This window comes from Anas acuta, chromosome 11 (assembly GCF_963932015.1).
Source record: "Anas acuta chromosome 11, bAnaAcu1.1, whole genome shotgun sequence".
Lineage (NCBI taxonomy): Eukaryota > Metazoa > Chordata > Aves > Anseriformes > Anatidae > Anas > Anas acuta.
This window is the reverse complement of record NC_088989.1, coordinates 13477809-13758820: the sequence shown is the minus strand read 5'-3', so window position 1 is coordinate 13758820 and position 281012 is coordinate 13477809. Positions and strand designations below refer to the sequence as shown.

At 46.0% G+C, this 281012-nt stretch overlaps 5 protein-coding genes and 1 long non-coding RNA gene across 18 annotated transcripts; 3 read left to right on the top strand and 3 right to left on the bottom strand.

Annotated features, from left to right (window-relative positions):
* The first annotated feature begins 64914 nt into the window (after window positions 1-64914).
* Window positions 64915-106708, top strand: LOC137862567 (high mobility group protein HMGI-C-like). Of its 6 annotated transcripts, none has more exons than XM_068694781.1 (8): window positions 64915-65030; window positions 82821-82963; window positions 97357-97566; window positions 97755-97841; window positions 98309-98356; window positions 101453-101543; window positions 103531-103638; window positions 103967-106708. In XM_068694781.1, exons 3-8 carry the CDS (start codon window positions 97477-97479, stop codon window positions 104050-104052), a joined length of 510 nt encoding a protein of 169 aa, XP_068550882.1. In that variant the 5' UTR covers window positions 64915-65030; window positions 82821-82963; window positions 97357-97476; the 3' UTR covers window positions 104053-106708. The 6 variants fall into 6 exon arrangements, with proteins under 6 accessions (XP_068550882.1, XP_068550883.1, XP_068550884.1 ...); XM_068694783.1 differs by lacking the exon at window positions 64915-65030 and adding an exon at window positions 81265-81371; XM_068694782.1 differs by lacking the exon at window positions 82821-82963 and having other exon boundaries at window positions 64920-65030.
* Window positions 106709-107520: 812 nt separating this feature from the next.
* Window positions 107521-119162, bottom strand: C11H3orf18 (chromosome 11 C3orf18 homolog). Of its 4 annotated transcripts, none has more exons than XM_068694787.1 (5): window positions 119036-119162; window positions 116212-116619; window positions 114777-114802; window positions 112993-113122; window positions 107521-110522 (listed from the first exon to the last, which is right to left on the bottom strand). In XM_068694787.1, exons 2-5 carry the CDS (start codon window positions 116443-116445, stop codon window positions 110412-110414), a joined length of 501 nt encoding a protein of 166 aa, XP_068550888.1. In that variant the 5' UTR covers window positions 116446-116619; window positions 119036-119162; the 3' UTR covers window positions 107521-110411. The 4 variants fall into 4 exon arrangements, with proteins under 4 accessions (XP_068550888.1, XP_068550891.1, XP_068550889.1 ...); XM_068694790.1 differs by having other exon boundaries at window positions 107521-110577; window positions 119036-119159; XM_068694788.1 differs by having other exon boundaries at window positions 116212-116614; window positions 119032-119105.
* Window positions 119115-151259, top strand: HEMK1 (HemK methyltransferase family member 1). Of its 2 annotated transcripts, none has more exons than XM_068694770.1 (11): window positions 119115-119256; window positions 120244-120683; window positions 121155-121246; window positions 122034-122127; window positions 138947-139102; window positions 141182-141246; window positions 144636-144685; window positions 146062-146167; window positions 147167-147262; window positions 149054-149167; window positions 150441-151259. In XM_068694770.1, the coding sequence occupies exons 2-11, from the start codon at window positions 120429-120431 to the stop codon at window positions 150475-150477; spliced, it is 1065 nt and encodes a 354-aa protein (XP_068550871.1). In that variant the 5' UTR covers window positions 119115-119256; window positions 120244-120428; the 3' UTR covers window positions 150478-151259. The 2 variants fall into 2 exon arrangements, with proteins under 2 accessions (XP_068550871.1, XP_068550873.1); XM_068694772.1 differs by lacking the exon at window positions 119115-119256 and adding an exon at window positions 119263-119571.
* Window positions 151260-151405: 146 nt separating this feature from the next.
* MAPKAPK3 (MAPK activated protein kinase 3) lies at window positions 151406-280765 on the top strand. Of its 4 annotated transcripts, XM_068694764.1 has the most exons (12): window positions 151406-151717; window positions 172166-172242; window positions 230767-231103; window positions 265059-265198; window positions 266032-266096; window positions 268167-268246; window positions 270394-270520; window positions 272029-272104; window positions 272283-272407; window positions 274493-274578; window positions 277327-277407; window positions 278923-280765. In XM_068694764.1, the coding sequence occupies exons 3-12, from the start codon at window positions 230879-230881 to the stop codon at window positions 279079-279081; spliced, it is 1164 nt and encodes a 387-aa protein (XP_068550865.1). In that variant the 5' UTR covers window positions 151406-151717; window positions 172166-172242; window positions 230767-230878; the 3' UTR covers window positions 279082-280765. The 4 variants fall into 4 exon arrangements, with proteins under 4 accessions (XP_068550865.1, XP_068550868.1, XP_068550864.1 ...); XM_068694767.1 differs by lacking the exons at window positions 151406-151717; window positions 172166-172242 and adding an exon at window positions 229674-229840; XM_068694763.1 differs by lacking the exons at window positions 151406-151717; window positions 172166-172242 and adding an exon at window positions 230117-230357.
* Window positions 213340-222684, bottom strand: CISH (cytokine inducible SH2 containing protein). Its single transcript, XM_068694774.1, has 3 exons — window positions 221620-222684; window positions 216943-217169; window positions 213340-216450 (listed from the first exon to the last, which is right to left on the bottom strand). The coding sequence occupies exons 1-3, from the start codon at window positions 221664-221666 to the stop codon at window positions 215948-215950; spliced, it is 777 nt and encodes a 258-aa protein (XP_068550875.1). The 5' UTR covers window positions 221667-222684; the 3' UTR covers window positions 213340-215947.
* LOC137862571 (uncharacterized) lies at window positions 260114-275043 on the bottom strand. Its single transcript, XR_011100401.1, has 3 exons — window positions 274905-275043; window positions 260362-260440; window positions 260114-260250 (listed from the first exon to the last, which is right to left on the bottom strand). It is a non-coding gene; the product is annotated as an uncharacterized lncRNA (long non-coding RNA).
* Window positions 280766-281012: the final 247 nt, after the last annotated feature.

The following is a 281012-nucleotide window of genomic DNA, read 5'->3' as shown; positions in this document are numbered from 1 at the left end:
TTTGGAGAACAGCCTCTGAAAAAGAGCCTGATTTCCAAATGGGCATGTTGAAGATTTCAGTGAGGAGGACACAGCCCTTCCCAGGGATGCTCAGTGTTGTTGTGGGGCTCACAGATGAGGAAGGGTTAGAGTCAGTCATAAATAACATGCAGATCTTTTCCTCTGTAAACATTAGAGCATCTTACATGGTATGGGGAGCAGTCTTTGTCCCTGTTATGCCATTACAGAGAACAAGACAGGGGACATAACTTCTCCAAGAGAACAAAACTGGTTATTCTCTCTCCTGCATGCCTGTGACTATGCATTGTGAGCTCTCATGAGCTCTTGTGTGCTACAGTCCACAGTCCCCTGTGCTTTTCTAGTACAGTTCTTGAAAGGTCCATAGTGCAAAACATATCACTGAAAAGATACAGCTCTTTTTTTTAATTTTAATTTTTTTAAAAGAGGTTTATTTTTAACATGGTCCAGTTTACATCATGGTTCCCAGAATGACAACATGCTGGAACGTCTTCTGCAGGACAGGTACAAGAGAGTGACTCGCAGCACGTCACATTCTGGTACAGGAACAGCTTCAGCTGTGTTCTCTGCCAAAGTCTGTGTAAGAGGAAAACTGCACCCGGCAAACTGGGCAGTACTAACTGTGAGTGATGTTATCTAAGCAGATCAAAACCCACTATTGCTTCTGAACAGTGATGGATAAATTGACATAAACAAAAGGAGTTTTTGTTTGGCAGAAAGTTCTGGGGTACCTTCTCTAGCACATACTCAGATCCCCACTGAAAGTTACTGGGCAATAGGCAAGAACAAACACACTGGTTTAGCAAAATTCCTTTTGCAGTTGAGCCTGTGTTTTGAAGGTTCCTGCTTTAGTATACAAGTGTTTGTGGGAGATTAGTACCTATTAACTAATAACCTTTGATTATATTTACTCCCACAGCTGATTTGCTCAGGTGTTTGTCACATAAAAGCAGAAATAAGCTTCAGTGACACAGATTGTTCATGGTTCAGTCTGTAGAGTTTTGTAATTTCTTGGCAACTAAGTGATGGATTACTATTTTCTGTAAAAATCTCTTTCCTGAAAGGTCTTTCATGCAAGGACTCTGGGGTAATTAGAAAAATAATAACCTTGCAATACCCTCTTGATCTGTTTTTAATGAAATGAAGTGTGGGGAGGGTAGGTGCTTTGTCCATAGTCAAATAGTGAGTAAGTAGCAGAAGTGAAAATACAGCCCAGGAGTCCTAGTTTCTACTCCTTCCCTCTAACAAGCAGTCAACTTCCACTGCCTGCTTGGTTATTGGATGCTTAAAGGCTGTCTTTTTTTTTTTTTTTTTTTTAAATACAGGAAACAGAAAACAAAAACAAAACAAAACATCGTATGGGGAAATCTTGCACTGGTACAAGCTTGATCAGATTAATTAGCAGACTTGCACTGCTCAGTTAGTTTTCTGTGACTCAATCATGATTTATTGAGCACATCCCAGACATTCATAAATGACACCTTTAAAGCAGATTTGTGAAGTATCACCTCCATTCTAAAGACAGAGAAATATAAGCACAGAATGGATGAAGTTGGGTGAAGTTACTTACCCAAATTCACAGAGAGAATCTTTGACACACCTGTGAATTATACTGACAAATTTTGTTTTTCCTCAGAAAAGTCTCGTCTCAGACTGCTTCTAATTCTAAACTAATTCTAATTCTAGATTGCTTCTAGAATTAAGAATGAGCATCTGTGGCTGGGCAGTAAAACCCAAATGGTTCTGGATTGAGTGGTTTCCAGGACCTCAGCCTTGAATTCAGAAGATTCAAGTTTCTAAAACTATTGTATAAGCCTAACAAATGGCAAAGGCTGCCAATCTGACACTGGTCTTTTGAAAAGACATTGCTTCTTCACAAGTCGGTGGAGGTGCAGTGCCACTGCAAAATTGTGCTGTCCGTGTGCATCAGAGTATATGAGGAAGGAAAGGTAATGTGGTGACAGAAAATGTTGCACCAACACACCTAAGTTTCTAGAGAAGCTTGTAAGATTAGAGTGACTGTTCTAGAGAAGATTGTGATAGTTGCCCTTGTAGAAGGGCAGGAAGTTCTGTGCAATAGGATGTGCAACCATTTAATTGCCTTTGGCTTAGCTGCAGGGGTTTGCCTTTAGAAAGGGGCTGGGGGAATTCTGTAGCTCTTGAAAGACAGCACTAGATCTTCATTCTTACCTTTCATTTCTAAATCCTCTAAACCCCTGTTTTTTTTTTATTTCCTGGGCTATAACTATAAGCTGCCTGAATTGCTGGTTTTCAATCCAATTTCCACTAGTCCTGTCACAAAATCTGATAGACAAAATACCCTTTTTTCAGTAGAGTTGGCACCAGGTTGAAAGCAGTGAAGACTGAAGTCCTGCCTGTGTGCTTTGAGGTGGCATTCCTCAGGTAATGTCACTGTGAGCTCTCCAAACTTCGCTGCACCACCTTGTCTCACTGTCCTAGAGGAGTCACCCCTAGGATTCACTCTTTGTGGTCTATCTGCAGTGACATTCCCTGGTCAGGGCATCACCTGAGGAGAATGAAACCAGAACCCCTGATTTAAAAACAAAGAGTTGGTTGGAATCAAGGACCAGTTAAAGTACTAACAGACTCATGTTCCTGTACAGGACCCGACTTCAGTGTCTTTCACAGAATATTTAATGTAAGTTTAATGGAAAGATCTGTCTGTCAGTTCTTTGAATCATAAACCAGTTACAGGAATTGCAGTCATGCTGGTCAGTGTTGATTTTCTACCAAACAGTGAAGACTCTTCATCCCATTCCCAATTCCATGTCATCTGTCTCTAATTAGATCAAACGTGGGTAACTTTGCTTCTTTTCTGGAGGGAAAACCATGTCTTCACAGATAGCTCGGATGCCATCTGTCAAAGGCAAATGAGAATGTCCAGCTTTACATTTGTGAGTGAAATTGTATTCAGGATGTTGGAGAGATATGTAATGTTACTGGGCAATGAAGTGAAGAGACTGTTATTATACCTCCGTATATTAAGATCCTTGCGGCTGAAACAGGGAGGAGCAAAACTGCTCTAGGCTGAGCAAAAAGGCTTTCTTATGTCACCATCGTGGCATGCAGCAGCTCCTATGCATAGCCTTGTCTCTGCCTGTTACAGGCACATGCAGGCGTGTGCACAGTCACACAGTCATACACAAACATTGTGACACAGCAAAAACTGTCTGCAAGAAGAGAGAGCTAAAAAAGGCTGATAGAATGATAACACCATCCAAACTTCCTGCCAGGGTGTGCCGTGGGTGGCAGAATAAATCTACTTCTCTCTGGGAACAGCTGCCTGCTGGAAAGAGCCAGGCAGTGTCTTAGCTTTGCATTGCATTTTATTAGCAAAGGGTTTCTGGACAGTGATGTTTCTTACCAGACCTAGCGTGATACAGCAGCCATTCCAGGGCTGAAGAGAGAGGAGTTGCAGAACAGTTCCTTGCTCGTGGAGACCTGGCAGAAGAGGAAGCAGCTAAGGGATACGCTTTAGCCGTAGGAGGCAGAAGGACGGAGAGATGCATCCTGGTTTGCTCACAGGAAAAGGAATGTTTTCTGCAGAACAGTTCCTCATTATTTTATGTGTTGCAGCTCCAGGGAAAGGGGAAGGACCACTTTGCTGCTCATTTGCCAAGGTGTCTAAGCCTGTGCTTGTTAATGCACAATCTCTTTGGTATACTCAGACTGGAGCTGTCAGTTGCATGGACTGTCTGCCCAGCCAAACCTTGTTTCTCCACGGCCTGGAGCCCTGCCATTTCCACCTTACAAAACCTGTGTCTGCTTTGGCTGTAACAAGGCCATCCTCACTCATGCCTAAATCTGTTACCACTCTGCCTGAGCAGCACGTCTTGCTTGCAGCTCTGGGTATGTTGCCTAATATCCAGCTACACATGATGGTCTGTCACCTAACAATAGGAACTTCTGGCTACAAACAAACAAGCAAACAGGAATTTACTTTGCTCATAGAAATCCCCACTTATATGGGGAAAGTCTAATAACATTTGAAGGGCCGGAGGACTGAGCATCTATCAGAGGGCTCGCTCTGCCTCAGTCCCACAAAGCAGCTCAGCAGAGTCCAGCATTCTGCAGGAACCTCACAGGGATTACAAGTATCAATCAGCCAGTGCTGGCCCATGGATAAGGCTGAGTCAAGCTCTGACAATCACTTTCACAGGGATTTTATCTCAGTAGAGTGGGTCAAGAGTACCTTGTGCAAAGGACTCCCAATCGAAATGGCATATAGGAAAAGAAGAGCCTTCTACAAACACTGGGCCATCCAGATTTTCAGAGCTTTCTATTTCTTATGAACATTTCCACGTCATTTCAATTAACTTTATAAAAAATAAAATATTTACGAAAATAATATCAAAAGTCATTATCAAGTATTCTCTGCACTGAGAATATGTTTTAGTAAACAAAATATTTGATAACTCTCTGTGTCATTGTTTCCTTGCTAAACATGTGGTATTCAGCAAGGAAAAGTTCAGATGTGTTTCAAGACAAAAAAATAGTAGAAAAATATTGACAAAAATGTCATGGGCTCCTGACAAAGAAGAAATGGGTCTATTTCAAACCATGTGAAAAGGAAAGAGAGTTGAAATATCATTCAAGATGGGTTTATGTGCCCGAAAGCTTTTCTCATTTTTTTCCCCAGCTACACTGATTGGTCTTTTAGAAGATATTAGCCTTATTGACATCCTTAGATAATCACAGCACAACATTGCTGCCACAATCTTCTCTCTAAATTTCAGCCAGTGTGATCGGAGTGCACCTGGCTGGAGGCTCTGAGCCAGTGCCATGTCTGAGATTCGGAGCCCAGCCCTGCCTGCTCCATAGTGCTCCAGCGGTCCAGGGGCAGCTGTCTTCATGCCCTAAGGATTCTCAGCTTCCTTGGTCCTTCCCCCAGCTTCCTCGCATATGCTGTGACCTTAGGTCTTGTGCTGCGGGGAAAAAGGGAAAAATGGGCAGTGCATGTGAAACGGGCAGGATGGCTTTTCTGGGGAGAGGTCTTCCTCCTCCTGCTCTCCCTCCTTCCCTGTGTGCCATGGCTGAGGATGCTCAGTCCCATCAGACATTTATTTGGGTAAAGGCTGCCTCTGGCACACGGTGTTCTGTGCTCTGGGTGCCCCGTGCATGAGGACGCGATGTCTTCCTTATAGTGTGGTGGGCCTTTAACGACGTTAACATTTCTTGTGACCCCTAGAGTAAAACCTGGTTGATAACCAGATTTTATACAAAGAGATGCTAATTCCTGTTTAATTTTCTCCCTTTTATTACTAATCATATCACTGCAAAACGTAGTTTACAGCAGTATAAATAGGATCCGTTGCTGGAGGGAATTGTGCAGCTTCTGTCAATTTTTCAGCACCCAAATGTGAAACAGAAGCAATTAAACTCTGAGGGGAAAAAAGTAACAGTGTGGAACACATCAGAAATCGGGTCATGAATTCACACAGATGGGAAAGCCAGGAAGCAGTGGGAAAGCAGGATTTTGATTGACTCACCGTCAACAGTAAATGAGCCATTGGCAGTTTACTGTCAATTTTTTTGCCTTTTAATCTGCAAGTTCCAGAGGTGATGGCAGCCTCCCCGACCCACTGCTTGGGGATGGGAGGGGAGGGAAAATGGGGCAGCAAGAGCCATGGCTGGAGTTTAGGAACAGGGGATGGGGTCAGCATCATAGAAGGAGGAAGGTGATTTTATTGTTCTCTAAATATGATGTGTGGAGCTAAATTTAAACAATATCCCGGCAATACAGTCATGGGCGTTAAAAATATGACACCCAGAAGGGATCATGAGGTCTCTGCAGATTAAATAATAATAGCGTTGTGGTAGTAATTAGAGGCATTGACCAGATCCAAACCCCACTGTGGGAATTGCTATACAAATATAGCTAAGGATAATTACGGCTCCAAATAGTTTAGAAAGCAAAGGGGAGAGAGGAAGGAGCAGAAGCCTCCCAGCTGAAGGAAGGAGCAATGGGACCCTCACAGGGCTTCAGCATTGTTTGGGAACATGCATGGCACAGACAGTGCACTTCTGTTTGCCCTAACAGAGCATCCGCTGAAAAGGCTGCGAGGAAAAGGGAAGTGATGAGCAAATCACTCCTCTCCTGTGGCAATTCAGTTTTCTCCACTGGAAATCCAGGACAGGGGCACAAGCCTATGGGGCACAGCAGGATCAGACCCACCAGGGGCTGCCAGAAACCTATCACCTGCCCTTGCTTGCTAGGAGGTGCCCAGGGTCTGGCCCAGGCTCAGAGGGGCTTGTGGGATTTTCACACCACACAAGAAACTACGAGACTTGGCAAGCCATGGGAGGTTAGCATGCAGAAGCTCAGTATATATTTTCTTTTCAAGCAGCAGCACAGCACTTCTGAGAATGAAACAATCATTTATAAAAGTAACCTTGCAGCAAAGCTTCAAGGGGGAGTTATACATGCCAGCAAATTTTCACTGTTTATTCATTCTAGACATACTTATAGACTAATTCTCCTCTTACTTGATTTTATATCAATTATTCGCCATTGATTGAGTGGAGTTAATTTAAATTTACAGCAGCGTAAGTGAGGAAAAGCAGCTCATAATCAGTAGCAAGTTGATTCTGCCACCTTTACTCACCATGAATAGTACCTTACTCATTGAATAATCCTACAAATTCCTCTCGGGGTTTCTTGCAAAATGGGATAATATGTGATCTGAGTAAGGATGGCGAATACTTTTCATACTTTTCAAATCAATTACTCCAGTGGACTGGACTGGGTGATATAGCACCAGATTCTATGTGTACACCCAAATTTGTAGAGAAAAATGACCTGGTATTATTGTGTGTGCTGTAAAAAAATAGCAAGGCCACACCATGATTTATACCCTCGAGTCACAACTAACACAAAGAATTCAAACTTAATCTGAAAGCCCCAGATGTTCAACTGTGCATTCTTAATAATTTTCTTATGTGTGTATTTTAGTGGCATTTCCTGCATACTGTGTGGTTTGGGGGTTGGGACAGGTGTGATGTAAGAAAGGAGCAAAAAAGCTGTCACAGCACTATTTGGACAGACACCGTTGGAACACTCTTTCCCATGAGAGACAAACACTTATCTCAGTTGCTTATTTTCTTGTACTTCTGAAGTGACTTCTTGATTTCCTTTTACTGGTAGATAATGAATATGAAACGGCATTACACCAGGGTAGACTCCTCTAAAAATTTTGTCACTATGAAACCACATTGACTATTGCAGTCCTTGTGCAGCCTCTATGTGTGCAGAAGGGATTTGCTTAATCAGGACTTGCTAAGTGTGGCCTAGCCATATTCCGGACTATGACAAAAAATTAAAGAGATTAAACTTGGTGAGCACAAGAGGGTGACTTAATTTAAAAGATTTTTTTATTATTATTATTTTAAACCTGAAACAGTCATTTATAACACTGTCAAAGATGAATTCAGGATGCCTCAGTGGTGGCTCACCTCCGTATTCCTATTTTTGCACAGCTGTTAAATCAAAGCTCAGAAATTTAAGAAATAACAATTTTAAATGATATGTTTTATTTTTCATATCAAAAACAATTGAATCTTGTTATCACTCAGAAGGCATAGATAAAGTTATAAAATAATTAACTATGTATTTATTAAGCTTTTGAGAATTATTTATCTCAGAGATGAGCACTCAGCAAAAATTACATTAAATTTTTTCTGCGGACAAAACAGAGGCTTAGAATGAAAGTCCTTCTGCAGGGTTAGCTGCAGATCTATGCTAGGAGGTGGGATCTGTGCCTCTGCAGAGGAATGTTGAGCCAACCATTTTGCCAGGGGATAGGCCTGTGCCCAAAATGCTTTTCTTATTTTGCCAATTAAAAGGGACAGGAGAGGAAACAAAGATTAGGAACCACCAGAGAAGATATCAAGGACAAGCTCAAGAGCCATGCATTTCCTGAGCTCCATAGTCCTTAAGCAAGGCAGACTCCAAAAAGAGGGTGCGTTGAAGTTGTAATGCACAGTGGATACATGCCCATGCACTTAAATATATTTTTGCTGTATTAAAGGAGCAAGCTCTTACTTGCATGTGCTTTGCCAGTTTTGCTGAAATGATTTGGGTCTAAGAGATGCTTTCTAAGGAGGTGGAGAGGGAATCTCCTCCAGCGCAGATTGAAGGGGTGGCAGCCAAGCATAGTGCAGAAAGCGCCCCCGGCCCAGCCCTTGAGGGCAGAAAGGGGCCAAGGTGCTGGCCAGGATCTCACAGCCTGCGCCTGGTCTGCATGTTGTGTGACAGACAGAAATTGCTTGTCTCTACCTGGCTGCATGCCTTTCCACTTGGCGGGTTTTATATTTACGTGGCTCCAGTGGCGGAACACGCAAGTGTGGAAGTGCAGAAATTTTCAGGACATCAAAGTAACCACACTTTTTTTTTTTTTTTATATATATAAATTTGCAATTCATTTGATGACAGCAAAAGTACACTCTTTCACCAAATGAAAGTCTGTCCATGAATAAGAGAGATGCGAAGATGTTTCAGTAACTGAGATGGCTACATATCAATGATACCACTGGTGCCTCACTCGTCTCCTGGTAATAACAGCACATGTTTAGCACTGAGACGCAGAGTCAACCTTAATTCTGTACCACATCCAGGTAGTCCTTGGAAATGGTAGGGCAATTTCTGTGTGTGCAAGCCAAAGCATGGGTTTTGTGTGTGGACAAGATGATGGATATGATCAACACGTATATCCATACATGTTTGTGTGGTTTGTGGTGGGTCAGTTGAGAAAATGCAAATATGAATGTGTTTATATTTGGAAGTACTGTAAATGCGGTGGATGCTGGGGACCTGACAGAAAACCAGGGGTTTCTGGCACTGCTATTGATCTGTTATATGATTTCTTTGACCTTCTGCTTCGCTTCAATGCCACTCATTCTCCTGCCTACTTAGACTGTAAACCTTTCAGAAAAAAAGGATTATTCCTAGCCTGGAGGATCTTTGATATTATTTGAATCTCTAGATGTTTCTGTGATAATCATCATGGTAAAGAACACAGAAAAACTGTTTTAAATACATGGTGGTAAATATCTGGGAGGGAAAAGCTATGGAAACACCAGAAGTAATGGCATAATCTTGCTATGGATACTTTTAAGATGGAAATTAAAAGAGTATTAGAAAAGGGTTAGGGAATGACTGCATAGGTAGCAGAGGCAAACAACCTAACTGTATTTAAGGTGGTCCTTTTTAAAAGGAAGTTTATGAAAAGGCGTTTTTCTCTGGCTGTGGGCAGCAGTGGGAACTGCACTCGATGGCCAGTGAGTTCCTGTCCTCTGCTCTTGTGTTCAGCGTACAGAGGGAAAGGACACAGAGTCAGCGACTTGCATAATAGCATCCAGAATGATTTTTATGTAACTCTGTATTATTGCATTCTGCCTTAGTTGAGAATGAAGTAAATTGTCTGAAGCAATAAATAAAAGCAGCATTATAAATTTCATCGGGGAGAGCAGTTTGACAGAGACGAAGCAACTCCACCATGCAAAGAAAAACTGTGCTTCACTAACCAACCCCATTTTGATTTTCCTGTCTGCAAAAATGAGGCGAGGGGTAAACAAGTAACAAAATTTTCTGGTGTATTCAAAAAACTGAGTTGTGTGAAACGGAAGGGTCAGCATAAAATGCATAAACATAAGAAGAGGTTTCCAGAAGCAGGGAGCTGCTAGATTGCATAATGGAAATGATGTTAATCTGTGTTTCCTGGTGAGCTGCTGGCCGAGTGATCAGCAGAGTCCAAATCTGCAAAAAGAGATTCAGGGTTGAGAAGACCACAGGTGATAAAAAGGAATGTTAAAGATGTGGAACCAAACAAATACATAAGCAGCCCAGCAGTGGCTGAAATTTACCTAAAAAGATGTTTCACGGTAGTGAATGATTAAAGTTACTACCACATATGACTGTCTACAATAGTGTATGTAACACAGATAACCTCTAAACCAGGATTATTATAAATTCAAATTCCATTGAGTAAGATCTATGTTGTGGACAATTGGTACATATGAGGTATAAATCTGTGTGTTTCAAAACATGGGGCAGACCTACTTATTGAAGGCGAAGAGTGCTTAGGTTATCTAGCAATATAACTCACCGTGGTTTCTAGGCACAAGAAAAGTTATTTCTATATTATTAAAAACAAAAACAAACAAAATTCTTCGGATCCATGGCTTCATTCAGAAGATAATTATGCTTCATTCAGAGCTTCCTTTTCAGGACAATTTACCTGCTCTTCCCAGTTGATACTTCAGCCTGGTTCAGAGGCCTCCCTTCCCTTTTTTGTTGAGAACAATTCAGTTTCATTGAATTTTAAAGTCGGCATTTTATGTCTTCCTTCTCTTGACACAAAACATAGTCATTTCAGAGCTGATTAACATTTTTCACAGAAATGTTTTCCCATCAGAAAATGTAGTTTCACCTAAACTGAAATTTGCAATGAGAAAATGTCACTTATGACAAAAATAAATAAATAAATAAAAAGGTTTTCCATCTGGGAGAAATATAACAAAATATTTTGTTTGGGGTTGACATTTCAATGTAAAATTACTTTTTTGTTGTTGTTTCAAAATGTTGATTCAAAATTAAAAGTGCCATAACTGAATGACATGATGGATCATTCTGTTTTGATACAAAATGTCTGGATCTTAACATTTATACTCTATCCCGGATTTTTGACTTTCTGTTCCAGTTTGAAATGAAGAATCATTTTGAAATTCGCCATGAAAGGAAAATTCTATTTTCTCCTCTGTCCTCACATTAGTGGAGAGATCATCACAAAACTGAAGGAGCAGGTAGGAGAGTTGGGCAGCCTCTGTTGTACATTCTGCTTTGTGTATCATGGCTGAGTGCATGCATTTGGCTAAACTGTTTCTCCTGAGGGACCCCTAGTTGGTTGGGTGGTGTTTTTTTTCCTTAAAATAGATGCAGAACTCTTGACTATATCCCTCAGCAGTGCTTTGGAAAATCCTTAAATCCTGCTTGTAAATTAGGAATAACAGTCCTTGCCTGTCTCACATGAGAGGGCTGTGAGTCTTAATTAATTGGTGTTTATAAAATTCTCTCAGATTCTTGAAAGGTGCTGCAGAAATCTAAAATCGTATTTACTGAAATGAGTGATTCAGGTGACGTAGATACAAACGCTGAGCAAACCCAGCTGCTACTGTCAACAAGTGCAAATTAGTTGGGTTGAACATCGCCTCTAATCCTCTCTGCCACGTTCTGATCTCCCTTCCTTGGGTTCTTTTTCTCACCCCCATTTTTATGCATAAATGTAAAACAGTACTTTTCACTAGGCTGAACAGTAGTAGTAATTAAAAACATAGCTTCTGCTGTTTATGATGCACAGAGTTCCACAAAAAGCTTCCCCGGTGTTTCAGTCGCAGCCAGACAATCGTGCCTCTCTCCCCTTGTTTTCTCTATCTGCATGGTTGACATCGTCTCTAGCTCAGCCACATAGACATGGGGCAGTAAAAGTTGTGTGATCAGGATAGGAAATGCTGCAAAGCGAAGTGGATAAGGAGGGAGGCTTTACCTAAGCTTTAGCCAAGACTCTGTCTTACAGTGCCTGGCATTCAGACACTTAAGGTGTATTTCCACAGAGAGTTGAAGTGCAGACTGTATCAACAGTGCAAGAGGAAGAAGATGGGCCAGGGTTCTCGACTGCATCGCGTGGCAGTTTCTTGCTCTCTCCTTTTCATGGTTCTTCAGGCCAGCAGCTTGTGCTGGCACCAAGCCAGTCCTCTACTTGCCCGTGTCAGGATTGCTGCTCTGCTCCATGCTTGCATGGACATCAAAAAATAAAAGCATGAACATCAGTTGTATCAAATTCAGCAGGGTTTGAATGAAGTCTTTTGTTTTCAGTAATCCTCTTTTTTCCTCTTCTCCTCTCTGTCTCTCCACCTCCGTCTCCCTCAGCATCTCTTCCCCTTTCCACATTTGCATCTGGATTTTGTCATTCGGTGGTCAAACATGTTCTGTTCTGCAGCACCTGCATTTAGCCGTACCAGCAAATATCACTCCTCTCAACACATCTCTGCCTCTCCCAGCTGAAAATGAACCTCTTGTCTTTCATATCCCTGGCTCTTTTAGGCTGCTGTTTTTCAGGTAAGCTGTCTGCCTGCTGTTTAATCTGTTTATAGCTCTGTCTGATCCTCACCAGCTGCATCCTTATTTTCCATTCTCTCCTGAGACTTTGAATTCCTTTACTGCCAGGTCCAGAAGTTCAGCAGTGTTTCTTCTTGTACCATGGGCTTTAGCTGCTGTAGGAAAACACGCCAGGAAGTTGTGCCAGCATACCCGTGATTATGTAGACACGGGCCAAAGAGTGCTTTTCCCAAGAGACCTTTCAACTCTTTCCCAAGTGAAATTAATTATATGAAAGGAGGCACAAGACTTTTGTTCAATTCTTTGTTTGTATTGTTCCATTTCTCACTAGTACAATGGCCTCCATACATGGACTTAAACTAGTACTAAAAAAATCAAACTACTTACTAATGTTATTCATACAACTAGTTTCTAACACAGAAAGCAGCAGTCCTTGGTTTAAGTGGTCACCTGGCAATTGCATCTCAAGTAGGATATGAGTTGAGCTCATGCCTGTTCTTATTTGCACTCTGTTTTTCCCCTGCTGACTGGTGGCTTTACTGTTGCTGGTAGCTGCTCTTTGCTTTCCTGGTGATTTGGTTAACACAGTAACTAGCCTTGATGATGGAGACACTTCAGCCATGGTTGTCATTGCACAAAGGATGAGAAGACAGGCTTACATGCTCCTGTTTTCAGCAGGGTCCATAGCTGATGGTCTACATCACCTCTAACACATCTATGTTAGGAGTAAAATTAAAATCAGAGAGAGAAAAGGGAAGGGGAAAACGTTGCAGAGGCCAGCCAGGAAAAGCTGCAGTGGGTCCCAGATACTCAAAGCAGGTGCAAGGCCACAAGAGAACCAGTATAACAGCAGGGGAAAGAGTACGACAATAACAGTGTGGGAATGGTATGGAAAAATACTGCCACTGATACTCTGGAAAGCATGGCCGCGATGGCTTAAGTGAAGGGCTATGGAGCTGTAGATAGCAGGCCTTTAGCATTACTAAGGCTAAAGAACTAATGCATCTCAGACCCTCTGCATCACCGTGGGTGCTCTGCTTTGTTTCCCTTTGTTTTCTTGCCACCTAGTCTATAATCCATTTATTTTGATTTCTTGGTTGGGAATCACCAGATAAGAAGAGCGAGGTGCAGCATTCCTGTAAATCTGATGTCTGGGCAGCTTCAGTCTTCTGGTAAGGGCTTCGGTTTAGCTGGATCAAAATAATTGGTTGCCTTGGTGCATCCCAGATTTATCCAAGTCAGGTAACCAGTAGCTATCTGCATTTCTAAAGTACCAAGTGTGTCATGCTGCATCGTTAATAATCACTGCTGGGTAATGGAACCTGGTCAGCTATTCATTTCCTTTATTACGTTTCAATGGGTTAGTCCTTCTGTTGGCATTCACAGTGAAAATGTCCCTATTATACGTTACATGCAGATGTGGGGGAGTGAAGATTTGTAGCCAGAATTTTCAAAGGGAACTAAGGGGATTAGGTACTCAAATACCCTTGAATTTCAGTGGCTTAGGCACTTTTAAAAACTCCAGACAAAGCTATTGAGGAACAACTGGTGGATTCATGAGATAATCATATTTAACATGACTCATTCTCGTTATGTTCTCGTCTCTGAGTCTACCAGTCCCAAGAACTGGATTCTCTGTCTGTATCTCCTTCCATACAGCTGCCTGCAGCAGCCTTGTGTCTGGTCACATTTGTCTCCCTGTGCTTGATGTAGTGTCTCCAGGGACTGATTTCCTCTCCCAGGCTCTCCCTGCACCCTCACCTTTATGTAGGAAGGCCAGAAATGTTTATCTGTACACGGCATCCAGGGTGCATGCACTGGGTTTGTCCTTTGCATTGTTATATCTTTGTTTCCCTATCAAGAGGCATATTATCCTTCTTGCATTCAGTCGAGGAAGAAAAGCAAAACCAGTAAACAGGCACGGTAATTAGATCTGATGCCTGGGCTCTGGAGAGGAAATTGGGAGATAAATTAAAATTTGGTCCCATTGGAAGATTCCCCAATGGATATTGATCAGGCTCAGGTGAACTAGAAACAGTCCACTGAGAATTTATTAATTAGAAGCTGACAACCAATTGCCTCTTCCTCTTTCTGTTTTGAGGTTGTAGTTTTTGTTTGCCTGCTTCCCCGATAGAGGCAGCAGGTAAATTCCTTTAACCGTGCTCCTTTGTCTATGTCCAAGGGGCAGCGGAGTGGAAGCACAAAGGCTGGCAAAGCTCGTTAAAGTCCAGAGATCAGAAATGGAGTGCAGGTCTTGCCATCGCTTTCCCCGGAGATGCTGAGGATTGCTCTGTGTTCCTTTCTGAGACACCGACCTCTTGTCCTTCAGATTTCACAGCTGGTTAGCTAAAACCTCGCTGGCACAGGCAGCATTCCTAAGGAATGCACACATATCTCTGCTGGGGAAAAGAGGGAGGCAAAGGGGCACAAATAGCCCTTTGGAGGCTTTTATCTGCCTCGTCAGCAGATCCAACTAGGAATCCAGAAGGAGCAGGTATTTTTCCCTGGCTGCAGAAGCAAAGTGTGATTGTTTAATTGGTTGTTTCTGTTAGTAGGTCCCAATATAGCAGAAATCTAAAGGAATTCTGGACCCAGCTCTGACTATAATCCTGCTCAGGGCAACACAGAAACTCTCCTGCACATAGCCACATGCTCTTCTATGGATCTTTTAAAAACTGCAAAGGAAGCTTCAAAACTTAGGAAATGTCAAATGCAAAGTTAGGAAACCCAAGCTTGAGTCTTCTCTTGGGTGAACCGTGAAATCTTTAAATTCGTCTCCTCGTACTGCTTTTTACCCAGCAGCTCAGTCTCGGGACAGTGCACAGAATAGACAGAGCTTTATGAATAAACAGCTAGTCAATATTTTATTTCCTTCTCATTGTTCGGCATATGGCTGCAGGCTTTATTTGCTGGACACAATTCAAACCCTACTCTGGAGAGAAAATTACTAATTTTCTCACGGAGTTTTTTTGTGGCACACATCATTATAACAGCTAGCTGCTGTTCAAACAGTAACTAACTCAGTCCCACGACATCTCTGGTTGGTGAAGACATACAATTGCTTGGGGTTTCTGTTTGGGAAGCTTTTACTGGGTTTGTGGTACTCATGTCTAATTTTTAGCTATAATTTAATGCTGCCTTAGCATTATGAAGCATTGCCCACAATTAAATGACATCTCCCATTATCTTCAGTGATGGGCAGGTATCCTCAGGATGTCTGTGAGTAAGCAGTCCAGGCCTCCAGTCAGGAATCAAGACAACAGGGCAACTTGGTGAGTGACCTCTCATGGTACTTGGCTGAAGTGTTTTCCTTAGCACTGGGACATTTGTATTAGCAGGCAGGAGAAAGTCCATCCCTCTAGACATCTGACTACATTAATCTTGAGACCCTTCATTTTCTTTCCTGCCAGTTCTTGCCTCATTTACACCTTCCATCTCTGCAATAAATGTGTGGAGATTCTATATACACCCTCTTTTAATCTAACCTCTGGTTCTTCTGAAGAACAGGGCTGCCTTGTGCAATATGTGAATCAGGCCTCTATGGACAAATAGTATGTGATAGGATAAGAAAGGTCCAGAGCACTAGAAATATGTTCAAAGGAGCTGGATTTTCTAGGTCTTCATGTTAAATTTGCACCTGCAATTTTCCATCTCCTAAATACATGACATTTCAGTATCAGCAGTTTTTTCAGTGCCTTTCTTCTCTTATACATGTTTCTGCATGTGCATGTGTATAAATTCATAGCTTAAAAAAAAAAAAAGGCAAACTGAAACTTCAGTAATTCCATCATGTGAGTTCAGATTCATCCCCAGGTGATTCATCAGTAAAGAGGGAACATTCATGTGTGCTGTATAGAGCTCTACTGCCTGGGCTGCAGGAGTACCAGAGAGCAGAAGTGCAGTTATCTTCCTTGTAAGTCAGCATACAGGTGGGAAGGGAGCACACATTTTGCATCTGGATTTTACAAATGCCCATTACCAACAAGAGATGGCAAGAGTCTTGAATCCTGGATTATGCCCTGGGTTGGAAAGGGAATTTAAGCTCCTGGGCACAGACTTGTCTGCTTTTTCTCCTCAGAGTGGTCCTGGGTGCCCTCATCTCTACAGTTTATCTGCATGCTCTAGCTTCTCTAACTTCGCTAAGCTCAAACCCTAAGGAAGTGTGAATGCAAACCCAGACAATATGAGGTTGCTATTGAAATGTCAAAATTCTGAAACAGCTTCACAGTTTAATGTAAGGGATATGATAATTTATTTGTGTTTTATTGATGTAGGGAAAGGTGTATTGTATAGATAGCAAAATACTGATTATGATGTTTGCTGCAGAATTCGAAAAAAAACACCCTGCACATAAGCGGCTTTCCCCTCTTTCTTCTCTCTTAAAATAAAATCTGCAAAACTCCAGGAAAGTTTTTCCTAGATTTATCTCCAATGGGTTAGTAGCCGCCAGGCCAAGATGTTTCCCTATGTGATTTATATGTCTTTTCACTGGGACTGGGATTTAATGTTCCCCCCTAGGTGTTGGCCATTTGTAGCACAGCTTGGAAGAATGAAATAGCCTTTTAAACTCTCGTTTCCATCTCAAAGTTGGGCTTTCAACTTTAAAAATGGATTGACTTTGGGTGAAAGGTCCTGGCTTGAAGGGTTCTGGGGAATGAGGTTCTTTATTTAGTGACAGAGCTGGTGCATCACAGACAGAAAGAGCAGACAGCTCCTATCGCCATCCCTCCTCCCACTGTGACTTGCTCCTGAGCTAGGGGTATCTGCTGTGGGGGTGAACTGAGCGGTATGAAGGTGTTAAAGGTCTGGCCAGCCTCCCTGACTGCCAGTTGGTATGAGTTCTGACGGGGCTTTCTGTGGATTTGGTCCTTGTCTAGGAAGAGCTAGGTGGGGATTGCTGCCTCATTGCCCGTGAACCATTCCGCCTCCATAACATGTGATAAAGTTGAGCTGAGGTCACAGGGATGCACAGACCCAGGATGAAATGGGCTTGTACCCCATCGCCAGCTCTTTAGCAGACGACGTCTCTTAGGAATTTGTTTTGCAGCATGACAAAACAGAAAGCTTGATGAAAAGCAATTTTGAAATATATGTATTTGGTAAATTAATGAACTAACACTGACTAAATGAAATTATCAAGAGCAATCAAAACTCAGAAGAGAATTTTTTCAGGTGATTATAATGAGCTTCTCTCTTCACATGGACCGAAAGTTCTGTGTGAAATCAGTGTTTCATGGTAGAAAGGCTCAATTTTAGCATCTGCAATAAGAGAACACAACAAATATATATAAAAGTAAATAAGAAACTCCTAAGTGTTCACTTCCATTTCACTTGTTTCAAGCTTGTTGTCTTCAGGTTAATATTAGAAGAACAAGATCAGAACAGAATAGCTTTATTGATGTTCCCACGCTCCTTTTGCAGAAAGAAAGGACTGCTCCTATGGGCTCAGCTTATCTGCAGCAACTTCCCATTCCGTAAAAACCTTCCCACCCCATGCACCTTGACAGCAAGTAACAATGAGGAGCAGAAATCATGCGGGATGCATGAAATCCTGGCAGAACTGAAACCAGTAACAAAGCTTCCACCAATTTCAGTAGAGAGAAAGTTTCTCTCTGGGAGTTTAGCATAAGCCAGTGTGTACTGGCAAGAACCACTACGATAAAGGAGTCCATCCCACTGGTGACTGCCCTGGGTGGGTGTGGAGCATGTGCTGAGTTTCAGCAAGCTGGGCTCTGAGTTGTGGAAACTGGGCCTCTGCTCATGGGAAATGGTGAGCTGGGGTGTCTTTGGCATGTAGGCTGTTCATCTTGTGTTTCCCAAATTTCTGGTGCAAGCTTAGATGCTTTGCCTTACAGTGAGGAAGGTGTCTTCATCCTTTCCTGCAGACGATTCTTCATGTTCTGTTTTCTCTTGAATTGGGCATAGTAAGGGCATATCAGACAGACAGGCTGACCCAAAATACATGGTCATGAAAGGGTGGCAGGTGTTTGGCTTCACTCTGCTCATGGCCTCATGTTCTCAGCATGAAAACACACCTGAGAGTGTGTCTGAGTTCCTGCTGTAAAGCTCAGTAAAATGAGAGTGCCAAATTCATCTCTGAAATAAGCCCTGTTTGACTTCAGCAAGCTTACTCTGGGGAGAGATTTGGTCCTGTGTACTTGATGTGTACTAAATGGCAAAGGGAGGTTTGCTGTTAATGTGGTCATGCTCTGCTGTGGTTAGGCTTGAAAAGATGCCGGAGCACTGCTTATCCAATGCGACAAGAATACATGCTTATGCATCTATATCTCTACAGCTGTCCCTATCTCTATTTATTTGTAAAATCAAATTATTATATTTTGATAGCGGTGCTAGGTCCTCAGGCAATTAGGACGCTGGGTTTTTACTTCTGCTGTTTACATTCGATGTGAAGGCAGGAGGCTTGCAGGGGTCTGCAGCCTGGGAGCAGAGGAGCAGCCATGGGCTGCTGGGGGTCTGGGGCACGATGCTGCAGCCCCGGTCTGAGGAGCACGGGTGGGAGTCGCAGGTGCCTGCCTGTGCGGAGCCGTTCTGGGCAAAGTCATCAGGTTCTTCTTTTCAGAAGCAGCAAAGCTAACCGAAGGGAGCAATTTCAATGCCAAAGGGGAAACTATTCATGATTTTAAAAAGAGCTGGAGGAATTGAAATGGAAGCTGACACCCAGCTTCGTTTTCTTTCTCTGTGACTTCTCTCCTCAGGAAGACCTCAGGAGCAGAAGGAGGGCTGCCAGCATCACCCAGCGCAGTTTGCCCCATGGGACATGAATTATGTGGGTGGCCCCCAGCACCATCCTGCATATGTTCAGCTCTCGCAGCCTGCCGAGACTGCCCAAGCCATCCCCTCCCCAGGGAAGACAAGAGCAAAGATGGATATCTTTGCTCGTATCTCTCTCGTTTGAATTAGTGTGTCCCTACCCCAGTGGAACAACAGTAGACCAACAAGGGTTTTAATCACTCACACTAGGGTTCACACGGAGTGACAGCATTATGGCTCTCCTGGGCTGCTTCTCTGCAAAGCCAGCCACCCAGACAAAGGGAACAAAGGAAGGAACATGGGCAAGTTCACTCTCCTCTGTGTAGCATCCTGCAAGTCTGTATAATGATGTTTACTAATGCTTCCCACATATTTGTGTCTCAAAGGAGTCTGGAGTAGAGGTTGGACTATGTAGGTCACCATTAAAAAAAAAAAAAAAGGAAAGTCCTGCTCCAGAGCTTTCCACTGACTGTTTGTGATGGTGGGCAGAAAACTTTCTACCCCTCTGAGTCTCATTCTGCCCTGGTGATGCCAGCTCCTCTCCAGGAGGGTTTGGAGGGCTGAGAGCCATAATGTTCCTGTGGGACAAGGGCATCTTGGGTTTGCTGAGTGGCTGCTCTGAGTCAGTCCAGAATATCATGGATGAAACTAGGCTGAGCTCTTACTCTAAAGCCCTCTATGCCCATCACTAGCGATCTTCCTCGTGCTTGTGTGCTTCCTGGTAAAAACACAAGGTGGCACTGAGTCAGCAGGACCTTGGCTGACTGTTGCCTCTGCATTTCTTTCTATTTATACACAATCATGGCAATTTGCAAGACCTCCTCTGCATAGGCTGAGATCTCCCAGTTCTCCCATCTTCTTGTGAGGGCAGTGCCAGTGACCATCCTGACTCATTTCCTACGAGAGTTATTGTATAGTCTCTTCATGTAATGTACCGACCATTTTACTAGGAAATACAGTGCCAAAGTAACCCAGCAAATTGACAGGTCTCAAGGGCTAAATTCTTACATCACAGTCTCTGTGAGAAAAAAAATAACGGTATGAGAGAACCAAAGGAAACGGGAAGCTGGCTCAAGGAACCCAGGGAAACTTGAATGGTGATCTAACCTCAGGCTCCTCATCCCTGAAGATAACTCTGCTGGAGAGGGAGCCCTAAAGTGCAAGGCTCCATCTCAGCTCCCTGCAGGATGTATGTGCCCTATAAGTTCTACTCTTTCCTAGGAGCAAGCAGCAAGTAATTATCAAATGAGAAATAGCACTTGCATGATTATGGGCTATATGAAAATACAGCCTTGCCCAATCCTGTACAACAGGAGTGTCAAAGAGCTGGCTACGCAGTGCCCTGTTCATCTTTACTGCCCAGCTGAAGGTACCTGGTTGATAACATGGTTAAATCTGGGTTTTGCCTTCCTATAGGATCTGGGCCTGTTAAGCAGAGATAAGTGTAGTGTTTACAATGGAAGAACATCTCTGACGCTTAGAGGTGGGAACTGGGCAGCAAACCCTAAGGTCCGTTCCCAGATTCTTTATAGCAGGCCACAGCAGCACGCTCACTCCCTCGGGAATTTCCTTATGTGAGGACGATAAGCGCTCCTTGCTGCGGACACTGCGGAGGTGACACAGTGCTGGGTGATAAAAAGTTCTAGTAGATGTGGCATGCAAATAGGTAAAATATGTAATTCCATTTTATTTGGACTGTGTGATTGAAAGGGTTTGTTTGCCTGCCTGCAGGGTGAATGTCATTTTGTGTGACAGAGCTTGTGCAATATGTTACAGAGAAGACATCCCCTCATACTGAAATTTCACTCTTTTTCTTTTCTTGGCATCTCCCATAATTTACAGGGAGATCACTGAGATGACAGAACTAAAGCACAAAAAAGTTTTCTGACTGGAAGATGCTATAAAAGTGTAAAAATATTTTTTATTGTCGACATTATTTAATTTACCTTTCACTTATTTTAATACTGCCCAGCCAGCAGTCTTTTTCTGTTTTCCCATACACAGAGAACAACCACAAAAATAGTGTGCTATTTGTTCGCAGTGGCCTCGAACAAATCCTGGTGGGTTCAGGGAGGTGTTTGCATCCAGCCCCTTCCCCACTGCCTGCACTTCTCCACCTCACCCCTTGGCTCTCCACAGATCCTTTCCCAAGCCTCTGCCCACAGAGCGGTTTGTTTAACCTTGAAGTCCTCTTATCAGCTGCATCACCCTGCTGTAGCTTCATGACCTAAATTGTTTTCCATTGTCCGTGAGCTGAATGGGGCCAGGCCTTCAGAGAGCACAGGCTTGGAAGCATTTTAAATTAAGCAATCTGAGATGGAAATGCTGCAGGTAAAGGAAAAGAAGACAAGCCCTATCTTATCCCAAGGTCTTCTGCTCCTTAATTGCCTGGTGGCCATCCAGGAGCCCTGGCCCAGATCTCAGGGGAGCTGTATGCTGCACACCACTCTTAATTAAATCCACATCTGTGTCCATGTGGAGTGGGAGGAGGAGGCTGTGACCAGTGCAGACCAGCAAGTGCCTCATCTTGACATGGAGTGTCCACGTTCTCTCCCCACTGGCAGGCCATTACTCAGAAGCATCCCTTCCTCTTAAACTCCTGTGTCCCACGCGTGGAACCGCATGTGTGACATGGGCAGAGTCCCACAGCACCCCCAGGTCTTGCAGGTTTCCCCTGGTCTGGGCTTTCTGGGGATCAGCCCTTCCCAGTTCCTGCTGGGACCATGCGTGCTGCCAGCAATGGGCTGCGGCGGGAGGGCAAGGGATGGGCCAAAGGAGGAGCACACTGACCCCTGAAAGAGCACAAAATGGAAGGGATTGCCATGGGTCCTGGCAATTTCTGGGCTCTGCTCCCACAGGAGCATGTACCTGCAGCTTCCAGAGGAGCTGCATGCCTTTACTCACACGTTGTGTTGGATTTGACTGCCTGGGATCCCCTGGGATTGCAGATTGACTGCAAAGAGAAATTATGTCCTTGATTATCTTTCTGGCATTTGCATTTCAAGTTTATGTTCATTTGCAAGTGGCTTTTGTGCACAAGTGTGCTCATGGTGCTATTTAGCACCGAGTTCAGCGTGTTCACTAGGAAACCAGGATGAATTAGGTGAGAAAGGATTAATTTACCTGACTGCACAATTATTGTGGGACACCAGGAGCTGCGCTCTATCTTTGCACCTGCCCCAACAGGTTCATTCAACGTGTGAGCTGCAAAGGAAAATTGGTTGCTTACGTAACATCGGAAAATATTAATTTTCCTGTCCTTAGAGCAGAAGAGGCCCAAGAAAAGGCTGGTGGCAGAGCTGTGCACATGGAGAATGGTCCAATCACAGCGGTGTCACTTGGGATACAGCACACAACAGGATGCGGAGCTGATAACACCAGTCTCTGATGGAGAGCACGTGGCTTAAAATGGTCAGGAGAGCCAGGCAAAAGATGAATTTATCAGCTCTGTGGCTCAAATGAAAAACCCTGAAATTGAGATTTTGCATTTGTGGAGCCAAATAGTATTTTTCTTTAGTTTTCAGGTTACTTGTCAATCCCTCCTCTTTTTCTTTTCTCTTTCTTTTCTACTTTAAGTCAATCTCTCAATCTCTTAAGCAAAAAAATATTTTAAAGCAATGGGGAAACATTTTGTACAAAAAGATATAAAAATGAACTGTTTTGACATTTTCAACTCTCCCCTGATTTTCTGCAAATAACTGCTCAACAAATTCAGTGCGGTCTCATCAATAGCTTTATTCTCTTAATCTGCTGCTAAAATGCTATTATGTGCAAATTTTCTGCCTGACTGGAAGAACAGTGAGATATTTCTTTGGGGAAAGCAGAAATGGGGTGTACTAAGGTGGACTTTGAACCCCTTGGCCCCTTCCCCTGTCTGCTATGATGCATGGCCCTACAAGATCACTGCACTACTCAGCTTCTTTCCTCTGGATGGCAAGCTCTTAGTCAAGTAATGCTGCTCAGCATGCATCTATCCCATCGGATTAGGGAGGGGAACTGGTGCAGTTTGTGACTCTGGGTGTTATTTTGAAAACAATTCCTATTACAACTTCTGTTCATGCAGTGTACAGGTTGTGGCGTGTGGTTCTGGGTCGAGGAAATGGATTTCACTTTACAAAATGTAATGGGAACTTCATCTGCATGAAATCCTAATTGCATCCTTTGGCTTTAAGCAAGCGAAGCAAATTGCAAGCAAAGCAAATGCTGTATATATTTAGAAATTGCAAATACCTTTCCATTTTAAGCCAAACACTGGGAAGTGTTTATTAATCTTTTATTACTGTGTCTCATAAGACATAAAGATACCGTATTTGACCTCGCACCTTCAGACCCAGCCCAACCCAGCTTTCTTCTTCAGACTGGTTGAGGGTAAGTGGGCAGTTTGGGCTCCGGGTTTGGCACAAGTGCAGCAGTGTTTTCTGAGGATCTGTAAGCACTGGATAATGAGGGGCAATACCATCAGCCCTATTGCACACAGAGTGCCTTGACTCCAGAGGTGAGCGGTTTGTGGAAGGTCACGCTGTGAGTCAGAGGCAAAACGAGGCTCCTGGACTCAGTCCGCTGTAGCACAGCTGCCCTTCATTGACAGCACCATGAGTCAGAAAGCGCCTGTGCATATGGTTCCTAAAATAACCAGTAATCAGCAAAATTCACAGCCCTTTTACTCAGTCACTTCTCTTGAAATACTCTCGTTAGGCCAAATTCCCTTTTTTTCCTTCCACTATACAAGTGCTGCTCCATTGAAGCTAATGGCTTTGTTTGGGTGTAAGAGAGAACAAGATAAGCATTTTTGTGTTCAGGTGGCATTTTATCAGCCTAAGAACTTGGCCAATTACTATTATTTATTTACAGGAATGTTGGTGTTTTGCAAACCATAAAGTAAATCTTTTTCATTCAACTTAGACCTAATCAATGCAACAAACTAGTTTAGAAGACCTACAAGAAAAGAACCAGTTTCAAGCTGAAAATGCAGTGTGGGAACCTTTGGGTATTTATTCCTGGAGCTACAGCATGCCAAGGCACCAGCCCTGAGCTGGCTTGGAGCAAGCCATCTTACAGAGCACAAACAGGGCACCTATGATAACTCTACAGAGACTCACAGCCCTGCTGAGATGCTGTGTTTGGCACAAGCAGCCCATAAGCTTCCAGTATTAACAGAGATTTCTGTTCGTTGTAACACCTCAACAAAACCAAATACAATTCTGGTGTTTTCATCTTTTTCCTCCTACTGCTCACTATTTGTAACAAGTTGCAGGTTTTGTTGATGCAGTTTGAAAGGAATGGTCAAATAGGCAAACTGTGAATTTATGAAGGAAGTAGTAAAATTCAATAGTTTTAAAACAGTTTTTTTAAGGTTCGTGAAAACTTTCTTCATTATAGAAGGAAACCAAATCAAGAACACAAGCTGTACCACAAGGTTCAAAAATCTGAAGCCTCCTGGCTGTCTTGGGCCATTCCTTTATCCTGTACAAAATGTTGATTTGTGAGGTAGCTGCTTTGGTCTTTGCCATGCTGTGTTGACCTCTTGATTTCATGTGGGAGTTGTTTAGGGACCTTTCTACCTAGCATCCTCAAAACATGGCAAGGGAAGTCCACCTTCTATCTAGCATTTGTGCAGCTCTGAGCAAGCTGCTCCTGCTCCAGCACTTCTCCTGGGTTACCAATTTGCTCTGAGTATTGTGTGCATCATCTATTAGCTTGACTTGCTGCATCGTGACTGACTGCTGCTGTGGCGGCACTGGAGATTTACAGCTCCGTGCTGACACAGAGGTTCCAGACACCCCAGCAGCACAACTTGTGGCACCCTAGTTCAGTTTCTGACCTCAGCAAAGATGCTGCTTCCTGGTGGTCAACTTATTGACAGGCCCCCGTCTTCCGTTTCGGGAGACATCACTATATGCCCTTCATAACCTTTGCTTTTGATTTATTGATTTATTAATAAAATACTATTTGATTGCCTTTTTTTTAATTCGTTAATTAAATAAATTAATTTGTAAGTCTTTAGCCACTCTACCTTTAGTAAAAGTGTCAGAGAAAATGCTGAAGAAAAGATCCTCTGTGAATTTTACTGTTAAAAAGGAAGTATTTCTTACTTTAATTTCATTAAGATGCTGTTCTATGCTAGGGATGACAGACATGCTTTCAATCTAATTTTCCCATCTGGTGGTCAGCCAGAACACAGAGCCACTTGATGCATATGGCTAGCCCCATGGCCAGGAAGTGGTGGTGTTTGTCATGGCAGGAACTAAAACCCAGAAGTGTCTCGCCCGTGCTCTCCCTGTAACAGATAGAACTTGTGTGGGGAGATTCCCACTAGACTCAGCCACAGTGGAGGGATCCTGGTGCTGTTGGAAGTGCCATTTCCCCAGAGATCCCCAAGCTCACAATCACGGCATGGTTGAGAGAGGCAGACGGCAATGACAGCTTCTGCCAGCGCACCCGACAGTATCCCCAGGAGACCAGCCTCCTTTCTCTTTAGTTACACTTTCAGACTGCCATCTCCCTGTTTTCTCCTCTGCTGCTCATCACATCCATCAAACCTTCCTGTAAGCTCCCAGAAAGCCCCATTATTATCATCCTCCATCCCCCACCTTGCAATTCTCTTTCATCTCCTGCAAGAATTGCTGGTGATACCATGGGTGATGCAGGGCTGACACTTTTGCCTGCCTTGCTGACCAGTGTTTTATCCCATCACTGGATGTCATTGGCCAGCTTTTGTCTTTCACCTTTAGACTAAAAGTTCTTTGGGGCAGGGAATGGTGTCTTGCTTGGTAGGACATAACGGGGTGTATAGTTAAAGTTCCTATATAATGTATATGATATTACAGTAAAAAATGCTAAATGTTTTTGGCACCTATTGGTCTGCTCCACCTGAGTAATAAAAGCTATGAGCTGCCTTACAAAACAAGCAGAATACCTAATGTTTGAGTAATGCAAACCGCATGCTCATCACCCAGGGACATAGGCATTGTTAGCAGGGAAGGGGTTAATCCAGTCCTTTTTCTTCCTGCAGTCCCTGCCGGGTGGATGAAAATGAATCACATTTCATTCTGCTCTCAGTCAGCCGAGATTGCTCTATAATTTTGTTTTTAGTCATTCGTGACTGAGACCTTCTCTGGCAAATTTAGTCACCGAATGTTTTTGCTGTTTAGCCCCAGTCGTTTGAAATCTCGGGGGAGAGTGGGTTTCATATTGCGACAGCTGAGAGATGAGCAAGGGGAAAGCTGATGGATGTTGATAGTTCAGGCTGATGATATTCAGTATCGTTTCCATATCCCACATGGCCGGGCAGTGATACTCAATTCATTTATTCATGATCATATACAAAGGATTTTAGTCTTCAACATCATAATAGCTTGTGACCTTAAAGGGACACAGTCAAGTACTTTTTGGGCCAGGATTTAACCTACTCTAGAAATCGCTATCTGCTGAGAGTGATATATAATAATACCTGTGCCCATTACCATTCATCCTGCCACCTCCACATACTACACACACATTACTAGAGAAATGAATTTCATGACCATTAAGAGGGATGAAGCATCCCTTTCCCTGTTTGCAAAAGGAGAAACTGAGGTACAAAGGGGTTAAGCCACACACCACATACAGAGTAAGGGCCAATTATGTGTAGGATCGAGGTCTTCTGTTCCTGTAATGAATATGCAAGCAATGTTTTACACCTGCTAAACAGTTCATTAATTTCATTAATCCAGACTTAGCTCTTGAAGCAATGTTTCAGAAGGAACTCTGAAGAAAGAATAAAAAAGAATTTTCTAAAATGCAAAAGCTCCCTTTGTTGGCTGTGCTTTAGCAACAGTTAGCAAAGAACTGTTTCCACTGTTTCCCGTGTTTTCTCAATGGCTTTGACAATGCTTCTGGTGCAGGAACGTGAAACCAAATAAATCTGAGACATGCTAATGTTTCTGCTTTGCTCAAGGAAAGATGGATGGGACAAGATTCAGCTGGGATGAGCCTGGAAGGCAGGGGGCAGGCAGAGGCATGTGCTGCTGCCCTTGGGCTGGTGAGTGCAGGACACAATGGCAATCAGTCTGATGAGAGATATTTTTTTCTCCATTCTCCAAGGGAAAGGTATGAGCACCAGAGAGTCATGCAGCCTCTCTAAATGGGGTCCCGGTTCACTCGTCGTGATCAGGAAATAAGCCTGTAGCAGGACTGCAAAGGGCTGGGGCACAGCTGAGACATCCAGTAGTGTTAGTGTGGTGAGACCCTATGGTTCCTGTGGAATGGTGCTGACTGTTGACAATAGGGGCTGATGGAGAAGGCATTTCCATGAAGTTAATGGCTGGCTGGTGGAGCCTAGGGCCTGAGGCCATTATTACCATTGTAAGTTCTGGAAATATAAAAATGCAGAGAGAAAAAAAAAATAAAGAAAATTGCCTTTTTATATATCAGAGAGTTTAAAGTTGAGCTGCCTGTTGCCATGGCTACAATATTCAGTTTGCAGTCTTTAGTTATTTAAGACCAAGGGCCTGATCTTGCTGAATCAGGGAACTCAATGGAAACACGTGCCCTGGCCTCAGCGGGGGTTGACCGACACCAGAGCTGAGCAGGAGAAGAGATGAGCCCATCACTGTCCCTTGGAAGCCTGGGAGGCTCTCCTGGGAGCTGCCAGGATGGGCAGCGAGTGCTGGTGGCCACAGGTTTTGTGCCCGCTGTGCTCCCCACAGCTCAGCACCCTGCCTCGGGAACACGAGACCGATTGCCCGCAGCGCCTTGTGTTGAGGAGCCCCATCTTACAAAAGAGTGGGCCCTGGCTGCGTGCCTTGAAGCCATTGTTCCAACTCTCCATTTGCCAAAGAAGAACCAGAAAGATTTCACAGCCTCTGGAGAAGGACGCTACAAAAGAAAGCATAAAATCAAGTTCTGCAGGCCGGAGGCAGCGGTGTGTATGTCCTCTGTATCTGACTGCCCCACCTCTGCCTCACGAAAAAGCTGCCTTTCTCTATAGACAGCAGCATGCTAGAGGTTTAGAAGCCTAACATTGAGAAGCACAAATACCTTATAGTTGCAGAGCTGACTTTAGCACATCAGAATCTGAGGTGAAAATGTTTGGATATGATTTTCCGAGTTGTGCCTGTCTCCTGAAGTATATCTATCTCTCCGTCTGCCTGTCTCTGTCAACACATTATCTTCTAAATGAACACAGTAACATAGTATTTCCTATAATGCTGGCGTGTCCCCAAGCTGCACTGCATTGCCCAGGATTTGTCTGTGGATCTCTGTCCCCAGAATTCATCTTGCAGGCTGATCCTAGGGATATTCAAACAGTTCCCTACAGCTGTATGTTGGCTGGTTCCCTGCCTTTCTGATATATTATGTGCATTCCTTATTGCCTCAAGAATAATGATGGTCGTATGTCCCCTTTGAGAAATCTCCTTTTTATGTGCTGTGGTCGCTGGCTTTTCCTCCTCAGCAGAGGGGAGCAGAGCCCTCCCCAGATCGGCCTCAGAGCTTCTGCTGCCCCCGAGTGAGACTAGATAAGGGTGCCCCATATTGAGACATAGACAGGAGGGTTTTATCAGGGAGAAACATGAACCAAATGAAAGCTTTGGGATTTCACTTCAAAAGCAAGATGCCATTAGCAGCCCTCTTTGTGCTTGGTTGCATGGGTGGGCAGGCATTTTATTAATGTCCTGAGCAGGCAACGGGGAACGGCTGCCTGCATGTGGTTAGTAAACGGCACAGGGAGACTACATCAGCATGAGGTTAAAGGATGCAGGAGGGAAAAGGGAGGTTTCCAGAAAAGCTAAACACGGCCAGGTGACCAGGAGAGAGGTCTTGTCTCATTAGGAAAAGCTACTCCGGTGCCATCAGAAACTCTGGAAGATGAGGATGTAGAGGCTTCTCCGAGGGCTGGTCCCATCCTGTTCATCACCAGCATCACCCCATGCTTCCCCTGCTCCTCGCCCTCACACACCTTGAGCTCCAGCTCTGACCCAGTTCAAACTGCATGGAGTCTCCCCTTGGGTGATAACAGGAAACATCAGCAAACATCAGTTCAGAACTGAAAGGCAGGCTCAGACTGCAAGCAGAGGGCCCCACGCCCTGTGCAAGGACAAGGGGCTCCTCCCAATTCCTCTCTGCTGCCCCGACTCTGCCTTCCCAGCTGCATTAGCAGCAATTCCCAGCATTTCTGATAATGCTTCTCTGCTTTTTAGTGGCTCAGGATCCATTTGAACAAATAAGTTTGCTAGGAAGTAGGGAAGGGATGATTTCCCCATTCATTAAATCAGAACAACTTCTATTGAGAAATATTGAATTTTTACTGAAGATGGATGATGCAATTGAATTTCCTTTTATAAATGAGTTATTTTTTGTTGACTGCTGCTGCCATTGTGTATGAATCTTAAGACACACAAACTTCAAAATAATATTGCTTAGATCCACATCTGGTGCTGACAAAGGTTGTCCAGGGTCCTTGGGAGAGGTCTTTTTCCTGCTTCAGCTCTGTCCCTCTCCTAGAGGCTGAGAGGGAAGCCAAGCATCAGTACGGATCATTGTGCTGTGCACTGTGTGGACTGATGTTTGCTGGAGGCCTCTCAACTGTTTTCTGTGTCACAAGCACAAGCACAGCCATTCTTTCACCACCATTGTCTGCACTGCGTAAAACTGGATCTGCTAGACCAAGGTCACCTCCAAAGTCACCACTGAGCAGAGCGAGGTCCAGGGCATTGGCTTCAGGAGGTCCTGAAGCAGGACAGTTGAAGGGAGAAGGAGAAGTGCAGCACAGGGTGGTCAAAGGAGATGTTCTGTGGGACGTGCCCAGCGGATCCTAAGGAAATAAGATGCTCCCTGCAAAGTTACCTCTGCTCCCCTTAAATTAACCCACTGTCACAGACCAGCTGCATGGCCTTGGCCGGGCATTTATTGCCCCAGGACTGTGTTCCTTTGCACTCCTTGTTTGTACTGTAAGTCTTCTAGAAAGAAAGCTGCCCATTCCTAGCTAGGGAACACCTAAGACACAGAGACATTATGTCATTTGAGCTTCTAAGATCCACTATAATACAATGAATAATTAAATAATGATAGTCAGTGATAGCTCAGGAGGTTTAGTGGATTTCCCATCAATCTTTGGAGCATAATCTTTTGGCCTCTCCCTCCTGATGCAGACAACAAATTTGTTATTACCCCAAACAAACATTATTCCCTGTCCGTAATGTGTAACTTAATACACTACATTAGTATAGCTCATCTCATCTGTACAGGAATTCTATACAATTTACGTATTGATAGGTAATCTCTTTTCTCCTCATGTCCCAATCCCAAATTTCCTTTTACTCCCTCTCTCCCTTCTTCCCTCCTTTATTCTTTTTCCCTGAGCTGTCAGTACTGATGAACACAGAAACATCTTTATCTAACCTCTCACGACATCTTCTGCATCTGAACTCCCTGCTAATGGCTTATGGGAACCTTCCATTGATTGGGTTAATAGAGAATAAAATTGCCTCGTAACTGTGTTTCACTTTGATTTTTAAATTATGCCCCCTGTCCCCATCTCTGGGGAGGAGTTGTTAACTCTTGCATTGTTCCAGTCCTGATGTGGCTACTATTGCCTTGTCTAGTTGCTACCCAGTCTGGAGATGGGGAGAGAGGAGTAGAAATTAATCAAATCCCCAAAGAAATTATGTGGTATTTTTGTGAAGATAGTGAAAATCAACTGAATAGAAGAAATATCATGAAGGGAATTATGCATACATTGTAAATGTTACTGAGAGTGAGAGCATGCATTACTGGGTTGCTGTATTCAACTACTCATATTAAGAACTCATCCATTTTTCCATCAGATACATATTCTTCATGTCTTAAAGCAAATGAAGACCATCATCTTCATATGACTTCTCTATTATCTCATTTTTGTCAAAATGTTCAAGAAATGTAAAATGTTTCCTGGCTCTGCTGCCACCCATTGGAATTATGCTTTTCTGTGTGCATGGTTAGGGTGGCATTTGTGTGAATATATATCTTGGTCTGAACTTTTTTCAAGGTCTTTTTAATGTCCACAGTGAGCATTTCCTTCCTTATCTGTACTGCCAGTGGCCATTGCAACAGTGGATGAATATGGACTTATTCTCATTACCAAAACAAACTGTCAAAGAGCGTCCAGCTGGCAAAAATAGTCTTTAGCACACGTGTAAGGTTTTAGATATCTTTGAGATCTGTTTGCTCTACCTGACTTCATTGCTGCCCTCTCATCCGGTCTTTAGTAGCTTTTCATGATGGTAGATGATAACAATACCATCATTTCTTTTAGTAAACATTTGTGCTTTCACCCCAAAGAGTCCAAGGATGCTTTGACAATGTGTGTGCCAACAACCAGTACTCCTCGGCTGTGGGACACCTATTTGGAAGGATGGGTGGGGGAAAGGTGCAAGTATGAAGACAGAACAGCAACGTGTTGTACCAATGAGGTGAAGGAGGGATATTTTGTAGTGGTGGGAAGTAATTCTCAAATACAAATTTGATCAGGCAAACAGGATAAATACCCCATCATGGCACAAGGGTCTTCAGTGGCAGCAGTAATTAAGGATATCGGCGTTTTAATTTATTTTGAAGCATTGCTAGAAGCACAGCTCCCTTTAATTTTGTTGAGGCACTGGTTCAGCACCAATGCTGGGGGAAGAGATCTCCCCAGGAATAATAAAAACTATTTTCTGAGGCTTTGCCGCTTCTGCTGTTCCCTCTTCCACAGACCAGCAAGGCCTGCTTCTAATTAGGAGATGAGATTTGACAAGATCTCAACACAGAGGGATATGGCTGCAGGTTTCAATTATTATTTATCTGAGCAAAACAGCTCCTCTGCTACATTGTAGCTGTTCACAGGATAATTTTTCAAATGGGCATCTTAGCTAATATGCCATAATGGTCCAGATATGCAGACTGAACCTCCCAAAAGATTTAGATGTTTATGGTAGTTACCTGTAGCAGCTCCAGCTCTTGGATGCATTCCACAGCAATGCCTCTTTCCAGGCTGGTTCGGGGCGGACTGTGACAGCCACCACAAGACCCGCTCTTTCTTTCTCAGGAGTGGGTTCCTAAAGTCAATGCAGATGCTTCTCCTGTGCTATTGACTTGCTGCAGGTGGGGACCCTTCCTAGACAGCAGAGAGCCTGCCCTACTGACAGCATCCATACCCTGAGCAGCACAGTGCCGTTGTGAAAACAAGCTGTGACATCTTTTGTCATTATCGATTGCACCCAGACTCTCCCAAAAGCACGTCTCAAAAGTGTTCTCAAGCCTTTTCCCTGCAGGTGAGCATCCTGCAGCCTGGGACATCCACACCTCCTGCTGTGAGGGAGAACAGAGGCTGGGATCAGATGACTGCTTTCCCGTGTAAGCTTGGCACAGATGTCAATACAAACACTAAAGAATACACCATTACAGCCCCGATTTGGGCTATACCGCTCCTGATTTTCTCCTACATGTCATTTATACTCTTTGCATCCATTGCTGGCGATGATGGGGGTATGAATCATGTTACTGCAGCTGGTAATTTTAGAAACACTGCCTCGGAATGGTGCTAAATATAGAGGGGTGAGTAAAAGGCCTTCTTCTTATCAGGCATCAGGATAGGTTCCCAGCATCTCACAGACACAGGTTGCATCATTCCTCATTTCAGGCACTGGAGAACCTTTGATGAAGACATGTCTGTCCATCAGGGAGCAGAAAGCTGCCCAGAGCCAGCAACAGGTTAACAGAATGAGAGGTTTCCCAGGGCCAGGCAGCACACTGGCAGTTTGTCAGGTAGGACTCTGCCGATGAGCACTACCATTGAAGATTTAATTTCAGACCAGCTCCAAGTTATTTACAGGTGGTCTTAAGGCTAAGCAGGGAGGAAGAAATACTTGTGTATCGTATCCATATGCTGAGGGGTAAAAAACACAAACTGCAGTGGGTGGAGAGGGGGAGAAGAAGTCGAGACAGTGCTGGCCTCTAGGCAGAAATCAGGAGTACAAGCCTCCCTGGAAGGAAGAATTAAAAAACCAAAACATTCAAGGCCATGCAAATAAGATGACCATGTAGCTTATGCCTGACAGCTCACCTATGAGGCCATTGGTTGCCATAGAAGAGATGCTGGTGCAAAGATCCTTTAGGATGTCAGCAGTGAGTGAAGAAAACCAGGACTCTCTCCTTTACTGAGATGATCTATGTGAAGAGTTTTCTGCATCGTCAGCAAACTGAGATGCCTTCCTGAGCAGCCAGCTGTGCACCAACACCAGCATGAAGGTAAAGGCAGGAGCTTGCAGTTAGTAGGACTGAACTGAGTAGGAGTGGGAGTACGAATAAATTTCCAAGCATCCCTGCAGTGCCAAAGTAATGCAGCTTTACTGGTTGTGAAGCCCCAGCCCACTCTTGCTGGCAATGGGAGAGATTATGAAGTTTCCCTGTTTACAAGCTTTGGGTTCCTCCAGGATCAAGAAGTCACCCTGGAGTATGTTCCTGAAAGTGTTTCATCTGTCTAGAAGTGAAGCTGGTTGGGGAATTATCGTATCCCCACAATTTGTGGTTTTCCACAAATTTTTTATTTTCATTCAGATTTTTCTCCCTAATACCCAAAATACATTACTTTGCCAAGAACAACTAAGCAAGTGTCAGCATTTTACATTAAAAGTACAAATAAATTTTACAAAACATCAATTTTCCTTAAAAATGGCCATTACCAAAAAGGCTTTCTGCCCCCAAGAGTGTCAGTGGGGATATTTCAACCAGTTCCATTCACGCTGGCAGAAATAAAACACACACAAACCCCAAGATTCCAATATACATCCCCATGCAAATGACATCTTGCAGCTCTGTGATAACCAAGGCTTGGAAGCTTCTTGTACATGGAAAAGGAAAAGAAATGGTGTGTGTTTTTGTATATGGTGGGTGACAAAAAGGAGAGCCTATACAGAAAAGACCTTGCAAGCCAGAGCAGAAGAGAGCTTTCATCATCTTCCAAATTGAAAAGAGTTTGCATATCAACTGTAGAACAGAGGTTCAATTTCCATGCCAATACCAAAGGAATCCTTCATGCCAATGCATGAGGAAATTTACAGGTCAATACAAGAGAGCTTTTCTATGAATCACACTACAAAAAAAAAGGTGCTCATACTGACCTAAAAGCAAGCTCTTTTTTTTTGCCCAAATTAGCCTAGAAGAGATCTTGCCTGCCAATGGAAAAGCACCTGCTCAAAAATCCCTTGTAGCTACCCTAGGAGAAAAAGAATGACAGAACCAGTCTTTTCAATCCTAGACCAATTAGTAAGGTAAAAAAAATTCTTATGATAATTAAAAATTAAAACCAACAGGACAACAGTGTAAAAAATGAAAGAAATGAATGAAAACAATTAGCAGAGATGAAAAAAACAGGGATGGGAATGATATAAATTGAACCTATTATAAGGCAGTAATGACATTCGAAAACCTAATTTTTACATTGTCAAACCATTTTGATTAAGTGTTAAACGCTGCTCTTATGAACTTGGCATATATTGTGCAAGAGCAGTAATTTCTGCCTTTATCTTTTTCGCTTTCTCTGAAAAGGTGCTTGTGTGCTGAAAGAAGCAGCAAGCACTCACGAGTTATCAGTACTCTCTTCCCTCCCCCTGTATGTGCCAGGAACCCCAGCCCTGCCTAATAATGGCAATTTTCATGTTCACAGGGAGTGGGACCTGAGTAGGGTTGGGGCAATGAGCAGAGATGAGAAATGATGAGGACATTGGGTGCTGATGAGAAAAACAGACGTCTTTATAACTAGGAAACTTTTCTCCTTTTTTCTTTTTTTTTTCCCACTTTTTTTTTTTTTTTTCGAAAATGGAATAAGCAAAATAATTGAAAGAGAGAAAATTGACTTTTTATTGCTTTTTAAGTGCTTAACATGAAGTTTCATCTAGTAAAATTATTGTTATTTTTATCTTTAGCTGCGTCGTTCATGCTTCTCCTTAAAGAAGATATTTCTCCAGTTCAGGATGCCAGCTGCAAGGAGCCGCGCAGAGAATGACAATGGCCTATGCAAACACAATGCATCAGCTATAAAGCCTGTTCCAGAGCACCCGCCCCTGCTGAAGCAGAGCCTCGTGGCACAGACTGCGGCAGGCAGGGAGGTGCACCAAGGCTCTGAGGCTCCATTTGCTGCAACCACGAGGTGCGAGCGCGCGGAGCCTGTCCGGAGGTGGTCAGAGTCAGCAGCACCATGCAGCAGGGGAAGAGAGGGCCGGAGACACTTATGCAGTGTTGGGAAGACTCATGGTGAGCAGTTGTCAGTATCAATAAGGGAATTTGTGCCTCCAAATCACCATGATCATGGTTTTCTGTACTATGAAAGAGTCACTCCACTACCCTTGTCTCCCATCGTGTCAGCCATCAGGGAGCTGAATGCCTGTATAGCTGCCGGCTGCGTTATTTCAGAGCACGGGGTTGTCTTTTCTGCCCAAGTCTCCTCTGCAAACCATCACTGATCAAGATTCAGCAACATACCAGGCCAAGGTAGGCTGGTGCAAGGGCTTGCTACTCTGTAACTGTTCAGAAAGTTGAGAATGAAGGAAGGCCATGGGCAACAGGACTCTTCAGCAAGAGTAATAGTGAAAAAGAATAATTTTTCTTGAAAAATGAGAAACGGACTACTTTGTAGGCAGGAATAAGTATATGGCAATTTGAACTCTTCCTGGGTCCTGTGCAATCAGGTCCATCCACAAGACATTGACAGAGTTTTAAATGCTAGGTCTCGGCTAGGTGGCCAACCACAAGAACCCTGATCCAGCAGATGGCCCACATGCAGCAGCAGGTAACAGCATGCACCTGTAGATCAGCAAGACACCTTAACTAAGGTCAGGGACATATAGGTATTGAGACCAAGGGCAACAAACATGAAAGGTGATAACACAGAAACTGAGTTGGGCTCAAGAAGGTGGCACATCTGGAAATTATAGTGCAGAGAGAATCTCTCTGCTTTGGCAGGGCGCAAAGTCTTTTTACAGAAACATTGCATCCCTCAGGATAAAAGGATTTGATCGCATCTCAGTTGGTGCCAACCTGACATAGAAGAGAAATTATACATTACAAAATGCTAAAAGACAGCTAAAGGGAAGGAATCAGAAGAGGGGACAGAGAAACAAAAATAAATCAGAATCACTGTACAGAAAAGAGATTGAAAGGGAAGTGAAAATATAGTAGAACTTTTGGAAGTTAAAGATTTTAGAAAGAAACAAATACTGAAGGAAAAAAAAAAAAGTGGGGGAAATAAAAAGCCAGGACATAAAGCCAGGCAACATGGTCAGTGTCCTTTACATCATTTTTTTACTGCCCCTTTTCAGCTGCCTTAGGAATACTTCATAAACCACGGCATTTATTATAGGGGTGGTGTGACACACTGCAAACCTATTTTGTGAATGCTACCACTGGGGGATCACATGTTGAATTGGCCTCCATTGCAGTTGACAGGTTCAATAAATTCAGAAAGATCAAGAAGAACGCAGGTGACAGAATGTATTTGGAATGTGCATGTTCTTCTCTCACCCATCTACAAAGAAAGCAATGTGAATCCCCCATGCTACCAGCCACCACATTTTTATTGTAAGCCTTGTAAAGTTTGATGTTAAAGCCCAAGCTCTTGGGTCAGGCAATTATGAAAGTCTCTGCTTTCATTTTTTAAAATGTCAGTTTCAAGCTTGTCTAGCTGTGGTGAAAAAACTTTTGGGGCCCAAAACTGAACACAGTATTCGAGGTGCATTCTCATCAGTGCCAAGTACAGGGGGACAATCACTTCCCTTGTCCTAGCCACACTCTTTCTGTCCAGGATACCACTGGCCTTCTGGGCCACCTGGGCACACTGACAGCTCATGTTCAAAACCATACTAGCCCCATTAGAAACCTGGTATCTCAGTGAACTGCACTTTAGAAAATATGTACATCTTGATGTGAGTTGTGTGGTCTTGACCAACCTTTAATTTGTAGTAAGTGCTCACAGAAGTGAGCTAATACAATTGAATTCTACAAAGCTTAGCCAGCTTTTATTACATGTAAATATATTCTTCATGTTTAATATTTATCACATTTATCTGCTCCTGTTTTTTAATGTGGTAGATTGCTGGGAGAGAGCATCCATTAAATCCCTTCAAAACTGAATACAGCTCCGCAGTGCTAAGAAGGACCATGATGTCAAGGATTCTGGATTAAAAAAGCCAGGCTGGGATTCCATTTGATAATTCATTTCATAACGCAAGTGAAAGAAGGAGCAGCAATTTAGTAAGTTAGGAGGAGGGCATGCAGTCAGCTGGATCATACATTGTGGGAAAAATAGTAGCAAGATATTGTTAGTAGTGAAAGCAAAACCTTTGTGATATGTTTTCAGGTGCTGTAGCCACCCTTGATGGCAGTGTGGACACAGTGAAATGCACGATTTGAAACAAGAGGAGAACTTATATCAGGAGGAGTTGATGCCTTTGAACAAGGCAACTAAAGCATAGCTGGGCATGGCTCTGTTAGCCATCCTCCCTGAAGGTGCAAGGTAGCCCTGTGGGTTCGTGGATGGAAGTGGATTCACTGAGAGTTAGCAGGAGTTCACCTCCCTTCTCTGGTTATCTCCTCTTCCTGTATTTCTGCCTTGCTTCGGAAGGTTGCTGTTTGTTTCTCCAGTGCTGTGCTACTGTTTGTCTCCAGCTATGCACTAGGAATACAAATCAAACCAGTGCTGCAGCAGGGCAGAAGACATGGGAGCATTTGGTGTGCTGAGGCTTCTACGGGTGCTGGTGCAGATTCTCCACTCCCTGCTAGGAGAGGCTTTGCTCTGCCACCACCACCACTGACGTGGTGGTGCTGCTCCCTTCAGGGCTGTGCCAGGGACGGGGCTGGGATGCAGAGCTGCGACATCACAACCATTGCTCAGCCTGGTCTCCATGGAGCATGTGGCATTTAATCCATCTATGGCTTCTGTTCACAAAGAAACAAGGAAGAGAGGTTGCAGCTTCTTCTGCCAACGTGCCCTTTCACATTGAGAGTATAAGTACTGTGGAAAATTTAGAAAGACAGACAAGCAGAGGCCAAAAGGCTGAGTTATTTACAGAGCCAAGCCTTGGGAAGAAGATTTCAGATAGTTATTCAGGTCTGTGTCAGCCACATAAGATCTTAATTTGTTGCAGGATCTGGTTGCCAAAAAGCCCAAAGTGAGGAGGGATGTAGAGTTAGCCATACAAACCGACAGAAGTGCAGATGCCCAGATTCAGCAGGCAGGAGGAGTGTGTGTATGTGTGCACATCTGCCTCTGTGTGTGTGCTTGCAGCACGGAGAGCAAGCCAACTGACCAGATGTTCCATCTTCTACCACTCTCCTGGATCTTGTTAACTCAGATGAAAATTTTCTGCTTCCTTCTTCAGCCTCCCAGTTGTGTGATTATGACCCTCCCCACTGTACTGCAGGATATCTAACTCCATTCAGTGCTTTAGCAACGGCCTGAGGGCAGAGAGGGTGAAGTGGCTGCTGGCTGATAATCTCATCCTCTGTCCTTCCATGGCAGCTACCTGTGGACCCTGATAGTGCCAGTCACTGGTGCCCCTCAGCTCCCAGATCTCCCATTACCTCCTCTTCAGAGTGCAGAGTGTGGGCCTTGTGGCCTGGTACAGCTGAGGAACGGCATTTATCAGAAATGTGTTGGACTAAAAGAATTTGTCATCAACTGAAGAGACAATGCAAGTTTTGGATGTGGGTTGTAAAAGGAAGAGGGAACAAAACTTAGGAAAGAAAAAAAGAAAATGAAATGAATATCATGATCAGATTCCACCTTGTAGGACAAACTTGTGCTAAACATTCTGAGACTCAGCAGCTCCATGCTTTTCATGGCAAGAGAGAAATCAAAGATGGTAGAAAAAAATTACTTCTAATATGCTGGCCTTAAGGTGTGCAGCAGTCAGGTGTAGGACTTCCCAGTCTGGTTGCCTATTGCCTAGTCATCCCTAGTGCTGGTTTTAATGTTCTTGGCTCCTCTGCCTAAGCAGAAACTGGAAGATTAGGTTTTTGTAGCTTTACTTTTCAAAGTCTGTCAAGTACCAGCTGAAGGGATCAGAAGAAAGGCGGTGTGGTCTACCTAATAAGAAGAAAGCAGCAAGGAGTCTGGGTTTCTTCGCATTTCTGCCACTGACTCATTGCACGGTTTGGTATGGTTTTGTCTTTTGCTTCTTCACAGCACTCTTGTAAATACGGTGGGTGTATGTAAATAGCCTTGATTTGCTTGGATGGAAGCCATGCAAGAAAGGAATTTATACGAGCATAGCATGATACTACAGAGCCTTAGCCAAAGAACTGGGGAGACATGGCTTCCCCGGCGTCACTAGGAGATATATTCATTTGTCCTTTGGCACAGCAGCTTCGAGTCCTGACATTTAGATGTCCCTCCCATAGCTGGCTCCTGCAGTGGTGTAAGAGGAATGTGAGAAGCACACCCCTAGGGTAGGGGCAGAGTCCTGCAGAGCAGGCAGCTGCAGGGCTGGAAACAGGGAGGGAGATGTTTTCACCATACCCAACTGAGGGAAGCACACTGCATGATCACTTCTTTGAAAGGGACTTGGATGGGATGAAGGTCACACAGTGAAAGGTCCCCTTGTGCTGCTGCCTTTCAAACTTTCTCTGGGTTATAGTGTTCTTAATAAGGCTTTCTCTCCCAAAGTCAGGTGAGAAATGTGAAGTTCATCTTTCCTTTAAACATGGAATTACATTTCTAGTATCTCCGTTGTGGAGAAAAAAAAAAAAAAAAAAAAAAAAAAAAAGGAAGTAAATCCCTAAATCCCAGATTCTCTTATTCTCTTTCTAAAAAATGGAAAAATAAGAATAATCTGATTTTTTGAAAGAAAAATCTCTCAGGTTTTTGGTACCATACCAATGACAATTGAAGTTCTGAGCCTAGCATTACTAAGTGGGCTAGTACTACCAGTATCTCAGATTAATAAAGATAGAAACTGAAAACTAATTAGGAGTTCATGTTGATTTTTTTTCCTAATGTTCCACTCAGCTGGTCAGAGCGATACCAGCCTGTTTAATTTCCTTTCCTCCTGCTTGTCAGTTCCACTGTCTGTTTTTCATATTGGTAGCAGAAAGCTCCTGGTTTCATGACATACTTCAGGGAGGGAGATCCTCTGCCAACAACCAGTGGTTCTCCACCTTAGTTTAAATAAAATGAAGAGGATATTACAAATGTATTTTTTTGCCGATGGTTCCAACTTTATAAAGCTTATATTTATGCAGGTATAAAAACATTTACATGTATACAGGACCCGTTATAGTTGAGATCCAGGTAGCCAGTTGGAGCTATTCTCTACAGTTGCTGTATTTATTATCCCACTCTTTCTAGTCTTTTTTTTTTTTTCCCCTACGTCTTGTTCTTACCATCCCTTAGATACGCTCTCTTTTCCCTGCAGAGCTGTCTTTCTCATGCTGCCTATGCTTGCCATGCCCTTCCTCCCCTGAGTGTGTCCTCCCCCTCAGCTGTGGCTCTAACCACGTTGTGCGCACTGCTTTCTGCCTGCTGTGTATCCATCTTTGCTCTTCTGCTCATCTTCTCTCCTGTACCTCCTTTTTTTTTTTCTCTGCCTTTGTCTCCTTGTGCCTTATTCTTCTGTCTCCCAAGGGCTGCTTTCCCAGGAGAAGTTAAGTCGAATTGATCTGCCATTTAATTACCTGATGTGTTCATTGCCTGTGCTTGCTGTTTGCAAATAGGCCTGCCTGCAAATCCCTGGGGGAGGTGAGGTTGTGTGGCAATGGGGGAGGCGGGTAGATGGGCTGGCAGCAGCTCAGCCAGAAGGCAGCTTCCTCAGGAACAAAACACCTGCCAGTAACACCTGTGCTCGTAAATGTTTGCTGCCGTCCTTGGCGGGCCCCAGCACTCAGAGAATGAACGTGTCTATTCCATGGCATCAAACCAAGGCAGCTTTCTGGCACTTGTGTAAGCCTCTAACTAGCACTTATACCCAGTACACCACACTCAGTGGAGAAATGGAAGCCAGGAGGCACACACCTCTGTAATTAAGGACGGGGATGTGCTGCGAGTCCTCCTTTGGCCCAGTAGTTTCTGCTCCCATGGGCCATGTCATTGCACCACCCCATGGGATGGGCTGGTTGCACAGAGGTGTGGATGAAGGAGGATCATGACTTTGTCTTGTTCTGAAACCTTTCACTCCCAAATTTCAAAGCACTTGATCAGAAGCAGACCTGGCTCCAACCTGTATGGTCTCCCATGCAGGCATGTAAGGTTTTCTCTTCCCCATCTAATAGGCACGGAGAGGTCACTGACTCATCCAAGGCTACTGCTACAACTTCTATGTGCATTCAAGATGAAGTCCATTATCTTCTGCTTCTAGACTGCAAACTTGGTCTTCTTTTCACAAAGGGATTAAAAGAGGGACTGTGACAGGAATAGACCCACTTAAGACCACTTAAGGGGTGGATGTCTTTGCAGAACTGCTCCTATAAATTGTGCTGATTTGGATTTGACAGCACTGAGTTGACAAAACAATATGGAAAGATCAAACACAAAGACAGCTGGTCTTGCCAAGGAGGCATAACTAAGGATTTTTGCACTGAGCACTGAAAAGATGTCCTTCTCTTTCCCCATACTTGTGTGCGCTTACCTAACTTGTTTGTCACAGAAGGAAAATCGTGGGCTCCATCCCCCTGCAAACACCCTGGAGGCTTTGGTTCACCTCAGTGTAACAGCTGGATGCAAGCTCTAGGCTCCAAAGCTTTGCCAATTAATAGGCATTTTCTTCACTCTTTAAACACCCCATGTGACTTAAGCTTTAGGCAGCAAAGCATTTATGGAAAGAGCAGCCATTCACTAGCATCAGTCAGACTGATTTTTGCTGCTTTCCTAACTACTGTCCATGCTGACCCTTGCTGCTAGCAGACCGACACAAATTGTTGTTCAGGGAATAGAAACAGATTATAGTGTGTGTATAAAAGAGAATATTATGTCAGCTTCATCTGATCAGACATAAGAAATAAAATAAATAATTTAAAACTGAATAATAATGCATTAAAAACAACACAGAGGTAATCTGAATTAGCCATAGCAAGAGCTGGCCAGTTGTCTTCATTGCTTTTGTGAAGCAATTTCATTATTTTCTGCGCAGCATCTAGCTAATGGCCTTGCAGACATACTCAATTAATATGGGTTTGGGCCCTTCTGGTGAGCAGGGCTGCACACACAAAATCGTATCTGTATTGTTTCTGCTGGGTTTTAGGTGTGTGTATTCAACAGAAGAAATACTATCTGTCCGTTTTTTACTATCTCCCTTTCTCAGACTCCGTTTCTGTCCTTAAAGGCCTTGAGCTCTCTGCTTTATTCCTCTGTTCTCTTTCTCTCAGCATTCATTAAGTCAGCAAGCTCTTTGAGAAAGAAGCTGGTTTTTCACTCTGCATGTGAAATGTGGCCCCGGTTCTATTTGGATCCCAGAACTGCTGCTAAAACTGTGCATGTGCTGCACAGGGAGCACGGGGGGGCCGTGTGCTGATGTGTCTGCGAGCTGTGCCCATGCATGAAACAAGTCAGGGAGTGTTCATGGTCCTTGGAAGCTCTGAGGATGCATTTCCACTTTCCTCCGTGTACTGAGGAGAAAAAAGGACAGTGTGTGGCACAGACAAGTAGACAAAGGCTAACTTAGCAGATATATTTTAGGATTCTCAGGCCACAGATGAAACAGAGCCATGACTCCCTCTCCCAAGTGGCTGGGATAGTATGGTGACAGCACGTGCAGGGCTGGCCAGCCCTGTCCTCCCAGCCCTTCTTGCTTCTGACTTGGAGCTTTATGCACAGAACAATCTTCAGTTCAGTAAAACACCTTTATTCAAAAGCACGTGGAAGCTTGTACCTCAGTCTCACTGAAATCAATGGGATTTAAACATACTCTTAACCTTAGTTCTTGAGTATTGTTATATATGGAGTGGCAATTCGTGTTGAGAAGATGGTTGATATTAATAAAGAAGGGGGAGAGGTGGGAGTGTGGCCATGGGGGTCAGCAAGCCCCATGGTTGATGATAACATCAGACTCTTAACTGTGAGGCCATCAGGAAACTAAAAGAGTTTAGGGGGAACAAAGAAGGGTGATTGAGGAGACACCATGCAGTCTCCAGTTTCTTGTTCTCCAGCTATTAAGGCATAGAAGTTTCTGGGTGTTTGCTGTTGCTGGGCAACGTTGTTTGACCAATGAAAAGTTGTTTTGAAAAGAACTGCTGTGGGCAGAAGGGTATAAGAGGGGAGATGGGCTAGCAGAATGGAGACCAGGATGGGTCCAGGCACATTGATTGCCTCATGAGGATAGGTTCGGCCAAACTGAGCAAACTGCTCAGAGAAGCTCGTACTGAAAGTCGCTGGAAATGGCACACCAGAGCTGGGAAGAAGCTCGAGCTGAGAGAAGCAGAGCCAGCACACAGCTGCCCCGCACTGGTAAGCAGCTGCGCAGTATGGGGAATCTGTCCTTAGAAACAAAGACTGTCCTGGTAACCTTACAGCTTATTGTCCTTATTAACAATCAGACAGTTTATGAGCCTGAAACATGGGACCAAACTGAGGTCAAGGTGTGGGACTCTGCAACTAAAAACAACAAGGTTGCAGTGGGATTGCTCGGCACCTGGCGAGCAGTCTCTGAGGCCTTAAAGAGCCGTGTGGGCCCACAGTCTGACACAGGTGGTTTGCCAGGCAGTGAGGGAACTGCAGGCTCCTTCACTGATCCTTCTGCTATGCCATGGGCCCCTCTGCTGCTACAGCCATCGGAGGCCTTTGCTGTGACACCCCCTGGTGACCTGGACGTGCCTTTTGACCCAGGCCTATTGGCCTTGAAAAGGAGATGGATATGCTTTTCTTCGATCTGGGAAGAACGAGATACATAAGGCCCGAAGGCCGTGTTGCTTGATAACTTAAAGTGAGACATATTGTTCAAAAGGAATGGAAAATGGAGACTGTTAAGTCATGGAACTTAGAGGATTGTTTGTTACCTTTTCTGATTGTACATATGTATAGGCATACTTGGGTTTAGTATGTAAAAGCAATGTTCTGCATATTTAGAAAGTTTGATGTTTGTGTACATGTTGGTGGAGCGTAGACTCCCCACGCACCCAGAGATGTTTACTTGCCTTTTATAAATATTCCTTTTATAAATATTACTAATTTCAGATTGAGTTGAGACTTCATTTATAACAGTATTCTTCTGAACTGAGTCTTTTAAAAGGATACCAGTCCCTTGGAACTTGCATGAGTTTTGCCTTCTTGAATGCTGCTCCTCATATACTATTGATGGAGCAATCTACTACCCATTAATGCTGCAGATTAAGCCATTTTGCCTGAATCTGTGTTTTCAGTAGACATTTTAACTGCTCATCTTATATGATCTATTTATTTGATTTCCAGTGCCTAGTTACAACATGACAGCAAATCTAAAGCAAATCTATTTATTCTGTCTCCTCAGGCACACATTGACTGCAGAAGGTGGCATGACCTCAGTGTTGGCATTAAAGTACAGCAGTGATGGCCACCCTACAACACAAAACACAGAGATGGAGAATAAGAAATCTTCAGTCACATGGATATGAAAGACATGGATCACCTCTACTGGAGTTTCAAGGATGGGACCACAGGAATCTGTCAGCCTTCAGCTGGTAAGTGGACCGTCCCTTATGTCTTTCTAGAGGAGAATGAGCACCACCTCGTGATTAAGGTAATTAGTTTATCACTGAGAACCATTGAATAGGAGCCCCAGCTGTAGATGAGGTTTACTCCAAGCAACTCAGGTGATGTCTGTGTGCACACAATTACCCCCAAGTTACCAGCCTGCCAGCCCGGGCTGTGGCTGTGCATTGGACTGGTGGAAATGATATTGAATCTTTTGTGGGTGATGGCTTAGGTGGAGGCTGTTTGTCCTTCCTCCCCATTGCGGAGGATAGGGGTTTTCTGAACATTACCAACAGATCAGTTCCTGTGGCGAGGCACTCCACATTTGTCACTCCACGCTTGTCACTCCTTGTTTGTCACTCTGTCTGTCAGGTTGTCATTCCTTTTCACCCCCTGGCAGGAAGTTGGGAGGTTTTCCTTTGGCAGCTGCTTTTCATACTGGCTCCCTGGAGAGCAGTGATCCTTCTGTGCATCTGCACACAGCTTAACTCCTGTTGTCCAGAGCAGTCCTGTCCTTACAAAGGTTGGACTTCCGTGTGCTCAGGACACCAATTGTACACTGGCGTACATGTCAAGTGCACAATGGAAAGTGCATATATTAGACTGAGGCCTGCAAAAGCAAGGAGTCAGAAAAAGATGTCTGATTGACAGAGAAAGATGTCTGTATAGGTGGTTCAGAGAAGCTCTGCTGCTGGACAAAGAGTAGCAGGACACTGGAAAGTTTTCAGAGGAGGTTAGCTGGGAGGTCACAAGGAAAACCAAACAGCATAAACAAATTCACCAGCGGAGTACAGCTTTTACTCAGAGTGTCATTTAGCAAATCAGTGCAAAAGTACAACATTCCCAGGCCCTTCCCACTGTTCTAGTGCATTCAGACCTTGGTGCCTGAGATCTGGGGAGCATTGACAGTCCCATGGCAATGCCTGCCCTTTCCAGAACATCTCTTGCAAGGTATTTAAAAGCAGCCATACAACTATTAACCCACCTGTAAATCCCCTGCTGCACTGCATGCCAAGTGAGCCTCTTCCGAGGCAGGTGTCTCCCTGATTCTAATCAGCCAAGAGGAAACAGGTTTGGCTGAAAGCTAAAAGGAGATAACCTTTCCATCCAATCACAGATGGCAAGGACTGCCTTTCACCATTGTGGCTTAGGCAAAACCATCCCTCTGGATGCTCAGGAACAGTTATGGGAACAGCTGCCCTGGGCACTGTGTGAGATGAGGGCCCAGAGCTATTTCAAGTGTTTTATCATGCTCTTACCGTGCCTGACTCCTCATGCAGTCGGAGCCCTGACAGCTTTGTATTTATTTTCTTGCAGAAAGAGGTTAACAACAGGAAGGTGGATGTTTGAAAAGGCTCAAGGATCAATTAGTGGCTTTCTTAACACTGTTTAGTTGCTAAAAGGAATTAAGTTTAGGGCAAGAGCTGCCCTGTGAAAAGACTGCCAGCTATTTTGTTAAGCAGTGACACTATATATTCTCAGTATTCTTTCTCTGTTGGTGAGCATTGGTAAAGTACAGGAGGGAATGAAGAATTCAAACAACATCAGCTATTTCTTGACTGTGAAGTAAGACACAAAATAGAGATATAAAACTGCCCCATGGCAAGCTCATCTTCACTTTGCTCTAGTCATGGTGTTGATTTTGCTTCACCTAGCTCTGTGGCTGACTGGTAGACTGTTTCAGCACCAGGTGTTCCTGTCCTGGTGAATATGGTATGGAAGGTTTTAGGAGACAGGCACCATCAAACCTCATATTTTTCTTCATCTGGATTGAAATTCTCATAGCCACATATGCACACACAAAAATCCAGTGACTTCTGATCCTGAATAAAGATGAGAAGAATTTAGTCTGCCACTTTGCTCTGTGTCTTAAGATATCCACAATTCCGATGTTGTGAGCTCTCATTTGGATTTCTGGCAGCACAACACACGAATTAGATAACTTGTTCTTCTTCCTAATACAATTAGATAATTTTGTGCTGTTTCACCAACCTCTTCTTGTGTGACTTAGGTGACGAGTCTGTGTGTCTGGGACAGGTTTAATGCCTGCCCGCCCACAGGTTCCTCTTAAGCTGTCATTCTACACTGTCATTTTATCAGAGTTCCCACCTGAGACTGTGACTGCAGTGGCATGCACTTAGTCTGACTTTCAGCTTGAACTGCTTCCAGCATTGCTGCTTTCCTTTTTTTCTTCTTTTCTGATAACTTACAGGTGATCTCACAAATGTTAAGGGAGACTAAAAAGAGGTTCAAAGAGCAGCTGGCATAGACTGACTATGTTTAACCTTAAAGGAATCTGTCCGTGATAAATGTGCTTGTACAGTGTGGGAGGGATGTTTTACCAAAGACAAGAGCTGTTCCCGTGCTGTCACCTCCCGAACAACTCAAAATCTATGCTTAACACCACAGAGAGAAGGGGGAGGAAATTTCCTTTGGCCTAGTTGTGTCATTGTTTCAAAACACCCAAAAGTCATGTCTGCAGGTGACCCACCAAATCCTCAATATATACATTTTAGAAGCAGCAGTTTGCTAAGCTCTGTTTTCCTGAAGGTCATGCAGTTATCAAAGCAGAAATATCACTGGGAGATACAGGTCTGCTTGGACACGAAGGCGGTTTGATTAATTGAATTAAGAAGAGTTTTCCAGTCTAAAGAGCAACGGTAGTCACTCTGAAATGGACTGCATGATTTTGCATGTCCTGTAATGATTCTATTGGATAATTGACACTTTCTCTGAGGATTAGCCTAGATGATTTGCAGGACTTTACACTGGGGGCAGAAGGGGAATTACCTTAGCTTCAGAATGGAGCTGTGCCATAGTGCCCTTAGTTAGCAGTTTTTTCCATAAAGCACCAGTTTTGGAAGAGCATTTGCTATGATGCGATCTCTCACATTTTGCCACAGTGCCAAAGAGGCCTGCTCGTTTTATGAGGATGTCATGTTGTCTGGGAAGATGGGTTGTGCTGTGCCTAATTCTGTGTCTGAGGCCAAAGTCCTAGGGAAAATTTTTCAGATGGGCTTAAAGTGATGTAGCCACATCAGCTCTGCTGCTGCACCGTGTTGTTTGCTGAGCAGCCACCTCTGTTCTCCCGGCAGGAGCTCTGGGGGTGTAAGTGGGCTGTAGCTCAGAGACAAGACAGCTAATGCTAGTTTCTTTGAGAAGTAACTGGAACATGTAGCATTGTTTCCATCTTTATTAACAAGGATAAAAATCTATTATTTCTTTTTGATCTTTTCCTGCACACATAGCTTGAAATGCTCTTTTCTGAGTACTTGCCAAGGAACTCAATCGTTTTCTCTCTGAAGAAGCTCTTACTCCTATTATCTGTTGTAATGGAGGCTCTGTATGGGACTGCCTTAAAAGACCACTCAACAGTGTCAGGTACTACAATTCTCCATAGATAGTATTAGCTGCTGGTTTCCTTTTGAGTGCAGTTCAAAGCAGCAGATTTGGTGTAAACAGCAGCACCTGACCTGAGACCAGGTTCTGTCAGAGACTGTCTTTCATGCCCTGTATTTCCCTGATGCTTAGAGCTGACTGTGCAGCTTTTCTTCAGGCTGTTAGCAAAACACCTTACTGATGCCCTTATGATTCTACTCCTCACTTTTAGCATGAAATTTTGAGTTTTAACAATTACCCAGCTGTAGGCTTTATCTTAGAGGGGGGTCTGAACAAGATACGGTACAGTGGGATTGGCTATTGGAAGTTTGGGCTAGAAAGAAACTGCCTCTAGTCAAAGGGTGATGGTTTATAACCTCAGAAGTAATCCTCCATTTTTACTGTATCCAGGGAATTGATGATCTGACAAGAGAGTCTGATTTCTGTCCCAGTTGCCAGATCTAAGAGGTTCTGGACAAGTATCCAGGCCTACTCAGGGTATTCATGCAAGTAGTTCACATGAGACTTATTACAATTTATTGTTTTATTCCAAACTGGAAGGGAAACTTCCTGTCCTGCAGCTCTCCTCACACAGGAACTTACTTTTATTTGGATTTACTTTGAGTACAACCATTTGGTGATCTCTTTCATTTCTATCACCCATTTCAAGGGGAAGATGCAGTCCTACACAACTGCTTAATTTGCAGTCGCAGCCATACATTGTTGTCCCAAGTTAACAATGCTGTCCCAAGTTAACTACCCCTTCAATGCTAACCTTGTGCTAGTACAGCCAGTAAATCCACCTGGCTTCCCTCTGTTGCTGAAGTTGTTATCTAGGATATGACCTGCTGTGTCTGTTCCCCCAGTGATCTTTTGCTAACCTGGCTATTTAAAGAAACTGTTCCAGAGTTCTAACTTCTACAATTTTTTTTTTTTTACAAAATTTTAGTACCTGGGAAATATGCCAGACTGACAGAGATAGAACTGTGAGTCCTTTTTTCTTTTTTTTTTTTTTTTATTTGGACAGGCACAACATAAGCAACCTACCAAAATCCCCTTTTCCTCTTTATACATTGCCAGTTTGCCTCAGTCTTGAACAAGAGAGGCCTGGGCAAGACACTTCAGCCCTCCATGTCAATTTAAAGTAGTAGCCTGAATGCCCACAGATTTGGAAAAATGAGCTGTTTCTTTAGTGGTGTAGGTGACTATCCAGTAGGAGGTGGACTGAGACCATCAGCCAGTTTCCAGCAATAAACATCCATCAGAGCTGTAGTCCACCACTCTGTCAGCTTAAAATCAGGAGCAGACATGCAAGACTTTATATTGCAGTCCTCTGAGACTTCAGTCACAGCCAGCCTTGGGGCTTTTAAAGAGCTCCCTAATCGTCTTTTGCTGTCTTGGAAATCTGTATTCCTACTAATTAGCCAATTATTGGAAAACATGGCTGGACACTGCTTTTGGCAGAATTAGGCTGGCTTTCACCAATTTGTCTCTGTCGTGCATGGCTCTAGAGATGGCAATTTGCTGTTGCCTGCTTAAGTGGTAGCAAAGTGCTGAGGAACTTACAGCTCATCTTTTATACACTTAGAAAGGACTGTCAAGATGATGCAGTGTTGTCTTTCACTCTCCCTTTTCTTGTTTTATGTAGAATTAGAGCCCACAAATGTGAGGAAAAACAGCCATGGCTGCAGTGAAGGCATTGTGCAAGTTTTCCTCCCACAACTCTGCTGGTGTTACTCAGTCTTTGTGTGTGTGTGTGGTTTTTATTTTTTTTTTATTTTACTTTTTTTTCCAAAAGTGGGCTCCCACACTGCGCTACAGCCCCTTTATCAAACCAGTTTTCAAACAGCTCCTTCTAGGTGCTGACCTGTAACAGCACCTGAGATGTGCTCTCGCAGGCTCCCGCTGTGGCAGCCCTCTCACTGCAGCAATCCAGGTTAGTCTCCATCCTGGTGAGTGCACCTCCATACCTTGTCGTCCCTAGACCTGGATCTTTCCTAAAAGACAGTTATAACCCTAACAAGGTGTGTAACAGCTTGATTCATTGAACCAGAATGAACAGAATGGCAGATTGAAGAAACCAGCCTAGCTTATAGCTGCACTGAAGGCTTAGCATAGAAAGGGCAGCCTTTGTTCTCCGACTATCCTACTAATGACTAACCTGCTACTGCCCTTTGGTGCTTTCTCCTGCCTGCTTGGGAAGTCATCCTGCGGACACATTACCTGCAGAGAGACCACAGAGAGGTAATCTTACCAAAGGCATCTAGTGTGCTTCTGGAAGTGAGTCAGAAAGCAGCGACAGCAACAAGCATTTCAGAGCTCCTTATTAGAGTGACCTTGCTGCATGTTAAGATGTGCATGTAAAATGGAGATGGACTAAAGCGATACCACAGTTACGGGTATCTCATCTGTCTTTGTCTAGCCAAGCCTTGTCAATCTTCTTTGTTAACTAGCTATAACCAGATAAAATACAAGGACCTCTGTGAAAAACAGTTACTGTAGCAGACAAGATGACTTATGGAGGGCCAGTTTCAGCTGTATTATTAAAGACATACTTTTTTGCATTGTTCTGATGTGAAAACATGGACACTACAACGTAAATCCTTTGGTTTGCTGAAACTGCAGGCATGGTGACAGCTGCATGTAATAATGATCATTTAACACCTTGTTAGTCCTCAGAGTCCAAGGCAGGACTAAAGTTGTGTTCTAGGGGATGTGTACACAGTCAGTGGTGTGAACAACTTACAAGATAATGTTTGTACCATTCTTTCTGTCTTTAAATGTTAAGGGAATTGTGTATCTCTATTTAGGTGTATATTGAGTATCTATCACAGTGGCATTTCTGGAATTACAGTCTGTGTTAATCAGGAGGCCATTATTAAACTACAAATCACAGCACAAGTAAGCAACCTTTCACTCAGCTTTGCTTCCAGCTTAGTTTCCTGTATTTACCAAGGCTTATATTCTGTCTGAACGTGCACAAACAGAAGCATCTAGTGCAGAATCGCAAGCAGAAGCTCAACATGTCATTTCAATATCTAAGGACTACCGCTTCCTAAACAGCAAGCTGAGAGATTGAGAGAACAAGCAGTAAAAGAGAGAGAGAGAGAGATGAAAGGATGGAAAAGAGAAAAAAACTAAAGAGAGGTACCAGTTAAAAGAGAATAGATAATCACATAGAGGAAGAACCAAAACAGAAGCATGAATGTTTAAATGAGGCAGGGAGAGAAGGATGGATGAAGAAAGATTAGAAGGTGAAAAATGAGAATGAAAAATTTCCAGATGTAAAACTGAAATAGAAAAGCATACAACAAAAGGAGATTTTTATTAAAAAGAGAGGAAGAAATTATTGCAAGGCAGGTATAGAAATGATTGTCTGCTGTAAAGAAAGCCCATGACTGGAATACTGCAAAGAGAACAATGACATGACCCATGGCTAGCAATTTGCACTGCTTCTCGTTAATGCTGAGATGCTAATGGCTACCTTCCCCAAATCCCCTCTTTCCTGGGGTACCCTTTCTTTTTGAAATGTTCAACATCAAATACAAAAGTCGGCCAGTTTTACCAAGAGGGACTACATCCCTGCTGTGCTGATCTTTCATGTTGAGTTGGCTGTTCCAGTCAAGTCTGAGTCTTTATCAGTCAACACCAGGCTTTGCCTTTAACGTGTGCTACCTGCTTTCCTGTTATTGTTATTACTACCACACTTTGTTCTGTAAGTTCATTTAGACCTTGATCATGGTCAAATTCAACTGTGACAGTCAATCATTGTCAGAAAAACCGTGAAGTAATAATAAGCAAATGGAGGAATGCTATTCCTTGTTCCACCCCCCCAAAAAAAAAGGTTTGAAAAACGTAATTTTCATCGCGAAACTTCCATTTACTGAAGCTGTTCCTGGAAATTTTAAAATCAGCCAAGAAGCAGAGATGGGCACATAGCAATTCCCTGAAGCTGAGCATTATCTGGAAGACTGTTGTTGACATCGCCACAGTGTAAGCACGCAGTCTAAATGGCTACAGGCAAAAAGTAATTTGTGTTTTTATCCGTTGAGAAGGATCACCTCGGGTAGCACAGTGCTTCCTAATATATTGTTGAGGTGTTAAAGGAAGAGTGCCTCCTACGGACTTGCCACCTCCACAGCTGCAGGGGTTTTTGAGCAACCATACTCAGAAGCCGTCTTGCAAAGGCTGATGTGCCCTGGCCCTGCGCTCATAAAATCACAGTCGGCGTTACGTGGCTGCAGCCCAGGACCAGAACAGACAGCTGTTTGCATGCTAGCAGATGGAGAGCCCTGAACCCACAAAAATCCATGTGTGTACATATTTTAGAAGGGATGTGCTCTCTGGGAATATGTGCTGTCTGCCTCTCACGTGAACTTTCTATTTCTGCTGTGTTTTCTATTAGTCTTCATGATTGTTAGGCCTCTGCTCTTTTCTGTTTTTATTGTTGCGACCCTGACATAGCCAAACAAGGCCCCGGGTTCAGTACTTCCAAATCAGCCTCCGCAAACTTGACTAGCTAGATCTCCACAGGGAACAAAGTCACATAGATTTCTGTGACAAAACCCATTGGTCTGACAGGGACTGAGATAAATGTGCCTCCAAAAGTTAAAGCAATAGAAATCCGGATCCGCAATGCAAGATTTCAGTGACAAAAACAGGGAGCTGACAGGGACTCAGACAAATCCATCCATGCCGAGTGACTGTGCATCCCTTCCACACACAACTGCCTGCTTAAAGAGATAGCGGTGAGAGATCCCCACACAGCATCTAGCACAGCATCGGCATTTGTTAGGAGATTAGTGTCGGGCGAGAGAAATACCCAATTAAAGAGGTATTACACTGCCATTGGGGGATTGAGAGTAAGTAGCAATAATCATGCCAGCCACTGCCACAATAGCAGTGCTGTGAAGGAAAAAAAAAAAAGGAATGCAAAAGAGGTTGAAAAAGAAAGAGAAAGCAGAGCATATTCTTGGGTTTGGGTCTGTGGCAATGAAATAGCTCAAAAGAAGATAACCAGCTCAGATGCCAATTAAAAAAAATGCATGGGATCAGGACAGAAGGCAGCCTACGCAACAAAATAGCAACTGTACCATTTAAGGTCCATGAGTTCTCATCCAGCTGGGAGAGGAACAGGAGAAGCAGTGACTGCAAAAAGTGATAGAAGCTGGAGCTTAACAGAGGCTCTCGGTGCATTTACACTGCCACGTAGCACAGACTGCTTAAGACAAAAAAAACATCAGGGCATGAGAGATGCCTTTCTGGATCAGACCAGTGGTCCATTTGGCCCAGTGTCCCGTCTCCCACAGAAACCAGAGGACACTGGGAACCTGTGAGCACGTCCTGCTGTTCTCACACCACATTCAGAAATGTTGGATCAGGGGTACCGGAGGATACAACCACTGCCTGGGTTTCAGTATCCATTTGTGGATCTGTTCGTGAGTTTGTCCAGTGCCTTTTGAACCTGGTGGCACCATCTACCTCCCTTGAAGACTGGCCAGAGAACAAGGTGATTCCTATTTAATAAAGGCAAGGATTAAGAAGGTGTCTGTGGCTCAGGTGGTAGCCTAATGCTTGGGAAACTCAGGCTCCATTCCCTGCTCTGTTGTAGACAAGGTGCTGAGAGTGAGGCTTTAGGTACTTAAAGGTGACAATTTTCAGAAACAGTGTCTAATTCCCATTGAAATCAATCAAAAACAAATGGACTTCTAGGGCTTTTCAATTCAATGATTTCAATTGCAGGGATGCATTTTATGTTTTTGAAAAGTGTATCAGTCAACTCTGCATCCATAGGCTACTTAAGGACCTTTAAAAACTTGCCTTTGGTCTCTGTGCCCCAACTTCCAGTTGTAAGGGGAGGATGACAGCACTGCTTCCCTCATGGGGGCTGTGTGATGACAAGGAGAAACACGTTAGACTGTGAAGGGTTCACCTGCTAAGGCAAAGGAAGGACATGTAAGGGCCTGAACCATCTAACAAAGACAGAAAAGGGCTGTTGGAGGCTCATGTTTGCCAGAGGAACCCAACTGAATACAAACCAGCAAAGTGGGCAACTGACCTTCCCTCACGCACAGAGCAGCCCTGCACACGTGGCAGTGTAACCACGGTAGAGCAGGAGGAGAAAGGTTTGGAGGGGAACAGTAAAGAGCAGAGCCAAGGATGCTGCAGCCAGCGCTCTCTCTGTTTCTGTGTCTTTGAGCCTGAAATGTACCAGCCATGCTGAATCCAGTGAATGACAACCCCCTGAATGGGGTCAGCTCTTTTGCCCCAACATGCTCCCTAGCTAAACAGAGGGCCTGACTCCTCCGTGGTCCTGGCAAACTTCTGTACGACCTACATCAGCTCCTGTGCTCACGCTGGCTGACGGGGGATTGCTGGGGCTGAGCGGAGGCACCAGGCTGCCGTGTCAGTCCAGGTGCTGGCTCCTCGTCCTCCAATGGTAAAGCACTGGCAGCTCTCCCAAGGTTGCAGGTGGCATTCCGGTTTCTAATGTCAGTTGTCACGAAACTTGTCAATGACTGGAAAATCACGGCACGTGCTTGCTGTGGAACATGTGAGGGCGATGCTCCCTGCGTGGCAGCAGGAGAATCTACAGCTGCATTTCCCTGTCCCTACCAGAGGCACGGGGATTTATCTTGCTTGCTTCCCCACTTTCTGCACTACCTGCTAACCATTCCAGCCGCATGTCTGGTTTCAGGTTGCTTACCAGTTTTCTTTCCTAGGAACATGAAATAACAAAAGCCCTTCATGCACCGAGGTCATTTTTCTGGAAGGGATAAAACACTGCTGCTGCCAGCCGCTCTATTTACAGCTTAGAGCTCGGCGTCCTGTTGTTGTTACTGTGAGCACCAGTCCTCTCAGATGCACTGCACACGATGGCAAAATAGCAACTCTTCAGTGTAGTGATTTGCCTTTTAGGGAGCATACGGTATTGGTTAAGGCAGCATAACCCACCGACCAGAACGCTCCTGTGGGATGAGCATTAACCTTTTGGCTCGCCAGATGCTGGCTGAGTCTGGGCCAACTTGCTGAATGAGCTGCAGTTTTTCACTTTTGTCTTCCTGACTGGTTTCAGTGCTAACTGCTTTAAGCAACTTGTTGACCTTAGATCTAATGACTGTACAGAAATGCAATGGATGCATGTGTAACTGAGAGGTAGTGCCATCACGTGCCGGGAAAGGACCTCCTGCTAATGCCAGCTACAGGTGATTCCCCTTTGGCTTAGAGGGCCAGGGTCTGTCTTCTAATATGTACAAGAAGCGTGTGTGATTTACCTGTTAATAGCATCCATCTCTAGTACATTTCCTTGCAGGGCTATTTAATGCTTAAAAAAGAGCAGTCTCATCATGGAGTCATTCTGCTGCTGCAGCCCATCACCTATAATGACTGCGGGTTCAGGCTGTTCGTGTACTGGGTGAGCAGCACTCAGAGAAGCTCCTGTGCTGCAAACAAGCTGTAAGACTTAGGGTGTGCTGCAGCTTGGTGATGCACTGCTTGGACACCACACCCAGGTGAGCAGTGCCTTCCCTAGAAAGACAGCCTTCCCTCTGCAGAGCCCTGTACATCCCTTTGATGCTGCCCCTTGGCATTTGGCTGAGCAAGGGAGCTGGAGGCCTGGGATAGCCATCTAGCCACTGGCTCCTGCATGCCGTGTGGCCTCTGCACTGCCAGTAAGTGATTTCAGCTGCATTGACACTTTCCTCAACATGCTCTGGTGCTTTTTGTTTTGTATGAGGGTTTGGGCTTGCATCAGAAATAGAACAGAACGAAAATAGGTTGCAGAGTGGAGCTCTGAATTTCCCCAGCCTAGAGGTTCCTGCCTTGTGGTGATGTGCAGCACAAAAGTGACAAGGGGGGAAAAGGGTGTGTGTGCTTTAACCCAATGTGTCTCCTGGGTTTATAGGGGTCTAATTAAGGTTATAAGTGTTATTATGGCAATGTATCTTCCCCTTACCCAGTTTAAACTGAAAAAACTCCCTAAAACCCCAGTACTTGCAACATTTACAAAGCCCTTTATTAATTATGTTCTTCACAGTTGCATCATATTCGTCTTATATCACCCAGTTTCTTAATCAGTGGTAACTGCACCTCTATAATGAAAAGAAAACAAAAATGTTTCACAGAGTTGGGCACCCCAGCAGACAGAAGCTCTAAACTGGAGTCTTAGCTCTGCCACAAATGAGGCGTTTCATCTTCTGCTCCCTCTCTCCACAGCGGAGATGCCAGCACTACTTCAGATATGAAACAGAGGTGTTAAGTGTCTTGAAAGGGCTGTGAGGTTCCAGAGGTGTGTAAAGCATCATTATTATTGCTATTTTTATAGATAAGAAAAAGCATGTTTGTGGCAAACAACAAAAAAGTGTTTCCCAGCTTTGAATGTGATGTATAGAAAGAGCTATATTGTTCAGCTATTATGGTACCTCGTAACAATGAAATATTGGGTGTTCCTCAAGTTGTGTTAGAGCTGCAAAATGTATCTCCTGAAATATTAGATACGCCAGACAGCTGGGGTGTAAATAATAAGCATGTGCATAGTTAGCATTTTAGAGGCACAGCAAAGCCGTTCATTCAAAGGCCATCTTGAGCCTTTGCTTCCTAGGAGTACTGTTGTCTCTCCAAATGCTCTGGAAACACTCATTATTTAATATACCTGTGAACAGGTTTCCTTCACCTGACTCAGGACTATTTTCTCAAGAGAGGTTAAGCTGTACTTCAGGTAGCAATGTGCCCTCAAACCAGAAAACAATTTAGTGAGGCTTTCATAGCAATATTAATCTGGAGTAGGTGTTTGCATCAAAACACTTCAAGCTAGGTCTCTGACTCTAAAAATCTCTGATATTTATAAATATACACATTTATAGAAACTGCAGGTGTATGTATATTAGGGGTTTGAGCATAATGGTCATGCACGTCTCATTTTTGTTTTTCATGCTTTCCTAAGTATTATAGAAAATTTATTTTAAAATTAAATTCCCTTTTAATTATGTAATTCAGACAGTGGAGCTTTAGCTCCACTTTCATTGAGTGAAAGCCGTAGATATGGTTAGGGCCCTGATAAAATAGGTGAGATTTGACAGTGCCATTTTAGGAAATTTGCTTGGATTATTTTTGTATGCACCCCTCCTCCCCACTGAACTTGTAATTAATGCAATGCAATGGGTGCACAGCCGGTTAGACTGATGCCACTAGTTTAGCTGTACCCTAAAAATAAGCCCATGCAGAAGTGTATTATTCCGACTGGCAGGCTGTTTGCTCTGAGGGAGGGAGCAGATTTGGGGGACAGCAGATGAGCTGTGTTATTTTAATGGGGCTTTGTTTTCGCTAAGGATCTGTAAGAGTCTGGAGGCCACTGTCATATGCAGTATCCTCTCCACTCCATTGTAAAGGGAGTTTTTTTTCATGCAGGAAACCATGCCTTTTTCAGCAAGCAAAGGAGACACTTTTTCATTCCACACATGTGAGACCTGCAGCACTCAGGAACACAAGTTAATTGCACAGCGGTCAAGAAATAAGGCAAATATTGAAATGCATAGTACTGTGCAATCTGTAGTCGTCTCACTTCGTCTACCCACTTTCCTCAAGTCTGAGCACTGATCACAGCAAAGCACTGTTTTATTTTCCTTTCTTGTTTTTTTTTTCTCCTCCTTGGCTTATCCTGTCAAACCTTCTGTATCCCAAATGCCGGGTGTGTAAAGCAGCACCCTGCTGGAATCAGTGAAAAGCATCAGTGCACACAGCCACAAGAGACACTCAGCAACATCTCCATTGTATGCTCCGTTATGCGAGATGAAGAGACAAAAAGTAAAAACTCAAGGGAGCAAAAAGCCTTGCATTCGTTTCAGTATCATGATGCTGGTGCGTCTGTCAGTGTTTTCTGGAATTTGTACACATTATAAAATGTGATCTCTGTAAGTTTTTATTGATCTTGTCTCAGAGGCAGTGATTAATAGTACTTTCATCCCCAAATGTCAGATCTGCTCACAAACCTGAATTTTCCCTCCCATGCTAGCATTCCTCCAGTCACTGGAAGGATATGAGAGGAAACTGAAGCCGAGGGGGAATGGTCGCAAGGACCACACCACCACCACATGTGAATCCATTAACCCCCTCAAGTTCATTTATTACTTCTTATTACAGTACCATTTTGCATCAGCTAAGTGATGGGCATCTGTATTAGATTTTGTACTGATGATATAAAGGGGGTTCTCATTTCAAAGAATTTAGTGCCTAATGAGCTGTACATGGCGATAGTATCAAACTATATACAAACACTATTAGGACTACACTGCCTGGAGACAAGAATATATATAAGTGGTGCATTTAATTCTAGTAGGACTCCACTGGATTTCGTTTCCTGGGCAGGGAGGCTATTACTTTCTAATCACTAATCAAACAAAAGGTGATGCAGCACGAATCCATCAGCTGCATACCTACTGCTGGTCCCTGCTAATTTGTGTGTTGAGGTTTTAATCTTTGTTATTCTGTTCTTTAGTGCTGAAGCTGAGGGCAGCTACAGTTCATTGGTATTTTTAACTCAAAGCCAGTTGCTCATCACAACTGGAAGAGTTGTTTTTTTAGCAAAACTGGAAAAAAAATATCTTTTTTTCTAAAGTTCAGGCTCAGAGATGTGTGGTATTAAACTGACTACCTGATTTCGCGGCTCGAGGTATGCTGAAGTACCTAAATACCTGTGGAGCTGTCTTAAACACCCACTAGAGGGGAAAAACAAAGATAATGCGCATTGCTGCTCTGCTTGTGAGTCTGTGAGCAGTCAGAAGTGTTGCAGCTAAATTGCTGTTAAAGGTGAAGACTGCTAAGGGTCGGGCTGGTTTTGGAGTGAGTGATTTTTCCAAACACCCCGTGAGATGACAAGGAATTGAAACCAATTCTTACCAAAATAAATTATTTCCCTCCAATTTTTCCTGTAAGACGGGAAAAAAAAATCCAGGAGCTTCTGAAGTTGAGAGAACTTCTGGGATAGAGCTCGAGGGAACCAATCAATAACTAAAAGGATTAAAAATGAAATTGAATGCTTTTCTCTGTTGCTCATCAGAAAATGGGAGGGGGCTATGGCTCAGTTTGCTTGCCACTGACACAGCTATTGCTGCCTACCAGCAGGTCAGTAGCATTGCATTATATCTATGTATGTATTATATGTTGCCAGTGTCGACAGCATCACAGCCCAGTCCCTCTCCCCACAGTCGCACTCAGATGCATCCCTCCTGAGCACAGCCTGCTGCTTTATCCCTGTGTGCTGCATGTGGGTGTCAGCAAGTGATCCTGAGGTGCAGAGGCTGGAGCTAACAGCCTGCATCTGGGGCTATGTCCCTAGCAGAGATGTTAGCTTATTAACTGGTGATGAACTTATCTTTCCTAGCAGTTTTGCTAACGTGCTTTCTCTATAGATCCATTATGTGTGGATCCACAAAGGATGTACATGTGCTGCTGCAAAAACTATGCTTCCAATTTCCTACAAAATCATTCCGTTCGGATACGTTTTGTGAGACTGAAGACACAATGCAGGAAATATTTGTGTAATAATTACTTGTGGAAGGCCAGTATCTGAACGAGTCAGAAATTAATTTGGAGGAATGTGTATGTGATTAGTCTGAGTGCTGATGCTATCTTGATGAGTACTTCCCTTCACTTGTACTGGCTCTTCTTCATACGGAATACAGAAAAGCAACTGTAATGCTGAGTTAATGAAGATTTTTTTTTTTTTTTTTTTTTTTTGTGGAAGGCATATATATAATTGCAGGGAAATAAAACATCTGTGCAATGTATATTACATATCTGTATCTGTCCTTAATTGTTACATTTTTTCCCCTTGGATTCTAGAACTGCAGCCTGTGGAGGGTTATTGAATCTTTATTGCTTCTGAGTTCCTGGATTGATATTTGGAAATAGCAGCTATGTAACATCACTGATCTGATTTTGCTTTCTGCACACTGCAGCTTTAAATTTCTAAAAAGTTGAAGCAGCATGTTAAAATAAGAAGCGGGTGCAGTCTCCACTTCCTGGAGACTTTGCTTTTGTTCCTTCTTGGTTTTAGTCTAAAATAAGTCATTCAGAATAAAGCCTATTTTTGTTCTTTGTGGGTGGAAAAAACTTACCTCCCTCGGTTCTCATACTGTGCACATCACCGTGATATATGTACACCGAGTGTTAGTATCTGGGAGATAGCAGATAAAGCCTTCAGGTACTTTGATCTACTAGGCAAGTGTTAGAAGTAGGAATAAAGTTTTCTCTTTAAAAATGGAGATGCTGAGGTATTTACAGCCCTGGGCTTTCCACCCCCCAGCATGTTGTAAACGTAGGAAACGTGTGACAAGAAAACTTGCACTGCTGCATGAAGAAAGCCACCCTTAGTGTGGAATGGAGCTTGTGGAAGGCATGGACATGAAACTCAAGGGCTTAGGAGAAGGTGTGCTGTGGTCAGCCGAGAGGGCAAGCATTATTGCTAGAGCCCACGTAGGAGGTCCTTAAATCGCAGAAGTAGAAAATAGAGTTTAAGAGGTCATTTATTCCTTTTCCTCTGCTCCCCAAGGCAGGATCTTTAATACCCAAACCATTTTTGACAGATGACTCTTTAGCCCGTTCAGAAAAATTCAAGTGATGGAGACTTCACAACTTCCCAAGGCAATCTGTTCCAGTGCTCAACTGTCCTAACCATTATTCACATTTAATTTGTGTAGGACGCAAAGGCTGACACAGCTTCTGTACTAAAAGAAAGGGAATTTTAGAAAAAATGGGATCTTTCAGTGAGTTGGTTCTGTGATGTGAAAGATGGTGCCTTCCCAGCACACAGTGCTCTGTGACCGAAGTTGGGCAGATGCAAAATCACCATTTCCAGAGCTGCTTTCCAGCCTGAGGACCCAGGAACTCCCCTCTCCTTGGGATGTGAGGCTGGAGCATGGCTGCCAGCGCATTCCTTGCTCTGCAGAAAAATTTGTATGATTAGTACTTAACAAATTCGTATTTTTTTCTGGGATTTCTGGACATGTGCATTAGGTAAACAAACATGAGACCTACAGAAGGGTGGGACAGCAGCATGTGAAGAGCAACTGTGGGGATATTTAGCACCCACCTGTGATGTCTGCAGGGAGGGAAGGAAGAACAGACAGGAGGGAATAGAACAAGATGTGAGAATGTCTGAGGGATATTAAAAACATTCACATAAAGGAGAGAGGCAAAGACACATAGAAAGAGACTTGGAGTACTGGTAGCTGTATGCTGTTGTCAAAGTGAGGATGCAGGCACTCACCTACAATTTGTGTCTGTGTCAGTTCCCCTCTGCAGAAGCGCTGCTACGTGGACTGGAAGTGCTGATGTGGTAAGCTGTCATGCAGGGTGTTTCAACCATGAGTTGTAATTCATGTTACATTTGTGTGGGATTCTCGAGAAGTGGTCCAACACGGTTCTTCTGGACCAGCAGCTGCTCGTTTGCTCTGCAGGGCAGGAGCTGTCTCTTACTTTGTGCCACACCCGATCAGCGCCCTGCGCTGCCCCTGACCAAACCCTAAGAGCAATGACACGTTTTTCTTTAGTGAAATCAGTTCAGAGAGAAAACCTGCAGGCCTAGGAGGGTGTCCTGCTAACAACTGCACCCTCACAATCGCAGCTGAGGGGTGGTGAGTGTTACTGGCACAGCTTGGATGGTTAAAAAAACACAGCACGGCCTTGCTCTTGTTATGACAGTTTGGTGTCTCCAAGAAGCGTCTCTGGTAGACAAAGGGCAGCTGGATTTATTCAGATTTCGGACTAGAGAAAATATCCAGTCTTGTTTAGCAAGCCCTTACTGGAGATTTGGAATCTGAAGGAGACAAAGCCACCGAAGACCCTGGTTGCATGTGCACAGCTAATTATTTTTCTAGGTGTATGCAGGGTGGCTGAGGTGCTCCCCATATACCTGTTGTGCATAGCATATGTCCCCAAATATCCTTTTTTAGATAACCTGAGAGCTCTCCCCAGCCCATACCTTTGTTTCCCTCGCTGGAGAACAGCTATGTGGACATCCACACCTTCAGTCCCTCTCATAGCCTGTGCAAGGTGGGCACTGCGTGGGGAGCAGCTCAGGGCTGTGACAGCACCCTCTGTGACAGGTAGCTGCTTTTGTATTGCTTTCCTGGCATCTTGGGCTAACAAGCCATCCTCAGCCCTCAGAACTCTACCGTCAAAATTTTAACCGATGACTGTTAAATTTTACTGTTGCATTTGGTTTGGATCTGCCTCAAATTAAATCTGCCCTCGGCGGCTCTTTGCAATGCCATCTGCCGGCAGGGATCCGGGGAGCCAGGAGCTCTACCTTAGCCGACCTCGGGATCGGGCAGCTTTCCCTGAGCTCTTTGTGGCTGAAGCTGATAAGATCTTCCCTCAGCTCCCATTCTGACAGGTATTTCAGTGCATCAGTAATATTTTAATTAAGGTGGCCAAGTGGAGTAAATCTAATAGATACCTCTAGGCTGTACATCTACTTTAGATCTGAGCACTTTTTTAGGTATGAAAGTGTTAACTGCACATGGTTTCATACTTCTGTGGAAAAAGAACGACACCCTTTTCTTTATCAGCCATTTCGGTGCTGTCTTTTTTAATCATTTCAGGCTTTGAACTCCTGCTCTGAAAGAGAGTCTCTGTCTCTTCATCTTCAGCAGCTGCCAGGTCTGGAGGCCTAATCAATGCAGGTTATTGATAGCAAATCAATTAATGCATACAAAGGATCAAAATTAAGGAGCTTTCACTAAATTAATAAGCGATTCCAAGTCTTTTAACAGAGTGCCTCAGATAAGGGCAGCTTAGTCTTCTGGGACAGCAGCCTCCAGTCCTGTGTTTCCAAAGACAATCAGCTGGAGAGAGAGCTCTGCTTTTACTTCTTTTGCCATTTAAATAACCTGGTTTTCTCAATAGGAAGTGCTTAAAATCTGAGTCTGGAAAGGCTGCCAGGAAGCAGGTCCGAACTGAAAAGAGCAGATTTATCTGCATAAGGATGTCATGGCCTTGCTCAGCTGAGTCGGGGAGGGCTGGTTATTTCAAAAGCCAGATTTATATAAGATACCAGCCAATACCAGAGTCAAGGTTTGCTTCAATAGCAGATATATCTAAAATTGGACTAGAGGTGCACTCGGAAGCAACTAGATGCTGAAGAGCCTGGAATAATTCGGAGCTCCTAGCAGAGCCAGCCCTTCTGCCTTATGGTTTGCCCTCCTGGGGGAAGGTGCCCAGGGCTCAGTACTACTTGCAGTTAGCTTCCCTGCCCTGTGCCCTGCCAGAAAGTGCTAGACAAAGCTCCTAGGACAGCCAGCACCTCTGCCCTGCTGCCATCAGCCTCTCCTGAGGGGCTGGGTTACCGGGAGCGTTTAGGCAGCTACTGAAGCTTTTCCAGCTTCCCTCCTGCTTTGACCAAGGGAGAATCACCAACAGTGCCATGCAGGAAAACAGAACATCTCTGGCAGTTTCTCTTCATGTAGTGCTGCCTGCCATCTCCTCCTATTTTCCTGCTTAGTAAGAAGGGCCATTCTTTGAAATGCCAGGAACTCTCCTGCTGTGACAGTAATTAACAGGGATGGAGATGGAGCTGGGAAGTAGATTACAGGAGTACTAATACAGCGTGTAGCCCATTGAAGATGAAGAATGGTTTGGGTCACTCCATGAGTCCCTCTTGCAGAGCTGTGGACACGCTGTCTCCTTCTCTGTGCCTGACTGTGTGGTGTCAGGTCCAGGTCCCAATGGTGCTTGGTGCAGGCTGCCCGGCTCTGGGCACTGTCCCTGGGTGCTGTGTGGGCACAGAGCACCGTGGGCTGAGCAGCAGAGGTGAGAGTGGTCTGCTGGCACCTACCAAGGGACCACGAGAAGGGGTCCGGTGGCCTGGCCTTGTTGGCATGCTTGATTTCCTGATGCCAGGGTGAACTCTGAGCCAGATTCCTGTAAGCTTTTTGCTGTAAGCTTACTTGCAAGCCATTTTGTGCTAAAGAATAATATTTTTATATGCCGTGTGAATGATTCCTTGTGACTGAAATGGCTGCAGCTTCCAAAGCTAGAAAATTATGCCAGAGGTGCTAATATTCAGATGAATATACTGAGATTTACAAATGTAGCTCTTGTCACTGCTGATAGCAGAATTGTATCTGAATTCCAGGCTTACTGGGTCAAACTTCATGTAATCAAAGGATTGTCTTCTTTCTGCTATAGTTTCTACTGATCTCTGCCTGGCTCTCTATCGCAACCCATTGCCTGTTCTATTGCTGGCACTGAAATGCAGTCTGTTATCTTCATCTGCCTGCCTTTGGACTTGAAATGGCAACACAGCTGATGTTTGTTGATCTAATCCACTGGCGATGATCTGCTCTTGCCAAAGAGTTATGAAGCTGGACACATGGCGTTGTGGCCAGTGGATGTTACAGACGGCATTGCCGGCCAAAGCGTGGGTCGCATCTGAGAGAAGGACGAGGTGAATTCGTCACCCTGGACCAGAGCGATGAGCTGTAACACTGCAAGTTAGCAAAGTGGTTCTCTGAGGGTGCAGCGCTGCTGGTCTCTGCTTCTGTGCCTGTTGGGAATTGCTATACTGCATCTTGCTTACTTCAGGCAGGATTTGCAACCCTTAGATGTGGTCTGCTTTGCCTTTCCTCCTACAAATGCCAGCTCTGACTGCAGTTCTCTGCAGCCACACGTCTCCGTAACTGCTTAACCTAGAAATCCATTGCTAAAAAGATCTGACACCATAACACCCTGGAAAAGACTCCTCTCTCCTCCCTCCCCCTACTCTGCTCCTTCTCTTTTCTTTTCCCAGGATATATGAAAAGCTGTAACTACCAAATCAAAATCTATTTGATTTTTGTACTCCCTTGATAACCGGGCAGCTGATCTCTATCACCTGGCTAAGGCTTATCTGCTGCCTCCAGCCTCCCTGCTGCAGCAATTGGTTCCTGCGGGGACAGCGCTGGGTTATAAAGTGAGACTGATATCATGGTCAGGGCCCTTTGCTTTCTGACTGTGACCATTGTTGCAGAGATGTTCCTGAGCAAGCGGCTTTTTCTGGGAAGAGTAGAAGGAAGAACTGGGCCTCTGGGATTTAGAGGTTCAAAGGTATATTTTTAATCTCGATCTTTTTTTTTCCCATTTAAGTTGTGAAGTGATGCTAGGGAACATACAGGGTCAACAGCATGAGCTAGAGTCAAGGTAATGGGTTGGTGGTTTTGCGTTAGCTCTTAAACTTTCCAGGTGAGAGCCTGTTCTGAAAACAGGTTTTGTGGAAAAAAATGACAGCTGCTGTACTTAAGTATAATTCTGTCCATTTTTAACTCTAATTGTATTTTTCCTGTAACTCAAGGATGAGGTTAGCAGGGTGGTGAAGATCCTTATCTGCACAGCTGGATTCAGGCAGCTCACCCCCAGCCATGTAAAACTAGTAGGATGTGGGAATGAGAGTGATCCCATCCCTTCTGGCTAAATCACGTCCTAACTGTAGTAATTTGGTTGTCTGGAGCCACTGGTAAGGCTGTACCCAGGTAAGCACCTTGTAATACCCAAGGTGGGAGATGAGGAAGCAGAATCCACCACAGCTGTGTTGATCTTATGGTTCAGCTGTTGGGTGTAATTATATTTCCTTTAATAGAGCACTAGTTCAGGGTGAGAGGGATTAGAGTTAAAACAGATTGCCTTTCTTCCCTAGAACTGAGCAGTCTGGAGAGCACATGCAGCTTTTTGGCAGTTTGGTTAAAGATCTCTTGGCAGTACAGCTGCAAGAGCATTTTGCTGCCCCAAGAAGAAGGATGCTGCAGGGCAGTCCTTGCAATGTGTGGTACCAGAAACAAGCTGGGCTAGCTGGGGTGGGGCAGCTGATAAGCCTCAGCCAAGCCCCAGAGATGAGCTGCAAGGAGCATGAAAATAAAAACATGAGGTAGTAATTATAGCTGCTTTGGAGAAGGGCCTTCCCTCCACAGGCTCCTTCTCAGGAGAAGCCACTCAGGGTTTATAGGGCTCCAAGAGAAAACTGGGTCTGCTGCTTGTCGGCTCTCCTGTACGGCTGCAGCTCTGCTGAAGCACAAAGCCATCCCTCCACTCCTTGTTCTGCAATGCTGTCTTTAACGCTAGCACAGCCAAGCTAGCAGAGTGTGCTAATGTGGCTATGCTCAGGGAGGAAGCTCAGGTGGAGGCGTAACTCCTCTCTTTTCAGCTTTGCCTTCTTTAGATCTGTCCTAGTTGCAATACCGTCACCCATTGCTACCAATACCCTGGTGCAGCAATGGCCAGGCACTGGTTAGTTGGCTCCATTTAGTGGCATCTGCTTGATGTGACTCCTCTCTTTGCTAGGGTGGCCTGCTATGGGCACACCCTTAAATGCTTAGGTCACAAAGCAGCTCATTTTTGAAGCTATTTTGGCTATATATAATAACTAATAGAAACAAAATGGTGTAAGAACTAGCACGTTGAGTATTCCCAGACTGGCTGCTTGGTGTATCAGGGTGTTCACCCTGACGTGAACGTACTCAGCTGACTTATGAGCCCTTCAGCCAGGCTGAGAAATACTGCTTTGGCATTGCTCCCAAGCACTCACGTTGACCACTGAGATAAATGTAGGGTTTCTTTGCTTTCAAGTGAGCAAAACTGTTCCGGTTAGTGGTCTTTGTTTGCAACAGCCTAAAGCAAGCCAAAGTCCTAATGCACTGTAGGATGCCATAGTTTGGCTCCGATGCAGCACTCGGACACCCGACAGCATCAGCTGGATGCGCCTGAAATGCTGCCTGCTGCTGAGCATGTTACCGTGCCTCTTCTTTGCACCTGGCAGCTGGACACAGAGCCCTTGTGGCCATGGTTTGGTAAAGACTGGCAGTTTTATGGGATGGAATTAATTCAGGAGTAGGTGTTTGAAGCAGTACTGTATTCAGGGAGGAAAAAAAAAAAAAATCATAGGCAGTGGTTGTCCATAGCCTGGGTAGGTTATTTTATACTCCAAGGCTGTATAACTACGAGTGGTCAAGACACCAGAGCTCAGCTGCAGGCAGTGGATGGCCATGGGCAGTTATCCTCACTGAGCAGTGAAGTGCTGTTGTTCGAACCACCAGAATGAAAAGCAGCTACCTTCACACTGAGTGAAGGTAAAATGTTCTGTTCTGCATTCGAGTTTAACTAAAGGAGTGTGTATAACGTGCTACCTCAGCCCAGCGGACATACGCTAGCTTGCTAGCCAAGGAAACTGCACTGTTTGCAACCACACGGCCATGCCCTGCTTCTCCCCTGCTTGAATTAAAGTGGTTTGAGCACAGCCGCATAAAACTGAAGTCTAAAAAGGCTTTTAAAATGTGGATGCTTGTATTTATTTCCATATAACAGACCTTAACAATTAAAATAAATAAAAGTGGTGATAGAATCACTCTTCCCTGTGTGAATATTTCATAGTGACTGAGAGGAGGAAGAGAACAAGCACTCTTATGGCTTTGACACAAGGAATTCCCCGTTATAAATCTTGCTTTTCTGTGCAGTAATGCTTCTTAAAATACCACTTTTCTTCTCTTCCCACTCCTAGCAGAAACAATATTCCTTTATTCCTTCTAGAATACATGCACACAATTTTTCTTGCAAAGTGTGCAATCTTTCCTTCCCCTTACTAAATTGAAATTCAAAATTTCAGCTTGGCTTCCCAGAAAAGGTGGTGATGCTCAGTATAAGACAGTTTATTCCATCTGATGGCTTATTATCATTATTCACTTCACTTTTTTTCCTTTATATGAAAGCAGCTGTTAAAGGAACCAGTACACACTTACCACCAGCTAGCAAGAAAACTTGAGTCTCTTCTTGAGAGACTTCTTTGGCCACACAGGCTTTGCTAAGACTCATTCTGGGGCTGTGTTTAGAAGAACTGGACATGTCATTGGTTTTGGATACTAACCAAAATGTATTTAGATACAGCCTGAATGGATGCAAGACCTGTCAAGTATGTGTGCTCAGAACAGCTGTGCAGGGACATCCAGGTGAAGAGGAAAGGACTGGGATAGTGATAAAAGATCTGTAGTGTGACCCAGACAGTGGTGGGTGCAGAGTTGCAGCTCCTGACAGAAATAGAGGGGAGCTGAAGCCTGGGAAAGGTGACACCCTGCTTCTTATCCAGATGAAAATATTCAGGACACTACTGTTTTCATGCTGTATGTGTGTTCTTTCCTGCCTCCTTCAGTAGGATGAAATGCTCAGATAATTTCCTAGATAGAGGATTACTGTGTCTGCGTGTGCGTGTGTGTAAATGCATTATCAGTGCATGAACACTTCCAGTGTTCAAGAAATAAAATAAAATTAAAAAATGTTACTCAGGTAGCAGTGATGGATTCTGGATTGCATGAATGAAGCTCAGTAGAGCCTGCCGCAGCATAACCTTCCCCTCGGCAGGGGGGAAAGCTGAGCAATGAAGATGAGGTGACTTGCCTGAGACAATGTGAGGCCGAGTTAGGAACAGAAATCAGGAGATTTGTACTTAAGTCTAGCTTTCTGACAAGGTCACCCATCTTTCATCAATGAACTGGAAATGTGTGAGCTGTGCCTTTGTCTTTAGGAAGAAGAGATTTAATCCAAGTGGGTAATTTCAGTTTGGTCTGAAAGGCTTAGTGGCAGGTGAGAACTTTCTGCTTCCCATCATCCAGCTCTTAATTGCAGTTTTTGTTGTTGTTGTTTCTAGTTTGATGCTGCATTCTGAATCTCAATGGCATGGTGACAGCAAGACCATATAAACATTGCTCTGCTGCTGTCTGGTACCAGATTTGTTTTTCAGGATGGGCCCATCACAGTGTGAACTGCTGAGCCTGACAAAGTGTCAGGGCTTGACTGCAAGTGACTGGGGACGTGGCATAGCCAGAGGTGTGTCATGCCAGGACTCTTGCTGCGTGCAAAATGGGTGACTTTAGGCATGCGTGGCTACTGTCCTGTTCTTTCAAGGAGACAGGAGGTCACACCCCCTTTCCTTCCCTCTCCACAAGTTAAAGGAGGGTTGAAATGCAGGTCTGGGTTTGCAGTACAGTCTGTCTGGCTGACTCAGGTCCTCTCTGACAGAAAGGTATAATAAGGAAGAGCAGAATGCAAGAACACTTCATGGATGATTTGGGGAAAGGAGAAGTAAGGGAGAAGGAAACAAGCTGTTCGTACAGCTACGGGGTCTGTGCAGGTACCAGCATGGCCTAATGCAAGCAGTTGCTTTGGATGCGTTTGCTGCCTTATACTCCCTGAGAAAACATGAGTGATCCAAACAGCAGCAGTCTCTATGCCTAATAAATGCTGAATTCTTTTTGATCCTGCAGCCTTTGTCTTCTCCATTCCTCATATGCTCTGTGTTGCTCAGTGGGACAACTTTTCTGGTCAGTAAAAAATGGGGTGCTCCTTGCTAACGCTGCTTTTGAGCACAGGGCTGCTGACGCTAGGTACCCCACCGGTGGCTGTGTCCCTGCTGGCTGCTCAGGATCCCTTGGTGTTCCTAATCTAGAGCATCCCACAGTGAGACAGGGCTAATCTCCACATAAAACAGGTTTAAGGTTGAGGCAGCTCGTTAAGGGAGCCTGAAGCAGCAGCAGGGGCCCTGACTCCCTGCCCTGCCCCAGCAGAAGCTGGTGAAATGTGCAGTGGCTTCAGGAGAGCTGGCCTGGCCCCAAGGACTGCCAGGACGCTGCGGTAGCCTGGGGCGTACAGCTACAAAGGAAGGGGGAGAAAAACTGTGATAGAGTGAACGGGAGGAAAAAGGGTAGGAATAGGGATTGAATCCAGCTCCTTCTTCTACAGGGGAGAAATTAACATTTCTTTTAAGCCAACGAGATGGCAGAGCCTGGCTGCACAGAGATAAGTGTGTACAGCAGCTGCCCAGTGGGATTGTACGGGCTGACAGTGTTTAGCATGCTGCACGGAACAGCCTCGGAGCCAACTCTGCTCAGAGAGGTGTCCCGGGGTGAAAAACCCACAGCAGGCGGGGGGGGTGCAGGTGCTGAGGCCTACAAGAAGCGGCTTCTCCACTCCGGCCTGATGAGCGCCTGGATGAAAGAAGAGGTGAAGCAAGTGTGTGTGAAGGACACGTAGCTCGTATCACTGCTGCCTGCTGAGGTGACAAGGAGTTTAATGAGGACGCCCTGACCACCGAGTGTGGCTGTGCTGCCTGTGCAGGTAGGCCGGTGCTGTCGGGGTGGCTGCTGTGAGCATGATGGGGCCAGGCTCTGAGGAGGAGAAAGAAGCACATGGTGAGCAGTGGTGAAGTCAGCTTACGTATTCCTGCCTTGTTCCTGGCCATGTCTCACATTGCCACACTGCAAGCTGGGATGCTGGCATGGTCTGGCTTAAAGCAATGCTTTTCTTGGGGTGCTAAGAGCAGAGTTATTCTGTGTTCTCTGTAACATCTGGAAAGTGGGCTTTTGCCTTGGTGCACCTGAGGTGGCTCTTCAGCAAGGAGCTGGCACAGACCACTTTGAGCACATCTCCAGGAATGGCCAACAATTTATCATGGAAGCTTTCAGGAGAAAGATGTTTAATGCTGAGCTGTAGTTTAAGCCTGTTTTATCACTACTAGCTCGCTGTGTAAGGAAATTACAAGATGGGGAACTACCTGCTCAAAGTAAAATAAGAATATTTTGCATGTGCTTTTTTTTATACAGAACTGCAGGGCAATATTGACAATACGAAGTTAGTCTGGGCAGAGGAAATGAACCATCAAATCTCTGCAGAGAGGATGAGGACTGTAATGCTTGCTGCTGAGAGCAGTACAAGATCCCTCTTGAATATCAGTGGAAAATGATGAGATATTTTCACAGGGTGGATATGCAAGACAAAATAGATACATGGTTCACGGTGAAACACTGGCAGGACTACCTTGGAATGAGGAAATCATCTTCATATCTTCTGGGATTCTCCTAAATTAAATGGCTGATGTTTTAGAAAATTGACATGAGTTATTTCAGGGATGTATCCCCCAAGTTCTTATTACCATGCTGTTAGGAGAATGTCCTGATTTTCTGCAATTAAACAAAGATAGGTAACTGTTTAACATTCTGTGACTGCAGCCAGTAGCTGTATTAAATTAGTGTGTGTGCAGAGACAGATAGCATCCGTAGGAATGCAGTTGGCCAAAATAAGATAACAAGGAGGAATGGAGTGGCTTACTACCTCTGCTAGATTAGCAGCCAAAATATTTGAGGAAGAAAAGGACCAAATGGCAATTTTTTTTGCTTTAACATTTATAACTGTAGTACTCTTTCTTGGCATCTTACATCTCAACTCTTTTGTCTCTTCTTTCTAATTCTCTTTATGTGTAAAAATGCCTTGTATAGTCAACAACTCCATTGCTCTTTAAAAACAGGTACCATGTAAAAGGGACTTGTTAGTCTGTTCTGCTGCAGTTGTTAGTGCTGAAAAGGTGGAATTGTGTTTCTGGAGGTAACAGGCAGTCTGGATATTTCCCTGAGACAATTGCTTCTCCTGAGTTGATGTTCATTGCCTCTCTGCATAGCTAAAAGCAGATCTTAGCAGAACTTAGTAGTATTCTTTCAGTGTTGGTCTGCCCGCATACATGATCACCAATAATCAGCCGCACAGTAGCAGCTTGTTTTCTGCTATCTGGCTTGTTGGAGATGATATATGAAGTATAAAGAATACTGTGAGATGTTTTTCTTAAGCTACGTTAAGCCCACTGTGCTGACAGCAGCAAAACAGAACTTGTTTTGACAGGGAGTTGAGCTCATGTGACACATAAGCTAAATGCAGGAAAGATGAGGATCTCTATCAGACCCTGGTGATTTTTTTCTTTTGTGGGTCATTTTAAAAAGCCTTTCCCCAGTGCTTTCCTAGCCTCCCAGCGCTTATTTTCTGAGCTGTCACCTTCTCCACAATGTGAAAGACACTTTTTTTCCCCCCGTTGGTCTTTATAGCTTGCAGCACAATTCAAAGGCTCGAGATTTATTTTAAGATTTATGGATCATTACAATATTGGTAGTGTTGCATCTTTATGTGGTGGTGATATGTCACCGTGAGTTGTTGCTTCCAAGGAAACTGATGCAGTTCGACAGCAGGAAGACAGTGTCGTGTCTCATGACATGGTTCTTCTGCACCAGGGGCACTTCGGAGGAGTTAGGACCCCAACACAGATGGCGTAAGCCTGTAATCACTCTGTCGTCTCTGAGGCAAGCATGGGGAATTCAAATCATCTTCAGGGCATGGATCAGATGGATATTTTTTTTCCTGTAACCATCAAGGGGCAATTGCTACCCCAACAGGTCATCGAGCCAGCTCACTCTGCCACAGTCTGAAAGATAGATTGCTTTAGGTCTGGCGTTTATTCATGCCGAGATGGATATGAATAAATCCTGTGCTCCAGTATGTAAGCTGTTTGCATAGCAGGGGTCGGAAAGGTCCCATTCCTCTTTTCCCTCTGTACAATGTTGCATTATGAGGGCTTTGCATTCTTCTGAAGGATGAAATATTTGAGGTTGCAAAAATCAGAGTGCTGAAGGTTAATGGACCCTAAGGGTCTGACAAATATCATTAATGCTCCTCCATTAATCACCTAGACTGGGGGAACCTACTGGTCTGTGCTGGGTTTCCCCCTGGGCCTGCCCTAGTTCCCGTACTAAAGGAGGGGTGCATGTGCTCAAGGTCTCTTGCAAGCATGATGCCAGGAGGCAGGCATGGTCTGCACCCTGTAACCAGGATTACAGAGTTTACCTATCCCATGGTTTGGATCTAGTGGGTTCATTTATCCAATAACTGGATTTCTTGTTTCAATCGGTGTTTCCTGCTGGGTTGTCCTCTGGATAATGGGCTTGCTGCTGCTGTGAGTATAGCAGAGAAACCACAATGGTACGTGGAGCTTGCCTTAACAATAAGGAACTGCTCAGATGTTTTCTGGTACGTGAAGGTGACTTGAAAAACTGCTCACTCATAGAAGTGTGCTGCCAGAAGTCTTCTCCCTGTACTTGTTGTTCTGTGACCAGCCACCAACATGCAATAACTAAAAACCAACATTACCCGATAATTGTGGGGTCTGATGGCAGTCCAATTTCCAGGGGCCCGGTAACAAGTGGGTGTTACATCAGGAACTGGAGCCCTTCTCCAGGGCTGCATGAGCCGTGGAGGCCTTGTGGAGGCCATCCTGGCCGTATTGTAGCGAGGTGGGATGAGCTGGCAAAGTTCCTCCATGTGCTGTATCTCTTCTCAAAGTGCTGGTCCAACAAAATACTAAGTAAAGCGATGAGCACTGGTAAAATACTCTGGGACTGGAAGTTGGGAGCAGCATTAGGGTCACCAGAAGAATTTAGAAAAAACTCTTTGACCTTCCTAGTGCCAAGCCTCTGATTTCATTGAAGTCAGCAGCAGAGCTTGCAGTGACCTCATCTGTGCAGGACAGAGTCAAGAAACACAGCACTTGTCTTGCTGCCTTGCCCATGGCAATGTCACCAGCTGTCACCAGCACTGAACCTGGTCCTGGCAGGTGGATGAAGGATGAAGGAGTCCCTTAATATGTAGGAGAAATGATTAATAAGTTTTCTAATATGTTGTTATAACAACCAGCTGTTTGCTTTTGCCTCTGCTTGTCTATGTGCTAGGGTTGAGCAAGGAACAGAAGTGAACAGCACAGTGCATGCAGCCCACACGGTGCTGGTGCACACCCCTTTTGCTCACTGTCACCGCCGTAAGTAGGATCTGGGGAGAAGCTGAAGCGTTGGGGGGCCAGGAGTAGGGTGGCTGCAGAGAACTGAAGGGCTGTGGCAGTTGCACTGGGATGTGGCTTAAATGGTACAAGGAAACACAGCCAGGGCTCTGCTTCTGCAAGTGGGGCCAGCTCTGTAGATCAGTGAAGTGCCAGCGATTTACTGTAAATGAGATATAATATGCTGCAGTGAGTGTGTAGCCTGAATGCTACCCATTATTCCCCTTGAGAACCTCAGAAGGCATCACAGTCTCAACTGAAGAGCTAAAACAGGGAGGAGTGTCAAATAGCCCTCACTGGTAAGTCTTGCTGCTGGTGGAAGAGCCAGCCTCTTGTGCCAAGCAATGTGTGTGTACTCCATTTGGCTGGAGTCGGTCTATTATTTTTCATTTTGTACCATTTACTCTGCAGTCGTACTTTGTAACACATCATTCCGGTACAGTTTTTATTACAGAGTATAGGAAGTGCAGAAAGTAGTTTATTTACTTCTCTCCATCTCTAGCAGTGATAGCATAAACAGAGATGTTTCTCACACACAGGAGCTGTGGGGACAGGACTGCTCCCTCACACAGGCAGGGCTCAAGGCAGTATTGCTCTAGGCTTTGCACAAGCACATGGATATGCCGTGTTTGGGTAAAAGAAAACATGTTCAATAAGATAGAGATCCTACAGGCCATCACTTCTGAATGCAGGAGAGCAGCTAATGTTGCCATAATGGCTCGAGTCGGGTAGCGGCTCTTCTCAAGCTGCGGGTGTAATGGAGATGAGTGTCAGGCACTGACACTCATTGTTACAGGCGAGGGACCTGCATCATTTGAGGTGGCTGACTTTGAACGTCCTCTGTCTGTGTCTGAGGAACTAGATCTGCTCTGCAGACTTCTAAAGGACTGCTGCACCCATCTGGTGTTGCCCTGCATGGCATGTAGCTTACGTGAGTGGCCGAGGTTTATCTCTGCCCCTTGCTTCCCGGTGTGGTACTGGATCTCCCTGTCAGATCCTTGTGTGTTCCTCCGTGAAGGATCTCAAGCCCTGGCTAGAGATGGATTATTCCTCCTCTGTGGCTATCGTAAACCCATCAGTGGCCAGCATAGTCTTATATTTGATAGTTGCTGCAGTATCGCACACAGGGTCAGTGTTCTAGTCAGCCAAAAGCCAGGTGATAAGATAGGATGCTCTTGGCCTCTCTTTCAAAGAGACTTCTGCCCTTGTCAGAATCACTTCAATCTCCCAAGGCACTTTCAAACAGCACCTGTGTTCATGAACAGAGGTGCTGAGCCACATCTCCAGTCTTGCTGAGGGCTACTAGCTGCACACCGGAGTTTGACACTGTAATAATAAATTTCTTTTGTCAGATGAAATTAATCTTGGATTATCTGCTTCACCAATCCAAACACAGGCTTCTACATTAGCATCCACTTTCCTTAGGCTTGAATCTTTCAGGAAATAGATGCAAATTGGAAAGCCTACGTAAGTTAACCAAGGTTGTAAATCCAGCCACATCACACGTGAGCCCGGGAGGTAGAGAACAGCTTTCAAACCACTTCCCACAAATTGGGAGTGAGCGCTGCACTCTCATACATCTTATTAAAGCTGTGGTGAGAAACAGGCTGGCTAATACAGTGACCCTGTGCTCGAAGCAACCACTGCCATCTAAGGAACAAAAAATACTGTCACCTACCTCCAGCCAATACAATCCAGATTAATTTCTGCCCCCTGAATTAACACACCAAAGCCTTGTAATGAGCCCCTCAGGGCTATGCTCAATAGATCTGCCCCAAGCTTGCTGTGTGAAGAGCTCTGTGGTAAATCAGAGGAGCCCTCTGCCATCACCTGCCTCGTTTGGGTCCCTGCATGCATCACCTGCACCTGTGAGATTTGGGTGTCGGATTTGGCAGGTGGGTTACTCCTAGGAAAAAGGTGTGAGAGGGTGCACAGTGGCGGCAGCAGCGCTGTGCAGTGAGGAGGTGTCTGAGCTGGCAAAGCCCTTTGCTTTAGGCCTGGAAGCAGGATTGCCAAGGGGAGATAATTACATCAAAGCATCCTACAGCTGAGGGGCTCAAGCACAAAACTTTCTGAACTGGACCAAGCCAATATATGGAGGTGTCCTTTGCTGTGCTGTGTGGATGTTAACCCCTTTGTCTTTACCCCAGTTGTTTGACATTTCATTTCAGGAAACACTTCTGTTTTCTTGTTTGTTTTGTTTCAGGGTTTTTAGGTATTTTGATATTTTTTTTTCTTCCCAGAGTACATGCTTACAACTGAAGTATTAGAAACCTCAGAATTGTAGTCAAAGCATAATTTAAAAACATGCTAGGAGTGGAAATGCAATTAAGGTGCCTTAACGGCCTTTACTCTGCCCTGCAGCAATGCAAAGGAAAACAATTTGTTTTTAAAGGTTATTGTAATCTAGAGCTTTAAAACCTTACATGCCTTAATCATTACTAAATGGTTATTGGAGAAGTTTACCTTCCTCAGCCATAAACAACTGCTAAGTAAAATGTACCCTTTACATCTTCACTAGGCAAACAGCACAACCAATTGTCACTGTGGCCATTTCATAAAAGACTGAGCCAAATATCAGCAAATGAAGCCATGTCAGGTCTCAGCTGACTATTGAATAGCAAGGGTCATACCAAGCACAGCTGTGGGCCTCCCTACCTTTTTTTGGCTTCACGTGAAGAAGAAAAAGCTATTTATCAAAGCCGTATTTCCATACGAAAGGCATGTTTCAGTTTGGTCCTGCAATCACCCACTCCGGTGCTTAGCTTGATATTCCTGGGGACTACTCGCACATTTCATGTCAAGATTAACATTTGGTTTTCTAGCATGAGGGCTGATTCTGTCTTCTCAAAGCTTCTGTTTCCTTGCATCTTGAAGTACAAAGACAAGGGGCAAAAGAATGATCTTTGTCAGGCACAAACGACTTGTTCTGACCAGCAGGACTGTGCTCTGGGAAACTGCTACCAGCCTGTCCTCACCTGGGCTTCCACCAATTTGCCCCTATGATGTGTTAGGTCATAGGGGACCACAAAAGAGAAGTAATCTGCTCCTTAGGCTGATTTATCTTAAGGTGATGGAGAGCTTGGAGTACTTGTTTTTTCCATTTTTAAAATCTTTCAAGATGAAAAATCTGCTGCCTTTCTCAAAGGACACTTGCAATATTTGCTTGAGCAAAGTACAATTCTTCATACTGTATGAAGGTTTTTATCTGTCTGTGCATCTTTGCCATTATATATCCTCACGTGAGCCATAGGACGAGGATTTCGAAAGCTGTAACTTCTGTCTTTTCCTCACACCAGAAACTACAGTAAGGTTGAACCAATCAGATATTTGGACATTTTCCACTTTCCTGGGAAGGGATGGGCAGGATCCTCTGTAGACATGCATAGTAGCAAACCTTTCTGGCTGTGTTTGAGATGGACTTGTACATCTGCAGCTCAGCTGTGCTGGGCACAGGGGTTCATTATACACTGCCCTGCTTATCAGGTGCAGTTTAGAGTTGCCATAATCTGGCACTACATTTGGAAAGCTATCGCTGTCCTCTCCTGACAGCAGTCTGTGATCCATATTTTTTTACGGCTGGTATAATCTGAAAATCAAGTACTTCTGGCAGTTTTTGTAGCTCCATATAGTACACTACATTCATCTGAACAACTGTCATTTGCCTTTAATCTGTCCAGATCCAATTATTTTAAGTATTCACAGGTGAAACATTAGAGACCACATGTCCCTTTTTAAATAATAATGATAATTAAAAAAAAAAAAAGGAACTTTGTTTTCTCTGCTATGGCTGAAGGTGGCAGCTCTTTACCTGGTCACCCACTGGCCTGTGATGTGACGAGCACTTCGCTGTGCCTCAGTTCCCTTGTAGCTCCAGTAATCCTGCACCACTCCTCCCCATTCCTCCATTTAAAATATGGTTTGAAGTCTACAATGTGGTTAATGTGAGCAGGAGAGACTCCTTCTCCTGAACCCTGTCACTTGTTCAGTCCATTTTCATTGGAGAACAAACATTTATTTGGTATTATCTTCCTCTTGAAAGTAAAAGCAGTGATACTGGAGTCTTCTGTAGCAGGAATGGTCTGAGCTGGGGCAATGTATGAAAGCGGGGAAAAAAAACAAACAAAAAAACAGGAAAGAACTGGTTGTGTTTGTTAGCTCAGTGTTTCTCAAACGTTTCATGTTGCCAACGCTATCTGAAGTGATAATAAAGTCTAAGCTTTCCCCCCTTACACTTGCTGTGCAAGTGCACAAAGGTACTAGTGCTGACGGTGTTATGCCAGCACAATTACTTTATGTTGTGTTTTAAGAGGCTGGCAAAGAGCTCTTGGCTGTAAAGGGTTAGGGTGTGCAAGGAATACAAGAGCAAGATTTCTTTAGCCTGAGATCACAGCTCCATGTTCAGCATCCCACTAATCCTCTTTTCCTCCCTGGACTGTGTTTCTTGAGCTCCTTGGAGGATTTTGATCCATCAGTAGAAACCCCCAATCTATTACTGAGCCGTAACTTCCTGTGGAAATACACCAAACCCAAACTCGATTGCCAGCACCTCGAAAACCTTAGGGCAGTCAGGATTTGAGAGAAGGTGGGTTAGGATGTGCTGGGGCTCGGGGGGATGGGGATGTGGTGCTCACGGTGCAGAGGAGGCATCAGGCAGGGAAGCAGCTCCCTGCTGTGCTCTGGGACAGCTCTGCAGTGGTGCTGGGGCAGTGATGCCCCTTGAAAAACATTGGCATTTCTCTGTGAAAGTGGAGCGAGGTCTGGAGAGTGACACCCAAGCAATGGACTTCTTGGCATGGGCCCCTCACCAGGAGTCACTGCGTACTCTTGGCTGGTAGTGGATTCCTCTCTGTAATGCCTGAGCTAGCAGCAGTTAATTCTGTCTCTTTTGGGAATATTTGGTGATATTTAGCAAAAAGGTTTGTGTTCTCAGATCAAGCCAAATAGGCCATTTACCCCATCGCAGTGCTGCTGCCACAGCTTCTGGCACCGGCAGAGCTTTCAGCCAGCACCTCTCCCCTGCCTCGGCTGCTGCCTAGCAGAAAGGAGCCGCCTGCAGGAGCTGGAGGATGGCGAGGCAGCTGCTGGACACGTTGCTGCCTCCCTGGCTGCCCACGAGTGGGCACAGCAAGTCCCGAATGTGGGCTCCGGGCTGGCTGAGGGCAGCACCCTCCTGCCCAGAACAGACAAGGCCCATTAAGAGTTAATGCCTGCAATTAGAAATGAGCCCTGCGAGTTGGAGGTTTCAGAAAGATGACAGTGGGTGTGAAACGCTGTAACGTTCCCATTAATTTGAAATGTCTCCTTTCTGGCCAGAAAGAAATGCCCAGATTTTTTAGTCAATATTAATTTTACACTTGGCACCACAGGAGAGTGTGAACTGCTGAGTTCACAAAGGGTCCATCTAATAAACAGACAATAGAAAATCAGAAAAGCGAAGATTGAGTTCACTTGCCCAGGCGATGAGAGTATAATAACCATGAGGGCTGCAGAGGGCAATGGAAAATTCTGAGCAGTAATGAGGAGCCGCAGCGAGCGCCTGCGCCTTGGGTCTGTGGCGGGCACAGGTGGGAACAGAGGGAGAAGGTGGGATGGAGGGGGCCTCGATCGGCAACGGGAGATGGAGGAGGAGATCACATCACCAGGGTGCTGGAGGTGTGGAAGGGCCAGAGAAGGAATGCCAGTCCTTCCCCTGCAAATGGATCCCATGCCTGATCTCCACGTGATTTCCTTTAGGAGAGTTTGAAGTTTTAGATGGGCTCCCACATGCACACCTGCAGCCTGGCAGGTCGGCTCTGCCCCTCCCTGTTTTGATTGCCTCTCCTGCTAGATTACTTCGTTAAGCAAGCCATCCCATCTCCTGGCAGCCTGCAGAATGTGAGGCATCAGGCTCTGGAAGGTGTGGGGGCTAGCCAAGTCAGTGCTGCAGGAGTAAGAGATGAACTTGGTTCCAAAGAGCCAGATGCTACCGGCTTCCTAATAAACCCAGAGGAAACTCCATGAACAGGAGATAATTATCAGAAAAACAGATTGCTTTGAGGGATATGTTTGCCTGCTTTCTTCAGCTTTCAAGCAGTCTCCTAAGCAGATTTCTTTTATTGTCTTGATACCAGCACGGGACTTTCCAAAGCCAGAATTGCTTAATTTCACTCATTCGTAGGCACTTGGAGCTTACAGACATCCTTGTGCTTCATGCCTTGACCTCTGCTTTCTTCACGAGATAGCAGGGTCCAGACCTGGTTAACATCCTGAAGACTCCATTCCCTGCTTTAGCTGAGATGATGTTTCAAAATAGACAGATTTTTCTGCAGGTTTGTTCTTTTAGTCCCCCTCCCTTTTGTTCTTAACGAACGCTTTTGATATATGTGGAACCTGAATTCTACCTTGATTGAAACCATACCCCAGGATCAAAATTCAAAGTTGAGGTGAGCCTCGGTATCACCCCAAGCACTGAAATCACTCAGAAGCCTGGCACTTAGTTAATGTGAGCATCTCGGGGAGCCCAGAGACTTTAATTCCTGTAACACTGTTAGCATTTTTGATCTGGCCATTAAAGAAGCAAGGTGAAAGAGTAAGGAAGCACCTGCCTCTGCATTATCTGTCTGTGACAAGGCAGCAGTGGATGCATCTGATTATCTTTAATGCTCAGGACTGGTTTCTGGACAGAAAACTACGGATTTTGTTGGAGAGGGAAAAGAGGTTCAGCCTTCTCAGCATAGGATGCAGATGTGATCCAGGCACTTTAAAAAAAAAAAAAAAAAAAAAGCTGGACATACCAATTCCTTGTCAAGGGGGTGTAACTTCAAAGCCCAGGTGAGAAACTGCAGAGAACGAAGTGCACTTAGACTAAGTGTAGTAAAGGGAATATGTGTGAAGTGTGAAGTGCATGTGTTGAGAGAGGAGAGAAATGGGGCAAACAGAGTCCTTTGGGGGAATGAAGAATTCCCAGAGCCCCTGGTGTGAAAAAGGGACAGGAAAGTTTGCAGAGAATCCCTAAAATACAAGGAGGCTAGGGATGGGAGGTGAAGAAGGCCTATGGGGGTGTGGGAATAGAGTAGCTGGATGCAGAGACCACCTGCAGAATGAGAGGTTGCCTTCTCTCAGGGATGGCACAACACCAGACACAGGAGAGGAGGCCTGCAGGTGGGCAATGCCAGCAGCCTGTGTGAACACCACGGACAGATGGCAGAGTAAACCATATAAGTAAACCTTAATAATGTGAATGCTTCACAAACACAGCCTCTGTTGGTTTTTTTTTTTCTTTTTTTGGAACATGCTCCTGTGTTCATTCACCTAAGCAACCCAGTTTGGTGGTTAGCAAAGACCCCACCAGGGCTCTGCTGTCTGATGGTCAGGTGTCCTTGATCAGGCTAAATGGGTTAACCTGAGTGATGTGCATCTGTTCCAAGATAACCACCCAATTAGTAAAATCACAGAATCACAGAATTTCTAGGTTGGAAGAGACCTCAAGATCATCGAGTCCAACCTCTGACCTAACGCTAACAGTCCCCACTAAACCATATCCCTAAGCTCTACATCTAAACGTCTTTTAAAATGCTCTGTTTGGTCAAATGGATGGACAATGAAACTGCTTGAAAACATATCCATTTCCTGAATCATGAGTATGTAGCAGTTACTAGTGCAAGACGGTCAGAACAGGAGCTCTTGGCATGGATTGGTACTGGAGAAGTGTAATTTAGCTTCACTGTTACTTCTTGAGCACAGTGATCGTTGGTATGTTTGTAACAAGGCCACCCTCCCATGTAGGTTACGTGAGAGGGGTTGGTGTGGGAGGATGTGCATGTGGCTCTGTATCCAGCTCTCATAAGCCTCCTGTCCTTGAGCTCTTTCCCCTGGCTGCTTGGTGAGGGTGTTGAGAGCTCCTTCTTGTTCCTCTGCTCTGTCATAGAACATAAAATATTGGCAAAACAGATTTGTGATTTGGATCCAGAATGGAACATTTAAGCAGTCTTGAGCGCTAATGAATTGCCAGGACTGGAAGGTTTCACCTGAGGTCTGAGGAACTCAAGGATGAAATAGCTGAATTGCCAAAGGCAGTGTGTAACATTTCTCTTAAAATTTCTTGGCACCTGAAGCATGGAGGGTAGGTAAATATAACATCAATCTTCAAAAAATGGTTTGGGGAGGATCCAGGAAACTGAAGGCTTGTAAGCTTGGCATATATAGTATATAAACTAGTAAAAGGTATAATAGAAATAGTCAACAAAAGGATAAATAAAATCCGTTTGGGGAAAGTCAACATCCCTTCTGTAGAGGCAAGAGGTTTGACCTGCAAACCTCTTGGAGTGCTTTGAAAAGTATGTAGATAAGGTCAATCCAGATGATATTGGATTTCTATAAGAACTATTTGCCAGAAGCCTTAATAAATCAAGAACTTGAGCAGGCATTGCCTAGGAGAGACAGTTTCAAGATGTATAAGTAATTGGCAAAGAGGCTGGAAGCAGAGGGTAGGTGAAAATGAGAGAAAAGTTACCTGAGTGGAAGGATGTTTCCAGGGGAGTTTCAGGCATCTGTGCTTGGATCTGTACCATAGAACATGGTCAGAAATGAACAGTAGGCTTCAAATTTTGCTGATAAAATTGTTATTCAAGACTGCAAAGATAATGGTCAGCAGTGGAAAAACTGTTAAAGAACTTTGAGACTGACTGACCTGGCAATAAAATGACAGATGAAATTTCATGTGAATAACTGAAGTGAGGCATGCAGAGAAAAACAGTCCTTGTGCATATAAAGTGATGGGCTTTGAGTTCCTGGAATGGCTTCTGTATAGGACTGAATGAGAAGTTGTTTTCAGCCTGGGAAAGACATGACTGAGAGACTATACTAAGGATGGAAGTGTGTGGGTTGGGGTTGACTGTCCACTGCATCTCAATCAAAATGAAAATTTTCCAAAGAAAACCACAGCCTGAGCTAACATGAATGTGCTTCCCTCACATGTTCTAGAGTGATTCTTCTTATATAGAATAGAATTGCCTCTCCTAAGGAATGTTGCTCTCCTACCCAAGCTTCTTTCCTGAAAAGGGTAGGCAAAGTCACCCGAGGTAAAATCCTATGTGATAATTGTTGGAGTCACTATTCCAGCCCAGCCTCCAAACAGAGGTTTGGCTCTGGAGAGAGCTCCCTCACCCAGCTGAATCGCTGTCACTGGTGTTTATAGCGTACACACATGATAATCTTTTTGATCTCTGTAGGCATCTGGAATTCTTCTGCTTGGGTAGCTGGCAGCTAGCCTAGCTCATCTGAACTGGCAGCTGCAAAGGTGGAGACTGATCAGAAATAGCTGGAAATTGATAGGACCCTTTCTGGAGACCCCTCTTCCCTCTGCACCTTGAAGGTACTGCATGCCTTACTGCCGCAATTCACTGTCACATACAGACTCAGCTTTGGCATTGCTGTCAGCAGAGCACAAGGGCTGGGTAAATGGGGGAGTGAGGGTAGAAGCAGGAAAGGGCAGGGCTCAAGGCTAACATCAGGGCATTGCTTGGGCTACAGGTATTCAGCTGTTGTCAACCTTACTGGAGGACAAATACACCTGAGTTGCTATCTCCAGCCACCCAAAAATACAATCTATGACTTAGAGTTGGGGGAGAGTGTTGGGTAGACAGCTTTCATCATGAGCAGACAGGCTCCCACGTGTTGTAGCAAATGGCCCCATCCTGAGATCAAGCAGGAGGGCAGAACAAGATTTTTCACATCATGTAGGATTCATCTCATTTGTGTGCATCAATACAAATATCAGCCCTGACACCTTGTCTCTGTGCAGAGCGTGCAGTGGTTAGGTCATAAAGATCAAAGCCTGTGTTTGTCCCTGGACCAATTAAGAAGAAAAAACAATGCCAATCAGGAAAGCTGGGGTGAAGGGCACTTTTCCAGCTCATCCCTGCTTCTCCCTCACTCTGCCTTGCCCAGTGCAGTTTTCTGCCACAGTCCTATCCAACGCACCATTCTCACCTTGAATAAATCCGCGTGTGACTAGCAGTGGTGATTGATTTGGTGGGTGTGTGTTTGTTTGGGAGTCTCTGGGGCTCTTCCTTGGGGTAAGGCAGGGAGAATAAATGATTTGCCAGCATTTATTGTAGTGCTGCCACAGTTGCAGAAGACAGAAGTGGCATGAAGTGCCTGAGATCTCGAAATGGTGAAGCCAGGCAATTGAAATGCAAGGGAAGGGTGTGTAGAGAAGAAGGTGGGAGTGGAGAAAAAATACATATTTTTTAAAAAAAATATAATAAAATCCTACGAGCAGATTTACCAGCAATTCTAAAATCCAATTTTCCTAGTATTTGGTTTCTAACAGCTTGTAATCAGCTAATATTTGTTTTGTCGATGCAGGTGTTTGACCATCTCCGCTGATTCCGAGCCGCATGTGTTTCTGTTACCACTGCTTTCTGAACCCCGTCTGCTCAGTGGCATTTACACTCGCGGATACATCGCTAATGGGGTGGGGGGAAATGCAGTTTACCTCTGGGAAATGTATGGGGAGAGTGCCACTGTGTGGTAACACGGAGAATTCCACCTGCCCTTCTCGGAAGGTGTAAAGAGCATCTCCGAGGTTAACAGCATCCCCGATTTCTCCCCAGGACACGGGTTGTTCCTACTAAAGGAACAGGAGCAACCCTTCAGGCACTTCCATTTTGCTGTCTTTTTCCTCCCCTTCTCTCTTTCGGTAGCTTTTTGACATCGGTAAGACAAAATGTGTCCTTCTGTCATATGTGTTAGCATGCCTTTCCTTGAGGGAGAGTGAAATGAAGGGTAAAAACAGGACAAACATGGAAAATACGCAGTGCCCTGCAATTCTTTCTAAACAATCTGCTGCAAGCTGTGTCTCAGCCATGGACAGCACAAGTTGCTTTCTCCATCTGTTCAGGGAGTTAGGGCTGTGCTGTCTTGCACCCATTATGACAGTGGGGCCTCACTGTAATCATCCTTCAAGTACAGAATGCGTTCTGCACCCAGCAGTTGTAATGCTGAGACTAAAGCCTTAGTCCCCTGCCCTGGCATCCTCCTAATCTGGTCATCTGGCTTTACTCAGTGGGTCTCACACTTTAGTGATTGCTTCTTGATGCCTTTTAGCTCTAGGTCTTTACATATTACACCCGTGGCTAGCAAATTTGCTTTGGTTCTGTTCTGGGGAAGGGAATGCTTCCTTCTGAAGCTCGGTTGTTTGTTGTAAGATTGAATAGGAAAAAACAACAGCAAGGACCTTGCCAGGGGCATAGCCTGCAGGCTGTCCCTGTGCTGTGCGCCTGGCACTGGCTCAGCAGCCAATCCATCAGTATGCTCCTTGGTTCTTTGCAGACAGCTTTCCTAAGGATCCTGACTTCATGAACACTTCAGCCTGATCATAAGAAAGTGGGTGGCATTCAGTAGTGTTTGTGAGCTTTAACTTCTTTCAGTCATTTAAGACCTAGAAGGACTCCAGTAAGTGTCTTGGAGCAGCGTACAGGATACACACTGCAAAATCAGGGAAGGGAGCATGGTGCGCACTGCTGTTCTCCTTTGGTGTGAATGTGCTTGACATAGTCTGGGACACACATCTGCTTCTCTTGCTGGGACATGCAAGAGAACTTTCTGATAATTTTCTATGGAAACCTTGGCAGAAGGACACAATCGCTCTGGGAGTCCTCCTGAGATGCATCTTGCAATCTTCTGGCTGGCCCTTATTCAGTCACGGTGCAGATGGATTTGTCCATATTACATCCCATCTCTCTCAGAGGAATCCAACCCTTTAAACTGGAAAACTAGTAAAATTCCACTGCCATTAAAGCACCTTTGGGTAGCCATAGGTATCTATTCATGAAGATACTTTCCTTGTTCCTTTCAAACGTTCTCTGTTGCTCCTTGGGATGGGCACCAAGGGGATAATTTTGGGCCTGAGCTGTCTCCCACACAAACATGCATCTCCCTCCATATGTACGCCTGCCCCCCAGGATTTGGGACACTGCTATGCCTGCCAGTCTGCTCCTCAGACATAGCCTCTCTACTCTACCTCTTAGCCAGGGGGTGGTCCTCTGATACAGACAGTTGCTGTGGAGCCCTCTGGTGATGCTCTTGGTTCCCTTTGGTCAAAAATTAGAATTATAGAGCCTTTACTTTCTCACTGTGGTCCGGTCTTCATTCATACTAAGCTATCCTATGATTCTGTGATCTACTGGTAGAAGGTTGATTTTTACAGAGGTCCTTTGAGGCCATCTCCAGGCCATCCTTCACGATGTCTCCATGTGGCTGTACAGAGCAAGGTGGGAGCTCTTTCTAATTCCACCTGTACCTTCCTTGCCTGCGGCAGAGCTGCTCTCTCTTCACTTCTCATTCTCACCTCTCATTTCTAGGCCTCTGGTTTTTGGAGGCTTTCCAGCAAGTCCACAATTTTCTCAAAGTCAGATTTTGCAACCCTGCATCATCCAGAGAGTTGGAATTGCTGTTGAACATAATATAAAAGAATTATGAAATATAGCATTATGAGGCACACTTCCATTACAATGATAAAATAGGGCATAGCAAATCTATTTATTATCTTGTGGAAATCACAGCTCAGCCTAATCTCCATTTAAAATATTCATTAATACAACCTGAATAATAAGCATATATAGAACAATTACTATGAAACCAGTTTTCATTATGTTTATAAGATACAGGTTTGTGCACATCAGAGGTTCTGACAAGATCAGGATAGCAGTGAATGAAACTCTTTATATACACCTGTCTAACAGAAAAGGATTATACACAAATGAATCTACAGCTGGTGTTAGTCTCTGTATATCGTGCTATACCATGGTGACCAGCCTGGTTTCTGGAAGAGTGAAGATAAGGAATAGGAAGGCAGGCAGAGACTTGCACTGCATTGTGGTGAAATCTGGATGGTTCCTAGAGGAAACTGGGAGCTATCTCACAGACACAAGCTAGCCCTCGTGTAGGGCAAGTGTCACTGCAAATGCACAAATCCATCTCAGGACGTGCATATCTCAGCAAGTCACTCAAGAGTAGAAACCTTGCTAATTTTGTTTCGTTTCATTTTACCTCTACGGAGAGGGAATTTGAAGGATTCTTGTCCTCTAGATTTGGTGGCTGCTGTTTTTCTGCTGATTGGTTCAGCTCACGTTTGTTCCTCCTTCATGGGGCCTCTGCAAGAGAAATTTCCTCAGAAGGTGCTGTCGTGACCATGCCTCAGCCCTCGGCCAGAAGCTGCACTGCTCTGTAGCAGCTCCTACAAGGAGTTCCAGGTGAAGCAGGGTGGGCAATGTCCCCGCAGTTCTGTGCTGCGTCTGGCGACCAGGATCCAGGTCTCTGTTTTAGCACAGCTCTCTGCTTGTTTGATGCACGCTGAAAATAGGGAGCGCCAGTTTTGTGTTTCAAAGCTTACCTCCTGGCACTGAGGCTGCCCAGGGGAAGATACCCCGGGATCTGAACGCAGGGGTGGAGGGAACAGGGACCTGATCTGCCCGTCTGCCCAGGGGAAGCTTTGATGGGATCCTCACGTACCTAGCTGGATGGAATCAGCGCGTGGTGAAACTGTTTTGCTGGCAACTTCTTACTTAGCTACTGATATCTAAAATACTGATCTTAATTCCCCTGCCCCTAAAATATACGACTACTATCATATCATATGGCAGTGGTGAACACAGCAGTTAATTGCTTGTAAAGCTGTTAAATGATGGGATAAGGATTGCCACTAAAAAGTCCAGGTCAAAACAGATAATTCTGCCTTCTGAAAAAGGGTTGCACAGTGTAATAAAGAACTGGCCAACAAGGGTAGAAAGAAACAGCAATGTTAACTGGGTGGAAGGGACAGCCTGTGAAGTGGGTGGGAATGCTGCAGAAAAAAATCATGCTTTATGTTGCTTAAAGGGCTTGTATGATCGTTGGCTGTTAAACCACAAAAGTGGTAAAGGGGAATTAATTTTACCTCTGGTTTAATGGGGGTCAAGACAGCTACCAAAGGAGGGCGTTCTGCTTTGGTGTCCTCCTTCTCAAAAGGTATTAATATTCGAAGTTGAGGTAAGGGGCACAAAAATGATTTTAGGGAAAAGAAAAAAAAAAAGAGAGAAAAAGAAAGCTTTACAACGTGACACTTGAGAAGCTCACTCAATTTAATTTTTTTGGGGGAAGGAAGAATAGTGAGTGGACTTGATAACAGTGTAGGAGTATCGCTGAGTAGGGGAGGTAGGGAATAGGTAGGCTGGGTGCTTATCTGAGAAAAGTATGATAAGAACCAGCACCTGCAATCTGAAAGCACAGGAATCGAATTGTAAATTAGGCATCCTTTTTAAAGGGGATTAACCACTGGAACACATGTCCAAGAGTAGTGGCACATTCTCCATCCCATGCTGTCTTTAAATCAAGAAGACATAATTTTCTGGGAGAGATGCTTCAGTCAAATACAAAAGTTTTGGACTCAGGCCAAGGTAATGATGAAATGACAGTCATTTATATACAGAATGATCTAATTGTTTCTCTTGGCCTTAAGTGCTAATGAAATTATGAAGTGTGGATATGAAATTAAAGATGCTATCATCCAATATATGCTCAATAAGGACGAAGTAGAACTGCATGTGCCAATTTAGTCCTCTGACACTTTCTAACTAGAAATTTAATCGCTACAATATTAATAACATTCCTTAGCACTGTTAAAAGTGGATGGTCAACTGTCTCTGGTTTAGTGCAGTGCTATAGGATCAAGTTCTATATTTCCTTGCCACATAAAGATTTTTTCATTTCATACAATGGATAACAATTCAGGTTCTGGCCTAGTCCTTGTGGTTGCACTACGTTCATGCAGTAGGCATACAACTTTGTCTCTAGTGATATATATATTAAATAAATAATATTAAAATTTAAAAATAAAACGTATCTTTCAATAACAATACAATAGTGTGTATGCAGTAAGATTCTGGGTAGATTTAAGCGTATAAAATAAATAATTTTCAGGTACATGAATATGTATACTAGTTTGATTTTTGGATTTAACATTGTTGTAAGGGTGTGATCAAAGGCTTTTCTTAACATCTGTGTTGACTTGGCTTTTATGAATGGCTAGGAGCTACAACTGAAGTCTTGAGCCACTTTTCCTAAGACCTGTGTAGCTGCATCTCTTCCCCCCAGAAATGTTGTCTAATTAAGCAAAATGCTACCTGGTTTGTGTATTATCCCTGCTTTGCGTGGAAAATTGAGTGCAAAAAGAAGATGACTTTGCTGAGGTCACGTAGGAAGCATGGGGCAGCCCCAAGAACTGGACACATTTCCATGGCCTCTGTGTCTGTTGTTAACCAGGACATGAGCATTCCCATGTCCATAAGGTTGAGACTGATATTTTCCAGACTACAGTTAAGTGATATAGGTGCCTTATGTTTTCAGAAGTTACTTAGGAACTCAAGTCATTTTATTTTTATTTTTTTTTTAATATATGGGTGGCTCTGAGAAGAAAAACAAACAAACAAACAAAACCACTTCAGTTTATTTAATTTTACTGTCAGTGTATCGGTATAAGCAATTTACTCTTTGACACAAAGAATCTCAGACTTTTGTCTCTAAGATGCTCTAATGGGTTTTATACAGGTAGAGACTGAGATATTTTAATTCTTTGTTTTTGCTAATAGCAATATGCTGAAAACCCCCATATGTGCGTCTGAAAGATATTGAGTCAGTCATATGAAAAGTCTGTGTTCTCCTCTGCTAAATAGTTTTGGGGACTTTTGCCAGCTCTAATGGTTGTTCGTGTAATTAGTATAGAATACCGAACTCGGAGCCATGCAGCATCTCCTTTCTAAATGTGCTTAATCTCAGCTGAAGTCAGCTTCCATTTTTATTTGTGGCTTATAGTAAATGACCCAAGCATACTTTGCACTCACATTAATAACCACTTTGTCATCACAACCCTTCCTGAGGCTACCTGTTTCTGTGGGTTTTGTTCGTGCAATTGTTTTCACAAAACAGAGCCAAGCATGATTCTTGCTAGCCTCTGTAAATAGGGAAAGCTGTGAACTGATCTGTCCCCTTTATTCAGATCAGTCGGAAACCGGTTTTATTTTTAGTAAGCGGGGCAGTGGTACAGCCTGCCTGTTGTAAGTGTTCTGGTTTGGGACTTTTTTTTTTTGGTTCTTGCCAGTTCAGTGTGAGATTCCAGGCAGGCTGAAGTGCGCTGGGTTTCACTTGCTGTCAGTGCTCAGGACTGCCATCAGAAGGAGAGCGCTGGCAGTGCTCACGCTGCTTTCCATATCACTAACTGGGAGCGCAATAAATAGCGTTCGGCTCGGTGTACGGCTCCTGAAATGAATGTGTGCAGAGGCTTCGGTTAGCTGCTTCTCTCCCGTGCAGAAGGGGTGTCACTCCTGGATACCTCTGTCTTGCTCTCCTGTCTTCATTGCTAGGTCTGCTGGGGCCGGGTCAAGTGGCGCTGCCCAACTTCTCACCAGGTAATCGCGTTCCTTTCCTACCGCATCAGCAAGCCTGTGCTTCAAACGTGTATGCAGAGCTCCTCTGCAAGACACTGGGGTTTGTTCAGCCACGGGGATTAATAATCTTGCTAATTGAGACCTTGTTTGAAAGTGGGTTAAGGCACGACACTTGCTTGCCTCGTGTATCCCTGTTTTGGGTTGCCGAAACGCCTCTCCTTGCCAGGAAACGCAGAGGGCTATTTCCTGGTTTTGTGCATGTGGACAGTGTTTTTTGGCTGTCAGTAGCCAAACTGAACATGATAGTAATTCTGCAGAGTAGTGAGGCTTGATGCTATCTCAAATAAGACATGACTGTGATTTGATTTTTATTTCAGGAACCACGCTTTTCTCCTTACCTTCCTACTTCCCTGTAAACACTGCTGTTTTTCTCCACTGTTTTGACCCTGCATGTCTTGGAAGCTTTTTTTATTATTATTATTATTTGGTGCTAGGGTCTGGACAGAAACTTTAAGAGACAGGAGAATGCTTTAGTGAACATTTGGGGCTTTGGACAAATTCTCTAAGGCAGCATCTTTACGTGTTCCTCGTGTGTAGTGTTAGGGGATCTACAATCAGCACTGAGGCATTAAGTGTTACTGTAGCTGGATAGCTTTGGGAGAAGTGCTGTAGGTGCATTTAAGGCTTTAGGTTTGACCTCAAGACTTGAGGTCTTGATTTTGGTACGTTTCCTTCGATGGAGATAGCAAGCTGGGTCCTGTATCCCCTACCTGCCTGGTTTGGGACTGGGTGAGAGCAGCGTGCAGCACCTCTGCAGAGCCCCAGCTCATGCTCAGGTGCTGCTCTGTGCCGGGGTCCCAGAGCAGGGAACTGCATCTTGGGGGCAGATCAGTCCCACGAGCTTTCAGTTTCCTGGGGAAAGAGGGTGGAGGTCTGTTTTGGTGCTCAGCAGGATGTGGCTAATCCTGGGCTGTATTTCTGCAGTTGTGACAGCCTCTCCCTTGTGCTCCTGAACGGCACATCAGCGAGTCGATAGTGCCGTGCCCTGCTCCCTCCTGCTGGAGGTTCTTGGTGTTGTTCTACAAATGGGAAGGTCCTCGGTCCTTCCACCTCAGGCTGAGGGCAAGCGCTAATACTTCACATTTTCTGTCTGTCAGATTATGGAATCACGCTGGAAGTATGGGAAGATGATGTGACCCGCTCAGGATCAGAGGCAGGCCCAGGCTCCAGGCCACTTGTTCTTGTCTGCTCTTGGTACCCAGCTGTGCTTGCTGTGTCCTCTCTGGGCTGGTTTAACTGCCTCCTTGCTCTGCCTGCCATGCCCATGGGAAGCCTGTTTCTTGCCAGGGCTTTGAAGCTGATGGCCCTGAGGCAGGGCTGATGCCAGGCCCTCCACTACGAAGCCGTGTGGCAGCCCTCAGGGCAAGGCTTGCGCTGCGCTTACTGAGCGGACGGGCCCACAGTGCAGCTAGGGTGTCACATGTGGCCTGACTCACTCCACAGGCCCCACTTTTTAGGGGAAGGAATGAGACTTTTTAGGCTAGCTACGACAGAGCTTGGTGGTATTTCTGTGATTTGTTGTGGTATGGATTAGGGCAGTCAAGGTGCCTCTCAGGGTAGTATCTGGCTCAAGTATCTGGACACAGAAGGCAGGCACTGCAGCAAGCACAGGTTCTTTACGAACACCCTCTTGCAATGTGCTGACACTGTGCTGAGGATGGATACTTCGGATCTGAGGAATGGGGAACAGAGACTGTCCATGTCTGCATCATTGCCTGAAACTCGGTTATCAACAACCCTCTTCTCATGTGGCTATGCGTGCCTCTAATATGAAAAAAAGCTTCTGATATTGTCTCATAGTACATAGGTCTTAAGCCCATAAGCTCTTATTCCAGCTGGAAGCACCTGCCTTGCTTGCTGGCTGTCCCAGAAGAACAGGCACCGGGTGGCCTCTTCCTGCATTACTCAGGTTTTTCCCTTCATCCTCATTGCCAGCATATCTAGCAGGCAGGGAACCACGCACCATTTTGTGGGTGCGGAACTGAAACACATGAAGGCACTTTCATTAGGGCTGCAAAGAGAAATCTGTAATGAAGTCGGAAATGTAACTAGACAGAAATACAGAAGTTCCCGTTCATGCCTTGAGCTGGTCTCTAGCACTGATGTGAAGCATGGAAGCCTGTATGGTTCCTGTATTTGTTGTCCTCTGTAAGCTTAAATACTTTCTGTCTTGGATATTTTAGCAGTCAAGATATGCTGGAGGAGGTGGTGGAATGGCTTGCTGGTCGAATCAGTCTGGAAATTCGTGCTAATAACATTGCACAGGAGCTGATTTTTTTTTCCCTTCCACTGAACTGTCCTGCCCATGCTTCTCAGATAGGTGAGTGGTTAAGTTAGTCAGGCTGTCCTCAGTGGAAATGTTTTTGAGTAAGAATCTTTTCATATTCAGAAGTGTTGAGCTCAGGTTGGAAAAGATGAAAATGACAACCAAAATTATCAGGAGAAACAATCACATGAAGAGAAACTGGAAGATTTTACTTGTTCAGCCTCTCAAGATGGAGGAGATCTGGTTCATCTGTGAAAATACATCTGGTTGAGTGGGCTTAAAAATGAAGGAGAGAGAAGTACTGCTGCTGAAGGACTGTTGATGCAAGAATAAATGACACAAATTGGCCATTAAAATGGAAAATAGGGGCTTTAAAGCATAAGACCAAAGAAGGCTTAGACCAGCCACCCAAAACAGTTAGGGAAATAACCTACAGAGGTTATTTGTGTTTTAGATGTGATTTATGCAACTATGACAGTTACATGCTGTTGCCACAAGCTTGATTTAGTAGCCCAGAAGTTCCTCATTTCCACAGAAAAATCTGCCAGATAAGACTTGCTTGCCAGCGCGTTATTGCCACTGCCCTTTCCCCAGGGAGATGCTGCAGCACTTGGCTGTCCTGCCTGCCTGGTAGAAAAGTCCATGGAGAAACATGACAAGCTGTGGTATTTCTTGATCTGCTGCGAGATCTGAAAAGACGTGAGCATTTGATTTCTCGGAAGGTGAAAGTAATTTCTCATAATGCGAGCACAGATCGTTACTGCTACGGTTATTGGAATGAAAGGTTTCTCTCCGCCCTGCCTTCTTAGTCCCCTTCTTTAGATGTCTTTGCTAACAGTCTGTTATCCTCCTCTGCTTGATGCGGGGCTCAGGCCAAATTCTTCCCTCCCTCCTGCACCAGAGGGACCAAAGAGTGGCCACGCTGCTGTCAGTGAAGTAACACTGCCTTCGCTTTGTCACATGTGACAGCAGAACAATAGCGCTGTGCCACTAAGTGGGAGCCGTGCTTTGTGGATGGTTTTTCCTATTATTTTAGAGACAGCAGCAGTGTTAAGTCTACAATGAAGGGTCTCATAATCACACTCTCATTATGCTTTGAAAAAGGCTTTAAGCTTTGTATTTTGTATGTGGGCACTGCAGCTAGACGCTCATTCGCTGGCAGCATGTGCTGTGAATCATGCACACAGCTTGAGGCATCGCACTAAAACCCCCAAGCATCCCCGTGTCATATGGCATTTCTCCCAAGGACGTAGCCAACAGTTTATCATCCCCAAGGAATCAAGGGGAAGGGGCTCTGCCATTTAATTTTCCTGTCGAAGTCAGCAGGCCAGCTCCCTCTGTAGTCTGTAAAAAGGGAAAAGGCCCTCAGGAACATTACTCAGTACTCTGTTAGTCTACAACTGCATTGCCATCAGGAGGAGTTTTTCTCTCCTGAGAACATGGGTATGGTAGAAAAACTGGATTCCTACAACTTAGCACGTAAGTTGGGTGCAAAGCATTAGGCAATCAGTATCACTGGTCCTCTGCCAGGTGTCGGGGAATGCTTCTGGGCCATGAGGTGCTTCGTTTCAGGAGAGGGCTCCACAGCTTATGGGTCTGAATACTGCCAACATCATGTTTTCACGTCTGCATCATTTTCCAAGCTGCATACACAGCTGACATGAAGGAAAGCTAAGGCACACAGACATTTGGATGGCTTTTTTTTAGATTTTTTTTTTTATTTATACATCATCCCTCATGGATGGTGTATAGGATGGATTTCAGCCTTGCTGGCTGCACTCTAGTAGTGAGCACAGTGACCCTAGAAACATGCTTGGTGTTTGGTCAATGGGAGTCAATATTGATTTGTTTACACATCTATCTATCTATCTATCTATATATATGTGTAAAGTTATCATTGAAAAGTTTGAAGTAGAACTGCAGTGTGTGCTTTTCCTTTGTACGTTCCTCTACATTGAGTCACATAAAGCATACAAAAGCTAAAAGGACTGATACTAGGATCGTTTTGCTTGCCTTTTTCTCCTTCTGCACCAGGCTCCAAGAAGTGTGTACCTGGTGGGTGACAGAAGGGAGACCTATGCAAAGACACTGATATTTCCCAGCAGCCTCTATATGTTTGTGTCCAGTCTGTGGAAGGCTTGCCAGGTATAGGAAAGGCATTGCAGAGTTCATCAGTCTAGCATGGTTTAGAAAATGATCATCATGCAAGAATGGACTTTCTTTGCACCTGGAGAACAAATAATTCTGCACACAGTGGTTGCTCCCACTTGATTATTGTCATGTAAAACTTTGATTTAATGCAGGCTTCGGTTAGAGCAAACTCTTGAGAGAGGCTGTGTCACTAAGAGCGATGGCTTTGGTGTCTGTCATGACTGCATATGTTTTGTTAAAACATAGCACAAAGGCTGGAAGGTTTCTTGCTGCCTCTGCCAGTGATGTTTCCAGATTCTGCAGTGTGAAGCGACCAAGCAGACAGTACAGAAAAATAAATAACCAAAACACTTAAGTGCCCTATCAGCACAGCGCTGTTAGATCATCCAGATGCAACTCCGTGTGTTATCTTTGACGATACCTGCCATACCCCATCATTCATCCTGCCCCTCGTGCTGTGGCAATACCTGGATAAATGGGGGCCAAAATGCACATCTGATATTTCCCAAGGACGTGTTTGTTTCCTGCGTAACTTTTCCATGCGCTAGCATTACAACCTGAATTCAAAGAGGCACTGAGCCTGCTGACGAGGACGGCACTTCCACGCTTGTCTGTTTTTATGGCAATGTCTGCTCCCTTTCTGCAGACAGCGGGGGAAGACGTGCTCAGGAGGCATCAAACCACCCATACAGCACCCTGGGCTCTACCTCACCCAGGGCCACCTCTGAGCTGCCGTTGGGAGGAGGTGCCGAGGGTCCTCGGGCAGTCTGGGGTCCCCATGCTGCTGTGACTCCCTCCCAGGTGCCAGCACCAGCACGAGGCCATTTGAGGCCTAGGTGTGACTGGCACAAGCTGGCAAAGCAGAAAACAGTAGGACCAGGGGGCAGAATGTTTGTTGTACCTTTGTAACATGAACATCTGATCAAACTACAAAGCTCCAGTAGCGGTTTCTAAAAGCACAGCTCCTCTCTGAAAGAGACTGCAGAAGTGTTTCATGTTCGTCTGAGAGACTTGATGGCAACTGTGCATGGCTTGCAAGTACAAAGAAGTGTTTTTTTTCCTAACTGTCTACCCTCCAGATGCAGCCTGAACTCAGAACTGAGCTACGGTCTTTCCATCACCCTCTGATCAGAGGTTTTGATAGAAAAGCTGAGTGCAGCAGCCTCTACAAGCTGGGTCCCAGCAGCGTACCCAAAAGGACTTCCAGGGGTTCACTAGCTCGTGTGTGAACTGGAACTGAAGGCAGCTCCTGCCCTCCACCATTAATTTGGAAATAGCCACTCTTCTACATGGGGTTGCTGTGCCCATACTTACCTTGATGCCCTTACCGCCTCAGGTGGAGCCTGCTGGAGGGACTTGGGCACCCAGCAGCACTCAAGGCCAATGGGACAAAGCTCCATGCATTGTTACAGAGCTATTTAAGGATGTTGCTAAAGTGAGGAAGGAGAAATGAACCAGGTGGAAGAAACAGCTGCAAAAATGGTTCTCAGGTGGGAGTAGAAGAGCTTCTACAGGCAAGTCAGATTAGACTTGCAATCTCTAGATGATAGGAGTCGACACATGCTTCACACAGAAGGTAGAAATGCGTTGTTCATGTTTATATCGCTGCTTTCCTAAGCAGGCAATGATGTTGCTTTCCCAACCACACTGTTCTCAGATATTTGTTTTGTGGTAAGAATTACAGACGAAAATTTAGCCAGCACTGCTAAGCCATGTCTAGCCAGGCTCAGTTCCCTCAGTGCCTCACACCTTCTTGAGCCCTCCCTCCTTCTGTGCAAGAAGGAAGGGAAGCCCAAGGTCTGGTGGAGGTTGTACATGCATTTTCCAAGCAGATCAGCAAAATGGGAGCTGTACGCAAATCACTGGCTGGGGTTTACTTCAAATGCAAGGAAGACAAATGACTCCACATCCTGTAAAGTGCCAGCTGAGCTTTTGGTCAAGATCTCTTCCCTCCTGTTCCTGCTCTGGGATGTGAGGCTGTAAAGCCTTATAGTCAGACTGCCACCTTCTCTGGCAGCAGCACCAGAGGAACTTGCAACCTCAAGCAGAAGCAAGGAAAGCCATTGGTTTCCTATGTACCCTCAACAGCTCATGATCTTGGTTATTTCTTAGAGCAAACAAGTCAGATCAGGGCTTGTTCCAACCACAGCAGGCACTAAATAGAGCATGGGGACTGGTGATCCTGCTCATACGGAACTTGTGTTAGACAAACCAGTGCTCAGGACCAAGCAAAATCCATGTCTGGGTGACTTCTTCCACCCTATAGGAAATAGAGAGTCTTGTGCAGGACCAGAGGCTGTGTGCTGAAATAGGGTCAGGCCATCAGTCCTGTGGTCCAGATGGTGCCTGTTCAATTGGTGATGGGGAACAAACTCTAGAGGGACAGCTCCAGGGCCAAATTCACCTGTACATATTCTCCTGGTATAAGGCTCTCTTTGCTGTGGATTTGGTTCTCAGGATTAGCTTTGGTATCTGATAATACAGGAGCTCTAACTGAAGCTTTACCCTTGACTGTGGTGTTTATAACTCACTACCACCATTTTGTCTCCCACCTCCTTCTTCCTCAGACAAGGGAAGCCTCTAAAGAGGGGAGTTCAGGGAGCTGAAGACATCATCTTGTCAGCTTGGATAAAGCTGGCTAATGAGAGAAAGGTGGATGCAGTTATCAACATGCTTATGCACCTGGAGCAATCAGCTCCTTCAGCTAAGAACCTCAGAAAGCTGAGGAATAGGCTGTGAAAAAGAATGGTCCATTAAGGTTTATCAAACATAATTATGCTTCTGGATGTCTGCTGGGTCCCAAGCTCTCCCAGCTGACAAAAACAATAGCAAGCTGTCACACCTGATTCTTTCTCATCATTCTAGACTTGCAGGTGGAAGAGAATCTGTAACAAGATTGGGAAAGAAAGAGGAGACAAATTTTCTTTTCCATCCCATGGGAAAATAACGTGTTGAATTATCATCTGGAAACTGGGAAGAACCAACATGAGCAACGAGAGGCCAGTGAACCCTAGTTCATCTCCACTGACTGAGGGCCTGAAGAGAAAGAGAGGAAGACCAAAGAAGCAGCCACGGGTAAGTGTGCATCATCCAAAGAGTCTGCCTGAGGGTGCTGTGATACTAGCAGGCAGTAAGGAGCAAGGGAAGGGAAGGCATGCTGTGGTAGTGCTGCCTATCTTCTAGTTTGTTTCAGCATCTGGAAAAGCAGAGACAACCTAGTAAGTTATTCTAGGGATCATCCTGCTAAATTTTCTCTTTTTCAGGAGGAAGCTGGGGGACAATTGCTGGTGAAGAAACCACGAGGAAGGCCAAAAGGAAGCAAGAAAACGAGCACTGTAATTGGACAAATGGTGAGAGTAAATGGCTTATATGCTTTTATGAGGGGGAAGAGAGAAGCTGGCTGTCCCTTCTACAAGCATTACTAGAGGGACAAGCAGGGAGGGCTCTCTTAGATTAAGGATAGGCAATGAAATTTGCCCCTCATTCAGTTCAGTTTTAGTTGCCACTGTTGTTTAGTTGTCACAGTTATCATGGTCTTAGTCCTAATTCACTTTCTGGCCTTCCTGTGCTGTCGTTGCCTGTTCAGCAGCTTCCTTCTGGAGTTTCTCCTTTGCCATTGCAACATAATCACAACCAGCACAGTCTGGCAGGTGTTTCCTCCTCAACTGTCTTCCATCCTCAGCTTTAGTCACCTTCTGCTGTTTGGCTCACAAAACCTTTATGCAGAGGTCACTTTGGGCAGGTTCAGTGTGTGTAGTCACAGTGCACAGCAGATAGGAGAATTGAAAATACTTTTTTTGTATTGCTTTCAATATAGGTAGAACCTCCTGCTGGAAAAAGACCAAGAGGGAGGCCCCGCAAGTGGGTGAGTACAGCGTTCAGTTCTTTTCTTATTCTCCATCCACAGAGCCCAGGCTGGGAGGGAGGCTTCTCTTGCATTTGTTCCCAGGCTCTCTGTTGGCAATGACATTCAGCCTAGCTGGCCCAGGAATCCAACACATTAGGGAAGCTCTGACTGCCCTCCCAGTACCTCATTCCCAAGGTTCAGTTCTTGAAACATCCTGGGAGCCCAGGAGAGCTGCTATACTTAATTTAATACATACTAGTCTTCTACAGTCCTTCCCAGGCTGGGAGGTCAGACCAGAGTTCCCATCCATTCTCAAGCAGAGAGGTTGTCTTCCCAAGAATCCCGACGAACTGGAGTGATTGCTTAGCATGTCAGTTTGCCTCAAAAGAAGAAACTTAAGAGTTTAGCCAAAAATAAATAAATAAATAAATAAATTGATGAATGACAAAACTTTGAATCCTGCCAGCAGGAGGCTCTTATATGCAGCAAACAAAGGATTAGTAAGAATCGGTAGTTAGAAGATGAAGATAGAATATTTCAGACTTGAAAGAAAAGGAAAAAGTTTTAAATCAATAAGGATATTCACTCCTGCAAGTAATTAATGGCATGTTATATATCATTAGGGGTGATTAAAAACAAGCAAACAACCAAAACAAACTAACAAACAAAAACACGAAACAGACAAAACACAAACTGTTATTTAGTGTGTATTTGTTGACACAAAGAATTCTAGACCAATCCTAAGCTGTGCACTTGCTGCAGGAATACAAAGGTTTGCCACACAGCTGCAGTGCTGCAGGAACACTTGGGATGGAAAGAGCTGGATCAGCAGAAACAGAGGGATAGTGCAGTCTGTGAGGGCTACAGAGGAGGCTTGGAAGGAAATCTTCACTAGGGAGGGAGTACCAGCATGTGAGAGAGATGAAAAGACTTTTCTGACATGATAATGACCTTGACAGACAAACGTTTCTTGGATGGAAATGGAGGGAAACTTGCAAACCCTCTGCAGAACTGAATCTCAGAAGAGGGACTGGAGAGAGCAGAGCAACTTCAGGCAGCGTACTCACCATGTAAAAGCAAGGGCAGGGACTGGCATCCAGGTGGTTGCATGCAGACTAGCAGACAAAGACTGGTGTTAGTTGTCCCTGGGGACCAGTGGAAGTCAGGGTTTGGTAAGTAGCTTGGAAACAGTCTGGATATTGCTGACTTTGAGACTAGTATGAGGGATATTCATCTGCAGGTATGGTTTGACCTGGTCAGGTGCTTGAGGGGAGGCAGAAATTCAGAGAGGAGGAAGACCTCAGGTGATACAGAATTGAGCCTTGGTGGAAAGTGCCTGGTCACCAGGAGAAGGCATGTGAATACACAGGGCTCTGAATTTCCAAGGGGATGCAAGATAGAGTAATTTAAATAAATTATTTCTTAAACTGGTGGAGCCTACAGCTATCACCTTGTCTTGGACAAAGGTACAACCTGACGTGTCCTGTATGTGTAGCTGTGAACTCCAGTGGGTGAATACAAATGCAGAGGCCAAAGGACTCCAACTCTCATGGAGTTTCTGGTATTGATTTATGCATTCCTCGTACAATCTGAATCAGGCAAGTTTAACCTTCAGGAGTGCTCAGTGCCTTTCAGCTGTCAGCCTGGTAAGGGAAAGCAGGCAAAGAAGTTCTGGGGGAGGAATAAATTCAGTCACAGCTTCTGCTGTTACCGTGATGCAGTCTGAACCGTGGTAGGGAAGCCTTGGCTGCGAAGCGCTGTTATTGTAGGGTTTACAGTGGAGGAGGCAGCAGGAGCAGCCAGGCAGCATGATGCACGTGCTGCCCAGCATCTTTCAGGACACAAAGACCCGCGTGTGTGTTGTCAGATGCTAATACCTGACATAAAGCTAGCTGGAGTAGGTTTCCTCACCAAGCTTCCCTTCTTTTGTCGAAAGAAGATTCATTAAAAAATATATATATCTTTTTTTTTTCCATGGAAATTCTTATTTTTCAATAATAATAGCCTAAGTGAAACATTTCCTTATAAGTTCAGTTGGCAGTATGTTCTTCCGTGAGACCTTTTTGATGCACAGAAGCAAGCCAACAGATCGGAGCATCCTGATGGTTCTCAGGATATACAAATAGTCGTGTCAGGTGTCCAGGATTCCTCGGTTTTGTGTGTGCCTATGCTCCTTTCCTTTTTTAGAACCACAGAGTAATTCAGGTTGGAAGGGACCACCAGAGGTCCTTTAGTGCAAACCACTGCTCAAAGCAGGTCTAATTAGATCAGCGTGCTCAGGGATTTGTCCAGCCTGTAAACATCTATAGCATTCTAGAAATCATTTACAGCTATCTGTCATCTCTGACAGGGTACAAATGAGGTCAGGAAAGACTCTTCCGGCCATTCTCTGCCGTTACAGATTGCAGTAGCTGCCATTCTAGGGATAGGATAGAGGGTTTGTGGTTAAATTAATTGAGTTGTGTGCCAGAGCTGTAACTTTGGTGTTTCTTGTTATAAACAAAAGAGATATGTAGCAATTTGTAAGAAAAATCTTTCTGCTTTGTTACTGCCAGTTTACCAAAGTGAAAACTTTTTGCACACTGACTTTTCTTGTTTTAGTGATTCAAAATATTTCCTCCTCACTTTGGGATGCTTCAGTTCGAAATTTGTTTAACTTCTGAAGAGTTTCTGGGGGGCAAAGACGAAACAGAAGAAATGGAGCAGATCCTGGGATTTGAATTTTCAGTGGACAAAATGTTTTGCTTTTCAGGAAACTGTGTGCTCAGGGATGAAAAAAATCTCTGTAGCTGCATAATGAGGAGGTTTTTCAAGGTGTGGGGCTCGTGTCTCATAAAAGACTGAAAATGTGGGGGCTAATTTTGTACTCTGACAGCCATTCAGAGACTCTTGTGAATACACATAGGCACTACGTGCGCTGGCACATGCTCTTGAATGCAGTTGGACACAAGAAGTGGTGGCAAGTCAGCATAGTTTCAGCACTGTATGGTCTTATGTAAATAACATAGATGCCAAGCCAAAAGCTTTTAATCAACTTTGTGCATTTGCAATTTTGTCTCCTGATACTGATTCCATGTGGGGGATTTTGTTTGTTTCTGGTGTTTCTCTTCATAGCCCCAGCTAGCGATCCGAGAAGGAACGTCTGAGGAAGGAAGTCCTCAGGGAAGCAGTGACTTGAATTTGAACTCAGCGCCTGCCACACAAGGTTTGAAACTAGATAATTGTAATTACACTGGGCTAAACTGTGGAACCATGCTCCTAGCAAACCATGCATGCACCCCCAAGGCTGTAGCACTGGCTGCAATCTTCCTGGTAAACCCTACAAATAGAGGAGTGTTTGGAAGGCTTCCAGAAACACAAGGAGGAGTAGCACGTTGCTTCCATCTAATTTGGTGGTGGCTACTCGAGTAGAAGCAGAGGCAGAAAAGAGGGGTGGGAGAAGAGTCTGTATATTTATCTTTATAAGATGTCTTTTATCGGAGGTGATAGTTGCTGTTACAGTCTGAGTGAAACTCATACAGTACGAGTGAAACCGCCTGGCTGTGTTATGATAGTGTATATTCACATTCTGCATGTAGGTCTTACTTAAAACTGTGAAGAGCCCCTAACATTTGGGATATGCTAGTGCTGATTCCAGCCTGCCTTCGTGATAGCCTTGTGCTCTCCTCCCTGGTCGCACCCGACGGCAGTGCTCCTTGTTAGTGGCTCGCGCCCTAGCAGTGAATGACGACACTGGCAGGTTTCTATATAGGGCTGCAAAGCTATCTAAGCTTCTGTGAGATGAGATAACAAATAGCAGTTATCACTCACGAGAGCATGCAGATGCACCACCCACAGCTCTGGTAGCACTGCAGATGCAGGAAAATGCAAGTTCTGTGCCACGTGGGGCTGTTCCTGAGGTAGATGCCAGCCAAACTCGTGTGCAGTCGTGCCCGACCTTCAGTGAGCGTTGTAGGAAGCAATTCATTACAAAGATTCCCTTGAGCGGGAGGTGGAAGGGGGCCAGCAGCCCCGGAGAGGCAGATGTTGCCTTGTTTTGCTGTGTGGTCAGCACAGCTGCTCCCTCGTCCCGCTGCCGTTAGCGCTGCGGAGCGTGCTGTGCGAAGCGACCTAACTGACACCGGGCAGCCGAACCCAACCTCGGGTTCTTAGAAAGTCCCTGGAAATGCCACATGATAAAACGCCGGAGCAGTTAACCTCAGCTGCTCGATTCAGTTTCCTCTCGGGCCCCTGCTCCCGTATCACTTCCTGCCACCACGCTGCGCGTTTAGCTCAGCAGAGCCGCAGGCCCGCGAGTGACGAGCTCACCTCCAGCCCCCCGCTGCCTCCGGCAGTGCTCACGAGCGTCGCCCAAACCACAGCCCACGTGGGCACTTTCTTCTTCCTTTTGCTCTGAGTGGGACCCGGGGCGGTGACATGAGGAATGTTTCCCTCGTGTCGCAATGAGGCAGAGCCAGACGTGACGGGAGCAGCGGATGCTGCGGCCGGCGGGAGACAGCTGTGAGGCACACGATAGCGTGGCATCAACCGCCCTGCTCCTGCACCAGGCAGTGCCAGGACAGAGAGGGCAGTTTTACCTGGTGTGCTGCTGTAAAGGAGAAAAGCAGCTAAAAATCAGTAGGGATTGCAAGCACGGTATGAAACCTGGCAGTCCTCTGGAAAACTTCATAGCCGTTGTTACTCACTCAGGTGCTTGAGACTGGGTGGTGAGCTTGTCTTAGAAACTGCTGGGTGAAAAGGAGAAACCAATTATTCTGGAAACTAGAGGTCCTGTGGCTTGTTTGGAAGTGTGATGCAGCTGTGGCAGCTTTCAGATGGGAAGTTTGTGGATGAACCCGTTCTATGGGTCTGGGTTTAACTTAGATATTATGGCTTTTGTGCTACTCATGTAGGAGGCTACAGCTCTGAGATTTGTTAGCAGGAGTCTGCAGTCACATAATGATCTTCTGCTATGGGCACAGCCAGAGCTTTTGATTATTGTGGGGTTGGTTAGTTTGCTTTTTCCTTTCAGGTGAGGATTTTTGAGATTCTGTGCTAGTGGGAGGGCAGAGGGGGATGCATGTGCTTGGTCATGCTGCAGGTTGTATCCTCTACAGCTCTGAGTGGGAAAGGCGTCTGCACTGGACTTCATGTCTGCAACATTAAGAGAACTGCTGAAACAGACAGTGACTGATTCCTTGCTTTTCTGTCAGCCCTGTCTGGGGAGAATAAAGAACCAGCAAGAACTGAAGGAGAAATGTGCCAGACTTGCAAGCCCGCCATGGTGCAGAGAAGAGAGGAGAGCTTCTTGAAAGCTGCCTGTATATTTTTCCCATGGCCTTTGTAGCTGGGGATCCAGCTCTTCTTTTCCCCTGTATGTTTGCATTAGCAGAAGCCAGAAAAGTTCACACAAACTATAGCTTCTGGGCCCTCAATAGCCCCATTCTGAGGCATGCTGTCAGGGGAAGCTGTTCATGTTGGCTTTAGTCTGACAGCCAGTACAAGAACAAGAATCTTGCTGTGAAGATCTTCGGGTGTCTGGGAATGGACCTATGCCTTCTTTTAACCTTGCACTGACTCTGGGCATTTGGGCAGCAAGGCTTCTCGACGCAGAGATCTAACTCTGTCTCCCATGATCTCTCCCTTTAGGCATCACTGGAAAAGACGGTTCCAGGCCCAGCAAAACTACTGGTCTTAGGAAGTCTCTGAGTAACATCCCTGCCACAGCTCAGTAGTATGCCACCTGCTCATGTCTTGCTGAAGCCAGAGGACTGGAAAGCAAATAGCATTCTTACTGTCATATTTTGAATTCTTCTTTTGTGATAATCTTGCCCAACCTTTCTCTCCTGCTGTCTGCTGGCTTACCCCAGCCATCCAAGCAGGGACTTAAGGGACAAAAAGAAAAATGCTTTCTCAGGGAGATGCCTTTCACCGTTTGTAGTAGATTTTTTGGTAAGGATATTATCTTTTGTAATGATACTTCAATAACAGGGTGCCTCGTGCTGCCACAGAGAGCAATAGTTCAATAGAAAGACAGAGTGTTGACTCAGTAATACAGATATGGGAAAGGAAATCTGTTTACACAGCCAAATTCTGAATTTATGTCATACCACCTCTGGTAGATGACGGAGTGGTCCCAAGAGTTAAATTTTGCTCATTTGCTCACAGGGACTCTATCTGAAAGATACTTTGAGTCCTTCCCTTCCTGTATTGGAAAGAAAAAAACCTTCGTGGCATTTCCAGCTTACGTAATGGGGTCAGTAATTTGGATGCTTTAGAGGAAAGCTCACACCCTGGCATCTTGAGGACTGACTCTGAAATTTTTATCCTAGCACTGTCAGCTCAGGCCATCTTCCATTAACTAGCTTTTGGCCTGCTGGCACTCCCCATGAATTTGATAGCAACTCTGAGTGAACAATCTTTACAAGTTTAGTCACAACCACTGGATTTCATCACTTCCAAGGAGTGCCTCTAAAGAACCAAAGAAACCACAGGTTGCTTCCTTCAGAGCTGCAGGATTCAACTTAAATCACTGTCATACCTTCATCCATAATGTGCGTTTGTGGGGTCCTCTAGTGTTGCAGCTATGCAAATAAAAGCTTGCTGATACAGTTTAGTTTTGGGAGAAAGCAGTATCCTGTAGCTCTGCGACAGGGACTGAGAGCAGCACATTGTATGTCAACTCTGCTTTCAGCATCGGAGCTGATCTTCCTGAATTCTGAGGAATGAGGGTATTTCCATTACCCACTTGCAAACAATGAAATCCTGTGGTTATTTTCCATCTGGTGGATGCTCTGCCTGCCTATTAAATGGACAAAGTGGGTATTTCAATTATCTTTGACAAGATGTAAAATTGGCTAGCTTTACAGTGTTAAATATTTAAACAGAACATAATTGGCTTTAAATTTATGGCAGTGCATAGCAGAAACCCATGAAATGTCAGTATATATTGAGCTCATTTATTATCCTTTCATCAGAGGTCTGTTTCCTTAGCAGGCATGTATTTAACACAAGAAAACGTCTGCAGGATTAAGAGGAAGGACTGACTGGAGAAAGAAAATAGAAGAACTGTTTTTTCCTCCTCTAGATCATTTTGTCCAGTCTGCCATTTAGTAGTGACCAGGGTTCTGATTATGTTAATTCTATGTTGTCAGGTTTGCCCTAACAGTAGTTTCTTGTACATGGACTTTGGTGGTCTCAGCAGAAAACCTGCATCACGGTAACCCTTCTTGCCTCCTCTACCACGTATCGGAGAAATCAAGGATTTAATGGATTGGATCACAGGGTCTGACTTTATGCTGTAGAATGAGGCATGCTGGATAAATCCAGGTGGGACACCATGCATTCAAGTCTGTAACTATCAATAGTTACATGAGAAGATCCAACTGGTGTTCCTCCAAGTTCAGGTTAGGGCAAGACGCAAAATTTCCTCTTTATCATTTTTTTAGACACAAAATTTCATCTGCAGTTCACGTCTGCATTCAAAGGGCACCCCAGTGACACACTAGGATATTTCACCAACTTCAATACCTGATTTGTGAGTGGATTGGCAAATTTAACATTTTCCTTCAAGACTGTACTGTAGATTTAATTGAGTCCTATTACCTGAGAGTAATAGCTGTTACCATGTGAAACTGGAATTTCAGCTTCTTCTAAATAGATTAGGCATGGCATCTGTAAGAGTCTTGAGCTTTTCTTATGACACTAGCGAGTCCTTTCTCAGCTGGTAACATGCAGTAGGGATGGAAACTGCCTCAGTTAAATAGTAACACTGCTGACCTAAATCAAATGGATTTCTTCTGGGATATGCACTCAAAGTACTCCTCTTAGGGGGGAAAAAAAAAAAATCTAGTCTTTGCTACCTCTTAATATTCTATTGGGAAACCACAGCAGAAAACAGATTTCTGTAAAAAATGTAACTGCTTGGGAACAACCAGAATTCCACGCTATTAGGAGCCACTCTGCATGTAGTTGAAATCCCAGTCCACCAGTCCATAACTTCAGCTTCCGCTTTTATGCAGAGACTTGGAATGAAAGTCAATGTCTATTAAAAGCAGACAAAATTCCAGTTGTCTTCAGAGAGCTAGGCTGGCTCTCACGCTAGTTTTTCTTATTTGAGAGAGAAACACTTCTTATTCCTCATACCTTTTCTGTGTAGCCAAATCCTACCTCTAAACAAATGCGTTTCAAATGTTTCTAAGCTTAGGCAGTGGGTCTGAGTCAAAAAACAGGTCACTGCAGTGGGATCAGAATAGTGGAGATGACACAGTGTGTTTCCTAGCAAAGTTTGGAAGATTCTCATAAACGGTTCTCATTTTGGTGTAGGCATAAACAGTTTTGACAATTTGAACTTAGCCTCAGTGTTTGTTTTTAATAAAGGTATAAACCGTAGCACCTCAGGCTTTGGCTTTGCCTCCTCTATGTGCAACAACCTGAGCTCACACACATCTCTAGGCTCTCTAGGCAAACGTTTTTCTTTACTGGAGTTAAAAAAAAAAAAAAAGTTTTGGACATTCTAAAACACAATTTGGTCTGGTACCTAATAGTAGTCTCTTGTGTATCTTACAGTACCTTGGAATTGGCTTGACTACAATACAGGCTAATTCTGCTTCATGTCTATACCTAGAAGTCTCCACAGTGAAGTCTGTATGTGCCACAGCTTTTTGTACAATTAATTCTGTTCCTCTGTATAGCCTCTTCAGTTCATCTGACAGCTTTCCTAACCAGTCCCAAGTTATGGGTTTGTGGGCCGAAAGGTGAGTTAGAAAGCAAATTTTCTGAAACAAAATATCACCATGGTGCTGCCCACAATGTTCACCCAATGTGGGTGAAGCTGTCCTGGACAGAACTGCAGGTAAGCCAAGAAATCCAGAGTTTGTCTCAGAATTCAGCTGGTTTAAGGAAAATATGGCCAACAGACAAGTTGGAATTTGTTCTTCTGCACTCTGGGTGCCTGGAATGTGCTAGGCTGGAAGCGCCTGCCTTCTCCGCTAAGCCTTCCCATACAGCTCTGAGTTTCCACACAGAGGAATACTAAACCTTTAACTCTGCAGAGCTTGTCGTTTGAAGTTTTTGATGCTTGCTTCAGACTTTGAAAGATTAGGGGAATTCACTGCGTACAAAGTTACCAACAGGTACCAAGGATATACTCCAGTTTTCCCTGGAAAATGCAAATAGTAGGGAAAAAAGAAAATCACACAACATTTCATGTAAATACTTTAATTATATTTAAATGCTTAAGACACAGAAACACTTGAATTAAATTACATCATAATGCTTCTGCTAAGTTGTACATATACGTCCAAGAACTGTGAGTGAAGGTGCTATTGAACTAAAAGAATACTCCAGTACAAGCCCAGCAAACACCCGTAACATTCTTTTAGTCTTATTGTCTGTACTTTTTTAATCTAAGGGCAGTCATCACAGGACAAAGCCTACCATTGCAGGAAGAATGGTTGAAGAGAATTCCTCTGCAGGTGTGTTTGTTATATGAGAGATCTCAGCATTAACGTGGACCAAGGTGCCTGTTTTTATACCCGAGCTGGCAGATGCACTGCTTGGCAGCTGCCTGTGCAATACATGGAGTGGTGTGAGGCAACAGCCAGCTTATGGTTGCCTTTTATAGAGTGTAAAATGACAATAACAACAAAGTTTAAGTACTAAGAGTTCTAGCGGTTGAATGCTTACAGCTTAGGGCATGCACCATTGCCACTGCTTGCGTCCTCATCCTGCTGCAAAACACAGGAGCATGACGGGCAATGATGTGCCAGCTGCTGAAGGGAAAAATCTGACATCTCTGTGGCTGGCTGTCCTCAGGGAGCACGCGGAGGAGATAAAGAGACGGTAAGTTGAGGCAGGGGTGGAATTGGGGTTGCTTTTTTAGCTGGTCATGTAAGCATAACCTCTGGGAAGACCCACAGATGGTGGCCTCCAAATTCTAAGGACCTACACCAGGTAACACCAAGTATTTGTACCCATACCCCCTTCCAACAGTCTCCCTGGAGAGCAAACCTCAGCAAGCTGGGAATGCCTCCTGCCGTATCTACCAGTTATAAAAGATGGGCCATTTTCTATGCGTGCTGACACTCCTAGCCTTACTACACTTTCAGAACTCTCTGGTTTTAAAAAGGAAGGGGGATACTGAAAAAATAAAGCAACTCAGTCCTGCAAAAATGCCATGAGGGAAGCTGTGTAGTGAAGGCAGAGCTGGTGAGAAACTGTTCACTGCAGCAGGGGTCAGTGGCATGTGCACGGGAAAGTGTTTGCATCTGTGAATAACTAAAGAAAATCACAGTGGGAAGCAAAAAAACAAGATCCAGGAGAACAAAAGCTAGCTAGCAGGCCCAAACTTGTAACAAAGCACATGATACCTGAATTGCCACTCAGTGAAATACTTCCTTGCATAAAGCTCACCTTTAGATCTGCATTCAAATTTTGGCTGGCCCTCATTCCCTTTTAACTGGTGCTGTGGATGGAATAGGATTTGACAAATTCATGTGCTGCAGAAAAATCAGTAGGCGAGTAGTATACAGCCGGGGACTGATGCTTGCGCACCACTACCACAGCAGTGAGACAGTTTGATTTGTGCGTTCACCTCCAGGGATCTAAAGCTACCACCCAACCAGGAGTGAGGGTCGATCCCTGGCAGCAGGTTAGCAAAAAGGAGCACCCTTTCCCCCAGATCATGATGTCTGAACGGGGTGGACAGATGCACATCCCTTCTTTCGATTTTCCCTGCAGTTTCATGACTGAGGAATGGGGCAGGGAGGATGGGGCACCTGCCTGGTGCTGTGGTTGTACTGGACCCTCCTCTTGTCCTTTCTGCCATGCTCTTGGTTTGCAGTGTGAGAGCCCAGCCTGGACCCTGCCACCAACCCCTGGCCACTGTGCTGGCCAGCAGCACTCTAGGCTTGTGGCCACCAGAGGCTCTGAGGAGGACAGCCCTCATGCTGCACTGCAGCATGCCAAGGTGCCCAGAGACCCCTTCACACTCTTCTCTCCTGCAGCCCTGAAGGATGTGCAGGCAGCAGGGTGCTTCAGGGTTACAAGGGAACTGCTGGCTTACCTGCCCAGACCCACCTTCTGCACTAGCAGGTAACATGAGCAAAGGCTAACACAAAACTCTGTTTCCTTCAGCAGGGAGAAGACTGACTGCAGGTCCTAGCAGGTAAGGAAGCAACCAGATGTTCAGCCACCTCCAGGCACACCTGTTGTAATGTGGAGCCAATACCTGTTAATCCTCATTCAAAAGGAAAAAAAATCAAGGCTTAATCTTCTCTCTGCACTGTAAAAACTTCCCTGAGCTGAAGCCCGGGGGATACGTGGTAGCAGAGCCCCAGTTCTCTTCAGTGCTCAACTCCTCTCTCTGGCTCAGGTACTGGTGTTCCCAGGTCAGTGGCAGGGAGTCGTGTAGCTAGATGTGACAGCCCCTGCCTCTAGCTGTGTGAAATCCCCTCTCTACACATGGCAGCCCTGATTTGGGATATTCACAGATCATCTCCTCAGTTAAGAAGTTACCAGCCAAATGTTCACCATTTCACTTGTTAGAGCTAGTGAATTCCCCATGCTGCAACATCAGCCCAGGCTCACATTTATCAGCATCAGCCGTGCCACAACGGGATAAGCCCACGGTATGTGTTTTCCCTTGTGTGCCCCAGTTTACCGCTCAGCTAGGAGAGTCAGCTTTCCCAGCTCAAAGAGGCTTTGCCACCGGTCAGCCCTCCAGGACCTATCAAAGCTGCACAGGGAGGTTCATTCACCGCTTTCCCGGGGATCTGGTGGCACAAAGCCAACAGGGAAGCCGTGTGAAGCATGCACCTCTCCTCTTTCCCTGACCCAGAGCGCTCACACGTGTGCTCCGGTAAGTTATGCTACAACAAAGTGGGCACTGATCCTAAGCATGCGGCCTGGTAGATGGTGTCAGCACCAGCCCAGAACCCAGAGCGTGGCAGCTCAGAACCCTTCAGTAGTAACGGACACATTGAAAAACGCTACTGCCATCACAAAGGGTTTTCTTCCCAAAGTGACGACTGTTCCCAGTGCTTGTGCCCATCTGTTCCGCACACCAGCAGAGTGACCAGCTGGGCTCCGGGACTCAGCCACGCTCGTGAGAAGTCAGTGGTTTGTTGGCTCCATCCTCCCCAGTCTCGGCACAATCCCAGAGCAGGGGCAGGTATTGTTCATGCATTGATGGCATTGGCAACGTCTGTGAACACAAGACGGCTGGGTCTTTGGAGGGCTCCTTGATTCGTCAGCAGAATCTGCATTGAAGCAGTGAAAGATGAGACCCAGCAAGTCTGCTTTTTCTCGTGTGCATGGCCCTGAGCACAGACTGCACAGTATCATAACTACATTCAGCCTCTTACTAAAGGAAGCAAAGCTGGTAGAAGGGCTGGAAGGCATGTCCTGTGAGGACACCTAGCTTGTCTGGTGTGGGGAAAAAGAGGCCAGGGGCGACCTCACGGCTCTCTGCAGCTCCCTGAGGAGGGGAAATGCAGAGGCAGGCGCCGGTCTCTTTCCCATGTCAGGACGCATGGGAACGGCACAAAGCTGCAGCAGGGGAGGCTCAGGCTGGTCATTAGGAAAAATTCTTTATCATGAGTGTGACCAAACACTGGGACAGGCTTCCTGGAGAGATGCTGGATGCCCCGTGGCTGTCAGTGCTCAAGAGGCATTTGGATAATGCCCTCAGTAATGTGCTTTAATTTTTGGTTAGATCTGAAGCGCTCAGGAAATTGGACTTGATAATCTTTGTAGGTCTCTTCCAAGTGAACTATTCTGTTCTATTCTATTCTACTCAAGGCGGGGCTGATAGACTAACATGATACTACCAAGGCTGCAACAGAAAAATACAACAAGCCACAGAGCAAGTCAGCACAACCATGCCAATTTAAAATCCCCGCATCATTGGATTACAGAGTGTAGCTTATCCAAGACTCCACAGATTTGCCATGTGTAACTCACTGTTTTATATACTCAAGGCAGCATAAAAAGACTTGAAACTTCAAGAAGGCCTGGAAACATGCCACAATCTGATCTTTGGCTGCTGGCTTAGACTCCCTCTCACGTTCCATAAAATCTTTAAACTCGCGTACTTTCTAAGCAGAGGTGTCTGTGCATTAGCAAGCTCTGGAGGGATCTAAGGTATCCTGCTGGCCAGTCACTATGTAGAAAGGATGCACTTTTACTGTGCTAAGTTTAACTCTGGCCTTGTCATTTCCCCTCTTTATTACCTGAAGGGAAGTACTCAGTGTGCACTGGTAGAGGGCTCTGATGTATGTGCTGCTCAGAGAACAAGATCCTTTGCTTTTACACAGCATTATTTCTCTACTTTCCCAAACCAGTGTATAGAATATGCTGATTATCATCCATATTCCAACACATCTGCTGTGTGCTCTTTGTCAGGCTGGGAAGCATCCTTCAAGGTAAATATTTTATAATTGCAGTTGTATTTATTTTCTTTTCTTCCTTTCTGCCCACACCAAGCTTGCTACAGGTTATCTGGAGGTATAAAGTGTGTGGAAACCGAGACATGTTTGGGAGAATTCATGTTCCTAGAGCTGGAAAAGCAATGGCAATATAGAACAGCTAGAGAGGAATTCAAGAAAGGAGAGATGTCTGCTCTAAGGGGAGGTTGCATCACGGGCTAAGAGACGTACCTGTTCCAACCATCCTTGCTGGCTCTGTATTACAGAAAGGCTTTTTGTGTGCGATAGTGGTGACAAAGGAAACAAAGAACACTATGAAACTGGCTGCAATGGTGAGAAGCCTTTCTTCCCTATTTCTCCTTCCTCTTGGTACAATGGGGAAGGCGACAGCCTCTTGACAAAGACCCATCTGGACCATTAACCAAGAACAACTGGCATCGAGCTCTCTCCTAACTCACAAATGTAGGAAGCCACTGGTCTCTGCCGACTTTATCATTTCTCATTACACTCCATGCCTTTGAACACTCAGAAGTGGTCAAAGCAAAGCCTTCCTCTCTTTTCCCCAGATTCAAATAGAGAACTCTCCTCCCTTTTCTCTTTTTGAGCCATGCCTGCTCTGTGCCCAGCCAGGTTGGCCTGGAGGTGCTGACAAGATCAGATGTGCCAAGCCACAGCAACGCACAGGCTTTCTGCCTGCCTTTCTCAGGGCTTGCAACACAGTTCAGTGTTAACAACTACAGGCTTTCCCTTCACAAGACCTTGTTTCACACTCATAGCTTTAGGCAAAACAGATGCCTTAAAATTGGGTGGAAATGTTTTTATGTTTAGGGACAGTATGAGGGAGCCTCAGCACCTTGTGAGCATTGAAGCCCCTTCTCCCAGAAAACAGCATTGATCCTACCATTCCCCTGTGGTGCCCTAGGTGGTAAACTGTAATAAACTCATCCTTAATTGCTGAAATTGCCCTGTTCTCTCTCATAGCTGAGTAGTGACAGCACTTACCCTCCCCAGGCTCTTTGTCCTAGTTGCCTTACTCTTCCTAAGCACTAAGGATGTTCCTAAACACCCTAAGCACTCAAAAATGCTCAAGGTGACTGTTTCCAGGGCTGGCTGAGATGGGGAAAGCCCTCACAGAGTCTCGTATGGTTTCCTTTCTGTACAACCCTACAAAAACTTCTTAGCCCTGTAACAAAAGCAGTGCAGGTGCCAGTGGCCGTGATAACAGACTGGCTGGCTGCTGCTGCCTACCTTGCTCTGTGATGCCTGGGAAGATGCTGCATCTCGCCCATGTTCAAGCAGCTCCTGCTCCAGTTCATCCTGCTCTTCGGTGGGATCAAAGTTGTACATTGGCATGAGCTGGTGCCGTAGCTTCTCCAACCTGCCACAGGAGGGAAGGCAAAGGGTTGATAAAAAAAATAATCAAAAGACAGAAGGACAGACACTCAGGCTGCCTTCCCCGCTCCACAGATAAAGCCTTCTGCATACTGTTTCTCATTCTGCATGAGGATTCAGCTCTTGTTGCTGCTTTCTGGATAATGGTCACATCCCTGTCCTGTGGGGAGGAGGATAAGAACCTACTGCACTACAGCTGGAAGATGCCCCGAGTGCAGATCCAGGGATTAATTGCCTTCACTAATCTATGTTGGCAGGCATTATGCAGGCAGGAATCAAACGGGGATTTTAAGTATTTGCAGACCTAATAAAGCTCAGAACAAGCTTTATTTCATGGGAAAAAACAAGAGGGTGGAATATACTGACTGAGCATTTTGCAACTCCTCCCCCTGCCCCTCTGCCATGACAGCCAGTCCTGCCACGTCACAGTATGCCTGCCAGCACAAGTCTGCTTTTAGCTCCAGCGGCCTAAGAGCAGTATTTCAACTATATTTGTCAAACCATATACTTGACTGGAAGTATATAATAATAAATAGAAGATAATAAACAGAAATATAATAGAAAATAGGAAAGAGAGACTTGTGGGAGGCTGATGCATGTGGACAGGTTGTTCTTACTCTTATATCATTGCTTCAAGTGACAGAGCTATAAAGCACTACCACAAAGGGTCTCCCTAAATAGCAGGTAGGTCAGCAATGGAGGATGGATGGGTGGCCATGCTCCTGTGAAAACACTTAGGCTGTAGCTGAGTTTTGGGGGTTGGGGAAAGGAAAAACCCAAGCTCTTACTGGCAGTGTCACCACAAATATCTATTTTGGCAAATGTTAGGATGACACATTCCCTCCCTGCTTCTGTACAGGTTTGCCAACACAGCCATTATCTCCAGCAGCGCTGTTTTCAGGCCAAGCTTTAGCTTCTCTTGTGGCAGTACCCAGATCTGGGCTGCATGGGTAGGCTTGGAAATTTCATAGTGGGCAGCAGCACTTCTTGAATGTCTGTGGCCCTGCCACAAGGAATCAGACAGGGATCACCACAGCTAACAGATCTTCAGTGCCTCTGCTATCAGAGATGGAAAAATCAAGAAGTGCATCTCCCTGCATGCTGCTGTCTTCTCCACTTTCAGATGGGAGCTTAACAAGGAAATTAAGACACTAAGTCTCAGGCTAGAAAGCTGCATCTCTGCACTATGCTGCTGGCATTGCTGTGACTGCATCTAAAGAGGCACTTGTAAGGCCACTGTCATTGGCTTGGGCTGTCGGGAAGCACAGAGATCTGGGGACAGTTGAAATGTGAGACCCATGCCTCTCACATCAGTTTCCAGTTTCTTTATACGCTCCTGATCCTTTCCTCTTTTTTAGTGCATTTCACAGATGAAGCATGAAGAGCTTACAGGATCCCCAACCTCCTCCTGCTCAACAATGTTGTCCTTCCCAAAGCTGCAAAGGAGCCTTGGAAGCTCTGCTGTTAGAAGACAGAGTGCAGTGTCCCTGCTCCTGCCTCATTCACATGCAGCTGGCTGCCTGTATGCTTGCTCTCAGACAGCCGTTCCTTATACTCTCCCCATCTTCTGCTCTACTTCCTAGCCCTACCTGGATTTTGGAACACTGAATTCCCTTCAGGTACCAAGAGAAGTTACTCACCTCTTCCTCTTCCTGATATACAGAACCTGAAGGAGAAAGAAAACCATCATTATAACAGTCCTAGTGGGATGGAGATCAGCTATGGCAAGGTAATTTTGGTACAGAGCACATAGAAAGGAGGTGTAGCAAGTCCAATGTCACTGCGCACCAAAGCAGAGGGAAGGGAGAAGTGACAGCTGAAACTGACATTTCATATACATCAGTGTAAGCTTGGCAGCACATCCAGTCTGACACCAAGTGCTCGAGTGGCCTTTTGTTAGGTGTGTTAGTAGTAGTCAGAGTATTAGGTGTATATTAAGTGTAGCTTAGCACGTTTCTGGTGGCTGCAGGCGATATGTTGCAATTTAAGAGTGAATGAAGAACCTTCAATTTGTGGTTTTCATCTGCAGAGTCCTACAGCACAGAAGCATCGTTACCCCCTCCCCAGTACAAAGGGAAGAAGCAAAGAGGGCATGCTCAGTGACTTGCCTCATGTCAGCCAGTAAGAGTGGCTGGGCTGGGAGGAAAGCGAGGCTTTTGGCCTCCAGAGCCTTGTTCTGAGAACTACGAACGCTGGCTGTTGCTCTCGGGAACTTATGACCGTTTCCAGGATAATGTTTCCAGGTTCTCTTTAGGGGCTTTTGGAGAAACTCCTCCTTGGGCCTGCAATGAAATTTTGCAGTAGTCCCTTTCCATAGGCTCCTCTGCTGGTTGTATTAGTGAAGCTCTTCCTCATACGAGGAATGGGAGCTTGCTGCTACCTTCGTTCTCTGTTGGCAGGTAAACGATCTGGTTATATATTGAAAGAAAACTGCAGCACTTGCATTGTCTCTGTCAGGCCCAGAACTAGTTTCTGAAAGCTTCTACCTAAAGCACCGATGGCAACATTAGTTACATGCAGCAAATCCTGGAGGACTCTGCTCATTCCCAGCAAGTAGAACCTCAGAAATGCGGTCTAGAATGAGGCAAGTTAAAATTAATTTAGGCTGCCTTAATTCATAAAGCCATGTCCACAGAGGAGATTAACATGGTTCAACAGTCTGCTTTACAAGTTAAGTAGGATGGACTTCCTTGTGTTGACAAGGTTTAAATCAATGCAGCTGTTGCAGTTAACAAGTCAGAACAGACTGACTTGTTTGTCAGTCTGCTGCTGCTTTGTGTTCTTTTAATTGAACTTCCTCTTGCTATTAAAAATAAATACCGATGCTATATATGGATTCCTCTAGGCCTGCTGAGCAGCCGGCTCAGACTAGACCCCAGGGAGGCTGCAGAAGTATTGGAGCACTGGATTAAGGCCTTAAAAAGAAAAGGATCTTGGGAACTATCAGTTCCCACCGGTTCTGGATGAGCCTTTAATATAACACACAGACGTTATTCAACCCAAATCAGTCCTAGAGCCCCTTTGATACCCCCCACCCTTGACAGACAGAGAAATATTTAGCAGGGTCTCTCTTACCATAGCTACAGCCAACCCAATCACAGTAATGATCCCAAAGGACAGCAGCATTGTGCTCATGCCAGGTCCACTGCTGGCCACATCTGGGATTTTGGTGCTGTTGAAACTAGTAGTCTCAGGGCTTACGGTAGCTGTTTCTGGTACAGTCACATCCAGAGTTGTTCCTGGGTCTGGCTTGGCCATTGTGGTGGTGCTGTGATACAAGTCAGGTACAGAGGGTGAGCTGTAACTCATCCTGCCAGCTCCTGGTAGCTTCTTTTACCAAGCTGTTGTCTCCAGCCACTCAACAGACAGGTTCCAGCTACAGTAGTGGAGAGCTGCTCCTCATTTCAAGGACCCTCATGTGAGACCTATCCTGTAGCATCATTGCTGATGGCTTTTCTTCATGGAACCACACTGGTTTCTGCCCTGGAAAGGAAGAGAGCAGACACATAGTGCAAACAGAGACAGGCACCTTTCCCAAAACCTCCCAAATAACTAGCACAAGTTTTGAGAGCAGCTCAGAGATGCCCACTCAAAATAAGGAAAAAAAATCAACAAACAAACCATTTTCACCCTGAAAGAGTCTCCAAAGTCCTGCCTGATTCAGCTGAAGTCAGTGATATGCTTTCCCCTCACTACTTCAGCTCAGCTCCTTGCAGGCACTTGGCAGATCTGTGTGGGACCAGCCTCAGAGCCCCTGCCTTTGTCTGCTCCCGGCTGAGCCAGGTGGGCTCCATCCATACCAGAAAAACAGCATCTTCCTGCTTCTCTTCTGTCTCTTGCTTTCAATTTACAGAAAGTTACAGAGATCCCCTCAAGTTTACCAGTGAGAACGGATCCAGTAAAACAGCAATCAGCTCTGAGGCATCCATAATTTGGGGTGTTTTTCTATTGAATCCGAAGCAGGGCAGCCCTGTTGCAATAGTCACTGCTGACTGGCAAATCCCTGCCCTGTCCATCCATCCACTGTCCCTCAGCCCACGGACCCTGGAAGGCAGCTTCCTTAAAGCAGTGGGTTGCACTGGTCCCCCCATCTGCTGCTAGAGATGGTATTTCTCAAGTCCCCTGTGAAAGCACCCACTCAGGCTTAGTCATGCACTGCTAATTATTGGTATTAATTCTAAAATAGGTCCCATTTGGGATTGCAGTTGTGAAATCTGACAGATCTATTCATGCTGAAAACATGAAAGACTTTAATTGTTTTCATGCTTCTATTGTGGAAATGATCGGGAGTTGCAAAACACCATGGGATGATCCTATGGGAAGTATCTGCATAACTTTGTTTATAAAAATCACTGTATAGAGCACTATTTCAGCAATTGCTTCAGTGAAAACACAGCTACCTCTGGAGCAGAGTAATACTGATCCCAAGAACTACAGTAGCGGTCCTCTGATAATTTCTCTGTACTTCAGCAGACGTTACATCTCTGAACTGGAATGCAACCAGGACACAGGGGTTAATGAGCTCTGAATAGAAAAAGATGTGCTTGCAAAGAGAAATGAGCCATTGTTCAGCTCTACTGTTCTATTCTGGGCAAGGTTATTGCGCAGTTCCCATTACTGTGATGCCTTGCTGCTGTCTGTAACTGCGTTAAGCAGCATGATTAACATCTGTCACTAACAACTGAAGCAGAGAAATCGCACCAGGCAAACAGCTCCAGGCCTCCCTGTGGTCTGCCAGCAGCCCGCCTTGCCATCACAGCACTTGTCCTGCATCTCCCCGAGCATGCAGACCTCTCACCACACAGGCAGACCTGGTCTCACAGTTCCCAGTGACCAACTTGGTGTAGCAGGAGCTGTCGGAAGATTTCAAAGTGCCTGGGAGAGTTGTGGAACATGGCAAATTCCCGTGAGCTTCTAGAGAAAGGTGAAAGTAGACGGCACTTCTGGCCTGCATCACGCTGAGACACGGGTTCCCTGTGGCTCAATGGCAAAGCGTCCTCCACTGACCACCAAACCGGACAGCACCTGGATCCCACCACTGACTGCAGTGGAGCTCAGGGCTGGGGGACACCGGGGCCCAGAGATGCCAAATCTGAAAGCCGAGTGCCACAGCAGCCATGGCCCAGCAGGGGAAGGGAGGGAAGCATTGCGCAGGTATGGGGCGGACAGAGCGGCTGCTCAGAGAGAAACATCCATTTCTGCTATTCAGAGAAACCCTCCACAACGATCCTTGATGTTTTATACAGCCACAAGCAAGGAAACAAAAATGGGAAAAGGACCCGAAGTGAAAGCAGTGCAGCAGGCCTCAGGGCTGCTCAGAGCACAGATCCCAAAGCGCTGCTGACTTCTGGAAGCGTAATGGATCATCCTCCGCCTCCATTCAGCATCACTTTTGGAAACCACTTGGGATGGTGATGCTGATTTCAAGCCGTGGGGTAAGGCCCCCTTACAGAGGGGCCAGCCCTGGTGCTGCTGTGCTCCGAAACCAAGCTGGGTTACAACGAGCTGCAAACCTGCTGGGAGGGGGCTGGGGGGGAGGATCTGTGCCCTCAGCACCCTGCCCATGCACGGTGCCGGCTGAAGGCTTCCCAGCAGGGCTCTGACACCCGCTCGAGGCTGCTTCAGCCCCCGAGCCCCTCCTGGCCCACACTGTGCCTCCCCCCCCCCCCCCCCCCCCCACCTTCCTCTCCCCGTCCTCATCCCGGTGCCGGGCTGGGCACTGCCCCCACGGCTGCTCTCCGGGGCCCGGCCACGGCTCCCACGCCTCCTCCACGGCTCCCGGGAGCTCCAGCGGCCGCTCCTCGGCTCCGGGGGCTGCGGAGAAGGAGGGCACCGGGCGCGGAGCCGCGGCCCTCAGCGCCCCTCACGGCCCGGCCGCTCCCGCCCCCCCCCCACTTACTGAGCGCTGCCCGCGGGGCGCCGCCGCCGCTGGGGCCGGGCCGGGGCCGCGCTGCCCGCAGGAGTAGGGGGGGGGCAGCGCCCGCTAAGCCCCGCCCCTCCGCTCCGAGTCGCAACGCGATTGGTCAACGGCCTCAAGGCTCGGCTCGCGGTTGGATGGTGCGGTGTCAATCACGCGCGCGGCGGCTGAGGCGGCCGGTCTGCCGCTGAGGGGCCGCTGAGGTAACGACGGGGGGGGCGCGGCGGAGCCCTGCGAAGAACGGGGCCGGGGACCCCCCGCTGCCGCCCGGTTCCAGTCAGGAGCGCGGCTCTGCCCCGCAGCACGGGCAGGGCAGGCTCCGGGCTGCCCCCCGGGGAGCTCGGTGCCGGCTGTGGCCCGGTTGGGGGCCGAGCCAGCCCGCGCCCTGCTGTGGGCGCGCTGAGGCGGGAGCAGGAGCTGAGGGGACCCGCGGGGCTGTGAGGCAGGGGGCGAGGGGCCTCGCTCCTGCAGGGTCACAGCGGGAAGATGGGCCGGCTGCTGTTAAAAGGCAGCTTCAAGTGCGGTGTTTAGCTCGTGTTTTATAAAGTTTGGTCTCCTGGTGTCTCAGTGGTTGTCTTTTTGCGTGTTTATGTGTGTTTTCCTCTCTGGCCGTGCTTCTTTAAGAGGCTGACTGCCCTTGGGCTGGGTTTGCCGTCGTGGCTTTCAAGTGTTTCTCGTCCCTCTGAGTGCACCTTGTGAGGTTTTCTCCTTCCCTTGCTCTGTACCCCCCTTGGAAGGAAACAACGTGGAAAAAACACGACCTGTGAGCTCAGAGTCTTCTGTGAGAAGCTTGGGGGCTTTGAACAGGAGAGGAAGAAAAGAGCTGGGAGAGACTGGAGGCCTCTGTGCAGGGAGCTGGGTGACGTGTCCTGGGGATGCAGCTGAGGGGCATGCCTGTGGCTTGCTGTAGGCATGCTGGCTGCTGCCTTGCCACAGGCACAGACTGGCTCCTCGTAGCTCTGGCCTTTGGGGATGGGCAGATGCCCTAGGAAAGTGGTTCCCATGGCAGAGCTGTTCAGCTGCCACCTGAGGTTGGTTGGGGGTAATCCTTTGCTTCTCTTAGGGTGTGAGTAGCTGCTTTTATACCTGTTGGTGGGAGTCATGCAAGCAGTCTGCATTCTGTCAGAAGGGAACCCGTGACTTTTTGCTACCCTGAGGACTCAGGCCAGACTTCTCTGTCCTCTTTCTAGGCAAGCAAATCTGCAAGCCAGGGCCCTTTTCACTGTGCCCTGAGGAGAATCCATTGACTGTGACCAGCTGATGCTTAGCCGTGGGGGCTTGTGCAACACCAGGTGTCCTGTGAGTCTCATCAGTGATCAGATCAGCAGACAGAAAGGAGGAACCCAGGTGGAAGTCAGGAGCTGACTTTGCAAGAATGAGGTGCCTCACCCAGCCGCTGCTCAGGAGGTTCTTGGGTCTTTTGCCTCAGTGTGTGCCAGCGGGATTGAGCCAAAGTCCTGTCCTTGGCCCCAAGCAGTCATCTTTGAGGCAGAGCTGCAGTGCAAGACCTGGGCTGGTGACTGCCATTGATGTGGTCGGCTACTGGCAGAAGGTGTTTGAGACAAACGGGATCCCTGAGGCACGAGAATCCAGCGAATACATCGTGTCCTTTGTCCTGGGAGCAAAAACAGTTAAGTAATGGAAAAGGGTTAAGGTCTGTGTGGACTCTTGCCTTATTGTTTTGATCAAATCCCTTGCCCTTTTTATCTCACAAATAGGAGGTGAAACAACTTTTTCCTCCTTCAGATGGCAGTGTGGGGTATAGTTTATTAATGCCAATAAAGTAGTTGGGATCTCCTAAATACTTTCTTTGTAGGGAATGAAATGTAACCCATTGCACATACACTAGCATTGTGCTCTGACTTCTTTGGTGGAATGAATCTTAATTTTACCTGTACTTCTAACCCCAAAAAGTAGCAAAACAGTTGTACAGGTTTGTTTTTAAACATACAGGTAGCCTCTCCTTGGTTGTTCAGGGTTTCCAAGGGTCCCAGCCATGTGTGCTTGGCAGTGTGCTGGGTCTGCCAGGAAAATGCCATTGCATCAATGTAGACAATGCCTAAGCTGTACAAATGGGCTGGTTTTAAAGTGATGTCTTCAGTTTCAGAGCATGAACTCCGAAAAACTCTGTACTCCACTTACAGCAGTGCAGCAGGAGCAGATCCAGCAGCTGTGTCACAGGCGACTAGAAAGGTAGGGGAATCCTCTTGCCTCTGTTCCTTTGGAGAGTTTCGCTCAGGCTTAATGCAGCCAGAAGAATGGTAGCAGAGGGAGGGCTGAAGACCACCAGTAGCTGACAGGTCATGTTACAGCTAGTGCTGCATCAGTTTCTCATGGTAACTCAAGTGATAGGCATTTGCTGTTGCTGTCAGGTAGCAAGTCACCTGTGCTGGGTTAGGGTCATCTGTCCTGTGCGGGAGCACAGAGGGTTTAAGAGATGTTACAGAGGAGCAGGAAACTGGCAATACTGACTTAATGTTTTCATTAAGACCTTCTGTGCTTACAGAATTTAACTGTGGCTTTCTCAGTCTCTCCTTGTATGTCAGGTGCTCCAATCCCTTAATCCTCTTAATGGCTCTTTGCTGGACTTGCTCCAGTGCATCCATGTCTGCCCTCTGCTGGGAGCCCAGCACTGGACACAGACAGGACTCCAGTTGGCCAGGAGTGACTTTCCCTTTGTAAACCCATGCTGTCCTTAACATGTTTGGAAACAATATCCAGGATTATTTGCTCCATGAGCTTCCCTATCATCGAGGTGAGGCCAACTAGCCTGTAGTTCCCCAGGTCTGCTGCAAACTGATCTGTGGAAATGGAGCTCCTACAACTCCCTTAGAGAGAGGGCGTGTACATGTTGTACATGCGGTTGAGAGCCTCAGGGCTGTCTAGATAGCCACTCTCAGAGGGGTTAAACACAGTACTGAGAACTTTTCTGTGTTACAGAGCATAGTTGTACAGTTTTGTTTGCTTTTGCTTGCCACAGAATGCCAGTGCAGTATGTGCTTGGTGAGTGGGACTTCCTGGACCTGACTCTGAAGATGAGACCCCCAGTATTTATTCCTCGGCCTGAGACAGAGGTATGAAAGTAGGGAACATAGGGGGGACTTGAATCTGGGTGCCTTGTTGCTATAGATGTGCTTGGTGGGGTTACATTGTGATAAAGAGGTCAGATCGCTTCTAAAACAGGGGCATCCTAAGCTTGTGACCTAGAACTTTTGCCATCTGGCTCAGAGCAAGAGATGTTGCAAGCTAGCATATCCCTTGATTACATCCATTGATGGAAGGACTTGGCTTGCTTTCCTTATTTCTGCTATGGGAATGACTCCTAGAAGTTCAAGAACTTGCCTACTATATCTCAGTGGCTTAGTACTTCGATATGAGGTCAAGAATCTCAAAGTTGTCCAAAGTTTGTTAGTGAGATCCTGCCGAAGTAGAGGGGTACTACTGGAAAAAGATATTGGGCTCCAGAGAGCCTCCTTGTCCACATGCAGATTAAGATGGTGCAGGCTGGTAGGAAATGGACCTGTTGCTTGTCTGACGATTCCCCAGTGGTTTCTGGACAAACACTGGGTGTTGAGCTGTGGTTTCCTTTCCTAGGCTGGCACACAGTAAGTTCTGACCTGGGCTGGAGTTAAACGTGAACGTCAATTGTAAAAACACAAAGGACAGCTGTATGTGATCAAGGTAAAACTTCATTTTACCCGGTGTCCTTGCTGCTAGGGAAAAGCATAGGAAGTACATGGTGACATATTCCCAGATATTAGCCTAGCTTTCAGCCCATGAACATCCTAGTGACAAAGTCTTTGTTTACTACTCCTCAAGAGTTCTTGGTTCTTTTTTGTTGTTTGCTCCTTTTTTTTTAGTTTTGTTCTGAGTATTGGTTTTAATTTTGCAGTGCATGCTAACTTTTGGAGATGGAGTAATTTCCATAGTCTGTCCAATTAGGAGTCCCAGAAGTTTAAGGCTGTGTCAGTCTAATTGTCATTTCTCTGATTGTTTGACTGCTGTTTGGTGACTGGTGCAATGTACTGGTAGCCTTGTGCCTAGGGGACAGTGCAGTAAAAAGAAAGCTGTGTTGGGTGTGTTAAACACAGAACAACCAGGTGGTCAAAGGAGGTGATTCTTCCCCTGTATTTAGGGTTGGTGTGGCCTCACCTTGCAAATGGTGCTGGGCTTTGCAACGTAAAAGTAATGTTAAGGTGCATGAAAACATCCAGAGGAGGCAGCAAAGCTGGTAGTAGGGCTGGAGGGCATGTGCTGTGAGGAGAGGCTGAGGACACTCTGGTTGTCTGGTTTGGGGAAAAGGAGGCCGGGGGCGACCACCTGGCTCTCTGCAGCTCCCTGAGGACGGGAAATGCAGAGGCAGGCACCCGTCTCTTCCCCGTGTCAGGACGCGTGGGAACAGCACAAAGCTGCAGCAGGGGAGGCTCAGGCTGGTCATTAGGAAAAATTCTTTATCATGAGTTCGACCAAACACTGGGACAGGCTTCCTGGAGAGATGCTGGATGCCCCGTGGCTGTCAGTGCTCAAGAGGCATTTGGTTAACGCCCTCAGTAATGTGCTTTCACTTTGGGTTAGCCCTGAAGTGCTCACACACGTGGCCTTGATGATCCGTGTAGGTCCCTTCCAACTGAACTATTGTATTCTTAAATTAAAAACAGTAAGGGATCATTCAGACAGAATGTCCTCTACTGACAATGTCAGAGGAGATGCCAAGGACTGAGTGGGCTTTGGAGACATGAGGCCCCCAGTCTGCTTTTTTGGGGAAGCAGAAAGAAGTATTGAGGAAGTTTGAAGAAAGAAGCTGTTCACTAAAGAGCTGATGCAGTCTGCAGGGTCCTTCAACTGACACCTCTAGTTATATAAAAGTAAAAGGCAAAGAAAATCAGTGCTCTGTTATGCTCATTGAGGAAGAGGTTGCTATTGAAATCTGTGAGTGGGTTCCAGCCAAAACCACTGAAATCCGGTCATCTATACCACTGAAATCCTGTCGTCAGCCTGTGGAAGGCTATTCGGAACCTGAGTCTTGGTTTGGTGTGGGGTGCCAGCAGCATCTCACTGAGTAGCTGCTGGGCCCCGAATCGTGGTAGTGACACCTTGTGCCCGGAGGAGGTGTGAGCTCTCTGTGGTGGCATTTGGTCACTGTGCTGATGATGTTTGGAGCTAGGGCTCTGAGGAGCACTTGCTGGTCGGAGCCCAAGGTGGTTGGTGTTGTTCTTACTGACAGTATTTCTACTCCGGTTGATTCAAGAGTGCGTTTCCAGCCTCAAGCTCCCCATTCATTCCTGATTGCAATGTGAGCACTAAAAGCAAAGAGAACTTGCATGTTGTGCAAGTCAAACCATCTGCTGACAAGGCTTCCTCTGGTGCTGTGCTCTAATTCTCGCTACACAGGGCCAGGCTTCAAACAAAGGCTTATTGTGTACCATGGAAGCCAGGGTTACTAATGCCTGTGAACATGGCTAATGGTGCCCACATGTGGGATTTTGGTAGAAGCATCCCTGCTGGCACAAACTGAAATGCAGCTCTGCAACACGCTGCGTCTGAAACCACTTAATGTACCCCGGGGCAAACATCCAGCGTAAACAGCTTAACCCAAACCTTGTGTTTGTGGGCAAACTTTATCTGATGTGTCATGATACTTACCATGAAGGCGCATTTTTAGCTCATTTATTATGAAAGGCCGGAAGTGTATGATGATAGCTCAGGAATGAAGCTTCACTGTGCATTGACTTGACAAACAGAGTTTCTGCCTCAGCAAACCATCTCGGCAGGCAAGACACTGGAAGCGGGAGGTTAGCAGATGTAGTACACCTTGGCCTTTTTCATGGGGAGCAGAGGAGGGCTGCTTGGTTGGGAAGAAATTAGCCATGTAGCAAGAGAGAAGGAATGGGAAAAAAGCCAGGGAAAAAAAGGTGAAAGAAGAGCTCATCTAGAGTAAAACAGAGGTGAAAGGGGTGAGAGCTAGGAAGGGCTGGAACAAGCAGCCCTGCAGTCTAGGTCTGTGAGCCCAGGCCAGAATGGCTGCAGGTCCTGCATCTGGTGGCTTATGCTGCACTCCCAGTGAATTCCTGCTCCTGTTTTCCCTTCAGATGATATAGCATATCAGGAAAGAGTCACCTGGTCTTGAGACCTGTGAAGTAGATAAGGTACCCTGCATTAGGATTCCAGCAGGCTTTTGAGCAAATGGCTAAATGCGTTTGGGTTCCTACATCGCTGTAGTGCTTTTGCTTTGGCTACTTGTGCCCTTCTGGTGTCTGAGGACCTTTTCATGGAAGCACAGGTGGTTGAGGCTGGCAGCAGTCTCTGGAGATCCTCCAGTCTATTGTATGTGTAAAGCAATGGGTCAGCTGGAGTGTAAAAAGTGGGGCAGGGTCTTAAGTTCCACTGGGATGTTTTAAACTTTCCAGGTAATACAGAGGTAACCAAAATCAGCCACTCTTAAACTAAGCCACAAACGTTTCTGAGAGGATGGCATGAAGTAATGGAGATGTGAATTCAAGAGATGACCACTCTCACGCTGGCTGCCTGCAGTTCCTAGTGCTTTTAACAGGGTTAGGGAAACTCACTGTGCAAGTTCACAGGCAGGATGATTCCCTGATGTAGCACCATGCAGGTGAACAGTCTTATTGCAACAGAACTGTTAAATTCAGACTTCTAGGTAGCATTAGGAACATTTTATATGCTGCTAGTGCCCCAGATGCTTTGGCATGTGCCTTCTCAGCAGCCCAACCTTGGCTGCATTCCTTCTTACACTGATGAAAAATACATCCCACCTAACCTTTTCCTAGGGCCGCTTTTCTACTGACACAGTTCATCAAGTTTCTGAAGCTTTTGTCGCATTTCCTGTGAACATCAGTGAAGTCCTCTGTGGAGAGATGTGTTGTGCACTGGTGCCAAAAAAAAAATGATCTCAATTTTCCAGACTTACGTGGAAGGCACAATCACTGGCATTTGTCAGAGCTGGAGGTGAGGGATGTAGAAAGCTCTGTTGGTTTGAGAGAGGGCTGCAGAGTTGTTTGCTTGTTTGTTTTTTCCACTGCGTTGTTTAATCTGAAAGTAGATGTGGATGCAGCTGATGAAGCCTGCTTATGATCGTACAAGGGAAAAGAGTAGAAGAAGGATCAGACTTTTGCTTTTTTCTGGACTTAATCATCATGGAGGCATGGTGAAGAATTCTGTGCTCTGCTCCATATTTCATGGGTGTGTTTTGCTTTAGGGACATACCTGTGATGTCTTCAACAGCGTTAAGTAATGTCTGCAGCTGGCGATCGCAAAGCTGTTACACTGATCTTCATCCTATTTAGGAAGAAATATTCACAGCACAGTAAACCCTGGGGCTTGGGATGAGTTGTCGTCACCACACAGGAAGCGTTCTTGTGTTCTTGTGATCTGGTGTTAGGGAGTTTTCTTGGACAGGAGGAGCATGGGGCCAAGATCCAGCTATCCATCAGCACCTGGCGGGACACTGCTTTAGGCATGTGGTGCTTCCAGGAACCATGTACTGTGCATAACCAGTTGCACAAAATGGAGCTGGTGTCCGGATCCTTGCCCTCTGCTGCATTGGTCATCTCTGACTCAGAGCTTTGTGTGGTTCTTTGGGTTGGGGTTTGCTTGTGCTTTGTTTAGTAAGAGTCATTTTTCCAGATTTCCCTGAACTTTAAAACTGTAATAGAAATATCTCCTCTGCAAAATAACAAAGTAAGTTTCATCTGTTGCTTTCTTTCTATTTGAGATTCGTTTGCAGCCTCTAGTGCTGAAACTCTTAATCAAACAATAACGGTAAGTAATGCGTGTTCTTTAGGAAACAGCTCATTACCAACATTGATATCTCAGGTTCAAGTTGCTTATCTGTGACTGCACACACAAGCTGCATGACACATCTTGTCCTTGGCTGAGTAACTGTAGCTCCCTACGTTGACTTTTCCAGTGCAGGTACACAAGCAGCTGCAACATTTGCCTTCTAGTTATATTTTTGTAGCTTCTACAAATGCTCCTGTCTGATAATTCAAAGACTAAAAGGATGAGGAGGCATCTCTATCATGCATTTTTTATTTTGTGGTTAAAACGGAAGGGTTCTGGCTCTTGCTATGAGCTCCTAGGTGTATCGGTAATGCTATGAAGGCAAATGCAGTACAGCACAAACCACCACCATTGTTTCTCTGGACAAAGAGACACAAGCAGAGAGAGGCTTGGTTGTCTGCTTTAATTTTGCCCTGTGTGGAATTTGCCCCTTTGCAGTCTGTTTAGCTCTCTCTCTGGTAGTTGAGCCCTCTGCCGCTTGCTCCCCCGGGGATATCTTCTTCAGCACATGTGGCTCTGTTCCATGGGAATTGGGGTGGGGATGGGACAGGGAGCCCAGAGTGCAAAACTAGCAGGTCTGCTGAAGAGCGGGATGACAAAGCTGCGCAGCCTTGGGGGAGAGTTGTTGCACCGTCTCCAGGCTCACTTTCCTCCAGCTACCCGGCCCTCTGTGAGCAGAGCTTTGGGCTCGCTGCTGCCAGCGCTGGGGGTTTGCAGGGCTGTGTGGAGTCCAGCGTGTGCCGTCTCCCAAGGCCACCAGTGATGACTGCAGGGGACTCTTGGGGTAACTTCTGTGGTGCACCCAGAGTCACCGGAGCCAGGCTTTTGCTGTGTGTGTGTTCAGGACAAAGCTTCTCATTGTGCTCCGTCTCACAAGTTACCTTGGTTATGCACTTATTGTTGTAGTGTCAAGGGATCCACGTCTCAATGCTGTTCAGTCACAGTTAATGCAGAAGAAAGCCCTTTTTCCAAAGCAACACCTTCTAAAATTCAGGCCAAATTACTGTCACAGCAGCCTTGTGGATCAGAGAAAAATAGGACAAAGAGGAGAACACAAAGAGCGAGCTGTGGATAGATAAGTCCTTTTTTTTTTTTTTTTTTTTTTTTCAGTCCAAGTAAATAACAGCTAAATCAGTCCTCACCATGACTTCATTAAGGAAAGGTTTATTTTGGTCCAGGATTTCTCCCAAGGAAGTTGTTTGGGGTATGCGGCTTATCTGCTTTATTACCCCTAGAGGGCACTCCAGGCTTAGGCTCACAGCATTTCTGTCGGTTCTATGTCCTGTACGTTATTGTAGGGTGATTTCTGGTGCCTCCTGATCCCCTCCTCTCTCAGATGTTTTTTTTTGTTTGTTTGTTTAAAGCAAATGAAAGCTTATTCATTGCGTGAAACAGAAATGGTCTCCTTTTATCCCCTGCCACTACTGTGTGGGTAGAGTCAGGCTCTTGAACATTGTGGTGGTTTATTTGCTGGGAGGAGAGCTCCCGTTGTGCTTGCGAGGCTTGTCACTGCCCTGCCACCCCTTCTGTCCCTCAGGCCACCCGGGAGTCCCCTGGTGACACCTCCTTGACCCGCTGTGATCTCAGCATGAGCTCAGACCACGCAGATTTTTCCATCCTGGTTTTGTTGTGGTGACTGCCGTGAGAACAGTGTGTTGCCCTGCAAAGGGAAGGGGGAAAGCATGCTGTAGGGTGCAGAGGTGTGATTAGCCTGGTTGACGTCCTAGGGACAGAAATGCCGAGTCTGTTCCATGCTGAATGCTTTTCTTGGTAATCATGCAAAAGAGACTGTGGCTTCAGCCTCCTGTCAGATCATGGAAGGTCATATTAAAAACATGAAAAAAGGCTTACTGGGTCAGATTATACTGGTCTGTTTAATTGAATATACCGAGTCTTACTGGGGGTTGTAGCAGATGGTAGGAACAAAATTATAAGGAAAAAAATAACCAGGCGGAAAAGGATCCCCCCTCCTTTTGAGAGGCAGCAGTGAAGGGCTGTTCTCAGCCAAAGCTGGATTTGGGGCCATTCTGCTTCATAATCACTAATGGATCTGTCCTCCATTAGTTTGTTTAATCCTCTTTTGAGTCTGTCTGTCTCCGTAGCCTCCACGACATCGTTAGACAGTGAATCTTTCCAATGTGGTACTGTAAATGGGAAAAGTATTTTCTTTGTTTTAGATGCTGCCTGCTCTTTTAACAGTAAAGAGCTTTGAACTATGTAACACGTGCAATTTTTAGTCTTGTCATGTCTTAATCCTTTTTCCATCTGTGATTTTTAAATTTTTAACTTGCTTCTCAAGATAGTTTCCTTTGTGCCAGCGTGCTCAGCACACTGAAACCTCTGCTGTTTACCTGCCTTGGTCAGCTGAGCAGCAGGCGTTGTGCTGGGGTGTTCTGTGAAAGCACTTGAAGTAAAGGTTTGCTCAGAGAAACCTTTCATGAAGTTGAACCTGACTTCTAGCTAAGCATAATCATTAACCTTTCAAGAAGGTCAAGCATACAGAGAAGGGAGGATTTTTGCTTCCTAACATCTATCTGCAAATATACTGATCCCCCAGCGGGGGGCTTCCACCAGGTCTACGCGTCAAAGCAGTGCACACGTCAGCTGGTTTAATCAGTGCTAAAGGGAGCTTCTGATGCAGAAGCACCTTTCATTTCCCTAATTTCAGTGCCACAGATGGTTCTGTTTCAGAAAGTTCAAAAAGTCACAGGGTCTTGTGAGTACAGCCATCGGTCAGGAGACTGGTGGGAGTTTTAGGGGGGTGGATGTTTTCATGGTTTTGCCTCTGACCAGTGTTCTCTTCAAAGGAAAGCCACTTCTCACTGTATCTCTGGCTTCCCAGTTTGGGAAATGAAAAGGATGATAGTGTCCTCATACATGATTTAGGGTCCTTTCCTGAAATTTCATTAGACTCCTAGAAGGTGTATTAAACAGAAATGCAATAGAGCATTATTTAATGGATCAAAAATTAAATGCCATCTATCAAAACATAGCTGTAAACAAACATGCTGAAGTTGTAGCATTTCTCTTGTGGCCTCCTGGAGAGCAGATTTTGCCCACAGGTAATATTTTATCAGTATTTTTGAGGGAAAACAATATCTTCTGAAAAAGTGGACTGTGGCCCAGAGGCCGAGGAATGGGAATTACAAAGGCAGCCTGTTATTGTTGTAAAGTAATCAGAACTGCCCTTTGAGCTATCATCATAGCAGCTCATATACAAAGAGAGAAATAACGCAGCCTGTGCCTTGTGGCAGAGGGGCTTCATCTGGCAGAAGAGCCTGGAGAAAGATGTGGGGAGGTGCTGGGGAACGGCTCACCATCAGCATCCGTTCTCAGTGGGCTGCCCAGCAGGCTAATGTGGTCCTCGCGTGTGTTACTGGGGGACTGCCAAGTACAAGCAACAGGGTTAAATAATGTCTGTAAACTGCAATAAAGGAATAGCTGATGAAATAATACGTCCAGTTATCTTACTGACTGGTTGAGAAAGAAGTGGAAAACTAGGTCAGGAGAAGAAACAGAAGGTGGATTGGCAACTGAAAAAAATCTGCCTTGTTGTGAAAGACTGCAGCTCGTCAACAATAAGCTCAAGGGTTAATTATGTGGCAAAGAGAGCAGAAATTTGTTAGCAGAAGTCTCATCAGTTTCACAGACAAGTGTATAAGAAGCACTATAAATGCTAAGAGAAGAAAAGGTGTATGTTGTTAACGGAGGGTATAATTGTCTCCTAAGACAGCATAGCTGGTACCTCTCTTGCTGGCTTCTTTAAAATCAGGACAAGATGTTTTGTCATGGCAGATTTCTTCTCGTTCAAACAGAAGTGTAGAAAGAAACAGTTGTTCCTGGCTTGACTGGCCAAGAGGGACTATGGCAGTAGTTTCTCCTGGCTTCCTATGCAAGACAAAAAGGCTGTGACAGTGCGGAGTATTGCCTCTAAGCTAGTGAGTTGCACAGCAGACTCAGAAATGTAAATACAAAGCTAAAATCCTTGGGGAAAAGCAACAGCTTTTTTATCTTTCCCCCTCTAACTTATGCACAAACCTGTTCCTCAGGTGAACTCACACAGGCTTTGCTACCACGTTCTCACAGATGTGTGCTGTTAAGGCCTTGATTGCCCTGACAGAACTCCCCAAAGTCTTCAGCTTTCTGGTCTATCTGTTCTGATTAAAAAAGGGCCTCGGTTCCCGAGGGTTTCAGCTGAGAAGCTCATCAGTGGTTAGAGCAAGATCTAGGACTAGAACTGGAAAAACAAACTCAGGAATGGCTGGAACAGGATGGCTGGGACTCGAGAGGTTTCCCACATGGACAAGCAAAAAAATCCGTTTGGCTCCCCCCTAGCCCCTGCCGTGCCTTTCTGACACCCACATAAATGGGATTTCAAAGCTAGGGACAGCAAGCTGGACCCGCGCATCTGTCCAGATGCTGTGTGTGTTGGCAGTCACTGCCAGTAGCTGCAGGGAAAGAAAACATCTCAGTTCTGCAGGGCTGCGCCTGGTTAGAGAGGCTTGTGGTGGAGGCGTGAGGAGCGGCGCTTGGCAGTGCCCCTGGCCCTCGCCTTGCCCCTGTGGGGCATGGCTGAGTCTGGACGTGGCAGCTGCAGCAATTCCTGTTGGGTGCTAGCACAAATGGATGGCAAAGGCTGGTGCCTTTTCGTGAATTCATTCCTGGGTGCTGTCACAGCCTCTCCTCCAACAGGCAGAAGAGCGCTTGGCATGTGCCCAGGCCCATTGGGAGCTTTTTCTGTTTTTTTTTGTTTTTTGTTTTTTTTTTTCTGTTGCGTGGCAGAAGCCAACCCCTTCCTCTGTGTTAGATGTGTGTTTAGCTGTTTGCCATCGCTTCAACCTAAAGCCACCTTTTCTTTCAGGACCGATGACTTCTTCACGAGTCATTCCAGTGTTTCACTTCCTATACACATGCCTGTCTCAGTGGAGTTCTGCAACACCCCGAGGGGAGTTGGACAGGCTTTGTGCCATATTTTCTTTTTACTGCTGTGGTGCCAGGCAGTAGAGCCCAGGACATGCACGCTGTAGCCTCAAGCCTGCCCCTGACTCCCTGGGCTGGCTTGGTGGCCTGGGTTTGGACAGAGGGTGTGTGGCAGTGATCTTCTGTGGCCATTGCCATGGAGGTACGTTTGCAGCTTGGCTTCCTGGTGTTTTGTCATGTGCTGGTTGGCAGCCAAGTGGACAAACAGGAGGGGAGGGGTGGTTTGGTTAATATCAGATCAGGCTCTATGGAAAGTCCTGAATTCTGAGAACAGAAGTTTCTGGAAAGCACACAAATAAGGAAAACATTCCCAGGAAGTGTGCGAGAGCAGAGAGAAGGTTACCCAGGTTTTCATGGGTCTCTCGCTTTCCTTGTCCCCTCTGCTAACCTTGCAAGTCAGCGCCTCTCACCCCGGCCAGGCTCCCACCCCTGGGACCTCGTCTTCCCTGCTTTCCCTGGAGTGTGCAGGGGAAAAAAAGGTGCTGGTAGGGAACACAGCGTGAATTTGTGAGCTCCATCCTCGCCTTTTCCCCTCCCTCCCATCCTCTTGCTTTTGTTAGCCCTGTACTTCTAATCACAGAAACATCAGACATCTCATTTACTGAAGCTGGCCCGCAGCACGTGATTGCCTCGCCTCGGGACCTCCACGCAGCTCTGTAGCCGCTGCTGTGCAGCGAGAATCTCTGCTGTTTCCTCCCGACTGTCTCAGTGCTGAAAGCTGCCTGACCCTGTGCTGTCTGCTGGTTGGAGCTGTGCAGCTGTGGAGCTTGTGGTTTGGGTGCTGGCAGGCGCTGTCCTCACGCTGTCTCTGTGCAGCTGCGGTTCCAAGAAATACAGCGAGCTAGAGACCTGGCCGCAGGGAGGGGGAGGCAATACCAAGAACCTGTCAGAACAGGAGTGTGTGCTGGGGGGGTGGGCAGGAATGGGAGCTGTGGGTGGAGGGGTGAGGCAGAGGCTCACGGGAAGCTGGAGGTGTTTGCAAAGTTTTGCATTTATTTCGCTCCTCAGAGAAAATGGGGGGCAGGGGGGGAAGGGAGACAACAAATAAATGACGGTGTGAACTTAGGGCAAACCTGGCAGTGAAGCAAGGCTTCCTGGAATAGCAAGGTGAGAGCAGGCTGTGAGTGGCTTGGCTGAGAGACAAAAGCTTGAGAATCTCTGAGGGCTGGAAATCAAGTAGGGTGGGAAGCAAATATTTGTCCCCTGAGTGGAACTGCAGGTAATGAGTCCCTTCTGGTCTTTGCAAGCTGCACTTCTGCTCTTCAGGAACAGAAATGCTCTCTCACTCACAAAGATGCCCTGCCTTTCCCCCTCCCCCCCACAGATTTTTAAATACTCTTCTGGGAAAGGTACAGAAGGCCTAAATAGCTGCCACCTTGTCCCCACTCTGTTAGTGCTAAGCAACAGTATTTATGTCCCTGAAAAACAAATCGTTTGATGTCTGCATCACCTCCAGCTCAGTGCAATGTAAAAACCCTTCCAGATATTTGGCTTTGCACTTAGCTTACTGTCCTTGTGAATGCACAGGTTTGAAAGTAGCTGGTGCTTTTGATGTCCTCCTGCATATTTGTGTAAAATCCTATGAAATGGGGGAGAAGGGGAAGTTCTTTTTGCTGTATGAGGAAATTTGCAGCACGCAGGTTGGGATTTATTCACACCAGTCACTACAGAGCTGTGAGCTGGCCCCGTTCCTGAGCCTAGCCTGTTGCTCAGCCTGAATTGATGTCTACCTGTAGCAGATGACAAAAGGGCCCTGGAGCGCACCAAGACTTGCTGGTGCACCCTGGAAAGGTGTGAGGCAGCCCTGCAAGCTGCAGAGGAGAGGACAGCTGTGGGGCAGTTCTAGCTCTGGCTAAGCTTCGCTGCAAGGGAAAGCAGTGGCTCCTGAGCTCACCTTTCCTCGTGACTTTTGGCTTTTTCTCTCGGCTACTTGAGCATCTGTACGCAGCCATCTATTGCGTGAGACATGCAGTCTGCCCCTGCTAGCAGATGCCAACACTCCGAGTCTTGTGGGGGCTGTCTCAACCGCATCCAGTCCACTCCTTCCCTTCTACCTTTGTGCCGTTGCTAGTAAAAAGAGAGGATTTTAATTTCTCTAGTTTTGTCTGGCTGCTATTCACTCCCTTCAATCCTTTTAAAGCTAGCTAGTTGAGGAAGGAGCACAGACTGGGGAAGATCTTCAAAATCTTCCGTTTCCCCTCTCTAACACGTATCATGCTTACACTCTTGTTCATATGCACAAGGCTCCAGGGCAGAAGTAGTTGTGCCAGTACCTGTAGCACTGGTTAGCAAAACTTTCAGTGTGGGCTGTGTTGTTACTGACAATAATGACACATACTGTAAGCAGCAATCTGAATTTTAATAAGCCCACAGCTGAACGTTCATCCTATCCAGTGGTTAGCGTGCTGTGGGTAAACATGAAATCAGGTCACATTTCTGAAATCATTTCTTAACTTATAATTTCACTTGCTCCTCAAAATGGCACTTTGTTGGTGTTTTAATTATTTTTACAGTCTGTATATACCACATTCGGAACAAAAAGGCAATTCGAGAGCAGCCAAGCACTGATTGTTTAGGTGATATAGGAATCTGATTCTGATTTCTCTGACTTCTGCTTTTAAGCAGGAGGTGAGCTGCCCTCACACTGGACACGCCAACTGTAGGTCTGCCCCTGTCTGGAGCCTGGGGGACCCACTTCCATCATCTAAAGCAGTGGCAGAGGTGCAGATGAGACTTCATTGCTCCACTCTGCCGTAGTCCTCCGTTGGGAATTTGGGATGATCGCTGTTCTCTGCAAAATGGGAGTTGTGAGGATGAATGCTAGAGGCACTGAGGTGCTCAGCATGTTTCAGGGATGAGGCACCTCAGCAACCAACTCATTTGTCTGTTTTTAGACACTATAAGGCCTCAATGATCATCAAGTCTTTGTTTTATCAAAAATAGCATTTTTCTGTAGCGAAGGCCATTTCTCTCTGGTGAATCGAATCCTGTAAATGGTGTCTGCAAGTAAGCCCTTTTGAAAGGCCTGCCATTTCAGTTTAGAGTGACATGTTGGGGAGAATTTACCCAACATATTTCAAAGGTTAATTATCTAGGCTGTCAAAATGTTTTCTCTTATTTTCCATTAGAGTTTCTTTAATTTCATGTTAATCTTTAGGGCTGAGGGTTAAGATTGCTTTAAGCAATGATGGAGTTAGCAGATGCTTGCTGTCTGAAACTCATCAGTCTGAGATGAGGCAGGGTGTCCTACACAACAAAGATCACAGCCTTTGGATGTCTGCTGTTGTCCCAGTTTCACTGTGCCTGGGACTGGCATCTCTTTCTAGCACCTTCTGCCCCTGTTGCTATTTGCTAGCTGTGGCGCTGGTCAGATTCTTCTGCAGAGGTAGGGAATGGCTGTCCTACAGGGCGTATTGTGCTCTGTGTATGAGCACTGCAATGCGTGGCCAGAAGTACTTCATCTCCCAAGATGAGGTTTGAAAGTGGTTCTGCTGTGCTCTGCTGTAATTTGTGCTGTGATTGCCAGTTTCCAGTGGTGACATCTTCAGGGAACCGGGGAAGCACAGTTTTTCACTGGATTGCTTCAGAAAAGGATGGAAAAATACCAAGACTATCTGAAGAACACTTTCAAAACAACTTTGGGTATCTCAGTCACTCACGACTTCTGGAAAGGAAAAGTCCTGGCCATGGCAGTGGGCTTACAGGACCCACTGCGTTGTAGTTCTTTTATACCTGTCGGGGAAGTTTGGTTTTCATGGGAAAGCTGTAAATGAAGGCAAGGACAGCTAATATCACAGCCAGTTGATGCAGATCTATGAAATGTTTTATTCCTGTGCATTGTTTTGTGTTTTCTTCTTGTTTTTAATATACACATAGTTACAAATTCAATTAAACATCCAATTTATACCAGTATTTTCTTTTTTTCTTAATGTGCTGGTTAGGGTATACATTCTGTTTTGCTTGTCAACTAAATTTACTTCCAAAAAGAACTTAGTTTCATAATTATAGATCTCTCTGATTATAGAGAGATACTAACATCTGGAGGAGGAATTAGTTTCTCTAGGTCATGGCATTAGTTTTAATGCTATCTTTTAATTGTGAACTACTACAATAAACGTGCAGATTATTTGCCTCCAGAAGAGGTATATGAAGTAACCAACGCAATGTGGCAAGGGTCAGGAAGTAGGATATAAAGCTGAAGTAATACCAACGTCTCTTTTTTAATATACCTGTGGCAAAAACAGAAATCAGTTGTACTTAAACAAGAGCTTTGGCAAGCACTCTCAAAATACTTTCACTGTGGAGCGCATAAAGCAGAACTTCTCTAATAACTCCAAGCTTGAAATTGCTGGTGATAAACATTAATGAAGTTAATAAATGCTGACAGTAGTTCTGCTTTAAGGAAATTGCATGTGGACGTTTGTAATCAGTAACTTGTGTCCCTCTGTGACCAGCCCTGGAGATGGATGGTTCTGAGCTAGCACAGAGATTTCCTGGAAATATTTATACGTGACCAGAAATGGCCAGCATTTAAGAGAGCAATTTAATGTCCAAGCAGATTTTTTTGGGTGGTTCTTCTCCTGTGGTCTTGGAATCAGCAGCACCTGTTGTAGTTGCAGTCTCTCTGTCTTTGTTGCAGAAGTGTTCTCAAACTGAGTCATCCACTTGAAATGCACAAGCCACTTTCACGCGAGTGGGTAGATGCGGTGTTTGTTTTTCCACGTTGTTATCTGAATGCTGGTGGTCCTCTAATGGTTTCCCACAGTCTTGTTTGGGAGCCTATGAGAATGTTTTCCTCCGTGGTTCTCTAGGAAAGGAGTCCCAGAGCAGCAGCAGGGAGGAGATGATTTTTGTTAACAAAACTCCCTTGCAAGTGCCGTGCCACTAACGGGGCGGTACCCAGGGCAGGGCACTGCAGCACAGCCCCTCATACCTGGCTGAGAACAGCATGAGGCCCCAAAATGAACCTCGCAGTGGAGAATACTGTCCTCCAGCCTGTGGGCTGCTTCTCCTTTGCATTTGGGCAGGAGCCCAATGAGCGCTGCACTCATTGCTGAGGAGCATGGAGAGCTATGGGAGGCAGAAGGCGTGGGCTGGAGAAGAACAAAGGCTGGTTTTGAGTGGCTGGTGGGCAAAGACCTGGGTGGTTCTGGCTTGTTCCAGCTCAACAGCTGCAGGAGATTTGAGAGAAAGCAGTGCAAACAGCTGAAGGAGCGTGTTGCTAAAAAGCCCCTGCAGGCCCCGGAAGGCTGTGGCTGTGAAAAGGAGCCCAAAGAAAGTCAATTTTCTGGTGTCTCCCCAAAGTTGGCATGATGGCAGAGCCATGCTACTGGAAAAGCAACAAAGCCAAAGGCAGCCAAGTTGAAAATAGCAAAGGCTCAGAAAAGTTGATCTAAACAAGAATTAATGTTACCAGGAGAAATATGGAGTGTCTACACATTCAGATAAACCAAATCTTTCCTTTCTGCATGTGCTTTCAGGCTCTTTCAGCTGGAGAAATCAACAGGCAAAGGGTTCTACTAAAAGGAAGCAGCTGAAAGCTGCCTGGCTTTCTTAGGGCAGGCCAGCGCTGAAATATGGCTGTTTCTTCATTCAGGACAGAAATAGCACAAGCTTTGTTCCTGTGAAGAGTCACGGTATTTTATTATATTGAAGAGCAATCCACATCTTGTGTGCAACAAAAATGCTATCTGACTAATCAGCCCATGCTCAGGGACTCTGGGGATGTTTCCACAGAAGCTCCTCTAACCCAGCTCATTTTTACACCTGTTGGCAGCCTCTCTTCCTGCTTCCTGCAGATGCAAATCAGCCTAGCATGAAGGAAGACCCACAGCAACAAATATCTTCATAGGAACTCCACCGCTTTGCACAAACCATCTGTTACTTTGTACCCCAGTTTGGTTGATATATCCAGGAAAGGGTTGTGCCCTTATGTGTAAGCATGCCTGGTTTAGGCTCCTGGAAAAGGCCATTACTTTACTACAGAGAACTGGACTTGCCTGCCAGGTTGCATTGCTTTTAGATATTCCTGCTTATGCCAAGAACGTGCAAAATGTCTTGTGAAAATTGTAAGACCAGTAATTTTCCTGGTAATGTCTTTCATTTGTGCCTGTTGGTAAAATCAAGCCAATTCTTCTTTGTGAATTTTGTTAAGCTTCATACATTTACAGGAGCAATTCAAGAGCAGATCTCTCAAGTGAAATAACCTAGCCATTGTGGGAGCGCCTTGGGCAGTAAGGGCTTGTTTCTGTACGGTTGTGCCATGAAAAGAACAGGGGTCTCAGGGAGTTGTGAGCAGCTGCTGAAGCAAGGTGTCTAATAAGGGTTTTGTCTGGTGAACAGCAAGGGAAGTTCATGCTGCAGTCTGAGGGAGGCGTGTGTGTGTTCTGTAGCAACTAATCTCTCATTTTCACAGACCTTGGAACTGTGTGTCTTTAAGACCTCTCCTGCTGTGTTGGTTTTTAAATGAAATTGCCAAGGGATTTCAAAACTAGATTGATGGGAGGGAGGAAGCAGTGGCAGCAGAGATGCATACGGCTCAAGAAGCATGGATGAAAGCCTTTCCCATGTGACTTTATACCAGCAAAACGCAGTAGGAGTCCACAATCTGAAAGCCACGCAGGGACATTTGGGTCATTTAGTAATTCACTGCTTTTGCTTTTCATCTGCAGGTTGGATTATTGGTTTAGTTGTAGTTCAGAGCCATATGGCTGTCCCCAGATTATTTAAAAGTTTGGAATTCTTAAGTTTTGTAGCATACAAATGCTAAAGGCTAGAATTTGGGGGTAAATAATATGCTGTTACAGAAGATAATGTGCTCCAGCTGTTTGGTTATTGTTTTTGTCAGTGCTAGAAGACCTCAGAGGATCCCTGGGAAACTGCATCCTGAGGATTTGGTTACTAGTCATAGCGCCCTGTGGGGGAGATGGAGCTGAAATGACTTCTTGTATGTCAGCTCCATTGCTGTCATTTACGTTTTAAAAATAAGCAACAGAAATGCATTTTACTGGGCTACAAACCCAATAAATTTAAATTCCTTCAGTCCTCAGAACACAAAGGTGAGAATCAAAACAGCTTAGAAAAATGTTGATATGATTTCTTTTGTTTTGGTAGGATCTCATCTCCTTAGTTCTGGAGGAAGAATCTCGGAAACATAAGGAGAAGAATTCAGGCCTCTGCTTCTCAGTTGCTGTCCCACATCCTGTTATCCTGGAGATTGGCTGTGGCTCTGGAGCAATTGCTCTCAGTCTCCTGTGCAAACTGCCTCAGGTGAGCTTTTTTCAGTGCCCATGGTACAAGAGATGTCTGTATTACAGGACAGTCCCACTCCACCAGACTTCATTGAGTCTTCCCAGGCAAACTTATTTGACTTGATGGGTCTTAGCTGCTGCTTTAGCAGCTAAGGTCTTTGACAATCAGACTCTGTAAGTTCATTCTGGGTAGAGGGAGGGTATTTAGGAAGTGCTCTCCTGAACTGTCTGAAGGACTAGCAAAGGTGTAGTCAGAATGAAAGAAGTAAACGTGCTCGTTCTTCAGCTGTCACAGCTCGCTATTAATCACCTTATCTTGAAGCTGTGGTGGGTGTTGGTTTAAACTAATATCCTGCGTTGTGGACTAGATTGACTGAGGTGTGAGCATACACTCCATTAGTCAAACGTGTGGGACGGTCATCTTTTAAATCACCTTGCTGTGAATCAATAGACCTCATCTCTAAGAGTCCGAAGAGACCAAATGAATATAGGAGAGGGATTCCCATGGAAGTCTCAGTAGTTAGGATCAATACGACAAGCAGATGTCACACTGCCACAACTGCCAAACCACTTTTTGAAAGCCTTGTGTTCCCTGATAACAACCCCCGACCTTTTGGACAGAATGGAAAGAGTGGGAAGGGAACTGAGATCTGGCTGACCAAAGCCCTTCTTGCCCCTGATCATTATGGCATGAGACAAGGTTAGCAAGATACTGTTGGTAAACGGGGGAAAAAAAAAAAAAGAGAAATGAAGTCAAGATCTCATCACATACAGATTTCAGCAAGTCCCTTCTCATGAGCAAGAAGTGCTGTGGCCAGCTCTTCCTCTCAGAGAGAGGAGTGTGAGGCGTGGTGTGTTAGAGTTATGGAGGTCAATGCCTGCGTTCCTCCTCCCATTGACCTGCTACGGTTAATACTTGGGCTTCATGACTTCCAGTATAGTTACTCTGATTTCCTGGGCTGTGCTTCATGTCCTTTTCCTTTCCTGTCAGGTTAAACAACTGTGCCAGTCTGTCCCTGTAACTGATAATAGTCCTTTCCCTGCTGGCTAACACAAACTGCTGTGCCCAGAGACATAAAGAGCCTTGACTGAAGAGAGTGAACAGGAGCCACACTGACACCTGACTTGAGTTTACATTCTGTGTGATCACTTTCAGTGCTTGAGGCAGAATTTGGCAGTAGGGTATCAAGGAAAAACACCAGCAGCTTTTCATTTATGGTTTCAGGCGTGTCCTTTACCTTAAGGCTCTGCTTTGTGTGTGGGGGTGCTGGTCTCAAGCTGTGAAATGAACCCCCAAATGATGGTTGATTGCACCACATACTGTCATCATCTCCAGATGCAAAGTAATCTCTTTGAGCATGTTTTCTCTGTGTAAATACTTAGCCACGTCTATATTTTAAAAAAAAGAAAAACAAAGCAAAGCAAAAACAAGTCAGGTCTTTGCCTGCACTTTTCCTAAGGCAGGATGGAAGGTCAAACATATCTCTAACCGTCCTGTCACAGGCTGTTATACCAGAGGACTCCCAAATACGCGACACACTGTCAGGTACAAGCAGTCAACGCGTATGGTGAATGTAGTGTAAGCACTGTAAGGACTGCAGTGGTGTAAGTAGGCAAAAAGTGCATATGGAAAATGCCAGAACCTCTGTCCAAGCGGTTGTGTTAATGCTGGGAGGGATTCCATCCACATTAGAGTGGAGAAGCCTCGGATGTCATCTTCTTTTAACCTGTGCCCACCTCAGCCTTTGGCGTGCTGAAGTGTTGAGTTTCACACTGCTTAGGAGCTATGAACCTATCAAGAGATGTGAGTCAGTGTGACTCCATGCTTGTGAGCTGAGTTGGTTTGGTCAGAAGCCTGTTTTGGTGGAATGCTGGCAGTGTTGCAGATTGCTTTCTGTCATGTTAGTTGCCCTACTAGAAGTGACTTGTGATTCCATCAGTGCCCTGAGAGGCATTCATCATGAGCTGTTCCTTTTGGGAGCTGAGAGGGAAGAGTCAATTGGCAGGTTTTATCTTGCATGTCTTTTCTGGCAGAGCTTGTCTGTTCAGGAACCCTGATGTTGTAATGCTTTTGTTTGTTGTTGTTTTTCTGTCCTAGAGCCGGGTGATAGCTGTGGATAAAGAAGAGGCTGCTGTGGATCTCACCAAGGAGAATGTGCATAGGTATGAGCCCACATATCACCCATTTCTTGTAAATCATTGCTTGAGGAAGACCAGGAGTCATCAATATTTGGGTGTATTCATCACCGCTAGAAACTAGGGAATTTTTAATTGTTTGAACTCCCAAAGTGTGTAAGAAGTTGGAAAAAAAGTTTGTATTTACCAGGATTTTTTTTTCCTTTCACTTGTGAATGCGCTTTGCATAGACAGCAGTCCGAATGCTGTCTTCCAAGGGTTTTCAAAGTGTTTCCTGGTCACTACTCTTGTTCTTTTCTATAGACTTCGTAAACTTAAGCAGCAGGTGGTAAGAATGCATATGTCTTAACAGGTTCAGGACAGGTACAGCCTGAATCTTACTCTGGCTACCTACATCATTACTGCCGTGCTTGCTCCTCTCATTGCTCCTCTGGATATAAGCTTTCACACTTCACTTTGTGTTGGTTTGGCATTCCTCAGTGTCCTCCTCGCAGCCTGGGGTTTTCTGAGGACAGAGCTGCTGAGTCCTTGTGCCTGAAGGCAGAGCAGCTCTCAGGAAAACCTTGTCCTTCCTAGCAGCTCTGCTTCATCAGCTGGCTCTGCTGGACCCATGCTATTCTGGATTGTCATGAGTATAGTGAGCACCAGAGGTAAATCTCAGTATGATTTTGAGTCTAGAAGCCCAGTCTTTGTAGACACTGTGAAGGGTACAGAGCTCTAGTATGTATTCACATCCTTTGAAACCTCTGGGCCCTGAGTTAGAGCAGTCGTGGGAGGGATTCCTTTTGCTACCTCTTCTGGAGTCTCTTAACAGCTGCGAGGTGTAAAAATGATGCTCGTTAACTGACATGACTGTTCTCAGGGCCCACATACCCTTTCTTCCAAAGCTGCTGCCAGCACAGGGGTTACAGAGACAGGCTGCTCCTGTTTCTGGCTGCACTGAGTGGCATCTCTCCACTTCTTGCAACCCGGTCCCAGATCTTACACGAGTCTGAAGTGATGAGTAGAAACACAAACCCTTCCTGCACTTTTACCTAATCAGTGGCCTGTGCCTCCTATTCCAGCTATAGGGAACAGGCAGCAGAGATTTCCTTCTGATGTGTGAGTATCAAACCAAGTTGTCTTGCAGTTTTACAGAAACATAATAAAAGCAAGCAAGACCTTTGCCTCCTTGGTAGAGTAGCACTCTGGCATGTGGGAAAAATTGTCATATTATCCTTGCTGGTTGGCTCAAGAATGGCTATGGGGAGTGTAAATGCATTGCCAGAGAACCTCATGTTTCTCCATGGATATTTTCATTAAGGGATCTTGTCTGTGGTGCCCTGTAGCTCTTGGGAGAGAAGCCAGTAGGATAAGCTGTATTACTGCTTGACTGAAGCCAGCTTGGTTCTTGCCTTCTTTTCAGAGCGCCCTTATCACAGCTGTGTTCCCTGGGGGGAGGAAGCTGAGGTGAGTCTTGGCTGCACCAAATCAATAGCAGTGCCAGATTACCCATCTGTGCACACTGCAGATAGAGGCAGGAATCCCTCCTTTTCTTGATGCCTGTGTATGGCCCTCAGCAAAGGCAAACAGTATTTGAGTCTAAGGGCTTTCCTGCAGCACGCTCTCTGAACCCCATCAAGTAGCTCCTAGAGCGTTACACTAAAGAGAGCCAGAAAGAAAAATCTGTCATTGTGGTGAGTCTGTCCTGGGAGGAAAGAGCATACTGGGAAGAGTTCCATTTTTTCAGAGGTTTCTCTAGACACCTGCTGCAGCAGGGGACAGGGCAGATCCTGTCTGCCACCGTGTGCTGTTGGTGGTCAGGAAATGGCACCTCCTGTAGGAGGCTTGGAGTCTTTCTCCATCAGCAGTTCTTGACCAACCTTGTCTCTCTGGCTCTGCAAAATGCCTTCTCTGTTGTTGCTCAAATGTCTTCTCAAAAGCCAGAGGCAAAGCTTGTGAGAAGAGGTATTGTGATGGGTGGATCATACAACTGGGGAATTAGGGCTTATGTTCCTCCCTTGCTGTCTCATGCTCTCTGCTTCTGTGCCCTCTCCTGTAATATTAGGCTGTAACCAACTACCACAGCAGCTTTTAAACTGGCATCTCTTTACTGCCTCAGTAGCATCAAGGGAGCTTTTCCTAGGATCCCAAAGGTTTAGGGGGATCTCTGCCTACTTCCCTCTGGCAGGGAGTGTAATCTGGAATGAGCTGGGAGGTAGGGATGGATTTTGCCAGGTTGAGCCAGCCTGGAGTATCATGCAATGGCAGCTTGGCTGTCTCAGACTGTTCTACTTGGGATTGAGTCAGTAAATAGGAGAGACCAGAGTCTTGGCCAAGATTTCTCCCTAAGAAATACCAAGGTGTTTAAAGACATGTTTCTTAAAAATAACAAACCAATCTGCTTACTTGTCACAGGTAAAGGGAGACGTGTTTGTGTATTCTTGGACCTTTGGGGACTCTGCTGGTGTGAGTGCCCTGGGGAGGTCTGGTTACAGGTGAAAGGCACTGAGCAAAACATCTCCCGATTAATGTGCACAAACATCTCAGGGATGAGAAGGATCATGAGTTAGAGAGTCACATCTGAGAAACCCTAGTGAGCTTTAAATACATTTTACTGAGCAGTCTGTGGGTGTCCCTAAAGGGGACAGCTCCCCTCTCTACAACTGCCTCAAAGAAGGCTGTAATGGGGTGAGGGTTCGTCTCTTTTCCCAAGCAACAAGTGATAGGGCTATAGGGAATGGCCTCAAGTTGTGCCGGGGGGGGGTTAGGTTGGATATTAGGTGAAATTTCTTCTTCACTGAAAGGGTTGTGAGGCATTGGAACAAGCTGCCTAGGGAAGTGGTTGAGTCAACATCCCTGGAGGTATTTCAACGACGTGTAGATGTGGTGCTTAAGGACGTGGTTTAGTGGTAGACATGGCAGTGATAGGTTAATGGTGGACTTGATGATCTTAGAGGACTTTTCCAACCTAAATGATTCTATGAATCTGTAAAGGAGTCCTTTCTCCTGGTCTACGGCACAGGGGTTCTGTTGCACTGCATGTGCTGGCTTCTTGGTGCAGCATGCAGTAAAATCTCGTCACCTTAACACACTCATGTGAGATGAAACATGACTCTTTAAAGATGCCTAAGAAAATACACTCAGAACACTGTTAAGGTCCCAACTGTAAAAAAAAATAATAATAAAAAATAAAGTGTCTGGAGAAAGAATGTGACAAACATGAGCCTGTTGACTTCACTTACAATATCAAGTTTATATATTTGATGCTTTTAATTGCATTTTTTTTTTCTTTTTTTTCAGTGGGGTAGTATATACACGCATATAATGAAAGGCGTGATTATTCAATGGTCTGTTTATTAAATATGCTGTTCCTGAATCCACACAGATGAGCTTTCTAATCTTCTTTCTGTTTTGCATCTAAATTTTCTCTACAGGCTGCAACTCCAGGACAGGATCCACATCCTCCACCACAATGTTTCATACGGTAATTCTTTTCACTGATATATTTTTTTGTCCTTCTTCCTTTTTACTTTGCTGTTGGGCATTGGGCATGAGAGACATCGGAGGGCCACCCCACTGGGACACGGGTGAGGAGGGTGTTGAAGTAAAAGGAAAAGGTCAGTAGGAAGTGAGCCCATGAAGCTTTTCCCATTAGAGATTTCCAGGCCAGATTATCAGCTGAGGGAAATGTATTACTTAATCAGAAGACGATTTTTTCCTGTTTTTACTTGTCTAAAGGTTGATTCTGAGCTGGTAGTCCAGGTGCTGTCTGCTGTTAGTGGGGAGAGGCATACATACAGAGAGTAATTCATTCCATGCTGACATGGGTGCTCTAGATGAACAGGTATGTGCCTGTCCTTCCACTGATGTTAGAGGGAGCCCAGACATTTAGCTTACATTAAGTGCCCAGCCTTTATCCATTTGAAATGAGGTGAACTGAAGCATAGGATACCTGCTGTTGTTACCCTGGCCTTGGCTGAAACTTCTTAAAACTGCCATTTGATGATGTTTAGGTAGGTAGTTACATGCTCAGCTGTGCTTGGCTAGGAGCTCCAGAGCCAGGAGCTCCTGCGTTGCAAATTCATTAACGCAACTTTCTGATGCTGTTGGCTTTGATACTATTACCTCTTGGGAATATGTCTGCAGTCTTCTACCTGCAAATCTGAGCTCGTGCTGGCTGTACTCCAGCAGTAAGCCAGCTAGCTTCAGTCCTAAAGCCACGTGGCTGTGCTGGCCTGGCACCTGCAGGGGTAAGCTCCATGCTGGGAGCCCGACCTGAGGACAGAGCAACGCTCCCAGGGTTGTGGTGTCTGTTCCAGAGCTGGTACATATCAGTCCAGACAGCAGCACGAGCATAAGCTGAACCTTGTTGGCAGAAAGGCCACTCTTTAAAAGGTTGATACAGATGAGGGCTTAGCTCTTCTGCTTATTCGAGGTCCTTCTGCAGCTTTGATAAGAGGAGGGATGTACATCCTGACAGCTAGCCCAAGCTCTCACTTAGGTCTGCGTGGTCTATCAAGTTCCAGTTGTTGCTTTAGATTTAACTGGGCACAGGTCTGTCCGGAGCATCCAGGTCCTGTGTACTGTAAGATATTCCACTAAGCAGGGATGTGGATAGGGAAAAAAAAAAAAAAAGATACTTTGCCTGTTCTTAGCTTTGTGTCATTCTTGTGTTCAGGGTGGGGGAGTTCAGGCTGGGCTATCCCAAAAAGATATGGGATAAAATTCTACCAGAGAAAGCAGAACCAAACACACGTGCAGCCGTCTGGAAAGATGGTTTTCTGGATAGGATTTAGGTATTGAGCTTAGAGTAAGGGTTGCTGTGGTTGAGAAATGGTTGTGATTCTTTTTCCTTCCTAGGTTCTGCCGAACAGCTTCTACTCTGGGGCCCCTTGGACTTCATAGTCAGTAACCCCCCATATGTTTTCCATGAAGACATGGCTTCCCTGGATGCAGAGATCCTCTGGTAATCAGATAAATAGATTTTCCTTCTCCCATTCCTTGCTGCAAGGTTTTCTGGCTGCCTCCTTATGTTACACACACACACTTGCACAGAAAGTGGGGAAATGTAGTATACACATACATTCTTAATTGTAGGTGTGTTTATATATAGTATGCAACAGTACAGCATTACTTTGATAATGCTTACAGGTCTGAGCCTATATCGGAGTATTTAAAATATTTATAAAAATAGAAGAAGCACACATGTTGAAATTACTAAATTTCCAATCCAAAACTCTTAGAACATTTTTCATGGTAGATTTTTTCATAAATGGTGTGAGTGTATGAAAGAAAGTAGAATTATTCTGGGTAGCTTTTTGTGATTAAAAAAATAGGTGGAAATACCATGACCCATTCTTGTCACAAGTTGTCTTTTAAGCAAACAAACCCACACAAACATGAAAAGGCTCTTCTGGAATGTGGAACTGCTTTGTGTGTGCTGGTCTTCCTCCGGATTGATTGTCATGCATGTCAGGACAGAGTCCTATACACACCCCTGTGCAAAACGTCCACAGGAGCAGATTCTGTCCTTGAAAGTGGCAAAGTTCTCTGCATCCTAATTTGCTCTGCTAGGTTAGAAAGCAGTCCAACCTGGCTATTGGTACAGCTGAAGTAAAGCAAGTGCTCCATCACTGTGCAACTTACTCTTTCCCTGTCCAGCTAGCACAGAGAGAACATGCCACATGTTGGAACTGTGTAACCCTGGCTGCTGTTGACTCAAAATGTTCAGGAAAAGCTCAAGGAATGTATTCTGCTTGTGTTCAATTTGGAGTTTCTCAGCCTAGAGGTGGTGGCAGCCTTCTTATTCCCAGTATTTCTCCTAAAAGCTATGAAAGTACTCTCACTTGCTGTAGCCAGGCTGGAGTTCAGGTGTGTTAGTGGCACCTTTCTCTGTGGTGTCAGGCAGTGGCTCAGTGGCATGGCTCGTGCCACGTGGTAATGTTGTCTTGTTCCCAATCCCTAGCTATGAGGACCTTGGTGCACTGGATGGAGGAGCTGATGGGATGAGAGTTATCAAAACAATTCTGGCTCTGGCTCCTTCTCTTCTGAAGGATTCTGGGTAAGTACAGTTCTCTTTCTGAGTTTCATGTCTTCTGTCCATTTCTATAACTGCCATTTGTGTTTCATACAGGAAGATACAGAGGGGAAAATAGTTGCGAAAATGCCATCTAGTAATAGCAGTTAAAGTACATAAGCAAAATCAGCTTAAAATCAGCCTGGTAAATACAGGGATACGGGCCTTCCCTGACTAGTGATGATGTTTCATAGTCATTAGTGAAGTGAGAATCTTTAAAGGTTAAAGCACTAACAGAAGGAACATGAAAGAGAGCAACAGAGTAAGAAGGAGCACAAAAAAAGGAAGCTTACTTACGCAGAATAATTGATGGAGGGAGAAGCGATACAGAGCTCTGTGAGGATGGGTGTAGATCTCTATTTCCCTCCCACCCTTTCTTTAGGGGAAACTTGTATGTTGTGCCATGATGCAATGCTGAATATCCTGGGAGAATGATGGTAATCAGCCAGGGATAACTTCTTAAATGTTAGATTTCTTCACTGTGAATTCTTGTGGCTGGTTGTTTCTATTTACTACGTAGGATCCATTTTGTGCCTCAGCATGGACAGGCTGATGCCCAAATGTCTTGTGTCAGCACATTCCCATATCCTGTTGAAAATTCCTCACCTTTTGGTTAGCATAGGAGAGGACATTGAAAATCTGCTGTTTTGAGAAGAGGAACAGGAGTATCAAGAGGCGTACTGAGAATAATTCATTGCTTATGGTTTGTATGACCACAAGAGCAGGAGATGCTCCCCAGGGCTTCCCAGCAACAGACGGGAACCCCGTTTCCTGTGGGGTTGGTTGTTAGAATTTTTTTCCTACTTCCTTTTTGCTTGTTTTATAAGGTGGAGCTCCTATTTGAGGGGTCCAAGTTTTTTAAGGTCAGGAATGAGAACCACACCCAGCTAGTAATTAGTTTGGTGAATTAATAGGGAGTGTTCAGTGTGGGACGTTTCAGGAATTCCCGGGAGAGTGTCTGGCTGGGGCTTGGCCTCTGTCCTTTGCATGTTAAACTTGTGTCCTGCTGCACTGTCAGAGGCTGGAACCCATTTCCATGGGCCTGTAAGCAAGGGGGATTCTGCCTTGTTGTGGGAGCAGAGACTCATAAATGGCAGTGTCACAAAGCCCAGCTGCAGCAAACATGGAAATAGCCCTGCAATTTGAAGCCACGTCCTGGTGTATTACCTGAGGCTGTCTGACAAGTTCCCTCGTTCCTGTTGCACTCTCCTTTGTACTGTCCTGTGTGTAGGGCTGTATGGCCTCAATCCTCATGGTGTTTTCATAAATGATCTATGTACTCTGGGGAAAATGTGTATACTGACTTGTGTTTGACTCTCACTACAGGGACCTAATGTCACCCCGTTTATACAACGAGGTGCCAGTCCAGTATTGAGTATTCATGCATTTGCATCATAAAACTTCGTTCTGGCTCTTCCTCAGCAGCCTGCTCCACTTTAAATGTGGGCCTCAGAAAGACAGAGCTGGTGGTATTCCCACATGGGGTTCAAAAGGGATCCTTAGGTCTTAGTACCAGGGTTTAACTGCTCACATAAGGGAAACTTTCATGGTACTCCTCTAATACCAACATTTTGGCCCCCTGAAGGAGGCAGTTGGAAGCTGCACCTTACATGGACTGCTTCAGTCTCTTTTAAGATTGTTGGTTTTAATTGTTTTGACCTTCTCATTTCCTGCACTCATAGGAGTCTTCCAGGAAAGAAGACCTTAATTTTTATTATCTTAGCAACCTAAACATGTGCATCTCCCCACTTTCTACTCCTACATGTGTCCTTTCAGAAGCGTGTTTCTGGAAGTTGATCCCAGACACCTAGATATGGTGGAGAACTGGCTACAGGCACACCCGGACTTACTACTCACCCTTCGTGCTGTTCACAAGGACTTCTGTGGCAAGTGAGTTTGTTTTACCTTCAAAGTTTTGATTCAAGTGTTGTTCTGTGTCCTGAGTAGATTGGATTCCTGTACCCTGATATGTTGAGTGGAACACAGCAAGAGGAAGTCAGCAGCTGAAGCCAGCCTTTAGTAAAATCACAGAATCGTTAAAGTTGGAAAAGACCTCCAGGATCATCTGGTCCAACCATCACCCTACTACCAATTTCACCCACTAAACCATGGCCCCAGGCACCATGTCCAACCTTTCCTTAAACACCCCCAGGGACGATGACTCCACCACCTCCCTGGGCAACCCGTCCCAGTGCCTGACTGCTCTTTCTGAGCAGAAATGTCTCCTCATCTCCAACCTGAACCTTCCCTGGAACAACTTGAGGCCATTCCCTCTGGTCTATCTCTAGTCACCAGTGAGAAGATGCTGACCCCCAGCTCCCCACACCTTCCTTTCAGGGAGCTGTAGAGAGCAATGAGGTCTGCCCTGAGCCTCCTCTTCTCCAGACCAAACACCCCCAGTGCCCTCAGCCGCTCCCCACAGGACTTGTGTCCCAGGCCCTGCAGCAGCTTCGCAGCCCCTCTCTGGCCACGCTCCAGGGCCTCGATGTCCTTCTGGTAGGGAGGGGCCCAAAGCTGAACCCAGCACTCGAGGTGCGGCCTCACCAGAGCAGAGCCCAGGGGGACGATCACCTCCCTGGTGTGCTGGCTGCACTACTCCTGACACAGCCAGGATGCCGTTGGCCTTCTTGGCCACCTGGGCACACTGCTGGCTCGTGTCCAGGCGAGCATCAACCAGCACCCCCAGATCCTGTTCCTCTGCACAGCTTTCCAGCCACTCTGCCCCCAGCCTGTAGCCCTGCATGGGGTTGTTGTGGCCAAAGTGCAGGACCCGGCACTTGGCCTTGTTGAACCTCATCCCATTGCCCTCTGCCCATTGACCCATCCTGCCCAGGTCCCTCTGCAGGGCCCTCCTACCCTCTGGCAGATCGACACTTCCCCCAACTTGGTGTTGTCTGCAAGCTTACTGAGGGTGCACCCAATTCTGTCATCCAAGTCATCAATGAAGATCTTAAAGAGGGTGGGCTCCAACTATCTCAACTTTATGTCCTGAGATAACCTGGCAAGTGTTTGAGTCAGAAATTCTGACACAGGTAAATATTTCTGATAAGGTGACTGGCTCTGGTGAAATTACCACCACTGGAAAAATGCTGCTTTGATATGATGGAATTGTAACCATATTCTCCCTAGCAAGACTTAGTTCTGCTCATTCTTTCCCCCACAGGCCTAGGTTCCTGCACATCCAAAAACAAAGCAGATGACGATAGTGCTGGACATAACATTCCTTGCAGTGTGCTTTTTGCTGATGAGCCCTGCTGAATTGAATGGCTTGTTGAAAACTACAAGAATCTTCACTTTGTTTTCCAGTGCACTGATCTCTCCATGCAGTGACAGACCTCTCATTTCCTAATACAGACTTCATCTTGCATTTCAGAGGTTCAACAGAGTATTTAAGTGTTTCATCTTCTTCAGAGATCTACACGTGACTCTAGTTTACTCTGCTAAAGTGACTTACTAATCTCAGGACCAATATGGAAGAGTTCACAGCTCCAGGTATTTCATTGCAAATTTCAAAGAAATACATCAAAAATACAATTTCTCAACACGTCAGATCACCTACTTAACCTGGAAGGATTTTTTTTTTCCGTATCTAACCTTGAAGTAAACTTTGAAAGAATATGATGAGATTGGTTGATCTATGGATCAGTCTGCCCCTTCCTTCGGAATCTGCTTGTTTGGAGTAGAAGGGAAAAGCCTTGTATTTGGACAGTTGTGGGCCACAGTTGACAAAGCATCTCTTCCTATCATACATGTTTTCACTCTTTATTTGTGGCTACAGGCTCTACAGGAAGGAGCTCTGCTGGGGTTGGCTAAAGCCATCTGAATCTACAGCACCTGACACTCCGTGGATGCTGCCAGAAAGAATCAAACCACTGTACTAAAGATAGTGCTGTGTACACGTTAAACTTAGTCTTACAAGAAATGCTGTGAAATGATGCTTTCAAATGTGCTAGTGGGTCTGAATAAACATCTGGGATCTGCACATTGCTTCTGATAGTAAAGCTTAAATTCCATGTAACATTTTTAAATGTGAGACTACAGAGAAGGCCAGAATCACTACTCCAGTTTCAGAGATGAAGTCAAAAAAAAAAAAAAAAAAGTGAGGTGAGAAGACTTACAAAATCTGACAACAGGCTAAGCTTGGAGTAGGACCCAGTCTCTTGACAGCCATGGGAATAACTGAGGTTTGTTTCTTTGTCTGGGAAGAATGACTCAGAGTAGGGCTGCCTGCAACAACACTGAGAGAAGTCTCTGAAATGAACAGTCAAGATCATGACATTATAAATGCTGAAAAGATTAAATCCAAGCTGCTGCCTGTTGCTATTGTTTCTAGTGTTGCAAGTTCCCTTCTTGACCATAGCTAGCCAGAGAAAGAAGGAAAGAAAACAAATCGAAAGACCTGGATCAGTCTGAATGGAAGCACTTGCCGGGCCAGTGGAGGTGAGCATGTGGTAGGGAATAGAAGTGCCCAGACGGTGACTTTTGCAGTCTGGGTGTGCCAGGGATGTGCCATCAGGCCATCTGTGCATGCTGAACTGGGAGTGCGTAGCCAGAAAGGGTAGGTACTGCATCAACAAACTTGGCATCTGCTTGGAAAGTGGCAGCAGATTCAGAGGGCTTTGCAAGTCCCTTTCCCTCCTACCTCTGCTGCACTCACTCTCTCCACTCTTTCGTTCACTTCAGAATGCTGGAGCCTTCGCCCTGCTTTTTCACAGGCACATCCTTCTGATGAACCAGTGCCGGGGTTTCTACTTAGATCCTCTCCTTGCCCTCTGTGTTTTTACCGTTCAGCTCACAGACTGACCCTTCACCCTGTCCCACCACTCTGCTCACCCCAGGAGTCTGCCTGTAACACTACACACTCCTTACTTGAAGTTATAAGCCCTCACTGCCCTGGTGAATTGTAATAGAGGAGATGGAGGAAAGGGCAGAAAAGGTTCAGTTAAAGTGCACTTGATCTTAGGTTTGGAAATAAAATTTCAGCATGGTTGACTTCTAGCAGCAGTGAGTACAAATTGTAGTCAAAGAGGTATTGTGTTTTCTCATAAATAACAACAACAATGGGTTAGTCGTATTTTTTAGCTCAGTTTGTTGGACATAGGTCTTCAAAATTGATTTTTAAAACAGCGTGCCCTGATTTAATCCTAACATTGATAGTGTTTCTTTATGAAAAACAGAGCAAAGAAGCACAGGGCACTTTAAAAGCTGGATGATGTACTGGCTTATGAGAGCATCAAATGGCATCATGGTGGTGCGTTCGTCAAGGCGTAGGCTGCTTCCCTGCAGCGGGCCAGGGTCAGGTGCCCCTCTGAGGGCTGGTGGCTGAGCTGCAGAAAGCAGCCTGCCCTTCCTCAGAAGCAGTCACTCGTCAGAGCACAGAGCAGGACACTTTCCCTGAGATGGACTCTTGGTCTAGTCCAGTAGGACAAGTGTTAAATTCCTGTATTTATAGCTAAAACAATAAGAAAAATGCTTGCATTTCTGTGGGTTTGTGCTGCATAGTGGTTACATGTCTCGGGACATCACATGGTGCTGCAGACCTTCTCATAAAGGCAAGAACGGAGAAAAATTGTTCTTCCTCCCAAGAGGCGGGATTTATTTGTCAGACTCACATCCGAGGGAATGTGTTGGTGTAGTACAGCATGTTCTTCAGCACTTTACACGTTGGCCCAGGCTCATTTTGGTACAGAAGCTCTGCAAAGCGCCATTGATGTGGTAGTTTTAAGAAACCACAGGGCTCCCAGTGCCCTTGCACTGACCGTGTCTGTGTCAGCTCTGGCTGTGAGCGCGGGGCCCTGCTGCTGCCAGCAGTGCCCTGTGCACGTGGGCGCTCTGCAGCGCTGCAGTCGCTCCCTGAAGGCACCCAAGGCTGACGCTGCTGTCGACATTTTACGTAATCCAGTATCCAAATGCATTCAATTTTCTGGGACCTTAGTGGGTCTGTGGAACTGGATCAAACAAATGATTTGTTTCTGAGGTGGTGCTTTCAGAAGGGCTTTGTTTTCCTGCAGGACCTTGAAGAGCGTGGTTGTGTGTGCTCAGGTGCGTATTTCTGGAGCATAACCATTGCCAAGTATCTCCTAGGAAGGATCCCACTGGCCTTCCCTGAGGAGTTGGTAACAGCTTGGTGTTTGGCAGAGCCCTGCAGATGGTGCTGTGGTCCCAGCCAGGCTGTGTCCGTGGTGGATGGAGAGCAGTCTTGCCACCGGCGTCCCCAGCGCAGTGTGTGTCTGTTGGCAGCGTGGCAATGTGCGGTCCCCCAGTGAGAACCTGGGTCAGCAGAGGGCTTCCCTGTAGGTGCAGCTGCAAAGTGGGGCTTTAACCTCCCCATGCTTCAGCGTGGGGCTGCTGTGGGGAAGTTGGGGGGGACCTCATGGCTGTGACATGGTCCCCTCAGGGCTATATTAATCCATGTTTTGGGACAATCCATGTTTTTGTTCCAGTGTAATTTCCAACTACCCTGAAGTGCAGGCTCCACCTGTGTTTTCAGGCTTCCACTCAGAAGGAAAGGGGCTTTCTGAGGACCATAGAGCTTAAGAAACCTTTATCCCTGCAGTGCTCCCAGTCGAGAGAAGATGTAGCAGGGATGGGGCTCCCACCTTCCCAGGTGAGGAACTGGTGGACGCAGAGTGACTCAGCCAAGGCAGCACAACAAATTGGTCTCTGGGGACCCTGATGACTGAGTGTGTGTGTGGATTACTGGCAAGCACCCAGATCTGTGACACCAGGCCATGTTCCAGAATGTGTTGGGAGAGAGCTTGACATTCACCTACCATAATTCCTTGTCCAAAAGGATCAGTTTGGCTTACACCAGTCAGGTTTGCCCAACCTGATCTAAAAGGCTTCTAATGATGATCAGGAATTTTGCACACAAGTTGTCCTTCATTGTTCTTACAGCTGGCCAGGTGTCCTTAGCACTTGTTCTTCCTTACTGCCCTTGCAGCTGGGTACTACTTCTCTTGTCCTGAGGCGTAGAACAGCTGGCTCTTTCCTTAGAGCAGCTTCCATGGGTTAGTCTGTTCTCATGCTTCCTCACAATTTGTGTTTCTGAGGAAGCCCCAACATACTGTTGGTTTTGTGGGCCTCTTGCACACCCTTCCCTCCCTGCTTGAGAGACAAAGGGGCACAGGGTGTGCTGAAGGGTAGCTTTGGACATGCTGAAGGAGATGCTTGTGCCTGTGGTGACTGGAACAATAGAGCTGCTACAGCTTATGTTATTGAGGGGGAGGAATTATTTCCCAAGCAGTGAAGACCAGGCCAAAACTTGCATTAACGTTTTGTTTGCCTGGGCAAGTTTTCAAAAGCTGTATTTAAGTTTATTAAAAAAAAAAAAAACAACTTTTTGTTGTTGTTGTTCTTTTTCTTGCTCAGGGTTGCATCCAGAGGGACAAACACCCAGTGAGAGAAGGCTTCTCTCTCACAGTTGAGATGATGATGAGATACTCAGAGAGACTTTTATCAAGTTTCTCCAGCCTATTGCCTCTTCCACAGATGTTTTGATATGTTTTTAGTGAAGTGTCTGAAGCTTCAGCTGTTCCTGCTGCCTGTGGAGGGTCATGTCGCAGCCTTTCTCTGCTTTTTTTGCCTGGCAGCTGCTTGCAAGTCTCAGCATGGTCCATCCAGTCCCTGGTGAGCACAGTAGGCTATTTACACACTACCGCCCTGCAGCACTGGGATCACGGCCAAATCACACTCAGCATTCAGCTGCTGAGATTTGGGACAGGTAGCATTAGCTACTGTAACCTCAAGGATGTGCTAACAGCGTGCAATAGTTGCAGAATCAGCCCTGTAACTGGCTCGCTCCTACCTTGCAGTTGTTTCTCTGACTGTGCCAGTTGGGCTTAGGCTGACGAGCCCGGGATTCAGAATGTAACTGCTGGCAGGATTTGCCCTGCAGGCTGGGGGACTTCTGGAAGTGTGCCTGTAAGCAGGTGGCGGTGTCTTGCAGGATGCTGACCTGCGTGGTGCAAGGTGCTGCATCTGGGTTGGGGCAATCCCACACATGAGGACAGGCTGGGAGAAGAACTCACTGCGAGCAGCCCTGCAGAAAGGGCTTGGGGGTTGTGCCTGGAGAAGAGAAGGCTCCCTCACTGAGGGAGACCTTATTGCGGCCTTTCAGTACTTAAAGGGGTCTTGTAAAAAGGATGGAGATGGACTCTACTAGGGTAGATAATGATAGCACAAGGGGGAATGGTTTTAAACTAAAATAGGATAGATTTAGCCTAGACGTTAGGAGGAAATTCAGCAGGAGCAGCGAGGCGCTGGCACAGGCTGCCCAGAGGAGCTGTGGCTGCCCCATCCCTGGAGGTGTTCAAGGCCAGGCTGGATGGGGCCTTGGCCAACCTGATCTGGTGGATGGCGTCCCTGCCTATGGCAGGGGGCGTGAGGTTGGGTGATCTTTAAGGTCCCTTCCAACCTGAGTCATTCTGTGATTCTCTGGTCTCTGCCCCTGCTCGGTCTGGTCTCACCTGTCACTACCATGATGCGTCTGGCAAAACAGAAGTATGAGCAGTTTGCTCTATAGCCTACTCACCTCAGTGCAAGTTATTGGTCCCCTCCAGAGACAGTATGTAAGGTTCGTGTTAATCCCTGGTAGAGGAGCGGAGCAGAGCAAGGATCATGCTATAAAAGGTGTGATTGTGCTAACCTATGTGAACCGTGCAGGGCAATGCTGAAATAAATGCTGTGATGGTTTTCCTCCTGGGCTGGGATCTGGGAATGGGCCTTTGGGTGAAATGGTGTGTGCAAATGCACTGGAGCACGTGCAAAATCAGATGTTCTTGGATGGGTGTCTCTGTGAGTAAACTGCCATAGATTTCTTTCCCTCAGACCTGAAGAAGAAAATGCACCTACCTGTGGATTTCAATGCGGGGACAGAGTGGGTTGGGATAACAACGAAGGAGGAACTTGGTGGCATCGGTTCCTGCCCATGAGCAACGCCCAAGTAATTCCAGCTCTGCCCCAAAGCAGGTCTCGTTTGCATTCTCTTCTGCATCCACTCTTACCTGGTCAGACACAAACAAGTTGTTGTTCCACGTTGCTTCCCCTGGGAAGTTTACCTCTGTTTGCCAGAAACATGGCAGTGTTTCAGGCCTGCACTGGGATTTGCCAAACCAGGATTCGGATCCCTGCTGTGTGACCTTGGGTGTATTATTGCAAACGCTGCTCCCTGCTGTTGCAGTTGGCATAATATCGTTTTACTGTCTCAGTGTATTGTAAGGGTGCCTTGTATAGAGGCTGTGGGGTAGTCAGTTGCTGTAGAAAGGACTGAGCCTGTCCTGTGGTACCCTCCTCAATCATACCCAGGCAAAGAAAGAGCCAACTTTGATGAAGTCCGTTGCATCTGCTGCTTGGTGGCAGGGCACACCACCATGGCACAGCACAATCAATTCAGTTTGTTTCGCTCATTTTCAGTGATGCCAGTGCAAAACCAAAGGACAAGGAAGTAAGCCAAAATACCAATGCTAGATTTTTCTGCAACAAGTTCATCTGTGAGCGTAATGAGAGTGTGATGCACAGGCAAACAGGCCCTCTGCAGGGTACTGAGAGAGTTGGGTCTGCATCCTGTTCGCAAGAGCCAGCGGAGCTTTTTGTGTGAGCACTGAATATGTTGTTACTGCTGACAGGTGGAGAGAAGTGCTGCCACATGCTGTGGTCTCCATGGTTCATCTTCCTTACGTGGCTGATGTCAGAACTGTAACTTTAGAGCTAGAAGTTGCAATTTAAAGATTTTCTTTTCCTTCTCCCTTCACCAGCAAACCTAAATGGTCTCTCTTCTGTGTCTTGAGTGCTCATGCTATCTTGGAGAGAGGGGGCATCAAAAAGAAGTCATTTCAGTTGCAGCTGCCCAATCAGTGTTACAATGATAAAAGTTGGTAGGTGAGCAAGGTTACCGCAGGACAGAAAGCCTTCAAACTACACCCAGTGAACAAGCTGCTGCTTGGGGAACAAAGTACCTCATCCCATTAAGGCATCTTTTTTGGTTTCAGCTTCAGTGAGTAGTCTTGGGCTTCATGCTTCCTTGTGACAGCTGGGATGTTCTGAGATTCCTGCCCGTGGCGGGGAGCATCAGGAGACATTGAGGGGATTCTCAGCTCCAGGCTGCAATTTACAGCATGATAAAGATGAGTTTGCCATCTAAGTATCCAGAGCCAACACAGTGGCAATAAACTGAGACACAGCAAAGGAAGAGGAGCAATGGAAGAGAAAGAGCTCAAATGCTCTAATAGTAGTTCTGGGAACCTAGCTGTATTCATTTCTCACTTTACTAGTCCTGGTCTTCTTGTAAACAGTACAGGCATCCCAGCTGGGAATGTGGTAGTGCCTCGAGAGTAGGAAGCAGTTACTGCTATTCCCTCTCTCTCTGCATGAAGATAGGAGAGTCTGGCCAGAAAAATGTTTGATTTTGAGAGCCTCAGTTTTGAAACATGGCATGAGGGCAATTTTCATGGTTTGTATCACTGGCAGAGCCATTGCTAAACATTGCTAAATACTGCATGAGCTGGACATGCGTGAATGCTAGATGTGATGGGCGAGGAGGAGGAGGGAGTGGTGACCAAGCCACTGTAGGAGGCTTGTCTAGAGAAGACAAGATTCTTGAGAAAGGGTGTGGTAGAACAAAGCCGGGACTTTTAGGAGGGATGGCCTGTGCTGCCACATTCCTGCTTTACCACTATGAAATGATGAGCAGAAGCGTGGGGCTGAGTGTCTGTAACGTACAAGTTGCGTACAGGAGGCAGCGTCTGAGCATCTCTACGTAATGCATGTGCTGCAGAGTGAACGGAGCGCCTCCTGCAGGGTGGGTGGCTTTGTGGTGGACCACAGGGGGTGGGCAAGCAACAGTGAACGGAGCACAGAGCTGGGGAGCCTCATGCCATTGTGATTCAGGAAACTGCCACCAGCCTGAGTTTCAGTAAACACCAGTTGCAATGTTAGGTATGAGTGCATGGGAGACAACGTTTTAGTGGGATGTCTTGAACAGTTCTTATGTGGGAGATTCTGATTTCCACTTGGTTAGTTGGTGTACGTCATTGTAGCTGCTTATCTGCTCTGTCTCTTTTTTCCTTGATGGCTAGCTTGTCTCCTGTGTTTTGAATACAAGCAATAGCACGGGCGCTGTGGGGCACACTGTGCCTGCTATCAATTTGGGTCCTGAATCTGGCAGTCTGAGCTGCTACCAAAGTAGTGCTCAGCAGAGCTGGCAGAAGGGTGCCTTCTGATGTCAAAGCCCTCACTTTGTCTGAAACACTCATCCAAGACTGTCTAGCTCATGAGCACAATTGCTTGGGTTGTTGAGAAAGGTTTGAAATATTACAAAACTTCTGGCCTGGTGTTTGGCTTATGATTAATTGCTTAGGTCTGTGTAGTGCTTTGGTGTTCCAGCTCTAAATCCAGAGTAGGCGGTGAGAGCTGACCTCAGTGAAGTCATCCCATGTGCTCCACTTGGGTTGAAGTTGGTCACCTGGTGACATGCAGCCTTGGTATTCTGTGAAACAAGCGTCGCCTTGTTGATTTAAGCTTTTCCAGGGACCGCGGGCTGCTAAGCTGATACGTCTTTTCTCCCTTTCCACGTTGCTCTGCCACTCATCTGGGGGTGACCTTCTCACTATCCCTTCTGACTTTGAGCTTGCTGCTTCCCTGAAGTCCTCTGAGCCATGGGTCCTCTGAGGTCATGGTGCATTTGCATTGCCGTAGTGCTTAAAAGCTTTTCTCACAGGTTGCTCCATCTCTCCAAGTTTTCAGTGCTCTTTTCCCCTGCCAGTGTCTTCTGGTGTTGTGTAACTCTCCCCCGGCCAACACTGTTGGCTTCCATGGACAAGTTTCTTTCTGCTAGATAATTTGGAATAGGCTTGTGACAGAAAAATCTGCCTACAAGGCAGTTCAGTCCTGCGTTGCCCTTCGTGTGATTTTGCTGCTGATGGGGTTTGCCGGGGTGGGAGTCATGCTGCTGCCATGTGCTTTGCTTGCCTAAGAACAGCAGATTAAGGGTATCCTTGGCTCAAACAAGGCTTCTTCATTTAATGTGTATGGGCAGGGGGCACTCAAGCTGCAAGTGTTTTTTGTACTTTAGCTTCCAGGTTGGTGAGTTTTTTGTCTCGTGTGTCAGCAGACAGTAGCCCTTTGTTCAGTGTCCGAACTTTTTCCGCCTCAGCAACGCGTGTGCACACACGTACGTGATGCGGATCCTGAATTGGGCAATAAACTCCACGGTTAAGCTCTATAAGCCCAGCAAATATATCATTTGTCTTATTTGAAATAAAAGGGACATAAATACTTTGAGAGTGAAAATCTTGTCTTTGGCCAGATTGCCTTTGTATCTGCTAAAAATCTGGATAATGAAATTAGTTAAGTATTAAATAAATTACTTAATTTAGTAATTAAGTAACTTTGTTACTAAGTAGGGCCAGGATTGAGGCCAGGATAGGTCATAAGCGTGGAAAGTCATGAGTCACGGGCACGAAAATTAAAAGTTGAACATGTCTGGCTGACGCAGTTATCCTGACTGCAAAGTAACTGCTTGAAATCCGCCGTCTTTGCCATGGCTGGTGCTTGCTAGCACCCTCTTCTGCTCAGGCCAAATTTGGAAAAGCAAGGAGCACCTGGGAGGCACCATCCTGCTGCTGCCGACACGCCTGTTCCTGAGCACCCCTCTAGGAGGTATCTGCATGGTGAAGAAATCCGTGTGGGCGCTCAGCGTAAAGCCTTGAGCATCCATTTATGGGTGCCAGCGTGCTCCCCGTGGGAGCGTGACACTTCTCCCTCAAGGGCCGACCTGCTGCTTTTCTGGAGACAGTGGGCAGAAAAGAGAGGGCAGCGCCCTTTTTCCGTGCTCCTCTAATCGGGCAGCGCAGTGCTCCTCCACCAAAGCTCTGCTTAGCCCTGGAGCGCTCACACCCAGCTGCGCCTGACCTCCCGTAACCTCGCTGTTTGTACCGTGGGTCCCTGCAGAATTCCCTCCGTCCTGATCCTCTTGGACTTCGTCCCTAGCAAAAAAATCCTGCTCAGGCTTCTCAGAATTAGCACGCATTACCCTAACTCAGAACTGCCATTTCCTGGGAAGTTCTGACACTGTAAAGCTTGTTTGTTCTTTTTTTTTTTTTTTTTTTTCTCCCCTCTTTAATCAGAATTAAATAGTTTATTTTTAAAATTTCCTATGAGGACACTGTGTCCCAGATTTTGATTTTAGAAATGTTTTGCTCTGGGATTTCTGAATTTTCATTTTGAATTACATGCTTTTAAAGTTTTTTTACTTATGCTTACTGCTGATTTGCTAAGTAAACACTAGTAGTAGATCACAGTACGCATATTATATAAGAAAACACAGTAGGCAGTTGTGGGTTTTTTTAATCGATAAGATCAGCTGCTACTTAATATGGACTGAAACATCTTATCTTATTCTGTAGAACAGGAAGTCCTTTGTTTGCAATATAATGAAAGTTTGGCAGTGCCATTACAACACCCAGGAATGACTTCCATCTAAGAAAGCAAGTAACGTTTTGTTCTGCAGCACAATGTGATTCATCTTAATCATCTAAAAAATGATGTAATATTTCACCACTACTGTCATGTTAGGGCAAGGCAGTAAATGATGTATGAGGGATAAAAAGCTTTAAGATAAAATACATACAATTTGGAAGTTCTGAAATAAAGCTTCTGGACTGCCAGAAAGAAAGCTATTCCAAGTAGCCTTGGCAGGAACTCTTTATCAAAATCAATGCTCTTTCCAAAACCAAACAAATCTATTGCTAAGAGATTCTCTTCCTGACAATATGTTTGGTGGGTTTTTTTTTGCTATCTGTCTCCCTGTCCCAGCGAGGGCACTGACTGTTGGTTATGCCTCTTTGCACTGTGAGTACAGAAGACGCGGAGCTTTCTTACTAGGACTTAAATCCAAGTCGCTGCAGTGGAAGTCCTAAAAACCTCCTTTGCAGGAGCTGCCCTTGCCTGGCTCCCACACAGGCATGTGCTGTTCAAACAGCTGCTTCTGTGCTGCCCCTCACACGGGGAGAGGACAGCACGCTCTGCCTGCTGGGCCAGCCCCAGCTCCCTCCCGCAGTGGCAAACAGTCATGCCTCTTTCTCTTTTCCAAGGTGCTGCCCAAACGAGCAACACAAATGTCTTCCAAAGAACCACAAGATGGCCTGAGCAGGGGAGCGTAGCGCACGCGACCGGGAGGCTGCAAAACTGAGGGATCGTCACGACGTCTCCTTTCCTGCCATGCTTTGCATCATGATTTGGTGCCCAGTGGGTGGCTCTTTGCTGCCCCGGTGGAGAAAAATGTTTCTGGGGCTGGCTCAGCAGTCAGCGCTGCAGGTAATGGTGGGAAGCGACAGGCCAGGGAACCAAACTGGAGCCTGGCTCACCTCACAGGTGAAAACTTTCAAATCCATGCAGCTGTTGTGCCATACAGTTAAAACAACCTGACGCTGTAGCATGAGCTTGCTTGTTTGTTTTAAGCAAATGTTTGGTTTGAGAATAGCATCCAGGGTGGAAGAGCAGGTCTGGGCTGTGGCGTGGCAAAGGACTGCAGTGGCAACGCAATCATTTCTCATGGCAGCCCATGCACAAGCCAGGCAGCAGTAGTTTTAGTAGATGTAAAGTATGCCAGCAGAGAAGCATGAGACAGTTAGTACTATGTTGCCAAAACTAGTCTGCTTTTGGCAAGATGTAGCTGTCATGTTCACCCCACTGCACCGATTTAAAAGACTTTGTATTTTTCTTAGTGGTACCAGTGATAAGAAACCCATACGTATCAGGGAAGGCTAAGCTGTCCAGAAGTCAGAAATAAAAATGCTGACAGCTTTGTTGTGAACGTAGAGATGGAAAGAGGAGTCTAAGTTCTTGAGTTAATGTAGAACAGGCAGGTTTTGTGAGCTGGTTTCTGCTGTGCAGCCTAACGGCTGTTACTGCTGCAAAGATCTGGGAGCAGCGCGTGAGTGAAGGCAGGGTATGGGGGCACCATCTGGAACCACGCCACTGAAATAGCACTGGCCGAGTTCCCGTGGGTGTGCTCATCTGAATTGCATTTCCACAAGGCAACAGATGTCCCCGCTTGCACCAGTTCGCAGAGCTAGATTGAGGGTTGGAGAACGGAGGAATTCTTTGTTCCCTAAGCAAAGCTCTGGGTTTAGCTATGTCCAAATTGATTCTTTATGCAAGAATGAAAATGCCTTTGCCTGTTCTCCGTCTGTATTCTGTGTGCCATTTTTGATGTGTCCGGATTTATACTGAAAGCAGGTCTTGGAAAGGCCAGGCAGAAAGGCTGCAGTCCAGGAGACATCACAGCTCAGTGCATGGCACTAGAAGGTACAGGGAAACCCCAGCGTGATGAAGGCAGCAAGAATTTTGCCTATGAGCAGGGAACTGGTGATTTATTAGCAGGGAAGCCTGAGGAGAATTGGCCCATGTTTAAAAGTAAAAAATAAAAAAGGGTGATCCTGTTTGTGGCAGCAGGGGGAGGCTCAGTGGATGTATCTGGCCATTTTGAAAGGGTGATTCAGCTGCATTTTGGAGCTCTTAGGTGCTGTTACGGGCTGTGTACTTCTGAGTAGGACAGAGGGGGGCCTGAGAGGGGCTGTGTCCTTCTGTCACTGTTGGCTGACCCACAGAAGGTACGGGGCTGAAAGCCAGACAGTGGTGACCAGAGAAGTCTACCAACGAGGGGAGGAGGCCAAAGAGGAACAGGACCAGGGGAATCTTCTGTGGGAGTGTGATGCTTTCAAAGCTGGGGAGCAGAGCAGCTGATGGGTACCTGCAGCGCGTGGCAGAGCCCTGTGGAGGGGCAGGGAAATGGGGACCAAGTGCTGGCAGGTAGGAGGAGGGAATGAGCCGAGTGCTAGGGAGCTGCCGGGGCAGCAGGGAACACTGACAGCAGCGACAGGAACCATGCAGTGGAGAAGTGTCAGGGCCGATCGTAGGATAGCTTCAAGGAGACGGTCCTGGTACAAACAGGGAGGTTTCAAACCAAGATGCAGGAGTGCCAGGAACACTGTGTACGATTCTGTCAGGAAAAAAAACACTCGCACAGGAGCAGGTGCAGAACAGGGCTCCGAGGATGAGTAAGGGACAGAAAGCTCAGCAGATGAGGGAAAACTGAAAGAGATCAGTTTGTTTTGCCTAGCAAAACAAAGACCAAGAGAGGAATGTGATGTCTCTCTGTAAACACTTCATTGCAAAGTAAATACTAGAGGGGAAGAAAAGGTCTTTGTAATAAAGATCAATGCTGGCACAAGGACAAATTGGTACAAATTTGCTATTAATAAACTTAGTCTGGAAATTAGATTTTCAGCCACTAGAGGAGTGAGATTCTGGAGCAGTGTCTCAAAAGGAAAAAATGGAGACCAAAGGAGCTTTGTAAAGGGGCCTGCAGGAGCAAAGGGAGGGTAAGTTAAATCCCTGACATGGTCTCCTTCTGTTCTATGCGTGTTGCTGCTATAGGCAGCCTAGGCGGGAGCGCAGGCTGCAGCAGAGGGCGGAACCAGCAGTCACAGCCCTAAGTACGAGCTGACAGCTAAGTTCGAAGTCAGCTGCGGGGCAAGGGGAGCTTCAGGATAGCCGAGCTATGCAGAGAGCCAGCTTTGGCAGTATCATAGTGTTCAAGTAAAGACTTCACCAAATTGACTAAGGGTAGAGCCTTTTGACAGCGCCTTTTACAGCCCAAGCCTGCACAGTAGGAATCTTTTGTAAACTTTCCCTCCCCAGTTCCCAACTGCTGCCATTTTCTGCTCCATTCTGGCACAGATCTGCATTGGCTGTAGGAAGGTAGCTTTGTCTCTGCGTCCATAATTCCTTACATCCCGTATCTGTGTGTATTTCCTTTCATAACATATTAGGATATGTTTTAGGACATATTTCGAGACTGCGTCCAATTTTGTTGGAAGTTTCCCAAGATAGCCTTTTGGCATGAAATTTTAGAAGGAAGCTCTGTAGTGCTGCTTCTGTCAGAGGAGATGCTAGGATCCTTTTGCAAACCTTCTTGTTGGGTTTTGCTTGGAAGTGTGGGGAAATGTTTGGGCTAAGAGAAAATGAGGTTATTTCCTGAAAGTATTTTCAAAGCTATTTCACTCCCCTGGGTTGGAGCTGAGGAATGCTCACCTATAGGACAAGCTGAAGTTTTCAGGTTAGAGAATGAGAAGAAAATGTAAGTAGTAGGAAGCCAAAAACCAACCAACGAAACCAGAAACTTCCACTCTTAGTGGTGGTATACAGAAAGATATTTCTAGAAACAACAACTCTTTGGAACTGGGATAAAGAATGCAAGAAGAAAGCAATAATTAGATGTCTATGTACAGAAAGATGAGTGAAAAAAGGGGTGGTAGAGCACGCAGAGCAAATGTCTTTTTCAGCTCTTACTGAGACATGAGCATTCAGGACAAAGAGACAACTTACTTCCCATTCCTTCTGGCTGCAGATCTGGACAGCGTCAGAGTGATGGGAGAAAGCTGGAGGAGCACTATTGCCTATCTGAAAAAAAAAAAATAATCTGTTCCTCCTTTGAAACTTGTCACAGTATCCATGGTGCAGCTCTGCTGAGTTTGCTTTTGTGTAGCATTTTTCTCTTACTAATAGACTTTATTTTCTTGTTCCCCAGCATGATCCTGGCTTGGCAGTAAAACTAAGCGGAGTGTTGGAAAGTTGCCATTAATGGATGGAGTCAATGCATTGCAGGGCTATGATGAATATAATTCCATTTCCCAGAACAGGCTCGTATCTGATGATGTGGCCAGTCTCTCTTGCTTCCAGCTCATTAAAGCACAAGGTTCTTGCATTTTCAAGTGGTCACAGGACCAGCAGGGAATTTTGGTAGGGAGAAGTGAAATTGTGAGGGACTGCCACCAGTGTGACCTAACAGTTGGTAAAGGTTCTAGTTCTCTGCCACCCAACTTGACACCTGTAGTCCTTCTGCAGAGCCTTGAGCTCTTAGCTTACTCCTTTTCAGTGTTTTTGGACCACTTAACCTTGCTTATGGTGAAGTTTCTGTCCTGGGCACGTGCTGTTTTGTTATCTAGGTTTTGTATTCTTCTTTTGGTGCACAGAAATGGTGTGATTGAAGGCAGGCCTCAGGGACACACGACCCGCAGTTGCTCTGGGGGATGTTCCTCCCCATTTGACCTGACAAGTCAAGAGAGACAGGACTGAATTCTGGTGTTTTCTACTAGAAATAAAGGACGAAAAGTTGCTCAAGACCATATTTGAACGTATCCCGTGTAGAAATGGGAGCAATCTTACCCTTACTGTTCACAGCACTATCTTCCAGTATTACAAAAACTGCAAACCACATTCGATGATCAGAAAAAAATGATATTGAAGGATTGGCACAATAAGCAAAGAATTATCAGCTGAAGGTTATCAGTTGTAGTTTGCTTGGTGTCCAGAAATTAAAAACTGTAGTTGGATCCTGTGAGACCTAAATCTGTAGTCTGCAGGAAACAGGGGTTTTCTTTCTCTTCTTTTTTCTGTAATATCTGCTAACGGAGTTAGACACTCCTTATTCTGTAAAGGCAAAAATTTTGTGCTGTTTGTTGTCCAAACAATGCTCAGCTACAGCAAGAGTATCTCTCTTCTAAGCTGTCTGAGAACGTTTGCCTGAGCATTAGGGAGGCATCTGGAAGAAGTCTACCTACATGCTGAGTAGCTCACAATCTTTTCTTTAGGTGAATAGAAGAGATTAATACAACAAATGCTGCTCATTGAGAACATGAAAGCTTCAAGAAAACATAACTAAGATGAATCCGTCTTCTTCTAAGAACTTCCACAAATTCTCTTATACTCTGTCAATTTGACATAGGGAATTGTCTGTATAGGGGAGAGTGAAAACAACTCTGTACCCTTTTGTTTTTCTTCCTTCCCTTACCACTCCATTCTTCCTCTTCTTTCCCTCACAACTTAATTGAAACCAAATAAGATGTTTGATAACCGCTGTACTGCTTTAATTCCTTTTCTTTCTAAATCTAGTAGTTAACGTAAGAAATGTTTGCACATTGAGGAGCTGGTCTGTATGATATTAGTTCCAGCAAAACAGCAATAATGGAAAGGGCTCAAGTCTCATTTGTCTTCCTTTTTTGTCACTGTTACTCCAAACCAGCACAATGCATGTCATTACATTGTATGTAAAAGAGGACAAAGAATTCTGAAAATGTTGTAGTTGTAAGCTTGTGAGGTTTTGCCCTTGTTTTGCCTTGACTGCACGCTCAGTTTTTAAACTGTTTTGCAAAATGTTTGAGCTTAAACTGTGGGTCCAAGTGTGTGCGTATTCCTGTAAATCACATTGCTAATCTGTCTGTTGTGATCATTCCAGAATGGCGATGCCTTAAAATAGTGGAACTGTTTGGAAAGTGTCATTTGTGTCATTGGCTGTGTCCTTTTAGCCTGTGTCACAGCCATTTTTCCTATTTGCTGCGTGTGCAAGTGAGCTGCAAAGTCATCTTTATTTCGAGTTGCCCAACCAAGGGCTGCCCCACAGACGTGGGAGTCGTACAACCAAACAGTAGGTGTCAAACCCCACCCTCAACCAGATGGAGAAGCAGACATCCGTGGAGCAATGCAGGCGAACTTCTCCAATAAGAAAAAGAAGTTGAACAATACTCACTAGTTAGCAGAGAGAGCTGGATTGTGAGAAACGTCAGGTGCTTTTTCTGATCAGGAGTGCTTTTTCCACACACAAGTGCGGTCATACTTGTCACACTCAGCACGTCCCTCAAGGTGATTTCATTCTTTCCACTTATCTGTGCCAGCACTGAGGGTCGTTATAGAGAGGTGGCTTCTGAACCTGTTCAGCTCTCATTGCATTAGCTTCAGGCTGGCAATAGGTAACAAAGGGTGGGGGATGTGACTCCCACAGCGTGTGCATAAATTCAGACTGAAGAAACTGGTTGAGTTTGGAACGCGTTGCACAAGAGGTATCGAAAAACCTAGCTAGAATTTCCCTGTAACGTGAATGCTCCTATTCATGGCTGTCAAGATTTTTCCATTAAAAGGATAAAATCCCTGCGCCAAATAATGGAAGGTCTTTACCTGAGACGTAAGATTCCCTGCTTGTGGCTTGCTGAGGGCATTGGAACAGCCCTAATATAACAGCCGTGCCGTCTCCTGTCCTAACCTCCTAGCACCCGTTCCCGTCTCTACAATTAGCTTGGCACCCGGGGTTCTTCTTCGTGCTGGTGCGGCGTGTTCGCTTACACTGAGCCCGTTTCCTGCTGCCGTTAGCCTAAAAGGTTAAGGACTAAAAGGAGCTCTGCCTTCATCCGTGAGGCATGAGGAGCCCGGGGCCGCTCCTGCCTCGCAGGATTCCAGCACCTGATGGACTGGACCTTGCGGCCTTCCTTGAAGGACAAGCGAGCTATGGGAAATTTATAAATACCCTTCTGTATGGTGGACAGGGAGCGTGGCAGGACAGAACTTGGTACATCCCTGTGGCTTGGTTCAGATTGAAGGGATGTGGGCCCGTTCTTGAACCAAGTCAATTGTAGCAGGTGCAAAATACGATGCTGGGGCACTGCTTTGTCTAGAAGTGTTTGAAGGGGCAAATCTTTGCTGCTTGGATATGGAAGGCCTCCCATGCTCAGAAATACTCCATCGGTGGTTGCAGTCTCATTGTAAGGATGCAACGGGTCAGTTAGGCAGATGGCATTAGAGAATAGATTAAAAAACAAAGGTGGTCTGCAGGAAGTGGGGCCTAGCCCCATCTTTCCCTCTTCATGCTGTCTTCTGCAGTCTTTGTAGGAGACCATATGGAGCTCACTCAGTGATTAGCCAAGAAGCATAATCCAGTTACTGAAGTGGATTTAATTTTGAACGTCCACTTCTCTAGCTAGGATTACGGAGTGCCACTTCCATTTAACATTTTGCCCAGAGGATGCCAGGGATGCCATCCCTGGCAGTGCCCAAGGCCAGGCTGGATGGGGCTGGGGGCAGCCTGGGCTGCTGGGAGGGGTCCCTGTCCATGGCAGAGGCTGGGGTTAGATGGGCTTTAAGATCTCTTCCACCCCAAAGCATTCTGTGATTGTCGAAATGCAAGGCAGCCTGCATTGTATACTGTCTGCTGCCCAAAGGTTAGATTGAAATGCAGCTGATGAGGCAGGGAACAGGAGGACAGGATGCTGGCGTGAAGCTGAAGTCTGTGTTCAAGGCAGCAATGCCAGGAAATCTCTAGAGGAGGAAGGAAGCTAGCTGACATCCTGCAATGCCCTGAGAGAAACCTGGACGTGTCGGGAGCTGCACTGCCCTCAGTGCTGGCTGTCCTGTCCAGTCACGCTCTCGTGTGCTGCTGTTGGCCAGGAGGAGCAATGCTGAACCCCTGCAGGCGGTGAGATGTTCACCCTTCATTTTCTGTTCGGTTGCTGTTGCTGGAACATGAGACAGGTTTGTTGTGCAGCCCACGTAAGGCATATTTTGACCACCTTAGAGCTTCAGCATGCTTGTGCCATTCGAATTGACACCTGCTGGAAGCATTTGAAAGGCAGCACGCAGAACGACCTCTAACACAACCTTGGTCGACAACACAGCTGTAACTTTCCACCTGAAATCCTGATGCTGCTGGGAGGAGTTAGCGGCAGCGTGTCTCATGGCAAGTGAGTCACGACCTGCCTGTTGCTTGCCCAACTGTAACAAAATCTCTGCAAAGAGGGCTTTGGAGGATCACCTGCTCTGATCATACTGGCTCACGTGGGTGCTTGTTTCCAACCTCTTCTCTCTGCTGGCAGGCACCTTATTTGAAGTCAGCTGCTCGCATCCTGTCCATGGGCTTTTCAGTGTGACACTGGCACAAGGATCTCCAAGAGCTGTATTTACATTTGGGCATAGGTTTAGGAGTGTCATGTAGTTTGGAGTTTATTTTCATTGTCTGAAGCAACAACAAAACCAACGACTGAGTTATTTGGAAGTGTTGTATTTCTGAAGTGGCTGTTGGGTTCTGCCACTGCTCCATGCTGGGGGTGGATGAGCTCCATGAGCTCTGTGGAGCATTTAAGTTGCTGCATCAGTGACTGGGGGACACCTGTGACAAGTGACCTTCCTGCCTGGCCAGCGAGGGCTGCTGAGTGCTGTGCTGCTTCGTGTGGGTGTCCCTCAGAACCAGGCAGCAGCGACTCAGGGGCTTGTCCCCTCCTGAGAGCAGGCAGAGCAGCTTGGGCACTGGTCTCCCTGCAGCAGTGTTCTTCACGCGCCTGGCAGAGTGAAGGTGTCTCAGTGTGGGCATGAATTACTGTTGTGTCTGTTTGGCCTCCTTGCCTCGCTGACAGAGTAGCAGAGAGGCCCTGTGCCACAAGAACGAAGCAAATTGATCAGTTCTGATCAGCATGACGGCAATGATGAGGCTGTGACACGTGCTGAAAAACTGTAGTAGGGCTGCAGTAGCTGCGCACCGATTCAGTCCGAATTGTAGCACTGTTTGTTCCCAGGCAGGTGAGGAAGGGAGAAGTGGAGAGTTGTGCTTAATACTCATTTTGGTGTTGCAGTTAATTGCAGAGTTCTCTGAAATGTGAATATGTTCTCTTTCCTAGTGTTTCCACCTCTGGTAAGCTAAAATGTGTGAAATCATTGGTTTCCCAACTGCATACAAAAGCATAAGAAATGGGAAAAATAACCATAGTCCCTAAAAATGCCGGGGGAGAAAAATTATTTTTCACAAATTGCAAATATTTGATTTGACTAAAAAGGCCGTTCTTCACAGTAACATTCTGCTTTTTTTTTATTATTGTTATTTTTAATCTGGGATTGTGTATTTCTGATTTGTAGCTTGACTTCTGCGTTATGCATTGTGCTAACTGGAACGTGGCTGTTGCGGCTTAGACCATTCAGCGCTCTGCTTATCTGCATGTAATACCTGCTCCTCGGCCTGGTTCAGGCTTGCAGTGGGCATTTATGTTTGTTGGATAGCTGAGATGAGCTTTTTATTCTTCCTGATACAATAAGAGGTACAGAAAAGGAGGGAGAGTGTATGAAAGTAACAATATGCTCGAGTACGGCTTTATAAATAACAAAAAATTGTACAAGGATCACAGTGGTCTGCTTTAAAGCGGGGCATGAAAATGGGCATTGTGACAGCTTTGGGAAAGGAAAAGTGGCTGCAGAAGAAAGCAAGCAAGGATTGTATGGGAACGTGACTGATTTTACTGCTGTGGTGGCGGAGTGGTGACATAAACTGCCGTTCCGTTTCTTTGAACAACACTGCTGGGTTTTAAGAGACAAGTATGGTTTGCTTAGTGCTTGAAACCTGGGACTACCCATCTACCTCAGACAGCTGTGCTGAAATGAGGGCCTCGGAGCTGCTTAGTTCCAATTAAATATCGCAGCCCCGTAAACCTGGGCAGTCATTCTTGTGCTAAGTGAGCAGTGCTGTGACTCAGCATCACTCCCAAATGCAGTCCTTGCTTGGCTTGGCAGTGGTTTAATTGCGTTGCCTGAAAGATGGGCTGTGATGTAAAACCAAGAGGACTTCACGTCACATCTGTTTTCAAGGAAAAGGCCTCTTTGTGCTGCAGGCTGCATCGTGTTCAGCAGCATTCAGGCTCAGGTGCCCAGCAGTGAAGCTGCTCCCGGTGAGTGAGCCAGCCATGGCCGAGCTGCTCCTCTCATTGTGCCAGCAGCTGCCCCGTGCTCACATTTCCTCAGAGGTGTCCGTAGCTGGGCCTGGTGTCACAGTGGTAACCCGAGGCTCTGCTCCACCACCAGGTACGTCTGCAGGGTGTGCGTGAAAGAGGGAAGTGAGGAAAAGCAAAGCACCCCAGCAGCCCCGCACAGCGAGGCTTACAGGAGCCATAACAGTGAGGAAACCTCACAATGTCTTTTTTTTTTTTTTTTCAACTTGATCAGCCCCCACATCTGCCCCTCTGCTGGCTCAGGAAGCCGTGCTGCAGACAGAAGCCTTGGGGTGGCCAGAAATGCCTGGCTTGTAGTGGCACCACAGTGCAAGAAGGCACTGAGTGTACCTGCCCGATGGCAGCACAGCCTGTCTGAGTGCCAGCCAGCGGCAGCCACGGCTCCGAGCAGGGGGAGGCTGCTCCTCGCCGTGCCTGGGGAGGTGCCAAGTACAGTTTGTCCTCTTGGGATTTGGTCAGGGCCAGAATGAGGGGGAAGCGAAAGCTGGGGGTGCTGCTTCCAAAAGCAGCGTGCTTCCTTCTTCACGCCTCATCAGCAAGGTTCTCACCGTTGGTGGCAACAGTTCGTGGTTCCCCCTGAGGTCCTGCAAGGCCAGGAGCTGCTGCCTCACCCAGGAGCCAGGCTTCACTGCTTCCTCCTCGAGGAAGAAGCAAGGAAAGTGGCCTGGCTTTCGGAGTGGGGCAGTGGCCATTATCCAGATCAGACAGCAAATTCGTACCCCCTGCTCAGGAGGCTTTATGAGCTCTACAGAAACACAGAAGCAGGCAGTGAGCAAAGAGCTGCTGCAAATGTGTGTACCTGCTGTGGAGAACAGAGTCAAAACGGGATTAAATATATATATAAATATATATGTAAAATGTATTTTTTTTTTTTGACTACCAGTACAAGTAGATCAAGCCCTTTGCATTTGATCCTTGAAGGGACAGCAGAAGGAATTCGGTGGAGACAGAATGTAAACCTAGGCACCTGAGAAACACTGGGTCTTCCAGCAGAGGCTGGGCACTAACACGAGTGCTAGTCAGATCCAGGTTGGATGCATCCTTCTCTCACCATTTACCTCTAAAGTCCCTGTTCTGAGGATTTCAGTTAGGTGTCTGCTTTTGGCTGAGTCAATATAGGCAGCAAAGGCTGCTGTTGGATTGCTCTTCTGCTCATAAGTCTTGTGAAGAATTAGAAAAAGTAAAAAAAAAAAAATAAATAATAATAATAATTAAAAAAATCTGAAAGAATACATTCCTGAAGAGTGAAATTACCTATTTTTATTTATTTTTTTTGCTTTCTTTAAAACAGTTTCAGTGGTGTGAATGGAGCCGAAGTGGTGTGCAGGCCTGGGCAGAATTATCCATGGGCTGTGAACTTCAGTCAAGGTAAGTCACTTCCATGCTTGGAGATCTCTGTGCAACCTGGGCCTTGGAATAGGCCCAGATAACAGCGCGATAACAGCAGGAAACCTGCCCTGCTGGGGTGAGAATGACTCTTTAATGTCTTTTCTATTCTGATGGGCCCAGCAGGCCTAGGGTTACCTTGGGGTACTAACCCAGTGAAACAAGGCTTGGGGCGAGCTCTGGCTGGTGGAGATTGTTGAGACTGTTCTGAGTGTGGTCCAGGGGGTTCACCGCTCCTGCCCCACGTGCTGCCCTCTGAGTTGGGGTGTGCTGGAAGGGGACTCCTGGGAGTGCCATACAAATAAGGGGATGTCACGCAGGGCAGGAGGGTAGAGATGCCCAAGGCTCTCCCGTTCCCTTACCCTGCGTGCCAGAGGAGTTGCCTTTGGCTGATGTCTCTTGCTTTGTTCTGTGTCTGTGTTTTTTATGACTGGTTTAGTGAGCACGCATCCCTCAGTTTTTTCCTGTTGTTATGACAATGAAGTAAAGAGTTGTGGATCAAATGCAGCTGTTCCATTCGAAGCACTATTTCTGTGCACAGGACAACTTGAGGCAGCAGCACAGTGTCACAAAACCCACAAAATACTGGTACTATAGTATAATTTCAGTTGAACAGCAGTTGTTGCTAACTGCTGGCTCTTCAACCACACAAACACAACCAACAAGTAGTTAAAAAAAATCCAACTGAAAGCTGAAAAGAGTTTTAAAGGCATACATATGTGATTAGCTGGGATTATTACTGTTTTTCTGTTTGTTTGTTGTTGTTTTTTTTTCTGAGAAAAGAATCAGTTTACATTTAGTGAATCTGTTTCCTCACCTTGTTTCTCAAAATTTAACAAATTCTGTGTGCATGTGTAAATTTCCAAACTGAAAGTGTAATGCTTTATTGAGGATGCAGTTTATACCTTGAAGCTGTAATAGCCGGGCAGTCTTGGGTAGCTTGTGAACAGTGGCATAAATAGGTCATGAAAAAAAATTAAGAAGCTGCAGCTCACAAGGCTGCAGAGCTCCGTGTGAGCAGGATGGGTTGCTGTGTGATGAGCTGAAGAAATGGGCCTTCTGGCCTTAGCCTAATTTCTGAGGATTAGTTAGTGAATACTCCTTGAAGAGGCTTCTTTTTCTTGGAAGTTAGACGTTTCACGTTGAGACTTAATTCAGTTAACGTTAAGTAATTTTAAAGGAGGAAAGGACTGTTACTGTCTGTGTGGAAAGCTAGAAGTACAGCTAGAGCAGAAACAGTCACGTCTCCTAAGGGCTGTGTGCTGTGGCTCAATAAGTTCCCACAAAACCCACCTTTTCTCATTAACGGCTCTTTTTTCCCTGACTTCTCCTTCCTGAAAGCTTGGGTAAGTAGGAGACTGCGGCACATCTTGAAGTTTTTCAGGCCCAGTTTCTCAGAAGAGAACACGACATGCTGCAGAAAGAAGGGTAAAAGCTTTTGGATTTTCTCAAAGAGTTGTTCCCTTATGGAAGCATGTTCACACCACCTCCTCCGTGACTGCTCACAAATTGCGAAGCCCAACACAATGAAGGGAGCCTAACATGGCACTGAAGCCAGCTGCCTTTCTCCTGGATGAGGTGTCAGGGATCTAGAAAAAAGATCTGCACAGGCTGGTTTTTTAATCCAGGCAATTGCACAGGATTCCAGAATGTCAGCAGTGTTTCGTTCCTGGAGATGGCTGTGATCTATAGCTAATTCTTGGCGGGTGATGGAAAAGGCAACGTGCTTTGTGATTTTGTGGTGAGTTGGACCAGTGGTGAAAACAGCCCCTGGAGTCTTTCAGAGGAACAGCACAGCGAATAAGGATCTATCATAAGTAACTGGCTAACCTGACTTTAAGCGGTGGTTGATTGCTAAACCCAGGCTGTCATCACAGCCTCAGATTTGGGGGGTGTTGCGTTTTTTAAGGCTTTGGCACAGGGTTATTTGTTTTATCTCAGGTAAGAGAGGTTAAGAGAGACCCAAATGACATAAGCGTTCCTCGTGGTGTTTATAACTGAAAGTTTCCAATAGGTAGGAACAGTCCTGAGTACTATTATTTCATATACAGCTAGAAGAGCATAGAGCTTTCTTCGTGGGCGCTGGTATTGCCGCATTCATCCAGCTCCAAGTCACCCTGCAGCAAAGCGCTGAGTACAGGACCATACACTGAAATCACTTTTAAACTGGAGGCAACACAAAATAAGAGCTGCTTGTTCAGCACTGCGTCATGGAGAGAACATGTGGCAACATTTTCTCAGAACTCATGTTGGCTTAAGTGGTATCAAAGAGGAATTCAGCCTGTGGCTATAACCTGTGCCAGGGGTTCCTAGACTCGTGTTGCTGTAACGCACAGGCAGCAGCAATAGCAGCCACGGGGATAAGCAGCAGGAGTCAAGGGCAGACCACGAGGCAGCAGTCACTAGCAATGTGCTGTCTCACACCTGTAGGAAGAAGGCCTCTACTTTCCTCGTGCACCTTCTGGTCATACACTGCCATAACCCTCAAGCTACCGTAGCCCTCCCCAGTGGGACCCGTGCTCCCTGTCCTTAGTCAAGACGGGCACTTCGGCTAACATTTAGTACAGCCCATCTCCATCAGCTTTAATAGCACTTGTAGAGACATTTGGGGCCCAGGTAGTTCATCTTTCAGTGACTGCAGTAGCACTGTTTAGGAACCTCTGGCACATGCACTCATAAACTTACTGAGATCTCTACTTTGGGAGAGCACTTCCTCCCTTGCAACAGCTGGATCCAGCTGAGAGATGTTCTCTAATAATAATAGTAATACAAAGAACTGAGGGTTTTACACAGATCCTTTCAGACTGGATTAATTTAGGAGGCTAAGCCATTGCTGAGAGACACTAACCACTGAGTGCCAGAAATGTACCCCTTGTAAATAGCATTGAGTCAGTAATGAATGAAATTAATTGTTGAAGTATTGAAACAGTCCTGGTTGGGTGAAATGTCATTTGTGTATGGAAAAGACAGTGGTGGGTGAAAAATCTTCAAGATAAGTCATGCTGATGGCCTTTTTCTGATTTTCTAGGGCCATTTTGTTCTTCAACAGCTTGGTTACGACTATACAGTTGAGCTGACTCCAGCCTAGAAATTAAACAAAAATAGCAGACACGCTCTGATGCAAAGGTCATAAGAGCTTTTTCTGTTTGTTTATGTTCAACCCAGTTAAAGATGATTTCAGTGATGGCATTTAAATAACTTTAGAAAATGTAGAAAAGCAACTACATTTAGTAAAACATGAAAGAATTACAGGAAATAAAGCAGAAAAGTCCATCTCTATTGTTCCATAGTAAGACCAGATCTTTCCAGATACAGAATCACGAATATTAGATGTCTGATCTCTTAACAGCCTCTGGTGCACAGGTGGCAAGGTCTGAGGACAATATATGAGTGAAAAACCATTGCAAAGCAGGCTCCTCAGAAGAAAAAACACCTGCAGCTTCAAAATACCACAGGATCTCAGGTGTCGTTGTGCTAAAGTAATCCTCATTTGCTCTTCAGGAAGCTCCTCATGGGGTAATATGCCTGGCATTCTTGCCTCCAAAGGTAGAATAGTGGAATATTCTTCCCAATTTTATTTTTTCTCCATTTTAAGCTTACCTTTGATAATGAAGGCAATCAAGCTAGAAAAAAGTAATGTTCTGGTAACTTGAGGCTACAAACAACGTCCCAAAAGAACCTGAAGCTAACAGAAATGACTGCAGGGCACACGTACAGCAGGATGCACTCTGTGCGGTGAGTGAACACGCTCAGCTTCCACCCCACAGATCTAGGTGAACCCTGTGCAGAGGGGACTGGGTGCTTTATCTTCAGCTAGACGTGATACTCTAGTTAGCGTGGTGAATTAAAACATCAAAGGAGAGTCCTACCTCTCTGCATCCATGGTTTTGATAGCTGAGAGTCAGACTGCAGTGTCACTAAACATGGGCTTATTTTCCACTGAGTCCTTTAGTTAAAAAACAGCAACAATCAAAACAAACTGGTGAACCTGGGCTCAGCAGGTGAAGCCTTTCAGAGTGGAAGGACTTGCGTGGCTTTCGAGAAACCAGAGTGGCGTTTGTACAGACCCAGCACATCTGGGAGTGAAGGATTTCAGAGCTGGATTGGTAGTTGTTGTATCTGCATAACCGTGACCTTTGTTATAGAAAATCTAAACAAAAAGAAGACTCTTTCAACTAGTAACATAACACACAATTTATCTGAAGTTAAAGGACTTTTTGATTGGATTCAGAGAGAGCTTTATAGGAATGCTAGATTTAGACATTCTTTAAGAACAGTGCATTGTATGGAAAAACTGTGATTGTGCCCTCGGGAAAAAGGTGTCTGCATAAAAGCTGGTCGTTGTTCAGTGGTGAAGACAGCGTTAGGAGCAAAAAAGTAAAAGCGGCATGGAAAGGGAGGGAGAATGGGCAGCAGTTAATATAAATTAGAAATGAAGTGTAGAAAACTGGAAATAAAAAGGGAAATGTAAAATTATCCTTGGCTGCTATCTTCAAGGACAATAAAGAATTTAAACAATCTGCTTGAAACAGAAAATTGTATAATGCCTCTTTGAAATTGAAATGGTGCAATTGTTAATGAGGATGAAAATTAAGTAGAAGCATTTAGTAAGTATTTCTGATCTGTGTTTGGATGACAGCAGAATAATATACTCGAATCACAGAAGGATTAATTTCTAAATTATTAGGCCACAAGGAAAAAAATATTATAAAATACTGATTAGGAACAAGCATTTTAGAAAGTGCATGCTCAGATAACTTGCAGGCAGAAGCCTGGCAGACGTGCTACGCGCATAGGTGGCTTGCAGGTGGTAATTTTTAATAGTGGGGAGATCAAGGACACAGCGGCTTCAATATGCCAGAAGGGAAATTGGATGGCTGGAGCAAAGCCACGGAGTAGAGAGGTTGGAGTGAAGGGCTTCCTCCCTGGCTCCCTATTGCTCTGCGGGCTAACGGACCAGCCCTGGGGGAGAGGATCCCTTGGTGTTCCTGCTGGGTTTAAGGCATCTCGTGACTCTTCCAGGACAGAGCAACACTTCTGCTTCTTTAGGAACAGCAGGCTTGAAGCCACTGAGTCTGGAAAAAGGCTCTGGGTCCAAAAAGGCCACAAAGTGGTGCTGGTTGAGAGGGAAGGGAGCTCGGTGAGGCTTGGAGCCATCATCCCCCTGAGCAGTATCAGCTTTGGATTAAATGTCAAGGGAAGGTGGGAGCTCACTGGCTTACTTGGATATTCTGTCCACCAGTGACTTGAACTCCTGTGTAATTAGGAATTGTTTCCTCTGAAAACGTTCTGAGTGGCGATGCCAATGCTGACGGGGTAATCCCCCTCTTGACAGGCTGGGAAGGGAGTGTGGAGGCTGCGAAGCATCAAGCCTCCCTGCTGAAGGAAAGGTACACTCAGTGTTGAGCTTTGTGCCTGCCCTGACACTGTCCAGCTGCAGGGCTTGGATGCTCCGCAGACGGCGTGCCTGTGAGCTGAGGGAAGTCTCCCAGCTCTGCACCCGCTCAGGAGCAGCACGTCTTTGGGGAGGAAGGAAAGGCAGGGCCAAGGGCGAGGCAGTAAATGAGTTCGCACACTGATTCTGGGTTTAGCTGTATGATAGAAGATGTTTATCATCCACAGGCCTGTGCAGTCCCCCAGCTCCCCACCAGCTGTACCTCACAGCTTCTCCTGCGCCCTCCACTGCAGCTCTGCTGTCCTTAGCGTGAATGGGTTCACCACAGAGGCAGAAGCACTAATTCCACTTCTTGTTCGTGAATATGACCTTGGAGGAAGGCAGCCTGGCTTTTCTTAAAAACGTGGGAGCCAGGAGTGTGTTTCCTTGAATTGCATTTGATGTGTGCTTTTCAAATGCACTTACGTTTCCAGTGAGTGTTTTGTAATCTAAGAGTAAATGATTTCTTCTCATTATTCTTCTAGGAAATGCTCATATCTGTGAATCTCAGAGAGGCTTTGGGGTTGTTAGGTTAGCTTGGAGGTTTTTGCACTCTGGAGCTCTTCGCAGTTTGCACCTGATGTTAGTCACCATGAATAAGATTCTCAGCCTATTTTTTTTTCCTGCTGTCACGCTGATATCTTTAATAAGGATGTGAAAGCAGTATTAATTCTTAGATTAATGGAGGAAATGGGACTAGAAATAGAATTCAAAATGGAGTTATCAATATTAACGGCAGCTTAATTATGCTATAATGTTTTGTAGAACTGCATTGGGAAAGATCTGCCCCATACAGGGCATGCTTTCCCTGATGGGGCTTTGCATAATCAATTCTCAATAGCTGGAGCTCAGAGGGAGGCATTTCCAGATTCAGCTTCAGAGCCCAGGCAGCTTTTCTGCTGCAGGGAGGGGAGCAAACTGTGCCCTTCCTTCCCAGCTGTCTTGCCTCTGGGTAAACCAAAGTCACGGTGGCTGATTTATGTTAGTGTTGTGTGGTTCCCTCATTCGATTTCTCCCCTTATTTTCTCTGCTTCCCTGCCCTGTGTTCACATCCTGCCTCCCACACTACCAGGAGAATGCAGTAAATGAAACCAGCGCAGGGAGATTCTCGGCCTTTTCACCTCATCTGCCCAGCTAGGAGAAAATTGCCAGAGGAGTCAGTAGCTTCTGCCTGGAGGAAGTAAACCCAACCTGAAGATGTTTTGGCAGAAGCTGTTTGGAGGACGTTTGTAGGGGCATGCTCTGCGCGTGGCAGGCTGCTCCGTCCACTCGATGGGGAGGCAAAACTGGGCTCTTCAAGGGGATTTACCAAAGCTAGAAAATGCAGCTCCAAAGTTTGTGTACCTGCCTCTGACTTAGCACTTCATCAGTGTCTGTGCAAGTCCTGACCGACACCTAACCACCTTTTGGTGCTGCTGTTGTAGAAATGCATAAAAACGAAGCTTGCTTTCATTCAGCATCAGCTGCAAGCTCTGACAGTTTCTGAAGTATTTCGACACTTCTTAAATGTCTGGCTGTATTACTGCCTACAGAATATTTTCTTTGTCTTACTCCTCTGGCAATTCTTAGGCTAGAATGAGGAGAGGGGTTTATCCTAACAGTAGTTTGAAAATCAGTGACAGAACTTTTTTCTAATTTTAATTCTTCTATTCAGCCTCCCAGTAAAAAAGTAGATTAAGGAAAGGATGGAAAATGGAGCCTTCTAGTTTATCTTGTCAGACCTATTAAAGTGCATTAGAACGAGAGCAGAGCTGCAGGCTCCTGCCTCCTTTCCTTGCTTTGTTGCTTGGTGCTGCTGTGCTCTGCTCGTTGCCCATTTTGTGTATTTTGCAGTTTGTGCCCTGGGTTTGTCTTTCAGACTCCTTTCTGTACCTCGTGCTGCTCACCAGAGCCATGGACAGAAACAGGTCAGCATTATGGCAGGGGTACCTCAGACCTATCATTTTCTGCATCTGTTACGGATGGGGGCTGAGTGCGGTGAATTATTGACCATCAGAGTTGTGTCTGCTCGGTAATTCCCTGTGCACAGGCTGTGCCCTCTGAAGAGTTCCGTGCAATCCCCGGGCTGGGTCACTGTGAAGCCACATTTAATTTAAACAACGGTACATTCAGCTGGCCAGCATGTATGTTTGGACTTCAAACTCATGGTGGTTTCCTTCTGTCTCCATGGGGCTGATTACCACACATTCCTTTCTTTTAATTTCAGCCCTCGGCAGTTCTGGGAAAAGGTCCTTGATTAAGTACTGAGAAACCAGTCTATTTGCGAGGCTAATTTTGTTGCTTCAGTTACGTTACTGTATGCTAAATATAGGACAGCACCAAGCAAATCCCAGTTCCTGGGCTGAACAGGGTGTTCAAGAACACTGCTCAAATTTAAATTGTGTGGCTTGGGCCTCTGTTTAATTAGAGCTAATGAACCAATTTTTCACACAGTGTAAATCAGCACATCTACGTTGATTTATGGGCAAGTAGCAGCTTTTGTACAGCTAAAATTGAGCCTGGTGCCTGACTTTTCACTTCTTGTTCCCAACCAAGGGTAGCAAAGATAAATGGCATGGCATGTTGGAGGAGTTTGGGAACCCTGAAGGGACAGCAGGGTGCTTAAGGCTCTTAGCTGGTGTCCAAGAACCTAGAAACCAGCAAGTGGGAGGTGTTCAATAACCTGTAAAACAGCCTTGTAGTTTGCTGCAGACTCTGCGTTGCTTGCCGTGCTGTTCCCTGTTCCTTTTATAGCCCTGAAACCCATGGAAGATAACGACAAGTCTGCTTGTCTTCTAAACACGTGCGGGGAACTTCAGAGTCCTGTGGAGCCATGCAGGTTTGCATTTTCCTTCTGTTCAGCAGGTTAAAAAAACAAACAAACAAAACACAACAGCAAACCACAGCATTTGAAGTGCACGAAATGCGTGTAATAGGTGAGAGGTGAGAGACTGCTTGCACTGGAGGCAGAGATCTTATCTGCTGCACATCTCAGGGAACAGCTTCTCCTGCGACACCTTGGTGGCAGCGTGCCATGGCCCTGTCCTGGGGTGACCACTCGTTAGGCTGGGCCAGTGGTGGCTCGCTTGCCACCGTGCCCGGCTGGGGAGCTGGCTCACGGCTGTGAGGGGCAAGGTGCTGGGTGCTGGCTTGCTGAGCTTTCGGCATGGCCTGACTTAAATCTGGGTAAAAGATGGTGCAAGTTCTCATCCAGCTGAGGTGCTGAAGCTTGCTCCCTCTTCTCCCTGCTCAGGGCCTTGTGTTTCAAGGGCAGCTTGTGGGCAGCCGTGAAGCCGACTGGGTCTGATTCCTGTTTTCCTTTTTTGTGGGCCTTGAGGCTATCCTCACATTCCTCGCAGCTGGTGACTGCTCTAGTTCCCTGAATCTCATTCAGAGTACTGCACCTACAAGCCAGATACTTGTCATCTCTAAAAGATGTTTGTTTCCACAGAAGAATAGCAATGAGATTACTGTCTGCTCCCTTCACAGTCAGCCAGGCTGGGAGAGGTCCAAATATCCAATCATCCCTTGGAATTCACATTGCATGAAGATACAGTAGCCAAAAATAGTTTCCGTGGATTGGATGGTTCCGTAGCTTTCTGTGTTTATCTAACAAAAATGTTAGGAAGTACAGTAGGTCATGCACTAAAATGGTGGGGCACATCGGAGCCCGTGGAGATGAGCTTATCATTTATTTATTTCATTTATTTAACCTCTCTCGGCTTGAATGCCGCCTGCAGTTTTCGTGCGTTGCTCTTACGTTTATTTGATAAAAGGAAAAACCAACCCAGCTGTACCCTGAGGAATTAGAGATGCTGAAAGAGGCTTCTGGGGAGGGGAGGGGGAGAGAGGCGAGCTTGCAGAGCTCTGCCAGAGCCTTATTTTTTCCTGCCTTCCAAGAACAGGGCTGTGTTCCATCCCCTGCCGCCCCCTCAGCTGGTGCTGGGAAGAGCAGCTGAGTTTAGCTCACTGTTCCTGGAAGTCACTGAGACACCGAGCATCGAGAAACCAGCATTTTCTGTGGCAGGATCTGCCTGAATGGAAAAGATGAGCTGATCTTCATCCCTCTTGTTTGCTCGCCTGAATTAACCCTCGCCGCACCAGAGGAGGCTGTGCTGCGATCCTTTGGAAAGGAACAGGGGCTGTCTTCATTCATTGGAGGCAGGTGCTTGGAAGCCAGTCTGAAATCCTGTCACATCACCCACAAGATGTACCCCGCTGTAACCCAGGTCCAACAGATTTATGCTAGGACCACCTTCAGTCTCTTTAATCTCGCCTCGCAGAGCTGAAGCCACAGCAGCTGTTAGCCAGCCAGGCTGCCCCAGTGGCCAGCTCCTCCCCAGGCCCTGCTTCAGTTCGGGAAATGCTTTTTGGAGGGCAAAGAGCTTCCCAGCCAGACTCCCCCCAAATCATCCTGGTCAAGGTGCACCACAAGAGGGTAACTACAGCACAGCACCGTGTACAATGGTGCACAACGTGTTTGATAATGTGCTTCCAGCAGCACATAAAGGCTCTGTGTGCCACAGGGCAAATTCCATTAAGTTAAATGAAATCACTTACATGGGGTCTGCGTTTGTGTTATGGGTAGGGAGGAGGAGCTTTTCGTTTATAATCGTGCAGTTTGGCTTCTGTTTCTTGCTGTATGATTGAGGACGAGCACTGTTCTCCCTGCCTCAGTTTCCCCTCTGTGTAGTGTGGGATGCAGGGGTACCGGGGGGGTTTCAGTGCCTGTGGGGGGCCCCCAGGCAGAGAGCTCTTTGGGAACACGAACCTATTACTGGGTCACACTGGCTCATTTGCTTCTTTCTTCAGGCTGACTCAAAGCTGTTACTTCACAGCTGTGACTGTCACGGCCATGGCCCCAAATTTATCCAAGTCTGATGGCTGTGGTGACTCTGATGGGACCCAGAAAACTTAAGGTGACCAGAATTAAGAGGTGTAGGTATTTCTGTTGTTATTCCTATGGCTGCAGTTACCCAAACAGCAGTCCAGAGGCTCTTCTGCTGCAATGCTTTTTGCTTTCCCTGTTCAGGAGAGGAAGAAAATGCCCGCCTTTCCCTCTGTGCCTAAAACTCACCTAAATTTCCACTTGACACAGGTCATCAGGTTGATACTGGTCAGGTTCATTTCTCAGTCCAGCTTGGAGGAGGTCTGGCTGCTGATTTCAGCTCCTCAGTGCCTTCATCCAGGAAAGAAGACAAAGCCACTGGGAATGACAGCAGAGGCGTCTGTCAAAGTGCACACAAAGGAGGAAGGAATGAGAGGGGCTACGAGTAACCTGGGATGTCAGATTCCCTATTTGTAAGCTGCTGCTGGTAGCTGCATGTAATGAGCTGACCTGATGAGATGTTTTGTTCATGGAAGTGGCTGGTTCTCTGGGCACAGAGGATGGAGAAAGAAGGGCTGAAGCACTGGCATCTTACAAGCCACCGTGGAAGTGCTGCGGTTTGCTCGGGTGCCTGGATGAACGGTGGCGGGGAGGTTTTTTTGAGCGTGCCGGGGGTGCCGGGGGCTGCCCGCCACCTCTGCTGTGTGCAGAGGTGCTGGAGGTGCTGCTGCTGCTGGCGGTTCTCTGCCGGCGCTGAGCAGCCCTCCTGTTGCGTGTGGTCTCGTTCTGGTTTGTGCAAATTCTTGCTACAGCGTGGGAAGTTGCCGGAGCAGTGATATTCGTGCTGCTGATGAGCCTGTAAAAGTTTCTTTGTTTCACTGCCTCAGTTCTTGGAATCGATCTAGGCCAGGCAGCGTCTTGAAAAACAGTAAGCAGAAAAATAGAGCCTTCCACCTGGGGCTTTCCTATGAGCACAGGTTCAAAGGGAAAAGCAGAGCTGCTGCAGAAGAGTGCAGGCATCCTGTGGGTGGGGAGCTCTCAGCAGCTGAGTCAGGCTTGCAGAGCGTCACAAAAGCCCTGCTGGACAGAGCCTCATCCCTGTCCCGTGCCCTAAGATGGGAGAGGGTTTGCAGGGGGCAGAATAACTAACTCGTGATTAGAAAGTGTGATACCGATAGTTTCTGCCCTTGCACCGTGGCCTCGCAGATAAACAGCTACAGGAACCAAATATCATCGGCCTCTTTCTAAGTAACAGGCTGATCACCGGAGGTGCAGTCCATGGTCTCACGGAGCCCGTGATAACAGTCACAAAATCTGGCAAAGCTTTCCAGCAAATTGGTTTCCCAGCAGCCTTGCAATTTCACAGGAATTGTTATTTCCCTTGATTTGGGTTTTATGATGAAAACGTTACTCTCTTGTTACCAGAAGCATCAAGCTGCCTTCTCACTGGCACGCAGTTCCAACACACAGCTCTTCTCCCCAGGCCTGGTAGCCCTGGGACATTAGGTCATATGAGCTGTGACATTTGTCCTAGAAATACCAGCCATGAACCTTAAAGTGCTCATTATTATTTCCATTACAGAACCATTTAGCATTTTGCGGTCTGGGATGCATTTAACGTTGCAGACATGTACTGTCCAGCAGCTCCCGCCTAGAAAGCTTGGATTTGATACCAGTGGGGCAGAAAAAGGGAGAAAAGGGACCCAGAGCCCTAGGGCATGCAGCGGTTTGTCCCCAGGATAGCCAGCAGGTTGGGACAGAAGTGGAAGTAGGCTTTAGGTCTTCTGAGTCTCAGCCAGCATCTTCACTGCCCCTGAAGCTGGTGCTGTGGTCCCTTCTGGCTCAAATAATGTGACAGATTTGCAGTCAAAAGGTGTTACTGTATTTTTAGTGCCATATTGTGTGTGCTTAGGACTCCAAAACAGTGCTTGAAATACAGTTCAGATCTTCTTCAGATAAACAGACCCTCTGTGTCCAAGCGTGAAACTTTCCTGGGAAGAGCAGAGCAGTCCCTCCTGGAAACAATGCTCCAGAGTGAGTTTGCTGTATAAACAAGCCTTCACTTCCCTAACTTGTGCCTTGCTCATTATTGTTTTGTGGGTTTTGACATCGGTGAGGTGGGACTGGACCTTTCCTGACCCTGTGACAGTTTCTGTGAAAGCCCAGGAGTGCTCCTGGTGCGTGCGTGTTCCAGCCCTGCCCATGCTGGGGCAGCGAGCACCTTTCCTCAGCAGCTGAGGTTTGCTTGCAAAAGCAACCCTGTAGGCATGTTTCCATCTGTGGGGCACAGAGGGTGGCAGTTCGGAAGTTCAGCTGACATGCACGCTTTGTTTGTGCAGTAGAAACTTCCAGAAGCGTCCCGAGGTGCTGTGGCAGCGGGCGCTGTACAAACACAGGCAAAGTGCTGAGCGCTGCCGGCTGGGAGGCAGTGTGAGCGCTGACACTGCTCCTGCCTGTGCTCGCGGTGAGGAAACCATCCCGTATGGGTCAGAGAGGGCAGTTTGGTGATGCTCCACCTGTCTGCCTTACAGCTCTGGTTGTTTCTCAGGAAGGGCCCTTACCCCGATGACCAGAGACCCCAAAAGGCAAAATGTGGTGCTGGTGGGTACCGAGGATGCCTCTTCCCCTCCATGCACATCTTCTCTTTCAGGCCCAGCAAGGTTTTTTCAATACACCTTCCTCATCACCCCTGAGTGACTCTCCCTGTGATCTTTCCTCCATCCTCTCTCTGCCCTCCTGGTTCCTCTTTCAGGCTCCGTTCCCCCGGTATCTCATTTGCCTCTCCCCCTGGCTGCCCCTCGCCAGCCTGCCTGACCACGCAGACCGTCTCTTCCCCTCCTGTTGCCACCACCTTTGTCCTCCTCTTCCTTCCCAAATTTTCTTTTTTCTGAAATCCTTCCCTCTGCTTTTTGGCTAGTTCCTCTGTGGTTTTCAAGCACTTAGGTCCCTATGCTCTCTCTCTCTGAAAGAACAAATAGATTAAAGGAGAGGTTTCTGCCAGGTCTTTGCTGCGCCCCTGATAAATTCGGTGCTTCGTGTAGCTCCTCGTTCTGTCAGCTCGGGCAGGGAGCCCAGCATCCCCCTCCCACGCGATGAGCTCACAGGGAGCTGTCACAGTTTATTCTAAGAAATCAGCTAATGTACAGTACTCAGCAGAGGCACCCCTCCCCTGGGAGGATCAGCAGAATTAGGATGTGCAGCAAGCTGTCTTGGGGATTACACAATCTTATCACCTCCTCCAGGGCAGCGGGGAGCGGCGAGCACCGTGCGCTCTGAGTCACACTTCCCCCTGCGCTGAGGTACAGGTTTCCTGACTCACTTCCTCCCTGGACTTCTGTTTCCTTACTTCTCTGCCCCAACATCGCAAACAAAAGAGCACGACAGACGGAGAAGTTGAGGCAGCCACGGCCTCCAAGCACCGCATGCTGGTATCACCTGCCCCGTGCTGCCCGTTCTGCCGTTGTCACCCATTCATTGCTGTGTTTGTGGCTCACTGAGACCTCCAGGATGCAGCTGAACGTTTTCAGCTCTGTGGCCACTTTGTGTTTTCAAGCTCAGAAATACCCCACTGTACCTCTGCAAGGGCAGCCGGCCTAGAGTATGGGATGCAGGGGGGGAGGTGGGAGAGGGCACAGCGGGACGGCACGCATCCTGCCTTGGGGGCTGCTACAAGCAGGTCTTTCAGGTGGTGGCTGTGGTCTAGAGAACCATTTCTGCCTTGCTCAAGGCTCTTCCCATTTTTCTTTAACCCCCTGGCTTCATAATTTTCCCTCTTGATGAGATAAGAATCTCAAATTCTCTTTTATTTTTTGGAAAAGAAGATTCTCAGTCCTTGTAGTGACAGGGGGGAGCCTGCAAAGTGTGATTTTCTGCAGGCTCAGCAGTCTGAAGGCCAGTAACTAGCCACACTCATCCGTTCCACCCCGACACCCTTACTACCAGCCTTTCGGTTATCGATTTCTGGAGACCTGACTCACGGGTTCAGAGTGCTCCGGATAAGCCTCGTGCCGCTCGCTCGCCTCCCTCGGTGGAGTGGGAGGGCAGTGCTGAGTTACAGGAATAGCTGCCTCGCCAGTACCTGGAAATAGGCTCTGTGCATCACAGCCTGGTTTTAGAGATCGCTGTGCGACATAAATTAAGTTCAGCTTGCCAGTCATCCCCAAGGCTTAATTTTGTCAAGCTTTTCTGTTAGACAAAGGCTCCACGTGAGGCCTCACAGAGCACCGTTTATCTCCCCGGTGACCCGGCGGGCAGCGTGTGCTCCCAGGGCACGCTGATAGGAGGTCGGCCTGGTTTGGTGCCGCGCTGCCTCGTGCAGAGCCCCAGACGTGGGGTGGTCCCCTGGGAAGTTTGGCTTTCTGTACAGCCTAGTGGGATGGCATGGGATGAGCAGGCTCTGCTGGGATGCAGGCAGCTTGTGTTCCCTTCCTCACAATTAACCCGTTATTAGGAATGAAGCGCCTTGGCCTAGGCTGAGCACATAGTTTTCTGTCATTCTGACAGGAGAGATGATAAACAAGACCTTGTTTTTTTTTTCTCACTAGCAGAAGCATTTGCTGCTCATCTGGTTAGCTGCTAAGAGCCTAGGAATGCCGGTGCCAGCCCCGTGCCTTACCCAGCATGTAACAGCCCCATTCTTCACTTGGTTACAGATGCAGAAAGCCAGCAGCAGCACTCATGCAAAAATTAAGAAGTTAAGTACTAGTTTGAGAACCTTACAAGCAGGAAAGATATGAAAGGTCCCCAGCTTTGAGCTTTCAGAAGGAGAAAAGGGAGGGCCTGAAGCCCACCTGCCTTTGGGTCAGCGCCTTGGGCTCCACTTGGGATGGGTTTGGGAGTCTCAGCAGCAAGGGAATAGGAGGGGCCCTTGGGGAACATCCCAGCAAGGGTCAGGCTGGGTGCTGTCAAAAGGAGGGATTATGAATGTGGTCAGATCTTAACTCTGAGCATGTGAGAAGGCTGGCATCTCCTCTCGGAAACACGCGGCAGCTGATTACCGGGCCTGGTTTTGTGCGCATTACGTGACCGCGTTTTTTCCATTTCTTCTTGACTCGTATTTATTTACCTACAATATTCAGCCTTTAAACAAAGAAGCTATGGGGTGTAACGGAGCATTGAATTTATATTAGGGGCGGCACAATCTTACAGTGACTGCTCCGGCTGCATCTTAAAGGGCCTCGTCAGCAGAAGAAGCCTGACCTAGCAGCACCCGCTCAGCTGCAAGCCCCTCTCAGCCTGTTCTACCATGGGGTAGCTCGTGTTTTGGGACAGGTGGCTGCATGGGGCGAGGAACAGCTTGTGGGTGCCCAAGTCATCATGACTGGTCGACAGAGGCTCCTCTGCTAGCTTGGGAAAACTGCCTGTTTGGCTGTAGTTGTCACAGGTTTAGAGAGGTGGAAAGATTTCGTGGTAACACCTGGCCTCATTCTTCCTTCCCCCTCAGATATCCCTGAGCACTATTCTGGAGCTCCAGAAGCCTGTCCCCCCGTCTCTGTGAGGATTTTCTCCAAATACATCTGATAGTTAAAGAAGTAGATTTATAGTCTTGTCACATGCATATGGAAAGAGTCCTTGCCTGGCAGATCTTGTAATCTAAATAATGCAAGATAAAACCACAAAAGATAAAGCATGGTGCAAGTCAAAGGAAAGGTTAGCAAGAGGACAATTTAGACGTAAAACAAATTCGACGTAACGAACTCAATTTTCTTTCCACTGGAAAGGGTTGGAATCGGTAATGCAGGGAGCGGACTGTCCTTGGAGGCTTGCGGAGAGCTGGCAGACCTGGGCAGAGCGGAGCTCTCTGCCGAGCCACTTCAGCGCCTCAGCCTGCTCACCCTGCAGAAGGGGAAAGTCTGCAGCAAACAAAAGGCAGCGCTGACGTCAAGACCTGGGACCGTTGCCCTGACACTGGGAGGTGGAGCGCAGGAAGGAATCCGCTGCTAATAGGCTCTGGACTGGAGTGCGCTTTGGCAGAGGGACAGCTACTACCCCTTCTTTCCAGGAATAATATTGTTTATTTCTATCTCTCTCTGGCTAAAGTTACCCGAGTCAGCTTTCACTTCACCTGTCTCCACCATGAAGTCATCAGAGCCCAGGAAAAATCTAACCTGCAGGCTCCCCGTCCTCCAAACCCCCCATCCCCAAAGGGCTGTGTTGCGCAGTTTTCTTTGCTTTGACGATTTTGTGACCACGACTTTCTCGTAGGAGAGGTTTTGCTGGTACAATTCAACAAAAAAATGCAGTTTGCTATGTTTGTATGTGCCTGCACACACGTGTAGCTGTTTGAGGACACATCCCTCCTGCCTGCTGAGGAATGATCTCCGTGGCCATGTGTATGCACGCAGAGCTCGCTGCTAGCAGCAGATCTCTCTGCTTTGCGTAAATGGCTCTGTCCTGCGGACAAAAGCTTTGTTCTGGGAAGTTTCAGGATGTTGCAATGCAGCACAGTAACAACCTGAAGTTCAGTGGATTTGTTGCATGGTTTTGATTGGCTCTGGCTTTGTTTAAAAAAAAAAAAAAAAGACACTATTTTTATATCAGTTTCAGGTTGCCAGCCTTTCTTGGGCAAACTTTACAGATTGTTGAGTCATGAACTAAACCTTTAGTAAACTGTCCTGTCTTTTTATGTTTTATTCATCTTTCCTAACTCCGCAGCTCAGGTCAGTGGATATTTGTCCCCCTGTACAGTGACTCTGCACAGCACCGATGTATCCTGTGCAGCCTTGGGGAGCTTGGGAATCTGCAGAGGATGGCAAAGGCCCCCTCGGGTGCAGATGTATTTGGCTGTGTGTGAATCAGGAGGAGACGAAGGGAACGTCCTGACCAGGGTTGGAAAGCTTCACTCAGTAAATCAAATGCAAGTTTGTCTCAGTCCAATGAGTTGTAATCCCAGATCGTTTGTTCTTTAAGTTGGCAGCCAGAATTGACATGCAAATAAGTGCTCCCAACACTGCACCAAGCACTACTCAGACAGGTAGAGTTGTGGCTTTTGCACCAGCTCTCACCACTTCTGAGATTTAAGATCATGAAAGAGCATTGCCACCCTTTTTATATAGTCCTGTGAAATGAATGAGAAGTACTGAAAATAGATCTGAGGCATAGTAGTATTAATGGCATGAGAGTAGAGCTTATAACTCTTCTTGGTTTTGATATGTTTTAGATAAATTCACCCTTTTAAAATACTTGACTTCATTTTTTCTGTTCAGGGTCAGTTACTCCAGACGCTCCCTTTTGCGATACGAGTCACTTCGCTATGTTGGCAGGCATTCGCTCCCCACTCTCACCTCAAAAGTCAAGCATTAAAATTGTGGAGATTATCTACATCAAATAAAAAGTTTAAACAGAGTTCAGCAGCTCCTCAGGGGTGGTGTTGTAGGTTTATTTTTTTCCCCTAGCTCCTAGTATGAGCCTGTTGCTCTCATCTTATGACATGCGCTTGAGGATCTGCAGGTTTTCAGGCTCGGTTCAGAGCTGTTTCCGCTTCTCTCTGTACTTCCCTAATCTGAATTCCTCACTGTGTGCATGTTGTAAGAGTTTCTTTGTGTGTCAGTCTACACAGAAGCCAGATCCCGAGAAGCAGTAAAAACTTCTCCTTTAAAAATGCGTTTCCTCTTACAATCTCCTGCCCCTGCTGCGTGATCGGGTGGCTGGCAAATGAGCGATTCTGCTCTTGTCTTGTCTGATTTCCTGGAAGAGGCTGGCTGAAGTGGCCGTGGGGAAGAGGATGGGAGGGACTGTCTCGCAAAAAAGCTGGTGGCAGATGAGCGTTAACTGAGAAGAAAGAGTTCTTGGACCTAGTTTAATTCCTCCAGCCTTCCTGGGAAAGGGAGGAGAACAAATGCGGCACTCCAACGCTGCCCTGTTCCAGCTGCCTTCTGCTGTTCCAGATAGGCACCAGCTCAACGTTTCCATGTTGAGCAACAAAGATGCTCCAGGCTGGCCCTAACACATCTGTATGCTTTAGCTTATACCATGGTTTCTTGCTCTTCTTTCCACTGTGTTTTAGTTGTGGCTCATGTTGCCTAGAGCTGTAATCACCTCCTTAGGCTATGCTGCGAGAAGAGAAGCGGCCACCCAGATGTTTCGGCAGCAGAGAAAGGCAAGGTGGGGCACTTGGAGACAGAGGAGGGGACTTGAAAGATGAGCACACAACCGGGTGTTTCTGATAAACTAATTGGCAGCAAAGTAATTAGCACTGGCACACTGTCATCGCTGAGTATTGATGCAATTCACTTGGCTCAGGCTTTCAGGGTTTTCTACCCTAGTCTTGGTCGTAGAAACCCCACTGGTGAGCTGTAGATTGCTATAGTGGAGGAGAATTGGTGTGATAAATAGTGTGGCTGCCCTGCCATGATAGATGTAGCTGGAGGACAAGGACAGACAAGTGGAGAATTTCTTAGTATTGATAAAGGCAAATCCTGGCAATCAAAACCCCGTAGGGAAATGAGCTCTGTGGGAAAAGGCTTTGCATTTTCTGCTAATGGGGCAGAAGCAGTTGATGGTGCTGCGTGCAGAATTAAGCCCTGAGAGGTGAGGCAGTGACATGAGCACTTTGCTGGAAATATGCAGCAGTGGCCTTAGTAATGCCTGAAGGAGTTAACTGAGAAATGGGCTCTGTCTGTCCAGAGAGATTTTCAGTTGGCTCCGTGGTCAAGTGCAGAGAACCCCAAAGAAATAAAGAAGGAATGGAAGGAAAAAGAAAGTTTGTGTTGTTGCTGTTGTTGTTATGATTTTATATATTTATTTATTTATTTTTAAATCACAAAGAGCTATATAGTAAGGCAAGTGACTGATCACATTTGCAGTGGCTGTTCTAAATTTAGCAAGTGTTTGTGCATTTATGTTGTGGCCAGAAGGCGAGGACAAAGAATTGGGGGAAATAAAGGGCATTGGAAGTCCTCTGTGGAAAATGGGTAAGATAGGGAGGGGCTGTGCGATAAAAGAAGTGGGAAGCTGAGGGCGTTTGTGAAGTCTAGATACCAACTGAGGAGCTACTTTCTATAAGAAAGAAAGAAAGTGCTGCTGCAAACAATGCAGGGAGAGAAAAGGGCAAAACCGGCAATTGTGAAAGAAGAAGATGAGAGTAGAATATGGCCTGAATAAAACAGGAGGACGGAAGGCAACAAAAGCATGTGAATTGGTATGTTTTTTACATTTCGTTCTCTATTTTACTGTATTTCCATGGCACCAGGTAAGGTCTGACTGCTTACTCCTCTCTGCGCCCTATGTTGGATGCAAATGTGCAGGGCTTTTTTTGACAACTGCTTGGCCTGCAGTACAACAGGGGTTACTTTGACCTCGATGAATATTTGCAACACCTCACTGTCCTTGGCAGGGCTGGTGAGGATGTGAGCAGCTCCGTCCTCAGTGCTGGGGATAAACTTTTCACCAGCTTTTCAGGAATTCAGGGAGTGGTTCCTAAAGCCTATTGCAGATCTGTGCTTCTCTCCCTAAATGCATCCTAACACCTCCATCACGCGGGGTGTGGTGTTGAGAGGCCGGTGTCCGATGCTGCAACAAAAACAAGTGAGTTTAATCACCATCTTGAGATGGTGATTCTTCATAGTTTGTATATTTTGTATATCTTCATAGTTTGGTATTCTTCATAGTTTGTGCTGTTAGCCCTTGTTGGTGGCAGAAGCAGTGTACCTAGGACAAAGAAGTAAGGAAGGAACATCCTTGTTCAGCTCATCAGCTGTTCCCTGAGAAAACACGAGGGCTCGTGGTGGAAGCTCTGCGATCATGTCACAGGCAAGAGCAAAGGACAGTGGAGAAGGAATGAAGGACAAACATTTCCCAGACCTGAGTCTGGCTGCACGTGCAAGTTAGCAGCAGTGATGGCCTGTTACGTGTTAAAGAGGTCGGTACGTGAAGGAAGGGTTTTGTGCTGGTTTGTGCAGTTTTGCATCCTGGAGGGTGAAATCATATCAGTTTTGTTTTTCTTAAATTTTGCTTCTGGGACTCAAAACTTCACTGTTTCTGCTAGGCAAGCAGGAGCGAAGGGTGAGGATGAAAACCATCACGTTTTCTAAGTGAAGGGAAAAAATGGTTTTCCTGGAATACTTCCTGCATCTGTCTTCTCTCATGTCAGTAAAACCACCTAACCCATTTTGCCTAAAAGAGACTTAATTTATCTGTAGTGTCTGTAACTGAATTGTTGAAGATACAGACACTGTAACTTAAATTGCAGATTTAAGATATTTTCTATGGAGCTCTATGGCTATTATAAATAGATTTGTATCTCATATGTTATACATTACTATGTAACAGGCAGGTTTCTCCCAGGTTCATCACAGTAGAGCTGAGATGTCCTTAAAGCTTTGCCCAGCTGGGGTGATGCTCTCCTGCCACTCAGAAGGGGATTTCTGCTTGCGTAATTTTGGTGCAGTCTGAGGGGGTTAAGCGCATGATTCAACTTTCCATGTATCAGCTTCGGGGGAGAGTTTAGGATCTGTCATATCGTACTCTCAGTTTTAGAAATGATTATTCGAGGAAGTTGCCTGGAACTTAACAAGAGGAGCTAAATTAGGAGGGAGTGAATGTAATTTGGTACGTAGGTGGGAGGAGGAAGAGCATCACCTGTCAGCCCCCATCCAAGGCATGCAAAGGCCCAGAGAATCTGTTTGCAACTCATCACCTAGGGAAGTAGTTGTCACCACTTTCACATAACTCAGAACTTGCCATCAGAAACGTCCTCCTTGACAGTATGTTTCCTCTAATTAGTCATCTTCCACGGGGCTCGGCAGTAATCCATGGAAAGCCCAAACTTCCGAGGACTGCAGCTAGAGAACTGCTGATGTAAGACAGCTTGATGGTGCCTCTGGTGACATCAGTCTGTGTTTTGTCATCTCTCTTCTTCCCTTTGTTTGTCAGGAAGGGGCTTGAACCTGAGGGCAGTCGGGTGGTGTGTTGCAGCGTGGTCACTGCAGTCGTCACCTTTCTGGGTCAAAGGCAGCACAGGTTTGTCCAGAGACAGTGCTGGGGGGATGTCAGCACCAGCTCATGTCCCCTCCCTGGCGTGTTCTGACCTCCTCAGATGTCTCAGGAGCATGGATTTTTGCCAGTCACTCTCCACTGGGGTGGGGTGGGAGAATAGGCTTTGTGGTTATTCCTACTGGGTAAGTGCGACCTAGCTGTGGGCCAGCGTGAGGCTCCCAGTCCTCTTCATTTCCATCTCCCTGGCCGCTACAAACAGAGAAGGGACTGCCACCAAACAGACCACGGAGTTCAGGGATGTGGAGCGTAGGACAGCCCGCCTGTTGGACAGTGCGCATGCTTGATGGCCTGTTTTTACAGACCGTGGCACAGGGTGTGTAGTACACGAAGTTCCAGCATGTTGAGGTTTCCAGATAAACTAAGCTGATAAGCCATGCCAGCAGTTTTTTTTGGCTCCCATGGAAAAGGCAGCATTGCACATGACTGGCAGCTTCTGCCTGGCTATTTAAAGCAGCCCACGAGTAGCCCCAGGTAAGCTGTCTGTAAAATTGTAAGCGTTGCTGGGATTCTTCTGCAGAGATCAGCACGAGTAACTCCCTGGACGTGCCTGACTCGTCAGGGGCTCCGGAGGAGCAGCAGTGTGTGCTGGGAACATCGTAACCTCCAGATCTTAATAGCTGCTGCTTTTTCCTCCTGCATTTAATAAATACATAGATTTTAAGAAGCTGTTGAGAAGGATGTGGAGTGACGCTGAAAGCCTTCTCTTCTCCAAGAGCCCCTTTGAATGTATTTAAATGTCAGCAAACATTTTTCATTACTACTGTCATACTTGGTTTAAGATCACGAAGGTGAAAGTCCATAGTAAACTTTCTCTGCTACCCAAATATGCTTCTTTGACCTTATGAAAACCAAATAAACACACTCTATAGTGACTTTGGGGACAGGCCAGGAAAAACTCTGTAAATGGAGCAAGATCATCACCTTCCCTCACAGTGCACAAGAGTGAAGGAAAAACGTGTGCTGTCGGAGCAGGGAAACCCATTTAGTTTGTTTGCTTTCTTTCAACTCCCAATTTTCATCCACCGTGGGCCGTGTTTTCTAGCTGTCATTTTTCAGTCAGGTACTCCGGGAGCTTCCTTCCGAAAATCCCGTCTGCAGCCAAATGCTGTGCTGGTGAGAAGCTGGACCGTGGGCCGTGTTCTTTCTCCATCACCTTGGCACGGTTTTCCTGAAGCAGGAGAAATTGCATGGGATTCGCTGAGAAAAGAATTTGGTCCCAGGCAGGCAAGGCTCACACTATGGATGTCTGTTCCCTAGAAGTAAATTTGGTAGCGAGGTGTGTGGTGGGACGGAGGTGCAGCTGCTTTGAGTGGCATTAGGAGCCAGGCTGGCTGCCTGTGGATGCTCAAGAAAGCCGTGACATGGAAAGGAGGACACTGCCACAAGCGTGGTGGCACGAGCACGCAGCCTTCATACAGCCACCACGCAGGGAGCTGGTAATGGAGCTCACTCCCGGCCAGCAGCCGGCATTCGGCTCAGCCTGGTTTAGACCTCGGTCTTATGGCAAACCTCCCTCCGAGTGGGATTTCCGCTGGTGTTCCTGGTACGATGTGTGCTGAAGCTTGGAAGGGAGTTTCAGTGTGATGCCCAGGATTGCTGCCACCCCTCGCAGAATCACTCTCCAGTCCGGGAGCCAGGATTTCTGGACAGAAAGCCGAGGAGCCGGGAGGCAGCGTGGGTCAGGGGAGCTGCTGCCGTCAGCTGCCCGTGCAAGCGGGCCACAGCGGGGCTCACCCCACATTCCCGTGCTCTCCAGCGCTTAAAAACAAGGTAAAAACAAATCCTTCTGGGATCCACGTGGGAAATGAAAGCAGAGCGTCAGGAGTGCTGATGGCTCTGCGCGGCGCGGCCTCTTCCCCGCCGTCCTCCTTCCTCCCCCTCCTCTGCCTCCCGGCCCCGCCGAGCGAACGGAGGCCCCGGCGGTTCTAGGAAGAGCTCGAGCCGAGTCAGCAGCCGTCAGTTCTGGGAAGCGCGGCCCCGGGCCCCGCGGGACGCTTCAGGGAATTCTGGCTGCCATTCCAAGGATGGCAAAAGAGCTCGTCCAGTGTCCTGGGGCTCCCCAGCGGCAGGGGGCAAAAGTTTGGAGTCGCGCCACGGGGCTGGGAAGATTACCAGAGGCAGAAGGGCCCTGAAGATTTATGCCCCACTCCCGAACTGTACTACAGTATGTTGTTTTGGCTTCTTGGGGGAGCAAGAGAAAGAATTTGCTACACAGGAGATACCAGGGGTGACCACAGGAATTTAAAAAAGGGATATGGAGTTTAAAGGTCAAAATGTCCCGCCATCAGTCATCATCTCCTTGGCGGAGTGGGAAAGAGTGCCAGCAGCTCAGACGGTGATTTCGAGACCCCGTAACCTCCCACAACCACATGACCTTGAATAAATGAAACGAGGAGCCATAAATCAAGGTTGAGCTTGGCTCGTGCTGCCGTCCCACACTCTCTGCTGCCTGGTGCCGTTGCTCCCGGCGGTCATTGCCTGTCCCGGGCTCAGACGTGCTCCCTGTTCCCTCCCAAAGCAGGAGCTGATGGGAACTTTTCTCCCAAGCCCTGAAAGGAAAATGCTCAGCGTGACACTGACAGATTAATGTTATTTTTGCTACCCATTTACAAGATAAAATTATTCCAACCACTGCTGGAAGCCTGGGAGGAGTGAATTTCTCCCAGCGCCGGCCTATTTTAGCACGTCTTTGCCATGCGGTTACCGAGTCGCTCTGGCTTGGCATCCAATTAGCAGAAGTTTGAGGGGAGGAAATTTTGAAACTGGATATTGGCTTCCAAGATACTTTTAGAAGTCACTACAGCGATGTTGCAGGCTGCAGATAGTGCCTGCTTTTTCTATTTTTGCCGATGGCACGCGCGGAGGGCTGGCTTTCCTGGAAGAGGAGGTGTAAGGCTCGGCGCGTTCGAAGCAGGAGGCAGGCGCTCCCATTTCCTGCCCTCCTCCTGGGCCAGACCAGATGGGTCCCTTAGGCCTTGACATCATCAGTGCCGTGAATTTTATTGGGGTGTTAGCATTCTGCACATTATTTCGAGTCTAGTCCTATTCTGAAAAGTCCTGTAAACTCTGTTCTAACTCTGACCCCGAGTTTCCTGGCCCTTTTTTTTTGACTTGAGCTGATACAGCTCTGGCACGTCGTGCTCCAGCCAGCAAGTGCGTCGTCTTCTGGGGTTGTTCCTTGAAGGCCATTGGCTTTTCCCTGTACGTAATAGCAGGTTCTTTCTTTGCTTTCACATTTAATCCCTTTCCCAAACCTCTTTTTTTCCCAGGTACTTACTGTGATTCTGCTTCTCGGTTTGATGAGATTTTGCGATACTGCTTTTGTACCTCCCTCTTTTCCGTTGTTTGTTTTTTCCTGTGCATTTTTTCCACTGTGGAGAAAATTCCATAAAACAGCAGGTAACAAAATCTTTTCAGCTTGTGTTTGCCCTTGGTTTGGGAAAGAGCACTTGCTGGTTTTCAGGAGCAGCGGGGGAGGCAGCTGTTCTTGCTCCTCATTTAAAAACCTTAATAGATTCACAGGATTATGCTGCTGAAGTAGCTCTTCCATCAAAGCCATAGCAACTTCCTTACTGGCTTTCATTTTCTTTGTCTGTGAGATGTATTTGGTTTCTATGAACAACTAATTAAAATGCATAAGAGTAGCTCTTTATTAAGGTTTTATTACCATTTAATTTGCTATTTAGTTTTTGGTAGGAGATCAAAAGGCTTAGCTCTTTCCTAGAAAGCTAACAAAAGGGCTGCAGTGCCGTGCCAGGCTAATCTCCCTCTAATAACTTCATGTGCTCCGGGCAGACACGACAGAGCTCCTCGCCATCGGGGGCACGCGAGAGGAGGGTGCGATGCGGTTGTGTGGGGGCAGCCACACCGGGACCCAGGAACCTCCTGGTGCAACCGACTGCACCGAGAGCATCCTCAGAGCATCCTTCCTGCCCGTGGCATGGAGGGGGTCCTGCACGTTTCTTTCTCACCTGAAGCATCTAAAGTCCTGAATTCAAGCCCTCCACAGCCCATCCTCCATCGACTCATCCCATGCGCGATGATTCCTCCCTCCTGTGCTTGTATACCAGAGCGATGAGCTCAGCAGAGAGCAATTTCTTGTCACAGCTTCTTTACGGTCTCCTGAGTCTCTGCTGGTGCATGGTTGATGCAGGCTCTGCTGGAAATGAGAGTGCACACGCTTAGTAGCCATCTTTCAAAGACTGTCTGTAGACTCTTCACCTGGAACCTTCCTTTCTCTCCTAGCAGGCTCTGTTTCTTTTTGGTTTTCTTCCAGTGGTAAGCCTCGAGGGATGGGGGAGCGTATTTGGGTCATCGGTAGATACCCGGCTTTAATGGAGTTATTCCCTGGCCTTTTAGGGTGCCCTCACTGTGCCTAAACATAGCTAGAACACAGTAAGTCGCCTTTTCTTTCATGACTCCGTTTCTCCCTCCTTCACCAAATAGTCTCCTTTTAGATGCAGGCACGTGTGTAAGATAACACTGGACTCCTTGATTTTGTGACTTGTTGCTTTGCTACAGCAAAGAGACAGGATGGAGCTGAGGGAAGCCAAGAAATTCCATACCAAGTAAATGTGTATTTCTCTTTATTGTTTCACTCTTTCCACTACTCTCACTGGCATAAATAGGTGCAGGTGCCACATGACATTATTACATTTTTAGTGAAATGCAATGTCAGCTGCTGCTGCTTAGGTGGCTAGAACCCACATTTTAGATGTTACCTCCGAGGTACAAGTGGTGGTGTTTTAAAAAACTGAATGCTTCTTGTTGCTGTTGCAGATGAGCGGTAGAGAGGTAGAACAATTCACTTGTTGTTTGAGGGATTCTGGGTCAGCTCATTGTTACATTTCATAGAACCAGAGAATGGCTTGGGTTGAAAGGGACCTTAAAGATCATCTAGTTCCAAGCCACTGCCACTGTGTGATCTAGCCACGTGCTAGATAAGGTTGTCCAGGGCCTGGATGGTTTACTATTTACTTTCCTTTTAGGAAAGTTTGCACACAACTTATTTACTGTGTGCATCTCCCAGAGGTGAAACAAGATTTAACTTTTCTGGCTGGCAGCTTTCAAACAACCTGTGCTATGGTCCCTCAGAGAAACTATCAATGAGTTAACTTGCCATGAATATGGTACCTAATCTGAAGGTGCAGGGAGATGATGAGCTTGCTTTTCTTATGGGAAACTGGTATCCTAAATCAAATGGATCCTACCCCTCCCTAGACACACACACATTTTGCTGTAATACTTTCTTTATCCTGTTGATGAAAAAAAAACTCTTCCAGATGTTAAATGTATAGTTATTTCCTGCTTGAGAGCTTGCGAGGTCCTTTGCAAGTGATAAGCAATTCCGGGGATTGAGAAACTGAGCATGGCTGCATCCTCTGCAGCTTGCACTGGCTATCCGTGGCACTTGGGCTAACTGAATTATGCCACATGCTCTTTTGGCTCCTAGTGTACAGCAGCTTTTGCCCTTCCTCCTTCTGGGCGTTCTCTGTGCCATGTTGTCATGCCAAGAGTTGCAGTGGAAAATCCTGCTTGCTGGACTCCCTGCAACCTGCAGGCGGACAGCAGGCGCTGGTGCAGCGGGGAGCTTGGAGCAGCTGGACAGAAACGGGGATAGTTGCAGCGTAATGTTTAAACCCGTGCCTGTCTCTTTGCAGTGACCTAAGAACAGTGCAGAAGGCGTGAGGATCCCCGTTTCTTTAGCCATAGGAAACGTCTCTCCAATCTGAAATTAGCAGGATCATTAGAAGAGGCTTTTCCTTGCAAAATGCCTCTCAGGTGGGGCTTGGAGATAGCTCATGCAGATTTCTTGCTCAGCAGCGGATGGGAAGCTTCCGAAGGCATTCTCAGCACCATATGGTTGCAACATGGTCTTGTGCCAATGTATTTATTCCCTCCTGCATATCTCTCCCTCTTTGTTTGCCTTCTCATTTGTTAGTTTTTTCTCCAGCTGCATGAGACTATCTGGGAGGAGACTGGAGGGAATGCAGAGAGGTGGGAGTTTTAAGAGCAGTGCAACATCCTAGAGTAACGCGTTAGCAGTTGTCCTTATTGGTGCTTCGCAGTCTGAAGGGCAAGTTTGAGCAGCTCGAAGGCTGTGCAAACCATTCGTGAAAACAGTGAATCACGGTGGGAATGTCCAACCTGGGCTGGCACAGGACCCCTTACCCCACAGCTGGAGGTGCAGGATGCAGGCGGCAGGAGGGCCTCGTGCTGCTCCAATGACTGGCAGTTGTCGTTGTCCTGTGCTTTGCCCCCAGCCTGTAGCCCTGCATGGGGTTGTTGTGGCCAGAGTGGCTGGAAAGCTGTGCAGAGGAACAGGATCTGGGGGTGCTGGTTGATGCTCGCCTGGACACGAGCCAGCAGTGTGCCCAGGTGGCCAAGAAGGCCAACGGCATCCTGGCTGTGTCAGGAGTAGTGCAGCCAGCACACCAGAGAGGTGATCGTCCCCCTGGGCTCTGCTCTGGTGAGGCCGCACCTCGAGTGCTGGGTTCAGCTTTGGGCCCCTCACTGCAGGAAGGACATCGAGGCCCTGGAGCGTGGCCAGAGCAGGGCTGCGAAGCTGCTGCAGGGCCTGGGACACAAGTCCTGTGGGGAGCGGCTGAGGGCACTGGGGGTGTTTGGTGTGGAGAAGAGGAGGCTCAGGGCAGACCTCATTGCTCTCTGCAGCTCCCTGAAAGGAAGGTGTGGGGAGCTGGGGGTCGGCCTCTTCTCACAGGTAACCAGTGACAGGACGAGGGGGAATGGGCTAAAGTTGTGCCAGGGGAGGTTCAGGTTGGAGATGAGGAGACATTTCTGCTCAGAAAGAGCAGTCAGGCACTGGGACGGGTTGCCCAGGGAGGTGGTGGAGTCACCGTCCCTGGGGGTGTTTAAGGAAAGGTTGGACGTGGTGTTTGGGGACATGGTTTAGTGGGTGACAGTGGTAGTAGGGGGGTGGCTAGACTAGATGATCTTGGAGATCTTTTCCAGTCCCAGTGATTCTGTGATTCTGTCTGTACCGTGCTCTGCTTCCCTGCTCCTGGGGCTTCCCAGAGAGAGCAGACACACCTGCAGTGTCTGTAGTGATTCCTGCTCAGAAATATTTGGCTTTTTTTTCTAGCTGTGACTGCTGGGAGAATTCGATAGAATTGGTGAACCAGCAGTTAAACCCACTTGAATGTGAATTTACTCCCGTAAATGGAAGGTATCAGGGAGACCTTGGAGATCTCAACCCCATTCATCTCTTGACTTAGTGATTGTTGGCCTTTCGCGTTGTGCCTGCTTCACTTTGCAGAGGATCAGAGATCATCTGTTCAGATGGGAGAGAGAGATGTACTTAGAGGCAAAGAGCCCAAGGCAATAGATTGTAAAAAGGTGAGCAACTGTGTTTGCATCCTGTCTGGCCTACGTCCATGGATAATCCCTTGCATTTCCCTGAATTACCTGGGAACACTTCCTTACTCCCAGTGCCAAACTGCAGTTTGGGGGTGCTGCTTAATAATGAATCGCTGCCTTTGTTTTGTGGGATAGAGATGTATGAAGTAACTCCTATATATCCCTTAGTGACTTGTGCATCAAGATGTAGATTAAGGATAAGTTAGCCGTGATAAAATTAATACCCGTGCTGAATTTGGCACATTTTCATAAAGCCTTTAGGAAACCTCAGATGAAAACCCTGTAGAAAGCCAATCTCTGTAAATAACTGTGGTTTGTCACCGTTCTTCTGTATCTTGCCATTGCTTTCAGAGTTGCAGCGTGTATGAGGTCTCAAAGCTTGCTTCCCGCTGCTCCATCTTTATGTAAGCAGGATGTACAGCAGTGAGTGATCTCTGCTCTTCCCAAAGTCCAGAGAAACGTTCACAGGCAGTGACAGGTCACTGCAGAGATGCTGAAGCCAGAGCCGGTCTGTGTCCGTTCTGTACACGGCCGTAGCACTGCCTGGGAGCAGTGCAGCTCTCTGCTGGACCCCATCCTCCTGAGCTTGCAAGATCCTGGCCAGCGCTGGAGCCTGGGTGAGTGCCTTCCCCAGCGTGCTCTGCTGCCTTCATAGATATCGCCGTGCTTCCACCTCCTCCCCTGATTAGGTGCGAGTGGAAATATTGGAGGGATCATCTTGTGCATCCCCTCAGGCTTTGTAGGTAACCAAGTGTAACTCTCCCAACCTTGCAGTGCTCTGTGACCTTGTAAACCCCGGGGCTCCATTTCAGAAGCGTGGTGCAGCAGGAAGAGGGGTTGCTGTGTGAGTTGCACATGCTCTCCATGCGTTCATGGCCTTACATCTACCTCTGTAGAGTGCTAATCACTGCTAATGGGTCTGCGTCATGGAGAGTGATTCCTGTCACGTGGTGAATTCTGAGTCATTTTTTGCCCCGCAACTCACACTGAAAGGTGAGTAAAACTGCCGTCCTGCTGCGTCTGCAGGCCTTGATCCGCAACCCAAGGCAAGGGCTGACAAGGCGTGAGGTGCAGGCGTGGCCTTGATGTCCCGTCCAGACACCAGGGAAATTTCATCAGCAGCGTCGTCTGGTTCCCTGAACGACATTTCCAGCTGATCCTGTGCCTAGCATCTTCCCCCTGGGTTTTCAGTGTTTCACAGAATTTGCCCATAGAGCAAAGGTGTTTTTTGTTTTTGTTTTTGTTTCCATTTTTCTTTTCCTTTTAATAAAACATGCTCAATTAGCTTCCTTAGAAAAACCTCCCTCGGCCCTCTGATTGGGTGCCTGGCAGAGGAGGGACTGCTGTCAGCATGTCTGAGTTCCTGGAAGAGCTGAAGTGCAATAAAAATGACCCCAGGGAGCAATGGGCTTTCCGCAGAAACCGACAGGCTGGGGGAGGGCTGACTGAGACTGGATGGTTTTAAGAGCTCAGTTCCTTTCCTTTCTGCAGCCTCACTGAGACATGGAGGGAGGGAGAGTGCTGCACACAGCTTTGACCACATCATTCAGCAGTAGGGTCTTCGTGCTTCTGTGGCATCATGCTTGGCGAGGGCACCATGCCATCCTGCGTGTTTCTGTGTGCCGCAGGGCACCCTGCAGGTGCCGTCAATACCTGTGTTATTTCTGGAGACCCAAATGCTCAACAGAGGACGTATCCATGCCTTACATAATAGATTTTTATCTCTACATCATGCTCCCAGTTGTATGATGTTTTCTTTCACTATTTTACTCGTAGTGCCTCCCTGCTTTTAAGGAAACAAACCTTGACTTGCAGATTTCGTAGCTGCAATTTGGTCTGTTCCTCAACTTGCACCTCAGTGCTGATCTGGTGACAGGGCCCATTATTATCTTTCCGGATCATTGTTATCCTGCAAACACTCTGGTATTTGCAGAGCTGCTTCAAGCCTGTATCTTCTTTTGTCTGAACCGAATGTCTTCAGCCTAGAGTTTGAGGGCATTCAGGGAAGAAGGGAACAGGCGTCTGCAGTCCTTACAGTAGGGGCCTAAAGGAATTAACATCCAATGAACAATCTGGCTATGATGCAATCTGGAAATCAAACAGCAGTGAAAATGAAAGATCTAGAAGTTTCTTTCCACCCTAGCTTGCTTGCCTCTGAGTGCAAAGAAGAGTTTCCTCTGGGTGTGCAGCCTGGGACATGAGCACGCAGGGGAAGGTGCTCCTGCTTCAGCGCTCTCAAGCTGAAACCACCGTACAGGGAAATGTCTGCACCTGCTTTGCATGAGAGCAGGGCATGGTCGCCACGTGCAGGGCAGCAGGAAGGCAACAAACTCCTGGAGCCTACAGCTTCAGCCCCCTGGATCTCGGGAGCAGGTCTGTATCAAGAAGTCTGTGCCCTAAGGCAGTGTGTGGATTCACGGTGTGCTCGCTGCTGTCTGTATCTTCCACAGAGGCTGTGGCTGCTGTGTGGCACCCGTCCTCTGCAGCTCACAGTCAGTTTGATGTAACATAATGACTCGCTGGAATAATTTCATTGCCCCATGCCTGAAACCGAGACCAGAACCGTGAGGGACCTGGGTTCTGCTGCGCTCCCGCAGGCGCTGCCAGACTCTGAGCATGCTGAGCTATTGCCCTGGAACAAAAACAAGAAGAAGATCAAGTCCAAAATACAGAACCTCAGTTACAAAATATTCCTGCACCTTTCAAAGGAGGAAAAAAAATACTTTTTGAAGTGGAGCAGGTTGAGCACAATTAAAACATTCTCCTCCCAAGCTCCTTTGGTCTGCCGCAACAAGCTCTGGAGACTCAAAGAAAGTATACACATAACAAAGGTACTTGACATTTAACAGCTCAGGGAAGTGAAACTAATCAGATATGTTGTATGAAGACAGCAGGAGGGAAATGCTCTTTTGTAGCTGGTTTCTTTCCAAACAAATCATCTTAGTCATCTTCTGTCGAGCAAACACAGGGTGGAATACGTGTTTGCCCTAAGAAGGGTGTAGCTAGGATGTTAATAGTAACAGAATCCAACTTTCCATGAAAAGCTCATTAGCAGACGAGAGGCGTCAGGCCTGCTCGGGTATTTTAAAGTTTTGCTGCACCTGCTGCACCCGGCCGAGCTCCCAAAGAGCAGCTGTGATCCACTGCAAACCCACAGGGGTGCGGCCAGCGGACGAGAGGTCTCCCCTGAGCATTTTTCAGCTGAGAGGGAAAGGAGCAAGGGAAGACCTCGTGTGGTTATGAGCCCAAGAGACGGCTTCGCTTCCTGAGCTTGTAAAGCCAGGCTTAGCAACGTGTTTTTTTCCTCTGCGTGGGGATTCACAGCTGATTTCCCCAGGGACGAGAGAAAGGATTGAGCTGAGCCCCTCGTGCACTCTCTCAGCCGCGCTGGTGGATTTGTCCCTTGCTGGCCTGCTGGGCAGAGAGGAGCTCGGGCCACCGCCAAGCCCGTCGTGCCTGGGTCTGCGGCCACGCTGCAGCGGGCGCCAGCACGTCGCCTTTGTACAGAGTGGCTTTGGGCCTGCCTTTCCCCACGCTGAGGTCACTCGCGTCGCTTTCTCCTCACCGCGGCGGCGCCGGACACCGGCCCCTTTGTGTGCTGGTTTCTCCAGAACTGTTTTGGAGGTTGTTTATCAACTGCGCCGTAGGAGACCCTTCAGACTTGGGTAGAGCCGCATTCATTTGGACGATGGGCGTTTTGCCCACTGCTCGTAAAGGACGCTCCCGGCCAGAAGTGAGGCTGGGGCTCCGCAGGAGGCTTCCAGATGAGGCTTTTGGTCCGAGCTCCTGCTGCAGCGAGGATGGGGGGATGCCTGACCCACACCGTCCTCCCCGGGCCACCCCTAGGCACCCTTCACCCCGTGTCGTGGTGTGAAATCTACTGACCCGACCTGGAGCGCCATCGTAGCCCTGCATCGTCTCTGGGGGCAAAGGATAGATCAGAGCACATCCTCTGTCTCACGGGGTTTGGGATAAAGTGCAGGGGATTACTTTTAGCTTAAGATAGCACTGGGAGCTGCCTGATAACCAGAATAACTGGTTTAAATGAACACAGCTATGGTCTGTCTGTTTTGAATTTGATGCTGAAGAAATGACCTACTTTCTGCAGGGAGAGCTGTCATTTTAAAGCAAATGTTAAATTGTTACTTGGTAACTGTGTAGGTTTTGAAGTGCCTTTAATCGTCCCACTCCGTCCTCAGCTGCTGAGTTTTGTAGCTCCCTTTGTGTGTCTCGAGGTCAGGCTGGTTGCCGCTGATAGTTCTGTATCACTCAGATATTTTCTGATGATGTGGAAACAGATCACCAGTGCTGGGAGCAGAAAGAAGGAATGACACGAAAATGCAGCTCATCCAGACACTTCTATCAAGTACCACGGAGGAGATGCACATTCAGTCCTCGTGTCCTCAGCCTTTTGGTTTCTGTCTCCCCGCAGGATGCTTGAGGCAGCCGCAGAGAGGACAGGCAGAGCCCTGACATCTCTCTGCCCCAGAAGAACAAAGGAGGAAATGTTTCTTATTTGCCCATTTTCGTTCTGTTCCCTGGAGGTGCACATTGTTCAGCTGAGAGAAACTGCAGCTGCTCTACAGCTGTAAAAAAAAACAACACGAGTTGCTAGAATTCATCATGTCAATAATCAAATTTCATTTTAAATCCAGACTTTTCTGTGCAGATTGCTGATGTCTTTTCATTTTGCTCTTCTGACTTTATTGCTTTGACTCTGCAGGTTTGCTAGTGTGCCCGTACCCCTGTGCTTTCTTTGTTGCTGTTAGAGTAACACAGCCACCATTCTTTTTAGAGTACAGAGCAAGCTAAGAAGTTTGTGTCTGCGGAGAAAGGCTTCAAAACACGTTTCTTGTTGGTTGTTAACTGAACCAGGACAGAAGAGATCCCTGCCAACACCTCAGCATACATTAATGACCCTAAGGTTCCGAAACTGGGCATGGAAGATGAGCCTACGTGAACAGTATGTGATTTCTGGGGTTCTGTCACCCCCACCCCTATGGACACGTGTGATTTTGGGGTGCTTTCTATAAAGAGCTGGGCTCTTTCTTTGGCAGTGGTTCCAACTGGCTTGAATGCCTTAGTGCCAGAGATGGTAAAGGGCCTGCTTCATTCCCCTTTTCCTTTGGTTTATGCCACAACATAGAAATCTCATTTAACTCCAGCTCTCTTTGTGTCAAAATACCATCTCTACAAGGCAAAAGGTACGTGAAAAAATCAATGTTTCCTGGCATAATTTGGAATGCTTCTTCTGCAGGCTTTAATAAGCAACCCCATCCAAAACAACTCTGCTGCAGTGATTGTATCAGCCATAGTAATGCTTGAGGGCAAGTGTAAAATAAATCAATTCCTTTATACTTTGTTTTCCTGAGATATTGTCTTTTGAGGTGCCCACCTTAGAAAGCAAACATACTGGAACAGCAAGGCACTGGACTTATTTAGATCTGTGGTTGGTCAAGGTAAACCCTGTGAGGAGTGTTGACCTCAGCTGGCTACGTCATCTCGTATTTGTTGGGTCATCACACGAGATAGCTGGCTACCCAGAATCAACCAGTGTCACGTAACACTTTTCATGAAATAATTTGTTTTGTCAATAACTTCAGAGAGAGTTTTGAGAGCTTTCAGCTTCTGCTCCTGGAAGAATTAATGATGCTGGGTATAGGGCTCACTGCAGGATGTTTATTATTTCCTGTAAGCCTTCGGGGTTTTAGTTCCACCTAAGTAATAGGCAGAAGAGGGATGCTAGTTGCTGCTGCTGTGGGAATGGGAAGAGAGAATTAAGAAACAGTCTCTTTGTCAGGTACCTCTTTTCCTTGCCCCAGGAACAAGAAGATGATGTTTTGGCTCACAGGAAACCAGTTGTCTTTGGTGTGAGGAGCTCGTTGACAGCAGTGTTGCTCTTTCATCAGCTAATGCCTGAAGAAGAACTGTGGCAGATCGGTAGAGTGATAATAGGATAAAAGGAAAATACAAATAAACTACACATTTAACATTCAGAATGCCTGCTCGTTGCCTCCTGCCAATGGGGTAAGAAGCATAAGCAAGATAATGTATTTATTTTTATTGTTTGTTACTCAAGTAGGTCTGGATTGATAACGTGGGGCAGGGGTTGTCTGTTACAGTGGGCCATCTCCCTCTGAAGTCACCTCTCTTCCCTTCCGAAATGGAAAGGCACATTTCCCCTAGTTGTGACGGACCTTCCCTTTGAAACCATGATTGTTGTTTGTATGAAGAAGTCATGCCAGCATGATGTTCAAGACATATTTTCTGTCAAAAGCTGCTAACATATTCAACGTTCAGAAACCAACAGGAGCCAGCATGTGACATTTCCACTGGCTACGCAGCTCCGCGCCATGCAAGGGACTTGTGACACTAATGCGAGCTGTTTTGTTTTCAGCTGTGTAGATTTGCACCGTTCTGTGTGCTACATGCTCGCCTCACCACGTAAGACAGGCCATGCTATACAGGCAGGCAGGAGCGAGCTGAGGGACGTGGCAACAAACAGCCTTCACCTGCTGCCCCGAGCAGGAGGGCAGAGCTGTGTCCCTGCCAGGCCCATGGGGACACGCCTGCCCGAGCCCAGAGCCGAGCTGCGGGTTGTGGGCAGCCTGTGGGGGCACCAGGAGCTCAGCCAGCAGGTGGGGAGGATGAAAAGAGGTGAGCAGAACTAGCAGGCAGTGGGAGAAGCAGCAAGGCAGTCCCGTTTGTGTCATCTACGTGGTCTAGCTGGAAAGTGAAAAACGCAACTATTCGCTTTGTACCAATCATTGACTCCTGCAGCAACGTGTTTCCCCACTAAATAATGACCAAACTCTTCCTCCCTGCTAGCTTGCAGTATCCGGAGTGCTGAGGTGTTACGACATTTGCATGCTCTTGCTTGGAACAGCTGTTTGTGCATCCCCCTGAGTCAGCAGCCTGGCAGGTCACAGCAACCCCGTTCCTCGCTCCCGAGGATTTGATCAGCAGGAAAAGGTTCTGCATGCACAGGGAAGCCTTCAGTCTGTATTCTAGGAATGGAATGAGCCAGGCAGAGGCCCCATATTGGCCCCATATGCGGTCCGCTCAGTCCCCAGCTGACCCAGCAGTTCTGCAGGGCTACGTGGCACAAGTTTTTCCCAAAATGTTGCCCAGCACCTCTCAGCCAAGATGGTTTCGTAGCACAGGGTTGGGGCGAAAGGAATTAAAGAAGGGTGAATTGCAAAGAGTCTTAGAAGAATTTAAATAGTATTCCAAAACCAAAGGCTTAGAAGTGGAGGAGGCATTTTCAGAACGTTGCAGAGATTTTCAACAAAGTTCCCTGGAAATAAGTAGTGTTTTAGGCTTTTTCAGAATTACATTTTAATCTTAAAGTGCCTTTTTTGACTACTTAACCATTTCAGACAAGTGCAAACACATAGCATGTGCACTGTACAACATGTTTCTTCATATTTACAGGCTTGGAGGTAGTGTTTTGAACTCTGCCTCTGGAGTGTTTGGCAATGACTGCTATGACATTTGCATGATGGGAAGAGTTGTTGCCAAGTTGGGTAACTCTGACAAGTATAAACACAGCTCTGCCTTCTGTAAACTAGATTTCAAACCATATTGCTGTTCCGAGGAAGAGAAAGTCCTGACATTAAAGCATATGCAGTCTTTCTGATCAACTATTAAATCTTTCCTTTGCTGGCTCACGATGAGTGTGCCTGTAAAGAGCAAACAGCAAGAAGTGGTGGGGTGGGGTGGCATGGGCACGGGCACATCTGGAGCTTAGCACTGTGTCTTGCTGTCTCTTTGTCACAAACATAACCCAGAGCTGTTGTTTTTAGGAGCTGTCATCACTGAAAGCTCGGTGTTAGCCGCTGTGAAATGAATTTGCTGAGATCAGGCAGGATTTGCCTGGTTTTCCATGGGCCGATGGTTGCATCCCAAACTAGCATTGCAAACGTACCAACTGGTGTAGTTGTAGTTGGAGGTGAATTCAAGAGAAGCCACCATGTATTTGTACAATGAGCTTGCTTTCTGCTTTCAATGAAGAAATGCCAAGGCTGGGACTTATGCTGGTGGGGTGGGGTGTGAAGGAAGGCTTTTCTTGTACGACAAGCTGCGCTTCAGCCTTTTAGTTTTCTGTACAATACTTTCTTCTAATGCCAAATTCATGTCAAAATTCCACCAAGGATAAAATCCTTGCTTGTAAAGCCTGGAATATCAAGTGGACCAAATTCAGCCCTGAAGTAACTGACCTCCCATCACACTCAATGGGAAGTGAACCTGGGTTGAGCCCGTTTTGTTTTGCAGGTTTCGCAGGCAGGGCTGTGTCAGCGCGAGCAGTGCTGCTCCAACAGCTGCAGTCAGGAAAGCTGCAGTACCTTCCAGAGCAAGGCAATCACATGATGGAGTTACGCAGGCTGCCAGGCTGGAGTCCAAGAAACTCAAGTCCTGGCTGAGCTCCGCCACCGATTTTTGGTTGACCAGCTCATCCTTTGTCCTTCCATCTGGCATATTTATATCAGAAGTTTTTGTGAAATACCAACTCTCTGATTATATGTTTGGACATTCGAATGCTGCAGTAGTCAGTATTACTTGAAGTTCTCATTGTTACTGTAGTTGCATGGGGTACAAGAAAGCAAATGCCTTTCCTCTATAGATAAAGTGCTCTCAAATAACCATTTTTACAACTGCCATCATATTCATGTTTGCAACTCAAATTGGAGCTGCTGCAACGTGCAGTTATACCACAGTTAGGAAGTAATGTCACTTCAGGAAAAAACCTTGCCAGCAGGAGCAAAAAGGGTGAGAGTAGTTCCTGATCCCCAAAGGAAAACCCTTTTCTGCAAAGCTAGAAAGGTCTGTGGGACTGGAAGCAGTTCTGACTGCATCCTTTACTCTGCTGGGGCAGGCTGCTTTCTTTGGTAGCTGTTTTTTTCTGTGCTTAAGCTTCTGAGATGGTGATTGTGTAGGGATGCAAGACCATCTCCACGTGGTGCTGACCTGGAGCCCAGCAGCCCTTCCCCAGCTGTGACCAATACTGGGTGATTAAAAGGAAATCGTGAGGATTAGGCCACCAGTGGTTTGCAGTAAAATTTCCTTTTTCATCAAGCCTCGTCTTCATCTTTAATGAATGTTAGCTGAAGTGCTGAGGTTTTGTTGTATTCCTTTCTCTTTCCTAATCAAAAAGCCCTCCAAATTATTACTGAGCCGTTAAGTTATTATGTAAAATCCAAACCGTGGTTTCCTTATAGGGACCTTTTCATAGTTTCCTTTTGAAGTTTATTGCCCAGGCTAACGGTGAAACTGTTAGAATGATTTTTCTTCTGTCGGGTGTATATTTTGCCTGCCAATAACCTCCTTGGAACAACATAATATTTTTTCAAAGAAATAAACAAAAACCTAATTCTTGCTAAAATTCAGAGCAGTATGTTTGTATACGCTCATCAATCTACGTGATGCCGCCGGTGAAAGCCTCTAAGCTAATTTTATTCCTTGGCCCAGTTTGTCATTTTTCTTCAGGCTTGTTTTTTGATGTATAGCGGAGGTGACGACGGATGTCTGATTGATGTTGCAGCACTACGCCTGCTCCCAAAGGCCACTCTCCTTATTTGCTGGCACAGCGCATAGCACAAGCCATGCGATCGCCGTGCTTCACAGCAAGCCGAGTGGAAGATCGAAACGGGGCTCACATGAAACAGCATCAGCCTCCCTGCATTCCTGCTCCCCCACACTCTGGCACAGGTGCTTATTAACAAATACATATATGTAGGCAGGGCTGGGTGTGGGCAGAAAATTGACATGTCTCAAAGGAAATGAGTCTGAGTCTCAATGCGTTATCAATGCACTTAACGACGGCGCAGCCCTCTCCTTGCTGTCATGCCGTTAGGCAAGGCTGGTAGGACCGGGTTCTCCAGTCCTCCCTCTTAGAAATTCAATACTAGGCTGCTGCAAACCCAAAAAGCCAAAAGGTTGAATATTTCTGCCCAAGGACAGGGCAGATCTCTTGAAGTAATGTCTCCTTTTTACCTTTGGCTAGATTATTTCATATGGAGCTGCCTAGTCCTGTGATTTTTTTTCTTTCATTTTCATATGGATGATGGGAGGGGTTCAATGAAAATGAGATGTCGGTGTTGTGATGATACTGCTGGGACTGAGTGAGCTGGAAGATGTTGCCTGGCATCCAGAGTTGCAGCTTTACCAGCAAGTGCTGCACCCCGTGCTGCAGACCCTCCGATGGCCATAGGGGTGGGGATGAGGACGGTTCATTTCCACGAGGATTGCAAGTGTTTCAGCAGCCGTTTGGGAGAAGAGGGCTGTGACTAAGTGGCTTTTGACAGATTTGAACATGAGAAAATGATTGGGCAGGGCAGAAGAGCCGTACAGACATTGGCCAGTTAATTTTGATTATAATTCTTGTAATTTCGTAGCTAGCAGATGAGCCTGACAATGGAATTTGGACTGGAAGTGCCTTGTATCAGTTTGACTGGTTTAAAGCACCTGACCATGTCTGTCGTAAGAGAATGACTTACACTGCTGATTCACTTCGGTTTTCTGCTGCTTCATCTGGCCTGTATGAAGGGAAGTTGTGCTCTTGGGAGGATCTCAGGAGAGGAACAGGATTTCAGTACATTTGAGAGGCTAGGAACATGTGCATGTGAGCGGCTTATTTTTCCCTTGCATGTGTTGCTGATTCAGAAAGCTGATTATTTCAGACAGCAAATGTTACCATATGTGCCTGACGAACTGCAGGGTGTTGCTGCTCTGGCAGCGAGCCACGCTAGCATGGTTTCAGTCATGGGCTGGCATTTCTATTCCCTGTCCTATCAGTCTGCTTTTCAGGCTCTCGGTGAGGGCTCCACATCCCTGTGCCTATCTGTAGGCAGAAACTGCAAAAGAAGAGAGAATCCAACCCAACCACCCTGCAGTGAGCACACCATGCAGGCGCTGCTGGGAGAGGTGTCACGGCCATACTTCAGTGACTAGAAAGGTCAGTCTGCATTTCCACGAATGTCCCTATTTCCAGAGGTGTGCAACTCAACGGTAAAAATCAGTTCAGTCTGCACGGAGGTTTGGCACAGGAGTTCTCAGAAAATGAACCTGTTTGCTCTAACAAAATGTGCTGAAGATGCAGGAGTGGGAGTTGTTAAGATAACAGCCGATGCAGTAAAACCACGTGTGATTGCTCTTCTGTATGGGCTTGACTCATGCCCATCATTTCTTCCTTGAACCTGTGGAAAGGGAGCAGCAGGGGTTCATGGATGTAGCTAGGGGTTCATAGATGTAGTTTAGCCCAGCTAAGAAATGAATAAATCACTGAATAATGTATCAGCAATGCTGCATCTTCCTTTTCAGTATTTTCTGGGGTTTTCCAAGTACCCTTTAAAACGAAGGTGCAGCTTTTCATTCCTTTTGGTTTTGTGTTGTTTGTTTTTTTTCTCCCCCCTCTACCTCACTTTCCACATTTCCCGTAAAAGCAAGAGGGACACGATTGTTTTTGTTTAATGACCTAAACCCAAGCAGGATATTCCGTTTGCCAGCATTTCCTGGTCGGTGAGTGATGATGAGGGTCTGGAAACAATGGTTGCTGATGAGGCCAGCCCCACAACCAGCCTGGGAAGGACAGCACGTGCATTGGGAATACGTGAAAGCAACAGCTTGAACTTCGAACTGGATTCAGAAAGGGAGAATGATGGAGAGGGGCTAAGTGAGATTTCCTTTTTTTTCCTGAGCACATTTTATTGTTTGCATTGGCTGAGAGCTCACCGTGCCTTGCCCCTGGCGGGCAGGGGGGTTGTGGCATGGGCATCTCTTCTGGGCAAGGAGTGTGGAGGGGCAAGTGTGGGGCACAGGATGGCAGCGGGGTTCCCCCAGCACACATCCTCCGTCTGGCAGTGCCAGGCAGGTGGGGTGGCCTCTGTGCCACTGCAGGGCAGATCCAGCTCCCCAGTCCCTGCCCACAGGGAGAGACCGAGGCCCAGCGGCCGCAGGACATGGGCAAAAAGCTGATGCCATGAGTCTCCCATCCAAAGCATGGCCTGTGCCTGCTGAACTCCTCTTTCAACATGACCATGAGCAGAATTTTTCTTTGGGGCCAACGTCAAGCCTGCTGTAAACAAATTGCCAAACTTCCCGTTACGTTCCATCTCCTTTCCCCTAGATTGTAATGGTTTTCTATGGCACACAGAAGCGACACAAAAAGCGTTCCTGTGTCTTTGTGCATTGTTTTAAAAATGTTCCTTCGTCCCTTGGTAGCGTGGGACTCGGGGTCCGCCACTGCTCGTCTGTGTGCAGTAGAAACGAGGCCCACACCGCTGTTGGTTTTGGTGTTAACTCTCCCAGTATCTGAAGGGCTTTTCTTTTTGATGAGGGTTTTTGTGTCTTGTTTGGAAAAAAATGGTCAAGACTTTGCTCAGTCTTCTTTGAGAGGATTTTTGTGACTAGCAAGTGAATTCATCCATCAGGATTTTACCAAAGACTTTTACATCAATTGGCTTTAAAATATATTTAAAATGTTTATTTAAAATCCAAGTCAAATGATTTTTAACAAACTGTCTCAAGATAGAAGAAACTGACTTTTTGGAGTAACTGTATTGTTTATTCTTTGTATTGCAGTAGCACCTAGAGAACCCTATTGTGCTAGATGCGGTACAAACATACAAGAGAGGTGGTCCCTGCCCAGATGAGCTTACAGCCTTCAGCTTAGCCCCTGCACTGCCCTGCTGGTGGATTTACCAGGCATTCATTCTCCTTACGTGCTTCTGCCGGCCTGGCCGGACCCTCCTGGGGCAACAAGGCCAAACCTGCAAGCTTCGTTTCCTCATTACCCCCAGCAGAGGAAAGATCAAGTAGGAGGGAAGTTTAGAGCTGAACTACTTGCCCTTTTCTGCTGTACAATTCTCAAACTGAGCTTTAACATGCTGCAGATACCAAAGCTGTGGCCAAGCCATGCGGGCTTCCTGAGATCACTGCTGCTCCTTGAAGAGCGGTGGTTTCCTTGTTCCCAGTGTCCTCAGGCAGACAGAGGTGTTTGGATAAAAGGAAGCCTTTTCAGTGGTTTATGTTATATATTATTTTTAAAAATGTTTTGTTTTGCCTTTTCAGTTCTCATTCAGTGCCTTCTCATGGTTGCTGCCATATGGGGCAAGGGGGGAAGGATACAATAAAAAGCAAACCTGACATCACACGCTGTCAATCATCGAAGTATCAAAAACAAAGCTTTCAAGAGCACAAACTTGTATAAATGGGGAAGAAGGGGGAGGGAAAAGGACACTGACTAAGCACATCAGGCCATCTTGTTCCTTTGGGCAGCTTTGACTTAGGGTGGAAAGAACTCCACCCACCGTTTGAGCTTGTCCCCTGGGTCACCATCCCATCCTTCCTCACCTCCTCTCTCAGCCCTCAGGTACAGCTGGGATTTGTCTCCTCTGAGTTACAGAGCCTTAGAAAGAGAGTCTCACGGAGGGCTGAACAAGGCATCCTTCAATCAGTTCATGCCTCGCGAGGGCATGGGGTCTTGGGAGCAAAATAAGCCAAAGGATCATTTCTCTAGTCTTGTCTGTTCCCCTTTCTGCTCTCACTCAGTGGCATGGACTGGCTCCTCCAGGCTGGGGAGGTAACAGGATCATGCAAATGAAGGAGAAGGGGCAACCTCTCTGTCTGTGCTTGTTTTGGGGTAGGTCCCATCTGCTCTTTGTCCCTCCCATCTGTAAAAGAGCAAGGGAGAGCCATTGTGCTTCATTTGCAGGGGTGTGAAAAGGATGGGGTATGAGAATTAAACCCAGAGCAAAAAAATCTGTTTAAAGATAACAAACATGCAAGTCTGAGAAAGGGAGAAGAGAGGTCTGGACCTTGGCAGAGAGAGAAGTTAAATTGTGGTTTCCAGTGTGTGCTAGAACATTGCTCTGATTGAAGCCACATGGCTTGTGAATAATGCTGGCAGAAGCAGAGCAACTGGCAGTCTGGCATTGTGTTCACAGAGGGGAAGGACAGCTCTTTCTGCTGAGGTGCATGCAACTTCTTCTCCCCCCACAAATAAATAAATAAATATCCTGAAGCTGTGTGTCACCGGAGCAGCTCAGCAGAGCCGTCTCTGAACCCCTGGTCAAGGAGACACTGTTCCTGCCCCATGTCTCGCGAGGCAAGGGCAGGAGCAGGGACACGAGCCAAATGCAGAGTGCTCTGAAACCAAATCCTTCTGCCTGCAAATAAGAAAGTTGGCTTTCTGATTGCTTGTTTCTAAATGTTGTGTCACAAACTTCCTTTCGAGATGGAGAGGATGGAAAAATGAGATGAGTGCTCCCTGGCCCAAGCTCAGCACCCAGAATCTCCGCTTCGAGTCCTCAAGGAAGAAAGGCTTCCTCCGAGAAGCCTCCCCTCCCCAAATTATGACCCAGCGTGCATCTTTTGGAGGTACACAAGCTGCTCCTGATGTGCTTTGAGGTTACGATACCCAGCCCCCTGTAGCTAAGAAAGAAAATATTTTGTACAACGTAGAGGTGGGTCTAGATGCAATCATCTGAATCCCACATAGCCAAGTCTGCGGGAGCTTGGATGTGGACTCCGGTGACCTGTTACAAGGCAGGCTCAAACACGTACTGTTTGGATGTAAATCCAAATCCAAATTCCCACAGATTTTTGGCTGCCAGTTGTCTGGGAGCCTTTAATCTATCTCTAATTCCACAAAAGAAAAAGAAACAAAACAAAACAAAAAAACAATAAAGTAAAAGGTGCTTTTAAAATACCATGAGGAGAGAAACTGCCATGGAAATAAATAGCGAAAATAACAAGGTTAACATCTCCGGGGTCACAGCAACTCTGAAATTCAAGTAGTGTGCACATGCCTACAGCACTTTCTCACAGCCGCTGTGGGCGCAGCCTGAGGTTCAGAGCTTGGATTGTGTCCCATTGTTCACTGAAACAACCAACTCCTCCCTGGTGCTGGAATGGATGTAGAGAGAAGGGGAGAGGAAAGGCGGACGCAGTCTCTGCTGATCATCAGCTCTTCGCCGTGCCCACCCGATGCCGCGCGGTAGCGGGCCAAGGGCACGTCAGAGTTCTCTCATCATTCCTGCTCCCGTCTGTCGTGCCTGAGACGCAGCGGCCGCGCTTCAGAGCTGGAAAGGGTATTGCTTCAGATAGTCCCCCATCCGCCTGGGCAGAGGGAGCTGGTCCACTGCGGCCGTGGACTTGTTAATCCGTAGCCGGCACAGGTGCTGCAGGCTGGGGATGGTGTCTTTGCGGCCCAGCGGCCGGATGAGTTTCAAGTGTACTGCTGCTGCTGCCATCTCTTTCTGCATGGGAGGTAGAGGAGACGGAGGCGGGTAGGGAGCCTCGCTCTTGCTTTCCGTTGTGCAGGACATGACGTAATGCTGGATGAGGCTGACCACGTCTGGGAAGGCCAGGATACGAGGTTTGGACAGGTAGTTGGAGTCCAGCCGGAATTTGCTGTCAGTGTACTCGATGCGCACGTTGGTGGGACCTCGATTCGTCTTGACAGAGAGTGTGAACAGGTAGCTGGGGTGGGTGCTGTCCCGCACCAGGAAGGTGCCCTCTGGCATCTTCTGGAGATGCTGCTTGGCCTCGCTGGCTGTGATGGATCCCCAGTACCAACCTGGAAAAGCATCCCAGAAAGAACTTGTTAGGGAAAGAACGTCTCGAAGGACGGGCGGTGCATTTAGGAAAGCCTTGAAGCCTGCAAAGTTCAGGGCCTGGAAAGTAACCAGGTGCAGACTTTGTAAGACCATCAGGAAAGATGGCAGTGTCAAGTGCCAAGGGTTTCACACCCTCACTGGGGCTTGGGTGGGGGGTGAGTGCTTTTGCAGCTACAGGAGTTTACATAGAAAAGGGGCTTCTCCGTTCTTTCTCTGGATACAGTTAAGAGAGACAAAGATTTTGCTTAAGTTAGTAATAAATTACTTCATGAGACAAGTGCTGAGTTTGCAGAGAATGAAAATACTCTTGCTGCACCCACAAGTGGCAGCTGTGCCTGTGACAAGACCCAGCTCCTGTCTGAGTGGGACCAGGAGATCCCTCTTGGAGCTCTGACCGCATGGCTGGCTCCCTGCTCCCTTCTGTCCCCACGGCTTTGTGAGCTGCCCCTTACCAGATTCCCGCAGGTAGGAGAAGGTTTTTGCGATGCAGAGAAGGTCTTCTTCAGGGTCTCGCGTCTGAGGTGGGTTGTTGTCTGGAACCGGTGCTGCAAAGGCAGGCGCAGACTCCTCCTGGAAGGCCGTGACTGGGAGAGGCTGCATGATCTGCTCCGGCAGATCCACCGCAATGCCCCTGAGTGACAGTCGCCTGATCTTCTCCTCCGCCAGCAAAGGATGAGGTCTGAAACAAAGGGCATACTGTGCTATTTTTCCTCGCTTTGAGAGAAGTTGCGATGAGTGTTCAGAGCGTGTTACGTTGTGCGACAGCGTGTTCTGCTCTACAAACAGACCTTCAGGACCAGTAGGTGTCAGACTGGCAAGGGGGAGAATGACACAGCTGAAGAAGAGCCCTAAGAAAGGACAGATGCTGGCTTCCTTCACCTTGGAAAAGGTGGCCTGTCTTGCAATTTGGGTTGATTTGAAATCTGATGGTTTAGATGTTGCCTTTTAATATCTAGTTTCAGAGGCAATGAGGTTCACAGCAGCATTCCAGCTCCGCTTACATCATTATGGAGTTGGAACATTTCTTTTTCTGTCAGTGGGTTTATTAGTCATTTACTGTACTATAATTAGAAGCAGAAGTGGCAACAGCCTGGGTTTTGTCCTACCCGCTCTCTACTGAAGGTTGACCCCATCTTAAATGTGCCTGTTAGAACTAAGGGTGAGCTGATCTACTAGCAGAGTAACGGGAATACTTGCTCTCACCAAGCCCCTGCACTCACAGACCTGGCATTCAAGGGCACAAAGGAGATCTCAGCGCGACCGTGATCCCTGCAGGATTACAGCAGCAGGAGGTTCTGCCACGGCCGGGCTGCTACGAGCAGCACTCCCCAAGCGTTAGCGTGGCTAACAGCAGGCAGTGGCTTCGTGTCCCTGGAGCCCTGGTGGGTGCAAGGCTCTGCTCTGCAGCAAGGCAGAGCTCCGGGGACAGGGGTGGGTGCCACGGAGCTCTCCGTGCCCAGCCAAGCTCCTGAGCAAAAGCATGGGACTCTGTCTTCTCCTTGAAGCTCTTTGCCTTCTTATGTTCTTCTCCCTGTTCTGCTGCACGTCCTGTGTTACAGCCCCCACGCTCTCACTTGCTTAAGGCATTCTTTCAGAGACTCAGAACAAAAGAAGGATGAGTTTCCAGGGAAATGAAACACAGTCCTCCACGCGAGGCTGTCCCAGCACCACAGGAACCAATGGGGACTACAGAGGCGGCCACCACCTCCACCCACATTGCTGCAGAGGAGGGGAGGAGATTCCAAAGTTGTAAGCTTTTCCCTTCCCCTCTTCTCCTCCTCTGTGCTTTATGGAAACAGATACACTCTAGGTAACCATGCAGAAGTGCTGTAAACTGATCTTCACCTGATCACCACCAAGTCCCAGAGATGGGACTGGGAACCAGAAGAAGGGATTTGTGAGAAAAATACGCTAGATAGAGCCTGAAAATGATTTCATGATGATTTGAGAGTGAGAGCCAGTCCACTCCGTGAGCCTGTGTTTCTAATAAAACCATGTAGGTTTGGAGTAAGGCTTTTGTAAGCCAGTGGTAAAAATGAACCTACAAAGAGTGACTCTTGCCCACGTAACACATGGCAAAACCCCACTGTTCTGCTGGGACTTATAAAAGAACATTCTTCCTTTTTGCCATGTGTCAAACCGTGTTCCAGAAGCAGGGCATCTACTGCTTCTGCATGGCATTTAATCCTCACGTAGTAATTTCTATTTATGGCTAGGAAGCCAAATGTGATTGCTGTCCCTTATCTTCACCGGGCACCCTTGGCCACCAGGAGCGCCTTTTCAGTCGCTTTGGCAGCACGGTGGATCTGAACACACCCTGGTACCTGGCACCAGCTGCTGGGAAACCTCAGCTCTCTTTCAAGTCTCACCTGAGCTGCCTTTGTGGGTGACAAGGGCTGCATTTTACAGATACTGAGATGTCTCCCTCTTAACGTGATGGTCTTCACGAATGTCACCTGCTCTCCTGGGGAAAGGAGATTCCCAGTTCTCCGTTCCCCTGTTTGGAGCAGGGAGGGCTGCAGGCCGGGTCCCTCCCTGCACCGAGGAGGGAGTGTGGGCACACGGGGCTGCTGGCAGGGCAGCATCTCGCAGGCGTGCTGCTCTCTGCCCGTTCACAGAGCTGCCAGTGACTGAGTTACTCAGAGCCCGTCCCGCAGCCCTCGCTGCCCGCTCTCTCCCTCAAAGCTGCGCACCGCAGGCCAAGTTCCAAAGCTCTCCTCACTGCGTTTTGCCTGGAAAGTTTTTTCTGGCCTACCCATTGGGAAACCATTTCCCACGCAAAGAAAGGTTTTCTTGTTCCAGGCACGGAACTGCTCTTTTTTTTTTGTCTTTCTATAAACCTGCTTTGGAGAGGTGATTAGGAATTGGCTAGGTGACTGGGATGGGACAGGAGAGATAGCAAGGCTACGTGGGGAGATACACTCCAGTTTCATTGCAGAAAGCCGTTAATTCCAGTCTGTGTCCAAAAGACACATCGGCTGCATGTATTTTCCAGTAGGTTTCTTTTCCAGAGCCACTGGTCACCCCTCTGAAGGAGGACCCATGTGTGCGAGGAGACGAGGCTTCCCTATGCTCTCTGCTACCTGAAGCTGAAGGAGCCCCAGCCCTGGGCAGTCCCAGAGGAGATTCTTCCACTGCAGCCAGGGAAGGACCACGCTAATGCTCCTATTTTCCTTCCATGCGCCCACCTTCTACCTCTGTTCCCCCCCCTACAAAAGGAATCACAAAGGAGCTTGGTGGAACGCAGGGGGGATAAAAAATTCACCCAGACCAGGAGGTGTGGGTGTTTTAAGCGACTCAAAGTAGTCTGAAGAAAAAAGAGCTGCTGCTGTGAGCTAGCAGAGCAGCTCCAAGCACAGGAAAGGGAGGGCAGAGGGATCAGGGAGTAATGGCTGACTGCGGCGTTTATGGAGAGGGGTACAGTCAGAAGGAAAGCACATTTGCAAGAGGGACGAGAAGAGTTTGCTGGCATAAGGACGTGTTGAATAAGGTCTGCTGACATGAAAAAGTCAGCCCTTTACTAGGGACAGAGTGAGTATTTGAACATAAATAGCACTCGTAAGAAAGAGAGAGACACACACAAGATCAGCGTGAATTGTTAGTACAACAGCTGCGATGAGGAGGAAAACAAACGTAAAAGATTTGGCAGCTCTGGCTGGTACGCTGTGTGGAGTCTCGAGAGAAACAGCAAATGAACTTCCAGTGCTTTGGCAATTAGTGCTTCAAAAAGCCTTGGAAAGCCAAGAAAGTTCAAGAGAATAGATAAGTCTGATACCATTTAGTGTTAGCTTTGCAGTTACTTTGCTGATAAGTCCTTTGTAGCACAGTACAAGTAGTACGAGAAAAAGTGAGTAGAGCTGCCCTGCTTTCTGTGAGCCACGTCCCAAAACTCCCATGGGAGCCTGGTCTGACTAGGGGGGAGAGTATGGAGGCTGGGAGATGTGAAATCCTTTAGGGCAGTGAAAATGGAACAATAAATGCTCCCAAAGAGGATATGAAGAGACAGCCATCTACACATCTGGCTACGTAACATGCTCTTGGTGGGAGATGGGAAGCAGTAGCTCCAGCACATTAACCCTGGAGGGAAGCTTCAGATAAGGGTTTCACAAAGCATAAGCTGAGAAATGAATTTCCATTGCCGTGGCTGCAGGAACTGCAGCAGTACACTGAAAATGAGAGCAAAAATGAGCAAAGGAAAACCCACTCGAGTAGTAGGAAAGTATTGGTAAGCACGAGCTCCGTTGGTCTACGGAACGGATTTGGGGGGAAAGTGGCAGAAAAGTCCCTGTGCTTTAGTCATTTAGAGCGGACAAGGCAAATGTGGTAACTGAGGAAAATCCGCTGCGGGCAGCAGGGGTGGGCAGCCTGGGCATTTCGGCTCAGAGCGGAGCAAACGCCAGCACTTCCCAAGCACACAGCGTGTGTGAGGGCGCGGGGTGACTCCTGCAGCCCAGGTACTCACACGGGCTGGTGACCATGAGCCAAGCGGATCGTACGGACACCGAAGGGCCGACACGGCGCTGCCGGAACCCGGTACCAAAGAAGGGGCTTTGCCGCTTCCTATTTTACTGAACCCATATTTCTGTGATGTAACTGTGTATGTGGCTCCTCTGGCTTTCCTGTTGGCAGCGTGCTGCGTGTGGGGAAGTCTGTGTATATGCACTTACATTTAACACCACACAGAAAAGCAACAGAGAAAGGAAACCATGTGTTCAGCAGAAATATTTACTTAGGAGCAGACATGGAGGTCTGAGCTCCGGGGACGGTTCTCCCCGCGGGCAGCGGCAGAGAGCCCGGACGGTCTGGGTCTGCATCCCCGCGGGTGCTACGCACACCGCACCAGACAGCGCCCAGGGTTTTACTGAGTTTGATTCCCCAAAAGAGTGGGAATACCGAGTAACTTTTCAGCAACAGAAAGCAGAGAAATCAGGAATACTTCATGGCCGCATGGTTTTGGCCACAGAACCTACAAGGCAGACATACAGGACACACACAGAACTCAGTGCTCGGCCAGCCTAAGTCGTCCCCATCCCATTGTAATGTCACACACAGAAAACCACCCCAGGGAGCCTACGAATCCTACAAGGATCCCACTATGGCTTTTAAAAGAAGGCTGCACAGTGTCTTACCCCTGAACACAGAGGATCATGTCACTCCTGGACCAAGGGAAAAGCATTAAGTCTTCAGGAAGGTGGCAAACGCTTTCTCCTCTTCCTTCTCGTCCTCCTTGGCTCCTTTTCCTTCGCTTCCCAGACGGACCAAGCTCTTTCCAGCCTCGGGTCCGGGCTTCCCAGGAGGAGGCAGCGGGCACGTCCCGGCCCTGCTTCAGCCCCGCGTCGGCTTGGCGGGGGACTCGGCGGGGCGGTGGAGAAGAGCGAGTTCTCGTGCCGCTTTCCAGAAAGCAGCAACGGCAAAGTTTTAAAAATAACCAGAGAAAAGGGAGACCGCGTCCGTCTGGAGAGGACCTGATCTTCCTCCGAAGCAGCCTCTTAGGAGAAAATGATAATATTCAGAGCACGCTGAAATAATAATAAATAGGTAGGAATAAATAGCCTCTCCCTGAATGCATGGGAGAGGGGAGCCGGGAGAGCAGCAACCTGCTTGTTCACGGACTCCAGAAGTAATGAAGCTCCGAGAAAGAAAAAAAAAAAAAAAAAAGAAGAAGAAAAAAAAAAACCTACTAAGTAATCTTTTGTTTGCCCCTTTTAATCTGTTCCAGGAAGTGAGGGATTCCTGGAATCGCATTGTATTCGCATCACTCTTCCGATATCAACCACGCGAAAAAAAAAAAAAAGAAAAAAGGAAAAAAAAAAAAGAAAGAAAGAAACCAGCCCCCTTCCCCCCCCCCCCCCGGCAGGTATAAATAGCCGCGAGCGGAGCGGGCGCGCTGCTGGCAGTGCCGGGGCTGCGGCTGGGGGGCGAGGAGCGGAGCGGGGAGAGAAGAGAGGAGAGGGGCCGGGCTGAGCTGAGCTGAGCTGGGCTGATCTGATCTGATCTGGGCCGAGCCGGGCTGTGTTGGGCCGGGCCGTGTTGGGCCGGGCCGGGCCGGGCGCGTGTTCGCGGAAACGCCTTTGATCCATTTCCAAGAACTTTCCAGGAACGCGGGGCCGCCGCGCCGGGCGCTGCCAATGGGCGCCGCCGCCGCCCCCGCCCGCCGCATGCGCGGGGCTGAGGCAGAGCCCGGGCGGCTTCGGGCACCGCAGGGCCCCGCTCCGGCCCCGCCGCCTCCTCCTCGGCCTCGGGGAGCTCCGGGACCCTCCGTGGGGCCGGGGAAAGCCGCGAGAAAATCGGCAACCGCGGCACGCAGCCGAGAGATAGCTTCATACCCCCCCCCCCCCCCCTCCACGGGCTGTCCAGAGCTGGCAGAGGCTGGCTGGGCAAAATGGGGTGGAAATAGTGCTTTTGGGGTTGTTGGAGGGGTTGGGTTTACACGCAGCACCGGGTGTTGCTTCCCTGCCACAAATGGGCAGGTTCCTCGCCTGCTGGAGGGGGAAAGGAGTGTGCCAGGGGTGCCGCTGGGCACCAGTTGTGTGGGGCTGTAGGGAGCAGGGTCTCCTCCTGGGTGGGCATCAGCCCCTGGCAGCCTTTTGCTCCTGCCCTTCATCGGTGTTGGGCGCTGTGGCAGCAGGGAGATGCTCACAGAGGGGTGAGGGCACCCCAGGGGTGTTGGCACACAGGTCCCCTCGGCCAGTTCACTTCTGCTCCCACCGCGGGCTGCGGCTCACCCTGCTCCTGGGCATGTGTAAAGCCATGGTGGAGTGAGGGGACAGCCGGCCTGGAAGATGACCATTAAAAAAAAAAGCAGCTAATGTGTATGAGAATTAGTGAAAGGAGCTTTCATCTTAACTGGAAATGTTTTAGGGGCCTACCTCAAAAAATGGGTCTAGCTAATGCCTGGGCTGTTTTACCTACAAAGTCAGTATCACTGACCGCCTAGAAGTCAGGGCTCAGCAGCACTTCACTCTGCCTCTTTTCGGGGCTCTGTGTGAGAGCTTTGCCTCTCGCTGCTGTTCTGCGTGTCACGGGAATGCCCGAGGTGGGAGGCAGGACAGTGTGCGGGCCTTGCCAGTGCCCTGGGCTTCTGCAGCTGGGCACAGGGAATAGAAATTGTCACCATCCCAACAAATGAGTTCCTTACACCCAGTTTATACCGATGCAAGTGGCTCCCAAGGTTTCAGATTTGAAGAGTGAGGACATGGCAAAAGCAGCTACAAGCAGTATTGTTGGGTGATAGGACTTGGTTGGTTATCAAAGATTTCAAGGAAAGCTCACAACGAAGTCACCGAGGCAAGAAAGTCCAGAGCTGGTGAACCACAGGTAGGTCCCCTCGGACCGTTCCCAGCACAACAGCACCATCTACTGCTGAGCCCTGCAGGAGCCAGCCGGCCACGGGCCCCTCTTCGCTGCGGTCACTGCGGCTCCCTCAGGTGTTGGACATTGCCATCATCCTGCAGAATTGGTGTAAATGAAAATTACATCCAAAATCTTAATTCTAGAGCGAGGTCTGTGTGTCTGAGGACTAGATTTACCTCTAATTCTAAACTTGTACATGGGAGATGGAAAGAAATTTGCCCCTCTGTAAAGCCATCTCTATCCCTTGCTTACCTGTATTATAAGGTAAACAGCATGTGAGCGAGCAAATAGCAATAATAAACATCTATTCCCCATTTAAATGTACCATCTCACAATCTGGATAAGGCCCACCAATTTTTCTTGAAACAGCAGCACACAAGAGGGTGATGAGCTTGCTATCGTGCTTTGGATTTCCCAAGCCAGTGTGGAGCAAGGGCGCTCCAGGAGGTGGGCGAGCTGTGCCGTGGGTATGGGACATGCAGAAGCAGAATGTGCAGGCCAGCAGCGGACCTCATTCGGGGCTACAGGGAAATACCTTGGCGCTACCGTAAGCAGCTCACCACATTTGTTGTCCCTAGGCTTGCTGGCATGCAGTGACCTAGAAAACAATTGCAGTGTGGCATTTGTTAGGAACTTCTCTGCTTGTATCAAATGCTGTGGCTCTGAAAAAAAAAAAAAAAAGTTGCATTCCTGAGTGATCTGGGTGGGCACCCCAGGGCTGTCAGACAATGCTGTTATACCCCTTGGTTGCGGATCCGCTTCAGTAAAAGAGATATTCATTGCTTGTGCTCCACTGCAGCAGAAAATGAAGCACTGTCTTCTGTAGACAGATCTGAAGATTTATGGTGTTTTAGATTTATGGAACTTCTAGAAAAAAAAAAAAAAGTGAAAAAAAAAGTATTTTCTTCTTTTTTTTAATCTCTCCGCTGAAATAGAATTGTCCAACTGGCATCTCTATCTCCCTCCATAGATAAGCCGTGTCTGAGTGCTGCTGCTGCTCTAGAGATCCCCAGACAGCAACCCTTAGTGGAGGAGCAGGGATGGAGCCTCCCAAACCTTCTCACCAACCAAGACAAGTTATCTGTAAGAAGGTGTCTGGTTCCAGGATTATAAAATAAACTGTCCTACCCTCTTCTGTATTTCTCTAGAAATATTCCTCTGCTGAGGGATACGTGTGCTGACAGGGAGGAAGTTCCTTGAGGAACTAAGGCAGGTATTAGGACACATCCTGCAGATTGTACAAGGCTGATGATCTTCACAGAATCATAGAATGGCTTGGATTGCAAGGGACCTCAACGATTGTTTCAACCCCCTGCCATGGGCAGCGACACCTCCCACCAGCCCAGGTTGACCAAAGCCCCATCCAACCTGGCCTTGAACACCAACCGGGATGGGGCATCCACAGCTTCTCTGGGCAGCCTGTGCCAGTGCCTCACCACCCTCTGAGGGAAGAATTTCCTCCTAACCTCTAATCTAAATCCCCCCTCTTTCAGTTTAAAACCATTCCCCTTTGTCCTGTCATTATCTGACTGAGCAAAGAGTTGCTCCCCATCTTTTTTTTCAGTCCCCTTCAAGTACTGAAAGGCTGCAATGAGGTCACCCCAGAGGCTCCTCTTCTTCAGACTGAACATCCCCGGCTCTCTCAGTCTTTCTTCACAGGAGAGCTGATCCAGCCTCTGGTCCCCTTTGTGGCCCTCCTCTGGACCCGCTCTAACAGCCCCACATCCTTCTCGTGCTGGGGGCCCCAGGCCTGGACGCAGCACTGCAGGTGGGGCCTCAGGAGGGCAGAGCAGAGGGGGACAATCACCTCCCTCCCCTGCTGGCCGCTCCTTGTGACACAGCCCGGGATGCAGTTGCCCTTCTGGGCTGCAAGTGCTCACTGCTGGCTCATGTCCAGCTTCTCATCCACCAGAACCCCCAAGTCCTTCTCTGCAGGGCTGCTCTCAATGGGTTCTTCTCCCAGTCTGTCCTGTCTGGGATTGCCCTGGCCCAGATGCAGCACCTTGCACTTGGCCTTGTTGAACCTCATTAGGTTCATGCGGGCCCACTTCTCAAGCTTGTCCCGGTCCCTTTGGATGTCATCCCTTCCTTCTGGTGTATCAACCACACCACTCAGCTTGGTGCCAGCTGCAAACATGCTGAGCGTGCACTCAGCCCCACTGTCCATGTCGTTGGTAAAGGTATTAAACAGCACCGGTCCCAGGACAGACCCCTGAGAGACACCACTCAGCCTCCACCAGGACACAGAGCCATTGACACCACTCTCTGGGTGCCACCTTCAAGCCAACTCCTTACCCACTGAATGGTCCACCCAGAAAATCCATCTCTCTCCAATTTGGAGACCAGGATGTCATGTGGGGCCAGGCCAGAGGCCTAGCAGAAGTCCAGGCAGATGACCTCGGTTGGTCTTAGCTCGCCGACTGATGCAGTCACTCCATCACAAGGCCACCAGAGTGGTCAGGCACGATTTGCCCTTGGTGAAGCCGTGCTGGCTGTCTCGGGTCACCTCTTTGTCCTGCATATGCCTTGACATATTGAGACATCCTTTTCCTTCACTAGCAGCTGGCTCATAGCTAGAGTTTGTAATTTTGCTTAGAAACCATATTATAAGCTCAGGTGACAACAAAGAGTGCTGAGAATAGAGGAGTTGTTCTAGTTTACTGGTCACAAAGCATCAGGTTAACGTCACTGCCTGTGAAACAGCTCTGTAAACCTGGTCTTTTCTCAGCAGCAGAGAGAAAGGAGCCAAAATGATGGGTTAATTGTATGGGTAATAGCAATTATTTCAGTTTCTGGTTTGTTATTGTTATCGGTCTTATTTTTCTTCTTTTCAATAAGTCTGTGGCAGACACTGCCAGAACAAAACTGAAGGATGGGGGAAAAAAACATGTATATAGTCACTGTTCCAGAGCACTGTGTACGTGACAGACTAAACTAAAGATCATATAGAAGTGTCTTTTCTTCTCCCACGTATCACAATATTGTTCTATAGAGCTTTCCTTTCCTTCTTTTAATATCACAGACACAGCAGTTTTTGAAGAACATCCTGAGAAATTTAATAAGGCTGCTGCAACCTCCCAATCAGGCAAAGCTGTGTCCTCACTTCAACCTGACAATACAGAGTGTTTTCTCTTCGGTGACATCTATATAATGCATCCCAGAGAGTGGATTTTTCATAACACAGGGAAAAAAAATACAGCTGTTACTCTGGGGAGGCAGTGTTTCAGAAAAAAAACAAGTCACTATATTTTCAGTTGATGGTGGCATTTTCTTTATTGCCGTTGATATTGATCTCCACGAGACATTGCTATCAAAGGACTAGCCCCCATACAAATCACTTTTGTCTCTGAATAAACTCAGATAACTCTAGCATTCAGATAAGTATCATTCTTCCAAAACATGCCATCTCCTAAAGAAGATTTGATGACCTCAGATTTCCTAGCTCTCCATGTGACAGCAAACTGAGATTCTATTATTTTATTTTTTTTAAGAAATGGGATATTTGACAGTCTGAAATGGCTCTGATCCCAGATACTGCTGTTATTGAATTGCTACAGCACAGGAAAAGGGCAGTGAAAGATACCCAGTGAGATGGCCAAAGTTAACCTTCCATATTTAAACAACAGTACTCTATTTGTGTAGACGAGGTATCTGTGATATTCAAGACATGATAAAATTGATACAGGAATGGCATATCCAAACCGCATGCTGGCTGAAATACCAAGCTTCACAGGGTTAACATATTAGCTTAGAGACATGGGGCTGCTGCCCCACAGCTTATTGCAAGATCGAGGCTTTACTGAGCGGTTATTTCCTCTTACAAACTACTCTTCTAGTGTCGGGTAAGCAGGAGAAGCTGAGCTACTAAATTATCTCTGGAAATAAGTTGTTTTGTGTTGTTGCTGTTGGGGATTTTTGGTTAAAACAGGATTAATATTTAATTTACAGTTTTAGGGATTTTTGAGAGGATGAAAGAACTTTTGCCGTTTTGGGCTCTTATCATGTAATAGTACTGTTTTTTTAAAAACTTCAAAAAGCAAACATCAATAAATAAATAAAAACTTCTTTCTGAATGAAAAATGTCCCCCGGCACAATAAGCTGCAGCGGGCCTGTCAGCATTTCCTCTGTCAGCATCTCCAAAGGACTGTAACGCGGCTCGGCCTGCCATGAGCACAAAGAGGAGCTGCAGGATCCGCAGTGTAAGTTTTTGATCATGTGAAATGTAATTCCCAGCGAGATCTAAGCCTGACATTTGAAAGCAGGCGCTGTGTGAAATGCTCCCAGAGCCAGACAGGGGGACAAGTGCCACCAAGATGACCGTGCTGCACTTGCTGCCTTTACGTTGTCAGAGGTGTTGGGGTTAAATGGTTAACCCACTTGTTAGCTCCAGGATGTGCCTGGCCTCAGCGTGCTTGTCGGAGAAATTATAAAACCTTAAGCAGCTTAAGAGGAGGATATTGCACAAATGAATGTTCCCGGCTCTCTGCAAACGGCGTGTGGGTTGCAAAAGCCGGGATTTACAAGTGCAGGAGCTTCCAGGTGGGTGCTCCCACAGGGATTTGCAGAGGCAGTCACGCCAAGACACCATGCCAGGTCACTACGGCAGAGACCTCTTGCTGGTGGAGCACCTAAAAGAGACTGCCTTTGGACTGCCCCATGTGGCCAGGTTTTTGTGTTTGGTGTTTGTGTTTTGCCTTTGCTTTGGAATAGAGATACACTTTGTTCTTGGACAACCTATCCAAGATAGAAGAATGAACACAAAGAACAAGGGGATGTATTTGCTTTTTCTGCCTCAGCTGTGGTCATCCTTGTCTACTGCAAGGCTATTTGATACTTGGGCTGTGCTGCAAAGGCTTTTTCAAAGTTTATGGAGGGTGAAATTAGCAGAGGGTTTGTGTAAGGCCTTATTAACCATGATTCACACGGGATTTTTAAGGTCTTTGCTATGTTTAAGCTTATTACTGTTTGCTGGCAGAATGGTGAACTTTGTTAAGAGCATATATAGACAGTATCGAGTAGTGAACCCAGATAAGCATTTCAAGAATGCATCACTTCAGGCAGTGATATGAAAACTGTCTCATCCTGCCAGTTGAACTCTTCTGAGGAACCTTCCCAGGAGGCTTCCTAACAGATGTGTAGAACCAGCTAACCCCAACCAGGAGAACCCTGCCTTATCCCCTCATCTTTCCTCCTCTCTTTCCATGCAAATCTTATTTTGGAGCAGCTCATTCTTGAAATAGTTAGGAGGAGTCATAATTTCTTAATGAAATTCTTAGCTGCAGACACTGTGAGAAAGCAGCAACTCCCTCAGTAGACATCTGCTTGGATTTTTGGCAGTTTCCCACGTCTGATGTTTTCCCTGGCTTTAACACGCCAGTCACTGCTTGCTTTGGTCAGCCATAGACCCTGTAGGAGTTGCATGGGACGTTAAGAAGTGGGCTGTGAACGGGAGCAACAAATCAGTGAGAGCGAGAATAGTCCTGAAATTACAAGCTGAGAGACTGATGTGTTTTCTGAAGGGTCTGTCCCCCAGTGCCTGTGCACTGCGGGGAGGACTGTAGCTATCTACTGCAAGGAGACGGAAAGCACCATCCAGGACAAATAAGCAGCAGAGGCAGAAGCTGTGGGAGGTAAAGTAGGAGCAAGCTGCAGACTCCAGCACGGTGTTACCAACAGCTTCCAGCCTGCCAGCCTGTGGTTATGCACGTGTCTGACACTGCACTGCTGGAGGTGGTGCGAAGCCCGAGAAGGCTGGAAGCCAAACCCTGCAGGGTGAGGCTGGAAACGGCCGCGGTCCCCAGGGGGTGACCGGCCCCAAAGGGCAGAGCTGGACGGGGCACCGGGCCCTGCAGAGCTCGGCTCGGCCGCAGGCCTGGAGGGGAGGCCGAGGCCGGGTGGCGCTCGGAGAAAGCGCTCATTAGCGCTTGTAAGGATTTTTTTCCTGTCTGCAAGACCTCCAGAGGCCGTGACGTGAAGCGACAAAACGTATTTTTAAGGTATTTTTAACACCGAGGGCACCGGGCTGTGTGGCCCCCCCGGGGCCGCTCCAAGCCCGGGGCGGCCGCACGGGCGCGCTGCGGCACAAGGCCGCAGGCGGGAAGGCAGCCGCGCCTCTCCCAGCCCTTTTCTTGTTCCATTTATTATTTCATTTTATTTTTATTTTTTTAAACCCGCTCCTCCCGGGGAGGAGGCCTTCAAACCGCGCCTCGCCCGCGGGCAGCCTCAGGCGCTTCCCCCCCCGCTGCCTCAGGGTTCCCCCCCCCCCCGCCTCTCAGCACCCCCCTGCCCCTCGCCCTCCCCGGGGACGAGGCGGCGGCGGCTGCCGAGCCCCCCGCTGCCTCCCGGGGCTCCCCCCCGGGGGCTCCCCCCTTCCACCCCCGGGGCCGGGCTCCCCTCAGCGGCCCCAGGGTGCGGGGAGGCGGCGCGCACCTGCCCGGGGCGGGCGCAGGCAGACGCCGCCCTCCGGGACTCCGCACCGGGAAGCCTCGGCTGGGGCCGCGCCGCCACGGGCAGGTAACGACCTCCGAGCCCCCCCCTGCGCCTCGCTACCCCTCAGCGCCATCCCGCCCTCCTCCTCCTCCTCCTCCTTCTCCCCTCAGCACGGGGCTGAAGGCTCCGGCCCCCCGCGGGGTGAGGCGGCCCCGAGGCCCTGCTCGTGGCTCCTGCGGGGCACGGGGAGGCGGCGGGGTGGCAGCGAGCTCCTCGGGGCAGGCAGCGCAGTGAAAGCAGCGAGTTGTGCTGAGGTGAGGGATGGTGGCCCTGTGTGGGGGCAGCTGGGCTGCAAGGGTGTGCCCTGAGGGGAACCTCCCCGCACCTTTGGGTTCCTGGGTACCCGCTCACCTTGCTAGGGAAGAAAGTGGTTAGGTGGCACCCAATGCACCTCTGCTGCTATTACTAAAGCTCATTTCCATTTTTATTCAAGGGCTAAATGGCGAGCCAATGGACTATTTGAAGCATTCGGTTTGATCACCAGGGAGGGACGCGGCAGAGGATAACCCACAGGGTGTCTTGGTAGCCTCAGACTCGTCCCTGATATGGAACAAAATGAAGGCGAGCAGGAAGGCCAGCCAGAGAGCCACGTGGAGAGCAAGACCATCGTGAAATCCTTGCCTGGGGGAGCAGCCCATGTCAAACTAGAGATAAAAAAGCATGCAGTTACAGATGACTACAAACTCTCCAAACGGGTGTTAGGGTTAGGAATCAATGGCAAAGTACTGGAGTGTTTCAACAAGGAGACGGGGCAGAAATGTGCTCTGAAGGTATGTAGGCTCTTTTTTTTTTCCCTTGTTTATATTTTGGAAGCTGGGGTTCACTTCTAAAGCCCCAGAAAAGGTACTTGTTTTGCTCCTCACATTTCACAAAGAGGGCTCCATGAAGAACTCCAATACGCAGGGATGTTTGTCTTGCTTACAGCACAGTGGCCCAAACCTGAGTCTTTTCCAGAAAATTCTGCATGAGTTTCTGTTCTGTGAGAAAGCTTGCTAGATTTTGAAGGAATATATTATGCAATACTTGGGAATGCAACTGTTTTGGATCTTGTGCAATGAAATAGGCCTCAACTGGGAAGTATTTAAATATTCGTTGGTCTTTAGGCTTTTCTCCCTTTGAAGATTTTTTGAAGGGCATTATTAATTGTAGATGCAAACCTGGTAGAGGCAGACTCACAAATATTCAACTTTGGAAGGAGGATCTCTTTTGGCTTTTTAAGGGGCATTTCCAGTTTACTCTGTTACTCTCTTCTTTATCTTTGTGATCTGATTCCAGAAGCGCATTACCTGGGAAAACACACATAACACCAGTATTGGCAAGTAAGTTTAGCTATTAACTGAAAATGAGAAGGAATTTATAATGATATGTATAACTTAAATAAATGGACCGGTAGCCATTAATTAGAGAACATTAAGCTCGCCTGCCTTTTGCTCTGCAGCTTTTAACCTGAAGACTTCCTTGATGATTTTAGACTGCATGATAAAAATTAAAAATAATATTTTTTTAAACCTAACCCAAATGAGGACCAGCTTGGATATATGGCAGAACTGAAAACCAGTCAAAGCAATTGTCATGAGAATGTTTTAAGAAATGTTATTGAGTTCTTGCTGAAGTTGATGTGATTAGTTAGGATATTTAGAAGACTTTTGGGTACCCTTCTGCTTCATAAACCTCATGTTCACATTTGCTGCCAGCAGGACAAATCTGTTACTGGGCTGCCAGAAGGCCTGCCGGGGTCTGGATGTGCTCTTCCCTTTATCGAGCTAGAATTGCCATGCCCAGCAGATTTCTTGCACTCTGATGCAGGAGTCTGGAAGTACCTGGTAGCTTTGTATATGAAAAATAATTTTAATAGGTGAAATAGAAAAGGTTATAATACAGTAGCATGCTGATTAATGTGCGTGTTTCCAGCACTCTCATTTTTTTTTATCACTGTTTGTGTATCATCTACACGTAGCTGACTCACAAAGGTTTATCATCAGGGAAACTGGAAGTTTTGGCAAACAGCCTGGGAAGTACTGGGGTTTCACACCTGCCCAGGGGAGCGCTGGGTTTTGCTACTCTGAAGTGTGATCCATTAATCAGATCCTTCTGCTAAAATATTCATGGACAAGAGAGTTAACTTGAAGCGCTATCAACATTAATTTCCATACTTAGCATACTGTGATGAAGGATAGTATTCCTTCAAGTTAATATGGAAACTGTTCTGCTATTTCTGAAGGGTTTAGCAGGTTTGCTATTGTGGTGATTTTTCCTTGCTGGGCAGCTGAATTCTACCACCACTGCTCTCTCACTACCCTTCCTCAGAAGAAGAGGAAGAGAAGAAAGTATGCTGGAAAGAAAAAAAAGGCTCATGAGTTGAGATAAGGATACGTTAATTAAAGGGAAAAAGAAGAAGGGAAAAAAACAAGCAAAGGCTGCATGGATGCACAGAGAGAAAAGAGTCCTCTACTTCTCATCAACAAGCAATTTTTGGCCACATCCTAGGAAGCAGGGCTTCAATACTCATAGCAGTTGTGTGGGAGGACAGACGTCTTCCTAACAAGAGCCCTCCCCGTCTCCTTCCCCTTTCCCACCTTTTATTGCTGAGTGTGACATCACAGGGTACGGAATAGCCCTTTCTCAAAAACCTTCTGCTCCATTGCTCCACACGATGATGTCACTGACGTATTGCAGGTGTTTGGGAACGTTTCCCTGTCTGGATCAGCCCATGGCGAATGGCAGGGCAGTGTTTCCATCCCTGGGGCAGTCGATTCCGGGTGGACTGGACGCCCCTCCAAGCGAGAGCAAACCGGCCTGCAGTCTGCTGCCAAAGGAATGGAGAAAAATGCATTAGTGATGTCAATAGCTTGGCTGCCTTTGACTCCAGTTTGTATTGAAGTTCTAGCAGAAATTATAGCAGCAGTTTTCCTAGGAGAACGCCTTTTGGCTGCTGTATTTCCTTGCAGTTCACGTACCCAAGCTGCTAGGGTCAAAATAGGTTTCACCATCCTGCTTCCTCATGTCTTTGCCATGGTCATGCAGATACAACCACGCGCTGTGTGTCCTTGGTACTCTCTCCCTCGAGCAGGAAAATGCTGACTCTTAATGGACGAGATACTGCTCCACCCGGGTGAGGAGGAAGGCATATGTTCTTCACGGTGCTGGACCTGTTGGGACAATTTCTCTACGACCGAGATGCAGACCCGTAGTGGGGCAGAGAGATTTTCTTCATATTGCTGAGGCTGGCTGGACACAACATCCACTGTTGGTCCCATCCCAGCTCTCCATTGCTGCCAGCGTGCTGGTGTGTGATGATGGGGCAGGCCGTACAAACTTCCACCACATGGACCACGTGTGCTGGACTTCTTGGGATCTTTGCATGTCTGGTCATTGTCCAAATCACTATAAACCATCTCCAGCACGGCTCATTCCCTCAGGTGCTGGGGACATATTATATGCATTCATACTTCAGAGGTTTTATGGAAGCATTTTAAAATAGGAGTTGCCGTTTGAGAGCACAATCCAGTGGCATCAGGTGTGTTCCAGAACAAATTTTGTAGTTCTCCAAGGGGAAATACATTCCTTTGGATAGTAGCATCTGTAAAACATTTTAATTCAGTGCTGAGAGCTGTGGAGGGGGAGAGGAGAACTAAAGTTGCTGTGCCATGACAGAATGTCCTCTGCCAGATGGGGAGGAGGAACCTGTAGTAGATCCTCTGACATCAGCTTCTGTTTAGCATTGAGTGACTAGGCCAATTTTTTGCAGAACTCTTAAAATATGTTGAAGACTGAAGTTTGCCATTGCCAAACGGGAGTTTTGTCAGTGGTGGTTAATATATCACTGAAATTGTGTTACGTATGGGTGTCATTCCCCCAGCTGTGGAATGTGTGCTTCTGTCTTCCAAAATGGACAGAAATATGAAGATGTTTATGAGAGCTCTAGAGAGCTTAAATGGCAGATAGTACTTCGCTGCTTGTGTGTATGTATTCCTCATTGTTATGAGTTTAAGTGCTGAATAAAAAGTTAAATATGCAATTAAGCAAAATTGCCAGCAGCCCAGAGAGAATTTGCTATTCTCTCCAAAAATGGTCTAATGAGAAGATTACCCAACAAGGAAGGATAAAAACTGTGCTTGGTTAATTGGCAAGAATAGAAAGGTCTTTTTCCTAGCCCTGAAGATATTTGCAAGGATGAAAATGTTCAGAGAAGTTTCCCGTTGTTTCTTGTGAAACCTGAACTGGGCCATGCAAGTCCCGAACCTGCTCCAGGTGGAACTTCAGAGCAAATCATCATGAAAAAAAAACACACAGGAAACTTTGGAAGAAAAATCTGTTGAGGGACAGCTGCAGTGCACAGCTCTGTGTAGGGACAGTAGGGCCTTGGTGTTTCAGCCTTGCAATCGCTCACACTTCTTAGGTGCGATGTCTGGGTTATCATTCACTTGCAGGAATAGAAAGTGGAGGCTGTTGAAGCTGTCACAAAAGAAAACCCTGGTCTGACAGGTAAAGAGAAATGTAAAGATTGATTTGCAAGCTGAGCAGAAAAAAAACTAAGGGCTGCTAGATGCATATTTTTTTTCTTGGAGGTTTGCTTGTGCAGTATCCATTGATATCTGTGTATATTTGTGGACAGATACTTCAAGTGTGAATGTGCTCCCTGTAACCTGCTCCCAGGAAAAGACGAACATCACTCCTGCTGCTGAAGATGAAGTGTGATAGTCTGTTCCCCTGCACACCAAGCTTGTCCATTAAAGAAGCTTCTGACTTGGCAGATGGCGCTGCTTTCTGCCTGCAGGTTTTTTTGTTTTTGTTTTTTTTTTTTGTATGGGAACAAAGCCATCACAGCCAGGATCTGGATAGAAATTACTCAATGGAAGGAATTTTAACTGAGGTACTCAAGAGGAAAGGGCTCAAATAGGCAGAGACGTTCATCTCCAGAGCCATGTGTCAGTCGAGATCTACATGCTGTAACTGGGAGGTCCTGCTGTCTTCTTTAGTCCGTGTCTGTAATTGGAACTAGTTAGAATTTCACTAATCGTTTTAGAGTGGTAAAACACAAGACATCCTCCCAGAGATGCTGCGGGGCTTTGGTTATTTTCCTAAAGTATTACGTGGCTTAGCTTACTCTGCTTGGCATTATGATTTGCTACACGCTTTAAAAATGTGTTGTCAGCTTTGTTTCTGTTAGATTGAAATGCCACACACATTGCTGTCCTGCTACAGCAAACCTAATCTGTTTACTCAGACACATAATGACATTTTGGCTGAACAGCAGTGTTTGCAAATAGGGAGAACACTGGGATTTAGAAGGGTAGAAGCATAAACAAAACTGGTCTGTGGGACTGGCCTTCCAGAAGGCGACTGTGTTTTGGTCCATCTCTTCCTTGCAAATAGAAAAACTCATATCTCTTTCTGTATTTGATCCAGAAATAGCAGTCAAGTGAAGTCAAGTCACTTCTATTTTTATCTTTTCTTTGCCAGCCTGCCCTCTTCTGTTCACTTTACCTTTGGGGGCTAAAATTTAACACCAGCTTCTTTACCGCTGTCATCAGCCTGAGTGTTCTGTGCAGTTTTTCCCCACTCCTCCCTCTTCAGGGAGAGGAAACGAGAATAACTGACTACCTGTGAGGGTAAATGTAGGCTCCTGGCCTTGTCTTCCCATGGAAAAAAAATCCAGTTCTTTGTTCTTTCATTTTCTCTTCCCTCGTTTTTTCTTTATTTGTACAAATTCCTGCTAAGTGCTATCAAAATAATGTTTCAATGCATTTGGCCTACCTTATTTTTGCGAAAGATGGTAGAAAGAGCTCAGAAAGGTGGGATCAAAAAAAGGGAGCTAGAGACCATTCTTTTGCTGGGTTGTTGGCGTTTTTCTGCTTCTGAGGTTTTCAGGATGTTTCAGGATGTAAGAAGCGTTACATATTGGCATTCTCTTCAGCTTCAGTAAACAGATGTTGCTTCTTTCCAGAAGAAAAGGAAGGTCAGTTCAGGCATAGCAGCAAAACAAAGATGGAACTTCAGGAAAACAAAGTGCATTGTTTTATGAGTAGTTTGATACTTTTGATATGAAAACTCACATGAATAACAGTATTGTAGTTACACAAGTTGCTTCTTCCCTAAGCACAGTGCGTGCATGCCATTTACTGTGTCTGTCTTCCAGTCATTCTGAGACTTTCAGATTAAGGTAGAGTATATATGAATGGGCCTGCAAGTTCACAGGTCTTATCCTCTAGAACAAATAGTTAAGCAGTGACCTGTCTCATGGAAAATGTCCCGTGCTGCTAAATGCTAACAATGGGTACATGATTTGCTGATTTGAAGACAAACAGGTGAAGCCCAGTCGTTAAACAAAGCAAAAAGCAAACACTAAAATGAACAGGCTCCTTTTCTTTTAGCTTTAAGGTACTTTTGGTGAATGATATAAATGATAATAATAGAGTAGGAGTCTCTACTATAATCCACAGGAGTATTAGCATAACTTTGTACTCGAGAGGAAGCAGGTAATAGAGAAATTTTGCAAGAAATCATTACCTGTAATGGATCTTGGAAACCACACATAGGACTACATAGAGAATGTGGTTCTGCTTTCCAGAGTGGAATCACTGAGGAGAAAGATAGTCCTTGATTTCATTTAGTCTTGTGAGCTGTGATTTTGCCTCTCACTCAATTTTCATGTTTCTTATTAAGTTAAATAATACTACATCACCTAAGTTAATCGCTGGATAGTCTGTTTTCAGTTAGTATACCCTGAAGTCAGATCAGGGTTGCTCACAAACAGGAGACTGTACAGTCAAATGGTCTGTTTTGCAAGTTATCTAGATGGCTGGTACTTTTAAAATACACTGCAGGCAATGCATATAGAGAAAGTGAAGGTTATTTTAGGCTGATGATTGATTGTAGAACAGGAAATGTTAACAAGCATCTTGGATGCTATAGATTGCATTTTTAGAAGAGAAGAAAATTATGCCAGATCAGGAACCAAACATTTCAACATTTCAGAGCAAGGAAGAATAATGTTGTGCTAAGCTACAGCTGTGCTGGGAATTCAGGGGAACCAAGTGTAATTGTTGGTTAGGTTTTGTGCAGGATGAAGGAGCTCTTGCTTTACTGAAGTGACTGTGTGTTTCAGGAGGAAATTAGTACTTTAAGTGAAATATTCTGTAGTTCCCTCTTACCTACCACGTTTCCTGCAGCCTATTTATACTGGTTTATCTCATGCTACAGTAAATTCAGTGTCAGTAACACAGCTGAGTATGAGTAATAAACTCCAGGAGCTATGTGTTGGTAGATCAAAGCCAGAAACAGTGTAAAACGAATATGAGTTCAGAAAAGTTCCAGTCAAATGGCAGCCCCCAGTGTATGGAGGAGTACCTAAAATATGGATAGCATGAGACCGGTCCTTGAATTTTATCCTTCAGTGCCAATCTTGGTAGGGATTACGTAAACATGCACAAAATACCTAAAATAACATCCAGTCAATTAAAAAGTGGGTCATTGCTGCTGCTACAAGAATTGTTTTTAAACCAGTGAGTCATTCAAGACCTGAGTCTTTCAGCACTTTGTACGTATTTGGGCCAGAATGGCACTTTCCAGAGTGTCAGTTGGACTAGTTAATTAAAAAAATGTGGACTTCATCAATTTACTTTGATGATCTGATATTCTTGACTGGTCTTTCTCCTTATTTGATATATAGCAAGCAATTAAAAAAATAAAAAATAAGATATTCCTGGTCTGAAATAATAAAACCGTGTGTAGTGAATATATATTAGGTTCAATAGCAGTTCATAAAGTGCAAACAGAAAGGTAAATGCTGTAAAACCCTTAAATAATCTCACAAAACATACGATGTAGCTGCAACTTTGCAGCTATGTTCTCTTCCAGTTGACTAAGCAAGCTGGCACAAGTTGTACCCTGACTTGTGTAGCAGCAAAGCTCTGACAGATCAAGGTGTGTTCCCCTGTCTTTGCCCAGAGTCAAAGATCTCAAAGTGTTATAGGTTTGTGTCTAATTTCAACCATGAGGAATGTGCTTAAAGGCAGTGTGTGCACATATGGGTCAGATGCAGCTTATTGGCAGACACCCTCTTTAGACTAGAGGACCCTTCTCTTTTTCTTTCCCTCCTCCCTGTAGAGTCTAAATCCTCCTGTTCTGTTTGACTAAAGGAAAACCTTGCTGATTCATGCTAGTTGGGACTTTTATTCCAGATAACTGGATTTTGCAAATTAGTTTAAGTGCAAGGGAATGATAAGGAGGAATTTTAAAGTTCATCTACTAGTCAAGTGACTTCAGCCTCATTTACTTATAGTAATACCATGGAGAAAGATGCTCAGACTTGAAAAAACTGATAACATCTTCTATAATTTCAGAAGAGTCAAGGTTGCACCTGGGTACCATGGTTCACGCGCATCTTCATTTTTTTTTCCTTAGCGCATTTTTGTCCATATGCAGTAGCACCCTGTATAAGAGCAGTCTTGTCTGCAAATAAGTGACTTGTCATGGTAGCCTGCTGCCAGTTAAATCTCAACAGGAAAAAAAAGAGATTATCTTCATGCTGTGTTAAATTCATGGGAAGCATGAAGGAGGCTGCCACTGTCATTGGGAGAAGAGCCAATGTGAAACTAAGAAACTTATTAAATGAGTCTTGTGCACACGAAGACTCTTCTGTGCTAATCAATTCACTGTATACAGCTCCTTAAAAAAATAAAACATTTATTTATTTACATAATCATATCTACCATGTTGCATCCCCAAATGCTTTTGTAGCTACTATTTGCTTGACCCTGAAAAAGTTCCCGTTTCTCAGATGATGTGCATATGTTTCCTTGTTGTGGAATTTTCCATGTCACATATCTCTTTAGAATGCCAGATTTAAGGATCTCCTGTAATATTGAGATGCGGCCAGTGGTGGAGATGGGCAGGGGGCTCCGTTCAGTACGTGCAAGGCCGTGAGAACGGTCGGTCCTTGCCGGAGTGTGCTGCTGGTGGGGTCTGTCTGGATGAGAGCGTAGAAATTGTGTGGATTGGGGTATTTTACACAGACTTCCTAAGTATTTAAGATGATTCAAAGCTCCCTAAATGAGATTAAGCTATAATGCTCCGGCACTTTAATACCCCAGGAGTGAAGGGGGAGAGAATTCTTGCTCAGCATGTAAATTACGCGGGGCCTCCTAGTTCCTGAATCCTTACAGTACACGGCATTTTGCACAGAAGTTTCTGTGACCTATTTTAACAGGAAAAGTAAATATTAAAATTAAGTTTCCCACCAGAAATGTTGGTTTGCTGAATATAAAAAAGAAACAAACCAAACCACTCCAAATGTACTATCTCTACAAGCAATTTCAGAAGTTCGGGCCAAGGAGCCAATCTTATTAAAGCTGCACAGCTCACAGATCTTAAATCTTGCCAGTTCAAGCTCTGGCTCTTCTCCATGGGCTTTTTCCCAGGATGATTTTGTCTCGAGTCCTCTCCAGTACACTGGCCCTCCAAGCAAAGCCCTCAGGCAGCCTCCTGGGCCTGAGGCAGCTGGGGTTGAGGATGGACTTATTAAGCCAGGTGTAAGGGGAGGGCTCAGAAAAACTCTTTTGTTTGTTTGTTTGTTTGAACAGCATTTCTAAAATACATAAACTCTTTGGAAGCGGCAGGGTATAGAGTGACTCATGCGCTACATCCACTGAACTTTCTTGTGTGGGGAAATTTTGGCTGGGGCAAGTAGTTTGCCTAGGTGTGAATCAGCCGTCGGCCCTTATGAAAGCACCGGGGTAGTGATTTGTAACCGCAGTCGGTTTCTATTTTGCTGGGGGTTGGATTTGGGTTTTGGTTTTTGTTCTCAAGGGAGAGTGGTTAAAATCTGGATGGGGAGCAGCTGCCTCGCGCACCTGCCTTCTGCATAGGACCGGCGAAGGCCTGTGGCCTGCTTTGGATCAAACCGACCGTATTTCGGGGATGCAGGGGCCTTAAAATCCCCCTTGCACTGCCACAGGACCCGCTGCTGGTACAGCTGTAGCCACCACAGCGTCCTTCTTGTTCCAAGGGTGAGCAATAAGCACTCTTCTCTTGCTTGATTTTTAACCAAAATCGTATTTTTTGGCTGCTGTGGATGAATTCCCCTCGGGGCTCTCCTCCCATTCCCACTGTTGCTTTCAGCCAGCGTGGCTTTGTGGAAATCAGCCTGGTTTCCTCAGCAACGGGGCCGTCACTGCCAGGGATGTCCCCGCCGCGCTGTGAGGCAGGCGGGGAGGCCCCGCGCATTCCCGGCCTCACTGCTGCCGCGCAGGCCCCTCTCCATCATCTTTGTGAGGAGGAAAAGCCCTTCATTTTCTTCTGCTCTTCCACTTCCAACCGATTTACAGTCAAAGTTTGACGCCTGGACAGGGGACATGGCTTGGTTGCTTGGAGGCTTCCTGTTCTTTCAGGCCCTTTCTCCTTTCCTGTGACCAGAGGAGCGCTCACGTACACGCAAAACCTGCAGCGGGACGTTTGTGGGGAGAGTAGCATGTCGGTCTTTTTGGCTTACATTTAATGTCTGCTGATGAATGATGAGCGTGAAGAATGGTCTGTCCATTTACCTCACCTGCTGATATGAAACCAAAGGAAATGCTGCTCCAGTGGAAAGACTCGGTCTCCCGAGGCAGCCATCCCCTTAGGATAGTAACTAAGAGTTTCTGTTGCCTTGAGGAATCGCATTGTTTGAATTTCTCATACATAGAAATTCATTGCCCCAGGAACTGAGAGACAGTGGCTCTGTGACAAATTTGAGAGAAAACAGTGCTTCTCTGAGCATTGCAAACGGGAAGAAGAAACCCATAGTGTCAATACACTGCACAAATTCAGCCATGATCTTCTAGATCCTTCTGCTACAACTTGTAATTACAAAGCCATCAGATAAGTAAAGAAGCTCTGAGCTACCGAAGGCACCTTACTGCTCGTCTCGTGCTAAGTGCGTTGCTGCTGTAGGTGTACGGTGTCCTCCTGTCCAAGGAGAGGGAGGTGGAGATTTGGCCTCAGCTCTGAATAATGCCATTCACTTGCATAATAGTTTCATGTAGGGTGTGTCTTCCTGGACAAGTTGTTCTTGTCTAAACTAGGGTGTAAATGTACAGTGCAATACATTTTCACAATGCCTATTCATATTCAAATCTTTTTTTTTTTTTTCCCTCTTGTGAAGGTCAGGGCAGGAGAACACTTCTATCGGTGTGTTGGCCCGTGGAAATGCAAACAATATAATGCTGTTGGAACTTTTTTTCAGGCATTTTCTGCTGCTTATTTTCACCTTTAATAGAAATTACAGTAAAAAGCAAGTGCTGAAGACAGTTCGTTCCATTTAACCAGAAGCTGAAACTTCAAAGAAATGGGAAGTTAATGCTTTAAACAGGCTCAAATACATGATGAAAGCATGTATCCAAATGCTGATACGGTTTCAGTTCAAATTTTGGGTTCCTATTAATGGCTTTTAAAGACTAAGCTGCAATTTAGAATAGAAGTGCAACCTGCTTTTGGTAGCTGGTTGTATTCCTGTTCTTTATTTCTGTTTCTTTCCTTACCAGGTAACTGGCTCTGTGGTGGAGCTTGTTGTGCACAAGTCATTCCTACAAAGGGCAAAAACTTTAGACTTTGTTCAGCTTCTGGTGCCTTGTCTACTGGAATTAGATGTTTTACCAGGCCTATCAGGATTAGTTGGATGGGTTTCCAGGTGACAGTCTTTGTCTGGAACCCAACAAAGTGACTTCTCACAGGATTTCCAGCACCAGAGTACAGGGAAACAGACTGATAAAGTGAGAGTGGTGGATGAGGAAAGGTTAATTAATTTAGAAGCAGTTTCAGTTCTGGTTGATTGGCATCAAGTGGAATTTTCCTCCAGTCCCTCAGCTCTGTAATAGCTTTTTCCTGATGCTGAGATGCTGTGATTAAAGGCCTCTTGAAGGTGGAGGGAGTGTGAGAGTGGCTTTTAGTTCCAGTCACACTTCAGAAACCCTGATTGCCAGGCACGCCTCTATTTTGGCAGGTGAGTGTGACTGCCTTGACTTGAGCTGGGGCCGTGTGCCTGTTACCGTTGAAAAATGGGGCATTGCACTCAAGATCTGCAAAAAACTAACCTCTTACTGCAGTAGGGAGGAGGAGAAAACAGCAATATGCATTATTGATAAAAGGCTTCATACAAGAGCAATTAATTCTGAGTCTTTCCCACCTCTCTGCTGTCTGAATCACTGTTGTGGAGGTGTGAGGGAGGGTGAATGATTGCAGTGTTGTATGTTTGTGCACAAAAGCCAAGTCTCACAGGGGAAATCTGGAGAAAGTTCTCAAAGTGTTGGTCCAACACAGCAATAATAATTTTTTGTTAAATCAAAATATTCCAAACTGGTAGTTGGCATCTATGGCAGTCTTGACTTTTCAATATGAGCTAATAACCATGTAGGACTGTAGGACTGCTCCATTTACAAACAAAAGCAGGATTTTGCCTGCATCCCACAAGCAAAGGAGTGTGTTTCACAGGAGGGCAATTTGGGAGTAAGAGATTGGTTCAAGCTTGGAGCGCAGGTAGAGCCAGCGTGAGAACAGGCAGCGTGGCAGTCCTCAGACCAGAGGATGGGAAAACACCCACGATGCTGGAGTTTTTCACATCATCTTTTGCATCTATCACAAGCATTGAAGGTTGTGAAGAGGTTTGTGTTCTATTTTTCTGTTCATGCAGACATTTTAAACTTGAACATTTAAGCCCATTCAGCACACTGTGACTTTGTAGTGAACAACCATTTTCTAACGCAAGTCACGCATGTTCCAAAGTGTGATTTCTTCAGCTCTGTTTCTTAAGGATGCTCTGACTTGCCTAGTCCAAAAGGTTTATTGCTGTCCTCTGAAACCAGTCTAGTGGCCTGCATTTGAGCAAGTTAGAATAGGGATGGCCTCAGCTGGGGCCAGGGGAGTTGTTAATGTCACTGCTAGTCTCTAACTTCTTACGTGCGCATGGCACCCCAACTACATCACAGAGGAATATTGCACTGTTTTATATTAAAAAATGAATAACAGTAATGTGTTCTGTTTTAACTTGGTTCCCTGGGTTCCCTACTGTGCAGAGGATTACCAGTAGACAACTGCATGTCATTACTCCCTTCATTATGTGCACAAGAGCGTTGTTTGCTTTTTTTCTTTGGTTGAGATGAGCACTGCTAATATATTATTAATGTGAATTAAGGTTCTGTTTTATGGTTACTTCTTATTACCCAAAGGTTCCTCATTTTCTCTGAAGGATGATATCTCTCAAAGCTCCCTAGTACATCAGTTCTACAAAAGAGTTTAACAGAGTAGAGCTTCTTCTATTTCAACTACTTAACTCGAAGCAATGCAAAGGAGGCACGACTTTTCTGATGGGGTGACCCTGCTGAGAAATCAGTCTGTACTGTTCAAGCCTTCAGATAACACTTATCTTGATTAAAGTTAACTCTTATTTTTGAATAAAGTTAATTCATGCTTTCAAACCATGATTTAAATCAGCAAGTTTTTCATCTTGCTACCTTATACTTTTGCACTGTAGTCAATCTTTAGATTACTGCATATGTTTTGCTGCAGAAATCTCTGCTGATGTTTCACGTTTAAGCCTGCATCTGCCCAGGGTGGCTGGTGTCCCTGCAACCAAACCTGTGGGGATTTTCTTTTTCTCTTTGCTTTTAGAAATGGTTTAATTCATAAAACTTCTTAGTAAAAAATAATATAATAATAATAATAAATTCTATACAGATCCTGAGCTTTGTATTATTGTGTATTGGTTGCTAAATATTGCTTCTGAGACTTTAGGCACAATGATCTCTCTTCTAGTTCAGTAGGACTGCTCACCATGGATGGTTGGTAGCTGACTGCTTGTTTTGTAGGGGATGTGCCTGGGAGGGCCAAACTCCATATTTTAGGGACCTCTGTCATCCCTCTCCATGCCTGGGAGAACTTCATCCACAGATAACCACGGCTTTGTTCTTCCATTCAGTTCATTCTGTGCTTTTTAATTTTTTGTTTTGTTTTGTTTTGTTTTGTTTTTTTGTTTTTGTTTTTCTTTTCCTGTGTAATCAGGGCAGAAGTTGATTCTCTTCCCTGCCACCCCCATATTCATTTTCTGGAAGGATTACATTTTAACTGCTAAATGTCAGTAAATGTCAATTTTCCCTACTACCCCAAAACTTCTATTTCATTACTTTCCCTTCATATAATTTTTATTAATCTGTGAGACATCCCTCTTTGCAATCTTTCCCTTTTTTTCCTCTAAGATCCATGTATTATTCAATAAATAGAAACTCAGTTTGTGAAGTATGATTAAATTTCTTGTTGATTTTTTTCCAAACCACTAAATTTGAGGTTTTCAGTATCTAATTTTTCCTTTAATAAGACATACATTGAAGGAAGAAGTAAAAATGCTTTCAAAACAGAACAAACGTTTGCAGTTGAACTTCTTCTGAGGCCAGGTATCTGGTATCCATATCATCTCTGTACCCTGCTTTCTCCTTACAGTTGATAAGCTCTTCAATTAGATGGTTTTTAAAGATTCTTGTGTTTGTTTGTTTTCCATTAGTTATATAGAAATGTAGGCTCTGGTATTTGATTTGCATGTCTCCTTTTTTTTTTTTTTGAAATCATAGAGCTTGCAGGATCAAAATAAAATATGTTATTCTGGCCTTTTTTGCATGTTTGACTATATATTTGTGTGATCACAAGAGTCCAAATTTGTAAAAATTGGGACAAATAAACATTAATTAATGGGAAGTGTAGCCACTAGAGGATGGTTACTAACCACAAATACATAACAAAGTCAAACTGGTAGGATAAGTAACTAAAAAATATTAAGATTCCTTTCTGCCTTTTTTCTGAAAAATCTGTTGGAGTCTGGCTTGAATTAGGAATTCAGTTTTGGCCTTACATCTATTTTCTCACTGGCTATGAAAATAGAAGTCAGTAAGCATTGCCATTTCCAGGAAGTCATCAGGCTCATGTGCATAATATAAATCAGGGATATAGGAGAAAGTCCCGAAATAGATGGCATGCTGCTTCCGAGATTCAGCAGAACTGTTCTGCATTTGGGCTGCTGGTCACCCCACAGTAACCCAGGTTTCTGCAATTTAACATCAGACCCATGAAGCATACGTTCCAATTCTAACATTTATATCCACAAAGATTTATAGTTTACATCTTAAATTTGCCAAGTGTCTGAGGAGAAAAAATCGGATGCGTGAGGCTTTTACTCAGCAGAATAGACCGAAGTTTCCATAGTTGTTTTATTTAAGTGCTCCGATGAGAAACTTGGAGGAGCTGTGGGGCAGCTTTGCCCAGTACATCTGCTCTTTGGCTGAAATACTTTTACAGGCAATTTGCAGGCTTGAAGGGCATTGGGAAAGGGAGTCGTGTGCCCACCGCCTCCTGGGCTGCACTGCAGGTACGTGTGTGCATTGCTGCCTGCCTGCAGAGCTGCTGGGGATACAGCACGCAGTCACCGCCCCAGCACGACTCCCTCTGAGGGGCAGACTGAGTGCACGAGAACAAGAGAATCCTCCGGGACTTCTGTATCTGTTATTTCAGTGTGCGTGCTCTTCATTAATCTGATTTTTTCCTTAAGGCATAGTCAGATCTCTGGGACAGCATCTCCCTTACCACCTCCAGGTGGCTGCTCTGGCGACGTGAGCCAGGTACGAGGGGGGAGCAGGTAAGCTCAAGCTCTGTCCCCACGGGTGGTAAGGATGTGACCGGCTCCAGCTCTTAGCGTGAGGGCTCTACCCTGAAATTAAATACAGGCATCAAAAGCTGCAGTATCCTATAACCTGATGTTACAGCACTTCGTTCTGCGCTAGCAGTACCAATTTATATGATGCCTGTAGCTAGCTGCTTGAAAACATGAGCCAACTGTTAGCACTGCCTTCCAGGAAGCTTGGCTGCTCCAGGAGCTGCTTCGATGCGTCGTGCATCAGCCTGCTTCCCTTCCGTGCTACTGTTAATCCGGGGGCTCCTGCAGCAAGACGCAGGTATTATAACAAGCCTCACGTGGAATCTTCTCAGACATCTTTAGCTTGACTAGGTTTATTTAAATTGTAATTTGTTGTTAATTGCCCCAAAAGTAAAGAAGCGTGAAATAAATGTCTTCTTACTTCACCCATTTTATTGTTAGTTTGAAACAGAAGACTAGGAGGCAGCAGATTACTTATCCATAGACTTTGTACGACAAAGAAATAAGGCATGCAAATGATCCAGCATTGCCCAGTGGAACTGAGGAAAATAAAAACAACTAAATGTACCAGAATTGAAAGACACAGAGATGATAACCATTGCTGAAAGAGGAGAGCAATCAGATAAATGAGTATAAGAATTATTGATTTGTCTATTTAATTAATACAAACCAATATCGGAATGATAAAAAAATTATATATAGTTTTTAAAAAGCAATATAGTGGCACAAAGTTGTGTGATACAATGGTGAAATACAGATAATGCCTAGTTGTGATTATTGAGTGGGAAAGTTCTTTCGTCAAGCATTTTGGTCTTTACTACACCCAGTGTTCCAGGAAAAATTAGGAACTTAAACAAAGTTCCTCGAAAATGAACTTGAAGTAAGCAGATAATGAAGTTAAAGCAAATGGTAAGGTAAAATATGCTGGAGGTTGTGTCACCTCTTTGATGCCTTTGTTTTTTGTTAATGTCAAGTAGAAGGAAAAGATACAGAATAGTAACAGAGCAAAGTAGTAAATATGTTGCTATGCAATCAAAAGGAAGAAGATGTAGCTCTGGAGAAGGTGGGAGAAACAGGCAGAAATAAAATACTGAGAATGATGCAGTTGATAGTTGGGTACAGGGTTACTCCTTTGGGGGATTAATTAATGGCAGCATATCAAAAGTTAAAGAACTTTCTGTGCAGCTGCACTTGGACACCCTCAGTTATATTTGGTGCATTAGGGTTCATCTGATTCGCTGCTGAATAGTGCTGGTGTTGCAACTACTGAGCGTGTGGATGCGAGCACCATCTGCACCCTGCGAATTGCAGCATCGAGTGACGGAGATACCACGGATCGAGGAGGACAGGAAAACATCAGCTATCTGAATTGTTCCAAGAGTAGAGCGTTGTGGATAATTAGTGTTTGCAAGGGTGAGCGATGATGAAAGCTAAATATATATGATTTGAGGACAGCATCAGGAAGAGGGATCTCAGATAAAATACCAATTACTTTCCTGATGTCATTAGCTTCTCAGGCGGTATCAGAGTTAATTGTGGAATGAGGCAAAAATAACCAACCAAGTCAGTGTCCTTGCTCAGGCAAAATATCTGTTAAGTGAAGAGAAGGGTTTATCTCAGCGAAGACATCAGGACTGTGACTAATGTCATAAATCTTGTGTAAAAAGGGGGAAAAAAAACATAGAACTCAGGAAGAATGATGATCTGGTCAGGTCAGTGCTGACCGGGGGATTATGCTGTGCCTCTGGAAAGATGCAAAATTGGGCTGGACGAAGCACGCCTCTGTAGGCAGGGCTCCGAGCTCAGCTTCCTGGTGAGATGGCCTTGATCTACGTGCTCGCTCTCTCTCTCTCTCTCTCTGTCATCATAATACTCTGCCAGGCTTGAAGGTTCAAATTTCCTGTGCAGAAATAGTTTTGCAGGAGATGTTTTGGCACAAATTGTTCAACCATTTCCAATAATAAGACTAGAAGAAATAAAAATGCCTACATAAAATACAAATTACATTTGTAGCAATCTGCATGTTATTTAGACTTGAGGTTTATCGAGGGATGAATTTTCATCTAGGACTGTCTTGCCCTGTCACCTTTAATCATTCCAAGTTCAGCCAAATCCCACATCTCGAGTGGTGAGCCAGGATGTGTTGGGTTGCGACAGCTGACTCCAGGGCAGGCTGGGTGCAGAGGCGGGAGAAGAAAGTGTGGGATGGGGAGCGGAGGGGGTCGAGGCTGGGTACCAGAAGAGGTCTCTGGGCAGTGAGGCTTGGTAGGAGAGGACAGTAGGATTGAGGCAGAGACGGGACCAGCAGGGGGGCTGGGTTTTGCAAGAGATCACTAGGAGGGCACCCGGCACAGTGCTCACCCCTGCAGGCAGGACTGCGACCCAGAACCTTCATGTCCCGTGGCTTCTGTCCCATCACTGAGTAGCTGGGAAAGCCACTGGTGTAAAATGCTTTATGCCTTGTTTATCCCTGCCTTTATGTGCTATGTCATTGTCACTGCTGTTCTGGCTCACTGGCAGAGGTCTTGCAGCAGGCATGTGGGCTTTAGCCCTGCGGGTAGGTCATGGGGGATAGCAAAGTGAGGATACATAAAAGAGTTTGGTATTTTCAGGATTGGTTTGCTGGTGGAAAAGAAACAAATCCAAACTACTAGACAATCTCTTCCACATGCACTTGAACTACTTCCTAAAGTAGCAGTTGGAAGTTGGGGTTTCTTTTCTGCTCCTCCTCGGAGTACTTAGTAGCAGGTTGTACCTCAGCTTCGAGCTGAACTCTACTGCAACTGGGACTTCCCAATGCTTTTGCAAATGAGACTGCAACTCAGGCTGGTTAGAAACGAGGTGCAGGCAGTTAGTGACTACCTGTTTGGCTTGGATGACTTTCTGAGCATTGTGTGAGACATCAGAAAGGGACAGGAGCAGAATACGTATTTCGAGAGTAGCATTCAGCCGTGGTAACCACAAGACCTTTCTCTTTCCGAGCTCCTGCCTCTCTTATATTGCACCTTCCAGTTTCTATGTAAAATGCAGAGGAGGTGGGAGAGGCTGCAGACAGCAGTCCCCATCACTCTTCGATCCTTACTTGCATCCCAATTGAGTCCAGGCTGTGCTCTGCATGTTGTAAGGATGAAGTTGAGGAGGGAGGAGTAGTGTATAATAAGGCATTTAATGCATACGTGCAAAGGAAGCAATATTGAAGTTACTCAAGCAGCCTTAATCCTAGAATTCATTAATGTTAAAATGTCTAAAATGACAATTTAAATCACGTTTTGTTTTTAAGTATTACAGAGGTCTGTTGATAGCAAGAACAAGATGAACAAGATAAAAAAGAACCAGTAGTCTATCTGCAACGTTTTGTTTATTACAGTTTTATTGATGAGGTATTAAATGGTTCAAAGAGAAAACAATTTAGAGAAACAATAGAATGATGAAATTACTAAGTTACGCTGTATGCACGGAATTTATCAGCATTTATTATAGTCTCTTGTCATCTCTGTGTTAGGGCTTTTCAAACAATTTGTGCTGAAAGCACAGTGCCACAGTGAAACATGAGGAAAATGACATCCAGGGAGGGTTTTGTCCCAAAAGAAGTCTGTGCCAGACCTAGGAAAGGACTGAGATCCCCGAGTCCATTCTCTTAATGGTAAGAGCCTAACCTCTTAACTGTGCTGCAACACTTCGTATAGGCAATATATGTAAATTATTCAGCCAAAAAATCCGTGGTGTGATCTGTCAGGCATTTCCCAGGGCCTTAAGTCGCGGGTCACTTGCAGTCCACACAACATGTAAAGCCTGGATCGTACAACAGCTCTCAATAACTACTCTCAGAGATTTAATTGGTGGTAGGGTTATTTTTACTTCTGCTATCAATCACTTCCAATAAAGCTTCACCATTCTTCTGCTCTTTCACTGAGGCCTTTTCAGTGAAAGCTGCAAGCTGCGCCTCTGCTGCCTTACTGCTAATTTTTGGTCGGGAATGTGCAAAGTGGTGGATTCTGCTTTCATTCCTTTTTCTTCGCTTTGTTTTGCAGAAGTTTCCTCATTTTCTCTACTGCATCAGAACTGCAGGTCGTGGCACTGCCTGCGGTTTGTTACAGGAGCCCCTGGGTGTGCGTAATGCTGCAGGTCATCCCGGAGAAAACATTAGCTGTATGGGCTGGGTATTCCCTTCTGGTTTTCGGTGGCATGGTTTTGACAGCTTAGCTATGTAAAAGGATATTAATAGTGTCGGAAAAATCTTGAACTCGCGTGGTCCGAACAGCGAAAGGAGCCCATATTAGGGCCTTGCAGGAGAGGTGGGGTGGGCTGTGCAGTGTCAGGCCCGCCACGGGCTGGGATGGAGGGAGAGCAGCAGCAGGACTGTGTGTGGGGTCTGCTTTGTGTCACGTCAGTAGGACTGCCACAGTGAGCTTCTGTGCTAAATTTACCCAACTAATAATTACTGAGAGACAGGATGTCTGAGCTAAAGGTGCAATAAATACAAAACGTACACTGAGGACAATAGGTGCTTGATAATAAGGAAATCTGTGGTAGCAGCATTCACAGGCTAACAGCAGAGAGACTGGCAAAGATAGGAGAAGGAATGGAGCTACTGGCTGGGTGATAGTGCCTGGGGAGCTTTCTGTCGGTTTGGTTTTGGGTGGTGTTTTTTTTTTTTTGAAGGCTTACCTAGTCGAAGGAGATGATGTTATCCTATGTGGCCTAGATGAAATCTGGGCTGAGGACTACTGCAGGAATCTACACAGCTACAGACTATTATTCATCTAGAAATCTGTGGCCTTTAAATGATGCGGTGTCTGCGCAGAACAAACCTTTAAAGTTCTTCTTCAAAGTGCCAGAGAGCACTGCTGGATCCTGGGATTTAAATGTGTTTCTCCCTTTGGCTTCTGACAGGTATTTGTTGCTTTTGATACCTTCTGCGAAATATCTAAGCCAACTGGGTGGGTGTATGTACTGGAGAACAAAGCTCTTGCATGTATTGCAGAACAACGGGGGATTCGTGGCTCTGTTGTTCGTTTCATTTGATGCACGCTCTTGGATTGGATTTGGTTTAGTTTATCTTCCATAAATAATTGCTTAATTCAAATATGAACCTGTATGCTCCCTAATGTTTAGTCAGATTTGTAACGTGGGTGAGCGTGGATCTCTTTCGCTATACCGAGCCCATCGATAAGGCTGCTCGCTTTTTTATTTTTTGTATTTTTTATTTCATTGTGGTGTAGGCAGAATTGGGGTCATGACAAACATGCACTTACTTATTTGAGGAAACATACAGACTTCAGTCATGCTGCTGCAGCCAAGCCTAATTCCATCTTTCTCAAAAGGCGAGAACATTTTTCTGTCTGCTGCAGAGGCTGAAAACCCCTTTATTAGAACTTGCCTCAGTAAGCTTGTTGCAGAGTTATGAAAGGGCTCCACCTTCATACTCGAAGCCCCAGGTTCTTGCGGTCTCCTGACCTGAAGCTCATGGGGGTAAATGAACCAAACAGGCACAGTATTGATGTAGCAGTCCTTTGGGAAATGGGCAATAACATTTTCCGGTGGCGCTCTCATGTTTTAGAAAGGGCGTGCAGCTGTCACATGGCATTCCCCAGGGACACTATGAGGGTCCTGGTGTGCGGCTTGCCAGTAATCCCAGCGCTCATGAAACTGGTCTTTGGGGTGTCTTGTTTTCTCAAGCTCTCTTCTGACCCCCCCTTCACCCTGTTATGTAATGACTGTGTGCACCCCTGAGGAGGTTTTCTGGCTGAGGTTCACCTTTTCCTTTCTTTTGTGGTAACTGTTTTTAGAAATACCTCCCTTAGAGCTGAACAGCAAGTGGAATTTTGCATGAAAACTTTGTCAAATACGAGCATTTATATTCCCAGCATTTAGAAATGCCTGGGGACTTTCAAAGCTCCTCCTGAGAAGGAGAGTAGCCATGCCCATCCCAGACCAGTCAGTGCTTGCTTCCCACACTCAGCTGGGGTCTGAGAAACTCAGGGCTCTGTCCCTGCTTTGCTAACTCATGTTTTAGTAGTAGAAACCGAGAGGACCTCAGCACACTGTGGACAAGCCAATAGCATTGTCTGTGGCAGCTGCAAGGACTCAGGCAGTGAAGTGAGAGACCCCAATTTAATTCAGGCAGAGCAAGAATCAGAAAGTGGATGTCTGCACCTCGGCTTAATAGATGTTGGTAGCTGATTTGTAAAAGCAGGGGCTCTTCCTGAACAGCAGTTCTGTCCAGGACCTAAGGAAGCTTTTGTACCAATCTGTCATATATCTTCCATGGAGACTTTTAGTTTTGACTAAAATAGTTCTAATTTTGCAGCCAGAGATGCAGCTAGCGATGGGTAATTATGAATTCTGGCAATGCACCCCCCTCTCCATGTTCAGAGTCACAGCTTCTTGGTTTAGAATAGTCAGCCGCTAAGAAGAAACTGAGACTTCAGGAGTTTGAAGTTTAGTGCATTATGGTTTGAGAAATGCCTCCTGATTCCGCAGTGGTTGATACTATTTAGTATTAAGTGTTTTGAACGTGATTGCATTGGACCTGGTTGAGCTCGTGCTGCGTAGTTGTGTGCTCAGAACCATGTATCGCTGTCTTGACATTTTTTCACCAGATCTTCTGTCACCCAAAACAGCAGAATCCAAGCAGCTTGCAGCAGGAGGGATGCTGGGTTGTTCTTGAGAGATGGTATTTTGATGGTTGTAAGGAGCCCTTGTAATTCCCATTAGTCACAAATGTGCCAGTGACCTTGGAAAAATAATCCCTCTTCATCTCATGACACATCAAATGGTGAAGACAAACCAAGAGTTGGTTTCGAAAGGCATTCAGTGGTGCCACTGCTTGGAAGAGTGGTGAGTGGCTGAAAGTGAATAAACACCTGAGTGTTTTGGAGGATTAACACATGAAAATTGAAATTGCCAGCACCTGACAGGTCTTAGACAAAATCCTGCACAGTAGGCAGGTATGCTCCAGGTTTTCTGGAGTGTTGTCTGATGTCCAAAATCTGCAGATTTCTCATACCCTTGCTGTCTCCATTTGGGGAACTGTCTTCCCGGCTGATGGGAAGAGCATCACGGCCGAGCGCCTTCTCCCTGTGCCGCTGCCTGCTGTGAAGTGTTCGGTCAGAGACCAGCAGCCGCACTGCTCAGACAATCTGTTTTGCTGTTAGCACGGCTTTAGTGCGGGTGTGTTTCCCTGGTTCCCTGCTGCGTCATGTCTAGGAGAATGATACCGGATGGCACATCGCTTCTGTGGAATCATCGCCTTGAAAGTCATTAACGCTTTCAGCAGGCAGCTGCTTCCACGCTACTAATGCTGGCTGGAATCAGGCAGGTGACTTTAAGCCAGGAAGATCTTCCAAGTCCCTTTTCTCCATTGCCCCAGCTTTCTCCCACCCGTCCCTGAAGCCAAATCTGTCTCTTCCAGGTATATTGGCTTGTGGAAATGAGCCAGCATTGCAGTGCACCCCGAGCAGCTACATTTGCAGGGAGAGGGGTGAAAGCACAGCATCATACAAAAAGGAAAGGAATATGCCTTCCAGCTTGGAAAGGTGGAAAGGATTGAAGTTCCTGCAGTGATCTTTGTTCAGCAGTGCTTTTGCTAAATCTCAAACGTTCTGAGCCCCATGCAGTGTGATGGTGCTTTACTGGAGGCATCAAAACCTTAAATTTCCAAATACTGGTGGGGTCGTCCTCCTCTGCCTCTTGCATGTACAGTCATGAGGCAGCCAGCGCTACCCAGGAGAGGAGAGGAAATCTATTCAGAAATGTAAAGGAAATGCCCTTGTTTTGGGGGGGAAAAAAAGAAAAAAAAACAAAAAACCACTCCATTTAAGCAGTTCTTTTCTACCTTTGCAGTGTCTGACTGTTTTCCTGTCATCTGGGTACAGAGGATACAGAGCAGTTTTCCTCTAGCATCTGAAAAAGAAGCAAATTGTGGATTTTTAGGGCTGGAGACGTCTTCTCCTGCCTCTCACACATCCTGGTATAGGGCTGAAAGTGGGCTAAAAATAGAAATAAAATGGGCAGCAAAACCTGCAAACCAAAAACCCTGCTGCCTGGAGCTCGGGGGAATAAAGACTGTGTGCCTGGGGGGCTGGGAGCAGGGACTTGCTGGGTGCCGAGGGTGCACCCCGGGGGTTGCTGCTTGCCCAGGTAGGGCAGGGGCCTGCAGGGCTGGTAAACCACTGGGCAGGTCCAGGGGCAGGAGGGCCACATCCAGCCATGGCTTGGGGGGTTCTGCTAGGGAAACTCAATTTAGGGGAATTGGGTGCACCCTCAGTAAGCTTGCAGACAACACCAAGGGAAGTGTTGATCTGCCGGAGGGTGGGAAGGCCTTGCAGAGGGACCTGGGCAGGATGGGCAGAGGGCAATGGGATGAGGTTCAACATGGCCAAGTGCCGGGTCCTGCACTTTGGCCACAATAACCCCATGCAGGGCTACAGGCTGGGGGCAGAGTGGCTGGAAAGCCGTGCAGAGGAAAAGGCTCTGAGGGTGCTGGCTGATGCTCACCTGGACACGAGCCAGCAGTGTGCCCAGGTGGCCAAGAAGGCCAACGGCATCCTGGCTGTGTCAGGAGTAGTGCAGCCAGCACACCAGGGAGGTGATCGTCCCCCTGGGCTCTGCTCTGGTGAGGCCGCACCTTGAGTGCTGGGTTCAGCTTTGGGCCCCTCACTACCAGAAGGACATCGAGGCCCTGGAGCGTGGCCAGAGCAGGGCTGCGAAGCTGCTGCATGGCCTGGGACACAAGTCCTGTGGGGAGCGGCTGAGGGCACTGGGGGTGTTTGGTCTGGAGAAGAGGAGGCTCAGGGCAGACCTCATTGCTCTCTGCAGCTCCCTGAAAGGAAGGTGTGGGGAGCTGGGGGTCAGCATCTTCTCACTGGTAACTAGAGATAGACCAGAGGGAATGGCCTCAAGTTGTGCCAGGGGAGGTTCAGGCTGGCAATGAGGAGACATTTCTGCTCAGAAAGAGCAGTCAGGCACTGGGACGGGTTGCCCAGGGAGGTGGTGGAGTCACCGTCCCTGGGGGTGTTTAAGGAAAGGTTGGACGTGGTGCTTGGGGACATGGGTGACATTGGTAGTAGGGTGATGGTTGGACCAGACGATCCTGGAGGTCTTCTCCAACCTTAATGATTCTGTGTAGGGGGTGAGGGGCAGCTCACGTGGAGTTCTTGAAGGTTTCTGGAGAAGATGCCTTCTGGGGCAGGACTGTTAGGTGTATCAGGTGGTTCCCCCCCATTGTGCCCCAAGAAGCCCGTGTTCCCCAGCAGCCCACGTGCCGCAGCACCAGCTGCTCCAGGTGCTGGGGGGCTCAGGGGGAGCTGGGGGCCAGGCTCGGGCGCCGCGCTGGTGAGCAGAGCAGTGACCCTGGATGGGCACCGTAGTGCAGTGAGCAAAATGAATCAAGGAACTGCAACATAAATAGCATTTTACTGCACGGGTACTTGCTTATGTTGACTCCATCTGTTGAATTCCCCCTTCCCCCAGTTTATTTCCTTCCTATTTAATAGTTCGCTTGGCTTTAGAATATATGTTCAGACAAAATAAGCATAAGAAGTCTTCGGAGAGGAATTTACTTTACTCTTTCTCCTAATGGCTTCCTTTGCATTTCTAGCCCCTTCTGAATACTGCCAGTGTTGTTTCCAGTCAGTCACACCACTCTGTCATATCTTTGCTCTACACAATAAGCAGTTCCAGGGCTCTTCTTGCCTGATGCACATTTAAACCATCAGCCTCTGAGCTACCCACTGAGTTATGACTTAGAAACAGATATAGATCTTTGCTTGAAAATGCCAACAGCATAGCTTGCACAAATGTGAGCGTGAAGACATATACAGCAGCAATTTGAAGCAGTAGAGAAGCCTTACTGATGTCCTTGCTGAAGGTTTTAGAGCTTTATTTTTGAAGACAAGTCAAGTCCCCTCAGGGGATGGCTTTCAGGAGTAAGCATTTGGCATTACTCAGGCTGGAGCCATTCCAGTTGGGTTCCCTAGGACTGGATGAAATCTCAGTACCTCATCCGTGAGGGGGGTGAGGTGGTTACTGCCATTGCTGCCGACGTCAGGGGCGTAGCAAGTGTCCCCCTGGGGTCACGCTTGAAAGAAGTAGATGAACCCTGTGGCATGGGAAAATTTAAGAGCTCCTTATTTATTTCTGGGTTCTTGTGTTGATGTAGGGTGGTTTAGAAATACTTAAGATAGGAGGCGCAACAGAAGAGAGCGACACTGCTTGGCCTGGCAGGTGATGTGACAAAGCACAGGTGTGGGTGTAGAGAAAGGAAATGTGAAAGAAAAGGAAGAGCAGCAATGTATGAAAGAACTGGCCTAGGATGGTGCATTGCTGAGCTTTCCATGGGTGACAGCTCTAAATTCACGTGAAGGGGAGGGGAAGTTGACCCAAAGGGCATTCGGGTGTGCAGGCAGCAGTATGGGAGGGCGGGAGGATCGTTGTGATTTCTCTGCCAAACGGTGGGGCTGGAGAAGAGATCCCTGCAGCTGAGAGTGGGGAAGTCATGAAGGTGTGACGTTGGAAGGGGCTGGGTGCACTGCAGGATGAAAAGTCAGACACATGGAAAGTGTTCACGGCATGAACCCAGCACATGCCTCAAAGAGCCTCGGTGTGTGGGGAGGGGATGTCAGGTCCTGTTGGGGAGTTACCTCCGTGACCGTGGTCACACGTGCAAGAAATGGGGAAAGGCTGAGGGGCAGCACGAGCTCCTCTTGGAGCTCCTGTTATCCGTGCTTAATCCGATTAAACATGTTGCTAATTTGTTCTTCTGTCTTGTTCATTATTATCACTTCTGTATTAATTTTGATACCATTTATTAGTGGGAAGACTAAGAAAGGAAACATCAAACCTCGATCTTCTCTGCATTTCTGTTGCTGTTGTTTGGACTGCGCCTTCTGCCATGGTTGTGCAAAGTGCTGGTATGTTTTTGGGAGTATTGCTGTATTACAGTCACTGCTCAGGAGAAAGGCAAAGCTAAGGAAATAAAACTGGTGCTTGAAAAGGAAGTGGGCGAGTTTTGTGATGGCCACCATTGTGGCAACCCGTCTTGGGCTCAGGTAGGCCTTCTGCGTGGTAGGGCACGTCTCATTCACCGTGCATGGTCAGAGAGTGGAGGTCTTAGACATCTAGAAGATCAAGATTATAGCCTTGAATTTGTTTTAATGTTCTGTGAGTAGTTTAAGTCAAAGCAGAGGGAAATTTCCAAGGGCTTATGATCACCTGCACTTCTGAGGAGATGCCACGGCATTTTGTGTAGCTGGAGTTTGCTGAAACAGTGAAGTTTCATGCACGCACAGGCTCTGTTACTCATGACCAGCCAAGGACTGAGATATATGAATTACCAAGGCCAAGCCACCTGAATCCTTGTTATCAGAATTGACACGCTCATAGCTGGCAGGAATGAAGTGAAGCTCTTGTTGAGTGTTTTTTTATTTATTTATTTATTTTAGTTCTTTTTCCCTCCAGGGGCAAACCTTATACCAGGCCCTAGAGTGGAACTATAAAGTGAAAAGTGTCGTCATTTTCAGGATGGATTTCAATTTCCTGTTCTTTAACTCAGAAATTTAGGGAGAGTCAAAGTGATGGTAGAGCTACACATCTCATTTTAACCACAACCCCCAGATGTGGTAGGTGTTCATGCGATAAGAGGCTCTGGGCAATTCGGCACTGTGCTGGTGCCCAGGGTGTGCTGCAGGCAGAGCGACGCCGTCACATCAAGGTGAGCATCCCATGTTTGGGGGCACAGCCAGCACACCCTGCACAGCATGTGTGGGGCTGGAGCCCTGCTCCAAGGACAGAGACAGCAGCTGGCTGGTGGTGAAGAGCTGCTCAGCACAGAGCAAAGCCATGGCAAGGTCCCTGCAGTCCAGAGACCAGACGTTGAAGAAGAGCGTGAACATTAACACCGTGGTTTGCCTCTCTGTCCTCTGATCCTGCCTGTTGCTTGAGGAAGAGGTGCGAAAGGAAGGGTGGAAAGATCCCTAGAACACTTCCCAGTGGTGTTTTTTCTCCGATGGTTCTAACGTGTATGTTAAAGAATCAATAGAAAGAAAGGGCGTTTCGTAGTGTGCCTTTCAGAAGGGGCTTTAGGCAGATGCTGCCTATTGACTTCAAGTATTGAAGATTGCAGTCTGCAGGTGTTCTTTCATAGAAATTGTCTTAAGAAGGTACAGAGAGGAGCTGATCTCCAGGCCTTATTGTACGAGCAGGCATTTTAGGGTGTTCTTGTCTGGTAACAGCATGTTAGTAGCAATTGGCGATTTATTTTTCTTTAAAAATACAGTTGTGGTATTTTGAATAATGCAGAAGCCCCGTGTAGCTGGTTTGTAGCCTGTCACAGCTGAGAGTAACCAGAATCTTAAGGTGCCAGTAAGAATTATGTTTCTGTCCACACTGCAGAGCAAGTGCAATATTAAAATGCAAAGTAGTCCTATGGTTGTAGGAAAACACAGCATGCTTTCTGTTTAAATCTATGTACCCGGTAGTATGAATGTACAGCTGCGTACTTTGGGCACTGCAGCTCAGATAGATGAATTTGATATTATCAGATTATTTGGCAGAGCAGTGGCTTTTCTTCATGGGCATTTCTGGCTTGTTTCCTTAATGAAGAAATGTTGTCAAGCGATACTTACGCAATTTTATGTGCCCCCCTTTTATGCTAACCTCACACGTGCACAAAGATACCTTTGAAATGTATCCCGGCCCACTGCTTTGCCATTTCAGTTGTGTTTGCCACATCCCCACGAATGTTTATGAACAAAGGCAGTTGACCTTTGCAGAGTGAATGGCTGGGTGCATATGTAATTAGAGAATTAAGAGTGGTATGTCTCGTGTATTTACCTCAGGTTGTGGAGCCCTATTACGGAGTGCCTGGTTGTGATTTGAATACCGCTGCAATAAATAAAATTCAAAACCACACCGAAGTTGTTTTCTGAGAGACCTAGTGGATTCACTGCAGGAGAGAGGCTTGGAGCAAACTAATATTTATACAGCCTGTGCTCCCTGGGGACGGAGGAGCAGGAGTGCTGCGAGAGCTGAATTCTTCTGCCTGTTTGCTGGGTGTCCAGTGTGCGAGCTCTTACGAAGAGCAAACCCCTCCGTTACCTTGTGCTTTTTATTTTTGTACATCCCACCCTTCCCTCCTAATTTCCTCTTAAAATGCGTGTTGAAGAAACTTGCAGCATTGCGTGTCAGCAGGAGGCCGGCTTCGGAGTGTGCCTCTGGCAGTGCACGCAAGCAGCCCTCTGCCCCTCCCTTCTCGCTCGTGCTGGCAGGACACCAAAGAGCTGTGGCAAAGGATCCGAAGAAAGGAGTAGAGCCTGGAGGTTTGGAGAGGAGGTGGGCAGAGAAGGGACCCTCAGCACCGGCACCAAGTCCCTGGTACTCACTAGGCTGAGTGGAAAGATGAGATACCACAGTCACACATGGTGCAAAACGGCTCTGCCTGGCCCTGCTCTGCCCTGAGCCACGGGAAACCACCCCTGTACCTGATCATCCCCCCAGGCACCAAGGGGGTGCCACTTCATGGCAGCTGAGCGGCCCTTGGACAGCTCTGCTGGAAGCGGGGTGACAGTTTCAGCGAAGCCTCCAAGCAGATTTAATTTCCCGTAGCCTAAACTGGATTTGGAATAAAAGCAGGAAGGTTTGGTGATGACCCGCGACCTTTGCCTTCCCTGGTTTTATTCCTTGTCGGCAGACCGATGCTTCAGCACCAAATAATTCTAGCAGAAATGTGTTAGGCGTTTTTTATTCTTTTAAGAAAAGGAATCATTGCTTTGTTTGAGATTTGCATTTGTGCATTCCCCTGCTTGCTGGGCTGCCATTGCAAACAGACACGAGCTCCTCGCTGCAGCTTGACTGACTGGCAGTGCTGATGCATAGAGAAGAAAAACTAGATAATTTCAATTCCTTCTGCGTCCTAACACAAAGGATGGCTTTATCCCTTACAGAGAGATCTGAAAACAGGTAAAGATTAACATTGAATTAATAGATGTAACGCAAAAATCAGGACGTAATAAAAGACAAAACATCCAAAGCCATAGTGATAACTCCTTTTTTTTTTTTTTAATTCATACCATAGGGGTGGGAAGAGATGAAAGAAACATTATCCAAGCCTCCTTTTGCCATCAACCCCTCTCGAATAAAGAATGACTGGAAGAGCTGCTCTGCAGCAAATGGTATAGCTTGTGTGCATCGGCGTGAATTTAAATTCCAGGGCTTATTTGTAGGATTCAGCATTTTTTATAACAGCTACATGCAAAGAGGAAAGAAAGTAAAAGAAGTTAGACATTTGCCCACTTATGCCTGAGCAGAAACTTTCTTCACCCAGCTAGAAAAATACAGCTTTAGTTAAATACATACAGATCCCTATTCCCTCTTGAGGACCCCAAGGGCTGAAAGTTTCTTCTCGTCCCATTCCTGTTAATAATGGTCATCCTTTCTGTGAGAAAAGCAGAGAGTGGAGATTATAAAACAGATAGTTTTTTGGAGGAGTTTGGATTCTGGAATTGTTGTAAGTGAGTAAAAGGTGCTGCTTAAACACGGAATGTGTGGTGCATGTGTGGTTTAATTCAAGCACTACAACTGTTTGGAACCAGGAGAAATTGCTGAAATTTAAAATACGTAAAAATATATATGTAAGGGTCTTAGTCCCCTGTGTAGGGAACAGAGAGCAGGTGTAATAGTAAAATTTCTGCCTAATCTGCTAGTGCATATTTAAGAGAAAGTCACCAATATGTCATTGCTTCCTGTCCTCAGCCTGTTTCATGCATATGCCCATGGATATCTTCTCTCTCTGCTGGTACAGTTGCAGCATCCAGAAAATCACTTGCTGCTCTCAGGAGTCCTTAGAAGGCTGTTTCCTGTATAGATCAGGCTATTAAGGTACGAGGGTTCCTGCTATCCTTCTTTGCTCCCACAACACCGAATCAATGGAAAAGCAATGAGAAGATATTGTGCCACTTTTCAGTCTCCCTTTTTTTCTTTTCCTCCCCGTCAAGAAATTCTACACAGGGAAAAAATTACCCAGGGCTGGCCTTCCAAGCTGTGGTTCAAAAGTGATTTTGTTTTGTAGGTACAACCTCATGGGTTGAGGAATCCCCACTGTAAGGTCCTGGCTGGGCAGGGCATTCCAGAGTGCCCACCAGTCCCCACTGGTCCCCACAGACAGCTGGAGCACACCACAGGGCACTTCCCTTCACTTGCTGGCTTTTCCTGGACAAGTTCCCTCTAGAGCTCTTGTTCTCCCTTGCCTTCCATCAGCCCGTGGTTTTGGTGATCTCCCAGTGAAGAAATTTTAATATTGGTTTCATCTGCTTCTTTCAGACAGCGGGTTAGTAATGCCGAGCTCCAGCAGAAACGGTTTTGTGCTGTGCAGCTCCTGCTCCAAGCTGTGCTGCCTGTCCTTGGATGTGGGCATCCCCGCTCTGTTATGCAGAAGCTGCTGTGCACTGGATGAACAATCTGGGAGATGGGGCATGTCTGGGGGGTTTGCCTTGATTTGGAATTAGGTTGGTTCATCATCCTGCCCACAGCCCGTCGTGACAAGCTGTGGCTCAGCTGAACTGCCTGGGAACTTAGGGGGACGACTGGAGGCTCCTTGAGCTGGTACTGCTCTGTAAAGCTGCTCTTTGCTCCAACCATGGCATGGACCAGCAGGGCTGGAAAACTTTCTGAAACTCTGGGTTTGTTGATGATTACCTCTGCAGTATTGCAGCATAGAGCTAGAATTCCAGACTTTCTAAATCATCATCATCTAAATTTAGTAGAAATTGGTGCCTTTAACCCTGCTTGGCTTTCATTTTAGAGATCGTCTTCAACTCTGAGACTTCAGAAAAGGTATAGCTTATGGTTTCCAATTTTAGATGTAAGGTTTCATTTATTTTTAAGGCTCAGAAGGAAAAATTCAAAGGTTAGTGGTTGATTGATATATCAAATGTTGCTTGGTTTGTATCACTTTTTTGAGTATCTGCTCTTCATTTTTGCATTTCCCTTTCTCTGCTTCTCCAGGTGTCATCTTGACATGAGTACATTTGAGCTTGGCACTATGGAGCATAGGAAACTTGCTGGTAGAGTTGGAGAAGAGAAGCTGCAGTGTGCTATGTATCAAAATGCTTTGTAAAAGCTCTTCAAAGAGTGAGAATTGAGTGAAATAATTTTCATAAGCACTCAGTACAGACATGAAACCATCTCTGCACACTGTGCAAGCACAGGTACAAAGCTTATAGTGCAGTTAACATTAGTAAAGGTAATGGTTATGTCTAATTAATGGCACAGGAAAAGTGAGAGGATTTTTGCAGTGTTCTGCTCAGAAGTGACACTAATCCAGTAATATCCAAGCAGTAAGCCCCGTAATGCTTTTCTGAATAGCCTGGTTAATCCTGAGGGTGTTTGGGCTTTATTGTTGCACACGTAATTTAATGAACTTTTGAAGAGACCTCTAGGCAACAGCCCAAACTCAGAAGGGCAGAGAGGAAAATGCTGATAGACAGTCCTACACTGAACTAGAACACAGTGGCTGTGAAGGAAAAGCTGCTGAATGGGCTGCTGGCTGAAAGAAGTGAAGCAAGTGCTCTTGGACTTGCTAATGGGCTCTTTGTCCAAACTGGAGCCACCTCTTTTTTTTAGGAAGTTACTTGTGTTGGAAATGAGGCCATCGGCAGGCTGGGGGAGGAAGGAAGAGGCAGATGGTGATCTCCAAGGGGTGTGCTCCGGGTGCACAACACAGCTGTGGAAGAAGTAGGCTGGCTGTGAGGACACTGAACTCGGCGAGAGCTCCTTGCAGTGCTCAAAATCGGGCATCGTGCTGGGGCCACCACGCCTGCAGAGCGAAGCTGAGGGGACCCCAGGGCAGTCGTGGTGCTGAGGCTCCTGCCCGCCCTGCTCAGGCAGCTCGGTGCCTCCCGCAGTCACTCTGCACTTCCCAAAAGCACAAAAACGGATGCTCAGCAGAGCAACTCTTATCCTGTTCCCGGCCTAGAAGAGAGGAGAAGCCTCTCGTTCTGTCCAGTGGTCTCCCAGTGCTTCCCCAGCATTTTGTGAGGGGTCACAGGCTTTCCCTGCTGTGCTGTCGTGTCTGCTTTGTGGAAGCAGCGAAGGAGAATAAGCTTTTTTGCCCAATGATGCAGATTGCCTCAGTTGGAGTCAATACAGAAACTACAGTTTGTGACCTCCTTCCTCCGACCTTTAAATCATGCTTTTTCCTATAGCCAAAGAGATGCCTGTGACATCGTTTGAGCCTTGGGAAACGTGGCAATCGGATGGAGAAGCAATCTCATTTTCCTGGGCTGATTCACAGGTCCCTAATGACAGGTTAGGTGTTAATACTTGTTTTCAGCAATTATCGTGAGGTTGTGTTTTGACTGGGACCTGATAGCAAGCATGAGTGAGAAGAGCTCCAGGCTAAAGCCTAATAGTGCAGAAGTGGCTGGTTTTGTTTGCCTGTTTGAAAACAGTTCCTGCACAGTTGTAGTCCTTTTCTAAGGTGAACAGATCAGAGGTGATTGCTCTTCCCTTGTTTTTTATTTCTTTTTCAATGCTTTTGATGATGCTTTATATGGCATCGGTTTTGTTGCTGCTCCATCATTACGATTCTGTATGAAGTACCAAACTCAGATCACAGCCGTATTGTGTGGGATCCATATAAATGTGCAGCAAAGAGCTTCTCACCAAGCGTTATGGGTGTCTGGAGAGACGAGACTGAGAATGGGCAGAGAAGAGAAGGCATGATTCAGTGATGTGCTGCCACTGCACAAAAGCTCGGCTGCAGAGTCTGATGCAGCACAGTCCTTCAAATGGGAAGGGACACGTTCCTTGTGTATGAGGTTCCAGGCTCAGGAAAGATGAGCTCTTCTCTCTCTTCTAGAGATTAACACCTTTAAAATAACCTGGCTGTATATGTGACAGAGCGAGGTCACTGACCTGCGTAGTCAAAGGTCTCGTTCTGACCCTGATGTGGTGAGCAGTCTGCGCAGTACTTAAGAAGCACGTTCAGAGTCAGCATGGAAGTTCGTATTGTTTTGAATCTCACTGCACTTTAAGGATTTGCATCACACCTAGAAGCCCTTTCTCCTAGCACCTGGGAGGCAGGTGGGAGGGTAATTGCCCTGAGCAGAGAGGACTGAGTGAGAGGACCAGAGATGCTTTTCTGTGGAAGAAGATCTCATGCAGCCTCTCAGGGCTTTATCCCTTAGGCATGCATGGGTGTGTTTAATTGTCCTCGGTCCACTGAAAGGAGATGTCCTGAAAGGCATCCTTAAGGCAAAAGCTGGGAGGCAACCGAGCATAAGAAAACTGGTCATAAAGAGGAAATCACTTTTGCTCCAGACAGGAATTAATCCTGAATTGAAGACAGGATTACTTTCCCTAGCTTAGGGCAATTTTTTCTTGATCGGAGTGGTTGTGTCCTGAGGCTGCATCTTCTCCCAGCACATTTTTTTTCCCTCCAAAAGGGAGATGGGATTTTCACAGGATACTTAGTTTCATGTTCTTGTGGACCTTGTAGTCTATAAACCAAAGCTACGGGAAGGAGGCTCTGCCTCCCGCCTGAACTTCCCTTTCTTTTTTACGGTTATGGTACGCTCATTTTTTCCTACTTGCTGAACAAGTTCCTGTTTCATCCAGAAAGCAGGAGGCCCCAGGTCTGCTCTGCTCCATCTCCAACTGGCTGCACAAGGTTTCTGCTTTGCTTGCAGGAGTTCCCTTTACAAACGTTTTTCTCCATCTGACTGCAGTGCAAGTGCTGCAAACAAGTAGCAAAAACCTGCAGTTCTGCGTCCAGAGAGAGATGAAATGGGTCTGTATCCATCTCAGCTTCAAAATCTCTCCTCACTACCACTCAGGGTCCATCCAGCTTCAAGAGACCTTCTGTATTCTTCTAGGAAGTGGGGCAGTTCAGAGCTGGTAAAAGTCCTGTGATCGGTTGGCATCCTTTGGCTGGAGAATGCGCTCTGAGTAGCACTTGTCGTCATCTTTAAACTCGAAGGCTAGTTGCATGTAGGTACCAAATTAAAGCCAAATGATGCAAAGTGCTGACGTTGCTTTCTCCTGTTTCTTTACAGCTCCTGTATGACAACCCAAAAGCTCGTCAGGAAGTAGAATATCACTGGCGGGCCTCAGGGTGTCCGCATATTGTCCACATCCTGGATGTTTATGAGAACATACATCATGGAAAGAGATGCCTCCTCATTGTCATGGAATGGTATGGACCAGCAGCAGCCCCCCACCAAGCATTGCTCTTTGAGAGGGTGGAGGGAGTAGGGAGAATGTGTTGGCTTACGTAAGAATGAAGAGAGCTTCCTCAGCAGCACAAGTTTAGTTTGCACAGCAAACCTTTTGTTGTCTTTATAGAACTGGTAGGTAAATGTATAGCTGCTCCACTCAACTTGTATAATGGAAGAACGGGGAACCTTAAGCATAATATAAATTTTCCTTGTATTCCTTTGCAAATATCCTGAGGAAAGCTGAGCAATTAATACAATCTTGAAAGATACGTCTCTACAAATATGATGCACTTTGTCTGTGATTGGACTTCACATGCAACTCCTATGATCTAACAGGATTGTTTTTGCTACTGTTTTGACTACAACTTCTCCTACTCTCTCCATGATCTGTAACCACAACTAGAGTCTTCACTGGAGATGAATGAATAATCATTTTTGGTATCTTTGCTTCCTCCTTTCTTTTTTCTCATCTTTAACCCTTACACAAAACAAGGTTACTGTCAGCCTCCCTGTGCCAGTGTATCTGACTTCCCAACTGTGTGTGTCATGTTCCTTATGTCAGTGTGCATTAAATTGAAAGCATCAAAACTCCTTGGTTTTGTTTTGTTTTCTACTTATTCTGTATCACAATGGTTTTGTGCATTGATTCAAACCAGTGTGATGTTTAGGAAGCATTGGCATAGGAGGCGGTCTGTAATCTTTTCTAATCCATTCCTGCCGTGGTTCACAGATGCACAGTCAGGTGTTAATTTGGTCTTTCTTGCTCATGTAAGTTGTTTTTTTGTTTGTGTGTGTGTGTTCTTTGTTTCAGCTTGGAGGGAGGAGAGCTGTTTAGCAGGATCCAGGAGAGAGGAGATCAAGCTTTCACCGAGAGAGGTGAAAAATCACAAGTTTAAAATTAAAGTTTGACAGATCGCTTCTCCTTTTCTTTGTCCCCTTGCTTAGCTCTCTCTTACAGGATTTTTTCTTTGGCTTTATTTTTTTGTATGTTTGTTTATGCTTTTTAACTCTGTATCCAACACTGTAGTAAACAATTACTTTTAAAGGTTCCTGTAAATGAGGAGTTAGCTGACTGTGCCAAGTTTAGGCATGATATGGAAGCTTAGAGGAAAATTCCTTGTACAAAGCCACTCAGCTTCTTCATTTATGAACCACCACAGCCTCTATTACTCTTGTCCCTGGTCTCCTGCCAGACCACAACATCAGCTCAGTTCCTACAGTGATTTTTCTTCTGGCTGTCCCTCAAGTAATGTCCCTGTGCACAGCTATACTGTGAGGGGATGAATATAATGAGCAAATCACGTTTGATGAAACATTTCTTACTCAAGGGTTTTAAAGTACTACTTGAAAGGAAGTGTTATTAGCCACACGGTAAACAAGCCTGCTCATCAAAGACCTGCTATGAGTCAGTGACAGAGCTTGTAATAGAATAGTCTCACCATTTTTATTGTCATTGCTATTTATTATTTGCAGAGTACCACAGGTGTGCTTGACTGTCGTTCTCCTTGCCCATTCACAACAGAGGAGGTTATTTCTGCTCAAGAGGGAAAACATTAGTGTATGTAACTAGCATCCTGACAAAATGATTTGAAGAGGAGAAATTTATACCTGAGCTTGTAAATTACTGTGTTTTCTAAGTCTGATATAGAGGCTGGACTTTCCTTGATCCTGTGTTTCCTGGCCTCAGATGAATCCTTTAAAGTGGTAGGAGAATTGTGTAGGAGAATGAACATTTTCAGGTGCTTTATTTGTTTCTCCCTAAAACAAAAGATTCCAGAGAGGAAACTGTTTCAATTGTCCTTAGTGATTCTGCTATGCTAAAAACATGCATTAAATACCATTGTATAACATTCTCTATACTTACTCAGAAACCATTTGGGAGTGTTAAAGTAGAAATATACTTTTATTCATTCTTGAGATAAATGAGCCCTGTTCCACGTGATTCTTCATCTCTGCTGGCCCTTCATATATCTGCCACAACTCTCCGTTAGGAGCCATGGTTCTTGGCCTGGGCTAGGAAGGAGGAGGTTGTGCAAGGCTTTTTGTGAAGGAGATGATTGTTTCTGCTTTTCTGATTGTTTTTGCCTAAGAATGCATAATTTCAATCTCAATTCTAGGTTACAGTACAACAATTTCTCTCTTCTACTGCAGCTGAGGTTTTCACCTATGCAGAAAAGAGCAGCAGGTTAAAACTGCTCTTTGTTTCCCCGTTAGTGAAGATGTAATACAATGCTCACTTGCTACAATGGGAATGTAACCTCCTCCCTGCTCTGAAACCTCTCCCCGTGTACCTGCATTCATCCAGATCTTGAGTACTGCTCTTGCAAGGCAGCTCACCACCACCAAGAATTTACCACTGGGGTACATGTTAAATTTTGGAAACCTCTTGTTTTATAACAGGTAGTCTAGGCTTTTTAGAATAGAACTGTTGACTTTGTTTCTTCCGAGAAAAAACTTCTAAAGACAATGAGGAACAAGGTGTGACCTGTCCTAAAATTACAAAAGCTGTCCCATTACTCCTGAACTAGAAGCTGCAAGTTAAGCTTCTGTCTAAGATAACCAAGGTCATGTACTGGACTGCTGGAGATATGTCCTGGCTGGGAGTCCTTTCTCCACAGTCTCGCACGTTGCTTGCATACCTGCTCTGCTCTTGCTGCTTTTCTGGTGAGCAAATTTAAGCACAAATTTATAAGCTCATAAAAAGCAGAAGTCTCAACTGTTCAAGTGCTGTGCATGCTCAGGAGGAGGGCTGAGCAGCCAGGGAATTGGGGGGTATGGTTGCCCGCAAAACCAAAACACAGCTGTTAGGGCTAATTTTAGATTTTCTAGTCTTGACGCTAGCCCTGTATTCCAGCAAGCTGTTTGTAAGTCATAAGCATTCCCAAGCATGTCCCTGAGTTACAGTGGGAATGTTAATGTGACCTTTCTCTAAAATTGTATTTATAGAGGCCTCTGAAATAATGAGAGACATCGGAACAGCCATCCAGTATCTTCATTCAATGAACATTGCCCATAGAGACGTCAAGGTGAGGCCTGAAGGTGTGTGGTCAAGGAGAAAAGAGTGTAAAGCAGAAAAATAAACGGGTAGTGTTGGTTTAAATAGAACTAGGAGTGCAATCAGATGATCAAAGTGTTCCTATTCCTTTGCCAGTGTGTGAGCAGGGATTTGTGCACAACTAGCTCGCATCTAGTCCAAGGTCAAAATATTCATGTGTGCTAATGCCTCCCAGTTGTGTAGAGAATGCAGAAAAATTGAGGTGATAATCAGACGGCTAACTGAACGGGTACTACCAACTTGGAATCCAGTTAGTTAACAAGAAAATAACACTGCCTGAAGTAAACTTACTCTAGGTACTATACCTCTACCTAGAGTCTTTATCAGTTATTACTTGTTTTCAGAACCATACTTGTCTTAAAAAAAAAAAAAAAAAAAAAAAAGGTGGTTGGGGTGCTTCAGAAACAGGAGAAACCGCATATATGGGAGGAATAATGCAATTCCTTGTATCCAACCCATGTTAATAGTGTTTGTAAGTATTTGGAAAAATTGGAAGTTCTCAGTTATTGCCATGTGGAACAGTGTTTTACTCACTAAAGCCTGTACCTAAATCTTGTAGAGTTTTGACGGGGTATTGTGTTTTATATATATGGTATTGTTTTTTGTTTGTATTCTGTAAAGCACAAAGCATAAGCAAAGACAAGATAGCTGTACCAAGGACTTCCTAGCACAGCAATAGGGCAGTGCGAGATGCAGTGTGCTAAAAGCAGGCCATGCAGTGATGCGCTGAGGCACCTGCTTGATTCCACAACTTCAAGTGTATGAAGTTTCTGTGGATGCTTCTGTGTATTTAGCTGGAGGGAGAACTGACATTGATTGGTGTCACTGAGGAGTGTGTTTGGGGGCTGGGGATGGTCCTGAGGTAGGAACTGGAGAATGGCTGAACAGCTGAGAGACAAAACAAATCTGTTCGCTTTTGTGGAGCTATTTGCCATTGCCTATAAACAGCACAGAAAATGAATTGCTTAGCCCCAAGTGCTCCCTACAAGCTATGCTCAGTGAACTAACTTAAAAATGGTACAAATTATTCAATAGGTACTTGATTCTATTTTCTTTCAATCCCTTCCTTCTTCTAGATGCCCCTAAGTACTAGCATCAAATAGTACATAGATTCCTTATGACTGAAAAAACAGAAAACAAGTCCAATCGCTTGCACATTCTGGGAATGTCCTGTTGCCCATGCTGTGCACAAGAACTTGTACCTTCTCTGTGCAAATTCTGTTTCTGAAAAGCCTTTGTGAAGGAATGTGGGACAATGTGATGCCCATCTACAAGAAGGGCTGGAAGGTAGACCCAGGAAGCTATAGGCCTGTTAGTTTGACCTCAGTGCCAGGGAAGCTCATGGAGCAGATTATCTTGAGGGTCATCACACGGCACTTGCAGGGCAAGCAGGCGATCAGGCCCAGTCAGCATGTTTATGAAAGGCAGGTCCTGCTTGATGAACCTGATCTTCTGTGACAAAGTGACGTGCTCAGTGGATGAGGGAAAGGCTGTGGATGTGGTCTACCTTGATTTCAGTAAGGCTTTTGACACCATTTCCAACAGCATTCTCCTCAAGAAACTGGATGCTTCTGGCTTGGACTGGCGTACACTTCGTTGGGTTAAAAACTAGCTGGATGGCCAGGCCCAGAGAGTCATGGTGAATGGAGTCAAGTCCAGTTGGAGGCCGGTCACTAGTGGTGTCCCCCAGGGCTTGGTACTGGGGCCAGTCCTCTTTAATATCTTTATCGATGATCTGGATGAGGGGATCAAGAAAGCCTTCAGCTACCTGAAGTTTTACAGAGTACCATCACATCAAATGGAGCTGATCAGATGGAACAATCCTAGTAAGTGCAGTGAACTAGAGAGAGGTTCAGGAACCCAGACTCGATGCCCATTGGATCTGATGGGAGTCTCACCATGTACTCTCACAAATACCATGCAGAGAAGGATGTTGATCCCTAGTCTGAGTAAAGCTGCTTGCCTGTTGGGAGGGAACTTTCTGTGTGGTGTGATGGACCATGAGAGAGGACTGAGATGCTGGTGGTGATCCAGGCAAGCGGGAATGGTTTGACTGTACATCTTGTTAAAGACTTCTCTTCATTGCTCTGCTTATCCTTTCTCCCTGTGGTCTTTCAGCCTGAAAACTTGCTTTACACATCTAAAGAGAAGGATGCTGTACTCAAACTCACTGACTTCGGCTTTGCCAAAGAAACCACTGTACAAAATGCGCTGCAGACCCCTTGTTACACTCCTTACTATGTGGGTGAGTTATCCAAGATGCGTTTCATCTGTGTTTCTTATCCCTCCTGTTATAGTGAGTCCATGGGCTGTAGGAATGGATGGCAAATCCTCTCTTGTGGATGCAATGCAAAGAGGGAGCCTGCAGAATTTAAAATGAGATCTACCCCAACCCCAAACCTTATCTGGTTCCAGTCCAGTCCTCCTGCTTTCTTCCTGGGTTGCAGAGGAAACAGCCTTAACAGAGGATGCGAGTGAGGATTGAGGAGAGAGAACATGTTGCTTCTGATTACACCAAAGTAAACCTTATGTTTCCTCTGGATGATGCAATAAAAGCCACAATTTGAACTCAGCTTCATAATTATTTGGGTGTTTCCTTGAAAAACTTCCCATACCTTAACTAATGCAATAAAAAAACAAGGAGAGTATTTTCTCAGCTGTAAGGCTTCTTAAAGATGGCAAATGGATGAATTAATAATAAAAGACCAAAGTGACTTAATCACAGCTGAATTTGTGCCTGCATTTTGTCCAGTGACAGAGCACTGTGTAATGAATGCCACATTAGACTGTCCTCTGTGCACTCATTTTAAAGTGTGTCCTTTTCAGTCATTGAGTTAATAGTCATTCACCATATGGTATGACCAAGGCAGTCTGTGCTTGGAATTTCTTTGGAGGAAAAAAGGCTTAATTTTCTTTCCCCTTCATCTACGTAGGTGTTACGTTATTTTTTTGTGATGAAAGATACTGTTACTCATTTGTTAGCAGAAACCTATGATAGCAATATTTTTTCCTGATGCTTTCTTCTCTGTTTTCTTAAACTGGGATTAGTGATAAAATATTAAAGAATTTTCGCATATATGTTTTTCTGCCTTTATATTTGTACATAAGCAGGGTGACATTTCCCTTCTCAACACCTTTTTCTTTAAACCAGCAGGATTGCTCGTTTGTTTATAGAGCCATTTCCTTACAGAATCAAGCTCCATGCTAGATCACATGTCCCAATGAATATCCCCTCTAAATGTATCTCTGTAAAATTTTGTTACTTAATGAAAAATAGAGTGCTCTGGAGGCCAAAGAAAAATACAGTGCTCTGTAGTTAGGAAAGCCAAAGACACTCCACCTAGGTACTGTTCAAAATTTTATCACAGCTCAAGTAGGTCCTTTCTGTTCTGCTTTCTAGAACATATGTTGAGGCCTCTTTTAGTGCTGTGTCTCCCTGTACACATTTAGCTATAGCTCCTTCTGCTTTTCTGCAATCTTAGTACTCTCTTGAGCAGACACTAAGGTGAAGAGTATAGGGCATTTTGCCAGTTCCATTCCTCCTCTTTAAAGCTACAGAGATGCATTTAGGAACTTGTCAATCGAAAATACCACACAGTTCCTGCAGTGAGTTGTGGTGTATTTTTTGTTTTGTTTTGCTTTGTTAATGCTTCCCATATTTGTTATTGAAGTGTGCTGCTACTTATAAGATGATGAAAATGAGAGGAAATAATCTGTTTCTCTGTTAATTTCTGGTTTTTCTTTCTTCTTCAGCTCCAGAAGTCCTTGGTCCTGAGAAGTATGACAAATCATGTGACATGTGGTCTCTGGGTGTCATCACGTATATTCTGTAAGTATTTGAAAAGAGTCCAGATCAACAGAAAAAGGCCAAATTTATTAAAACTGCACTTAAAAGTAATTAATCATTAGGATCATGCAACCTCCGGAAGTGTATAAGCTTTCGTGGGGCTTCTTAAGAGATTAAAGTTTTTTTCTAGTTGTAAGACTTATTTTGTTCATTCTTACAGCCTGTGTGGCTTCCCTCCATTCTACTCAAACACTGGACAAGCTATTTCTCCAGGGATGAAGAGAAGAATTCGGATGGGGCAGTATGGGTTTCCTAATCCAGAATGGGCTGAAGTATCAGAAGAAGGTACCAATGCTCAGTGTTTCTGATGAATATGTGCATGGTGTTGTACAGTGAAGGAGTGTTTACGTAAGACTATTTTTAAAATCCTGATTTGATGTTTATTTCTATTTTTTACTTTTTTTTTTTTTTTTTGTAAGGTGATATGGAGAAGGAATGGGAACTCAGATACTAGCCAGCAAGCTAAGTGCTATAGAAAGTAAATGACTACTGAAAACTTTCTTTCAAATTCCAACAAGTGCTAGTGAAAGCCCGGATTAAACCCTCAAGAAACAAAAGTATTTAATCATGAGAAAGGAGACTGTCAGGGCAACTGCAATGCAGGCTGAGTTGGAAGAAAGGCAAACTCTTTTAAGAACTCATTCAGTCTTTGCCCTGCCTGGTGATACAGCCAGCAAGGATGGCAACTTTTCATGCTAGCTTTTTGTGATAAGAAAACTTGCCAGCCACCACTTAAATGAAGGTCAACAATTTGTTTTGTATAAGTCATTGACCAAAAGCTGCTGCTGCTCAACTGTGACCTGGATGGGCTCAAACCAGTGTCCTGAAAGTAGATGGTTTTGATTCTCTGTTATTTTGACAGTCTCATAACCCGTAAGTCTCATCTGCACATCATCTTAGAGAGAAGGGTCAGCAATCTCTGAGCACATCTTCATTTAACAAGCCCTTTATGTTGCTACTTTTAATATCCTGTTATGGTCTGCTGCTAAAGCAATAACAAATTATCCTTGGATATCACTGTAATCTGTGGTATTGTAACCCCTCATTGGATCCCATGGCTGTGTATACAGTACGAACTACTTCACATTAGTAAGAAAGATGTTTTAGTTATGGGTGTCTGGCTTAATAATGTGTCACTCTTTAGACTTGTTTGTATTTTACAGCAGTTATTAGAATCCTAGGGGAGCTTGATCAGAGAACATTCACTTTGAAAATGTGTAGGGTTTCCATATGCTTGCCTGAGTGAAGATAGATGCCCTCTACCTTTGAACCTACTAAGGTTAGTTAGCTTATGGGCATTCTTTCAGGCTGACCAGACAGTGTCAGTAATTTGCCTCTTTTTGCCCTTCTACTCTTCCTTACTGTTTTGTCATGGTTTCCCTTTTCTGATCATTTCTTCATTGCATCATCTGTGGAGACTACCTCTGAATTTCCCACTAGTTTCCTATAATCATCTAATCATCTTAATAGACTCTGTTCATGGTTTCCTCTTTTTTTTTTATTTCTTATTTTTATTATTTTATTTGTTTGTTTACCTCGTAGATTTTAGACTCCAGGTAATCTTTACTGTACACCTCCTTTGTGGCCTCCATCAAACTAAAGTCCCAGCTTTTATCTGTTGCATCTCCTTAGAAACATTTAGTCATTTGTCATTCAGTGTTGCTAAAAGAACTTATTCAAAATTTTGTCTCTGTTTTCCTCAGGAAGTTATGTTTAAGTATTTCTGAATAATGTCCCTTGGGTGTGGTGTTTCCTGTCTGTTCACATTACTGAAACTCACGTGCAAACTCTGATCATCTCTCATCTCAGTTACGTAGTACCTCTCACTTTGGTCAGTGCCATGTTCACAGAAAGCTGCTGCAAAGCCTGTTTATGTGAACCATTTCTTTAACTTTTTTGTCCTTTCAGTGGCCTCTCAGTTGCCAGAATTTATTGCCTTTGTTTTCATGGCTTGTGCTAGGTTTTGTCTTCTATTACTCCTCAAAACATCAATTCATGCATTCGTTCAGCTAGGCTTGTTGCCATCTTTTAGACAGGTAGCTTTCTGCTCCTGTGTTGCCCTTTTACTCAATTTCTTGCTCTCAGAACAGTTGGGTTTGTGAAGAAGAGAGCATAGTAGATTGGAGTAGGATCTCCAGTCCTTTATCGTTCCCTCTTGCCTTTTTTTGTTTTGGATGTTTTCATGTTCTGCCCCTTTAAGCATAATAACCTCCCACACTGTACATGGCTTCTTAACTTGGGAGCAGCAATAGTTAGGTGTGCTGAGTTCTGCAAAATTACCTTTCTTCATTCAGCAGGTCTTTGTGTTCTCAAGGATTTGGGGGAGCGCAGTAGTAGACTACAACACACTATGTTGGTCCTGTTTTTCAGCCAAACAACTGATTCGCCACTTACTGAAGACCGACCCAACAGAGAGGATGACAGTTTCTCAGTTTATGAATCACCCTTGGATTAACGTGAGTTTCATATAGCTTTTTACAAGGAAGCAAGATGAATTCCTGCATGCAGAACTTACTGTGTAGCTCCACGTAGTACATCAAGAGAAAGATGATGATTACAGCTAATAACTTAATTAACCTACTGTGCCCTTCACAGAGAGGCATTTGCCTGTAGAACCACAATTTTTCTTGGTGTTACCAGAGGACACGCAAAGAGAGACACCCACAGTAGCATCCTTTTAAGCAGAATATAGCTGTATCTTCTGAAAGCAGGCAGTTGCTGTTGTCTGAAGCACATGCATGTGTTACTCCATTTAAAATATATAAAAATAAACTGTACTTACCTCATCAGTGCAGGATTTAAAGAGAGCTATTATTAGTGGTCTCAGGCACCATTGTACATAGCTGTGTTAGTGTGAACACAGTCCTATGCTTAGTGGGAATTCTCATCCTTGGCAGAGTTTGGAAGCGCCTGGGAGAGGAGCAAGGGTTTCGGCTTAGTGCCCTGTAAGAGATTACCAGATAAGGTGGTACACAGAGCTATTAATGGTCCCAGTTCAGGTTTCATTCTGCAACTTGGCTGAGTTTACTTTTCCTTCTAAATAAATAAATAAATAATGTGGGGGGTTGGAGGGTGAGGACCAGTTCATAATGCAATATTTCAAAGAAGAGACAAGAATCCTATGGGTTATCAGGCTGTTTCAGAATATCATTTCTGCTCTAGGTTTCACTCAAAATAATAGCTTATACTTCTCACATTTGTGCCTGAAAAGAGGACCTGTGTTGTTTCTTACTGCCCAAAACATCACTGGCCAGGAACAAAATCGCTTGTACTGTAGAATGCTCTGTTCTCCCATAATGCTTTCTCTGTGCATTTTTCTATGCTGTTTCTCAGAAGAAGGGGCAGAAACAGAGGCATGACTAATAGTCAGCATTTCTATAATGCCTGCTTGAAGATCTGAAAGCCCCTAGAATTATCCAGTAACATAGCTTTATAACATCCTGATGAAGGAGTTAGATATCTTCATTTAGAGTTGTGGAAGCTGAGAAATTAAGGTTACTAAGAGTCTGTAAAACTGGAACAGAACCTAGGCAATGTTCCTAAGTGTTTTTTTTTAACTGAATAAAAATGTAATTGCTGTTCAGAGTAAATACCTCTAGCTTAAGTGTTTGAAGACCAAAGAAAAGGAGGTGTTCCAGAAGTCAGCAGGCAATGAATTTCACAGAACGAGTGCCTAATATCTAAGGAAGCTACCACCTACAGCAACACATGTTACTTGAAATATTCATATAACCAATTAATGAGGTGGAGATTAAAGACAAGGTCTATAGACTGCTGCACCTAAGAGCTGTGCTAGAATCCTGGAAGAATGCACTAGGAGCAGCAGATGAGCATTTTTTCTACTGAACCTATTGTTCCCATGAGGCAGAGGGCCAGAGAAGGAAAGACCAACACAGCTAATGTCTGTGTTCTTCCTTTTCTTTTCCTGAAACCCTAAGTAGGAACATGAGTAGGGAGATGCCTCTCACAAGAAGCAGAGTCTTTGTGTTTCTCTCTTTATTTTTTTTTTCCTTTTAGTTGAGGCCTGTGCAAAATATGTGTCCTTCATCGTTTATAATACTGTAGCTTATGCAAAAAGTGTCAGTTCAGGTGAAGAACATAATCCTCTAGTTAGCTTGTAGCTACTATTTATTCAATAAGAAGTGGCTGACAGCAGCTAGTAGAGTACCTTCAGCACCTGCTCAGGGACGCCACAAGAGCTAGTCTGCTACCTTTCCATTTCCCTTTCCCATCTGTACCTGATAAAGCTGGGGTACTTTTCCAGAGGAGGTGGGAGTCCTGAGTTCTGCTTCCCCTTCTGTAACTGTTGCAGAACTTGGTACAGTGGTGCTGTTAGCTTAGTGGAGTATAAGCACTGCTTCCAAAGTACTGGTTGTTACAGTGACATATACAGGGATCTCCTTAGACTCTGCTGGCAGGCAGCTACCTCCAGTCTAGGATGCCACAGCAGTAGACAACAAGTTTGGATAGAAAACATAAGGAATATAGACTATCGGAATGAAATTATGGTTTGGCTTATGGACTGGCAAGAAATGCATTTCTTGCTGAATTTAGCTAGGGAACTGTGCTTTAGAAATTGTACCTTACTCTAATTTAAAATATCTACCAATCTTTCGTGTCAGGTGAACGTAGATCTCAATTTTATGTCGAAGAGCATCTTGAGCAATGCACTCCCGTCTTCTGAACTGTGCCAGAATACTGAATCAGTCTTTACTCTGAAAAATAGTACACTTCCTTCTTCTGGGCACATTTATGATCTGATGAACTGGTAATTTCAGTTAACGTATTTCCAAGAAAATTTCTCCTACTGCAAATTCCTAGAAGAAAAAGGTCAAAATAACTACTTTGAAACAATGATTAACGAACAGTGAAATGACAATTGTTAAAAATCTAAAGCGTTCATAAAAAATTATCTAACACAGGGACATTGGTTGGACTGGAAGGGAGCAGAGTGAAGTAAATCCAGCATTGATTTCTCTCTCCTTTTCTTCTTTAAAGATACTGTTGTACAGGGACTGTAGTCCTTCTCTACACAGGACAGCTTTTATGCACTGGTTTATGGAGTGATAGTAAGCATGAATAATGGGGGCCACTGAAGGAAGATAGATAAAGCTTTATGCCCTCCATACACATAGAAGAGCAAACAGTCACTTTCCAAAGCTGATTTTTCAGAACATTACTTTGGTATTTTTCCCTCTTCTCAGAGATCAATGGCAGTGCCACCAACTCCTCTCCATACTGCTCGGGTCCTGCAAGAGGATAAAGACCACTGGGATGAAGTTAAAGTGAGTCAACTGTAGTTCAGATTTCTTGAAGTCAATCACATAAGAGATTAGATGAGCGCTTTTTTTTTGTGGATGCTTGTGTCCATGGAGATTATGGCTGTTTTGAAAACAACCGTGTTAAGCAAGGGAAGCTTAAACAGTCCTGGTTAAAACAGTATTTTATATGATAACTGTTTAAAAAAGAGGAACGCTATCTGAGCTTCATCTGACAGCCTTACAGCTGTGCAAAGTATCAACAAACGAAATGTTTATGATCAAAGGTATTGATGATGCTACCTGCTGAGCCTCTGCATGTAGCACAGAGGAGAACGGACAGTGTTGAGGGAGTTTGGAGTTTGTTATGGTGAAGTAAAGGATATGTGGAAAATTAAGGGGGACAGGATGGAGAGGGAGGTGAGCTGCATTCTGTTTTTCTACTCTGTTCTTGTATTATAAAACAACATTAAATAACCTTAGCCTTGTCTTGTTGTGACAGTTTTAGTAAGGAGGAGGAAAAAAGAAAAATGTACCTGTCTTTCCCTTAATCTAACCAAGTGCCTCACCTACTCGTTGTATTGATGACAGTTGAATGCTTCCTGCAAAGTGAAACTATAGGGCAGACTAAAAGTTATTTGCAAGCCTTAACTCTTTCCTGCTGGCCTTTATCAGGTTGGCATATTTTTTCACAATTAGTTCTGAACTTTGTGCACTTATAATCCTTGGCATTTTGGTAATTGCAACATTCCTTTAAGGTATTCTACTGATCACTCGTTTTATTTAATTTACCAATGTGCAGTCGCAGCTGTTAAACTATGTTAAGATAAAATTTGACAGGACCTAGGCAACATGCACCTTCCAAGTCAAAGGAATCAAATATCTATTTTCACTTAGCCTTCTTCATTTCCATGTTTCTGAGAGCTTCTTACACTTGTCCCAGAGGTATTCCCTTGGGCCGCTAGCATTCCCATAATATTTAGTCTTTTTTCCTTTCCTGAACTAAATGCATAGGCATCCATTGACCTAAGCAGATGTTCGCTCACAGCCTTATTAAAAAGTTTAAGATTTGTCTGAACTTAAATGCTAATTCAAACTAAGGAAGCATGTGAATTTGAAGTGCACACTTCTAAATAACTTTGTGTGGACTCTTTATTCTACTTCCTGCTAACCTAGTTTGGTGACAGAGCAAGAAAAACAGTGCTCTCACTCTGTTACAAGAAGCCCAGATTTAGCAGCTGGTGAAGGCCTAGAGCCAGACAGTAAGAAATGCTGGGCACAGGGACATGATGGAAATCGGGCCAGAGGAGTGTGGTCCTGTGTTTTCCACATGTGAAACGCTGTGAATAGTTCCTCCTGAATGAATCCCTGAGTAGAACGAAGCCTTTAGTCATAGTCCACTGCAGCAGAAAGGGCTTGACTATTCCTGGCTGTAGCATAACAGAGGGTTCTTTTCTGTACATTCATCACCTGGCACTAGTGTGGGATGGCTGTGCTCTCTCTGCCTTGGGGTGTTCAATAAATTAATTGCTTGGTTTCCAGGAGGAGATGACCAGCGCTTTGGCTACCATGAGAGTGGACTATGATCAGGTGAAAATTAAAGACTTGAAAACATCCAACAACCGCCTTCTGAACAAACGCCGTAAGAAGCAGAAGCAGGCAAGCACCTCTTCTGCAGCCCCAGGGTGCAATAATCAATGAGAAGAGAAGCGGAGGACCTGTGGGTGGAGGGTAAAAGCGTTAAAAGGAACAATTTAAAATGAGTACAATCAACTCAGTTGACTGAGTACCATGAATGCACATAGACTGCAAAGAAGTTATCCTGCAAAGAGGGAGCAGAGGGAAAGATTACATTTTTGTAACTTGAATCAGGGCTTTGCTTTTAAAGGCTAATTTATGACATGATTCGGTTGCATATCGCTAGGGAAGGTGTAGCAATACCAGAAATGTTATCAGGTTTTGTTTTGGCTTTAAGTGTGTTGGAGGAGTGGAGAGAACAGGAAACAGTCACAGCATACATACTACCGCACTGAGGCTTTGATAGCCATGTAGAAGAGTGACTTCTGCTACCATTTTAAGCTAGGGAATATAAAAATGTCAAGTGTTCTGCTTGGAGTGTTGTAGGAGTTCAAACGTGAGTACTGAAAAAGGAGACGAATGTCACTGCTCTTTATATGAGTAGCGCAGGTGCAGGTCTACTTTGGATGCATGTGGCCAGTGTTTCCATCCTAGAATAGGTAAGAATAGTCAGTGTTTCCAAACTTACCTCCTGTGGTTACAGAATATCACCTAAGTAGTAAGCAGTTATTCCTGTTTTAGGAAAAAACACCCGTACGTTTCCATTTTCACAAAGTCCTTCATGTAGTCCTATGTGAAGATTTGGCTTTGTCGTGGTTTCTCATTTAAAAACATGTTCATTTTATAAACGTAACCATTATGTTATGTCTATGCCACTGTCAGATTCCACTCTTGTAACGTTCTTAATTTAAACAGTACTTCATGCAAAGAGTTTTAATTAGGATTTAATTAGTCAAAAGTATCCTGCAGAGAATATTGCTGCTCCTCTTGGATCTACAATGTCTAGGTTGTACAACTGGACGTGCAATTTTATATGAGAGACTGCTCTAGATGAGAGACTTCTGAAATTCAGGAAGAAATGGCAAGTGTATGTTTTCTGTGTGGACTCCGCTGTCTGCCAGCATCCCTTCTGGTAATTACCTCAAGATCCTGTGCCTGAGACATGCTGAACGTATCAGATTTTGGGGTGTTGGGGTTGGTTTGTTTCTGGGGAGCAAGGAGGGAAAGATTGCAACTTTATCTGTGGTGTTTTGACAGTGTTTCTGGATCCAAAGATTTCCACCACCTAAGGGAAACTACCTATAAGGATATCCATTTTTTTTTTCCTATTCTAATTCTTGTTTTATGGTATTTTAGCCTTGGTTTGCTAATTTGTTTTACTTTGTAATCAAAGTATTTTCTCCCACTGTATTATATATATAAATATATATATATATATATATATTTTAAGTTGAGGTAAAGCAAATGTTTGTGGAAGTATTAACAAAGTTTAGAATGAAAACTATGTGCTTCCAGTGACACAAGCAAAAACTACTTCGTGGTAGGCATACACAGTGCTGTTGTGTTAATAAACTAAGAAGCAGCTTAAAAGATGAGGGAAAACAAGGCTCCATCCAGAGAGGATCTGAAACTTCAGATCTGACTGCCACATAAATCGTGTTACCTCCAACAAATATATGTCTGAGGATTCAGACCTTTTCTGGAGAGTCCTGTTCCCATCTTCAAAGCATTGGATGAGTACTCTATTCTTTGTTAACTGGTCCTAGGGTTTTATAAACTGATTTTAATAAATCATGTTCCAACATTCCTTCCTCTTGTCAACCCTGTTTTACTTGATACTGCAGAGTTCATATTGCTTTGCGAGGTTTGTCTGTGTTTAAGGTGATGGGAAAGGGGAGAAGGAAATGTTCAATGATGCCTACTTTCAAAGGCTACCTAATTTTAAGCATTCTTTTTTATTATTCCAAGGTTTTTTCTAAATTTTAATCTCTGCAAAGATGTATTTTAAAAATATTTGATGTTTATCTAGGTATCTTCATGATTATAGCATGTCC

What these genes read in the sequence shown, in the direction of transcription:
- LOC137862567 (XM_068694781.1), top strand. Translation starts at nt 97,477, where the DNA reads ATGAGCAACGAGAGGCCAGTGAACCCTAGTTCATCTCCACTGACTGAG. An exon ending in GACCAAAGAAGCAGCCACGG is followed by an intron (nt 97,567 to 97,754) that starts GTAAGTGTGCAT and finishes TCTCTTTTTCAG; the next exon opens with GAGGAAGCTGGGGGACAATT. An exon ending in GAGGGAGGCCCCGCAAGTGG is followed by an intron (nt 98,357 to 101,452) that starts GTGAGTACAGCG and finishes TTCTCTTCATAG; the next exon opens with CCCCAGCTAGCGATCCGAGA.
- C11H3orf18 (XM_068694787.1), bottom strand. Translation starts at nt 116,445, where the DNA reads ATGAGTTACAGCTCACCCTCTGTACCTGACTTGTATCACAGCACCACC. An exon ending in TTGGGTTGGCTGTAGCTATG is followed by an intron (nt 114,803 to 116,211) that starts GTAAGAGAGACC and finishes TTTCTCCTTCAG; the next exon opens with GTTCTGTATATCAGGAAGAG. An exon ending in CCCAGGCATCACAGAGCAAG is followed by an intron (nt 110,523 to 112,992) that starts GTAGGCAGCAGC and finishes TTGTGTTCACAG; the next exon opens with ACGTTGCCAATGCCATCAAT.
- HEMK1 (XM_068694770.1), top strand. Translation starts at nt 120,429, where the DNA reads ATGAGGTGCCTCACCCAGCCGCTGCTCAGGAGGTTCTTGGGTCTTTTG. An exon ending in TTCCTCGGCCTGAGACAGAG is followed by an intron (nt 122,128 to 138,946) that starts GTATGAAAGTAG and finishes TTGTTTTGGTAG; the next exon opens with GATCTCATCTCCTTAGTTCT. An exon ending in CTGGATGCAGAGATCCTCTG is followed by an intron (nt 146,168 to 147,166) that starts GTAATCAGATAA and finishes CCCAATCCCTAG; the next exon opens with CTATGAGGACCTTGGTGCAC.
- CISH (XM_068694774.1), bottom strand. Translation starts at nt 221,666, where the DNA reads ATGCTTTTCCCTTGGTCCAGGAGTGACATGATCCTCTGTGTTCAGGG. An exon ending in ATGATCCTCTGTGTTCAGGG is followed by an intron (nt 217,170 to 221,619) that starts GTAAGACACTGT and finishes CCTTTGTTTCAG; the next exon opens with ACCTCATCCTTTGCTGGCGG. An exon ending in CTCCTACCTGCGGGAATCTG is followed by an intron (nt 216,451 to 216,942) that starts GTAAGGGGCAGC and finishes ATGCTTTTCCAG; the next exon opens with GTTGGTACTGGGGATCCATC.
- MAPKAPK3 (XM_068694764.1), top strand. Translation starts at nt 230,879, where the DNA reads ATGGAACAAAATGAAGGCGAGCAGGAAGGCCAGCCAGAGAGCCACGTG. An exon ending in TCAAGCTTTCACCGAGAGAG is followed by an intron (nt 266,097 to 268,166) that starts GTGAAAAATCAC and finishes TTGTATTTATAG; the next exon opens with AGGCCTCTGAAATAATGAGA. An exon ending in TTACACTCCTTACTATGTGG is followed by an intron (nt 270,521 to 272,028) that starts GTGAGTTATCCA and finishes TTTCTTCTTCAG; the next exon opens with CTCCAGAAGTCCTTGGTCCT.